The sequence below is a fragment of the Lithobates pipiens genome, unplaced genomic scaffold (assembly GCF_037356315.1).
Source record: "Lithobates pipiens isolate NorthernLeopardFrog02 unplaced genomic scaffold, aLitPip1_a1.2 Scaffold_8, whole genome shotgun sequence".
Classification (NCBI taxonomy): Eukaryota; Metazoa; Chordata; class Amphibia; order Anura; family Ranidae; genus Lithobates; species Lithobates pipiens.
In genome coordinates, this window is record NW_027507903.1 from 294,726,873 (window position 1) to 295,015,230 (window position 288,358).

The window sequence follows — 288,358 nt, forward strand, 5'->3', positions numbered from 1 at the left end:
GGATGAGGTACACAACATTTCTGGAGGTACAGTTGTAAGATCCCATGATATTGAAGGTCCCATTTGTGTGTGACTTTTCTTTTTTACATTCTGCTTAAAAATTTGTATATCAGTACTGCTTGGACTTTGAAGAAGGGGACATACCCCGAAAGCTTGTCCTGAAAAATTGTATGTTAGTGCAAATAAAAAAAGTATCATGGACAGTACTCAATTTACCACGTTCTTCAGAAATGCAACACTGTCCTTAGATGTGCGTTTTGGATCAAAGTGCATGATGACCAAGTGCACAGAGTGATGGTAGCATCTTCTCTTTCAAAATAGAGCAGTACATCTATGAATTCATGATACCATTAATTAAATTTAGCTCCCTGACCACAGCAGCATTAATGCAGCCCCACAGAAGGACACAACCACCACTATATTTCACTGTAGGCAATATGCATTTTTCTTTGTACAGTTTTGAAGCTATCAGTTCCAAAAACATTTATCTTGGTCTCATCACTCCAGAGTAGAGTCCCAATAGACAACTTCTTTTTCAGCATGGGCCCTGGCAAATTCAAGGTGAGCTTTTTTTGTGCATGGGCTTTAGGAGAGGCTTCCTTCATGTCATGGGAAACAACCACCCCAGTTTGGCTTTCTACTTCTTTAGCTAACTGCAGCGAACTTGCATGGTGATTTTCTTCAACCCTTTTCATCAGAAGACGCTCCTGTCAATGTGTTCTTCCGTGGACGGTCTGGATGTCTGCGAGATGGTTGCAGTTCCATCTTTGGTAAATTTTGTATCACTTTTGCTACAGTATTCTGATTAATAAGTAAAGCTTTGCTGATATTCTTGTAGCCTTCACCTTTCTTGTGTAAAGAAATTATTTTCTTTCTCAGGCCTTGTGACATTTCTCTTTCATGCGGGGTCATTGCTGACAGCATGAAATGGGAAGGGGTTTTCTTTTTTAAGTAACTTCCCTTTTATAATCAACTATCTGCTGGACACCTGTTTAACAAATAATTAGACTCACCTGTAGTTGAATTCTTGTTAAAAAATGAACCCTGTTCCTTGAAATACCTGGCTGATCCTGAGTTTCTGCCCACTCCTATGTAAACAGACCATGGTATATCAGGGCTGCTGAGCCCTGACACCGTGGTCAGTTTAGGTGCCTCCATCATCTGCAGCTCTTTTGTCCTCTCTCCCTGTCTGTGCGCTCTGTGTGTGTGTCAGTGTGAGCTGCCCCTCCCCTCCTGCCGCTATTAGTATTAATTTAAACAAAAAAATACTGCCAGCCAGACCCTCTCTTGTATTGAGCTATAACACACTGTGTATGTGTAAAATTAAGCTTCTAAATATCTTTTATCTTAAGAGTGGTCAGGTGACTCTGGCCACTCTCCTCCCCATCTAAGGGCTACAGTGGGAGGAGCCAAGCGGCCAGCACAGTAGTCATGTGACCTCTTGACTGAAGTCAGATCTCGGCTCCTACTGTAGCCCTGGATTGGAGTAGAACAGCGGCCAGGAGTCACGTGACCAACCTGAATATATCTGCAAAAATTGTATTTAAAAGCTTAATTTTCCATATACACTTACACAGTGTGTTATAGCTCATAGACATTTTTTCGTGTGCAAATTAACAAATCTTGTTTGCAATCAATGGCACGCATTTGTAGGACTATTTTGTACTATAGTGTCCCATAGAAAATGTTGATTCTGAAAGCAAAGTAAAGGTTTTCTGAATAATCTGTTGAGGTGTACTCATTTATGCTGAGCACTGTATAGCTCATAAAACAGATATGAAGCAAAAAGGTCTGAACGTGCCCAACCTTTCCCCCATCAGATTCCTCTGATGCCAAAAATAATTAAGACAGTGCTGAAATGAAACAGCTGGTGTTTAATTGTATTTTACTTACTTCTGTACAATGTCATAAATGTAAAAAAATGTATGTGACAATAAAAATAAAACACAGCTATATATATATATATTACATATATACATATCAAGGCACTTTGAAAAAAGGCATAGAATACTTGAACTAAAGTCTGAAAGCTCATAACTTTCTTATTACATGGCTCTAAGAAAAACTGAAATTATATATATATATATATATATATATATATATATATATATACACACACACACACATATATATATATATATATATATATATATATACACACACATATATTACAAGATGGAAATAATTCTCCTGTACAGATAGGTATGTTCCACATAGATCTAAATATTTGTTACTGGAATCGTGAATCAAGTAAATCTGCATACAGAAAGCCCTAAATTTCTGATAATTTATTGCATCACAGATATATCACAGATAATATCAGAGATATTAAAGCAGACCTTCCAAACAGAAGATCTATTCTAGTCACAGAACCCCCTTCCCCACCACCACACACACATTCCAAAAGCAAATGGTTTAAAAATAGCCATAAAGTACAAAAAAAGATATACCCCAGTCCAGCTTTGGAAACTTCCAGATGAACTTGGCATGCCTCAAGGGAGAGCTGGACAATTAAAATACCACTAGAATGCATGGTAGCCTATTACAAGAGAGAATTCTTGTGGGATTCTGAGCCACCCATGTCTCCTGGACGCATTGGAAGCCAATCTGAGATAATAAACCTTTGTACTCACTGTAAAATCCTTTCCATGTCCATTGAGGGACACTGGAATTCCTATATTGTTAGGTTATAAGGTGCCATACAGGAAAAACAGACACTGGAAAAAAAAAAAAAACCGAACAGCCAGCAAAGGATAACTCTGCCCACAACATTAAAGTAGTACCAAAATACAGAGGGATGGGACTTGAGTCCCTCCCCTACGTGTTTATAGTGAAAACTTTTTTTTCTTTTTTACATTTATTTCTGATCTATTAAGGGACACTGGAATTCTTAGACTCTTGGGAAGTCCAAAAGCAGTCCAACAGGGCGAGGAGGAACATAGCAACAAAGAAAAAGACCTATGAAAAAACAATAGAAAAAAATCTGTATACTAACTGCAGCTCAAATAACCACCTGAAGGATCTAACTGAAGTTGGCATCAGATGAGGTATGAATATTTGCTTGGTAGAATTTAGAAAAAGAAAACAGAAGACCAGATGGTGACCCTGCAAACTAAGAAAAAACCCCTTGCTGCTAAAAAGAACAAGAAGTACTCACAGATCTAGTAGAGGAGTACACCTTGACAGGAATAGGGTAAACAGAGTTTGTATGATGGTCTGTCAAGTTACCTAGAGATATAAGGGGATCATCTGGGATTACAAAGAGCAGTGCCTGAGAGATAGATTAACTGCCTGAAAAACGTCCAGACAATGGAGGGAATTTTACTTTTGGTAAACAAGAACCTTGATAGAGGGACAGGAGAACAATGTCCTGGTTTAAGTGCAAGGCAGAACTGCATTAGGCAAAAAGGAAGTCCTGTGCCTCAACACCACTTTCCTATATAAAATTAAAAAGGGTTCTTGAAGCCTTCAAGGGGTTGTAAAGTAAAATTTTTTATTTTTTTAAAATAACAAACATGTCATACTTACCTCCACTGTGCAGCTCGTTTTGCACAGAGTGGCCCCGAACCTGCTCTTCTGGGGTCCCTCGGCGGCTGTCTCAGCTTCCTCCCGCAGGTGCTTCTCACGTTAATGCGAGCTCCTTCGCATTGGTGAGAAGCACTGCGGGCGCGCTCCCGTGATACAGCCGGCGGCTATAGCCGCTCGCTGTATCACAAGGCCCCGCCCCCCGGCGCGCTGCGTCATTGGATGTGATTGACAGCAGCGCGAGCCAATGGCTGCGCTGCTTTCAATCCATCCAATCAGCGGCCAGGCTGAGCGGCGAAGAGGACGGCGGGGGCGAGCGCGGGATTTTCGAGGGGTCAGGTAAGTAAAACGGGGGGACTGGGGGCGCCGGCAGTGTGAGATGTTTTTTCACCTTAATGCATAGAATGCATTAAGGTGAAAAAACATTTACCTTTACAACCCCTTTCAGTTCAGACACCCCTATTGCAATGGTGAGGGCTATAAAGAATGTCTCCAATTGGCTCAAACAGAAGTTTTTGAACGAGATTCAGATCCCTCGGAGTGACAGATAGATCGACTTCAGTACAACTGGCCCGTCCATAGATGGATCAAAAATTTCAGTACATGCGGTCTGTCCATAGATGGATTGAAATTGTGGTCCATCTATGGCTGGCTTAAAGTTGTAGCTGGGCTTTAACCTTTAACCCCATCAAAATAAGTTATTAGCTTTTAATAAGGGTTAGAATCTCTCTCAAGTTGTTATTGTCATTGGGGATATTTCCACTCAGTTCCTGTACCTATAATCACTACCAATATGAGGCAAGGGTAAGGAAATATCCCTAATGGGGATACAGAGGAGTAAAAACCTGACAGAGGTTTTGAATTTTCCCCAATCTATGTAGTATAAAAGAGAAAGTTTTGTTGAGATTTGCACTTTTAGGTCACCTCATCATATAATTTCCTACAAAACAGGTGCACTTTGTTCCAGGCTTGAAAATTCACATCCTTCTTCTCTTCCCTCTGTGCTGAGGTCTTTTTTTGTTTGGCTGATGTTTAGGTGGACGGCTTAACTGCTTCTTGAAGTCTACCAGGCAATCTTTAGCCTCCGAGATGGACACAAATGATCTTATAGGTGAATCACTAATGGACAGATGACTTGAACTGAAACTACCAGCTTGCTCTTCTCTAGGAGGGCTAAATAGAAAAATGCAGAAATGTTACTTGTAAGTCTTCATGAAATTAGTACTAAATAGAGATATATAACTGGGGACCTTAAGGAAGTTAATAATAAGGCACAAACATAAACCTTATAGAAAATATCTATGGCTATACTACATTCAAAATGGGGCCAAACCTTACTAACGAAGCACTAAAAAAAAAAATTATCAAGAAAATACCAATGGGCTTCTTTTGTTCACACTACATATATTTTACAAATATAATCGGACTGCTTCATATGGGGCCTAAGGCAAGTCGTAACTTTTATAACTGAGGTTCAGTGTAGTTATTGTTATATAACCCACCAAAAAATGCTGTGTTCCCAGCCAATAATCATACAGTCATTAGTCAAGGCTGGATCAATCTTTGACTAGCCTGCCTTAGGTCACCAAAAATACACATTCCTAATATTTTGCCAGTTCTGCTCTCAAAAATGTTACACTGAACCATATAACTTAGCAATACACAAGCCGAAACAGTGTCTGTAATGCCGCGTACACAGGTAGCGGACTATCCGACGGACTTCCGGCCAGACTGTCCGTCGGACTTTCCGAACGAGCTACTTGCCCACACACAGCACTTTTTCAGCGGACTAATACGGCGTACTAAGTCCGCCTTACTATCCGCCCTACTTTTGAAATGAACGGACTCGTCCACACACGCGGAGGAAAGTCCGCTCATTTCGAGCGCGTCTCCAGGTAGGCGGGGCCCGCGAAGGAGATGTCGCAGGCCCCGCCACATGGTATGGACTTAAAGGGGAACCCCAACGCCGAAAAAAATCGGCGTGGGCTCCCCCCCAGGTCCACATCAGACCCTTGTCCGCGCGGCCCCCCCTTCCCCCAAGGCACCCCCCATGTTGAGGGCACGTGGCCTGGTACGGCTCAGGAGGGGGGGGCGGTCGCTCGTCCCCCCCTTTCCTGGCCGGCTGGGTAGCGTGCTCGGACAAGGGTCTGATGTGGACCTGGGGGGGACCCCCACACCAATTTTTTTCGGCGTTGGGGTTCCCCTTTAAGTCCATACCAGGTGGCGGGGCCAGCAATGCCTCTTTCGCGGGCCCCGCCTACCTGGAGACCCGCTCGAAATGAGCAGACTTTTCTCCAGGCGGGAAAAGTCTGCTCATTTCATAAGTACGGCGGACTGGCATACACATGGCCGGATTGTCCGCCGAAATGCGAGTCTGGCGGGAAGATTGGAGTGCAAAACTACTTTCTAAGTCCGCCGTACTTTCGGGTCAAAAAAGTATGCCGGAGGCTACACACGGGGGGATTGTCTGGCGGACTTGAGTTTGCCGGACTTTTCCACCCCGATTGTTTGATCGTGTGCACGCGGCATATTAAAAAACCTGCCTGACAGAGTTCAACAAGGCAGGAATCACAAAGTCGCTTAATAAGCTTCCACATCCGATGTCTGCATATACAACTCCTACATCTTAGAAAACATAAGCTGCAATATAGTAATTTTTTCAATAATTTCAGAGCAAAATTACTTGCTGCTGGCATTATGAAAGTTATGGGCTACATTTTGCTGGAAATTAGCAGCAATTATCATAATTATTGGCAACACGGTACAGGTTCTCCTCAAAAATCAGAAAAACATTTGAATTGCACAAAAAAATAATGATTAGAGAACATTCCAAGACCAAAAACAGTAAGTGTTAAAAAAAACTGCTTACTAACCTCATACCTGAAAAGTCTAAGGCACTATTGTTTTCATCTAAAAAAAAAAAAAAAAAAAAAGAGAAAAAATCATTTTTTTATTAAAAATTAATGAGTATATAAACAACTTTATCAAATTAGTAAAAGCTTTGTCTGATGTCAAATGAAAACAAATAGCATAGTTTGCAACCCCAATCCCCCAAAAAATTGGGACACTCATAAACCCACATTTTATTCACAATAGAAAATATTATATCAAATAAACATATCACATCATTTACAATATGTCCAACAACTACAACAATGTGCTGGGGCATCGAAGTTCCATATAGGTAACAATAAAGGGTATGTCCAATGAAGGTTTCCTTATTTTATTTTGTTAGAGATAAAACTGTGAAAAGTAACCACTAAGTAAGGTAAAGTATGGAACTACCCAATCCCCTTTCCTTTTTTCAGAGACAAAAGTGGAGACAGAATTATATAGGTCAAGAAAAGAAAGGAGTAAAAAATAGACAGGGGTGGAGTTTGGAGAGGTTTCAGAATTCAGTGGATCCCATGGGAAAGGTGTTCAATCCAAACGTCCTGTGAATAATACATTTATTATCTGAATAGGACCGTACCTTCTTCAGAAAGTATAAATAGATTCCAGAGCCTCCAGGTCTTTTTACGCTTATGCTGTGCCATGTCATGTCTTCCATTTTATTTAGGTCCTCTACTTTGTGAAGCCAAGTTGCAATAGTTAGTGGCATTTGTTTTTTCCAAACTAGATGAATACAGGACTTAAAAGGGGTTGTAAAGCTTAGTTTTTTATTTTCTAGATGGTTCCTTTAAGTTAGTACATTGTTGGTTCACTTACCTTTTCCTTCGATTTCCCTTCTAAATGTTTTTTTTCTTTGTCTGAATTTCTCACTTCCTGTTTCTCCTCAGTAAACTTCACACCATCATCCGAGCGGTGTTTAGTCAGCCAGAACAGCTTACTGAGGAGGAACAGGAAGTGAGAAATTCAGACAAAGAAAAAAAAAAAACATTTAGAAGGGAAATCGAAGGAAAAGGTAAGTGAACCAACAATGCACTAGCTTAAAGGAACCTATATAGAAAATAAAAAATGAACCTTTACAACCCCTTTAAGAAGTGTTGTATAATCAATTTTTTATAGTGTCTTGTGGGGATTGTGGAAATGTGTAGTAGGAAGAAAGCAGGATTGTCAGGAATCTTGTGCTCCATAAATTTTTTGAGCAACGTTTCGGACTACAGTCCAAAAGTGCTTCAGTTTGGGGCAGGATCAAAATATATGGAGTAGCGTTCCTCTGTTTACCTGGTACCTCCCAACATTGGTCGGCAGTATTGGGACAGTACTTGTGTAACAAATGAGGGGTATGATACCACCTTGTCAAAATTTTATAGTTGGTCTCCTGAATTTTTGTACATATGGACAACTTCAATGAGAATCTAAGAATGTGTTTTTGTTGGGTTGATGTAAATGAACGGTTTAACTCAGTTTATAATTTTTGCATGAATGGTAGGTCTGTTTGGTCAGAGGGAGTATTCAGTAAATTATACGTTTTAGACAGTACCTGTGTCAGAGTCCCATTATCCAAACAGTAGTCTTCAAAAGATGTTAAGCGATGGTTAGATCGCTGGGGGTTTGGGATGGAGCATAGAAAATGGCGTAGTTGTAGAGCATTCCAAAAAGGACACTTGAAGGGGCCAGTGTCACTCATCAGCGAAGTTATAGAGGACCAATGGGCCGATTCTAGAAAATGGGAAGCTTGAGTCTGACCCAATGGGAGTAGGGTCTTAAATTCAGGGCATCCAAGGTCAGGGGAGAATACCGGATTCCCCAAGGTTGGGAAAAGTGGGGAGTCATGGGTAGAGAGGGAAGCTTAAAAGACGGTTCCTGAAAATATACTAAGTGTGGTGCCGAACAGGGTGAGTGCTTTTAATACCGGTGGTAAGTTATTGAAACACCACAAGGAGCCTTTTAACAGGATGTCGGTTTGAGCCTGTTCTAGTTGCTCCCAAAGTTTAGCTTTCTAATGCCGGCACCAGTCAATAATCTGCCAAGGTGGGTTGCCTGATAATATTTATGGACATCGGGCAGTGCCAATCCATCATACTGTTTGGGAAGTGAAAGTTATCATCGGGGAAGGCAAGGTCTTTTTTGTGCCCAAATGAATTTAATGAAAAGGGAGTGCACTTGCTTAAAGTAGTAAGAAGGTATCTTTATTGGTAGGGCTTGGAATAAGAGATATTTTGGAAGGATATACATTTTTAAGAGGTTGAAACTTGCAAACCACAAGCGCAATCCTTTATGCCAACTCTCTAACAAGATGCGAGTTTTAGTCAGCAAAGGTGGAAAAGTAGGATTTTTTTTTAACTCACCGTAAAATCCTTTTCTCTGTAATTCATCGACCGACACAGCTCCTTTCTTAGCCTTTGGGTTGTATACCTCACCTCTAGGAGAATACTAGGCAAAAAGTTGTAATACAACACTCAAAACTCTCAGTTTCGCCCAGGGACGGTCCCTTAGGTATCAACCCTCCTGTCTGCCAGCAGACCTCAGTACGGCAACAAGCAGTATAACGTAAAGATAAAAGGAGGGGCGGGTGCTGTGTCGATCGGTGAATTACAGAGAAAATGATTTTACGGCGAGTACAAAAAAATCCTATTTTCTCTTATATTCACTGACCGACACAGATCCTCTCTTAGCCATTGGGACGTCCCCAAGCAGTGCCAAACGAGGGTGGGAAAACAGCATAAAACTTCATCCACCATGGCAAGTGGGAAACTAGTAAAACTTTACCCACAAAAAAAAAGTGTGCGTGGAAAAGTCCACCACAAAATCAGGCTACCCTCAACAGGAGTGACTACCCACAACAGCACAAAAAACCTGCGGAAGGTAATGCAACAATGCATTAACTTTAAAAGGTACTGTGTTTTTATCAAAAAATTGAAAAAAAAAAAGAGAGAGGAGCTGTGTCCGTCGGTGAATATGCAGGGGATATAGGTGCTAACTTGCAGGGGATATAGGTGTCTAAATATTTTATTGCAGTCTGTCCATTTAAACTTAAAGCTGGATTTTAAGGATGCTAAAAGGGTAGGGGTGACCTTGATTCCCATAGCTTCTGACTTATAAAAATGTATTTTCAAGTTGGAGAGTGCCCCATAGAGCTCTAATTCTCAGAGAAGGTTGGGAAGTGATACTGCAGGATTTGCCAAAGAAAAAGGAAGGTCATCAGCATACGCTCAGATGGGTTTAAGCGGATTTTGCAGAGAAATGGTTCCAAAGATAGGGAGAAGAAAAGGGGGGATTAATGGGCATCCCTGTCTTGTGTCATTCATAAAGGAGAAAGGGTCTGAGAGGATTCCGTTGGTTTTGACTTGGGCTGTCGGATTGGGATAAAATTTAGTGATCTATTGTATCATATTGTCTCAAAATCCTATATGGCGGAGAACTGAGATCATAAGTCCAGGTAACATGATCAAACGCTTTCTCAGCATTTGTGCTAAGAAAGACACAGGGCATCGTGGAGGCTATGTGAATCTGGATAAGTACTTTGGTTGTATTATACCTGGCATAAATCCCACTTGGTCTACATGGACTATTCCTTGTAACTGTTGTGCTAAACGAGTTACTAAGATCTTTGTAAATAGCTTGAAGTCTATGTTTAGGAGCGAGATTGGTCTGTAGCTGCCACAAGGTAAGTTTTCCCTGGTTTCATTCCACCTACCGCTTACTGGAGTTTCTCTAACGTTATGGGGGACTCTAGTTCCTCCTGGACGTCAGAGGGGTGCTGAGGGAGCTGGGACGAGGAAATGTAGTCCTCCATTGAAGTTTGAAGTGGTGACCAACCTGTGCTGCTTGGGTAAGACAGCTTTGTGGCCATTTGGGGACCTGACTTGGGATATGTACGTGGTTAACTGGTCTCTGACTGATCTAGCCAGCGTCTTCACACATTTATTGCCCGATTCATATCCTAATTTACAACAGAATTGCAGGGCTGCGAGGGAGGAGTCTAACAATAGTGCTGCCGTGCGGCACGCCGTAAGGATCATCTGAACTCTCTCCCTGCCTGTGGGGAGATGGAGGGAGAAAGTATTTGAAGCTGGCCCCCCTTTCTCGATCCCCCCTCGCCCTCGTACCTCCGTCGTCGCTCCGGTCGGTGTCCCCCTTGGTCCTAGACTGGAGGATTGAGCGGGACTGCGGCGTTGTGAGCCGGTGTGGACGAGCTGCGCTTGGAGACCAGGCGCTCGGAGGAGTCCCGCCGCCCAGCTGTGGTGTGCTGGGCGGTGTGCGGCCGGAGTGGCGCTCTGTGTGTGGCCACGGGAGGGAGAAGTGGAGAGAATATCGGAAGGGATGGAAAGGCACGAATAGCTTTGAATGGAGAGGAAGCAGAGAGGCGGGAGCAAGGAGGAGAGATGCCCCCCCACCTTGCTTTGGATTCCTAAAGATAAGTAAAGCTTTTGGCTCTCAATACATTTAAAAGAATATAAAGATACTGTAATATGCTGATTATGACACGTAAATAAGTAAATCCGTCTGAGATTTTCAGTAAGGAGAAATAGCCTGAGTGAAGAAAAGGGGGAGGAAAAGGAGAAGAGAGAAAAAAAAGGAAGAAATAAGGAGAGTGACAAAGTAGATGGAGGGAGGGGAGGTGAAGGAGGAAAGGACAGAAAAATAAATAAAGTTAACGTTAAAATTGAATTTATGTATAAGACATCCATGGGATTTTGTTCACAGATATAGCTGGAGATACATACGCTGGATTTATATATTCCATGATACAATACAATACAATATATGAGACTACTGTCCCCTCAGTTTTTTGCTAAAATTATAGTCTATAGCCGCACGCGCTGTCGAATAGATTGGTGCAAGGACAGTGTGCATGCGGGGTTTCCCCTTTTTTTTTCTTTTTGGTCTCTTCCCCTACCTCCAATGTGGGGTAAAACAACAAGAGGAGGAGCGGCTGCTAAATCGCCCCGACCTAGCTTACATCCCTGCCCTATGAATAAATACTGAACGCAAGGAGAGGGAGAGGGTGAAAGACAACAAAACAGTAAAAGGGCGACAAATGGATTCTAAGGAAAAAAAGGGTCAGAACAGTAGAGACTAGCTTACTCTTAGAACCCCGATCAGAACAAGAGAAATAAATACATTAAAAAAGGAACAACAGGAGCAGGCCTATAGAATAGAAGACCAAGAAACCGGGGCTCGAAGGAAAAACTTGAGAATTCGAGGTCTCCACGAATCTACTCAAGAGGAAGATCTCCCAAAAGTAATAAAGAAGATTTTTAATCCCATTTTGGGAAAAGAAGAAACAAACGTTATAAAAATTGAAAGAGTACATAGACTAAGAAGTCAACAAGGGCTCCCAATGGAAATTCCGAGAGATATAATTGTCCGATTTAAAAACTGGGAGGAAAAAAAAAAACAAAAAACTAATTTGGAGAAATATGAAGAAAAAAACACCAATTAAGTATGGGAAAAAAATGATACAACTCTTCCAGGATTTATCACAAGAAACGCTGAGAAGGAGAATGCTGAAACCCCTATTGAACATTTTACAAGAACAAGAAATTCAATATAATTGGGGCTTTCCTGCAAGTTTGATAGCTAGGAAAAATGGACAATCAGCTAGACTAAGATTTATAGAAGAAATACCTGACTTTTGTACAAGATTGGAAATCCCAATACAAGAAAACTCCAGGGATTTAAATTATAGACAAGAATCAGCAAGGATACAAGAATAATTACAATGGCAATTGGTCTCAAGAAACTAGATCCATAGGCTAAATAAAATAATAGATCTTGGGGGGTAGGAACGAGGTGGGGGAAGAGTGGGGGGGGGGCATGAGAATGGAACAGGCAGGGAGAGAAGATGGGAAGGTACGGAGTGAATAGGGGCCATCCATCTTGGAATTGATAGGACGGGCCTAGAGTGTCAAATATATTTCCACCTCAGCTTAGGAAGAGCAGGGGGGACAAGGAGGTGCCCCTAAGAATAAAATATTAACCTGTTCGAATGACCATGAGGTCAAAAACAACACCAGGGGGGAGGGGACAGGGAGGGAAGGGAGGGAAGGGAGGGGACAGGGAGGGAAGGGAGGGGACAGGGAGGGAAGGGAGGGGTAAAAGATTGTGAGGGAAGAGGTTCATCTTAAAAAAGGAAAAAAAATTTTTTTTACGGATTTATCTGCCTGGTACGGTTTGAAGATGCCCCATGTGTCGCCGCGGCAGCCCCCACCGGTACCCCCTATTGGGGGATGGGGGGCAGTCTGGGGGGATGCACGGGGATTAGAGAGGGATGGAGGATAAGAATGACATAAAAATCTTGACCTATAATGTGCAGGGACTAAGTTCACCCAGGAAGAGACACAATTCTACGAGAATTAGAAAGGAGTTTTGCTGAAATTATATTTCTCCAGGAGACACACATTACTCAAGAGTGAAACTGTACTCAAAAAATATACCAACATGTTATTATGGAGATTCGCCAATTAGAAGGGCAAAGGGAGTGGCTATAGGCTTCAGGGAAAATAATTTGTTTATTAATAGAAAGAAGAAAAGTGGACCCAGAGGGACATTTCCTCTTTTTATTGGGGTCTACACAGAATATAAAATATACGCTCGCTAATGTATATTGCCCCAATACAAACGCTAAAAAATATCTAGTGGGAATATTGAAAGAGCTGATGGAATTCAGGCAGGGTAAATATTAGCAGGGGACTTCACTTTTTCTATAAATCATAAATTAGATAGAGACACAAGGCAACTTCGAAAAATAAAAATAAAATTATACGAACATCAATTAGTGGATCCATGGCGAATTCAACATCCAAGCACAAAAAAATTCACATTTTACTCTGCAGTACACTGCACATATTCCCGGTTAGATTATATTATGACTGAACATAGAATTTTGGAGGAAATAATAGAAACAAAAATAGGAATAATAACTGCTTCAGACCATGCTCCAGTGTCTTTGAGAATGAAATTACATGGGGAACCTATGGGAAAAGGGACGTGGAGAATAAATGAAGATTTACTGGAAGATAACGAAGTGGAAAGAACAATAAAGGAAGAGATTGAAAAATATTTTGAACAAAATGATAAACCTAAAATTTTCAAAAGCACCGTTCTGGGAGGCTCATAAAGCCATCATAAGAGGCAAATTGATATCCATTAGGGCAGGAAAACAACAAGAAAGAAGGAAAAACATGACGAAAATTATAAAAGAACTACATGAATTGGAACAAAGACATAAAAAACAAGCAGAAAAAGAAACGTATATAGATGTTTAATTATAAAAAGAGAACAATTAAAGACCTTGATGGACCAAGAAGAAAGTCGGGAGTTGAATAGAGTGGTTCAAGAGAGATATAAATGGGACCAGGAAAATATGTTGCAAATTTAGTAAAGAAAAAAAGTCTATAAATTATAGAGAGAAGATTAAAAACTAAAAAAGAGAGCTAGTGAATAAGACATCAGAAATTGCAGTAGCTTTCCAACAATATTACAGTGCATTATATTCAATAAAAAAATCAGGAGTCACATCAAGAAGAACAAACGCGAGATAGGAAAATATTTAAGAGAAGCCAAGTTACCAAAAATCCAACCTGAGCAAAAGGAAGAACTAGAAAAAAAGGATAACAACAAGAGGAAATTAAACTAGCTATGAAAGAAACCCCATCTGGAAAAAGCCCAGGGCCAGACAACTTTATGATTAAATATTATAAAAGAAAATCCGAATCCCTGATCCCAAGGATATATGAATACCTGAATAAGATAGGAGAGGATGAAGTAGTAAGAAGAGAATCACTATTAGCGCATATTACAAATCATACCTAAAGAGGGAAAAGTGCTTCAGCTACAGGCCTATTGTGCTACTAAATGCAGACATAAAATGCGCAAAGATCTTGGCTACTAGACTAAAAAAACGAATACCATATTTGGTGAATGCAGATCAGATGGGATTCGTGCCGGGCAGAGTAGGAAGGGATAACAGCATAAAAACATTATTGATGCTAGGTAAAGTCCGGTGAACCCCCAGCTCTACTTCTGTCTATAGATGCAGAAAAAATCATTTGACAGAGTAGACTGGGGGTTCATGATGGATACATTTAGAATCCAGCCCAAAATATATGAAATGTGTTAAAAACTTGTATAACTGCTCAACAGCAATGGTGAAGGTTAATGGGAGATTGTCGCCTGTGTTTGGAATGTACAATGGAACACGTCAGGGGTGCCCGCTCTCGCCTCTCCTATATGTCCTGTCAATGGAACCTTTCCTGGCGACGTTGCAAAATAATCAGGGGGTGGGGGATGAGGGTGAGAGAAAAAGCACATAAAATTGCGGCATACGCAGATGATGTTCTGATGTACGCAATAAACCCAGGGGTGACACTCCCAAATATAATTAAAGAAGTGAAAAAATATGGGGAACTCTCAAATTTTAAAATAAATCCTATAAAAACTGAAATACTAAATATAGGAGTAGAGCAAATGGAAGTGTGGACACTCCAAAGAGAACTCCCATTTACATGGGTAAAAGAAGAATTAAATTACCTGTAAATTAAATTAACAACAACGTTTAAAAAAATATATCCCGCAAATTACATTCCATTAATAAATGAGGTAAAGGCAGAAATAAAAAAAATGGCCACACAACCAATATCGTGGATTGGAAGAATAAATAGGTTTAAAATGATCATACTTCCACAAATAATGTACAAATTTCAAATGTTACCAATAAGGATTCCGCAGAGTTTTTTTTTTTTAAGACTGTAAGAAATACGATGATAAAATATATTTGGCAAAACAAAAAAAAATAAAGAATAAAATTTGCACTTATCACGTGGAAAAGGGAACATGGAGGATTGGCAACTCCAGACATAAAAAGGTACTATAAAGCGGTAGTATTGGCACGTATGGTGGAGTGGACAAATGAAATAAATGGGTAGAAATAGAAAATACAATAAGTAGAACCACTTTGCACAAAAACATATGGATACCACGTAAATTTAGAGTAATAGTTCCAGAAACACATGATTTGACTAGAAAAGTTTTTAAAATCTGGGACATAGTTCACGGAGAAAAAAAAATGGGAATATAACTCACCTTTAATGGCCCTCACTAACAAATTTTTTTTTTACCAGGAGATGAGATTTTTATTACACATGAAATCAGAAATCCACAGTTGAGAGATATCATCACAAAGGAAAGGATGAAAACTCGAAAAGAAATAATGGAGTCTAAAAGGTGGAAGATAAGTGAATGGAACTACTTCCAGTTAAAGCTAATTTAGAAAAAACACTCCCGCATCATATTCAGGATGGAGGAGATTTGATCTTCTTGGAAAAGTTCTGCTTTACAAAAATACCATTGTAAAATGGAATATCAAAAATTGACAGTGTATTCACACATCTAGAAGGACAAGGAAGACCCCCATATATAGACCAATGGGAAAAAGATATGGACTTAAAATTAGATGACTATCAAGTGGAGAAAATGATAGGAGCTGGATATAATAATGCGTGGGATATGAATACCATAGAAATGAATTATAAACTTTTAGCAAGATGGTATCTGATCCCAGAGAGAACCTATAAATTTCAAGTGGAGGGATCACCATTATGCCGGAGAAACTGTAAACAAACGGCATCAATATAACATATATGTTGGAAATGCCCGAAAATATAGGAATACTGGCAAAAAGTTGTGAACTTAATACAGGAGATAACGGAGGAGAAAATAGAAAATAATATATAAGTTTGTTCCATGACTCCAAAAGGCCAAAGAAGCAATATATGAAAACAATTATCCCAATACTCCTGAATGCAGAAAAGAGGTTGATCCCAAAAAACTGGCTAAAGAGCGAAAAACCAGGTATAAAAGAATGGTTTGAACAAATAGAGTATTACAAGAAAATGGAATCCATGGGCAGCAGAGACAAAGGTCAATATGAAAATCATGTCAGCATATGGGAAGGTTGGGAAAAATTTAAGACCTCTGATAAATATGTGGAGAAGATGAAAAAGGGCAGACGTCCGTGAGTTAGAAAGGAAAGGGATATAGAATCAGACGAACATGGGGGTGGCTGGGGGGGGAGGGGAGTGGGAGGGAATAATAATGGGAAAGGGGGGTTAGTAATAATAGGATAATCTATGGAGGTCTCTTTTTATATTGTATGTAATTAAAAATGTAATTAAAATAATTAAATTATAACTGAATAAACCACTATGATGTGAAAACGAGAAGGGACCAAATTGAACTGTAAAGCTGAAATAAGTCTCTCGGGAAATGTCGCTGAAGTGGGGAAAAAAAAAAAAAAAGAATCGCAGGGCTGCTTTGGCCTTATACTGTAGTAAGTCCACAGTTTGTCTACAGAGGGACAAAATTTCAAGCTGTAGAGAGGGGGTGGGAGCATGTTTGTTTTCGGATTCTGGTAAGAAGCAGGGCTAACTGTTTTTCATGTTCCTTTTTAATCTGCGATACGTGTTTAATTAGTACACCTCTGATTACCGTTTTGTGAGCCTCCCACAGGCCGCAGTCTGATTGGTAGTCATTCGTCTGAAAATAAAAAAATGTATTTATTTACAGTCTGCACACAGGCATTCACCTTTACAGCTTATGACCACTTCCTGTCATTCAGATTTCTGGCTTTTGATAGCTGGAAGGCAGGGTTGAGGTTTATTGTAAGGAGAAGACTAGGCTTAATCTGAATGTAGGAAGAAGTGGAAGCCCTGGGTACAGCCTGTACTTAAGACCCAAGCTGGCCCCAGCAAACTATTTTCTTTACAAAGTGATTTGACTGCATTTTTTTTTAAAGCACCATGCTATAAAGCTAGTTCATAAATTGAAACAGTTGCCATTTATGATTAGCTCTACAAAGGATCCAGGATTAGTCTGAAAACTAAAACAGGTTTCTGCATGCACCTTAGGGTAGCTGTACTTTAGCAATGGTGTTGCCAAAAGCACATATTGAGCCAAGTGACACAAACCCTTCTAAATAGGTCTGGATGAATAAAAGGCAAGTAAAAATGTGCTTAATTTTTGTTACAATGCTGAAACTACTGTATTAAGTATCACAATCCGATAGATCTTAACATTTGAAAAAAGCAGCAATGACAATTAATGCATATAGTACACAGAGTGATAATAAATTATATTGAATACACTAAAAATCAAATAATGTCGTATTGTTCCATGATTAATGTAGAAATAAAAAATGATAAAGGCTCAACGCGTTTCGCGGCACAACAACCGCTCATCAGGAGCAAAATCATGAAGTAAATCTAAAAAAAAAAAAAAAAAAAAAAAAAAATGAACAAAAAAATAAATAAAAATTGAATAAGAAATATAAAAGGGAAGAGAAGTATAATTTTATAATTAATGAGAGCTATGCATCCAACTCATGTCTGCACCCACACACCAGCAGATTAGCATCGAGGATCGCCACAACATCGCAGAGCAAAACTCCCGGTCACCACAAAGGCCAGCATGGGCGATAACACCCACCGCAGGCATCTCCAAAGTGAAAATGTGCATGTGTGAAGTGTGAATGAAATTCCCAAAGGGGAGCCTAAGTGAGAATAATTGAAAAATAAATTTATATTAATAATGTGTATATGTTAGTGTATCAACAAAGTGGGTGTTATCGCCCATGCTGGCCTTTGTGGTGACCGGGAGTTTTGCTCTGCGATGTTGTGGCGATCCTCAATGCTAATCTGCTGGTGTGTGGGTGCAGACATGAGTTGGATGCATAGCTCTCATTAATTATAAAATTATACTTCTCTTCCCTTTTATATTTCTTATTCAATCTTTATTTTATTTTTTGTTCATTTTTATTTTATTTTTTTAAATTTACTTCATGATTTTGCTTCTGATGAGCGGTTGTCGTGCCGCGAAATGCGTTGAGCCTTTATCATTTTTTATTTCTACATTAATCATGGAACAATAAGACATTATTTGATTTTTAGTGTATTCAATATAATTTATTATCACTCTGTGTACTATATGCATTGTCATTGCTGCTTTTTTCAAATGCTAAGATCTATCGGATTGCGATCCATTTTTATACCTTGTATGTTTATTTAAGATCCACCTTATAGAGGTTTGATGCCCAAAATGTTTGTTAGAGGCTTGATGCCAAAAATGTTTTATGGTGGATTATGGATTATGAAATATGAATAAATGTCATTTTCTAGTCGCTTGACCAACTTTTTTACTTGCTGTGTGCTTCATCTAAAGTCCCACCCTATTCCCCTTTCCCCCTCCCCCCATTTTTAATATATTGATAGGGATGGAGGTGGGCACCTCTTTGATGCTCGCTTCATTTAAAGTCCCAAAATTGTGCTCTGTTTATTTTTACTGTAATAAGTATTCTTTACCCCAATAAGACTGCCTTGTTACAGTTTGGAGCTAGTTTACTAAAGGATCTGAGAATATTCACAGAGCAAAATTATCCAAATGTGCAGATGGTTGAACATTTTACAATTGGATAACATTCTTAAAATGAATAGTCAAATAGCCTTTATCTGTCAGATGATGTCTCAACGGTCTTGAGAAAAGTACAGTGGGCAGTACACAGGAATGCTCTGTGATGTCATAAAGTAATATCTATATTCTGATTACCGAGCCCCCCAACTCACAATGCTTGACTAAAATTCTCCTTCAAGTTGTCAATAAGCATGCTTACAGGATTAGAGCAGTTTCCTAAATTCTGAAATTCATTTGTAAAATCTGTTGCTTATGATGGCTGTTCGGTTCAAAGCTGTGCCCTATTATATTCCATCGTGCTCTGTGACAACTGAAAAATAAAAGCCAGGTTTCCAAACACAGTTTTTGTAATGACAGTGGCTCTCTGCTATGTCCTTGTTTTCCCTCAATATAAATGAAGGAAAAGTCTGTGAAAATGATTTTCATTAACAAGCATTCACTGGGGAAATTATATCGCTAGTAATGAGTGAGGTTCTACTACATTCTTGTGGTCAAGGGTCTACAAAAACAACACAAGTAGCACAAAATGACAGTGTCTGGTTTAAACTAAAATGAGCAACAAAATTAAAAGGTCTCATGTGGAAAGAAAGAAAACTCAGTCATCTTAAACATCCATTACAATGCTCAGCACTCCAGGATGTTTTCATTAAATTATAGTACATTTCCCTGGTGGACTGAGACATTTTTCTCATCTCTCTCACAGGAATGAAAGAATAGCCATTAAGCTTTATTTACATTAAAATAATCAATATTTATGTTCAAAGTTTTAGTCTTTACAGTTTGCAGTATACTGTTATTTATCGCTCGATGGTCTATCACATGCAGGACCCCTGGTACAGTGAAAGGGCTTGCAGGATTTAGCCCCGGCGATAGTTGGCTTTCTTCTTTTACATGGGTTTACAGTGCATTCCTAAAGTATTTAGACCCCCTTCACTTTTTAAAAATGTTGTTACATTGCAGCCTAAAGCTACAGTTGTTTAAATTAATTGCTTTCTCATTAATCTACACCAGGGTTCAGCAACCAGTAGATCATGGACAGATGACGGGAGGATTGCTGGCTTTGCTTGTTGACTCGCCATTCCAGAGCATCAGAGTGCAATGCAGAGGGGCTACTTGTAACGGAGCTGCATTAGAAAGCAAGAGCCGCATAGGCCAATGCCTCCTCTGTAGTACTGGCTCCTGTAATACCAACTCCACCTCTTAACCCAAATAGCAGTCTTCAGAATGAGGCTAGCTAAGCAGGAAAGAAGAAATCTTCAGGTCAATGTGAAGCAGTACACTGGGCATAATAGTATTGCTTTCTCACTGCCAGATTTAACTCCTTGGACCCATCAGAAGCATGAAGCTGTGGGGTGCTTGCAGAGTGGCACCATTTACTTGAATGTGTTGCGATTGGCAGGTGGTTGCACCCACCAAAAGCAACAGGGTACTTAATTCCTGCTGCGACATGTGTAAACCAAATTTGGATTGGGATCGCAACCACCCCCAACTTTACATATGAACGAGCCCCAAGGGTGCCACTGCTAAATGCAACTAAAGTCGCGTACACACGTGGCGGACTGTCTGGCCAACTTAGTCCGTCAGACAATCCGACGGACAGTCCGTCATACTTTCGAATGAACGGACTTGCCCACACACGGCACTTTTTGAGCGGACTAATACGGCGGACTAAGTCCGCCATACTATCCGCCCTACTTTTGAAATGAACGGACTCGCCCACACACGCGGAGGAAAGTCCGCTCATTTCGAGCGCGTCTCCAGGTAGGCGGGGCCCGCGAAGGAGACGTCGCTGACCCCGCCGCCTGGTATGGACTTAAAGGGGAACCCCAACGCCGAAAAAAATCGGCGTGGGGGTCCCCCCCAAGTCCACAACAAACCTTGTCCGAGCACGCTACCCGGCCAGCCAGGAAAGGGGGGCGAGCGAGCGCTCCCCCCTCCTGAGCCGTACCAGGCCGCGTGCCCTCAACATGGGGGGGTGCCTTGGTGCCTTATCGGAATCCGGGAGCCCCCTTTAATAAGGGGGCCCCCCGGATACCGGCTCCCCACCCTATGTGAATGAGTATGGGGTACAATGTACCCCTACCCATTCACCTGTGAAAAAAAGTACAAAAAAAACACAACACAGGGTTAAAATATTTTATTGCACAGCTCCGGGGGTCTTCCGTCTTCGGGGGTCTTCTCGCCGGACTCCTCCGCTATCTTCTTGTAGCTCTTTTGCTAGCGGAGGAGTCCGGATTTCTTCCACGCCGCCGGCCTCTTCTCCCGACTTCGGGGGTCTTGTCCCCCTCTTCGGTTCTTCTGCCGGGCCACCGCGCCTTCTTATAGCTCTTTTACAGGCGGTGGCCCGGTCTTCTGTCGCCGCCGTCGCCTTCCGTTCTTCTTCTTCTTCTCCAGGAGATGTTGCCTCGACGCTCTCTCCGGCCGGAATGCCAGGGACGCGCTCCGCTGCCACTTATATAGGGACAATGGGGCGGTGTCACATGGCTTTATGTCACATGGGTTGGTCACATGGGTTGATGTCACATGGGGACTATGACATCGTAAGGGGGCGGGGTCACCATGTGACCAACCCATGTGACATAAAGCCATGTGACACCGCCCCATTGTCCCTATATAAGTGGCAGCAGAGCGCATCCCTGGCATTCCGGCCGGAGAGAGCGTCGAGGCAACATCTCCTGGAGAAGAAGAAGAAGAACGGAAGGTGGTGGCGGCGGCGACAGAAGACCGGGCCACCGCCTGTAAAAGAGCTATAAGAAGGCGCGGTGGCCCGGCAGAAGAACCGAAAAGGGGGACAAGACCCCCGAAGTCGGGAGAAGAGGCCAGCGGCGAGGAAGAAAGCCGGACTCCTCCGCTAGCAAAAGAGCTACAAGAAGATAGCGGAGGAGTCCGGCGAGAAGTCCCCCGAAGACGGAAGACCCCCGGAGCTGTGCAATAAAATATTTTAACCCTGTGTTGTGTTTTTTTTTGTACTTTTTTTCACAGGTGAATGGGTAGGGGTACATTGTACCCCATACTCATTCACATAGGGTGGGGGGCCGGTATCCGGGGGCCCCCTTATTAAAGGGGGCTCCCGGATTCCGATAAGCCCCCCGCCCGCAGACCCCGACAACCAACGGCCAGGGTTGTCGGGAAGAGGCCCTTGTCCTCATCAACATGGGGACAAGGTACTTTGGGGTGGGGGGGCCGCGTGGCCCCCCCTTCCCTAAGGCACCCCCCATGTTGAGGGCACGCAGCCTGGTACGGCTCAGGAGGGGGGGGGGCGCTCGCTCGCCCCCCTTTCCTGGCCGGCCGGGTAGCGTGCTCGGACAAGGGTCTGTTGTGGACTTGGGGGGACCCCCACGCCGATTTTTTTCGGCGTTGGGGTTCCCCTTTAAGTCCATACCAGGCGGCGGGGCCAGCGACGTATCCGTCGCGGGCCCGCCTACCTGCTCGAAATGAGCGGACTTTTCTCCGGGCGGGAAAAGTCCGCTCATTTCAAAAGTACGGCGGACTGGCACACACACGGGCGGATTGTCCGCCCAAATGCGAGTCCAGCGGACAGTATTTCCAACATTCCGAAATACTTAGTCCGCCAGACTATCCGCTGAAAAAGTCCGCTGAAGCCCACACACGAGCGGACTGTCCGCTGAAATGTGTTTCAGCGGACTAAGTTGGACAGACAGTCCGCCCGTGCGTACGCGGCCTAAGGATTCATTTACAAGTACAGCAGGCACGGTTGCTCCTCTGAAAAGAAATCAGAGCTTGTTTGACAGGTGGCGAGGTTGCAATAGGTTGCCTCTTCACCACCTGATTTTAACCCATGATTGCTGTGCAATGCACACAATGGAATCACGATAGTACAGCAATTAGAAGTTTAAATCAGGTGTGAGGAGGTGACAATGGGTGACAATCTGTCCGGTGATCTTTAACTTCTCCCATGTTGTTCAGGTAGATATTCACCTCTGTAAGGTTGCCTACCCCGATCTACACTCAGTGCCCCATAATGACAAAGTGAAAACAGAATTTTAGAAATATCTGAATTTATTAAAAAGAAAAAAAAAAACACGCAACTATCACGTGTACTTAGGTATTCAGATCCTTTACTCAGTACTTAATTGAAGCACCTTTGGCAGCAATTACAGTCTTGAGTCTTTTTGGTTATGATGCAACAAACTTTGCACACCTGGATTGGAGGATTTTCTGCTATTCTTTGAAATCTTCTCAAGCTCAGTCAGGTTGGATGGGGCCATTGGTGGACAGACATTTTCAGGTCTCTCCAGAGATGATTGATAGGGTTTAAGTCAGGGATCTGGCTGGGCCACTCTAGGACATTCAGATAGTTGTCCCTAAGCCATTCCTGTGTTGTCTTGCCTGTGTCTTTAAAGTGGAAGTAATCTCTATAGTTTTCAGCCAAGGAAGCTACCATTCTGGCCTCTGTATAATCTTCAACTGTCACGATGCTGCACATGTTATGACACCAGACATTGGATGGTTTGACAGTTTGGTTGAGAACACAAATAAATGTGACCGTTACATTTCTGCTCTCATGCTGGGAATGTAATTGTTTTTTGAAACGGTTAAATCCTTGGGTTTACTTTCGCTTTGAGATCATTGTCATGTTGGAATGTGAACCTTTGGCCCATTCTGAGGCCCTGAGCAGCATGGAACAGGTTTTCATGGCTGAAAAACACCCTCAAAGCATGATGCTGCCACTACCATGCTTCACTGTAGGGATGGCATTGGGCAGCTGATGAGGGGTCCCTGGTTTCCTCCAGACAATGTTTAGAATTGAGACCAAACAGTTCAATCTTGGTTTCATCAGGCTAGGGAATGTTGTTCCTCACAGGCAGAGTTCTTCGGAAGGAGATGCTTCCAACTAGCCATTCTGCCATAAAGCCCAGATCTGTGGAGGGTTGCAGTGATGGTTGTCCTTCTGGAGCTTTGTCCCATCTCCACACAGGATCTCTGGAGCTCAGTCAGAGTGACTATCGGGTTCTTAGTCATTTCTATTACTAAGGCGTTTCTCCCTCGATTGCTCAGTTTGGCCAGGCAACCAGCTCTTGGAAGAGTCCTGGTTGTGGCAAACTTCCTCCATATGGGAATTATGGAGGCCACTGTGCTCTTGGGAACCTTTGGTGCAGCAGAAATATTTTCAGCCTCTCCCAGATCTGAGACTTGCAAAAACCCTGTCTAAGCTCTGCTGGCAGTTCCGTTGACATCATGGCTTTTGCTCTGATACAGTATGCATTGTCAGCTGTGAGGCCTTTATAGAGGGGTGTGTGCCTTTCCAAATAATGTTCAATCAAGTTAAATATTTTACACAGGTGGACTCCAATCAAGGAGTAGAAATATCTCAGCAAGGATCAAGAAAAATAGGAGGCACCTAAACTAAAATTTCAAGTCTGGTTGCAAAGTCTGAATACTTATGCCAATGTGAGATTTGCAAACATTTCTAAAAGGTTTTCACTTTGTCAGTATAGGGTAAAAAAAAATAGACTGGTGAGGAAAAAAAAAAAAAAAAGAATTCAAACAATTGTAGTATCAGGCTGCAACATAAAAAAAACTGCAAAACAGGAAGGGAGGGGGGGGGGGGGGGGGGTGGGTCTAAATACTTTATGAATGCACTGTAGTTCTGTTTCACTTTTCATACAAGGTACCAATCTTGAATACAATAAATTTGGTTATGTACAACTGTCTACACATCATGTTGTGGCTACTTTCAATAAAATGTGCTTTTCTGAAGGCATACATTTAATAATTTAGTAAGAATGGTGGCATAAACGTGCCTAGTTGGTATTTATTTGGAGAAAATGTCTTCTTAATTATATTCAAAGAACAGACAACTTACTTTTAGTTTATTTTTATTTTATATCTGAAAATAACCAATTCAACAGGACTTTGCAGATCGACACTCCCAGAATGTCAGTTTCAAAAGACATTTTTCATCAACTTTGTTTAGGTGGCCTAGTTGCTTTAAATATGTGGCACTATATTTGTTATCTAGTCTTTCTGTGCATAGTTGTACATTGGGTGGTGGAAGGGGGCCCCACTCCCACCACCGCCTTTCCCAGACTCTGCCATCCGATCGATGAGCCTGGGAGCAATGCGCCCCGTGACACTACACAGGGAGAAAGGTACAAACGTTGTTCCTCCCTCTCTGTGACCCCGGAAACCATAAGTGACATGGATTTTGTCAATTCTGGTTTTGGCTCTTTGTTTACCTGCCTGTTATCGGCCAGAAAGGCAGCCGATCAGACCGATCTGTGTCTGATCGGCAGCATTGGAGGCCAGAGGAGAGATTTGGGGTTTAATAGACCCCAGATCTCACCATAAAGAATGCATGTCATGGCCCGTGCTTTTCATCCCTTGTAATAGCAATAACGTTAATAAAAAAAAAAAAAAAAGAAAAAGAAAAAAAAGAGCTTTGGACAAATTAAAAATGTAAAAAAATTAAAAGCCCCCCCGCGCGCGCAAACACATAAGTCTCACACGCATATGTAAACAGTAATCGCACCATACTTGTAAGGTATTGTCGTGAACGTCAGCGTGAGAGCGAAAATTCTAACACCAGACCTCCTGGGTATCTTTAAATTGTCAACCTGTAAAGGGGTACAAAGTGTTGCCCTTTCATGGGCAGATGCAATTTTAACATCATCTTTATATTTTACCAAAAAAATTGGGTATTGTGTTTGTTTGTCTAAAATTCATTAAAAAGTGCATTAAAAAAAAAAAAAAACGCATTTGAAAAACCACTGTGCAAATACATTGTGACATAAAAAATTGCAACACCCACCATTATTCTATGGGGCCTCTGCTCAAAATACGAAGGGCGTTCAGGTTAAACCGGGACTTTTGAATTTATATAATAAAAACTAATTTCAAGGAGTGCAGACTGTATTTATTAATTTTTCAATATACTCTGCTACATTTATACACTTACACCAGCGTTTAATTAATGCCTGGAAAGCTTTAGCATAGAAAGATTGTCAGTTCGCCTGAAGTAACCTAGGATAGCCTTCTTCACTTTATCATCTGTGCTGAAATGCTGACCTCCGAGGAACCCTTCCAGCCCAAACAGGTGGAAGTCACTCAGAGCAAGGTCCGGACGCTGCCATGCACAGCTTCCCCAGATTCTGGCTACTCCAAATGCCCTCACCGTTGGGTAATCAAACTGAGTGTGCGTGTGTGTACCCGGATGACTGTAATAAGGACATCACACTGTTAACTCCATTGGAGCAACATGAATGGTTCTATGTAGAACTTAAGTGATGCATTATATAAATACAGGAAATCCATCAACAAATCTGGGATTGATCACATAAATGTAAAAACCAAGGTATTAAAAATAAGCCATAGACTGCATTCAAACATTAGTAGTAGCAATCAAATAAACCAAATAGTTTACTACTCTTGCACTACATTTTAGTAAGTAAATTGAATTTACTTATTAAACTACCGCATAAATGTAAACATTATGTAGCGTGTGTTATGCCGTATGCATTATTCAAGAGAACACCATCATACGTATGTAAATGTAATTTTTTTGTACAGGAAAAACCCATTAACAGATTAACTGCATTTTCCAACCAACCATTTTTGTGGAACCAACAATCATAATTTCATTACAAATCGCCATGCACCACCTCTCCCATTCCATGATATACCTGCTGAGGTGGACTCTGACTGCTCCAGCATGGTTAGGAGTCTGCCTTCTCGTTCTGTTGTTTCCTGCCAGAGAAGTGGGGGACATAGCTGTCAAAAACAGGTAATGTTCATATAACCTGACAAATGTGTAGATAAGGTTCTTAAATCAAATGAAAATACACCAAAACTATATTGGTTTCAGGCATAAAGCTCACTGTTGCTGCAAATTGTACACATCATTATGCTGATGTGATTGCAGTGTGATGTCTGTCAAATGTAATCCCCTCGACTGTAGTGTGATAGGTAGTTTTAGTAAAGAAAGTCTCTCACAAATTACTGCAGGTCTATTAGTTGCATTTGGGGAACAGAAACTTAATTTCCTTATCCAAATTTGGCATCTAAGACATTTGGAAGCATTGAACGATCTGCTAAACTGTTTAATCCACTCTGGCTAAACTTATATTAAATCACTCTAATTAATCCAAATGCAATTTTCATGTTGAAAGTTACCATTTACTAATCACTGATGTACGCACTTACCTTAGAGCCCTTTAGCATCTTGGTTCCCTGGGTCTCCTGTGCGGCAGATTGCAAACATTTGTCCACATGTGTTTGATAATCTTTTATTGGAACAAGTGATTTACAGAGATAGCATTTTTCAAGCCTACCCAGGAAGAGAGATTGGAAAATATGAGTCCACACACCCCACATGAGACAATAAATTGATCTTGTGTGTGACATGGTGCCTATAAATTCCATGTTTTAGTCTTCAAGTTGATCCCTGTGGATCCTAAACCCAGACTAGATTTTCAACTCCTGGCCTTGCTATCATTCAATTGCCAGATGTTCTGCGGGTAGAGGGGTCTCTGGCATTTGACAGCTGAATTGTGTGTGTGTGTGTGTGTGTGTGTGTGTGTGTGTGTGTGTGTGTGTGTGTGTGTGTGTGTGTGTGTGTGTGGGGGGGGGGGGGGGGGGGCGGGGGTAGGGGGGTAATATATGCCAGAAAGAGGAGGTGCTTATTATAGACTTGAGCAGATGCTGAGGCCCCACGTACAGCCTGGAACCTGAATCCAAGGGGGCTTTCAAAAAGCACACAGATTTAGTTTAAACCTAGCACAGATATATGCACAGAGAGTGCATTGCAATGTGCAGCACTTAAAGTGTATGCCTGGGCAAAAAATTAAAATAAATTGCAGCACATCTATAACTGCCATCATATCCAATTGCAATACATGCATATTTCCACACGGAAAATGGGCATGGCTAAATAAAACTGCTTGCAACTTTAGTCCAGCTGAGACAGTGCTCATGAAGTTATAAGGCCACTACATTTCTAGTAGTAGACGCAACATGTATTTTTGGTACTTGAAATGTTTTTAAAGCAATAAAGCACTGATAAAAGTGCATGTATTGCAAAGATGTACTGAATGTTTTTTTGTTTTTTTTTCCCAGACATACATTTTATGTACTATTGCCACCTTAGAAACATTTTAGGTCAGGCCAAGTTCACTTTAATAAGTGTTTTGAGTAGAATGTTTACTTGTAAGAAAGAGCTATATAATCCTATAAAATCCTATAAAATATAAAACTATAAAATCCCTTTTGAAAGAGTTGAATTGTTTAGCCTAATGCTTTACCATACATCTCTCTCCATCAAATCTATAAATTGTAATGCCATTATAAGAAACATGTATTAATAATAAACCGGCAAGAGTTAACTCATGAATAATTACTACTTGAAAGTCAATTCATAAGCCACAGTTCATAAACGTGTGTCCTTTCATGGCAAAATTAGATTATAACAGAAATCAGGAAACCACTCAGAAAGAAGATGATCCATTATTAGTATGAAGCATTAGCTGCGCTACCATCCTGGTGTTTTTCAGCCTAAGTAACCAGCAAATACAGAAAAGATGCTCCCACCTAAGTACAAATGTGCTTTGATGTAGATGTATGACTGAGAAAAATATATAAAAATCATTCAGCACGTAAAATCTATCATGGCCTGATAACGCAACCCTTATTACAGATTCCACAATTGCACACAAGGAAAAAAAATATTTCCCATCTCCATTTGTAAAATGCAAGGCATTTGCTAATATTTAAAATGTTTAAATCTCCTTATTCGTTTAAAGCTGAAGTTTAGGTATGGCTTTTTTTTGCATACATTGGTCCAGCTTGGATCAAGGTAAGTATGAATGTGTCACATACCTGTCTGATCCCCGTGGATGCTGAAAATCACTGTAATAGGCACTGCTACTACAGTAATCACTTCTAGCTTCCGTAACCTGTGTGGAACAGCTGCCCTGCTGCATGGTAAAAAAAAGGGGGTTGGCCACTCAACATGAGTGGCATTGAGAATATACCTTCAAGTTTGTTCTCTCATTAGACGATGTGGAGAGGCCAGTGTTGAAGTCACAATCTCCACCTCATCCAATCAGAGAATGCCTTGCATTCAGTAAGAGAAACACTCTAAATGGAGCCCAAGCTGAGCAAGTGGCCCCTGGTATTTACCGAGCAATAGGGCAGCTTCTTGGTATGGGACCCAGAAGCTCATGTAAATTACTGTAGTAGCATTGCCTACTACAAAGACTTCCACGGGAATCGGGCAAGTATGGTATATGCATACATACATTGATCCAAGCTGAACCAGTGTAATTATGCAAAAAAAACTAAAACTTTAGCTTAAAAAATCATCAGAAATATTTTTAATTACTGTATTTATCGGCGTATAACACACACCTCAACTTTAAGAGGGAAGTTTCAGAAAAAAAAAAAGTTTTAAAATAAGGGTCAGTGCTTTGCAGCCTAACCAGTGCCAATCAATGCAGCCGGATCTATGCCCATCTGCAGCCTCTAACATGCCCATTATTGCAGCCTCTAGCGTGCCCATTATTGCAGCCTGTTTAGTATACATCTGCAAACTCGCCTTTGCAGATGACTGCAGTCACACCAGTGCTGGATGACAGATACGCAATCTCCTGCGTATCAGGTGCTTAATCACTACCAGTCCCGCCCAGCTCATATGATGGACAGAGCAGTGGTCCAATGCCAGGCCAGGGGCGCGGGACTGTTTGTAACAGCCCCAGATACACAGGAGATCATGCTGGTGCTTGTCCCCTCCTTCTACTCCAGGGATCTGCGTATAACACGCACACACGATTTCCCCTTGATTTTCAGGGGGAAAAAGTGAGTGTTATACACCAATAAATACAGTACCACTAGTACAATTTACTAATTTTTTTATTTTGTTTTTACTTTACATTACACATTAGGCTAAGAGAAGAAGGGCCAAGTACTGGGAGATAATCAGGCTGTACTGATTTTCATGCAGCTGCTATCCTAACACGTTTAAGGCGCTTGCTAAATAACTGGTTCTTGGATCTACACAGGAAAGTTGAAGTGTGTGAAACACAAGGGAATTAGAAATCTTTTGCAGGTAGACCGCATAGGAAGTTCTGCTTTAATATCTCCGACAGCAAAAAAGAAAAATCCATGGAATCTAAATTTTGTAATGCTGTACGGTGAATGTCAGTGATTTGTCACAATATATACATTGAGGCAAATTAAACTGACAAGCGGTGTGAACCACGTGTATCTGTGTGTATATTATCTGCATCTCTGTCGGCAGCAGGAAGAGAAGTATATTAAAATCCTTGAGGCTGCCATAACAATATATTAACAGAACACAGCACGAAAAGTGAGCACATATGAGGCTTGTCATGCTGGGTGAATTAGGGACACCTGTGTCTTGAATTGAAAAACTGTTATCTAGAAGAGTTATGGGATTTGAATCTTAAATGCTCCAACCTTGATGTGCTCCACACAAAACAAATTTCTAAAATGTAGAGATCAAGGCCTAAAGAATATTAAAGGACAACTCTATGTAATGTTTTAAGGGAGTAAATATCTTGATGACCCTGAAATAGCAATTAGCTTTTTTTAAATGTCTTATACCAAGTTCATCATTCTCCACTGCCAGGAGCTGTACAGGATACCTCATCACTATAGCCTTTGCTACTCTTCTTATTCAATTGGACAGCACAAAGGGTAATAGTGCGCTATGACAGCAAATACTTCTGTTTTTACAATTACCTATTCTGAACAGGTAAGTATGAAAAATAAGCTTGGTGATCATGAACTTGTAACAAACAGTGTGTACTGACTTAATGCATAAAAAAATCTTATATTTTAAAGTGTTACTAAACCCACAGCAGTAAAATCAGTGTGTATATGCAGTAAACATGCTTGTTATACTCACTGTTGAAGGGGTTAATCCTGTGCATTATGTAAAAAGTTTAAACCTGTTTTCGCGGCTCACCCCTTTTCCGGTGTCCCCAACTCATCCCCAACTCATCTTCGGATAGTACAGAGGGTAGGGGACAAGCTGCACATGCTTAGTTGGGAGAAAGAGTTTTTTTATTTTCTTTGGAGAGTGCATTTGATCAGCACAGGGCCAATCAGCACTGTCGAGACAGAGGTTTAGGGGTCCTGCAATCTTATAGGACAGTGACAGCAGTATGAAAACGCCTCCTACAAGCTTTAACCAGACACTGAAAGTCACAAAACTGTTCTTACTGATGGATAAGAAATGGTATTTAGCAGTTTAGATTTACTAAGACTATTGCATTTCTATGTTCTGTGGACTGTGGGAGACCAGATACAGTGAAAACAAAGAAAAATGGCAGCACATCCGGAAGTAAAATCAAAAGAATTTATTGAAAGTCCATAAAATCAAGCGAACATGGCAAACATCAATCCAAAAAAGGTGCTCAGTAGACGCGTTTCATTTGTAGCAAAAAGTCCATGGGAGAGACCAACCGGGAGCCCAGAATCACAAAACCGTCACTTGGTCTGGCAATCACCAAATAACTAAACTTGGATCAATTACCAGCAAATCAAACACAGCAGCGCACAAGAAAAATCCAACATTGCAATATGAAGATGCAACAATCCAACATTGCAATGTGAAGATGTTTAGCCACTTGGTGACTGCCAGACCAGGTGAAGGTTTTGTGATTCTGGGCTCTGGATTGGTCTCATCCATGGCCTTTTTACTACAGATGCTGGAGAACAATTTTTGGACAAGTATTCTAGGGCTTCCATCAGAAATAAGGGGATCCTTCCTACAGAATGTCTGGAGGCCTTTAAAGAGGCACTGTAGCCCATTTAGGTCAAACTGACTGCATATGTCTACAGCCATAGATACATTTGTTGGTACCCTTTCACGAAAAAAGAAGAACCCACTATTTTCTGACAAAAGGAAATGGCAACCATTCAATTGTTAAAAAAAAAAAAAAAACGAATAATGTGTTGTACAACCTTTAGTGGCAATCACTGCAAACAAGTGATTTCTTCAGCTCTCAATGAAACATCTGCACATGGCAATGAGTAGTGTGTCCCACTCTTCTTGAGCAACCTGCATCAGCTGTCTTAAGTTCGAGGGGTGCCTTTTCCAGATTCCATGTTTCAGCCCTTTTCATAGATGTTAGGATTCAGATCACGATTCATAAAAGGGCACTTCAGAATAGTCCAATGTTTTGTTCTGAGCCATTCTTGGGTGCTTTTAGCGGTGTTTTGTATAATTATCCTGTTGGCACACCCCCGCCTTGAGACTAAAGCTGGGTACACAAGTACCGAATGTCGGGAGACATTTTCTGGTTCAAAAAAATTCATAAATAAAACAGCCGACATTCGACCTGTGTGTATGTTGGTCTGTTGGATGAGCATGCTGGAAAACCAGCAGCTGACCAAGTCCCGATCAGCGCTCTCAGCCAATGGTGGCAAGCGCTGATCGGAGTGTTCTGGCGAGAGGGGTGGGGGCAGCTGGGTTGAATGGGAAAAAAACTTATAGTGTGTACCAGGCTTAAGATACTGGGCAGCATATGTTTTGCTATGGTATTCCTTGATAGTCTTGGGATTTTATTGAGCCCTTCACAGATTCAAATCACTATGTTCCAAATGCAGCAAAGTAGCTCCAAAACAAAACTGAGCCTCCTCCATGTTTCACAGTAGGTGCGGTGTTCTTTTCTTTAAAAGGCAATTTTTTTTGTAGATGAACACAGGGCTGATGAGTTCTTGGCCAATAAGCTTCAGTTATTTATCTGCCCGCGGGACATTCTCTCAGCAGTATTGTATTTATATTTAGCAAATTCCAGTCTAGCTTTTTAACTTTGTATTTCTTCTGGGTCTTCTTCCCACTGTTGCTCAAAAAGTCACAGATGGTGCAATCAGACTTTGATGTACCTTGACCTTAGATTTCAACTTGTATCTCTTTGAAAACTTCCCTTGGCTCTTTGTCTACCATGTGCACAATTCTTCTGTTAAATTTTGGGTCGATTTTCCTGTTGCGGTTAAATTCAGATGGATTGACTACGCTTCCATGGACCTTAAACGTCTTAATTTTAACAAATGCAGTAACAGGAACATCAAGTTGCTTGAAGATCGTCTTACGTCCTTTACCTTTGACATGCTGGACTATAATTTGCGTTTGGATCTCCTTAGACAACTCCCTCCTTTGCTTTTTTTGGTCTATGTTCACTGTGGTGCCCACATTGATACCAAACAGCAGAGTGACCACTTCTTCATTTAAATAGGCTGACTGATTACAAGATTAAAGACACATATGATATGAATTACAGACAACAGTTTGAAATATTACTAGAATACAAATGATAATGTTTTCTGGGGTTCCAATAAATATGTCCGAGCCATTTTAGAACATTACTGTAAGGCCTCTTTCACACGGGACAGATACATGATGATCCGCCCCGTGGACATCTGCTTGCTCAGCGGGGATCACTCTGTCGATCTCCGCTGAGCAGGAAGATGACCGGTCTGTCTCTGCACACTGCCTTAAAGAAGAAATAGTGCATCTCTTTTCACACTTCCTTTGCTTTATTCTATGACATACCAACCAATGGCAGGCAGGTAAACACGAATTGCTTTTAATTTCATCACTTTTCAGGAGGAATGAAAAAATTATTCAATGAGCTGTAGTGGTATAAACAAATGATCTATGGTTGTATATTCCCAATAACCTAAAACATCATTAAGATTTCAGTGTACTGGAAATTAAAGTGGTTCTATGTATGAAGGAAAAAAACCTTTTGTGTGCATCAGCCCCTCAAATACTCACCTGAGCTCCATCGCGATCCAGCGTTGTGTATGGGTGCCTCAGCTCTCCCTCCTCATTGGCTAAAACAGCAGCCAGTGTGCCAATGAGGAGAGAGAGGGGCGGGGCTGAACCAGGGCTCAGTCTCTAAATGGACATGCAGAGCAGTGGCTTGGGAGTAAGCCTGCTTGGGTGCCCCCATTGCAAGTTGCTTGTTCTGGGGGCATTTGACAGGAGGGAGTGGCCAGCAGCATCAGCAGGGAACTCAAAAAGAGAAGGATCAGGGCTCTGTGCAAAACCGCTGCACAGAGCAAGTAAGCATGACATGTTTATTTGTTTAAAAAAAATGTTGCCTTTAACCACTTGCCGACCGCCGCACGACGATATACGTCGGCAGAATGGCACGGGCAGGCATATGGGCGTATATATAAGTCCCTGCCTGCCCGCGGGTGGGGGGCCCGATCGGGCCCCCCCCGGTGCCTGCGGCGGTCGGCATTCCTTCGAGAGCGATCCGGGATGAGGGGGCGGCCATTCATTCATGGCCACCCCCTCGCGATCGCTCTCGACGAATGGAAATCCCCCGTGACATCACTTCCTCTCCTGTAATGTAAACACAGGAGAGGAAGTGATGTATTCTCTCCTCCGTGTCGGTATTTTTCGTTCCGACACGGAGGAGAGCGGATCGGTGAGTTGCACCAACACTCTACACACACAGTAGAACATGCCAGGCACACTCACACCCCCCCTTTACCCCCCGATCACCCCCCCAATTACCCCTGCCCCCCAGTCACAGTGACACCAATGTCATTTTTTTTTTTTTTGCATTGGTGTCATTTGTGACTGTAATAACTGTTAGGGCAGTTAGAGTTAGCCCCCTTTAGTTCTAATGTACCCCCCTAACCCCCCAAATAAAGGTTTAACCCCGTGATCACCCCCCGTCGCCAGTGTCACTAAGGCTGGGTTCACATTGCAGCGGTTTATGAGAACGAATGTGATTCGCACCGCACTGCAGTGCAAATCACATCCGATCTCTGTGCGATTCGAGTTCAGCCATTCGCCGCACCCGCCACACCCGCCGCACCCGCCGCAAATTCGCACGGGACCCTTTTTTGGCCCGCAGCAGAATCGGATCGCATGGGTGTTCACACCATGCGATCCGAGTTTGCAGATCGCACTGCGATATGCGAACTGATCTGGGGGTGTCAGTAACATTTCACTGACACTCCCAGCAGTTCGCATAGGGCAGTGTGAACTGCCGCCGGGAGGCATGCGATGCGGGAACCCGCCGCGGATTCGCGGCGTTTCCGCATCGCTCCAGTGTGAACCCAGCCTAATAAGCGATCATTTTTCTGATCGCCGTATTAGTGTCACAGGTGACGCTAGTTAGGCAGGTAGGTATTTAGGTTCGCCGCAGCTTTTTATAGCGCCAGGGACCCCCATATACTACCGCATAAAGCCCCCTGATTGCCCCCTAGTTAACCCTTTCACCTGTGATCACCATATAACTGTTACAGGTGACGCTGGTTGGTTAGTTATTTTTTTATAGTTTCAGGGCACCCGCCATTTATTACCTAATAAAGGTTTAACCCCCTGATCACCCGGCGGGTGTCATTTGTGACTAATAACTGTTAGGGCAGTTAGGGTTAGCCCCCTTTAGTTCTAAGGTACCCCCCTAACCCCCCCAATAAAGGTTTAACCCCGTGATCACCCCCCGTCGCCAGTGTCACTAAGGCTGGGTTCACATTGCAGCGGTTTGAGAACGGATGTGATTCGCACCGCACTGCAGTGCAAATCACATCCGATCTCTGTGCGATTCGAGTTCAGCCATTCGCCGCACCCGCCACACCCGCCGCAAATTCGCACGGGACCCTTTTTTTGGCCCGCAGCAGAATCGGATCGCATGGGTGTTCACACCATGCGATCCGAGTTTGCAGATCGCACTGCGATATGCGAACTGATCTGGGGGTGTCAGTAACATTTCACTGACACTCCCAGCAGTTCGCATAGGGCAGTGTGAACTGCCGCCGGGAGGCATGCGATGCGGGAACCCGCCGCGCATTCGTGGCGTTCCCGCATCGCTCCAGTGTGAACCCAGCCTAATAAGCGATCGTTTTTCTGATCGCTGTATTAGTGTCACAGGTGACGCTAGTTAGGCAGGTAGGTATTTAGGTTCGCCGCAGCTTTTTATAGCGCCAGGGACCCCCATATACTACCGCATAAAGCCCCCTGATTGCCCCCTAGTTAACCCTTTCACCAGTGATCACCATATAACTGTTACAGGTGACGCTGGTTGGTTAGTTATTTTTTTATAGTTTCAGGGCACCCGCCATTTATTACCTAGTCTCACTAGTGTACCCCTAAATTTAGGGGTGTCTACTTTCCAAAATGGGGTCATTTGGGGGGGGTTTGTGCCATCTTGGCATTTTATGGCCTTCAAAACTGTAACGCCCTTAGAAAGCCTGAAGGCGGTGCTTGGTTTTCGGGGCCCCGTACGCGGCTAGGCTCCCAAAAAGTCCCACATATGTGGTATCCCCGTACTCAGGAGAAGCAGCAGAATTTATTTTGGGGTGTCATTTCACATATGCCCATGGCATGCGTGAGCAATATATCATTTAGTGACAACTTTGTGAAAAAAAAAAAAAAAAAAAAAAAAAAGTTTGTAATTTTCCCGCAACTTGTGGCAAAATATAAAATATTCCATGGACTCAACATGCCTCTCAGCAAATAGCTTGGGGTGTCTACTTTCTAAAATGGGGTCATTTGTGGGGGTTTTGTGCCATCTTGGCATTTTATGGCCTTCAAAACTGTAATAGGTAGTGAGAAGTGAACTCAAAAATTTACGCCCTTAGAAAGCCTGAAGGCGGTGCTTGGTTTTCGGGGCCCCGTACGCGGCTAGGCTCCCAAAAAGTCCCACATATGTGGTATCCCCGTACTCAGGAGAAGCAGCAGAATTTATTTTGGGGTGTCATTTCACATATGCCCATGGCATGTGTGAGCAATATATCATTTAGTGACAACTTTGTGAAAAAAAAAAAAAAAAAAAAAAGTTTGTAATTTTCCCGCAACTTGTGGCAAAATATAAAATATTCCATGAACTCAACATGCCTCTCAGCAAATAGCTTGGGGTGTCTACTTTCTAAAATGGGGTCATTTGTGGGGGTTTTGTGCCATCTTGGCATTTTATGGCCTTCAAAACTGTAATAGGTAGTGAGAAGTGAACTCAAAAATTTACGCCCTTAGAAAGCCTGAAGGCGGTGCTTGGTTTTCGGGGCCCCGTACGCGGCTAGGCTCCCAAAAAGTCCCACATATGTGGTATCCCCGTACTCAGGAGAAGCAGCAGAATTTATTTTGGGGTGTCATTTCACATACGCCCATAGCATGTGTGAGCAATATATCATTTAGTGACAACTTTGTGTAAAAAAAAAATATATATTTTTTTTTGTCATTATTCAATCGCTTGAGGCAAAAAAATAAAATATTCAATGGGCTCAACATGCCTCTTATCAATTTCCTTAGGGGGTCTACTTTCCAAAATGGGGTCATTTGGGGGGGTTTTGTACTGCCCTGCCATTTTAGCACCTCAAGAAATGAGATAGGCAGTCGTAAACTAAAAGCTGCGTAAATTCCAGAAAACGTACCTTAGTTTGTAGATGTGACAACTTTTGCGCAAACCAATAAATATACAATTATTGACTTTTTTTTTACCAAAGACATGTGGCTGAATACATTTTGGCCTAAATGTATGACTAAAATTGAGTTTATTGGATTTTTCTAATAACAAAAAGTAGAAAATATCATTTTTTTTCAAAATTTGCGGTCTTTTTACGTTTATATCGCAAAAAATAAAAATCGCAGAGGCAATCAAATACCATCAAAAGAAAGCTCTATTTGTGGGAAGAAAAGGACGCAAATTTTGTTTGGGTACAACATTGCATGACCGCGCAATTACCAGTTAAAGCAGCGCAGTGCCAAAGTGTAAAAAGACCTCTGGTCATTTACCAGCAAAATGGTCCGGTCTGAAAGTGGTTAATATCACTTTAAGAGAAAGTCACATTTTTTAACACGCTGGATCCTTATCAGAGGGAATTTTGGTCAGCCAATCAGAAAAGAGCAAGCATTAATAAAGAAGCTTCTGTAAGGAGGAGTATATGACTAGGGTCCATAGAATACTAGGGGGATACTGCTTAAAAACAAAGCCCAAATGGAATCCTATGTTAGTGCCATCTGCATCCACCAAGTTGTAGAGAGCCAGACCTAACATAAAGCAACCAGTCTATGTGTGCTCAATTACATGCAAGAACCCTAGTGCGGGTTCTCATGATTAGCTGCAAGAAGCAGACCTACTGGAAGCAAATCGGAGGCTGCTGGCTCCCACAGGTAATCGTGCCCATTCACATGTAATAACTCAAGCAGCGATCACATGAAAGTGATCGACCCTGGACACAGGCAGTCTGCGTTCAGGGCCAATATTTCAATACACGTATGGCTAGCTTAAAGTAGAAGTGGGGCCTACGCGCTTTTGGCCCTACTGCTCCTGTGAGTCACAGACGTGTACTTAGTTTTGCATAGCCTGCTGTCAGCTGACATCATTTAGGCGATCTAGGCTCTGAAGAGATCCCAACGTTAATGTCAGGATGCATCCAAATGCCGGACCAGTAGCTGGCTCAGCCTCTCGGCATGCCACTGAAAACCTGAGAAAGCCACTCTCACCCCCTGGCACAGCCCAGCACTCCAGTGAGCACTGGAGGGGCAGAGCAAGGAACCACTGACTGACAGTGAAAGAAAACTTAAATTGCGCAAACTGGATGAAACTTCCTTGCCCAGACTAATGTGCCATTCACCCCTACTGAATAAGAAATCTATTAGTAAATAATCAGTGCTAAATAACTATTAAGAGTGTCACAACTCATAAAATAACAATGAAAATAGTGGGATTAAAAGTCTACATGACACACAGGTCAAATAGACCTGAAACCCAGAGCACCAATCAATTATATGAATAAATAAATGAATGAGCCACCAGAAATACAAACTTCCTTGCCCGAACTAATGTGCCAAACACCCCTGCTAAATAAATAAACTTATGACCAATTATGAAAATTAATAAATAAATGGTGATCAATAATAATAAAGAGTGTCAATACTGTTCAAGTCATGAAACTAGTAAAAATGTTGAAATTATAAGTCCATATGACACACAGGTCGAAAAAGGTTTTAGACTTCAAAGTTCTTTTTTGGATAATAAGTAGCCAATATTGACAAAATAGCAACAGTCTATCTTTTTACCCTCTCTTCAGACGGAGGTGCCACACATCAAATGGGTAACCGCTTTACAGAGAAAGTGAAATGTGACCGATTGGCCGCTTACCAGATCCCAGGATCAATAGAGCATATCTCAGACCGCAGCCTCCACACAGGTCGATGCCTCCCTCCAACTCCTTAGCCTGGAACATCCACTCTCCCAGTATACGTTAATCACTTCCACTCTGTTTTCAGCTGCAGACTGCACACAACGGTTCACCTACTTCAATGGCTATGCGCACGCCACCTCTTCCGCCGTCCACTTTTCTTCAGCAAGCTGTTTGTCCCACTGTATTCATTCCAGAATAATTCCTGGGTGTGAGGGAATTCATGTGTGTGAGGGTGTGGCAGACCCTCACACCCAGGAATTCTTCTGGAAAGAACACAGTAGGGTTGAATGGCACATTAGTCTGGGCACGGAAGTTTGTATTCTGGTGGCTCATTTGTTCACTTGTTTGATTGATTCATCCAGTTTGCGCAATTGAAGTTTTCTTTCACTTACATATAAACCCCATATTCAGGTTTTTTAATTGCAGCATCTGTTTGTTTTTTCACACAAAGAGGAGGGTGAAGTGATTCACTCTCTCATTTGGTGTTTTCACTAATATAAGTTAATTCAAGGTTCACTGGTTAGCGCGGATATTTCCCTTGTAACATCAGTGACTAACAGACAAGCTCTCTGTTCACTAAAGACTGATAACTTCTCGGTCTTAAAGGTGGCAGGGGACAGATGCAGCATTGGACTGATTATTTTTTATTTTTTTTAAACCCTGCACTTCTCTTTTAAGTGTGCTTCCACTGTCTTTTTTTCAATAGATACTGCACCAAATTATTTTTTTATCTCGATATATTAACATTTAAACCATTTTTTTTTTTTTAGGCATCATGATTCTTTGTTACACCTTCCTCAAAACACAGAAAGAAATATTTGTTCTAGTTGAAGCTCAGGATATTGCTTCAAGCCTTAACTTTAACGTACTTGATTTATTTTACACCAAATATTCTTAGAAAATAACTATTTGCAAATTGCAGTCTCGTTATATAAATGCATATTTATAAGCAGTAATTTATGGGCAACAAATACACTTGATACATTTATGTTCATAATTAAATTATGAATATTGTGATTATGTATATTCAAAAGGATCAAGCAGTACAAAAACTTTAATGCTTCTTGGTATACTCAAAAGGAACATCAAATCTTGGGAAGTTAACATTAACATGTTGACTGGTATTATTATTATTGCTGATTAATGTACCATTAAAATAGCCCAATGAGCAAATGACTGCAGTCACTGCTGCAGCACATCATATGCTAGTGATAGTGCCAAGCAAGAGGGCAAACAACCAAGCACTGGCCATCATGTACAGTTAAGGCCATATATATTTAGACACGGGCACAATTTTTATACTTTTGGCACTGTATGCCACCAGAATAACATTTTGAAGAATTTGAAGTGCAGACTTTCAGCTTTAAAGCAGAGTTCCAGGCTTTTTTATTTTGTTTATTAAAAGTCAGCAGCTACAAATAGTTTAGCTGCTGACTTTTAATAGACAGACACCTACCTATCCCACTGTCCAGCGATGAGGCCGCACGGCCCCCCACTCCTCTCCTTGGCGCCTTCATAGAAACTGTGGGCACTTCCAGTGGACAGGCAATCTTCTGGGACCTGTCATGTGTCCCAGAAGATTGTCAAGAGGGAGGGACTGCCTAGTGGGAGAGGAGTCGCCGCCTGGGCGGCCTGTAGGTGGAAGCAGGAAGTGGAATAGGAAGTCCCACTCAAAACTAAACACTCACTCCCCCCCCGCCCAAAAAAAAAATGACATGCCAAATATGGTATGCAAGGGGGCGAGGAGTGCTTAAAGCAGAAGTTGCAGTTTTGGGTGGAACTTTCAAGGAATTCAAGGGTTTGAACATAAATATCAAGTACAAATTTTATGAACTGCAACCATTTTTTTACACAGTCTCCCCATTTTCAGGGGCTCAAATCTAATTAGACAAATATAATCGTAAATAAAATGTTCATTTTTAATATTTTGTTGAGAATCCTTTACTAGCAATGACTACCTGAAGTCTAGAACCCGTGGACATTACCAAAGACTGGGCTTCCTCCTTTCTAATGCTTTGCCAGACTCTAATTGCAGCTGTCTTCAGTAGTTCTTTGTGGGTCTTTCTGCCTTTAGTTTTGCCTTCAGGAAGTGAAATGAATGCTCAATTGGGTTGAGATCAGTTGATTGACTCGGCCATTGCAGAATATTCCACTTATTTTCCTTCAAAGGCTCCTGGGTTGCTCTTGCAATGTGTTTTAGATCGTTGTCCATCTGTACTGTGAAGCGTCGTCCAATCAACTTTGCTGCATTTGGCTCAATCTGGGCTGACAGTTTCTCTCTAAACACTGCAGAATTCATCTGGCTGCTTCTGTCACACCATTAACACCAATGACCCAGTGCCACTGGAAGCCATGCATGCCCATGCCATCACACTTCCTCCACCATATTTTACAGATGACATTGTTTGCTTTGGATCATGAGATGTTCCAAGCCTTCTCCAAACGTTTTTCTTTACACATTTTGGTACAGATTAATCTTAGCTTCATCCGTCCAATGAATGCTTTTCCAGAACTGGTCTGGTTTTATTAGATTTTTTTTGGCAATAATCTGGCTTTTCTATTCTTCAGGCTTATGAATGGTTTGCACCTCCTTGTGGTGAACCCTCTGTATTTCCTCTGGTGAGGTCTTCTCTTGATTGTAGACTTTGACAATGATACACCCACTTCCTGGAGAGTATCTTTCACAGGTTGGAAGTTGTGATTGGGTTTTTCTTTACCATAGAGAGGATTCTGTGATTATCCACTGCTGTTGTCTTCTGTGGATGTCCAGGCCTTTTTATGTTGCCGAGCTCACCAGTGCGTTCTTCTTTCCTCAGAATGTACCAAACTGTTGATTTGGTCACTCCTAATGTTGCTGTTATCTCTCTGATGGATTTGTTTCATGTTTGAAGCCTTACAATGGCCTGTTTCACTTGCATGGACAGCTCCTTTAAAATCATGATGTAGGTTCACAGCAATAAATTCCAAATGCAAATATCACACTTCGAATCAACTCCAGACCTTTTACCTGCCTAACTGATGAAGAAATAATAAAGGAGTAGCCCACACCTGGCCATGAAACAGCTTTTGATTCAATTGGCCAATTACTTTTGGTCCCTTGAAAAAGGGGGGTGGCTATTAAGAGCTGTCATTCCTAAACCCTTCCTCCAGTTTGGATGTACATACCCTCAAATTAAACCTGAGAGTGTGCACTTTCAGCCCATATTGAATATGTTTTGGTAAATACCTGAAAAAAACAAAAACTGTGCCAGTGTCCAAATATATACAGACCTACTGTAACTGTACATATTACTTGTCAGTAAATAAGTTTACATGAAAAACAAGAGTCAATACTTGCCTCCCTGTAGTTAGGTTGCAGGAGGAACCAGTGAGCACTGCAGTGAACTCTGAAGGTATTAGCCAGGGATTTCACTTGGCCGAAGCAAGGTTCAGTGGTGGGGGCAGTGGGAGTGGTAATTATTTATGCTCTCAATTACAAATAAACATTGAATTACTGACAGGGTAGCCTTAAAGTAGAACTTAAGGCAAAACTTTTTTTTCCCCATTTTGGATAAAGCAAGGGAGGTTAATAAACCGTCAGATTTATTTTTTCACCATCTGGGTCCCATTGCGGAGATTTCCCTTCACTTCCTGTCCCATAGCGAAAAAGGAAATGAGAAGAAATCACTACAAATTTATGGAATTCCTTGGGGACCTCCAGGTCACCAGAACTAGTGTCCTCATTAGAAGATTTCCCATCTATTACTTTTCTGGGGACAACCTAAAATGTGGGATTTTCTTTTACTTTCACATTCAAGGAGAATGGTAAAAAGGATAAATATAGAAGGTGAATCTCCTTAATGGGGAAACAGACCGCAATAAAAATTGACAAGCATTTTAATCCCTCTCCCCAACCCGAAACAAAAAAATAAATAAAAATAAATTGCCTTTACTTATACTTTAAAATTCAACTCTAGACAAAACGTTTTTGTTGTTTTTCATGGGGGAAGGGTGCAGTTTAAAACTTGGTCTGGTTTTATAGTTGCCCGCTTGGGTTAAATTAGCCCAAGAGACAGATGTCGAAAAGAACAGGAAGTGATCTTCTTGATAGCAACAGAGACAAGAAAAGCATATTTATTTAATGGGAAGAAAAAGGTTTAAACTTTTGTCATGTTTTTAAAGCTTACACTAGAAGCATTTGAATATAACCACTGAGTGCAAATAACTAACTACAATAACTATGCCAATTGCAATACCTTTTAGGCTATCACCTATCATAAAATTAAATAAGTCTAATATCACCCTAGACGGCAACAGCAGAATTGCTATGCAGAGTAAGGCAGGGCAGTGATACACTGCCCAGCTGGTGTGTTCTTGCTGAGTGAATAAGAGAGTTGTCGCTCTCTCACTAAGGACTCTTTCACAAGGGCTTTCCTTCCGGCGGACTCAGTTTTGCTCAGCGGGGATCTCTCCACTGATCAACGCTGAGCAGATGGATGACAGGTCCATCTCTGCTCACTGTGTAGAGGTGGACCTGTCAGAGCCCCGCTGTCCTCTATGGGAGATCGAATGAAAACGGACCTCCTATCGGTTTTCATTTGATCCAATCTTTCCGACGGATGGAAATAGGACCACCATCCATCTGGAATTCACAGACAGGATTGTATATCGGTGGATGCCAGCAAACATGTCACCGCTGACATCTGACGCTCCATAGAAGTGAATGCAGCGTTTGATCAGGTCCGCTTGAAAAACTGAGAGGCGGACCTGATGGGAGCACCCGTGTGAAATACTGCAGCCTTTTCCTCAGCAAGGGAGTAAACGTCATGCTATACTAAGCTGATCAAGGAGGTATGCATATGTGAAGGTGAATTTTTTCCTACACACTTCGGAGATCCTACTGCTGGTGAATTCTTGCGATCAACAAGACTGCTAGTGTGACATACACCTAAGAATACATACGGTAAATTGGGTAAATTGTAGTGACTAATGGCTAGAGTCGATTACAAGCAGTGTTATACCAGATTAACTAAATAGAATAAATAGACTATAATCCTGGAGAAACAAGGAAAACAATAATAACATACAAAATAAATAGTATCATTCAGATCTTAAAATTGGCCCTTAACTGATAAATCTAAAAAATTTTTTGATGCAATTAAATGGTATAAAAATCAACTCCTTTTGGAATTAGATGTATTCCTTAGAGGGCACAGAAGGTATGTTTAGGTTGTTGGTTATGTTTAACAACTTCAATACAGGGCACTTACACCCCCTTCCTGCCCAGGCCAATTTTCAGTCATGCAACACTACCCAGACAAAATTTTTATCATTTTTTTTTCACAAATATAGCTCTCTTTTGGTGGTATTTGATCACGACAGGGTTTTTTATTTTTTGCTAAATAAAAAAGCCTAAAAACGTTAACAAAAAAAAAAAAGTTTTTCTTTGTTTTGGTTAAAATATTTTATAAATAAGTACGTTTTCTCCTTCACTGATGAGCTGCACTGACAGGCACTAATTTGCAACACTGATGGGAACTGAAAGGTGGCACTGATATGCAGCACTGATGGGTGGCATTGATGGCCACTGATGGGCATCACTGATTGGCATCCCTAATGGACACCGATTGGCATCCCTGGTGGGCTCTGGTGGGCATCCTTGATGGGTCTGCACCGATAATGAATGTGCTGATTATTAGTGCAAACCCCCGTCAGGAGAGCTTCCGATCTACTCGCGCTTTGTCAGCGTGAATAGAGGAAAAGCAGATAAACGGCACTTCCTGGTTACGAGGTGACCAGCTGTGATTGGACACAGATGATCACATGGTAAAGAGCCTACATCATAGGCTGTTTACCAAGATCGAAGATGCGGTGTGTCAGAGCGACACACCGCACTACCGATCTCCGGGCTGCATGCCCTCACAGGTGTGCGCGAGTGGCTTATCCAGCTGGACGTCATATGATGCCCATATGATGCCCAGTCAGGATAACACAACCACCCTGTGGCCTTCATTCTGCATATTTAACAAGGTTAAATTCTACTAAATGTCCTGTATATGTTTGTAAATAATTTTTGTACTGGAGCAGGGTAGGTGTAGACTTCCCTTCCCAGGTAGATAACTGGTGAACAGTCTACTAAGCAGTCTCTCTTGATCTGCTAAGCAGTGAACCACATCTCTTACTGGACCCCAGCGGCATGAAAGTATTAAGCTAATAATGTTGTCTAAAACTGGCACAGGTTAGTATAGTAACAACCTGAGAACCACTGGCTCAGATACCTGCCTAACTACAGATGATACCTTGGAACTTTACTCTGAATGCCTGTCAGTTTGGCTATTGTTCTGTGACACAGAATAATGCAGTATTTGGCAAATTGGTGTTTAGATCTATGACAACATTTAATTTTCCCGAGGGGTAAGAGTCCTGGTGCATGGCTCATTGGACTTCCAGGACTTTGATGTAAAAATTGATTTTGAAGGGCAATTTATATTTCTACATTGTCGTATTGGTAACCTGCAATTAAATTTTAGCCTGTATACAGTGCTTTGCAAAACGATTTGCCCCCTTGGCATTTTGCGTGTTTTGTTGCCTCACAACCTGGTATTAACATGGATTGTTTGAGGATTTGCATCATTTAATTTACAGAACATGTCCACAACTTTGAAGATTTTTTTTTTTTATTGTGAAGCAAACAAATAGGACAAAATAACAGAAACAGTCAATGTGCATAACTATTCGCCCCCCTAAAGTCAATACTTTGTAGAGCCACCTTTTGCAACTATCACAGCTCCAAGTCACTTTGGATAAGTCTCTATGAGATTGCCACATCTTACCACTGGGATTTTTGCCCATTCCTCCTTGCAAAACTGCTCCAGCTCCTTCAAGTTGGATGGTTTGCGCTTGTGAACAGCAATCTGTCTGACCACAGATTTTCTTTTGGATTGAGGTCTGGGCTTTGACTAGGCCATTCCAACACATTTACAGTGCCTTGTGAAAGTATTCTGCCCCCTTGAACTTTTCAACCTTTTGCCACATTTCAGGCTTCAAACAAAGATATACAATTTTAATTTTTTGTGAAGAATCACCAACAAGTGGGACACAATTGTGAAGTGGAATGAAATCTATTGGATATTTTAAACTTTTTTAGCAAATAAACTGAAAAGTGGTGCGTGCAAAATTATTCGGCCCCTTTACTTTCAGTGCAGCAAACTCACTCCAGAAGTTCAGCGAGGATCTCTGAATGATCCAATGTTGTCCTAAATGACTGATGGTGATAAATAGAATCCACCTGTGTGTAATCAAGTCTCTGTATAAATGCACCTGCTCTGTGATAGTCTCAGGGTTCTGTTGAAAGCGCAGAGAGCATCATGAAGACCAAGGAACACACCAGGCAGGTCCATAATACTGTTGTAGAGAAGTTTAAAGCCGGATTTGGATACAAAAAGATTTCCCAAGCTTTAAACATCCCAAGGAGCACTGTGCAAGCGATCATTTTGAAATGGAAGGAGTATCAGACCACTGCAAATCTACCAAGACCTGGCCGTCCCTCTAAACTTTCAGCTCAGACAAGGAGAAGACTGATCAGAGATGCAGCCAAGAGGCCCATGATCACTCTGGATGAACTGCAGAGAACTACAGCTGAGGTGGGAAGAGTCTGTCCATAGGACAACAATCAGTCGTACACTGCACAAATCTGGCCTTTATGGAAGAGTGACAAGAAGAAAGCCATTTCTCAAAGATATCCATAAAAAGTCTCGACTAAAGTTTGCCACAAGCCACCTGGGAGACACACCAAACATGTGGAAGAAGGTGCTCTGGTCAGATGAAACCAAAATCGAACTTTTTGCCCACAATGCAAAACGATATGTTTGGCGTAAAAGCAACACAGCTCATCACCCTCAACACACCATCCCCACTGTCAAACATGGTGGTGGCAGCATCATGGTTTGGGCCTGCTTTTCTTCAGCAGGGACAGGGAAGACGGTTAAAATTGAGGGGAAGATGGATGCAGCCAAATACAGGACCATTCTGGATGAAAACCTGTTGGAGTCTGCAAAAGACCTGAAACTGGGACGTAGATTTATCTTCCAACAAGACAATGATCCCAAACATACAGCAAAATCGACAAAGGAATGGTTCACAAGTAAACGTATCCAGGTGTTAGAATGGCCAAGTCAAAGTCCAGACCTGAATCCAATCGAGAATCTGTGGAAAGAGCTGAAAACTGCTGTTCACAAACGCTCTCCATCCAACCTCACTGAGCTCGAGCTGTTTTGCAAGGAAGAATGGGCAAGAATTTCAGTCTCTCGATGTGCAAAACTGATAGAGACATACCCCAAGCGACTTGCAGCTGTAATCGCAGCAAAAGGTGGCTCTACAAAGTATTAACGCAAGGGGGCCGAATAATTTTGCACAACCCACTTTTCATTTTTTTATTAGTTAAAAAAGTTTCAAAAATCCAATAGATTTCGTTCCACTTCACAATTGTGTCCCACTTGTTGGTGATTCTTCACAAAAAATAAAATTTTTATATCTTTATGTTTGAAGCCTGAAATGTGGCAAAAGGTTGAAAAGTTAAAGGGGGCCGAATACTTTCGCAAGGCACTGTACATATTTCCCCTTAAACCACTAAACTGCTGCTTTAGCAGTGTGTTTGGTGTCATTGTCTTGCTGGAAGGTGAACCTCTATACTAGCCTCAAATCACGCAGAGTGGTACAGGTTTTGCTCAAGAATATCCCTGTATTTATCACCATCCATCTTTCCCCCAACTCTGACCACTTTCCCAGCCCCGACTGCTGAAAAACATTCCCACAGCATGATGCTGCCACCTCCATGTTTCACTGTGGGGATGGTGTTCTTTGGGTGATGTGATGTTTTGGGCTTGCGCCAGACATAGCGTTTTCATTGATGGCCGAAAAGTTAAATTTTAGTTTAATCAGACCAGAGCACCATTTTTGGGAGTCTCCCACGTGCCTTTTTGCAAACTCAAAACGTGGCATTTTGTTTTTTCCTGAAAGTAATGGCTTTCTTCTGGCCACTCTGCCATAAAGCCCAACTCTATGGAGCGTACAGCTTATTGTCATCCTATGTACAGTTACTCCAGTCTCTGCTGTGGAAATCTGCAGCTCCTCCAGAGTTACCTTAGGTCTCTATGCTGCTTCTCTGATTAATGCCCTCCTTGCCCGGTATGTGAGTTTTTGTGTGCGGCCCTCTCTTGGCAGGTTTGTTGTTGTGACATGTTCTTTCCATTTGGTTATGATAGATTTGATGGTGCTCCTAGGGATCATCAAAGTTTTGGATAATTTTGTTTTATAACCTAACCCTGGCTTGTACTTCTCAACAACATTGTCCCTTACTTGTTTGGAGAGTTCCTTGGTCTTCATGGCAGTGTTTGGTTAGTGATGCCTCTTGCTTAGGTGTTGCAGCCTCTGGGGCCTTTCAAAAAATAGGATTTTTAAAACAGCTTGCCTGTAAAATCCTTTTCTTTGAAGAAAACTAGAGACTAAAGGACTTCTACTGCGGCCTGCAGTACACTGCGCCCAAAGGCGATATACTCATGACCTTTTACATTTACTTAAAGGAATCTGCTAAATGTATGGACTGAAGACCAAAGTTGCAGCCTTGCAGATCTGAGCCATGGAGGCTTGGTGATGCACTGCCCAAGAAGCACTAACAGCCCTGGTGGAGTGCAAGTTAATATGAAAAGGTGAAATTTTCCTTTTTAAACCGTAAGATTGAACAATCACTTAAATCCATTTAGAAATAGTAGACTTCAAAGCTGCCTGTCCTCTTTTAGGACCATCTGGCAACACAAAAAAAAAAATCTGCTTTACAAATATGAACAGTCGCCTTCAAATAGACCTTGACCGCTCGCACCACATCAAGAGAATGTAGTGACCTTCCTTCCAAAGAACGAGGTTCTGGAAAAAAAGAATGTAGAACAATATCCTGGTTTAAACAAAAACCTGACACTACCTTCGGTAGGAAATTAGGATGAGGCCGCAATACAACCTTATCCTTATGAATAATCAAATATGGCTCTTTAAAGGAAAGAGCAGCCAACTCTGATACTCTTCTAGCAGAAGATATTGCAACCAAGAAAATTTGTTCCTCGTCAAGAGGACCATGGGAATATCTCGTATTGGCTCAAAAGGCTGTTTTTGTAATGCCGACAGGACTAAATTCAAGTCCCAAGGGCTCACCTAACTGGAGGATTAATGCACGTTACCTCCTGAATAAAGTTAAAAACCAGAGAGTGTGAAGCAAGTAGTCGATGAAAAACACAGATAAGGCTGACACCTGGCCTTTGATAGTACTCAAGGCCAGCTTAATTTCCAATCCCATCTGTAGAAATTCAAGGATCCTACCTACGACATTTCCGGGGTTGCCGACCCCTGGATTCACACCAGGAGACATATGCCTTCCAGACTATATAGTATATGACTTTAGAGGCCAGCTTCCTAGAATTAACCAAAGTAGAAACTACTGAACCTGACAGCCCACGGTCTTTCAGAATGTGGGTCTCAAACAGACCGTTAAATTTATAGTTTGTAAGGTAGGATGGAATACCGGACCTTGCGAGAGAAGGTCTAGCCATAGTGGTAGAGTCCATGGGTCTCCTACTGCCATTTTTATGATTTCTGCAAACCAAGATCTTCTGGGCCACAAGAATCACCTCCTTCCCTTCCTGCTTGATCCTGCGAAGAAAGCGCGGAAGAAGCAGAACAAGAGGGAACGCATGGATTAGTGAAATCTGATCCCACAAAAAAAAAAAACCAAGGCATCTGTTCCGCATGCCATCGGATCCCTTGTCCTTGACACAAAGTTGACGATCTTGTTGTTGAATCTGGACACAAACAGATCCACGTTCGGAATTCCCCATATCTTTGACATATTGACAGAAACATATCGGGTGAAGAGACCATTCCCCGGGAACAACTGTTGGCGACTCCAGTAGTCTGCCTGCCAATTCTATATCCCTGGAATGAAAATTGCTGACAGATAAGGAATGTTGTCTTCTGCCCAAGATAGGATATTATTCACCTCTCTTTGGGCCGCACGACTTCTCGTGCCCCCTTGGTGATTGATATAGACTACTGTTGTGGCATTGTCAGATTGAATTCCAACAGGACAATTCCATAGTCTGAGCTTCCAGGCCTTCTCTAGGATATCAATGGGCAAGGTCATTTCTGATTTGGACCATTTCCCTTGGACAGAGGCTTCTTCCAGGACTGCTCCTCAGCCCAGAAGGCTGGTGTCTGTTGTCAACACCTTCCAGCTGGTAGAAAGGATTTTTCTTTGTGAAGATTCTTGGCTATCAACCACCAATTGAAGTTGTGACGCACTTTGGGGGATGAACGCATTGGGAAGTCCAGAGCTTGGACCTTCTTGTTCCAAGTTGACAGGATACTGTTTTGCAGCAGTCTTGAATGAAAATGCGCATAAGGAATGGCCTCGAAAGAAGCCACCATCTTTCTCAACAATTTCATGCAAAGTCAATTAGAAGGATTCTTCTTTGTTTTGACCAACTGAATCAGCTCCCATATGGAACTGATCCTTTCCTGGGGCAAAAACACCCTCTTCTGAACTGTATCTATGATCAGCCCCAAGTACTGCAATCTCCTTGATGGTTTTAAGGAGGATTTCTCTAGGTTGATAATCCAACCTAGGTATTCCAGGTAGCTGACTGCGGTGACCAAACTTTGGTTTAAGCAGGCTACCACTGATCTATCAAGAGTAGATTGTCCAAGCAGGCTAGTATCGTTATACCTTGAGTCCTTAATCTGGCTAAACGAGGAGCCAGGACCTTGGTAAACACTTGAGGTGCAGTAGCTAGACCGAAGGGCAGAGCTACAAACTGAAAATGAAGATTTTCTACCTTGAAGAGTAAATATTTCTGGTAAACGGGGAAAATCGGCACATGCAAATAAGCATCCTTGATGTCGATTGATGCCAGAGGTTCTCAACCTTGTAGGATGGAGACTACTGATCGGATTGACTTTATGCGAAAAGAGCAGATATTCAAAAAACGGATTAGATCATTGAGATCTAAAATGCATCTGACATCCCCGTTTGGTTTTGGTACAGAGAAAAGGTTTGAATAAAACCCTAATCCTTGCTCTTCCAATCACTGATATAACTCTTTGAGACAAGAGATGATCCAAAGCTTGAAAGATAGACTTTTTTTTTACTGAATCTCTGGGAATGTTTGATCTGAGAAAATGAGAAGAGATGGGAATTCCTGGAACTCTAGTTTGTAACTTAGAGAAATTGAGGAAGCCACCCATCTGTCTTGACATTGTTCCTGCCAGACCCTTGAAAACTGCAGAAGTCTTCCCCCCCACTCAAATGAGCGGGGGGCACCCCTTCATACAGAGGTTTTAGTATTTTGTTTAGTGGGTTTCCTGCCACAGGACCTTTTTTTAACCTTGGGACTGACCCTGAGGTTTACCTCTTGAACCTGACGGTGGAGGACGTCTTGATTGCCTGGAGGCTGATGCTCCTGGCACTGGAGAAGAAGCTGGTCTAAAAGAGAAACTCTTAAACTTCTTCTTAACAGGTAAAAGGAAATGTTCCCATTAGAAATTCTTTGGATGTATTTATCCAGACCGTCTCCAAATAACCGTTCACCGTGAAATGGGTAACTGGCAAAGAGCTTTTTGCATGGCGCTTCGGCTGACCAATTTTTCAACCATAAGATTCTATGCACATGTACCAGCCCTAGCATAAGCCGTGAGGCCTGGAGAATAGAATCTTTCATAGTGTCTACTGTAAAACATAACGCCTCCGATATCCCGGCCAAATCTTGGGCCTGCTTATCAGGAATAATTTTGAGTACCTCTATAAACTGGTCCTTTAGGGACTGATACCCTGATTGCTGTCAGTACAGGCTGAACTACTGAACTTGTGAGCGAAATATAGTTTTTAAAAATCAATTCCAACTTATCATCTGTTGGATCCTTCAGCATTTGAGCATTGTCTACAGGACAAGTCAGGTTTTTGTTCAGATATAGCAGTGTCAATTGCTGGAATCCCCTATTTGTTATTAAACTCTTCTTCCATAGGATAAAGTGTTGAAAACTTTTTTGGAGGAAAAAAACTGTTTATTTAGTGCTCCCACTCAGAATACATAAGCTTTTTTATCCATGAATGGATAGGAAAAGCATGAACAGTTTGGGGAGGGTTCAGTGAACCCAAACCAGAAGTGGGCTCATGAACTGATTCCGCTACTGGCAGCAAAAATGGAGCGGACCACTTCAGTGAGAGATTGTACCAACAACCTTTCTTGTGAACCTGAACCTTCCGCATTAGGTTCTTTGGAAGAGGAGTCACCAGCCTCTTCCTGGTCCCCTGAGAGAAAGTCAACATCTCTCGCCCCTTGTTCCTCAGCATGAGGGTCCTGAGCAATGTTGCCCTTAGTCGCACTCTGGGATGTGATTAAAGCGCAATTTTTTGCTCCAAACCTAAAATGGTTGATGAGAAAACCTCCTTAGTAAAATATATATATATATATATATATATATATATATATATATATATATATATATATATATATATATATATGGGCTGCAGTGTTAAGTGCCACTGCAATACTTGTCCCTCCTGATGGCTCACTCTTACCAGCCATATTACTATCAGGGGAGGATGCAATCTTTTTTGCGATGGTTCTAGGCTTCTGTGTGACCATAAAAGTATTTTTATAGCCCTTTCTTAGGGTGCTTTTACCCCCCTTTCTTCTTGTGCTTCTTCCCCGTGAAAAGGGGTAGAAAAAAACAGCACAGGGGGGCGTCTGGTGGGGAGGAAAAAGCCTCCCCAGACTTACCGAAGGTTTGCTGCTGGCTGGAGGAAAGAAAACTGATTGTTCTGGACACAACGTGAGCATTCTGAGAAATAGTGAGAAGGTATGTGCTCTATACAGCCCCCAGTGGTGACACATAGGCATGACAACATTTACTAAATTTATAGGAGACAGTCATAAGAAAATTAAAAAAAAAAAATTCTGAGAAAACTCCACTTGCCTTTCCCTCCACCGGGTTTTCTGTGTTAAAACCAACAGACCCAATCTTCACCCTTTACGGTGGGTTCCGTTAAACCTTCAGGGGCTGGGGATCCTCGAGGAAACCCACAATCCTGGACCTGCAATAGCACCACTGCCAGTAAAACTTGATGGCCTTACTACCAAAAGTACTGGATCCCTGGGTCCAGCTTTCTAAAAGAGAAGCGTTTACAGGCAAAACCTTGTTTCTTTGGACAAGGGGCCGGGTACCATTCAATTCGGCCTAAAAGACACTTTGAATGGATACGGCTGCATGGCTAGGACCAGAAAGGATTGCTCCAGTGGAGCTCAACACAGCACATCTTTACTCATGACCAACCTCTAGATATCTGCGAAAAAACTGAGGTACTCCCAGTAGTGGGAGGGGTTATATAGGGAGTGCACTTTTTGTCTTAGGGCATGCCAGTGTCCATCACCTGAAGGTAGCCTATAACCCCACATAGTAAATAATATGTCTCTGTGTCCTGTGATGTACAATAAGAAAGGTATGTATATGTAATGACAAATCATGTGACACTTAGATTGCACACAGGTGGACATCATTTCACTAATTATGTGATTTCTGAAGGTACTTGGTTGCACCAGAGCTTTTTATGGGCTTCATAACAAAGGTACACACGCATAGGCCAATTATTTGTCTTTTATTTCTGAAAAATTGTTTTATGTATATATTTTTCTAATTTTACTTCACCAACTTAGACTATTGTGTTCTGATCTATCACATATAATTTAGATTAAAAAACATAAACTAAAGGCTGTAACGTAACAAAATAGCTAAAAAGCCAAGGGGGTAAAAACTTTTGCAAGGCACTCTATATATATCCTCCACCCTTTGTTGTGACAATACTTTGGATTTTAATATCATATATGACTGCAAAGCCAGACCTATCCTTACTTATCGTTGGGGATTTTAACTACTGCCTGAACCCTGCCTTAGACAGACACCCAGCTCCTCGGACCCTTTGAAGGATTCACCCTTAGTAAGGTTGCTATAAGAGATGGGCTGGGTGGATGTCTGCTGGTATCACAATTCTAGTGTAAATTTTCATGCTTTTCCAAATCTCATGGCCCCCTATCTAAGAGTGATCTTGGTGTGGGTAACCCGAGCATGTTCCAGTTTGTCTCTGAGGTGGTGTACAGACAACGTTGTGTATCTGACCATTCTCCCATGGTTGTGAGCAGTGTCCCCACCAAATACCTTAATCAAAGCTCCAGGGAAATTCAATGCTTTCTGGTTGAAACTGTTCCATCCACATGTGGGGATAGAGCGGGGCATGTGCAAGCTCTTTGCATATCAGGGTCCATCCGGCTTGCGTATCGGTCAATGGGAGGCATGGGTTCATTTATTAGAACAGCAATATATCGCTAATCCAACTGACTCCGCTAAGGAGTAATGGCAGTCTGCTCATTATGACTATGAGCACTTACTCTCCTCCTCAGCAGAGAAGAAGAGGTTTTTCTCTAGACTGGCATTCTTTGAGGAGGGGAGACAACTGGCCATCTCCTAGCAAAGACTGCCAGCTCTTAACAAAGATTGTCTGTGAAGCATCAAATTGAGGGCAGGTTCTTTGTTTAGTTCCCCTGACCTGGTGCTACCGGAATTAGCAGGTTTTTATGAAAATCTTTATCTCCCCGGCACCTTCCACTGATGGGTGGGCAACACAGCAAAAAAATATATAAAAAAAACAGGCCAATGATAAAACAGAATAAAACATCTGAAGCTGGCATCAGATGAGGCTTCGACATCTTTATGGTAAAACAGAGAATACATAAACAGAGGACCAGGTGGCAGCCTTATAAATCTAGGAAACGGATGCCTGATTCTGAAAATCCCAGGAGGCACGCACTGATCTAGAAGAGTGCACCTTGATAGTAAAAAGTTGGAATTTGTCATCAGTACCATAAGCTTGAATAATGAGCTCTTCGAGCCACAATGAAATGGTGGAACAAGAAGTTAGGTCCTCTTTGGGGACCATCATAAATGATAAATGTTAGTCGTTATAATGGAAGCAGTGACTGAGAAGTAAACCAGCACAGTATAGACTACATTCAGACAGTGAAGGAAAATTTCTCATTAATGAACTTGAGATGGACATAAAAATGGAACAATGACATGGTTGTGATGAGCGTCAGAAACCATCTTAGGATGAAAGGAGGCTCCAAGTTTAAATACTACCCTATCCCAGGGTAATACAAAAATAGGAGAGTCGCCCTGGGACTTTAAATGAGGCGGTCACAGTTAGCCACTGAGTAACATGAGTAATAGTAGTATAAATGTTTATTAAAATAATTGTACATACATGGATAATATAACATACTGGCTCAGCCAATGGATTTGCACAAAGTAAAAAGAATAAATCAATTTGATACAAACATTATACAATGCAGTATATACCAATGCACGCATCAGATAACCCAACGCGCGTTTCGCAAGATCATTGCTTGCTCATCAAGGGTGGATGCGAATCAAGTGTATCTAAATAGACAAATAGTTCATCCTACTAAATTTGGCAAATCATTGAGACATACACATCTATGTCTACAGCTGATATCTATCAAGTTACATACTGAAACAATTAGGACCATTCACCTTCACCCATGCCATGTCTGCTGCCTGGCATCCCCCTTGGGGGTACCTGTGTTCGCCTTCTCCCCCTCAGCTCCCGTGCCATACTCCATCCATTTGGGGGTTCAGCAATGGAAACCCTGGTTTCGTTCATTGGTAAGTATTGGGCCTTTTTGCTCTGGACCATTGTTCTTACATTTACCACTGTGACACATATTTTTGTCTATTTAGATACACTTGATCCGCATCCACCCTTGATGAGCGAGCAACGATCTAGTGAAACACGCGTCGGGTTATCTGATGCGTGCATTGGTATATACTGCATTGTATAATGTTTGTATCAAATTGTTTTATTCTATTTTACTTTGTGCAAGTCCATTGGCTGAGCCAGTATGTTATATTATCCATGTATGTACAATTATTTTAATAAACATTTATACTACTATTACTCGTGTTACTCAGTGGCTAACTGAGACCACCTCATTTAAAGTCCCAGGGCGACTCTCCTATTTTTGTATATGTATATAGGGATGGAGGTGTATCACTGGTGACTGCAGACCTTTTATTTTGTTTCTATCCCAGGGTAAGGCCCAAAATGGTTCTTTACAGGATAAAAGTTGTAAGGTCTGAGATACATCTTACAGAGATGAGGCAACCTAAGCTTATGAAAGAGTAATCAGAGAAATATTCCAGATAGCACTTTAAACGTAACAGAACCAACTTTAGATCCCACGGAGTCGCCGGAGGTTAAAAAAAAGGGAGCTACATGACACACTGTACAAAAGTTACAGCTAATCCTGACCCAATTGCAAAAAATTTAGGAGTCACCCCACAGAGTATTTCCTAGGATAGAAGTCACTCCACTGTCAGAATACAAGCCAGTGGATTCCCCTATCCACATCAAATGTTCCCGTTGCTTGAACAAAAAACAACCTGACCCATCTATGGCCAGCTTTAGGCTTGGCTTTTGTTTGAATTATTTTCTTAAGGCAACCACCACTCGAGCATGTAGTTATTCACAATAAGGAGACTTTACTTTAAAATACAATTCTTATCCTAACTACTCCCTCTCACACTCGACATCAAATAGTAAATATCAATACATACATTGGATACAGACAAATTAGTATTTTTACTGATGAGGCCTGCCCATGGTTTATACCATGTAATGTTCCCGTAAGTCTAAGTAAAGTTATGAATGCGGCTGCCCAAGCCACAGAGAATAAGGACTGTACCTCTTAAAGCCTTCACTCTACATTTTGATGGAAGCACAGCTTTTTCCTAGTTCAGACCTGCTCAGGTATTACACTTTAGGAAGCCGAGACAGCTAGATGGTCTCGTTTTTTTTTATTCGCTAGATGTGTTTGACTGTTGGTGGTAAAAAGTTCTATACGGATGTTCTTCTAAAATTGCCCTGGGCTTATGTTAGGAGGCCACCTTATATACAAAAAGCATTTCTTTCAGGATTACAAACACAACCAAAAATGGATTCTTCATACAATTCAGTTGAGAAATTAGTAGAAAATATGGTGGGTACACCAGGACATTTTACTAGCCATTTCATTATTAATAGCAAACTATTGTATGAAAACCATATTTCTGTTGTCTGTAGAACAGTCACAAAAGGGTAGCCCGCTTACTTACCTTCCAGAGTCTGAGGATACAGCACTGTCATGTGATCCATTGTACATGTGTCTTGACGGTCTATTCCTTGGTCTCAAAACTATGCAAAATGAAAATATATTGAAAAATTACTGTTCACATGTAGAAAGTAATAAAATACTTGCATGCAATAAAAAAATAATAATAATACATATTATTGTATACCCACAAAATTATACTTACCCGTCATTTGTGGCTCATCTTTGGTCCCATCACAGTATGCAGCATGCCGCTCAATCTGGGTCTGGGAGAACATGCAACCACACATTGGGCATTCCACATCAAGGGATAATACTGGCTCCCCACAAGCCATCAACTCAGGAGGGGGGGCATTCAGACAGCAAGCCTGAAATCAAAATATAATTGAAAAAAAAAAAATAGGTTTAAGACTGTCTATTGACAACTATGCTTGTGTTGGCATACATTTTCTGTGCCTTGGCATGTTTTCTATTAAGGCTGCCTGAATACTTTGAATAGGTGTTACCCTATCCTCAATGCAAGAAACCCTGTATATGCACTTATTTTAGCAAGCACAGGCCGAACAAACACACATATGGGGTAGATGTTCTGGCCTGAAATAATGATAATAATCTAACAATTGGTAGGACGGAGGAATGCATTAAAAATGTCAAAATGTGATACAAGCGAGTTTAACATTCAATAATATATAATTAAACTAGAAAGCTGAATTCAGTGGATTAATTAGTGGTTTGAAAGAGATCGCAAAGATTGTTCATAATTAATAAAGTTAGTTTACCCTGTGTATTTCTTAAACCCAGATACTGTTAACCTTACATGTTCAAATTGTTCATTGAATGGTTTCTCCTTTTACAGTCTACAATTCAAATAAGACAAGCACAAAATGTACGAATCAAGATATCAGTTTATTGCAAGCTGTAGTATTATGAACTGTTGACTCCTAGTCTAAAATTTTATCATGCATCCGTTGTTCAGCGGAGCTAAAAAAACAATGCTCTGACAATAAGACACAAATATACACATTTATTCAGTTTATTTGATCAAACTGACACCAAATCTACCACCTAACTTCGTAGCAGTCACATACAAAACCAGTGGAATAATGGAAAGCAGTACTGAGACATATTTGTAAAATGCCATTACTGGTGCCCTTATGAAAACGCAAATTGCCTTAGGATGTCTAGCTTCACTACTTTGAGTGACTGTCCTAAAAAGCATGGAAATCAGGAAAGTCAGAGTGAAGTTAAAAGCCCCGACCTGCAAAGGTGTTCTGGTGAAGGGACATAACACAAAGTGTTGAAGCCTTAGGATCAACATAACAACATTTTCAGATAGAGAGGTTTACAATGGCAGACCTTAGTACATTTGCATACTTCCTCAGTACATGTTTCCATGACTGACATGAGCAAAGCTTATCTGGTAAGAATGGCCTTTGTTAGGAGTCTGTTAAAATACAAAATACTGTAATTTGACAGCTCTATTTGGTGTAATGATACTATTGCTGTTACTCATTTTTTCTTATGCTTCTTATTTATATTTTTCTCCACATATATACATAGATCAAGCTGGCAGACAGTAGTGACAATCTAGGGAAGAACTATAACACTGCCAGGATTACTTACCTTTGCAGCTTAACCACTTAAGGACCGAGCCTCTTTTTGAGCTATGTTGTTTACATGTTAAAAAAATTATTATTTTTTGCTTGAAAATTACTTAGAACCCCCAATATACATTTTTTTCTAACACCCTAGAGAATAAAATGGCAGTCATTGCAATACTTTGTCACACCGTATTTGCGCAGCAGTCTTATAAGCACACTTTTTTTAATTAAAAAAATAAAACAGTAAAGTTAGCCCAATTTGTTTTTAGGTTGTGAAAGATATTGTTATGTCAAGTAAATTGATACCAAACAAACTTTTATCCTTAAAAATCTCCATAGGCGACGTTTAAAAAATTCTACAGGTTGCAACTTTTAAGTTACGGAGGAGGTCTAGAGCTAGAATTATTGCTATCGCTCACGGCGATACCTCACGTGTGGTTTTAACACAGTTTTCATATGCAGGCGCTAGTCGCGTTTGCTTCAGCGTGCGAACTCGGCAGGGCGCGTTTAAAAATGTTTTCACTTATTTATTTTATTATTTTTACACTGTTTTTTTTAAGAAAAAAAAATTGTGCCACTTTTATTCCAATTACTAGGAACGTAAACATCCCTTGTAATAGAAAAAACACATGATGGGGCCTCTTAAATATGAGATATGGGATCAAAAAGACCTCAGATCTCATAATTACACTAGAATAAAATAAATAGTCATAAAAAAAAAGGCACTTAAGAGCTATGGGCAGAAGTGACGTTTTGACGTCGCTTCCACCTTGCAATGTTATGGAGACGAGTGGGGGCCGTCTTCCCCTCATTCATCTCCATGCCCAAGAAGGGCAAAGATCCGATTGCCTCCACCGCTGCCGATGGCTCCGGTAAGCGGTGGAGGGCACCGGAGCATGGCCCTCTTCTGCCACTGATAAAAGTGATCTCACGGCGAATCCGCCGCAGAGACCACTATTATCGGAAACCAGACCGCCGGCCAAACAAGAGGATAGCGGGGTTATAGCAGTTAGCTGCTGCCATAACAACGATATTCCTCTTCAAAGTAAGGATGTATATTGGTGTGCAGCAGTCCAGAAGTGGCCAATAAGCAACCCCAGTCAGTGACAGAGTTTTATCCAACATTGTCATCTTTGCTGATCAGCTTGATCTGCATGTAAATACAGAGAACACTATAAGAGCATACAAAAAAAAAAAAAAAAATCCCATACAGAAAGCCCAACTCTGGGAATGCATATGCTGAAAAGCAAATGCTTTGTGAAATAAGTGGTCTCCCGCTCCATAATACAAGTAAAAACAGGATTTTTAAAACAGCTTACCTGTAAAAATAATTTTCTTTGATGTACATCGGGGACACAGAGCCATAGTAGTTACTATGTGGGTTTATAGGGCCGCTAATAGGTGATGAACACTGGCATGCCCTAAGGTAAGAAGTGTACTCCCTATATTACCCCTCCCACTACTGGGAGTACGCAGTTTTGTAGCCAAGCAATACAAGTGTATACTAAGAAGGGAGGGACCTCTGTGTCCCCTGATGTACATCAAAGAAAAGGATTTTACAGGTAAGTTAAAATTCCTGTTTTCTTTTCATACATCAGGGGACACAGAGCCATTGTAGTTACTATGTGGGATGTCCCATAGCAATAGCAACTGAAGGGAGGGAGACACAACAAAAAAATAGGGCAAAAGAGAGGCCAGAGGACTTATACTGCAGCACACTGCGCCTAAAGGAAATATCCTCATGACCTTTAACATCGATTTGATAAAATCTGGTAAATGTATGAACTGAAGACCAAATTGTGGCCTTACAGATCTGAGTCATAGAGGCCTGATGATGCACCGCCCAAGAGGCACTGATCGCCCTGGTTGAGTGTGCTTTAACATGAAAAGGAATGAGGAATTTTCTTCTTTAAGCCATAAGCTTTAACAATCACTTGACAAATCCATTTGGAAATAGTAGATTTTGATGCTGCCTGTCCCCTTTTTGGACCTTCTGGCAGAACAAACAAAACATCTGTTTTGCTAACCTGAGCGGTAGATAGACTCTGATCGCTATTAGTACATCAAGGGAATGTAGTGCCTTCTCTTCCCTAGATTGAGGTTCTGGGAAAAAAGAAGGAAGAAAAATATCCTGGTTTAAATGAAAACCTGTCACTACTTTTGGTAGGAATTCAGGATGCGGACGCAAAACCACCTCATCCTTAGACATGATAAAATATATGATCCGTGTTAGCCCCTGTATAAAGTTATGCACCAGAGAGTGGGAAGAAAAAGGCAGTTGAAAAAACACGGACAGTTCTTGAACCTGACAGTCGAGGCCGTCAAGACTGCCTAGAGGCTGATGCCCCTGACACAGGTGAGGAAGCATGCTTAAAGGAGAAATGTTTGAACTTCTTCTTTACTGGTAAAAGAGAGCTTTTCCCATTAGAGATCCTTTGGATGTATTCAGATCGTCTCCAAATAGCCGTTCACCGTGAAAGGGGAAACTGGCCAAGAGTTTTTTGCACGGTGCTCTGGCTGACCAATTTTTCAGCCACAGAACTCTACGAGAATGCACTAGTCCAAGCATAAGCCATAAGGCTTGAATGATAGAATCTTTTATAGCATCTACTGTGAAACATAGCGCGTCTGATACACCAGCCCATTGCTGGGCCTGCTGATCAGGCAGAATCTTAATTATCTCCACAAACTGTTCCTTAATGGACTGAGATACACCAATTGCCGCAAGAACCAGCTGCGCTACTGAACTTGCTAAAGACATATTGCTTTTGGAAAGAAGTTCCAACTTTCTATCTGTTGGATCCTTTAACATTAGCACATTATCCACCGGACACGCAAGACTCTTGTTCACTGAGGCAATTGCAGCATCAAATGCTGGAACCCCCCATTTCTTATAGAAATGCTCTTTCATAGGATAAAGTGTGGAGAATTTCTTAGGAGGATAATATTGTTTATCCGGATGTTCCCATTCAGAATACATACTTTTTTTTAGCCATGAATGAATAGGAAAGGCATCCCCAGATGGGGGAGGTTTTAATGTTCCCAAACCAGAGGTGGGTTCATCAGGAGCCTGCGCTGCAGGCAGCAAAAGGGTTGAACGAACCAATTTAGTAAGAGAGTGCACAAGCAACCTGTCTTTTGATGCTACTCCCTCTATATTAGGATCCTCAGAAGAGGATATATTAGTATCTTCCAAATCTCTTGGAAGATCTTCCTGATCCCCTGCCCCTTGCACCTCAATAAGAGGGTCCTGAACACTAGATGGGGATCTGCTACATTAAGACCCACTATGGAGAGATATCATAGCATCAATCTTCTTTTCCAAATTGCAAATGGTAGAAGAGAAAACCTTCTGTGTGATATATACAGGGACTGAAGTGTCTAGTGCAGCTGAAACATTGTCCCCTGGCGGCTCAATCTGACCGGCCGCATCACTCTCAGAGGAGGACATTCTTTTGGAAATGGATTTAGTTTGTTGTGAAACCATTGACCCTTTAGAACCCTTAGAGGAGTTCCTGGTCCCTCTTCCACTCATAGCCCAAAGCCAAAAAGCAGAAGCACTAAACAAAAAGAATGTACACTGCTAGGTTATAGTCCAGCGCTATAAGCTGCTATTAATACCTAGCCTGGTAAAGTAATAATGTGTATTACAGCCTATCAATACAGCCCCCAGTAGTGACACATAGGCATGACAGCATTATAACTTAAAAGGAGAAATTCATAAGAAAATCTCCACTTACCTTCACGCTGCAGGGTTATCTGAGATAAACCCAATCTTCACCCTTCACAGTGGGCTAGGAAACCTTCAGGAACAGGGGAACCTAGAGGTTACCCACAATCCTGGACCTGCAACAGCACCCTGCTAGTAAAAAAAATTATGACCTCACTACCAAAAAGTACTTGATCCCAGGGTCCAGTTCTTAAAAAAGAGAAGCATTCGCAAGCAAAACCTTGTTTCTTCAGACACGAGGCCTGGGTACCATTCCTTAAGGCCATGAAAGGACACTCTGAACGGATCCGGTCAGCGTGGCTAGCCACAGCAAGGACTATGCCAGTGGAGTTTAGCACAGCACATCTTTACTCGTGACCAACATCTTAGACACTGGCGAAAAAACTGAGGACTCACACTTCTTGCCTTAGGGCATGCCAGTGTTCCTCACCTATTAGTGGTCCTATAAACCCACATAGTAACTACTATGGCTCTGTGTCCCCTGATGTATGAAAATAAATTTAGAAACACAGTAACCAGCAACATGAATATACTATTCAAACCAGTAAATGTGTGGGAAACGAATAGGATTCTTTCGTCATACTTACCTGTAAAATCCTTTTCTTGGAGTACATCAGAGGACACAGCAACCATAATAATGACTATATGGGTTATATGCCACCTACTGGTGGATGGGCATTGGCAGATAGTCAAACAGGAAGTCCTCCCTATATAATCCCTCGTACACAGGAAGGACCTCAGTTTTGTAGCAAAGCAATGAATGTCCCTAAAAAGATGGGAGGGACCTCTATGCCCCATGATGTACTCCAAGAAAAGGATTTTACAGGTAAGTATGATAAAAAAAAAATAGTATTTTTTGTACTCACCGTAAAATCCCTTTCTCTTATATTCACCAACTGACACAGCTCCTCTCTTAGCCATTGGGATGTCCCCAAGCAGTGCCAAAACGAGGGGTGGGAAAATAGCATAAAAACTTCAACCACAATGGCAAGTGGGAACTAGTATAACTTTACCCACAAAAATGATAGTGTGTAGAAAAAACCACCACACAAAGGCTCCTCAATCGAGAGAAACTGCCCTCAAACCGCACCGAAACTGCGGAAACGAATGCAACAGTGCATTAACTCAAAAGGTACTGCGTTTTTACCCAAAGAAAACAGGAAAAATAAAAAAAAGTGTATGCAATTGCAACTACAAATCCGCCTGCAAAACGTGCGGCCAAAACAGGCATCAGCCGATGCACTGACATCTACCTTGTAGAATTTTGTAAAAGTGTGCACAGACGACCGGGTTGCCGGTTTACACACTTGAGTGACAGACGCTTGATGTCAGAAGGCCCAAGACATTCCTATTGTGGAGTGGGCAGTGACCAGAAAGGGGGGCACCTGCCCCTTCAAGGCGTAGGCTTGTACTACAATCTACCTGATCCACACGGAAATGGTGGCCGACGAGACCGCCATGCCTTTCTTTGGACTAGCCACCGAAACAAACAGTGAGTCTGACTTCCGGAAGGGAGCAGTGGCAGACAAATACACCCTCAGAGCCCAAACTACGTCCAAGGCATGAAGGGCCACTTCATTAGGATGTGTCGGTTTAAGACACAGAGATGGTAACACAATGTCCTCATTGATGTGAAACGCCGAGACCACCTTCGGCAGAAAAGACAGTTGCGGATGCAACGCCACCTTATCCTTGTGGATAACCAGATAGGGCGACTTGCAGGACAAGGCCACCAGTTCCAAAACCCTCCTGGCCGATGTGATGGCCACTAGAAAGACCACTTTCTGGGAAAGAGTCAACAAAGGGATCTCTTTGTTATTTTCAAATGGCGGTTTTTGCACCAGATTCAGGTTCCACGGAGGTAATGGTGGACACACCGGAGATACGACATGCCAGACCCCCTGGACTAGAGAGAGTGAGACGCCAGGAATCGCTGAAAAAAAAAAAAAAAAAAAAAAGACAACCAAAGCTGATATCTGTCCTTCAATGGTGCTTAACACCAATTTCTGGTCTACTCCTGGGTGCCATCCTTTCTCCTCACACATGGAGATGTAGGCCTTCCAGGTACGACGATATATCTTCCGAGAAGATTTCCGTGCTCTCAACATAGTCGGGATCACCGAGTCCGACAGACACTGGTTCCTCAACACCTGGCTCTCAATAGCCATGCCGTTAAAGCCAGCGATGGTAAAGCAGGATGAAGAATCGGGCCTTGAGACAGAAGATCCTCTCGCAACAGCAGTCACCAGGGAGCATTAAAGCCAGCGATGGTAAAGCAGGATGAAGAATCGGGCCTTGAGACAGAAGGTCCTCTCGCAACAGCAGTCACCAGGGAGCATCGGCACCTTTCGATTGAGGCGGGAGGCCAGAAGATCCACGTCTGGTGTGCCCCACTGCAGGCAACGTCCATTCTCCTGGGTCCAGCATCTGACGACTTAGATAGTCCGCCTGCCAGTTCTCCACTCCCGGGATGTAAATGGCCGACAGGGCCGGTACAGGTCGCTCTGCCCACCGAAGTATGTGAGCGACCTCCCGTGCGGCAGCCGAGCTTCTTGTTCCTCTTTGGCGATTTACATATGCCACTGCCGTGGTGCTGTCTGACTGGATCCTGATCGGACGCCCTTGCAGTCTCATCGACCATGTGGAGAGGCATAACCCGATCGCTCTCAGCTTGAGCAGATTGATCAGCAACTTGGATTCCTCTGTCGACCAGATTCCCTGAGTAGACTGAACTCCCATCACTCCACCCCAGCCGGATAGGCTGGCGTCTGTTGTGATCACCGTCCATTTGAGAGGTAGGAACGACTTCTCGGACCGAAGTACCGAGGACCTCAGCCACCAGAGCAGGGAATCCCTGACTAACTGGCTCACCTGGATCTGTCGGTCCAGGGACAACGGAGATTTGTCCCACGTTGTCAAAATCTCCTTTTGCAGGACTCTGGTGTCGAAGGAGGCCACCATGAGTCCCAGGACTCGTATGCAGAAGCAAAGCGACGACCACTTGCGGGTTCATCAGCAGCTTTACCGCGGCTCAGAGTCTGCAGCTTGTCTGAAGGGAGAAACACTCTTGCTTCCGTGGAGTCCAGCAGCAAGCCTAAGTACTCCAAACGCTGAGTAGGTACGATCACCGACTTTGTTAGGTTCAACAGCTACCCAAATTCTTGCAGGGCCTGCATGGTGATCGCCACATCCTCTAACTCTGAGGCGGAAGATGCTCTCAGGATAAGATCCTCTAGGTAACCCATGATCGCGATCCCGCGTTGCTATAGTAACGCCAAAACAGGAGCCAATACCTTGGTAAAGACTCGGGGGGCTGATGCCAAACCAAAAGGGAGAGCCACAAACTGGTAGTGGGTTTCCCTGACTGCAAATTGAAGAAACTTCCGATGCCGGAGGCATATGGGTATGTGCAGGTACGCATCCTGGAGGTCTAAGGACACCAGGGATTCCCCTTGATGGAGTGAAGCAACTACTGAGCGAACTGATTCCATTCTGAACCTCTGTACTTTTACAAAGTATCAGGGCTTTTAGATCCAAGATTGTAGTTCCCAAGAAGGAAGGAGTACGTCCAAATAGGTTCGAGTAGAACCCCTGGAAATGTTCCTAATCCGGAACAGGTACAATCACCCTACGATTCAGCAGGTCCCTAAAGCCGCGTACACACGGGCGGATTGTATGGTCTACTTAGTCCGTCATACAATCCGACGGACAGTCCGTCCTACTTTCGAATGAACGGACTTGACCACACACGGATGCACAAACAGTCCGTCGAAAGCTTGCGCGATGACGTGTACAGCACGTACGACGGGACTAGAAATAGGAAGTCCAATACACAGCAATGCAACCTTTCGCCGTGTAAATCCTTTCTGAGCATGCGCCATTCTTAGTCCGTCGAACTAGCCTACTCACGAGCGGATTGTCCGCTGAAACCAAAGTATGACGGACAGTATTACGGAAATTCCGAAATACTTAGTACGCCAGACTGCACGCTGAAAAAGTCAGCTGAAGCCCACACACGAGCGGACTGTTCGCTGAAATGTGTTTCGACGGACTAAGTAGGCCATACAGTCCGCCCGTGTGTACGCGGCCTTACTGTCCCCAATAGGGCCTCCCGGCGAGCCGGGATTACGGGTATGCTGGAGGGGAAGAATCTGTTCTGCGGCCAAGAGAGGAACTATTTTGTAGCCGGAGGAAATCAGATTGCAGACCCATTGGTCGGACAGTCGAGAGGACCACTGGGCTGCAAACTCCAGAAGGCGACCCCGCACCCGAGTTGTGGGTGGGGGCAAACCTTCATGCGGTAGCACTTTTGTTCGCAGGCTTGTTAGGCTTGCGGTTTCAGGGAGGCTTCTGTCCTTCCGTGTCGTCCTGTTGGGCTGAGGGCGTTTGACCGAAGCTCCGGGCGGACGAAAAAGCCATTTGTGAGCAGAAAAAGAGGGCCCTTGCCTACGGCGTGGCTCCCTAGCCTTCCTGGCCTGTGGGAGTAGTGTACTCTTATCACCTGTGGCATTTTTAATAATGTTATCCAAAGAGGCTCCAAAGAGTCGGTCGCCAAAGAAGGGAAGATCCGTCAGGGCTTTCTTGGATGCCTGGTCAGCAGACCAGCATTTTAACCAAATCAGGCGCCTCAGCACCATTGCTGACACTGAAGCCCTGGATAACAGAGGGAGGGTATCCAGGGCCACGTCACAAACGTACTGAAGGCCTTGCACTAGTTGGTCTGCTAGTTCCACGCAGACAGGAGAAGCCTGTTCTCCCAATTCGCGACATTGCAACATTTTTGCCCATTCAGTGTCTGCGACACAAGTGTGGATGCCAGTACTGGTAGCATGGTTGACCCCACAACCGTAAACAAGGAACGAGACACTGCCTCTGCCTTCCTGTCCGTGGGATCATTAAATGCAGTTGTCCCCTCTAACGGGATCGTGGTTACTTTGTTTAACCTGGATACTGGGGGGTCCATGACCAGAGGAGCCGATAACTTTTTGAGAAGGCTCTCCTCAAAAGGGTAACAAACCCCATGTGTTTGGGGTCCAAAAAGGTCCATTGCGGTCGACCCTATTCCTTGTAAATGAACTTGTCAAAATAAGTCAGATACGGGAACACCTTAGGTGAACGGGCTGGCTTACGGGACCCAAAAGGGACTGCTACATCAGCAGAGGGATCTGCTGGCTCCTGAATCTTCAGGGTATCCCGCACAGCTGTGATAAGTGCTCCAACAAGCGCGTTATCCTGCACGGACCCGGACAAAGACTCATCCTCATGCACTGCTTCCAATCTTGGCAATGAACGAATTGAGGACCGCTGACAAAGCGTCCAGGGGCACTGCGCATTCCGCAGGCAAACCGGTTGCAATTGCCTGGATTTCAAGGGAAGAAACACCAGTTTCTGAAGCCATGCTGACCCTACCCTGTCTGCCACCTGAAGGGGACTTAGGACAGCAATGGTCCCAACCTCCTTACTGCTGCTGGCTGAGGGGCTCTTTCCTGCAGGACTCATCACTCTGACAGGTTCTGCGCTGTCCAGCAAGTAGTGCCTGTGTTCTCTGTCAGCTCCCAGGTGCAGAGAAATCCGCTCTGTGTCATTCAAGGCTGCTGCTTATGGCGCTGAAACGCTATACAATGTGCTCAGGCTCAAAGAAAATGTCCGCCAAGCTTCCAGCATAAGGACATAAAGCACTGAGAAAATGGCCGCCGGACTACTGGGACACATGCTGTCTCTAGAGAATGCTGAAAAATGTGCTCAGGCTTCGAGAAAATGGCCACCGGGCGTCCAGTATAAGGGACAAAACCACAGAGAAAATGGCCGCCGAGAAACAGGAGAGCACGCTGTCCCTTGCCCATACCTAAGATGGCCGCTGACACTGAAAAACCATGAGGGACAGTGATAGAAAATGGCGGTGATCAGCACTGCAGAGATCACAGGCAGCCTCCAGGGAAATAAAAAACACATCTCAGGAGACAGCCAGCCAGTGAAGCCCCCCCCCCCCCCCATGGAGAGCCCCTGTACAGACACACACAAACACCGGTCAGCAGCCACATGTAGCATCCCCCACAGGGAGGGGGAGGGAAGATAGGGACAGGGAGAGAAGAGAGGGAGGTCAGGGACCCCCGAATCGACCTCCCAGGGAATACCCAGCTGCTCAGCCCAACCGATGCAGGGAGAGCTGTACTTACCAGTCTTGAAGAGTTGGGAGACATTCCATCAGACCCACTCTCCGATCAGTACGTGGTGGCTGTTGGCCTCGGCACACTGTGATGCAGACATCAGTAGCCCGGTCATATGTGTGCCTCGGAGCATAAAAGCTCACCGACCACCTCTGAAGCTGAGGTATGTCGTGGCTGGCCTAGCACGTAGCTGGGACCTACACACGCTCTCTGGCCAGGCTGGGGAGTCTACAAGGATAAGGGTACCCAGCCTGTCACCTAGCCAGCTGCAAAGCTTCTGTAGGAAAAAAACACGGGTCGATGGGACCTTCACTAGGCAAAATAAAACCAATGGCTGCATGGCAGGCTAGCGGGTTGTTACCTAAGGGGCCACCCCTTGGGCAGGACTAAAAGTTCTGTGTTTTTTTAGAACATGTAATGCCTAGTCTTCTCCTAAGGGTGGCGTAACAACCCAATGTCTAAGAGAGGAGCGGTGTCAGTCAGCGAATATAAGAGAAATCCTATTCTTTATCGTACCTCACAGGACAAAGAGAAACCATAATAATGACTATAAGGGATGTCCTAAAGCAATGCACTTGAGGGGAGGGAGACACAATCACAGAAACCGCCACCTGAGGATTTCTTCTGCCACCCAAAACATACTGCGGCCAAAGCAGTAACCTCCGTGGCTTTGATAGCTATCTGGCAAAATTCTGTGAATGTATGAACAAAAGACCACGTAATGGCCTTAAATCCTGAGCCACTGACACCTGATGGCCAGATGGCTCAAGATGCCCCCACACAACTGGTAGTGAGCACTTTTACCAAAAAAAAAAAGGGGTGGGGGACCTTGCCCTCTCAAGCCATAAGCTTGAATAAATAACTGGCAACCGCTTGAATAAATAACTGGCAACCCCAATGAAAATAGTTAACATGGAGGCCCCCCGCCCATCCAAGGACAGTCCAGATCAAATGCAAGTCCCAAAGACACAAGAATGGCCTGACAGGCGGTACTGTCTGTGTTACACACTGTATGAAATATGAATCAAGGAGTGGAAAACAACAGCCTCTGGGAAAAAAAAAGACAGTCTGATCGCTCGAAGTTCCAGGATATTGCTCAGTAGTCTGGATTCCACCAGCGTCCAATGACCCTGAGCAGAGCTCAGTCCCAGGACATCTCCCCATCCGGACAGACTGACATTGGTGGTCACTCTGTTCAGTACAAGAGGAGAAAGGATGAACCCCCCCGGAAGAACCAGAAAGCGAAGCCATCAGACCAGGGAACCTCAGGTTTCCTGTATCAGCAAAGAGGTACTCACCGAGGCCAAGATGCAGAGAGCGGTGGCTGTTGCGACTCAGCGCACACCACCCCTGGAGGTGATACAGGGAGTGGGTTGCACCAAGAGGCACAAGCCTCCAGCGGGATACCTGACTTGTGTGAAGGTCTGGAAGAGGGCTTGTGCAGGATGGACTGGACCAGATGGTAAGTAGCCAGCAGGTCTGTAAAACAGGTAAAGAAAGTGCAGAAACAGGCCGAGGGTCAAACACAAGTAATCAGTCCTGGAGCCAGCAAGGCTGAGTGCAGAGGATAATCCAGAGGCAGGCCGAGGGTCAAACACAGGTATCAGTCCGAGAGCCAGCAAGGCTAAGTGCAGCAGGAAGTCCGTTAAACAAGCCAGGGGTCAGGTCAGGAGAGAATCAGGAAAAACAGGAACAGGAAGCAGAGAAACACAGGTGAGCTGAGGCAAACCAGCAACTTGTCTGTGTGCCAAGGATCCTTTTATAGGCTGGTCAGGGAATTCACGTTATGCGTGTGCTTGTGCGCACTCACGCACGTCTCTCAGTAGGGCTGCGAATGTGCGTACGCTGGAGCGCCGATCCATGACAAATTTGTGTGAGTCTTTGCGCAGGGAGATGGTGAGTTTGATACAAATTACTTCCCTGATATCCTGGCTCAGCCGAAACAGATTGTCCAGAGACCTCAGGCACTTGTGCCATTATGCCAGGATCTCCCTAAAGGGAGTTTGTATGGAACTGTGAAAATGAAATTGCCTCAAAAAAGTAGATACCATCAGACCCAACAGCCACATGCAGGTTCCGCAGGGAGGCCCACTTGCCGGACAACAGTAAATAAAAAATGCAGTATGCAACTTCTGGAGTTTGTCCAGAGGAAGAAACACTCTGACCCGATCTGAAGCCCGGATTAGGACCAGATAATCCAATATTCTGGAAAGGGCCAAAGCAGACTTCAGATAGTATAGAAGCCAACTGAAATCTTTCAAGGTCAGTATAGGAGCTACGTTGCCCCTCGGGGTAGTCGAGGACTTGCAGAAAAAGATCATCCAGGCAGCCTAGGACCGCAAACCCCCACTGACGTAACCATGCCAGACCCGGGGTCAACACCCTGTGAACACCCGAGGAGTGGTGGCAAGAACAAAGGGCAACACCACGTGCAGACAATGCTCAGCACCCACAGCAAAAGGGAGGAAGTGCTGGAGTCGGGAACATAGTGGAATGCACAAGTAAGTAATTGTGATGTTGATAGAAGCCAGAGAGTCCCTATGATGAAGGGGTGCCTCCGCCGTGCAGACGGACCCCATCCTGAACTTCTGTACCTACACAAGGCAGGGTCTTGAGGTCCAGAATTGGACGTACCATGCCCTTCATCTTTTGGACTGTGAACAGGTTTGAATAAAACCCCCAAAACTTTTTCCGACAAGGGAACCAGGACAATCACACTCTCAAGCAAAAGGGCTTGCTAAGCACCACTGCGGAAACTCAGCAACCAGGGGAACTGCTGCTAAGAGGCATAGCACACAAACTGCAGCGCGTAGAACAAAAAGTCCACCAATGCAGCAAGGGCAGGGGGATTCTTAACCCCTCTAGGTATGTCTGCTCGAGCTTTAGAAGCCAAAGATTCCTCTATTGGAATCATGGTTGCCTTTAGCAGTTTAGACACAGGGGGGGGTCCACTACTGGTGGAATAGTCCACGTCTGAAGGAGGGACTCCTCCAAAGGGGTACCTCGCAGCAAGAGTTTTCGGAAGCACAAAGGGCACTTTGGACACTCCCAGTCTGACAAAATAAGAGGGAGAAGGGAACACTGTCGCCGCGCAAGACGGCTTATGGAAGCCCGGGCCTCACCCAGGGAAAGAAAGGAGGGAGGGGGTGGAGGAGAACTCTGGAGGGACCGACTACCCCAGAGAGTACCCACACCCTATGCCACATCCAGGGAAGGAGAGGAGGGGGCCCTGTACTTACCGATCCAGCGAAGCGTGTGGGTAACGCTCTCAGACAGATCCCTTCGCCACCAAAGTGGGGGGGGGGGGGGGCTGTCGGCCATGAGGAACGCTGAGGCGTTTAATTCGCAGGGCCAGCCGCCGTCCAGTGGGGCTATGTCGTGGTTGATCTAGCTTGTAGCTGCGGTCTGCACGCACTTGCTGGCCAGACTGGGGAGACCACTGGATCTTAGGGTCCAGCCCATCGCCCAGCTCGGCAGTTTATTGTAGCTCTCACCGGAGAAAAATCCAGGAACAAAGAAAATAAACAAACATAAACTAGAGATCTCAGCAGGGAACTAGGTCCTTACTCCTGAAAGCCTAAAGCAGAGAGGGGGTTGCATATCACCCATAGGTGTAGCCAAGTCTTTCTTTCTGCCTAGTGTCCCACTCCTGTAGGGGGCGGTATAACCCTATGGTTCTGAATAAAAGATCGCTGTGTCTGTCAATGAACAAAAGAGAAATTGACATTGCTTGGTAGGGCAATGTTCACGTTAAAAAGAGGCCTTAATTTAAACTTCCCATAAGATTATATGTCCATTTAGTGTATATTAGGCATGTTATTTGTCTGTAAAAGCCTTTCTTGTGTAGATATCCAAAAGCTCTGAGATTGTTGCTGAAATCTAAGATGTAATGCCAGCAGCCACTCTTTAGTGTTTCCCTTCACTCCTTCTCCGACACCTACATGTAGCACTCTGTCCTAAACCGGGACTATTACCAAAGTTTAGTTTTTGGTTGGGCAATCGTCAGTTCAGACTGAGTTGTATATGTATTTACGTGGTCTTTCCCTAAGCTCAGTGGTGTTGTGATTTCTCAGTGCTGCCAGTAGGTGTCATTCACTACCACTGGCAATAGTATGAAATTTCATAATGGAATGGCCAGTGGTGCATGCTGGGGAAGGATATAAATATTCAGGGCATGCCTTGTGATCACTATCTTACCCCAGGCTGAGACCTGGGAGTTGCTTCTTGAATGTGTGATCTATTAAGCCCAATAGTGGTGCCTGCCATGTGCTCTAGAAATTAAATAAGCCTGAAGTGGTCCTTGAGCTGTCCTGTCCATCGATGGGAAGGCTGTGCCGAGAAGGAGTCACAGGGGCCTAGTGGCTCACTTGGACCAAGATGTATTTAAGTCTAAGAAACTGGGTAATGGGCACTGGACCCAGCAGGAGAAAGCAAAGTCTGTGGACTAGCTTGGATACTACTTTCAGAGTTGCTGGGTCAGCTTAAAGATTCTGACACTGTGAAACTGGACATGGAAGAGTTTGAGTCTTCTGCCAGGGTTTCTGGGACCCCTAACCCTAAACTCTCTTAAAAAGTGACTGGTGTCCACTTTTTTTATGGTCATCTAGGCATGAACTTAGCCCTGGAGTGAAACACTGGCCCACTGCTGCCCTACATACATAAAAAACATGTGCAGGGGGGAGAGGGGAGGGGGGAAAAGAAGCTGGATCAGCACAGAATGTAATTAGATGCTCCTTGAGGAGGCTAGGGCTATGACATGCAAGGATGGAGGGACCTGTGGTAGGGAACTGGCACTCCTGGTGTCCTAGTCAGATTTACATTATAAATAGACATTATACTGAAAGTGAAGGAAAATTTATAGAAAGGAAAAACACGGCAAGAAAGCATTAAAAACTTGATTTTTCTATGTTTTTACCCGTTTTAGTTGGCAACAGAATCTCACATTTATTTAAATAATGTAATTCTGTAACATTTTACTAAAACGAACATAAAATTCTAAACATGATCTTTGTACAAGACTGTTAGGCCGCGTACACACGCGCGGACTGTTCGCCCAACCTTGTTCGGCAAACAGTTTGTCAAACAGTCCGCTCAAAATTTGCATGAGCGGACTTGCCCACACACGAGCGGACTGTTTGACGAACAAGGTTGGGCAAACAGTTCGCTCAACTTTTGAAATGAACGGACTCGCCCACGTAAGGAGGAGGCAAATCCGCCCATTTCGAGCGCGTGTACAGGTAGGCGGGGCCCGCGAAGGAGACGTCGCGGGCTCCGCCGCCTGGAATGGGCTTAAAGGGGAACCCCAACGCCGAAAAAAATCGGCGTGGGGGTTCCCCCAAAGTCCACACCAGACCCTTGTCCGAGCACGCTACCCGGCCGGCCAGGAAAGGGGGGCGAGCGAGCGCGCCCCCCCTCCTGAGCCGTACCAGGCCGCGTGCCCTCAACATGGGGGTGCCTTGGGGAAGGGGGGGGCCGCGCGGCCCCCCCACCCCAAAGCACCTTGTCCCCATGTTGATGAGGACAAGGGCCTCTTCCCGACAACCCTGGCCGTTGGTTGTCGGGGTCTGCGGGCGGGGGGCTTATCGGAATCCGGGAGCCCCCTTTAAGAAGGGGGCCCCCGGATACCGGCCCCCCACCCTATGTGAATGAGTATGGGGTACAATGTACCCCTACCCATTCACCTGTGAAATAAAGTACAAATAAAAACACAACACAGGGGGAAAAAATATTTTATTGCACAGCCGGGGGTCTTCCGTCTTCGGGGGTCTTCTCGCCGGACTCCTCCGCTATGTGTGTGTAGCTCTTTTGCCAGCGGAGGAGTCCGGCTTTCTTCCTCCCCGCCGCCGGCCTCTTCTCCCGACTTCGGGGGTCTTGTCCCCCTCTTCGGTTCTTCTGCCGGGCCACCGCGCCTGGTCCGGTGGCCCGGTCTTCTGTCGCCGTCTTCCGTTCTTCTGTCGCCGCCTTCGGTTCTTCTGCCGGGCCACCGCGCCTTCTTGTAGCTCTTTTACAGGCGGTGGCCCGGTCTTCTGTCGCCGTCGCCGCCTTCCGTTCTTGTTCTTCTTCTTGTTCTTCTTCTTCTTCTCCAGGCGATGTTGACACGTCGCTCCCTCCGGCCGGAATGCCAGAGCCGCCCTGCGCTGTGACTTATATAGTGACAATGGGGCGGGGTCACATGGTATATGTCACATGGGTTGATGTCACATGGTGACCCCGCCCCCTTACGATGTCATAGTCCCCATGTGACATCAACCCATGTGACCAACCCATGTGACATATACCATGTGACCCCGCCCCATTGTCACTATATAAGTGACCGCACAGCGCGTCCCCGGCATTCCGGCCGGAGAGCTCGTCGAGTCAACATCTCCAGGAGAAGAACAAGAAGAACAAGAAGAAGAACACGAACGGAAGGCGGCGACGGCGACAGAAGACCGGGCCACCGCCTGTAAAAGAGCTACAAGAAGGCGCGGTGGCCCGGCAGAAGAACCGAAGGCGGCGACAGAAGAACGGAAGACGGCGACAGAAGACCGGGCCACCGGACCAGGCGCGGTGGCCCGGCAGAAGAACCGAAGAGGGGGACAAGACCCCCGAAGTCGGGAGAAGAGGCCGGCGGCGGGGAGGAAGAAAGCCGGACTCCTCCGCTGGCAAAAGAGCTACACACACATAGCGGAGGAGTCCGGCGAGAAGACCCCCGAAGACGGAAGACCCCCGGCTGTGCAATAAAATATTTTTTCCCCCTGTGTTGTGTTTTTATTTGTACTTTATTTCACAGGTGAATGGGTAGGGGTACATTGTACCCCATACTCATTCACATAGGGTGGGGGGCCGGTATCCGGGGGCCCCCTTCTTAAAGGGGGCTCCCGGATTCCGATAAGCCCCCCGCCCGCAGACCCCGACAACCAACGGCCAGGGTTGTCGGGAAGAGGCCCTTGTCCTCATCAACATGGGGACAAGGTGCTTTGGGGTGGGGGGGCCGCGCGGCCCCCCCTTCCCCAAGGCACCCCCCATGTTGAGGGCACGCGGCCTGGTACGGCTCAGGAGGGGGGGCGCGCTCGCTCGCCCCCCTTTCCTGGCCGGCCGGGTAGCGTGCTCGGACAAGGGTCTGGTGTGGACTTTGGGGGAACCCCCACGCCGATTTTTTTCGGCGTTGGGGTTCCCCTTTAAGCCCATTCCAGGCGGCGGAGCCCGCGACGTCTCCTTCGCGGGCCCCGCCTACCTGTACGCGCGCTCGAAATGGGCGGACTTTCCGAGCGGGAACAGTCCGCTCATTTCGAAAGTACAGCGGACAAGCCCACACACGGGCGGACTGTTCGCTCAAACACAGTTTCAGCGGACAGTTTTTCGGAATTTCCGAAAGACATTGTCCGTCCAACTGTCCGCTGAAACTGTCCGCTGAAAGCCCACACACGAGCGGACTGTCCGCCCAAACACTGTTCAGCGGACAAGGTTGGGCGAACAGTCCGCCCGTGTGTACGCGGCCCCACAGTTTTCGACATCGTATTACTGTACATTTACACGAATTCAAGTCTAATAAAAAAAAAATCTTGTAACGCACTGTGTAGCACTGGAGAGGGCCTCGTTGGATGCCCAGAAGGCTGGGGAAGAGCACAGACACCTATTTTCACAACTGCAATGCGAGAAACATTTGCTCACCACTTCACAGCACCAAGTTCTCATCCTTCCAAGGCGTTTATAACACTGCTGTATCTGCTGTAATTTGATTTTCAGCTTGGAAACTGGCTCAATTAGAAAGAAGGTGCCAAAACAATGAATGCTGGTGGATGTTTAAGCAGAATGTAAGAGGGAAAGCCTTCTATCATCTACTCCGCTGTACAATATCAAAGCATAACACACAACACATTTTAAATAACCATTCAGATCACAATAGTCTTATTATTTAGGCCTCATGCACACTGGTTGTTTTTGGAGCTGCTATTTTTGGCTTCAGACTTTTTCTGCAGTCAAACTCCCCAGAATGTTACCCTATGTGTCTATGCACACATAGTTTATCAGCAGTTTTTGTCAGGGGCATTTACTGTCTGGAAAAAACCCTAGAACTAGTGGGTTTTGAGAGTTTTCCAGCTGTAAAAATGCTCTAACACTGAAAACAGCGTAAAAACGCCAAAAATGCACCTAGCCTTTATGAGCCATAAGATTTTATGGGAGTATAGAAAACGCTACAGCTAAATACGGCAATAAAAACGCTACTACAAAAATGCTGAATAACGCACTCTACAGCTACAGCTTTCTACAGCTAATGCTACTGGCATTTTTTAGAATGTCCAGTGTGCATGAGGCCTTTAAAAAAAAAAGAGAGGCATTTAAAGCGCAGATATGCATAGCAATCAGGAAGAATGCTAGGCAGCCTGTCTACCACAGTGAAAACTGAAATCTTATTGGATGGTACTAGGTGTGGAGTTTTACAGGAATTTGTATTTCATTATCTTTCCACAACAGAGAGTCACTGTGGCTCGTACAAATAGGCAGAGGTGACCCAAAAACACAAAGGGGGTGATTTACTAAAGACAAATAATCTATGCACTTTTCAAGTGCATTTGCACTCATTTTCCTCAGAGCTTAGTGAATCCCACACCCGCCTAACAACTGTCCCGGAGCCACCTTATCTAATCATTCGCTACATAAATTACCTTTTGTAGCACCTCCCCCCTCCCTTTAGGATGTAAGCTCTATGAGCAAGGCCCTCCTGTCCCTTCTGTATTGTACTGTAATTGTGCCGTTCCCCCCTCTACATTGGGCTGAGTAAACTGCGCTATATAGATCGTGTATAATAATCTGATGAAGCTCTGCTTCTTTCCATCATTCAATCATGTACAAACAAAAATGTATTTATTTTTTTCTTTCTTTCACCTGGTGGGTATTCTTTATAAAGTAAAGCTTCACCATATTCACTAAGCTCTGGGGAAATTAGTTCAACTGCATTTGCAAAGTACACAGTCTATTCGCCTTTATTAAATCAACCCCCAAGTGAGTTACCTGAAGATATAGGTTGAGCTTGGTGGGCAACAACAAGGCAAACAGAACCATGCCAACAAGCCAAACAAAACAGACAAGGGTCAGAATCAATAAATAGTATGGCTTTTAATATATTAAAAGACCGCTATCAGTCAACCAACAATAACTACCAATATCTTCAAATACATCATGCATTACATAATCAAAGCTTCAAAAATCCAATTACAGTATGAACACTCTAAAATTTTAACAGAGGCAACTTTGGTTGCCTGTACGAAATGGGGATTAATAGATCTTTATTCCAACTTACAAATAATAGAGAACACTGAAAAATATAAAAATAGTTTTGCCCGGTGGCAAGGAGACATAGGAGATCTAGATGAGGCGGACTTGGCAGGAGCCCTGGAAACACTTCCCAGGACATCTCTCTTGCCCTTTCAAAGGCTATCTCATCTTTTACATAGGGCTCATTATACCACACAAAAACTATTTTTGGGGAATATATACAACACCGTTATGCCCACAATGCTCTCTATTTAATTGTTCTTTCCTCCACATGCTCTGGCGATGTCCAAAGCTTCATCGTTACTGGGAAAACATCTATAACCTTAAAATTACTATGCTCCACTGAGATAACTGGGACGCCATACCCAAACTTGCACAACTGGGAATAATACCTGATGGAGCAATATCAGTAGAGATGCATACTATGTAGTTAATATCCCTATACTTGGCATGTAAAGTTATGTTACAAAAATGGTCACCTGCTGATCCTTCAATCCATAAACAATGGGTTGAGAAACGTAACTACATACTTAAAAGAGAAAAATGAACATATAAGCATAGAGGTACACCCCAAAGGTTTGGTAAAATATGGTCATGTTGGATAGAACCTAGTAATGAATTATATGATGGTTTATCTAGTAGAGAGTAGTAAAGGTAGAGGAGATAGATGGGCATAAAGAGCTGAGGTAGAAGGGTGAGGAGTAGATGAGAATATAATTTGATGCTGCATAGAGGAAGTTGCCATAGCTCAATTTGATGAGTAAAATGTATTCATGCTCCTATTATGTTTTGTTTATTATATGCTAAATTACTTTAATCTTAGACCGCTTTCACACTGAGGCGTTTTTCAGGTGCTTTTGGGCTAAAAATATCGCCTGTAAAGCGCCTGAAAAATGGCTCCCCTGCAGTCTCAGTGTGAAAACCTGAGTGCTTTCACATTGAGGCAATGCACTGGCAAGACTTAAAAAAAAACTCCTGCAAGCAGCATCTTTGGAGTGGTGAAGGAGCGGTGTTATACACAAGGGAGGCTGTCTGGAAGCAAAAAAAAAAAAAACAAACAAAAAAAACGTATAGTGCTCTTTCCCCCGAGAAGAGGGAAAGAAAAGACAGCACAGGGGGACGTCTGGTGGGGAAAGGTGCTCAATACAGCCCCCAGTGGTGACACATTGGAATGACAACACTTACTAAATTTAAAGGACACAATCATAAGAAAATTTTAAATATTTCTTAGAAAACTCCACTTACCTTTCCCGCCGTAAACCAACAGACCCAATCTTCACCCTTCACGGTGGGTTCCGTTAAACCTTCAGGAGCTGGGGATCCTCGAGGAAACCCACAAACCTGGACCTATAATAGCACCACGGCCAGTAAAAACTTTATGGCCTTAATACCAAAAAGTACTGGATCCCGGGGTCCAGCTCTCTAAAGAGAAGCGTTATAGGCAAGACCTAGTTTCTTTGGATACGAGGCCTGGGTACCATTCACTTTGGCCTAAAAGACACTTTGAATGGATACGGCTGCATGGCTAGCCCCTGCAAGGATTGCTCCAGTGAAGCATGATATGGTAGATTGACATTAACACATTAAGTGACTACAAGCTTTTTTGGAAAGATATATAAAATATAGCACAAGCACGTTAGGAATTTTTTGGGAACTAGAAATAGGGGGCGCAATCCCCAAACACAGTTTATTAAATTTCAAACATGTCATACATACCTCCACTGTGCAGCTCGTTTTGCACAGAGTGGATATGAACCTGCTCTTCTGGGGTCCCCCGACAGCTCTCGCGGTTCCACCTGGCAATCAGATAACTCCCTAGGAGAAGCGCTCTCCCAGGGGACTACCTTGCGGGCACGCTCCCGAGTCCAGCATTGGATTTGATTGACAGCAGCGGGAGCCAATGGCTGCGCTATCAATATATCCAATCAAGAGCCGGGGCCTTGTGGAGAGAGGGAGAGCGCGTCAGCCCCAACAGAATACCGGGGCTCAAGTAAGTAAAACGGGGGGGCTGGGGGGCGGTCACTGCCAGGTGTTTTGTTCACCTTAATGCATAGGATGCATTAAGGTGAAAAAACACAAAGGCTTACAACCCCTTTAATGGATTAACTTGACATATTTTGTATGTTTAATTATAAAAATAAAAAAATATTTGATTTAAAAAAAATTAAAGATTTTTATAACAGCTTAGCTGTAAAATTCTTTTCTTGGCGTGCATCAACAGACACAGAGCCACAGTAGTTACTATGTTGGTTATTAGGTCACCTTTAGGTGATGAACACTGGCACAGCCTAATACAGGAAGATCACTCCCTATATAACCCCTCCTATTACTGGAAGTACCTCAGTTTTTGTAGCAAAGCAATATACGTGTATCAAAAGAGGGGAGGGACCTCTGTGTCCTGCGATTTACTCCAAGAAAAGGCTTTTACAGGTAAGCCGTTATAAAAATCCTATTTCCTTTATCGTACATTGCGGGACACAATGCCACAGTTACTATGTGGGATGTCCCAGAGCAATGCTAACTGAGGGGAGGGAGACACAACAAAAGGTAAATGTATAGACTGAAGACCAAGTTGCGGCCTTGCGGATTTGAGCCATGGAGGCTTGGTGATGCACTGCCCATGACGCACTAACAGCCCTAGTGGAGTGCGCTTTGATTTGAAAAGGTGGAATCTTCCTCTTCAAATCATAAGCTTGAACAATTAATAGCCAAATCCACTTAGAAATAGTAGATTTCGATGGTGCCTGTCCTCTTTTAGGACCTTCAGGCAACACAAACAAAACATTTTTCGAATCTAAGCAGTCACCTTCAAGTAAGTTTTGACTGCTCTCACAACATCAAGAGAATGTATCGGCTTTTCTTTTCCGTAGAACAGGGTTCTGGAAAAAACTAAGTTAGAGCAATATCCTGGTTTAGATGAAAAACTGACACTACCTTCGGTAGAAAGTTAGGATGAGGATGCAATACTACTCTATCCTTGTGAATAATTAAATATGGCTCTTTACAAGAAAGAGCAGCCGACTCCGATACCATTCTTGCAGGAGATATAGCTACCAGAAAAACTAGCTTTCTTGTCAAAAGGAAGGGAATATGTCATATCAGCTCAAAAGGCTGTTTCTGTAATGCCGAGAGAACTAAATTCAAGTCCCAAGGGTTCAGGTGTGATCTAACTAGTGGATTAATCCGCATTACCCCTGTATAAAGCTACGGACCAAAGAATGTGAAGCAAGTGGTCACTGAAACAATACCGATAAGGCCGAGACCTGGCCTATGATAGTACTCAAGGCCAGCTTCATCTCTAACCCCATTTGTAGAAAGGCAGGCATTCTTCCTATGACATACTTTCTGGGATGCCAAACCCTGGATTCAAACCAGGAAACACATGCCTTCCAGACTTTATAATATATGATTCTAGAGGCTGGCACTAATCAAGGTAGATATCACTGAACCTAACAGCCACGCTTCTTCAGAATGTGGATCTCAATAGCCAAACCATTAAATTTAGCGTTTATAAGGTAGGATGGAATACCGGACCCTGCGAGTGTAGGTCCGAATGTGGTGGTATGGTCCATGGGTCCCCTACCGCCATCTTTATGATCGCTGCATACCAAGATCTTCTGGGCCACAAGAATCATCGACTTCCCTTCCTGTTTGTTCCTGTGAAGAAGTCGTGGATGCAGCAGAATAGGAGGGAATACATAAAACAGTGAAAACTGATTTTCACAGGACCACCAAAGCATCCGCTCCGTATGCTAGCTAGCTTTGTTCTTGACACAAAGTTGTTGATCTTGTTGTCAGGTCAGGTGGATGAGAAGCTTCTGTAACCTCCGCCAACACCACATCCAGATTTTCTTAAATGTTTTCCATACCTAGCTTTTCTACAGGAGGTAGTTCCATTTCGACCCAGGTAGAGAAGGAGAAGGTGGGGATGGAGAAGAACCCTGACACTTTTGGGCTCTAGACAGTTATAATTGAATTAAGGCTGATAGTTTACTGAGTAACTTGGATGCAAAGACTGATGTTAAAATAGGGTCCTGCACTGATGCCACATCAATCCTTTAGCAAAGTCCTTGTGGCAAAAGGGTGAAATGAAATGCCTTTGTGCCTTATAAGGGCTCTGGGTGGAGATAGTGGTAGCAGTGCAACCTGTGGTGTGATGTAAAAACTAGTCATCCACCTGAGACTAAGCTCGGAATGGCAGAAATTTTACCGCTAAGTTAGAAAGTTTAAACACTCGCTAAATGAATAAAGTCAAATGCAATTCCCAGTTTCCTGATCGTTTTCATTGTAAAAATGAATACTATTCAGGAGACACTGATAAGTATATTGCAAGTAATGGAGATGTTAAGTTTTAAACTTGCTATAAAACTACAGTAAAGATCCAATAATCAGAATAACCTGTCTCACCTTTCCATGTTGCATTTCCCTGTATGGGCCTAGGCTTAGTCTGTCACAGTGTGTACAACCCCAGAAGGGTCTCCAGGGTTTTGGAACCATAGAAATTGACCACAATCCTGGACCTGTGGCTCACTATATGTGTTGCACTAAGTGCCAAAATGAGCACCCGAGCATGATCCAGTGCTCAAAGCAACATCACAGGCCTCACTGCAGCGTGGCATCCAGTTCGCAAGGTTTTACTGAGGTTGCATCAATCCAGATGCACTGCTTCTATTGTTTTTATAGAAGGCAATAAAGAGTTTTTAAGAACTAGTTAAGCATAGTTATTTCTCTACAAGGGAGAGGAGGTCCATCACCTACAGAACATTAGCCTAAAACTGAGGTCTTACAGAGTGTAGTAGTGTTGAAGAGGTAAACCCAAAGAGGGTGTGTCCAAAAGCTTTCTCCGTGTCCAATCACATGAAGGTTGCAGCCTATAACCCAGGGTCTACCAAACACATGAAGTCTGTCTTGTACGAGTAAAATATGCCTTTCTCCCTCTTCGTAGCGCACATATGCGCCCCTGGCATGTTCATTCCTATGGGTGGGCCACATTCCACCTGTGAAATATGGATCACCAGAATAAATAGGTCTGCAATCGATGTGCAATCCATGTGCACCAAGAAGAGTCAGCAGCAGCATTTTGGAAGGAAGTGTTTACAGTGCCTGTCAGGGCCACACATTGAAGATCACTGGAATGGCAGGGAGAGGAGCATACAACATGGCAGGCTTCATTAATGGTGGTTACTAAAAGGCAAGTTCAGTCAAATTGAAGTTATCCTTTAAAGCTCAATTGAAGATCAATTTATTGTACAGACCTCTAAGAAAGTGGTCACCATGGAAACAAAAAAAATGATGAAAGTTATTTTAAAAACAACAACATTATCTGACTTTTTTCAGCTTAAAATGAAAGAACCCTCACTGCTGCTATCATGACTATCAATTCAATATGCTGCAAAAATAAATTCGATGTCTCTCTTGCATGTCTGTATAACTGTAATGCTTTGTGCTATCATTTCTTTCTCTCCAAATCTTTAACCATAACAACACATAATGTAACTGACATAATAATCCTCTGTTCTGTACCCATTTGTGCATTTTTTTTTATTTAAAAACTTTTCCACATCTGTTACTTTGGCCTGTACAAAAAAAAAAAAAGCACCAAACCCAGAAACAGTAAGCATTTTCTAAACTACCTATAGGGATGGTTGAATCTCGTAAAGCTCTTCAAAAGCTGTAGCAAGTAGCCAAAGACTTTAGCTGGTGGGACCTTCACACCGAATAAACCTTTGCTGTGGCCGACAGCAGCCATCACTGTTCACCTGTAGCAGCAAACCTGCAGGTAGGGACAGGTGTCCAAGCCTGGAGTCTGGTGTATGCAGCTAAATGTCCATGTGAAGGAGCCCTTAATATGCAGTCCAATGGGCACCAGAGTTGTGCCCTATGTACTCAGTAACAGACCCGGACAGACACGCTCCCTCATTTCTCTGCAATACAAGTCTTTGTGAGAACACTTGGGCTGATGGTTGTAGCAGTCATTCATGTACATATGTGAGTAGGAAGCAACATTCCACTGAAAGAGAAGGGTATTTTAAGGCGTCTTCAAGTACAAACAGTCACAAATCATAATATGCGGGGCTACAGAACTAAGAAGAGATAAAACTCTCTAAAACGTCGGTTGGGCTTGAGGAACTTGATAGCATTGACCCTCTGTACTACATTTGTTCAGGAACATTTTATTTTAACTGCAATACTTCCATACTGGAACCTTTTTCCTGAGCCACAGGATAAATATAACGATCTATGCTCCGGTAGAGCTCTAAATCTGGTGGAAAATGTGTATCTTGGGTGCTAGATGAAACAAAAGTGTACTTTTCTATGAATATAGTTATTAAACTCACTAAAAAGCTTTACTTTTTACATGGAAGTGAAATGCCACTATGGTCTGTATTTATACGTGTAATAATGCAACAAAGCTGATAGATTTTTATGTTTTTGTCATCTTTGGTCATCTTTGCAGTGATATAGAAAACAAAAAATTCTGGGGATCCATTTTTGCCTAGACAGATATTTGATATTCCCAGAATATGACATACTTGCAAATGTGCACATAATAACTACAGTTCATTCAGTGAAAGAGTTTGGCTTTATTGCACAGTCCTCAAAGAATGTGGTCACCATGGAAACACAAAATGATGAAAATTATTGTAAAACAACAATATCTGACTTTTTCAGCTTAAAAAGGAAAGATACCCTCACTGCTGCTATCACAGCTTTAAATTCAATAAGCTACAAAAAGAATACCTATTTCTAGGTTTTAAATATTTTTTTGCTATTGCAATGGTATTTGAGCAACATCATTTTTTACTTGCACAAAATAACTTTCACAGCCTTACAGGGAACGCAAACCAAAACCATGCAACCTACAGTGCCATGCATATATTACCAAAAGAGATACAGTGATCAGATGCCCATCTAGCGCCAATCAGACTGCCTGTCATTTAGCAGAGAATACGCTATGCATTTGTGACACCTGTGGCTGCAATTCTGAACAGTCAGTTGTGACAGTTTTGACAGTAGCTGGAAAAATACGTGTTTACTGAAGTGACCCCCTTGCTCCTTTTACCCACCTCTCTTCAATATCTGTCCTGCCTGTCTGCATTCATTTACGGCTCTGTACTGTTGCTTCTCTCCAAATTTTTAACAATAGCAACTAACACATGGATGGAAGACAGGTGTCACAAACCTTCTCTTATAGAAGTATGGTGTTAATAAAAAAAAAAATAAAAAAATGCATTATCACATCTATACAAAAGCATCAGTGTGATGCTGCATCTCTCCCAGGTTGGCTCTAAGCCAGAGAACTGAGAGATCACATGACTGCTGATCATTCGGCTATTGATCTGCTTAGAGTGGAGAGTGGTGACTGTCTGTCAAGGCTCCCCACTCTGCTCCTGCTGTGTTCACTTGAGTACCAAGCTGGAGAGGGTGCAGCTGGCCCTGAGCTCTCAGCTTTGTACTGAGAAGAGGAGCCAGCTGTCAATCAGGCAGTGGATTCCAACAATATACAGTAGTTGGGATCCTTCCGGAGGATGGAGCAGCTCTGCCATGTCAGCTGAGAGCAGGCAATAGCCCTCTCTCAGCTGACTCTGGGTCAAAAGGAGAGCAAAAGTAAGTGTACTTCTTTGACCCCCGGAAAAGAAGCACGGCCAAAAAAAGAATTGGCCATGCTTCTTTTTTTTAATGGTGACACCAACATGGTGGGAGTAATGTGTAGCTCCTTCACACAGCTGTAAGGTCTGATTCTTTAATCGATTCAAAAATAGCTCACGTAGCATTATCTGCTTATGGTCTTAATCACAGCTTACTTTAAACATTTCAAAGTGCACGATTATAACTCTACATCCCAGCCTTCTAGGAGGGGCTATCCACATACAAAATAAAATAAACATTAAAATCTTTCTTCCAGTCCAACTTGAAAATTATGTTGTACAGGTCCCCAATTGCTAGCTTGTTAAAGTTAGAGGCAGCATTGAATTTTCAGGTGGAGTATAGATGAACAAAATATACTATAGGACGGTTGTACTGATGGCAAAAGGGGCAGCAATGGGGAGCAAGTACAGAAAATACCTGTGATACATGAACAATGTTATTTTATGTATGAAGCCACTGGTCCGGTATGACAACTAAGAATTTCATAGAAAGGAGTCAGCAATGGCAGTCTATGTATTTTTCTGGTCGCAGTTTTTCTTTTTTTTAAGAAAATCACAACAGAGTAGTTAGTGTGTAAAGAGTCCTTTACCGAAACTAATTTGTAAAAAGGTCTAAAGTCCAGATGGGTAGTGTATTAAACAGATGTTTTGCTGGTGACTTCTGTGTAAACGTAAATTAATTTTTATAACTTGTTAGTGAAGCAGGCTAGTCCAGGTGGCCAAGTGCCAAGCAAACCCCAATCAAAAGATTAGTATGTATTTAAGATCCCAGGTTGGATAGCTGGCGACTCAGTACAGATGGCTAGAGGCCGAGGTACACCACAACACTTTCCTGTCCTGCTTGCCAACTCAGTCCCCTCTCTAGTGTATTTGCTGATTAGTGTAGCAATCCCTGCTCACGCTTAAGCCTGATTTCAAAAGAGAAAACTAGAAGACCCTTGCATATAATGCAACCGTTTTTGTAGGTGCCCTGCAAAAATCTTTCCATGTATGGCCATGGACAATAGCATCAGATGGCTATGGGAAACTGGAATATAAAGGGTGGTTCTTTTTTCCCCCTGATATTCTGTTCATCTATGTGTAAATGCCAGACATGAATCAGGATAGCCTGGCGCTCCACAGGACTACATTAATTAAAGCAAACAGCTAGAGATTCTCAATTTTACATAACAGTGTATGTGCATGGCAGGTAAGAAAAGCTTGTACAAAGGTCAAATGTACAGGCAGAACAGCAAAGGGTCGATTCACCCAAGATATTTCACTTTATGGTAGATACTAGAGAGTTAAACCCCTGTCAGTTTCTTACACTTGCTTGCAGGGACACTAGTGGTGAGATTCTGGGTCTGCACACCTGCTGTAACCTTTATTGGAGGGGGGTCTCACTCATTGTGCTGTATTTTTTTATTAAGACAAATAATATTAATACAACGCTCAGCCAAATTATTAAAAAAAAAACAGCATAGTGAAGAAAAAAAAAAAACAGCATAGTGAAGAAAAAAAAAAAAGTATATATATATATATATATATATATATATATATATATATATATATATATATATATATATATATACACACACACACACACACACACACACTATAATATATATATATATATATATATATATATATATATATATATATATATATATATATATATATATATATATATATATATATATATATATATATATATATATATATATACACACACACACACACACATTTTCATATATATATGTATGTTTCTGTGATGTAAAAAAATGAGACAAAGATAAATCATTTCAGAACATTTTCCACATTTAAGGTGACCTATAAACTGTACAACTCAATTGAAAAACAAACAAATCTTTTAGGGGATGAGAAGTAAAAATAAAAAAATAAAATAATGTGGTTGCATAAGTGTGCACACCCTCATAACTGGGGATGTAGCTGTGTTCAGAATTAAGCAATCACATTCAAACTCATGTTAAATAGGAGACCATACACCTGCCATCATTTAAAGTATCGCTAATTAATCCAAAATAAAGTTAAGCTGTTCTAGTCAGTCTTTCCTGACATTTTCTTAAGTCGCATCCTACAGCAAAAGCCATGGTCCACAAAGAGCTTCCAAAGCATCAGTGGGATCTCATTGTTAAAAGGTATCAGTCAGGAGAAGGGTACAAAAGAAGCTCTATGAGCAGGGCCCTCCTGTACCTTTTGTATTGTACTATAATTGTGTTTTCTCCCCCGTCCCCCCCATACACTGTAAATCGTTGCGCAAACTGTTAGCGCAATATAAATCGTGTGTAATAATAATAATTTCCAAGGCATTAGATATACCATGGAACACAGTGAAGACAGCCATCATCAAGTGAAGAAAACAAGGCACAACAGAGACATTACCAAGAACTGGACCCCCTCCAAAATTGTTGAAAAGACCAGAAGAGAACTGGGCAGGGAGGCTGCCAAGAGGCCTACTGCAACATTAACCACTTCAATACCAGACACCCCTTCCTGCCGAGGACAAATTTTTAGCTTTAAGCGTTGTCCCACTTTGAATGACAATTGCGCAGTCATGCAACACTGTGCCCAAACCAAATTTTTATCATTTTCTTCCCACAAATAGGAGCTTTCTTTTGGTGCTATTTGATCACTACTAGGTTTTTATTTTTGCTAAACAAACTAAAAAAGACCAACATTTAAAAAAAAAAAAAAAAAAACGGATGGGCACTGATAGGCGGCACTTATGAGCACTAATAGGTGGGCAGGACTGACGACACTGATACAGATGGCACTGGATAGGCAGCACTGATGAGGATCTGACAGGCATTACTGAGTGGCATCTGAAGGGCACTGACAGGCATTACTGATGAGGCACTGATTGGCACTGACAGGCGTTCTTTATGGGGCACAGGCTGGCAGCTGATGGGCAGTGATTGGCACCTCTGATGGGGGCTTCACTGATAATCAATGGTCCGTTTATCAGTGCAGACCCCCCCCCCTTTGACAGAGAGAGCCGTCAATTGGCTCTCCCTGTCAGTGCGAACTGAGAAAAGCCATTTACTGGCACTTCCTGGTTCATGCAATGATCAGTTGTGATTGGTCACAGCTGATCACATGATAAGAAGCCTCTGTCAGAGGCTCCATACCACGATCGGAGATGCGGTGTGTCACAGACACACCGCACCTCCGATCGCCACGCGCCAGCTTGTTATACTGATCATGTCATATGACGTCCAGTCAGGACAGAACCACTTTGCCGACGTCATAAGGCTATATGGTGGGCGGAAAGTGGTTAAAGGAGCTGCAGAAATATCTGGAAAGTACTGGCTGTGTGGTACATATTCTTCATATGTTTGGGGTAGAGTGGCAAGACAGAAGCATTTTCTTACCAAGCAAAACCTCCAAGCCCATCTAAATTTTGCAAAAACACGTCGGAAATCTCCCCAAAGCAATGTGGGAAAATGTGTCATGGTCTGATGAAACCAAGGCTGAACTTTTTGGCCATAATTCCAAAAGATATATTTGGCATATAATCAACACTGCACATCACCAAAAGAATACTATACTCACAGTGAAACATAGTGGTGGTGGCATCATGCTTTGAGGCTGTTTTTCTTCAGCTGGAACAGGGGCTCTAGTCAAGGTAAAGGGAAATATGAACAGTTCCAAATACCAGTCAATATCGGCAGAAAACCTTCAGGCTTCTGCTAGAAAGCTGAACATGAAGAGGAACTTCATCTTTCAGCATGACAAAGATCCAAAGCATACATCCAAATCAACAAAGGAATGGCTTCACCAGAAGAAGATGATTTAAGTTTTGGAATGGCCCAGCCAGAGCCCACACCAGAATTCAATTGAAATCTGTGGGGTGATTTGAGAAGGGGTGTGCACAGGAGATGCCCTCACAATGTGACCGCTTTGGAGTGTTTTTGCAAAGAAGAGTGGGTAAATATTCCCACGTCTAGATGTGCCATGCTGATAGACTCATACCCAAAATGACTGAGTGCTGTAATAAAATCCAAAGATGCTTCCACATTCCAGTATTAGCTTAAGGGTGTGCACAGTTATGCAACCATATTATTTTTGTTATTTTTTTTTTGTTTTACTTGCCTTCACCTAAAAGATTTCAGTTTGTTGCTCAACTGAGTTGTACAGTTTATAGGTCACATTTAAGGTGGAAAGATTTCTGAAATTATTTATCTTTGTCGCATTTTTTCACAGAACATCACAGAAACCTGACATTTTTAAACAGGGGTGTGTAGACTTTTTATATTCAACATATTATATGTACACACACACACACACACAGTATCTTACAAAAGTGAGTACACCCCTCACATTTCTGTAAATATTTTATTATATCTTTTCATGTGACAACACTGAAGAAATTACACTTTGCTACAATGTAAAGTAGTGAGTGTACAGCTTACATAACAGTGTAAATTTGCTGTCCCCTCAACATGTCCTAATTGGGCCTAAAGTATCAATATTTTGTGTGGCCATTATTTTCTAGCACTGCCTTAATCCTCTGGGGTTTGTAGTTCACCAGAGCTTCACAGGTTGCCACTGGAGTCCTCTTCCACTCCTCCATGACAATATCACGGAGCTGGTGGATGTTAGAGACCTTGCGCTCCTCCATCTTCCATTTGAAAATGCCCCACAAATGCTCAATAGGGTTTAGGTCTGGAAACATGCTTGGCCAGTCCCCCAGCTTCTTTAGTAAGGCAGTGGTTGTCTTGGAGGTGTGTTTGGGGCCCTTATGTTGGAATATTACCCTGCAGCCCAGTCTCCGAAAGGAGGGGATCGTGCTCTGCTTCAGAATGTCACAGTACATGTTGGCATTCATAGTTCCCTCAATGAACAGTAGTTTCCCAGTGCTGGCAGCACTCATGCAGCCCCAGACCATGACACTCCCACCACCATGCTCGATTATAGGCAAGACACACTTGTCTTTGTACTCCTCACCTGGTTGCCGCCACCAGGACTGCCATCAGGGGGGTACTAGCCCCTGAGCAGGTGATTGCTGCCAGCACTAGCTCCCCTTCCTTCCCTTCTGAGACGGAGCCGGCTGGCTGCTGCTGGGTTAGTTTAGTTGATTGGCCGGGACAAGGTCAGAGGGTGTGGTCAGCTCGTCAGCGCGGTGACCCAACCCTATCAGGTGCATGCATTGCAGATAGATACCAGAGAGCAGCATGGAGGGTAAGTCACAAAAGTTGTGTGTGTGCTGCTGTGCCCCATGTGCTAACAAGCTGGCATGATTGAGTTGAATAGTGGAAAATTGATGAGGATGACTCTGGGTGGAAATGAGTTACACTGTTTAGAGCCTCTTCATTATGTAACTCATCCCCGCCCCCAGAGTCATCCTCATCCATTTTAACAATGCAACTCAATCATCTTCATCCCCACCCAGCACCATCCATCCATCTATCTATCTATCCCTCTCCACCATGCATCCCCACCCCCAACCATCACCATCCCTCTCCACAATCCATCCCCACCCCCCATCCATCCATCCATCCCTCTCCGTCATGCATACCCAGTGCCATCCATCCCTCTCCACCATGCATCTCCATCCCCACCCATCCCTCTCCACAAAGCATCCCCATCCACGTCTAGCACCATTCATCCCTCTCCACCATGCATCTCCATCCCCCACCCAGCACCATCCATCCACCCCTCTCCACAAAGCATCCCCATCCACGTCTAGCACCATCCATCTATCCCTTTCCACCATGCATCCCCATCCTCAGCCAGCACCATCTATCCATCCATCCCTCTCCACAGTGCATCCCCAGCCACGTCCAGCACCATCCATCTATCCCTTTCCACCATGCATCCCCATCCTCAGCCAGCACCATCTATCCATCCATCCCTCTCCACAGTGCATCCCCAGCCACGTCCAGCACCATCCATCCATCCCTCTCCACCATGCATCCCCACCCAGCACCATCCATCCCTCACCACATCGCATCCCCATCCAGCACCATCCATAAATCCCTCTTCACAATGCATCCCCATCCACGCCCAGCACCATCCATCCATCCCTCTCCACAATGCATCCTCATCCATGCCCAGCACCATCCATCCATCGCTCTCCACAATACACCCCCATCCACACTCAGCACCATCCATCGCTCTCCACAATACATCCCCATTCACACCCAGCACCATCCAACCCCCTCCACAATGCATCCCCATCTACATCCAGCATTAAAATAGTGTTAAAATAAAAGTGGGTGCACCAAAGGACTCAGGGGATGGCCAGTGGGTGGATTCGATGGGACAGCCAGTAGAACAGCCCTAATAAATGTTGGTAGTCATGCCTCGGGGGGGGGCCCAGCCTAAAGCTGTGTAAGGGGCCCCAAAATTTCTGATGGCTGCCAAACACGCTTAACACCATCTGAAGCAAAAAAGTCTATCTTGGTCTCATCAAACCACAGGACCTGGTTCCAGTAATCCATGTCCTTAGTCTCCTTGTATTCAGAAAACTGTTTGCAGGCTCTTGTGCATCATCTTTAGAATTCCTTCGGGGACAACAGCCATGCAGACTAATTGGATAATTTGTTGCAGTGTGCGGCGTATGGTCTGAGCACTAACAGGCTGACACCCCCCCCCCCCCCCTTCAACCTCTGCAGAAATTCTGCCAACACTCATCTGTCTTCCAAAGACAACCTCTGGATATGACACTGAGCATGTGCACTCAACCTCTTTGGTCGACCATGGCAAAGCTTGAGTGAAACCTGTCCTGGTAAACCACTGTATGGTCTTGGCCATCGTGCAGCAGCTCAGGAGAGGGAGAGGGAGAGAGAGGGAGAGAGAGGGGGAGAGAGGGGAGAGAGGGGAGAGGGAGGGGGAGAGAGGGGGAGAGAGGGGGAGAGAGGGAGAGGGAGAGAGAGAGGGAGAGAGGGGGAGAGAGGGGAGAGGAGAGAGGGAGAGAGGGGAGAGAGAGGGAGAGAGGGGGAGAGAGGGGGAGAGAGGGGAGAGAGGGGAGAGAGGGGGAGAGAGGGGGAGAGGGGGAGAGAGGGGGAGAGAGGGGGAGAGAGGGGGAGAGAGGGGGAGAGAGGGAGAGAGGGAGAGAACACCAAATTTAACACAACTGCTCCCCATTCACCCTGAGATCTAGTAACACTAATGAGTCACATGACACCGGAGGAGGAATGGCTAATTGGGCCCAGCTTGGACATTTTCATTTAGGAGAATACTAACTTTTGTTGCCAGTGGTTTAGACCTCAATGCTGGTGTGTTGAGTTATTTTGAGGGGACAGCAAATTTACACGGTTATACAAGTTGTACATTTACTACTTTACATTGTAGCAGTGTCATTTCTTCAGTGTTGTCATATGAAATTTAGAATAAAATATTTACACAAATGTGAGGAGTGTACTCACTTTTGTGAGATACTGTATATAAACAATAATATATACAGTGCTTATTAGCGGGAGTTCCACCCAAAATGGGAACTTCTGCTTTTTGGAATCCCCCCCCGGTGTCACATTTGGCACCTTTCAGGGGGAGAGGGAGCAGATACCTGTCTAATCCAGGTATTTGCCTCCACTTCCGGGCACAGATAGGTGCAGTATATCTGCAGATATCTACGCCATGTCTGGCGCATCCTCCGTCCCCCCCGCTGTCCTCTGGCAGACACACAGGTCCCAGAAGACAGCAGGACAAGTGAGATCTTGCAGCTCGACTCGCGCATGCGCAATAGAGGACCAGGGTGTGAAGCCACATGGCTTCACTTCTGGATTCCCTTAAAAAGATGGCGGCGCCTCCACCCGAGGGACAGATCGGCTTCGGTGCCGACATAGCAGGCGTCCCTGGACGGGTAAGTGTCCATATTTTAAAAGTCAGCAGCTGCAGTATTTGTAGCTGCTGACTTTAAAAAAAACAAAACAAAATGGCGAAACTCTGCTTTATTATGTATCAATACTATATACAAAAATACCCTTTGTTTATACATAAAACCACCAACAAGTGCTCCTGTTTCTTTATAGCAGGTTAAACAGCACAGTGCTTGTGCTGTCTAGTCTGCCCCACTGGAAGCTGTATAATAACTGGCTGATCCTGCCTGGTTCTGCGCTCTCCCCTGTAAAACTGACCACAGTTTATAAAGGCTGCTGAGCCCTGACACCGTAGTCAGTTTATGTGCCTCCATCACCCGCAGCTCTCCTGTCCTCTCGCCCAACCCTCTCCCTGCCTGTCAGCTCAGGAGCCTGAGTGAGCTGTCTCTGTCCCTCCCCCCTGCCGCTGCCAGACCCTCTTTTAAGCTGCCATCCTGCACTTTGTAATTGCTTGTTAAAAATTAAGCCTTTGAAATACCCTTTTGTGATGTATCTTCAGGTCGGTCATGTGACTCCTGGCCACCCTCCTACTCCGATTCAGGGCTACAGTGGGATGGACCAAGCAGCAAGCACAGCAGTCACGTGACCTCCAGGCTAATGTCAGAAGGAGATCTTGGCCCCTCCCGCTGTAGCCCTGGATCAGAGTATTAGAGCAGCCAGAAGTCACGTGACCGGCCTGAAGATACATGACAAAAAGGTATTTAGAGGCATTGATTTTAACAAACAATTACACAGTGCAGGATGGCAGCTTAAAAAAGGGGGGCTGGCAGTGAATCATAGTGTAAGGTTACAAACCCTTTAAGCCTTCATTCGCTATGTGCAACCTCTACCCAAAAACCACTTACCAGATATATAGAGCCACTGTTCTTTTGGGGTCAAAACATGCTTAGAATCACAGAAGGGTTCCCCCACTCCTTCACCTCACTTATTCAACAGCACCACCTCAATAACAATGCTCGCTAACGTCTGCACCACTTATCTCTCCTAAAGGATTCCACCACTATTGTTCTTCTTTAATTATCAACCAGACCAGTCCGTCAAACACAATAACCCTTGCTTTATTCTCATATGGATACTTGCATAGTGAGGTTGCACATGCTCACTGAAGGTTTAAAGTGTAAAGTGCAACAGTGGATGCATAGCCCCTTGGACACTAAGGCACTTTTTCTTGCATAAAGCACTTTATTTGGGACTTTATATTGTTTTGATGTTACATGTATAATTGTGTTTTATTTTGTATAAAACAAAGGGTATTTTTGTAAATAATATTGAGCACATAATTAGCACAGAATATATAATTGTTTATATATATAAATATGTACCGTATGTTTCATATATATATATATATATATATATATATATATATATATATATATATATATATATATATATATATATATATATACACACACACACATATACATACACACACATACACACATATATATACACATACATATACACATACATACACACACACTTATTTTCGTCACTTTGCTGGAATTTTTTAGAGTTTGTCTGAGCGCTGTATTTATACAACGTATTTCTAAGCCCTTGTACACATGGTCGGACATTCCGACAACAAAATCCCTCGGATTTTGCCCGAAAGTGGTGTTGCATACACACGGTCGGACAAAGTTGTCGGAAAATCCAATCGTTCCCAACGTGAGGACGTTCATGCCATGCAACGGGACTACGTTGCAGCTAGTAGCCAATAGCTTTGGTGTCGTAATTTGATCTGAGCATGCGTGGCACTTTGTCCGATCAGAAATCTCTACAAACGATCGGAACAAAGTGTGATCGGATCATGTTGACGGAAAATTTTATAACCCAGCTCTAAAACTTTGTCCGTCGGATATTCCGACGGAAACAGTCCGATGGAGCTCACACACAGTCGGATTAACCGACAACACGGTCCGATCTGACCTTTTCCGTCGGAATGTCCGACCGTGTGTACAAGGGCTTAGATAACATCTTGATCCAGTACAGCAGCTATATTAAAATTAGCACAGGTTTAGGAGCGCATACTTTTGTATGTCAAAATATGGAGAAAACAGCAGAAGGTGCTAGAACATGCAAAGTTGAGCATGAGCACCCAGAACTCCCGTTGGACAGAACAGGTTATGAAATTATGGCAGGGAAATGTCACTATTGGAGCTTTCGCTATATATACATATCTATGGGATTGCTGGCATAGGGATGCACACAACACCTGCGCATCTCTGCAATGGTAACACACGACCCTTTATGGGGCACACAGCTACAGTGTGGTGAAAATAATTATTTGATCCCCTGCAGATTTAGTAAATTTGGCCACTTACAAAGAAATGAAGGGTCTATAATTCTTATCATAGATGTATTTTGAATGATAGAGACATAATATCAACCAAAAATCCATAAAAAAACAAAACCACATGATACAAATGTTATAAATTTGAATTGCAGTTCAGTGAGTAAAACAAGTATTTGATCCCCTACCAACCAAATATAAATCTGGCTCCCACAGACTGGCTACAGTATGTGCTCATGTAGTACACAGATTAGCCCTTCCAATTTAAGAAGGTGCTCCTAACGACAACTTGTTATCCTGTCCACAGAATCTCTTTCTTCCATTCAAACCTCACCATCATGGGCAAGACCAAAGAGCTGTCAAAAGACATTAGGGACAAGGTAGACCTGCACAAAGCTGGAATGGGCTACAAGACAATCAGCAAGATGCTTGGTGAGGAGACAACTCTTTGAGTGATTATCCACAAATGGAAGAAATACAAAATAACCATTAATTGCCCTTGGTCTAGCACTCCATGCAAGATTTCACCTTATGGGTTAAGAATGATCATGAGAAAAGTGAGGGATCAGCCCAGAAATACACGGGAGGAGCTTGTATATGTGCTCAAAGCAGTTGAACCACCAGTCACTAAATAAACCATTGTTAACACAATACGTCGCCATGGATTGAAATCCTGTAGCACCTGCAAGGTCCCCCTCCCCAAGAAGGCACATGTACAGGCCCGTCTAAAGTTGAACACCTAAATGATTCAGAGGATTGGGAGGGTTGGCCGTGTCTGGAGTAAGAAAAATGCTGACTATGAGCCTAAGAACACCATCTCTACCATTAAGCACTTAGGTGGAAACATTATGTTTTGGGGCTCTTTCTCTGCTAAAGGTACAGGCCGACTTTGCCGCATTGGGCCATGTATTGTAAAATCTTGGATGAGAAACTTCTTCCCTTAGCCAGAACACTGAAGATGGGTCATGCATGGGTCTTCCAGCATGACAATGACCCAAAACATACTGCCAAGGCAACAAAGGAGTGGCCCAAGAAGAAGCACATTAATATCATGAAGTGTCCTAGCAAGTCTCCAGACACTAATCCTATAGAAAATGTATGGAGGGAGCCGAAACTTCGAGTTGCCAAGTGACATCTAAGAAACCTTAAGGATTTAGAGAAGATCTGTAGAGAAGAGGGGCCCAAAAACCCTCCTGAGATGTGTGCAAACCTGGTAACCAACTACAAGTGCTTGCAAACAAGGGTTTCTAAGTACTAAGTCATGTTTTGCTAGTGGATAAAATATTTATTTTACTCACTGAACTGAAATTCCATTGATAACATTTGTAATGTGTTTTTAATGGATGTTAGGTTGATATTCTGTCTATCATTTAAAATACCCCTATGATAAAAATTAAACACTTAAGGACCGCCTCACGCCGATGTACGTCGGCAGAATGGCACGGCTGGGCACAAGCACGTACCTGTACGTTGCTTTTTAAGTGCCCAGCCGCGGGTCGGGAGTGCGGCGCTGGTGGCGTGCTCCCGACCCAGTCCTGTGCTCTGTGACCATGGCCGCGGGACCAGCGGACCCGGTCGCCACTGGTGTCCCGCGATCGGGTCACAGAACTGAAGAACGAGGAGAGGTCGTGCTTCCCTGTGTGGCTGTCACTGATCATCTCTTCCCTTTTATAGGGAAGGACGATCAGTGACATCACATGCCAGGCCACGCCCCCCAACAATAAAAAAAAAAACACATAACGTCATACATAACACCTACACTGCCCCCTAGTGGTTAACTCCTTCACTGCCAGTGTCATTTACACAGGAATCAGTGCATTTAAATAGCACTGATTGCTGTATAAATGACAATGGTTCCAAAAATGTGTCAAAAATCTCTGATATGTCCGCCATAATGTCGCAGTCACAATAAAAAATCGCTGATTGCCGCCATTACTAGTAAAAAAAAAAAAATATTAACAAAAATGCTATAAAACTATCCCCTATTTTGTAAACGCTATAACTTTTGCGCAAACCAATCAATAATCGCTAATTGCGTTTGTTTTTTTACCAAAAATATGTAGAAGAATACGTATCAGCCTAAACTGTGGAAAAAAAAATGTTTTTTGGGGGATATTTATTATAGTAAAAAGTAAACAATATTGCATTTTTTTCAAAATTGTCGCTCTATTTTTGTTTATAGTGCAAAAAATAAAAACCGCAGAAGTGATCAAATACCACCAAAAGAAAGCTCTATTTGTGGGGGAAAAAGGACGCCAATTTTGTTTGGGAACCACGTCGCACAACCACGCAATTGTCAGTTAAAGCGACTCAGTGCCGAATCGCAAAAAGGGCCTTGGCCCTTTGGCTGCAAATTGGTCCAGGGCTTAAGTGGTTAAAGACCCTTAATTTCTCTGTAAGTGGGCATACTGAAATCTGCATAATTTTTTCCCCACTGTAATTGCCCCATGTGAATATGGCCCAAGAAGTCCCTGCATTTAATTTTGCTTTAACCTGGTGACCTTCACAATTTTGAGCATTCTGGACAATTTCTTGGAGCCAGCACGGTCACCTGTAGCATGAGTGTGTTGGCATACAGGCTTTGTCACAGCCATTAGGGAGTGCCAACAAGGCTTGAGCTGGAGGAGAAAGTAGTGTGGGGGCACCCTGTAGTATACACTCCCAGCCATTATCAGAGAGATGGAGAACAAAGCCAGTGAAGTCACATGACTGCTAGAGAAATGATCAAAAAAAAAATGTTTTTTTTTACACTCGACTGCAGCGGTGGTTAGATGCCAGTCCGCATGCTTTACACAACATCATTTTTCATTTGAGCCAAAAAAGTACTTTAAATATTACTTTTGTTTGGGTTAGCCTTTTAACTGAGGCTCAAACACCATTTGATTTCACTGTGAACGGTCATTCCTTTGATTAAACAAGTCTTACTTGTGATGACTCTGGGGCAGTCTCGGTTAAATCTGGTTGGTTCTCTTGATCATTGTCCAGAATTTCTGAGCCAAGCTGCGTCTCTGTAGGAAAAAATTTAAAACAGAATATAATTTCCTGACACTGTACAAACAAATCATCTATACAAATAAAAGCAAATGCAGTTCTTAGGGACGCCATAACTCTTAGTCACAAATAAAATTAAAGTCAATACTAAGCTAAACATAGCATCACCAGTAAAACACTGTATATCCCATATTTCAGTTTCTAATATTGTTCAAATTAATTCTCTTGGGTTAAAACTTAATTATGTGGTACCTACATGTAGAATATCGCAAAATGTGACCTTTTCCTTTTTTTCATTGAAGAGGCGCTTTGAAAACTTAAAGTGATTATAAAGGCAGAAGGTTTTCTATCTTAATACATTCTATGCACTAAGATAAAAAGTCTTGTGTGCAGCAGCCTCCCTCAGCCCCCCCTAATATTTACCTGAGATGCCTCTAGATCCAGAGATGTTGCAGGAGTGTCTCGGCTTCCCGGGACTCCCTTCCTCATTGGCTGACACAGAAGCGAAAATGCCAATGGCTCCTGCTGTTGTCAAAGTCAGTTAGCCAATGAGGCAAGAAGGGGGTGGGCCAGGCTCGTTATTACTAAGGCTGCTTTCCCACTGGGGTGTCGACGGTAAAGTGAGCTGCTATTTTTAGCGGTGATTTACCATTGTTTTTGCAGAGGGTTTCGGCCGCTAGCGGGGCACTTGCTAGTGGCCGAAAAAGGGGAGAGGAGACAGATCGTGTGTTCATACAAAGTATGAACACCAATCTCTCTCTTTCCTTAGTCAGTCCCAATCACCCTGCAGTTAGAACACACAGGGAACAGTTGACCCCTTGATCACCCCCTAGTGTTAACCCCTTCCCTGCCAGTGACATTTATACAGTAATCAGTGCATTTTCGTAGCACCGATCGCTGTATAATTGTCAATGGTCCCAAAATGTGTCAAAAGTGTCCAATTTGCCCGCCGCAATATTGCAGTCCCGAAAAAAAAAAAAAAAAAAAAAAAAAAAAAAAAAAAAAAAAAAATCGCACATCGCTACCATTAATAGTACAAAAATAATAATAAAAATGCCTATTTTGTATACACTATAACTTTTGCGAAAAAGCAAAACCAATATGCGCTTATTGCGTTTTTTTTTTACCAAAAATCTGTAGAAGAAGGATATCGGCCTAAACTGACTTTTTTTTAGAGCCGGTTCACACAGCGGGCGATGCGAGGAGACACGACTCGCCTCGCCTCGCTCTCGCAAGTCGCCCCCATTCTGTACAATGGAACCGTTCTGAGAGGAGCGACTCGAGTCGCTCCGACTCAGAAAAAAGGTTCCTGTACTACTTTTGGGCGACCTCGGGGCGACTTGCATTGACTTCTATACAGAAGTCATCCGCAAGTTGCCGCTGAGGTCGCGGCAGGTCGCGGCGAGGCAAGTCGGAGTCGCCTCGCCTCGCCTGCAGTGTGAACCGGCCCTTAAAGTAGGATATTTATTATAGCAAAAAGTAAACGATAGTGTTTTTTTCAAAATTGACGCTCAACAAAAAAAAAACCACAGAGGTGATCAAATACCACCAAAAGAAAGTTCTATTTGTGGGCAAAAAAAGGACAAAAATTTTGTTTGGGTACAACGTCACACAACCGCGCAATTGCCACTTAAAGTGACGCAGTGTCGTATCACAAAAAATTACTTGGTGAGCAGACAAATCTTCCGGGGCTGAACTGGGCAACTGCACACCTGCAGTATGCTGCGCCCGAAGGCAGAATCCTCCTGACCCTTAAGATCGATTTGATAAAATCTGGCAAATGTATGAACTGAAAACCATGGTCGCGGCCTTACAGATCTGAGCCACAAAGGCCTGATTATGCACCGCCCAGGAGGTACCAATTGCCCTGGGTGAGTGTGCCTTAATATGAAAAGGAGGAATCTTCCTCTTTAAACCATAAGCCTGAATAATGACTTGACGAAGCCACTTGGAAATAGTGGATCTAGACGCTGCCTGTCCTCTTTGGACCATCCGGCCGAATAAACAAATTATCTGTCTTACGAACCTGAGCGGTCGCCTTTAAGTACACACCAACCGCTCTTACTACATCAAGGGAATGTAGCAACCACTCTTCCCTAGAACGAGGCTCTGGGAAGAATGAAGGAAGAACAATATCTGGGTTTAAGTGAAAACCTGTCACTACCTTTGGCAGGAATTCAGGGTGAGGGCATAAAACCACCTTATCCTTATGCATAATCAGATATGGCTCCTTACAAGATAGACTCGTTAGTTCAGAAACTCTTCTAGCAGAAGAAATGGCAACCAGAACTTTCTAGTCAACAGAACTAAGGGAATTTCCCATAAGGGTTCAAAAGGCTGCTTTTGCAAAGCTGACAGGACCAAATTCAAATCCCAAGGATTTAGGGGTGCCCTGATCGGAGGACTGATCCGTGTTACCCCTTGCACAAAGCTACGCACTAAAGAGTGAGACGCTAAAGGCCGCTGAAAGAACACTGACAAGGCCGAGATCTGGCCCTTGATGGTATTCAAGGCCAGATTCATCTCTAATCCCATCTGTAGGAAATCAAGGATGATACCTATAACATATTTCCTGGGGTGCCAACCCCTGGATCCGTACCAGGCAACATATGCCCTCCAGACTCTATAGTAAATGATCCTAGAAGCTGGCTTCCTGGCATTAATTAAGGTAGATATAACTGAAGGAGACAACCCACGATCCCTTAGAATGTGGGTCTCAATAGCCAGACCATCAAATTTAGCATCTGTAAGGTAGGATGGAATACCGGACTCTGCGAGAGAAGGTCCGGCCGTAACGGCAGAGTCCAGGGAACTCCTACTGCCATCTTTATGATTTCGGCGAACCAATGCCTTCTGGGCCACGCTGGAGCCACAAGAATCACCTCCTTTTGTTCCTGCCTGATCCTGCGAAGAAGACGCGGAAGTAGCAGAACTGGAGGAAATACATAGCTCAGAAAAAACTGATCACATGGGAAGACTAATGCATCTAATCCGCAAGCTAGCAGATCCCTTGTCCTTGACACAAAGTTGTCGACTTTGTTGTTGAATCTGGACGCGAACAGGTCCACATCCAGAGTAACCCATCTCTGACATATCGCAAGAAAGGTGTCGGGGGGGTGAAGAGACCACTCTCCTGGAAATAATTGTTGATGGCTCAAGTAGTCCGCCTGCCAATTCTCTATCCCGGGAATGAAAATTGACGAAAGGCAAGGAACGTTGTGTTCTGCCCAAGACAGAATGTAATTCACCTCTCTCTGGGCTGCACGACTCCTCGTGCCCCCCTGGTGATTGATGTAAGCCACAGCCATGGCGTTGTCGGACTGAATCCTGACAGGACAGCCCTTCAGTCTGACCGTCCAGGCTCTTAGAGCCAGACGAATTGCCTGAATTTCCAAAATATTGATAGGCAAGGTCCTTTCCAACATGGACCACTTCCCCTGGACAGAATCCTCTTCCAGGACCGCTCCCCAGCCTAAAAGACTGGAATCTATAGTCACTACCTTCCAGGTGCAAGGTAGAAATTACTTTCCTTTTTGAAGGTTGCTGGATATCAGCCACCAATTTAGGCTCCGACGTACGTCAGGAGCCAGCTGAATTGGAAAATCTAAGGCCTGAACCTTTTTGTTACAGGCTGACAGGATTGCACTTTGTAGCAATCTTGAATGAAACTGTAAGGGACAGCCTCGAAGGAGGACACCATCTTTCCCAACAGTCTCATGCACAACCAAAAGGAAGGCTTTTTCTTTGCCTTGATGAGATGGATTAGTTCTACAATGGAACCGATTCTCTTTGAAGGTAGAAATACCTTTACCTGCCTAGTATCTATGATTAGTCCCAGGTATTGTACTCTCCTTGATGGCTTCAAGGAGGATTTTTCTAGGTTGAGAACCCAGCCTAGAGATTCCAGGTAGTTTACTGTTGTCACCAGACTGTGGTCTAACCCGGAAACCGAATGATCTACTAAGAGTAGATCGTCCAAGTAGGCTAGGACCATTATGCCCTGAGCCCTTAATCTGGCTAAAGCAGGAGCCAGAATCTTTGAGAACACTCGAGGAGCTGTGGCTAGACTGAATGGCAGAGCCACAAACTGAAAATGACGGTTTTCTACTTCGAAGCGCAGAAACATCTGGTGAGCGCAAAATATTAGCACATGAAGATAGGCATCCCCGATATCGATTGAAGCCAAAAAATCCCCTCCTTGGAGAATGGCTACAACAGACCGGATTGACTCCATGCGGAAGGATCAGATGCTCAAATGCTGATTTAGATCTCCGTAGATCTAAAATAGGTCTTACTTCCCCGTTTGGTTTCGGGGCCGTGAAGAGGTTTGAATAAAAACCTGTGCCCTGTTCCTCTAAGGGAACTTCTGATATGACTGCCTTGGATAGCAGATGGTCCAGTGCTAGGAGAGCCTTCTTCCTTTCTGGGTCTTTGGGAACACTTGACCTTAGAAACCGGTGAGACAGCAAAACTCGGAACTCTAGTTTGTAACCTAGAGAAACCGCAGAAGACACCCACTTGTCCTGATATTGCTCCTGCCAGATCTTTGAAAATTGCAGGAGCTTTCCCCCCACCCGAGCGAGCAGGGGTGCCCCTTCATAAGGAGGCTTTAGTACTCTGCTTGGTGGGTTTCTTTCCCCAAGATCTTTTCTGACCTTGGTGCTGTCCCTGGGGTTTTCCCCCTTGAACCTGACGGTGGAGGCTGTCGAGACTGCCTAGAGGCTGATGTCCCTGGTACAGGAGAAGAGGCCCGCTTAAATGAGAAATGTCTAAATTTCTTCTTTACTGGTAACAGAGAGCTTTTGCCATTGGAAATCCTCTGTAGGTATTTATCCAAATCTTCTCCAAATAGAAGTTCACCATGAAAAGGGAAACTGGCTAGGAGCTTCTTGCACGGTGGTTCGGCTGACCAACTCTTAAGCCAAAGAATTCTGCGAGAATGCACCAGTCCCAACATCAGACGTGAGATCTGAATGGATGCATCTCTCATAGCATCTACTGTAAAACACAGTGCGTCTGCTAAATCAACGTACCGCTGAACCTGTTCAACAGGTACAAATTTAAGCATCTCCTCAAACTGTTCCTTAATGGCCTAAGATATACCCATTGCGGCCAGAACCGGCTGCACTGCTGAACCTGCTGATGCCACCTGGTTCTTAGAAAGGTGCTCCAGCTTCTTATCTGCTGGACCCCTTAACATGAGCGCATTATCAACCGGACATGTGAGGTTCTTATTTACAGGGTTAATCGCAGCATCAACCGCTGGAACCCTCCATTTCTTATAGAAATACCCTTCCATAGGATACAGTTTGGAGAATCTCTTAGGAGGGTAAAATTGCTTATTCGCATGTTCCCACTCTGCATACATAAGCTTTCTAAGCCACACATGGATAGGAAAGGCATCCCCAGCCGGAGGAGGTTTTAATGATCCTAACTTAGAGATGTGATCATCAGAAGTCTGCGCTGCAGGTAGCAAAAAAGTTGAGCGAACCAACTTAGTGAGAGCGTGCACAAGTGTTACTCCTTCCGTGTTAGGATCCTCAGAAGAGGATAAGCCAGTATCTTCCACATCTCTAGGAAGATCTGCCTGATCCATGGCATCCTGAATCTCCAGAGGAGGATCTTGAGCACTTGATGGGGATCTACTGTGTTTAACCCTGCTCTGAAGGGATAAAATCGCATCAAGTTTCTTCTCTAAACCAGCAATGGTAGAAGACAACACTTCACATGTAACCTACTCAGGGGCTGAAGCGTCCTGAGTGACTGCAATAACAACTTCCCCTGACGGCTCAATCTGACCAGCCACAACACTCTGAGGAGGATGACCTTCTTTTGGACAGGGTCTTAATTTGTTGTGATCCCTTAGAACCCTTAGAGGAGTTCCTGGCCCCCTTGCCACTCATAGCTTACAGTACAAAGCATAGGCACTACCAACAAAAGAATGTTTCACTTGCTAGGCTATAGTACAGTACAATAACTGCTATTAATCCTAGCTATACAGTACAATGTTGTCAAAGGGGGAATGCCTGTTTCACCAAACCTGACCAGCAACCACTCTGCTCTGTCCCTCCACCACCAGGCAGCAGCTTCTCTTGCACAGCTTTAAAATACTTCCTACATGCGTGGCCGGTGTCTGGTCCCAGTTAGCCACGCCCCCTGCACGGAAACGACCCCCCCTTTCTCTTTCAAACAGGGAAGTCTAATCTCCCGCGTGAGTGCCGGCATCATGGCGGGCGGCAAATCCTCTGCTCGGCGAGCGGCCGTGGCTTGCCAAAAAAAAACATTTTTTTCATGAAAGAACAAAAAGGCAGCTGGCTGGCATTCAAACAGACAAAAATCCCCAATCTGGGGGCCCAGGAAGTGATCAGACCCCCCTTCTTACCTGAGGGTCTGAGCTGGCTTAGACAGAGAGGAGTGTGGAGCTTCTGCTGTTTCCAGTGTCAGAATGGTAAGTGCTCAATACAGCCCCCAGTGGTGATACAGACATGACATGACAACACAATACATGGAAGGAGAGATTCCTGAGAAATATCTCCTACCTTATCCTCGCAGCAGGTTTTTATCAGAGAGTAAAAAACAAAAAAACACAATCTTCGCCCTTCACGGTAGGCTCCAAGACCTTAAAAGGAAACCTTCAGGAACCGGGGAACACTCAGGTTGACCCACAATCCCCGGACCTGCAAGAAGACCCTGTCAGGAAACATTTAGTGACTTACTACCAAAAAGTACTGGATCCCAGGGCCCAGCTTTTTAAAGCATTCGCAAGCAAAACCTTGTGTCTTCGGATGACGAGGCGCGGGTACCATTCATTTAGTCCATTACAGAGACATCAGAACGGATCCGGTCAGGATGGCTGGCTCTCATCAAAGGATTGCTGCCCGTGGAGCTCAGTACAACACATCCCTACACATGCCCAACACCTTAGACACTGGCGAACAAAACTGAGGACTCCTAGTAGTGGGAGGGGTTATATGGGGGAAGTTCACTCCTTAAGGGGCGTGCCAGTGTCCAGCATCTGATACGCCGATATAACCCACGTAGTAATTACTACGGCTCTGTGTCCCCTGATGTAAGAAAATAAAATATATCATAACATATTTGTTGCACAAGTCATAATGTAATATTATTATGAATGTCTTTCCTTTTCAAACTGCAGCACAAATTTTCCATAAAATTCGATGCAATATGATAACCTGGAGGCATTCCGTACACAGTTGGTGTAAAGAACTTCAGTATACCTAAAATCAATCAGCGCAACCAAATAAATATACCCCAAATTAATATCATGAAACAAAACAAAACAAAAACAAAAAATCAAAAAACACACAAAGTGTAAAAAACTAAATAGAATGCTAGCTGAACACTCAAAAAGTGATTTCACCACACATTTCACCAGCTCATAATCCAATTGAGTGGATTATGAAAATAGTGGATGATTGAAAATTAGGTCACCATTGTGATCATATAGTGTCATATCTTGCATCAAACACATTCTTAAAGTGCTCTTCATGTCCCCACCACCAGTGAAATGTTGGCCGCTCACCTCAAAAACTTGACCCCTGCATTACCAGTCAGGTCATGAAAGCACCAATGATTCTTTGCGGGCCCCGATGTCACTCATTAATAGATTCTGAGTTTTCTCCATTAATTGGAATAAATGCGTCCTTATGCCTATGGAACCTCTGATATCCCCACTACCCGACTATGCCCAACAGACACCAGTTGCTGTTTAATATCTAGGGGTAGTTGTCTCTCCTGACTCTGCACAATATCCTACAATGAATTTACCCTGTTGGACAAAGTGAAATGTCATAGTTGTTTGAGTAAACCCTCCCCTCTCAGTAGTAGGGAGAATTAACTTAATAAAAATGATTTTGGCAATATCCCACCTGGATATCTGAGAAATGGAATCCCAGTTCAATTACCTAATCTGGAAAAAGCAACCGGCTAGAATACGGTTACAGACTCTATAATATGGGAAAAATAAAGGAGGGCTAGCCATCCCATATCCCAGAAAATACTTCTTGGCAGCATAGTTCCACCACCTGGCTGGATGGGGTATACTGGGTAATTTGGATTTAGTTAGTTATCAGTAATCACATTGGCTGACCCTGATTTGTCTGCAATATTTACATTTACAGATCGCTCTGCTTGTTCTCCTCTGACTGTCCTATGGTTTCAAGCTTGGAGACAAAAAAAAAAAAGTGTATATTTTCTGGACCAGTTATTTCTAGGTTTAACCTTTAGGCCGGGTTCCCACATATGCGAATTAGATGTGGGTCTCCCCGCATCCAATTCGCATAACAAGAGAATGTGACTGGCTCACATATCTCCATTGTGGCAGCGGAGCGCACTGCACAGAAACGCTGTGCATCTCTGGCTCCGTTTCAGGGCTGAATTCAGGCATAGATTCTGCCCTGATTTGTTTCTGAAATGGGGAACAGGGATGCACAGTGCTCCTGTGCGATCTTGCAGCCAATTCCAGTTTGAACCTGGCCTTAAGTCATTTGACCAACTACACTCTGAATTTCCTCTATCCCACAAACAATTTTATCAATATCTACAATTGCATCATGCAGCACAAAGGCAAGTGCAATCTGCTAACATGCATAAGTCTGACCCCCATCTTCTTACAGAGATTGTCCACCCCACAGTGAAAAGGGGGCTGATCTCTCATATTTGTGTATCCCTGATGTTCACCATACAAAATCACGACACTCCGCGAAGTATAGCACAATGGTGAGAGGACGTGGGTGAGATTAGTGGTGAGCGGTGGGACATGGCCTTGGAGTCCATACCCTCAATATCACTATCAACATCTCATAAGCTTTCCAAACTATTCATACCCTATCGAGCCTACAGAACCCCTGAAAAGTTATTTAGGTAGGGTAGGAGGAATACATCCATCTGCCCAAAATGCAATCTATGCAACGGGGACTTTATCCATATGATCTGGCACGGTCCAAAACTTAGATACTGGGCCGAGGTCCTGCAAACCATCTTATTAGTTGCTCAAACTACTGTGCTTTCAGACGCTGATATATTTGCTGGGAGCGCTGGTTGCTGAACTGTACCAACCAGGGACTTATATAATGATCTCTCGATTGCTATGTCCTGCTAGAAAAGTTATATCTAGATACTGTATGTCACCTACCTCTCCAACACAAACAATGGATAGAATGTGTTAAATCTTAAATATTAAGGAAACATCTCGCTTACTGTCACTGCAATGCCACCCACAAGAGCTGGTTTGGCAGGGCTGGTTAGATGTACTGGGCTTAGCTCCACCACAACTAGTTATGAACAGGCCTCTTCAAATGTAACTGTATTGGATTTCACGTGAGTTTTTTTCGCTCGTGTTTACTATACAGTATGATATGTTATCTTATTAGCTGGTATCCTAATATTTGTGGATAACCCCACTTGCTGTTTGTTGGTTTAGATATGAAGTGGACATTGTTGTATGTTGGACAGTGGACATTTGTGCAGTGCCGTTTTGCTTTTCCTTTTCGTGTAAGTTATATGACCTTATAATCACTGTTTTTGTGCACTATACACCTGATGCTTTATACGGTCATCTATGGTATTTTTATTAATAAAAAGTTTGGATTAAAAAAAAAATAATTATGTTGAATGAACAGAAAATAAATATTGTACCTGGACAGATGCTTTCTTCCTGGGTATTCTCAATTGGCATTTCTGAATTCAGACAATTTTTATCCTTCACATCAGCTGGCAAGATGGGACTAAAAGTATAATAAAATTATGTTACTTTCTGCAATAATTTTTCAGCACGCAGCTTTAGTTAAAAAAAAAATGGCAACATCTGCAGGAAAGATAGTTTCCTACAGATGCTAAGAACTTTAAAACTCCATAATGTACAGTTGACAAAGTATTAATTTAACCTCCCTGGCGGTACGATTATTTCGGATTTTAGGTGCTAAAAGCGGTACAATTATTTTGCATAAAAATTTGGTGTTTTATATTGTAGTCCTGCAATTCTTAGCAATAACTCAACTTAAATCTGTCCAAACCAGAGTCTAGCAGACATCCCGGGTATAATAAAGTTGGAAAAATTAAATCATAAAATATAATAAATTATAAATAATTGTACCAAATAATAATATAACAATAATAAAAATTATTCAATAATGTACTGTAATCAAATCAAAAACACTGAAATTTGCTCAGTTGCAGAATTGTCCCCGTCATTACTTTTCAGTATTTGATGACGTATCTCCCCACAAATCACTATCGCTCAATTCTGTGAGTGATTCTAATTTATTATCGCTGTTTTCTACCTGTTGATGTAAAGGGACAGTTTTGGTTGCTATGGACAATCTCCAGTTTCCTGGCATAAAGAACAGTTTTTATGATATAAAACTGCATGCAGGACACTGGGCAGACCACTAGGGACAAAGGGGATGTGAAATTATTACATACAGCAATGTAATCTGTAAGATTGCATTATACTGTATGTATACTGTGTTTAAATTTCTGAATTTGGCGCCGATCTCCGTCCCCGTGCGTCGCAACGCTTGCAGGAAACGGAAAACAAGAAAAGGCTTGAACTACTTCAGTTGTGTGTAATGAATCTAAAATATATGAAAGTCTAATGTTTATCAGTACATTACAGAAAATAATGAACTTTATCACAATATGCTAATTTTTTGAGAAGGACCTGTACAAAGCTATTTCTAAACTGTCAGCAAACGTATTCACAGGTCTTGTATGTCTAGGTTTTTTGGCTTATGGTGTCTGCCGTTAAAAGTGTTCCTACTTGGCACCTTTGTTCAGTTTGGTAACATGTAAAGATGACCTGACCTGTAGCGAAGATGCTTTGCCATAATAAAAGAATTTAAAAAAATAATAATAATGTGATAAAAGGACTGTTACCCCTGATGACCACCAGGTATGCCACCCATAGTCACCAGTAGTGATGCACCGAAATTTCGGCCGAAAATGCCCTTTTCGGCAATTTGCCGAAAGAGAAAAACGGCCGATAATGGAGCCGAAAATGGGGCGTGGCCTGGGTGGGGGTGGGGCTCCGCCCCCGCCCCCTGGTGACGCCCATCATGGGGGGTGTATAGCGCAGGAGAGCCGCCTCCGCCGCCTGTTTGATCACAGCGCCGGGAACATCACAGCTTTCATTTCAATAGCTGTGTGTTCCCGACCGCGCGCCGTCACACGCAGCCCCTCCCCCTTGTCCGGGCACTTAGATAGACAGATCATCCGCAGGATTGGACGGATGATCTGTCTATCAAAGTGCCCGGACAAGGGGGAGGGGCTTCGTGTGACTGCGCGCGGTCGGGAACACACAGCTATTGAAATGAAAGCTGTGATGTTCCCGGCGCTGTGATCAAACAGGCGGCGGAGGCGGCTCTCTTCCCTACACAGGCTGCAAAAGGGGGCACACTGGCCTGCAATGGGGGACGCCTCCTGTACCACGTCCTCTGTCTCTGACCATCTCCTGTACCGTGTCCCCAGTCTCTGACCATCTCCTGTACCGCGTCCCCAGTCTCTGACCACCTCCTGTACCGCGTCCCCAGTCTCTGACCACCTCCTGTACCGCGTCCCCAGTCTCTGACCACCTCCTGTACCGCGTCCCCAGTCTCTGACCACCTCCTGTACCGCGTCCCCAGTCTCTGACCACCTCCTGTACCGCGTCCCCAGTCTCTGACCACCTCCTGTACCGCGTCCCCAGTCTCTGACCACCTCCTGTACCGTGTCCCCAGTCTCTGACCACCTCCTGTACCGTGTCCCCAGTCTCTGACCACCTCCTGTACCGTGTCCCCAGTCTCTGACCACCTCCTGTACCGTGTCCCCAGTCTCTGACCACCTCCTGTACCGTGTCCCCAGTCTCTGACCACCTCCTGTACCGTGTCCCCAGTCTCTGACCACCTCCTGTACCGTGTCCCCAGTGTCTCTGACCACCTCCTGTACCGTGTCCCCAGTCTCTGACCACCTCCTGTACCGTGTCCCCAGTCTCTGACCACCTCCTGTACCGTGTCCCCAGTCTCTGACCACCTCCTGTACCGTGTCCCCAGTCTCTGACCACCTCCTGTACCGTGTCCCCAGTCTCTGACCACCTCCTGTACCGTGTCCCCAGTCTCTGACCACCTCCTGTACCGTGTCCCCAGTCTCTGACCACCTCCTGTACCGTGTCCCCAGTCTCTGACCACCTCCTGTACCGTGTCCCCAGTCTCTGACCACCTCCTGTACCGTGTCCCCAGTCTCTGACCACCTCCTGTACCGTGTCCCCAGTCTCTGACCACCTCCTGTACCGTGTCCCCAGTCTCTGACCACCTCCTGTACCGTGTCCCCAGTCTCTGACCACCTCCTGTACCGTGTCCCCAGTCTCTGACCACCTCCTGTACCGTGTCCCCAGTCTCTGACCACCTCCTGTACCGTGTCCCCAGTCTCTGACCACCTCCTGTACCGTGTCCCCAGTCTCTGACCACCTCCTGTACCGTGTCCCCAGTCTCTGACCACCTCCTGTACCGTGTCCCCAGTCTCTGACCACCTCCTGTACCGTGTCCCCAGTCTCTGACCACCTCCTGTACCGTGTCCCCAGTCTCTGACCACCTCCTGTACCGTGTCCCCAGTCTCTGACCACCTCCTGTACCGTGTCCCCAGTCTCTGACCACCTCCTGTACCGTGTCCCCAGTCTCTGACCACCTCCTGTACCGTGTCCCCAGTCTCTGACCACCTCCTGTACCGTGTCCCCAGTCTCTGACCACCTCCTGTACCGTGTCCCCAGTCTCTGACCACCTCCTGTACCGTGTCCCCAGTCTCTGACCACCTCCTGTACCGTGTCCACAGTCTCTGACCACCTCCTGTACCGTGTCCACAGTCTCTGACCACCTCCTGTACCATGTCCCCAGTCTCTGACCACCTCTTGTACCATGTCCCCAGTCTCTGACCACCTCCTGTACCATGTCCCCAGTCTCTGACCACCTCCTGTACCATGTCCCCAGTCTCTGACCACCTCCTGTACCATGTCCCCAGTCTCTGACCACCTCCTGTATAAAAATATTTTTTAAAAACAGTAATTTTCGGTATCGGTGCTGTTTCGGTATCGGTTTCGGTTTTCGGCCTAGTGTATTTTTCATTTTCGGTATCGGTTTCGGCACCAAAAAACCCATTCGGTGCATCCCTAGACACCAGTAATGCCAATCTTTGCCAAAATCAATGCCAATCAGTGCCCACAAATGGTGCCAGTCAGTGCCCATCACTAATGCCTGCCAGTGCCTCCTATCAGTGTCCATCAGTGCCACTCATCAGTGCACCCATAAGTACCCATCAGTGCAGCCTTTCAGTGCCCATCAGTGCTACATACCAGTGCCACCTCATCAGTGCCCATCAGTGAAGGATAAATTTACTTATTTACAAAAAAAATTGGTCCTTCTTTTGTTGCGCAAAAAATAAAAACCTCAGCAGTGATCAAATACAACCAAAATAAAGCGCTATTTGTGGGAACAAAATGATAAAAAATTTGTTTGGGTACAACAAGTGCAACAGCACTGAAAGCTGCAATTTGGCCTGGGCAGGAAGGGGTGAAAGTGTCTGGTATTTTAGTCGTTAAAGTGTATGCAAAACCCTAAGAACTTAATTTACTGTATTTTTTCTTTTGGTCTATAAAAATATACTATGGAAAGTGTGTTATATCTGTTCAGTAAGCGTGAAAATAAAAAAGGTTGATCTTGCCAGAAAAATCACAGCCATCCTGTTTCTTGCATATATTCTTCTGTGTATAAGCCCTCTTGGCTTATACTTTGAGACTACAGAATTATTATTTTTTATGTGGCAGAGATGAAGGCGAGTAGGTGAGTATCAAAAGAAAATTGGGCAGGGCTGACCACACTCCACAAAAATGCTTTGTGTTGTCAGCTCATATTAGAGAGGAGCTTGGTGGTCCTTCGTAGTAGTCTACCTGAACTTCCAAATGGTGCTTTTTTTTATTTATTTTTTATTTTTTTACACTCCTATCAGCCAGCTAAGTCCCCATACCACAGCACACTTAAAGGAAAGGGATATTGGTGTATTAGTGCTCTTATATGGACATATTTCAATATTTTGTCAATGGGCCAACTAAACCCAACCCCCCCCCCCCAGTCTTTCAAAGGGCTACAAATAAAATTCTTAGCCACACCAGAAGTATGGATACACCTACCTAGATAATTAGGTATTTTTTAGTACAGGCTAAGAAAGTAATCAAAGTTCTGTTAATAGTGACTGCAGCCAGTGACCAAAAAGCAGAAGCAAACCTTCCTGGGTATGGTCAGCTATTATAGAAGTTGCAACCCTAGTTTTGCCACCACTGCAGTGCCCTTGACAGCGGGAGTTCTCTCTCAGGTTGTAAATGAGGAAAAACACCCTGTGGTTTAGAGAGCTGGAGGAAGTGTCAATGGACAGTAGGTGTGGCAATCACTACGAATTTGCTCCAAGCCCATTTGCCACCTGGGAAGGGAGTCCACTTGGCAGCATGTTATAGATAATACCCTAAATTAGGGTGTAACACATGTAACATACTATAAAAGGTGAAGTTGATATTTAAGTGGCTATGCCACGTGAAAGAGAAACAATGCAATAGTTTCTTACTCACTGTAAAATCCTTTTCTCTGAAGTTCATTGACGGACACGGCTCCATTAATCTTGACCGTAGGGTTATTACGCCACCTTCAGGAGAGGTCTAGGCAGAACATGTAATACATGTGAAAAACAACAGAACTGTACAGTTCCGCCCAGGGGGCAGTCCCTCTGGCAATAACCCCTCAGCCTGCTTCCTGCAGTTCAGTACGTCAACAAGCAGTATAACGTAAAGAAATAGGAGGGGTGGGTGTTGTGTCTGTCAATGAACTTCAGAGAAAAGGATTTTACGGGGATCACAAAAATCCTATTTTCTCTTTTGTTCATTGACGGACACCGCTCCATTAATCTTGACCGTAGAGACGTCCCCAAGCAGTGTAATAACGAGGGGTGGGAACAGCAAACATAACTTCACCCACAACCAGAGGTGATCCCCAACGGAGGGGTCACCACCTGAACCAACCGCATCCGAACTTGCGGCCAACATATGCATCAGAATGCATTGACAATCAAAACGTAACTTTCTTTAACAAGAAGAAAGGGTGTAAATTGCAACAGTTACACGGCCACCTGCAAAACTTTGTGGCCAAGAAGATGCGCTTACAAGAACTTTGTGAAAGTGTGAACGGACGACCAAGTTACCGCCTTACACACCTGGGAGACTGACGCTTGATTTCGGAAAGCCCAAGAGGTCCCAATTGCTCTGGTGGAATGGGCCGTGACAGGAAATGGGGGCACCTGCCCCTTCAAGGCATAAGCCTGGACCACGATCTGTCTGATCCACCTGGAAATGGTGGTCGATGAGACCGCAAGCCCTTTTTTCGGACCAGCTACTGAAACGAACAGAGAGCGACTTCTGGAAGGGAGCCGTGGCAGACACATATACCCTTAGAGTCCGGACCATGTCCAGGGAATGGAGGGCCACCTCCTTAGGATGTGTCGGTTTAGGACACAATGTCTTCATTGAGCTGGAAGGCCGAAACCACCTTTGGCAGAAAAGAAGGTTGCTGACGCAACACCACCTTATCTCTGTGGATAACCAGATAGCTGTCAGCCTTTTCTTGCAAAAACGCCCTCAGAAACCCTCCTGGCAGATGTAATGGCCACTAGAAAGACCACTTTCTGATAAAGTCAACAAGGGAATTTCCCTGATGTTCTCAAACGGCGGTTTCTGAAGCGCCGATAGCACCAGGTTCAGATCCCATGGAGGTAGGGGCAGTCGCACCAGAGGGACTATATGCCGGACCACTTGTACAAAAGGTGCTCACCAATAAGTGAAATGCCAGGGGTCGTTGGAAAAAAATAGCCAAGGCTGATATCTGTCCCTCTTCTGGTCTACTACATGCTGTAAGAACAGCAGGATCCTGGAAACAGAATAGGTGCATGGACGCCACCCCATTTCCTCACACATGGATATATAATCTTTCCACATATGATGCAGTGACCACTCCTGGGTCCAGCATCTGGCGACTTAGATAGTCCACCTGCCAGTTTTCTACTCCTGGGATGTATATGGCCAATACGTGTCGCTCTGCCCACCGAAGGATGTGAGCAACCTCCCGTGCCGCAGCTGAGCTTCTTGTTCCTCCTTGATGGTTGACATATGCCACCGCCATAGCGTTGTCTGACTGGATTCTGAACGGACGTCCTCGAAGTCTCATCGACCATGTGGAGAGGCATAGCCTGATCTCTCGAAGCTCGAGCACATTGATCGGTAACTGGGATTCCTCCCTTGACCAGAGGCCCTGGGTCGATTGTACTCCCAGTACTCCACCCCAGCCGTTCAGGCTTGCATCCGTTGTGATCACCGTCCAATGAAGAGGTAGGAACGATTTCCCGGACCGAAGGGCCGGAGATCTCAGCCACCAGAGAAGAAAGTTCCTAACTAACTTGTTCACCCGAATCTGCCGATCCAGGGAGAACAGAGATTTGTCCCATTTGGACAAGATCTCCTTCTGCAAGACTCTGGTGTGAAATTGGGCATACGGTACCGTTTTGAAGGAGGCAACCATGAGGCCCAGAACTAGAGGTCGACCGATATGGGTTTTTCTCTGGCCGATGCCGATGCCGATATTTAGAAATTGCAGCGGCCGATGCCCGATATATGATGCCGATTTTTTGTGGGCTGATATGTTAGCCCGATTTTTTTTTCCCCCCTTCATCTCATAAAATCTAACAGTTAGACCAGGGGTTGACAAATTTGCTTGGAATCTAGGAGCCAGCTAAAAAAGTTAGGAGCCAGGTCCGTGACGGCGATCTGGACCTGTCCCTGGCCTGACATGGAGACGAGTGAGGGGAAGATAGCGCCCCCAGCCCCCCCACCTGTCTCCAAGTCATTGCCCATAGCTCTTAGAGGGACATTTTTAAATTGCATTTTAGTGTAAATATGAGATGTGAGGTCTCTCTGACCCCAGATCTCATATATAAAAGAGGACCTGTCATGCTTTTTTCTATTACAAGGGATTTTTACATTCCTTGTAATAGGAATAAAAGTGACACACATTTTTTTTTTTTTTTTAAAGAACAGTGAAAAAAATAAAAATAAAAGTTAAAATAAGAAAAAATAATTGTTTTAAATGCGCCCTGTCTTGCCAAGCTTGCGTGCAGAAGCGAACGCATATATGAAAGCGGTGTTCAAACCACACATGTGAGGTATCGCTGCGATCGGTAGAGTAAGAGCAATAATTCTAGACCCAGACCTCCTCTGTAACTCAAAACGTGCAACCTGAAGAATTTTTTAAACGTCGCCTATGGAGATTTTAACCACTTGCCGACCGCCGCACGCCGATGTACGTCGGCAGAATGGCACGGGCAGGCATAAGGGCTTACATGTACGTCCTTGCCTGCCCGCGGGTCGGGGGCCCGATCGGGCCCCCGCCCGGTGCCTGCGGCGGTCGGTATTCGTTCGGGAGCGATCCCGGACGAGGGGACGGCCATTCATTCATGGCCACCCCCTCGCGATCGCTCCCGATGAATGAAAATGCTCGGTGACATCACTTCCTCTCCTGTAATGTAAACACAGGCAGAGGAAGTGATGTAATCTCTCCTCGTGTCGGTCTTTTTCGTTCCGGCACCGAGGAGAGAGGATCGTGAGTTGCACCTAACACTACACTAACAGTAGAACACGCCAGGCACACTTTTCACCCCCCTGATCACCCCCCAATCACCCCTGCCCCCCCCAGTCACAGTGACACCAATTGCATATTTTTTTATTTTTATTTTATTTTATTTTTTTTTGCATTGGTGTCATTTGTGACTGTAATAACTGTTAGGGCAGTTAGGGCTAGCCCCCTTTAGCTCTAGGGTGCCCCCCTAACCCCCCCAATAAAGGTTTAACCCCGTGATCACCCCCCGTTGCCAGTGTCACTAATAAGCGATCGTTTTTCTGATCGCTGTATTAGTGTCACAGGTGACGCTAGTTAGGCAGGTAGGTATTTAGGTTCGCTGCAGCTTTTTATAGCGTCAGGGACCCCCATATACTACCGCATAGCCCCCTGATTGCCCCCCAGTTAACCCTTTCACCAGTGATCACCATATAACTGTTACAGGTGACGCTGGTTGGTTAGTTATTTTTTTTTGTTTCAGGGCACCCGCCATTTATTACCTAATAAAGGTTTAACCCCCTGATCACCCGGCGGGTGATATAAGTTTGAGGGTCAGATAAGGCCTGCGTCGCCCCAGCGTCAGGTTAGTGCCACACGCAAAGCATACACCTCCCTTAGTAATATAGTATCTGATCAGATCTATATTAGCGTTGCCAGCATTTTAGGTTTCCCAAAACGCATTGTTAGCGGGATCAGCCCAGATACCTGCTAGCACCTGCGTTTAGCCCCTCCGCCAAGCCCAGCCCAGCCCACCCAAGTGCAGTATCGATCGATCACTGTCACTTACAAAACACAACACACATAACTGCAGCGTTCGCAGAGTCAGGCTTGATCCCTGCGATCGCTAACAGTTTTTTTTGTAGCGTTTTGAAACAGTCGCTGACAGGCTAGGTGCTTTTTTACCTGTGAGTCTCACTAGTGTACCCCTAAATTTAGAGCCCAAAATGGCAAAGCGAAGGTACACTAGTGAAGAGGCCTACACGTTTCTGAGCATGACAGATAGTGAAGAGGACGTCACTCATCTGTCAGATTCAGGCTCAGAATACGATCCTGTAGAGGACAGCGGCTCCATGACAGATAGCTCTGACGACGGAGATGAGGCCTCTGTTAGGGACAGGTGTGCCCGATCCCGAATGTATTCTGTTGTTGAGGTGCATAAACCGCAGGCCACTCGTATGGAGCAGAGACGTACTAGAGCCGCTCATCCTTCTGGTGAACTGGCAAGCACCAGCGGCCTAGTACACCCTGGACCTACATCCAGCACTGCAGTAACACGTGGTGACGTGGCGAGTCCCATAAGTGCAGTTCAAGCTGGCGAGGTGGCAAGCACAAGTAGTGTCCCGCTGCCACCAAGAAGAAGACAAAGACAGGCCCGTCGTACCCATAGTGCCCTTCCTGCGGAATTCGCCAATCCTATTTGGGTGCCCACCACTTCTGCAGAACCCGTACTTCCCCCATTCACTGGCCAACCTGGCATTAACGTGGAAACAGTTGATTTTACGACACTTGACTTTTACTCACTGTTTTTCACCGAAGATCTCTATAGATCTATTGTGGACCAAACCAATTTGTACGCTGCTCAACACATCACCACTATTCCCCAGTCCGCCCTTGCCAGACAATGGAAACCAGTTACGGTTTCCGAATTTAAAATCTTTCTGGGCCTCTCCCTCAACATGGGCATAACCAAAAAGAGTGAGTTGCGGTCATATTGGTCCACTGACCCAATTCACCATATGCGCGTGTTCTCTGCTTCCATGTCCAGGGCACAATACGAGATGATTTCGCGGTTTATGCACTTCAGCGACAATGAACTCTGTCGTCCTCGTGGAGACCCTGAATACGATCGGCTCTACAAAATTCCGCCCCTCATAAACCACTTCAACCAACGTTTTGCAGACTTGTTTACTCCCGATCAAGTTGTCTGCGTTGATGAGTCCCTGATTAAATTTTCTGGTCGCTAGTCATTCAAACAATACGTCCCCAACAAGCGTTCCAGATACGGGGTCAAGATGTATAAGCTCTGTGACAGGGCCACAGGCTATACATGTAGTTTCATGGTTTATGAGGGTAAAGATAGTCACATAGAGCCGGAGAACTGCCCTGACTACATAGGAAGCGCTGGCAAGATAGTGTGGGACATGGTGTCACCCTTATTCGGAAAGGGGTACCACTTGTACGTGGACAATTATTACACAAGCGTGCCACTGTTTAGTCACTTGTTTGATCAGCAGATTGGAGCATGTGGCACCGTGCGACCTAATCGCCGGGGCTTTCCCCAGCGGCTTGTAGAGTCCCGTCTTAGGCTGGGGGAGAGAGCCTGCTTGCGCAGTAATAATTTGCTCGCTATGAAGTGGAGGGATAATAAGAATGTTTTCGTTCTTACCTCCCTTCATGCAGACACGACGGTCCAAATTCCTACGGCGACTGGTATTGTGGAGAAACCCCTCTGTGTCCACAAATATAACCTTAACATGGGAGGGGTGGACCTCAATGACCAGTTGTTGGCGCCGTATCTAGTTGCCCGTAAGTCCAGACGCTGGTACAAAAAAGTGTCTGTTTATTTATTCCAATTGGCTATACTGAATGCTTATGTACTACACAAAGCTTCAGGACGGACTGGATCCTTCCTCAAATTCCAGGAGGATATCGTCAGAGCCCTTCTGTATCCAGGCGGTGCTCCACCTCACCTTCCCCTACCAGATGCAGTAAGCCGGCTGCATGAGAGGCATTATTCTTATGTCCTCCCGAGTACCCCTACCCAACGAGCCCCCCAAAGAAAATGTCGTGTCTGCAGAAAGCGCGGATTTAGGCATGACACCCGTTCTTATTGTCCCCGCTGTCCTGGAAATCCTGGTCTTTGTCAGGGTGAGTGTTTTGAACGCTACCATGAACTAGTTGAGTATTAGCGTAGGGTACAGCATTGCACAGGCTAGGCACACGTTCACAGGGTCTCCCAAGATGCCATCACATTTTGAGAGACCCAAACCGGCACAACAGAAGTGTTAAAGTTACATAAAAAAGTGTTAAAAAAAAAAAAAGTAAAAAAACCAAAAAAAATATAAAATAAAAAAACCAAAAATAGTTGTCGTTTTATTGTTCTCTCTCTCTCTCTCTCTCTATTCTCTCTCTATTGTTCTGCTCCTTTGTACTGTATTCTATTCTGCAATGTTTTATTGTTAACCATTTTTTGTTTTCAGGTACGCCATTCAGCTGTAGCGTGGATTTATTTATCTTGACAGCAACAGCGTTTGCTCCCACGATACGTAAAGCCACGACTCCAGCGCTGTCGGAGGTGATTTCACCACCACAGTTAAAAAAGAGCATATATGCCGAAGCATGGGGGCATAAGGGGTGGAGGAGCGATTTTGCTCCTAATGCCACGTACATACAGTCAAAATTCCGACGGAGGGCTTGCCCGTGGAAAAGTTTGAATGTATGTACGTGGCATAACTTTTTTGCGGGAGGATGCCCCCATGCTTCGGCATATATATATTTTAGGCACAGATTGTGTTAAATGTGTTATTTTTTGCTATTTTTTTTGTATTTGCTTTGCAGGTATGGTACGTCTTACTGTTATACTGTAATGTTACTTTGTTTTATTGTTAACCATCATTTGCTTAGCAGGTACGCCATTCAGTTGCAGCGCGGATTTATTTATCTTGACAGCAACAGCGTTTGCTCCCATGATACATAAAGCCGCGACTCCAGCACTGTCGGGGGGGATTTCACCACCACAGTTAAAAAAGAGCATATATGCCGAAGCATGGGGGCATAAGGGGTGGAGGAGCGATCTGCTCCTACCTTTTGCGGGAGGATGCCCCCATGCTTCGGCATATATAAATGGTGCATGTATGCCCACCATTAGAAAGTGGGTGGATGAAGGGTGGTATCTAATGGTGGGCATACCCACCGATCAATATTTTTTTTTCGTTCAGCCCACAGGCTGCATGAAAAAAAATTACAATAAGCTTCTAAATGTTGTGCATAAAATGCCAGGACAGTTCAAAACCTCCCCAAATGACCCCATTTTAGAAAGTAGACACCCCAAGCTATTTGCTGAGAGGCATGTCGAGTCCATGGAATATTTTATATTTTGACAAAAGTTGTGGAAAAAATACATTATTTTTTTTTTTTTTGCACAAAGTTGTCATTAAATGATATATTGCTCAAACATGCCATGGTTATATGTAAAATTACACCCCAAAATACATTCTGTTGCTTCTCCTGAGTACGGGGATACCACAAGTGTGAGACCTTTTGGGAGCCTAACCGCGTACGGTACCCCAAAATCCAAGCACCACCTTCAGGATTTCTAAGGGTGTAAATTTTTGATTTCATTCCTCACTGCCTATCACAGTTTCGGAGGCCATGGAATGCCCAGATAGCACAAAATCCCCCCAAGTGACCCCATTTTGGAAAGGAGACACCCCAAGCTATTTGCCGAGAGGTATGGTTAGTATTTTGCAGACCTTCATTTTTGTCACAAAGTTTTGAAAATTGAAAAAAAGAAAAAAAATATACATTATTTTTTTTTTTCTTCATTTTCAAAAACAAATGAGAGCTGCAAAATACTCACCATGCCTCTCGGCAAATAGCTTGTGGTGTCTACTTTCCAAAATGGGGTCATTTTGGGGGGTTTTCTGCTATTTTGGCATTTTATGGCCTTCAAAACTGTGATAGGTAGTGAGGTGTGAAATCAAATATTTACACCCTTAGAAATCCTGAAGGCGGTTCTTGGTTTTCGGGGCCCCGTACGCGACTAGGCTCCCAAAAAGTCCCACACATGTGGTATCCCCGTACTCAGGAGAAGCAGCAGAATTTATTTTGGGGTGTCATTTCACATATGCCCCTGGCATGTGTGAGCAATATATCATTTAGTGACAACTTTGTGAAAAAAAATAAATAAATAAATAAAAGTTTGTACTTTTCCCGCAACTTGTGGCAAAATATAAAATATTCCATGGACTCAACATGCCTCTCAGCAAATAGCTTGGGGTGTCTACTTTCTAAAATGGGGTCATTTGTGGGGGTTTTGTGCCATCTTGGCATTTTATGGCCTTCAAAACTGTAATAGGTAGTGAGGCGTGAAATCAAAAATTTACGCCCTTAGAAAGCCTGAAGGCGGTTCTTGGCTTTCGGGGCCCCGTGCGCAGCTAGGTTCCCAAAAAATCCCACACATGTGGTATCCCCGTACTCAGGAGAAGCAGCAGAATTTATTTTGGGGTGTCATTTCACATATGCCCATGGCATGTGTGAGCAATATATCATTTAGTGACAACTTTGTGAAAAAAAAAAAAAAAAAAAAAAAAGTTTGTAATTTTCCCGCAACTTGTGGCAAAATATAAAATATTCCATGGACTCAACATGCCTCTCAGCAAATAGCTTGGGGTGTCTACTTTCTAAAATGGGGTCATTTGTGGGGGTTTTGTGCCATCTTGGCATTTTATGGCCTTCAAAACTGTAATAGGTAGTGAGGCGTGAAATTAAAAATTTACGCCCTTAGAAAGCCTGAAGACGGTGCTTGGTTTTCGGGGCCCCGTACGCGGCTAGGCTCCCAAAAAGTCCCACATATGTGGTATCCCCGTACTCAGGAGAAGCAGCAGAATTTATTTTGGGGTGTCATTTCACATATGCCCATAGCATGTGTGAGCAATATATCATTTAGTGACAACTTTGTGAAAAATTTATAAAGTTTGTAATTTTCCCGCAACTTGTGGCAAAATATAAAATATTCCATGGACTCAACATGCCTCTCAGCAAATAGCTTGGGGTGTCTACTTTCTAAAATGGGGTCATTTGTGGGGGTTTTGTGCCATCTTGGCATTTTATGGCCTTCAAAACTGTGATAGGTAGTGAGGAGTAAAATGACATATGTATGCCCTTAGAAATCCTGAAGGCGGTGCTTGGCTTTCGGGGCCCCGTACGCGGCTAGGCTTCCAAAAAGTCGACTACATGTGGTATCCCCGTACTCAGGAGAAGCAGCAGAATGTATTTTGGGGTACAATTCCACATATAACCATGGCATGTGTGAGCAATATATCATTTAGTGACAACTTTGTGTAAAAAAAAAAAAAAAAAGAAAATTTTTTTGTCATTATTCAATCGCTTGCGGCAAAAAAATAAAATATTCAATGGGCTCAACATGCCTCTTATCAATTTCCTTAGGGTGTCTACTTTCCAAAATGGGGTCATTTGGGGGGGTTTTGTACTGCCCTGCCATTTTACCACCTCAAGAAATGAGATAGGCAGTCATAAACTAAAAGCTGCGTGAATTCCAGAAAATGTACCTTAGTTTGTAGATGTGACAACTTTTGCGCAAACCAATAAATATACAATTATTGACTTTTTTTTACCAAAGACATGTGGCTGAATACATTTTGGCCTAAATGTATGACTAAAATTGAGTTTATTGGATTTTTCTAATAACAAAAAGTAGAAAATATCATTTTTTTTCAAAATTTGCGGTCTTTTTACGTTTATATCGCAAAAAATAAAAATCGCAGAGGCAATCAAATACCATCAAAAGAAAGCTCTATTTGTGGGAAGAAAAGGACGCAAATTTCGTTTGGGTACAACATTGCATGACCGCGCAATTACCAGTTAAAGCAGCGCAGTGCCAAAGTGTAAAAAGACCTCTGGTCATTTACCAGCAAAATGGTCCGGTCTGAAGGTGGTTAAAGGGTAAAAGTTTGTCGCCATTCCATGAGCGGGCGCAATTTTGAAGCGTGACATGTTGGGTATCGATTTACTCGGCGTAACATTATCTTTCACAATATAAAAAAAAAAAAATTGGGCTAACTTTACTGTTGTCTTTTTTTTTTTATTAAATAAAAAATTTTTCCCCAAAAAAAAGTGCGCTTGTAAGTCCGCTGTGCAAATATGGTGTGACAGACAGTATTGCAACGACCACCATTTTACTCTCTAGGGTGTTAGAATAAATTAAAAAAAAAATATATATATATATATATATATATAATATAATATAAATATATATATTTATATAATTTTTTTTTTTTTTTTTTTTTTTTTTTAGGGGTTCTAAGTAAAGGGATGGAGAAAGACTGGCCCATTAGCATTGTTGGTTGTAATTTCAACGGCCACCACAAGAGGGCGCCAGATTCCAGAAGGAACCATAGGATCACAGAAGGCCTCAAAGCCGGGGGCTCAATTACCGGCCGCCTGCGGCGCGGCCCGACGCGATCGCGCGGGGGGGGGGGGGTCCACGGAGACGGGATACCCCCAGCTATGCTGCCCCAGGAGCAAGGTCGCTGATTCTAGTCGCCAATGCGACCTGGCGACCGGGTTTTGTCGAGCACTGAGTTAGACACATTTCACACTGGGCGTTTTTCAGGCGGTTTTGGGCTAAAAATAGCACATGTAAAGTCCCTGCAAAACGGCTTCCCTGCAGTCTGTGTGGAAGCCCGAGTGCTTTCACACCGAGGAGATGCGCTGGCAGGATGTTAAAAAAAAAAAAAAGTCCTGCAAGCAGCATCTTTGGAGTGGTGTATACCGCTCCTCCACCACTCCTGCCCATTGAAATGAATGGGCACCGCTGCCGAAGCACCTGCGATGCGATTTGGCAGTGGCGCTTCACGGACACATTTAACCCCTTCGTCGGCCGCTAGCTGGATTATAAGTGCCCGGCTAGCAGCCAAATAGCCCCGCTAAAACTGGCAGCATTTTACCGTCAACGCCTGCCCGCTCCAGTGTGAAAGCAGCCTTAAGTGATACAGAAATTTTCTTACATTAAACATTTATTAAACAAAACAAACATCCAATCAGTTCACTTGTATGTATAATTTAGATAAAAAATAAATATTATATATTTTTTTTTTTTTTTACCCGTCAATGCTTTTTTAGATGCCTGGTCCGCAGACCAGCATTTCAGCCAGATCAGGTGCCGCAGCACCACTGCTGATACTGATGCTCTGGAGAGCAAGGGAAGTGTATCCAGGGCCACATTACAGACATACTTAAGGCCGTGCACCAACTGGTCTGCTAGTTCCACGCAGACTGGAGGAGACTGCCGCTTCTCAAATTCACGGTGCAATCATTTTGCCCACTCAGTAAGGGTCTGCATCACTAATGCCGTGGCCAGTACCGGTCATAGCACTGACTCCACTACCGTAAACATGGACCGGGCCACTGACTCGGCCCTCCTGTCGGTAGGGCCCTTAAATGCAAAAGCCCCTTCTACCGGGATCGTGGTTTCTTTATATAACCTGGATACTGGGGGGTCCACAACCGGGAGAGCCAACCATTTTTTTTAGAAGGCTCTCCTCAAAGGGGTAACGCACCGCCATTCTTTTTGGGACCGAAAAAGGTACGTTGCAGAGTTCCCCATTCCTTGCATATGAACTTATCAAAGTAAGTCAGATAAGGGAACACCTTAGGTGTATGGGCTGGCTTACAGGACCCAAAAGGGACCCCAACCTCGGCAGAGGATCCTGCCGCATCCTGTATTTTCAGGGTATTACGCACAGTGGTGATAAGTGCTCCAACTAGCAGAAACTGAATCATCCTCGCTGTCCGAACGGTCCTGGGCACCAGCCCAGCGTCCTCTGACACATCAGAGCAGGGGCCGCCAGTCACTGCGGGCCCGAGTCTGAATCAGAGCTTTCTCTGGAGAACGAGGGGGGAGGGGCCGTTTTTTACCACCCACACCGCCTCCACCCTGGCAATAAGTGTTTCAAGGACCGCTGACAAAGCGTCCAAAGACACTGCACTATTTGCAGGCGAGCCGGTTGCAACTGCAGGGAGGTCTGGGGAAGAAACGCCAGCTTCTGACGCCATGCTGACCCACCCTGTCTGGCACCCTTGGGAACTTAGGACAAGGTGCTCAATCCCACCCTCTTAGCTGTTACAGACTGAAAGGCCCCCACTGCAGGACTCGCCACCCTGACCGAGTGCTGTGCAGTGCTGTTACTGATGGCTGTATCCTGTGTCAGCTCACAAGTGTCCAGGAACAAAAACCGAGCTGTTCTGAGGCACAGGAACCAGTGCTGTGGAGAAAAACTGGCCCAGGTACACACACCGCACTACAGTCCAGTCATGGAGCATCCTCCACGGGGGGGGGGGGGGGGGACAGAGAGAGAAGAAAGGGAGAAGAGGGACCCCCTAATCGACCTCCCAGGGAATGCCCAGCTGCTGCTCTGTCCTGCCAAGACCGGGAGAGCTGTACTTACCACCCGGACAAGCTGGAGGCATCCCATCACAGACCCAGAACCGAGCAGTATGGGGTGGCTGTGGGCCACGGCACACTGTGACATAGACATCCATAGTCCAGTCGTGTGTGTGCCCTGGGGCATGTCGTGGCCGACCCAGCTCATAGCTAGGGCCTGAACATGCTTGATGGCCAGGCTGGGGAGACTACAAGGATCTATATTAAACCGAGCTGCAGGAAGCAGGCTGAGGGATTGCCAGAGGGACCACCCCCTGGGGGGAACTGTACAGTTGTGTTTTTCACATGTATTACATGTTCTGCCTAGTCTTCTCCTGAAGGTGGCGTAATAACCCTATGGTCAAGATTAATGGAGCTGTGTCCGTCAATGAACAAAAGAGAAAGGGCACACACTGGGGTTGATTTACTAAAACTGAGGGGCGCAAAATCTGATGTAGCTCTGCATGGTAGCTAGTCAGCTACTAACTTCAGCTTGTTCAATTAAAGCGGAGCTACATTCGCCTAAGCATTTTTTAAATAAATAATTTGGATTTTGTCCTAACTGTCCTCAAACTTTTTTCTTTTAAATCTGTAATTTCTTACATGGTCCAGCAAGCAGGCACCAGGCATCAAAGATGTGGTCATTTGAAGCCCACTTATGTGTAGGGTTTTGAGACCCTTTGAGAAAGTCACATGATGGTGACGCAACACGTGTGGGAGAGGAGCCTGTGACAGTGCACGATAGAGTTTGGCAGCGCAGCGGCTGCAAAATCAAGCTGTGTGATCTGACCATTCAATCTAATTGATGCTCTTTCTATATCCTAATACATGTGAGTGGTTCTTTATGCCGATTATTTTTTCTACTAATAGAAATATTGCGCAATTATTTTTTTCTTCCTTTCTTTATAATTAAATAATCTATCTGGAGCGGAGGAAGCAGGACTATCCTTTTGATTTACCTGAGTATAAGGATAAGTTTGGTGATTTCTTTTGCAATATTCCTATCAACCCGAAGCTCCCAATACGCCCAGGATTGGTTATCCTTTTTGGTGAGGACTTCACCGGATAAGTACATTTTATGAAAAATCAATCAGTTTATAGAATTTATTTAGCACAGTGGCTGTGTTGGTTTGCACTTTTATTAACACTATTTATTCATTTCATTTATTAATTTAATTAATTGAACATTTGGGGTTTTCATGTTTTTAATTTTTTTCTTGGCATTTATGAATTGCCCTCATTCTTTGGATACTTATCCTTATTCCATATGAATTTATATTAATTTTAGGGTGTTGATAATTAATTTATTCACTTTAGATATACCTTTTTTTTTTTCTTCCTCCTGCACATTGTACTTTATCCACCTGATAATTATTTATTTATGTGTTTGCAATCACATTTAAAGGAGTAGTGAAATCATTTTGGGGAGGTGTTAATCCCCCTTTTCACATTTTCTAGTAATATATTAGAATGTTTATTTTATGATTTTCGGCTATTTTGTTATATTTTAGAACTTAGCACAACATTAGTTATTCTTGATATTTCAATATTTTTTGCCTATTTGTGATATTTTGGCACGTGGCACTTTTTTAGTTGTTGGAATAGTGAAGACCGCGCAACACTATTAATACTTTTATTTTTCTTGGTTAACTGACCTGTTTGGAGTGTTTGCAGCTGTTCTCTTTTTAGTTATAAGTTTGCATTGATCATCCACTTTTGCGCTGGAGTATTCCGTTTTTGATTTATAATGACACTGTGTGACGCACTTACTTGATTACAGATTGCCATAGCAATGGTGGCATCATTGGAAGTTCCAGTTCCGTTGTTAAGGTAACCTGTCAAGTAACAGGGAATTGTCATATGAAGTGCAGTCGGGGAAAGGAGCGATGAAGGAAATGGCTCAGTATGCATCACTTCTGGTCATAAAATTTTACGATCACACCCGCATTAGATGTTCAAAGACTCCTGGGATCGATGACATAGATATCCCTGGAGTCAACGGGCTAGGCTGATGATGCCGTCGCCTGGGCAGCTGGGACGGAAGTCACGGGGAAGACTACTTTAAAAAAAAAAAAGGGTACTTTCTTTTGAAATTTCACTATATAAATAACCAAAAATAAAACCACTATGGGTGCACGTCACAATATGAGTAATTTAAAAAAACTAGTGGAAGTCTGCTTTAAGCTTTGACAATAAAACCTGGAAGCTAAATTGGTTTCTATGCATTGCTGCACCAGATTTTGCACTCTCCAGTTTTAGTAAATCAACCCCAATGTTATGCATGGGAGATGCTTGTTGCCCAGTCAGCAGATTTGGGGGGGGGGGGGGGGGGGTCAAAATCTCCAGTGGAGCCTGGTGAGGAAAACAGTTCAAGTCTTCCTTTAAGAGGCCGATCATAAAATTCCTCCGTAGGGCCTGGAGTTCGGGCTGCAGAAGAGTTTGGATGAGTCTGCAGCATGCCCAGTCTGGTGCACCTACCAGAGTACCTAGCTCGTTATTGAAGGGCTGTGAAGCCTCACAGGAAGAGGGGGACTGTGCTGAGGACTGTTAACAGTTCTGTGAAAATTGAAAATACGAGACTGTTTGCTGTGCGAGAAAACTGGGAGAACTCCCCTATCAGATCGAGCTAAGGAAAAGCCTACTGTATGGACTCTGTTTTATGTGCTGTATATATCAGGGGATATGTATGTATGTATGTATGTATGTATATACACATACATACACACATACACACACACACACACACACACACACATATACATAGAGATTTATATATAAAGTGCAACTGATAAAGCTAGTTTCTACAGCAGGCCTAACCGAGATATACAAGTTGTTGCCAGGGCTTCCTGTTCTAGCTTTTTAGCAAGTCTGCTCAAGTGTACCAGTGAGATTTATTGTGACCAGCCACACAACAAACACTTAGCAGACAGCTAGGATTTATGATAAAATATCCAGGTGGTGAAACCGAGTCCACAGAGGCTGCTTCTGCCTCCCAGCTCATGCTTGTTGAATAAGAAAATAAATAGAAACACCATGTAAGAGTAACAGAGACAGGAGCACATCAGGTGACACGATGCAAGACTCTGTGAGTCGGGATGGATCATTAATGCATTTAAAGCAGAACGCTGCACTTTTCAATTACCTTTTCCTGTCTGCACTGCAACCTGATTTTATCATTACACCAAAAGCAAGCAAGACCATCCAGAATGGTATCATCTTGATGAAATATTATGTAATAAATGTCAGCTGTTGTATTACACATACAATACATCAGGGCCACACAAAGTAGAGGGAATGTAAAAAATGTACTTGAATACTGATGAGGCCTAGATTTTGGGAGCCATTTATAATAAACTCAATATAAACATATCTTCTATAGGTCTTTAAGGCCTTGTATATATCAATGTGTTTTCAAGATCCCTGACATAGGGGAAAATACATTTCAGTCAAGAGATTTTACTATTTACTGACAGCAACTATACATACACACGTGCAGAGCGAACATAAATAAGATAAGACAAATGCTTGTATTTTTGATTCTTTAATATTAATTTTCTCATTCAAGACAGTTGAAAAGAATCCTTAAAATGCATCAAATGAGATGCTTTTGAATGGGCATTTCAGAAAAATGTGCAGTGTCTTGGCAGATTTAACTGGAAAGCTCCCAATTACCGTTATTTCTGTTCTTCTTCTTCACAGGGGTTGCTGAAGCTGCTCATAGATGGATCAAAATTCGGCATGTTCAGCAGGGACGCACTAAATTCCAATCCATCTATGGCCTTTCCTGTTCTGTTGAATCGGGGTTTTGGAAAATGTTTCTTAATCAGCTGGCTGCAGCCACTTATCAGTGTATTCCGACAGCAGAGGAGTCCTGCCATCAGAATACAATGGCACAGCAGGGAAGATTCCGCCATCTACCTGGCTTGTGTGGATAGGGGAACCCTTTTGTGTTGTTTTCCATCAATCCTCTGAAAGAAAACAAGGAATCAATGGCCAGCCTTAAGCCTGGTACACACTACAAGGTTTTTTTTATTTTTTATTTCATTAAACCCAGCGGATTGAAGGAAAAAAAACTTGACAGCTCGGGAGAAGCCACTGTACTATGTGATGATAGTACAGCAATCTCCCCTGCTGAGCTATTGTGTTCTGAAAGGGGGGATGCCCGCCACAACACACCGGTCATTGGCTGGGAGCGCTGATCGGATGCCGATTGGCACACCTTTTTTTGGTCATGCCCCTTTGGCAGAAGCCAGCTGAATGGCTTTCTTCTGTCCGACTGGATTCAGTACACATATACCGGATGTCGGTCAGTTTCCATTGAACCGACCGAGGCTGCCCGACATTCAGTCTGTGTGCCCTAGGCTTTAAGCCCCATAACACACAGGCAGAATTTCGTGAAAAATTTGCTGGTTCAAAAAAAAAAAAAAAAAGGGGTGACATTCTGCCTGTGTGTATGTTGGTCTGTCCATTAGAAGCTGGTTTCTGTCGGACGTGCATGCTGGAAAACCAGCATCCGACCAATTTCCAATCAGCACTCTCAGTCAATGGCATAGAGCGCTGATGGGAGTGTTCTGGTAGGGGGGCTGCCCCCCCCCCTGTCAGAACACAAGAGCTCAGAGGGGTAGATCGCTGGACTAACCTTGCATGGTCATCTTTTCATACAACCTGCTAAATTGTGTACCTGGCTTTAGGCTCCAGTTGAAAATCCTGGATGGCCTTATTCCCGCAGATTTATTTTGGCCTCCTTGTTCCCCCTGCCTCGCCGCCCCCCCCCCCCCCCCCCACTCTACCACCATCAAATATTGATATAGAAACCATCTTCTACCAAAGTTGGATGCAGAGCTCAATTGCCTCTTGTACAGATTGAGCTCCATTTCACGCTTATGCGATGGATGAAATGAACAGGAATCGCTACGTTTCCTGCATCTCATCACACCGCATAGCAATCACACAGTGTTCATGTGATCTGCTGCTGGTGTCCATTAAAAGTTAATGAGACCCTAAAAGCAGGTTGCAGAAAGCAGTGCGTTTGACTGAACTGGATCACATGGGTATGAACACCAATGAGATCTGATTCCAGTGCGGAAAAAAATAAACAAAAATGCCTGCGCCTTTTTCGTGTGGATGGAGTGGGTCTTGAGCCATACAAAATGATGGGCTCAAATCGCACCGCACAGAATCACAAGTGATTGCCACAGGAATGCGGTGTGATTCCTGTGTGAACCAGGGCTTAGAGACAATACAATGCCAATTTTAATGGGACATTGAATGATGCAAATGGTGACAACACACGGTCGAAAGCTCTTTAGAAAATGTAAGCGCTATATAAACATCCGGAATAGTAAAATACATGCACTGTATACTAAATAAGCTTGTGAGATGTAAATGTGTCACATGGGCTTTATTATGCACATTTCAGCTGCACTGCTTTTCCCTCTGGATGTACTTGCTTCTAAAACTATGCAGGCGATAAATAGTACCATTTGTTGTATATTTCAAAAGCACACATTATAGACGAAAATGATCCAGACATACCGGAGTCATTTGGTGTTCCGCTACATTCAGCATTTCACCTGCAGCACTTAATACCCCAATAAAGTTACACTGTAGCAGTGCTTATACTAATTTTCAGACGATTACATTAACAGCTCTAACTACTCTCCAAACAAGTTGTCTCCCTTGTGACAAGAATATTGCTTGCTCTTGAAACATGTTTATGTAAAAAGAAATGCACCTAAAAGCATGAAAAATGATTGTGCTGCCAGGAAAAGCACTCCAGAGACATGGCATGTGGCCCAAAGCCAGGTGCCTGCCTGCTAGATACTGTGTGGGAAAAGAACAGTCTCCTAGTAAAGACAGTCAGTTTTTTTTTTTAGCTAGATGGTCAGCTGGTACAAGTTGTTATCAGTGGTAAACATTATACAGCCCAGACCACAAGGATGGGAAACTAAATGTGTGTGCTATCTCACCTCTCTACAAGAACCTCTGGTGTTACTCCTTCACATTCACTTGGCAGCATTTTGGTACACGGTTCCTGAAAAGAGTACAAAAAAAATAAAACACAATAAACATAAGTTTCATCAACTAAATACAATGTAATCTTAAAGAAATAAAAATAAATAAATAAATATATATATATATATATATATATATATATATATATATATATATATATATATATATATATATATATATATATATATATATATATATATATGCAAAATAAATAAATAAAATAGTAAATGGATAGGAAAGTATACATAAATAATTTAATCAAAATGGCCAGAAAGGCTAAGGGAGTGTTTTTCAACAAAAATAAAAAAAGTATTGAAAAAAACACACAGATGAGGGAGTTTTCTTTAAATATTAACCAGTTGCCGACCGCCGCACGACGATGTACGTCGATAGCATGGCACGGGCAGGCATATTGGCGTACATGTACGTCCCTTGCCTCCCGCGGGTCGGGGGCCCGATCGGGCCCCCGCCCGGTGCCTGCGGCGGTCGGTATTCGTGCGGGAGCGATCCCGGACGAGGGGACGGCCATTCGTTCATGGCCACCCCCTCGCGATCGCTCCCGACGAATAGGAATCCCCCGTGACATCACTTCCTCTCCTGTAATGTAAACACAGGAGAGGAAGTGATGTATTCTCTCCTCCGTGTCGGTATTTTTCGTTCCGACACGGAGGAGAGCGGATCGGTGAGTTGCACCAACACTCTACACACACAGTAGAACATGCCAGGCACACTCACACCCCCCCTTTACCCCCCGATCACCCCCCCAATTACCCCTGCCCCCCAGTCACAGTGACACCAATGTCATTTTTTTTTTTTTTTTTGCATTGGTGTCATTTGTGACTGTAATAACTGTTAGGGCAGTTAGAGTTAGCCCCCTTTAGTTCTAATGTACCCCCCTAACCCCCCCAATAAAGGTTTAACCCCGTGATCACCCCCCGTCGCCAGTGTCACTAAGGCTGGGTTCACATTGCAGCGGTTTATGAGAACGAATGTGATTCGCACCGCACTGCAGTGCAAATCACATCCGATCTCTGTGCGATTCGAGTTCAGCCATTCGCCGCACCCGCCGCACCCGCCACACCCGCCGCACCCACCGCAAATTCGCACGGGACCCTTTTTTTGGCCCGCAGCAGAATCGGATCGCATGGGTGTTCACACCATGCGATCCGAGTTTGCAGATCGCACTGCGATATGCGAACTGATCTGGGGGTGTCAGTAACATTTCACTGACACTCCCAGCAGTTCGCATAGGGCAGTGTGAACTGCCGCCGGGAGGCATGCGATGCGGGAACCCGCCGCGGATTTGCGGCGTTTCCGCATCGCTCCAGTGTGAACCCAGCCTAATAAGCGATCATTTTTCTGATCGCCGTATTAGTGTCACAGGTGACGCTAGTTAGGCAGGTAGGTATTTAGGTTCGCCGCAGCTTTTTATAGCGCCAGGGACCCCCATATACTACCGCATAAAGCCCCCTGATTGCCCCCTAGTTAACCCTTTCACCAGTGATCACCATATAACTGTTACAGGTGACGCTGGTTGGTTAGTTATTTTTTATAGTTTCAGGGCACCCGCCATTTATTACCTAATAAAGGTTTAACCCCCTGATCACCCGGCGGGTGTCATTTGTGACTAATAACTGTTAGGGCAGTTAGGGTTAGCCCCCTTTAGTTCTAAGGTACCCCCCTAACCCCCCCAATAAAGGTTTAACCCCGTGATCACCCCCCGTCGCCAGTGTCACTAAGGCTGGGTTCACATTGCAGCGGTTTATGAGAACGGATGTGATTCGCACCGCACTGCAGTGCAAATCACATCCGATCTCTGTGCGATTCGAGTTCAGCCATTCGCCGCACCCGCCACACCCGCCGCAAATTCGCACGGGACCCTTTTTTTGGCCCGCAGCAGAATCGGATCGCATGGGTGTTCACACCATGCGATCCGAGTTTGCAGATCGCACTGCGATATGCGAACTGATCTGGGGGTGTCAGTAACATTTCACTGACACTCCCAGCAGTTCGCATAGGGCAGTGTGAACTGCCGCCGGGAGGCATGCGATGCGGGAACCCGCCGCGCATTCGTGGCGTTCCCGCATCGCTCCAGTGTGAACCTAGCCTAATAAGCGATCGTTTTTCTGATCGCTGTATTAGTGTCACAGGTGACGCTAGTTAGGCAGGTAGGTATTTAGGTTCGCCGCAGCTTTTTATAGCGCCAGGGACCCCCATATACTACCGCATAAAGCCCCCTGATTGCCCCCTAGTTAACCCTTTCACCAGTGATCACCATATAACTGTTACAGGTGACGCTGGTTGGTTAGTTATTTTTTTATAGTTTCAGGGCACCCGCCATTTATTACCTAGTCTCACTAGTGTACCCCTAAATTTAGGGGTGTCTACTTTCCAAAATGGGGTCATTTGGGGGGGGTTTGTGCCATCTTGGCATTTTATGGCCTTCAAAACTGTAACGCCCTTAGAAAGCCTGAAGGCGGTGCTTGGTTTTCGGGGCCCCGTACGCGGCTAGGCTCCCAAAAAGTCCCACATATGTGGTATCCCCGTACTCAGGAGAAGCAGCAGAATTTATTTTGGGGTGTCATTTCACATATGCCCATGGCATGCGTGAGCAATATATCATTTAGTGACAACTTTGTGAAAAAAAAAAAAAAAAAAAAAAAAAAGTTTGTAATTTTCCCGCAACTTGTGGCAAAATATAAAATATTCCATGGACTCAACATGCCTCTCAGCAAATAGCTTGGGGTGTCTACTTTCTAAAATGGGGTCATTTGTGGGGGTTTTGTGCCATCTTGGCATTTTATGGCCTTCAAAACTGTAATAGGTAGTGAGAAGTGAACTCAAAAATTTACGCCCTTAGAAAGCCTGAAGGCGGTGCTTGGTTTTCGGGGCCCCGTACGCGGCTAGGCTCCCAAAAAGTCCCACATATGTGGTATCCCCGTACTCAGGAGAAGCAGCAGAATTTATTTTGGGGTGTCATTTCACATATGCCCATGGCATGTGTGAGCAATATATCATTTAGTGACAACTTTGTGAAAAAAAAAAAAAAAAAAAAAAAGTTTGTAATTTTCCCGCAACTTGTGGCAAAATATAAAATATTCCATGAACTCAACATGCCTCTCAGCAAATAGCTTGGGGTGTCTACTTTCTAAAATGGGGTCATTTGTGGGGGTTTTGTGCCATCTTGGCATTTTATGGCCTTCAAAACTGTAATAGGTAGTGAGAAGTGAACTCAAAAATGTACGCCCTTAGAAAGCCTGAAGGCGGTGCTTGGTTTTCGGGGCCCCGTACGCGGCTAGGCTCCCAAAAAGTCCCACATATGTGGTATCCCCGTACTCAGGAGAAGCAGCAGAATTTATTTTGGGGTGTTATTTCACATACGCCCATAGCATGTGTGAGCAATATATCATTTAGTGACAACTTTGTGTAAAAAAAAAAAAAAAAATTTTTTTTTTTGTCATTATTCAATCGCTTGAGGCAAAAAAATAAAATATTCAATGGGCTCAACATGCCTCTTATCAATTTCCTTAGGGGGTCTACTTTCCAAAATGGGGTCATTTGGGGGGGTTTTGTACTGCCCTGCCATTTTAGCACCTCAAGAAATGAGATAGGCAGTCGTAAACTAAAAGCTGCGTAAATTGCAGAAAACGTACCTTAGTTTGTAGATGTGACAACTTTTGCGCAAACCAATAAATATACAATTATTGACTTTTTTTTTACCAAAGACATGTGGCTGAATACATTTTGGCCTAAATGTATGACTAAAATTGAGTTTATTGGATTTTTCTAATAACAAAAAGTAGAAAATATCATTTTTTTTCAAAATTTGCGGTCTTTTTACGTTTATATCGCAAAAAATAAAAATCGCAGAGGCAATCAAATACCATCAAAAGAAAGCTCTATTTGTGGGAAGAAAAGGACGCAAATTTTGTTTGGGTACAACATTGCATGACCGCGCAATTACCAGTTAAAGCAGCGCAGTGCCAAAGTGTAAAAAGACCTCTGGTCATTTACCAGCAAAATGGTCCGGTCTGAAAGTGGTTAAAAATCGATTAAATAGTGTTTTTGGTTTGTGGTGCTCAGGTGCAGCGAAGAGTCGCTTTATGCTGCATTCTCACCTATGCAGTTGTAGCGCACTACAGTCCATTTAACATGGTTTTCTATGGAACACGTTCTGGAGTGTAAATCTGCAAAATGCACAAAGCACTAAAAATGCATAAGTGTGAATCCAGCCTTAAAGCGGGAGTCCGCCGGGACTCCGCGTTTTTTTTTTTTTTTTTAAAAGCCAGCAGCTACAAATACTGCAGCTGCTGACTTTTAAAATAGTGACACTTACCTGTCCAGCGTGCCCGTGATGTCGGCACCCGAAGCCGATCTCTCGATCGTCTCTCGGGTGCTGCCGCCGCCATCTTGGGTATGGGAATCAGGAAGTGGAGCCTTTCGGCTTCATTTCCCGGTTCCCTACTGCGCATGCGCGAGTCGCGCTGCGCAATAAGGACGGTCCCCGCTGCCTCTGGGATCTGTGCGTTTCCCAGCAGGCAGCGGGGACTTTCGGAAAGGGGCGTAATCTACGCCCCTTTCCGCAGAGAGCTATCCCAGGAGTGGGTGCAGATACCTGTACTGTACAGGTACCTGCACCCCCCTCCCCCCTGAAAGGTGCCAATTGTGGCGCCGGAGGGGGGGAGGGTTCCGATGAGCGGAAGGTCCACTTTAGGGTGGACCTCCGCTTTAAAGTGGATGTAAACCCTTCCATATATCCAGGGAAGTGACTATCTTCAAGTGATACACAGATGAAACAAATCCTCCTACATAAATTGTAGCCATTTATCTGTAGAGCTTTCTTCTCTATAACTGTTCAAAGTGCATAATTTGTAAAGTTTGTCTGAGCTGTCAAAAAATAAAGAAGTGGGTGGAGACCTGAAATTACACTCTGCAGAGCTCAGTGAGGAGAGCTCTGAGAGCTGATTGGAGGGAAGGGACACACCCCTCTCCACAGCGCACACAGGAACAGAGCTGATGCTGTCAATCACAGGCTGTGTGCTGAAGCTTCAATCCCCTGCCACCATTTTTCTTTTGGTGTCAGGAAAACCTGTCAGAGGTGAGTCATGCAGATAGCAGAGGAATGGGGCAGGAGACAGAAATGACACTTAGTGCTCTTAATTGAGACACACACTATAGAGCATGGGTCTTCAAACTATGGCCCTCCAGTTGTTCAGGAACTACAATTCCCATCCTGCCTAGTCATGTCTGTGAATGTCAGAGTTTTACAATGCCTCATGGGATGTGTAGTTTCACAACAGCTGGAGGGCCGTAGTTTGAGGATCCCTGCTATAGAGGGATATGCTTTGTTTATATTTCACATCTGAGGATTGCAACCACTTTAAGGGAACTGTCATCATAAAATATGTCATGACATCAGTTCCGGATTACTGGCACCCTAAAGGCGCCAGTTTAAAAAATAGAAAGTATTCAAAAACACAGATCTTGACGTTTTGAATACTTTCAAGTGCAGAGGAGGGGTCTGGGGCCTTAAAGACCCCAGATCCCTCCATAAAGAGTATCTGTGCTGCGTATTACTGTCACAAGGGATGTTTACATTCCTTGTGACAGCAAGAACAGTGGGAAAAAATAAAATAAAAAAATATTTAAAAAAGGACAGTGTAAAGATAAACAGTTTAAATCTACAGAATATCAGCACCTGACATCAGCTATCGGCCTGAGAGGCAGCCGAAAAATTGGCATTGTATCGTCACTTAAAAACCAATATCGCGTGACCCCTACTTTAGAACCACTTTATTGGTGGGCTTTAGCCTTGCATCGGTATGAGCATGGGATGCTTCTGAGATCATTAAAAAAAATAAACTGACAGGTGCATTCCACCTGCAGTTGACTTCCTTATAAGCTGCTGTTTAACTGAAACAAGCAGGTCTTGCATACCCATTGGCCTCTAGTTTTTATTTAGTGAACTTTGAGCTCCTTTATATGTTTATATGAATACATTTCTCAGCCCTCAAATTCCACTCGCCCGCTCGCATTTGGCGAGTGGAATTATGAGGAGAGAGAGAGTATGGACAGGGCTGTGATCTATGGGTAATGTATAGCCAGTGCCTCGCCGCCACACACACATTTGCAGTGTGGCCAGTTCTATAGGAATTCTACAGCTGCCTGGGACCACCCCTCACCACCTCCCTCCTGCCACACATCCCTACCCCACATAGGCTCGCAGAGTGAGCACTGCAATAGAAGTTTACCTGCCTCCTGGTACCACCCCTCTCCATCTCCCTCCTGCCACACACCTAAGGAGAGGGGCGATGCATGTCTCTGCAAGGCACCCTCAGTGTGCACCAATGCCTGACCCCCATGGCTGCAGAAGAATGATAAATGTTACAGGGCTGTGATGTTCTAAAGGCATTGGTATAATGGGGGATTGAACAAGAAGTTTGAGTAAGGGGGGGGGGGGGGGTAATTGGAGGCATAGACACAATGAAGCCCCCAAATTTGCCACTTGCCTAATCGCATTTTGCAAGTGGAAAGGGGAAGGGAAAGGGGAAGGGGAAGAGGAAGAGAGGATAGCAGGCAGCTATCACAGAGTGGGGAACATCATCTGAATTGCCGAATGTTTCCCACACTCACCGTTTCCCGCATAGAGTCCCACCTCCTAGCCCGGTACTTTGATAGACAGAACACCGGTCCAATGCCGGGATGTGTGACATATACCAATGTACCTTGGCCAGGAGGCGGGACTGTATGTGACAGCGAGCATGGAGAACACTCGGCAATTCAAATGAAAGCCGTTACAGCGATGTGCCTTGGTCTCTGATGATCCGGCCTGCAGTCCTCTTCCTGTCCTCTCTACCCCTGCACAGGTGAGCCTGCATTTTTGGGCACAAGTGAGGCTGCACTGATGAGCATTGATAAAGTTGTTGTTAATATTTATTTTTGTAACTTAATTCTGCATAAAAGATTTAAGTGCCATTTCATGAGATAATTTAAGAGAACGTGTTTAGGGGTGGAAAAAGGGGCAGAGTAGGGGTTGGGCAAGGCAACTGGTGGCGAGTAACCCTTAAGGCTTGGCTAGTAGCTCAGGACTTGAAATTTTGAGCTCTGCAATTCTGACATATCACTATATACAACAATAGCATTTTATAAAAAAAGCTACAACTTTTATCATTACTAAACAGCCTTTACCTACAGGTAGGAGACATTTTGGCTGCCACAGTGGGCTGATCTATGTCACATATTAACCACTTGAGACCCGCGCTATAGCCGAATGACGGCTACAGCGCGGACCTCCTTTGCCGGGACTACGTCTATTGATGTCGCCCCGTGCACGAGCGGCCTGTGCTGAGGGGCACGCGCGGCGCGCTCTGTGATCGGCGAGTCTATTAGACTCGTCTGATCACTGATCCGAGCAAGGGGTCGATCCCGACCCCTTACCACGTGATCAGCTGTCAGCCAATGACAGCTGATCATGTGATACAACGGATCCGGTAATCGGCTATTATTCCTCCTCGCTCTGACAGCGCGAGGAGAAAAAAAAAGAGCCGAACAAAGGCGGCCATGATCGGGACATCAGTCCCGAACACGGCCAGCCCTGCCAGTGCCCACCTGCCCCCTGCCAGTGCCACCTCATTAAAAAATAAGTGCCCCCCCGTCAGTGCTACCCATCAGTGCCCACAGTGCCACCCAGCAGTGCCCAGAGTGCCACCCAGCAGTGCCCACAATCTGCCTCAACAACAGTGCTGCACCCCAGTGCCACATATCCGTGCCCATCAGTGTCATCTACCAGTGCCCATCAGTGCCCAGCAGTGCCACCTATCAGAGCCACCTATCAGTGCCACCTATCAGTGCCACCTATCAGTGCCACCTATCAGTGGTACCTATCAGTGCCCCTTAGTGCCACCCATCCGTGCCATCTTATCTGTGCCCATCTTTGCCCATCAGTGCAGCCTTATCTGTGCCCATCAGTACTGCCTTATCTGTGCCTATCGGTGCCACCTTAAATATGCCTATCAGTGCCCACCAGTGCAGCCTATCAGTGCCCACCAATGCAGCCTATCAGTGCCGCCTCATCAGCGCACTTCAATGAAGGAGAAAAATTACCTGTTTGCAAAATGTTATAACAAACTTTTTATTTTTTTTTGCATTTTTTTTGCTTGTTTAGCAAAAAATAAAACTCCCAGCTGTAATTAAATACCACCAAAAGAAAGCTCTATTTGTGGGGAAAAAAATGATAAAAATTTCATTTGGGTACAGTGTTGTATGGCCGCGCAATTGTCATTCAAAGTGCATCAGCGCTGAAAGCTGAAAATTGGTCTGGGCAGGAGGGGGGTTTAAGTGCCCAGTAAGCAAGTGGTTAATGAACATAGCCAACACCTACACAGGCACCAAAATTTACTGTACATGATTGTGTGATCTCTGAACTAGTCCATAAAGTTGACAATAACCCTGAATAATGGCTTAACAAAAGTGGTGGCACTCTTTTGTAGAAAAGACAGATGAACTTAGCCAGTAAGAGCGTTGTAATTTTTGTAGGAGGCAATGCCCGTGTACTTATAATGCAGGCACTTAAAGTGGTTGTAAAGTCAGACGTTTTTTCTTTTTATCTTCATGCATTCTATGCATTTAGATAAAAAAAAAACCTTGAGTGTGCAGCAGCCCCCCTAATACTTACCTGAGCCCCAACTCAATCCAGGGATGTTGCAGGAGACACTTGGCTGGCAAAGACTTTCCCTCATTGGCTGAGATGGCAGCGCAGCACCATTGGCTCCTGCTGCAGTCAATAAAATTCAGTGAGCCAATGAGGAGAGAGAGGAGGTGAGGCCGGGCTGCAGCTTTGTGTCTGAATGGACACAGGGAGCTGAAGCTCGGCACATGTGCCCCCATAGCAAGCTGCTTTCTATGGGGGAACTCAACAGGAGTTAGGGGCCAGGAGCGCTGGTGATGGACCCGAGAAGGAGGAGGATCTGGGCTGCCCTGTGCAAAACTACTGCACAGAGCAGGTAAGTATACCATGTTTGTTATTTTTAACCACTTTCTGCCCGCCGGCCATCATTTGACGTCCTTGACTTTGAGCGGGGATATCTAAATGATGTTTGCAGTTACAGGCATCATTCAGATATCTTTTAGAGCCGGTGATTCCCTACGCCATAACAATGACCATAGCGGCTGTTCAGCTGCTTGCTCATTCTTAAGGGCGGCGAGAGGGGACGTCCTCCCCCTCCCGCCGCCCTCCAGTGCTTTTATCGACTAACCCCTGCCATCGGTGAGTCAGAGAACGGATCCGCCGGACCTGGATGTTGACCATAGAGTTTTCCGGCAGATCAGATGGAACCCGGAATCTCTATGAACGTTTGGAGGTTGAGCACAATGTTATCATGCCCGGGCTCTGCATTCAAACAAATGGTGACGCCTCGGCTGGCAGAAGCGAACGCATAAGTAAGTTGAGCCCACATATGTAAACGTTGTTCAAATCACACATGAGGTATTGGCGCGAACGGTAGAGTGAGAGCAATAATTCTAGCTCTAGACCTCCTCTGTAACTCAAAACACGTAACCAGTAAAAAAAAAAAAAAATGAAAGCGTCGCCTATGGGGATTTTTTGGTACCAAAGTTTGGCGCCATTCCACGAGCGTGTGTAATTTTGAAGCATGACATGTTAGGTAGCCATTTACTCAGCGTAACATCATCTTTCATAGTATGCAAAAAAATTGGGCTAATTTTACTGTTATTTTTATTTTTTTTCAAAGCATGAAACATTTTTTTCCCAAAAAAACGCGTTAGAAAAATTGAAGCTGTGCAAACACCGTGCAAAATAAAAAGTTGCAACGACCGCCATCTTATTCTTTAGGGTGTCTTCTAAAAAAACATATCTAATATTTGGGGGTTCTGTGTAATTTTCTAGCAAAAAACAAAACAAACAAAAAAAGAATATATAGGATTTTTGACTTGCCTTTAAATCCATTTCTCTGAGTTCATTGACAGACACGTGCTTCCTTATTCAGAACCATAGGGCATTATCACCCCCTACATGAGTGTAGGACACCAGGCAGAAAAAAAGACTTGGCTATGCCCATGGGCAGTCTTAAGTGTTATACACCCCCTCTCTGCTATAGGCCTTCAGTTTTGTCACAAGCAGTGCCAGAAGCATTAAAAACGCTAAAGAGGGGTGGGTGCTGTGTCAATTAACTCAGAGAAATGGATTTTACGGCAAGTCAAAAATCCTATTTTCTCATTCGTTCATTCACAAACACCGTGCTTCCTTATTCAGAACCATAGGGATGTCCCAAAGCAGTGCCAAACATGAGGGGTAGTGCAGCCAACAAATATCAGGCCAGCCAGACAACCTGGAGCTCAACGAGAACAACTGGAGCCCAACCTGAACAGCAAGAAAGACCCCTTCATAAGGGAAAAACCCTCTAGACCGAAGCCTGCAGAACCTTGAGGCCAAAAGAGGCATTTGCAGATGCCACCACATCCACTTTGTAAAATTGTGCACCGACGACCAGGTGGCCGCCTTGCACACTTGCGTCACTAACGCCTGATGAAGGAAGGCCCAGGAAGCACTCAGCGCCCGAGTAGAGCTCGCCTTCACCAGGAAGGGAGGAACCTGACTTCTGACAGAATAGGCTTGAGTCACCGTCTGTCTGATCCATCTAGAAATGGTCACTGAGGAAGCAGACAGCCCCTTCTTTGGCCTGTCTGCGATCACGAAACAGGTAATCGGACCTCCAAAAGGACTCAGTGGCCGCCAAATGAACCACATCCAAGGGGTGTAAGGCAAATTCCTTCAGATGTTGCGGCCTGGGACACAGGGAAGGCAACACGATTTCTTCCTTTAAATGGAAATCGGAAACAAATTTTGGAAGGAACAAAGGACAAGGACGAAGAACCACCTTGTCCTTATGAATCACCAGGTAGTGCGTGCGACAGGCTAGAGCTGCCAATTCTGACACCCTGCGAGCAGAGGTGATAAACAACTTAAGATACACTCTCAATGACCTCCCAATTAGTATATCATCACAGCGCTCACACACCCCCTCCCTCCAGCTGCCACTTAAAAAATTGAATATATCTATCAGAAGGTGGAAAGAAAGCAAATCTATCACTTGAAATGCAAAAAAAGGCACCTAGTGGCGCTATACAAAATACACACTGTTAATTAACAGTGTGCTATAATAACCAAAAAATACCCAACGTGAAAATAAAAATGTGCATAGAAAGTAATCAACAATACAATCAATATTGATGAAGTAGCAACAAAATACAATCAAACAAAAAAAGATTTACAGTCAAAGAAATATATAAATCACACAAATAGTGATGCTGTGAATAAGTGACAAAAGGTAAAAAATAAAAAATGAACACAAGACCAAATGGTGCTCTAATAAAGATGTATAGTTCCAAAGTGGATTCGATTAATCTTCAATCAAGGAAAATTGATGGAAAACAGTGACCATAATGGTGGCAATAGTTCAAAAAATGATTAATTCAGATAAACATTCTGTAGCCAAGTGTCCATCAAGTGAAAAACCTCCACCGCACCCTTGGTGCTCGTGCCCCCCTTGTATAAAAAACTCACCAAAAGTATTGCCCAGCACTCTCGTGTCAGGCAAAAACGCTTATAGTGTATACAAATGATGATTATTTTCTCCAAGCCACTTCTTATGAGAACTTCGCAGGCAGAGGATAGTCACTTATTATCTCAGAATTACCTCAAGGAGACAAAAGAAACTTCCCATAGTGCAATAATGTAAAGCTAGTTTAATAAAACGTCAAATTTTAAAATCACACTCACATGGATCCAATTAAAAACAGGCACTTCAAATAGACAATCCACTGGTCAGTTCAAAGGTTCTTCCCTCATAGGCATTGGTGAGTATACTGGAAGCAGGCTAGATAGTGTCACATAGCACCGTCTCTATACAAGGTATCTGTGTGGTACCTGACAGCAGATAGCTCAAATTGAGAGTGTATCTTAAGTTGTTTATAATCACCATTTAATCACTAGCAGCTGGGGATTAGCTTTATTTCTTTTTTATCTCTTTTTTAAATTTTTATATAATTTTTTTGTGTTGTGTGTGAGTTATATTGAGATCTTCAGAATGGAGGCCATCAATTATCTTGCATCACGACAGATCAACCCTAACAACATTTTTTCTAATAATCACGAAATGATGGAGGAGGAGGAAGACATCTCAGGTCTCCTTAAAAACCTAGATCATCTGTTGGAGAAACAGGTGAAAACGTGGTGGGATGTACTCACCTTTGAGCAATATTTAAAAGAGGGTTTGATCTTTAGAAGCTTGAGGTGGGACATTGCTCCACAGGATGGTCTAGATGATCAATCATTTATGGAGGAATGGTTGTGTTTTTTTAATAAAATGGGAATCGAACTACAGGCCTTAGTATTAAAAAGAAAGGGGATTAAATTAATAAAGTTGAAGGAACAGATCGAATTAATAAGGTTAAAATTAGAACCCCTTAGTGAAAGTAGTCAGGTGAGAGATTTTAATGTCATGATGAAAAAGAAACTTGAGAAGTGGGATAAGGACACACAAAAGAAAAAGGTTAAAAAATATAATAGGGATCTGATGGATTTCAAGAATAATAAAATATACGCATGGCAGTCCTATGGTTCAGCTGATAAAAATGATCAAGCGAATCTTGAGACTACTAATAGGGTGGATGAGGGCTCTAAACAGAGCGTCAAAACTAAAGGGGGAAAGGGCAAGACTGGTATTAAAACCGGTAATAAAACATCTCTACCTCAGAATGCCAAACCTAGGGAGGGGGCTACCCATTTAAGGGCACCACTATCTCAGGGTGGTTACCCTTCACCTGGGAGAGCGCAGATCGAAAGAGGAGTCTTTCCCCCAGCACAATATGTTTCACAACAACCTTACCCGCAGATGATGGGATACCCACACTCCACACCTTATCCACCTTTCAGAGATCAAAGATGGCCACAAGATATAATGGACAGTAACAGGGGCTTCTCGCTACCTATGTATAATAGGTTTACACCATTAGGGCAGGATGTTGCGGAAAGGAGGTACAATGACAATATGTACCCTCCCTACCATCCCCCTCCTCCACCTTTTCTAAATCAGAGGGGGAGAGGAGGGCGTGGAGGGGGAACCCCAAGAGGACGAGGTATAGGGACCCATATGGGACAGAGGAATACACCCCCGCATTACAGCGGGCCAATGGGCAAAAACAGAGAGGATGTCGTGCGGGAAAACAAAAGCAATATAGACAATCCAAGAAAAAGGATGAGGGACATGTAGATGGAGGGGTGTTCAATCTAAGCAAGGTACAACTAGAAACCAAAGAATTGAATATTCTAAAGACGGGCCTGAAGTGTGCACCGAGAAGAATGATGAATAAATTTGATGTTTATATGGACATTCATAAGTATGTGCGTTCTTTAAATGTCAAAAAGCATTTTCTCATGCATCCCTCTAAGGGTTGTTCTATTACGAGTTCAGTTGATACCCGTAGTGATAGTGGTTTAAAAAAATCGCTCTTTGTTCAACCCTCAGATCCCCAGTAACCATTTTGTCGAAGTTTTTAAAAATTTGGTACTCAACGACTTGGATGCATTACCTCTTAAGAAAGGTGTTAATGCTCGTCATTTTAAGGATGGGATTAAGTCCTTAGAGGACAGAAAAGATATCATTGTACGCCCGGCGGATAAGGGAGGGGGGGTGGTCGTTTTGGATAAATCTTTCTACGATAGCCAGTTAAAGACACTATTAGGTGACATCACCACTTATAGGAAATTGGATGGAGATCCTACTGATGAGTATAAAAACCAACTGGAGGCTTTGATCCAATGGGGCTATGGTAAAGGGGTTTTAAACGTTAAAGAAACTAAATATTTGGTACCAAGTGCGTGTAGGATACCAGTTATTTACACCCTACCAAAAATACATAAGGACCAAATCACCCCCCCCCCCCCCACGACCGATAGTCAACGGTATAGGTTCAGTTACGGCTAGACTGGGGGAGTATCTTGATAGAGTCCTCCAACCTAGCGTTAAAAACACAAGGGCTTACTTAAGGGATACCACAGACCTTTTAAAGGCGCTAAATGAGATACAAATTCCCCCTGATGCTGAAGTTTTTTTGGCAACAGCGGATGTTGCTAGTCTTTACACCATCATCCAACATCAGGATGCACTCCTGGCCCTCAATTGGGCTCTAAGCAGAAGGGACAATATCCCCCATGCTCAAAAGGTGTTTGTGGGCCATGCCTTGGATTTTTGCATGTCCCATAACTACTTTTGGTATGGGGGAGACTTCTACTCACAGAAGGTTGGCGTGGCTATGGGTGCCAAGTATGCCCCAAGCCTGGCCAATCTTTTCATGGCAGAGTGGGAAGATAGGGCTGTCTTCTCTAATAGACCACATCAGTTGATCTTTTACCAGAGGTTTATTGATGATATCTTGATCATCTGGTTGGGTACTGAGCCCGCTATCCACGATTTTGCAGAACAATTGAACTCCAATCTAAATGACATAAGATTGGACTTCAATATCAGTCCTATTTCTGTCAACTTTTTGGATCTCACTATAACTAGAGATGGTGATCACTTAAGTACGATAGTTTATTTTAAGGCTACGGACCAAAATAGTTTTTTTCAACGAGGAGTGGACATCACCCCTCGTGGATAAGGAATGTACCGAAAGGCCAGTTCCTGCGAGTCCGCCGGAATTGCACCACAGATATGGACTTTGCGTCCCAGTCAGGCATATTGAAGGAAAGATTTTTGCAGAAGGGATATGATTGCACTTACCTTAAGAAAGTGATAGAGGAAGTTGGTAACACACCTAGGGATGTATGTCTGCAAGACCGGTTAAAAAGCGATGATCGAACGCAACACCAATTTAAATTCTTGTCGGGTTTCCATCACCAATATAGAGACATAGAATCCATTTTTGCTAAACACTGGCATATTTTGGGGAAAGATAGATATCTGGGTGCGGTTTTACCAACTGCTCCCAGATTCATCTACAGAAGAGCTCCTAACATTGGTGATAGGATTGTCAAGAAGGTTTTGGATCCACCATTGAAAATCACCATCTCTGGGGATCTAAAAGGATTCTTTTCATGCAGGAAGTGCATATGTTGCAGGACGGTTTCAGAGATCAATAGGGGCATTGCTACAGTGACCAACGGGGCCGGGGAATCCTTCCAGATAGAGGAATTCATGACCTGTAACACGACTTATGTAGTATATCTACTGTGGTGCCCATGTAAACTCTATTATGTGGGACGCACTAAAAGGCAATTGAAGGTCCGAATTTCGGAGCACCTTGCGAATATACGAAAGGGGTATAAGTACCATAGTGTGTCTATGCACTTTAAAGAGCACCACCAGCAGGATCCATCCCTGTTACAGTTTTGTGGTATTGACCATGTCCACCATTCTTGGAGGGGTTCAAACCGAATCATGGACCTGTCACAAAGGGAAACGAGGTGGATTTTCTTGATGAAGAGTTTGGCACCAGCGGGTATGAATATCGAGCTGGATGTCAATAGTTTCATCAATAATTCCTGACAAGAATTTTGGTTGTTCCGCCTCGCTATCCTGTGGTTGTCCTATCAAATGTTCTTTAGATTGTGTTTGAACTAGGATGATATGATCCTTATTGGGGGATAATGTAGCTCATTTATGGTAGTTAGCATTTTTATTGATTTTTTATGCACATATCTTATGCACATTTCTGTAAAGAGTGTATATTTGATGAGAAAGTATAACTTTACATATACATTATATATATATTTTTTATTGTTCCTATTATTATGTGAACTCTTGGGCATTGGTTGTGTAGACTTGGTGTTTAAAAATAAGGGTGACATTGAGCATTTTGATTTTAAGTAGTGGGGTTATATTTACCCATTTTTTTTGTAAATTCTCGGTATGTTCTCCTCCTCTGACCGATTGTTTGTTTTGTTGTTTTTTATTTTATTTTGATTTTGATTTTTATTTTCATTTTATATTTATTTTTTTATTTTTTATTTTTATTTTTATTTGATTTTATTTTATTTTTATTTTTATTTTCATTTTTATTTTATTTTTATTTTTGTGTTTATTGTTATTCTTTATTTTATTATTATATTTTTTCATTATTGTATGGCATAGCTATGGTGGATCCATTTAGGATGTTATGAGTCGGTGGACATGCGTTTTTTATTACATATACACACTGTTTAGGACTCGCTTATTGGAGGTGAGGGGGCCGTTAGTGTGCTATGTGTGATATAGTTATGTGCACATTTATGGCATCTATGATGTGATTCCGCTTTAAAACAGCATTGTCTGTGGCATTGTTCCCTGTTGGATTTGGATGACATCTCGATAGGAGTGCAGTGCAGATGACTAAAAATCATCAATATTTTTTCCAGGATATCACTCAGTGCTTGGTGTTTGCGCAGGTGATGTGGCGGTGCTTTTTGGGTGTAATAAGATGGCGCGGGTGTAGGGGGAGAGCTATGAGTAGGACGTGGGCGTAAGGGGGAGGTCTTTTGAGCCGTTTGCCATAACTAAGTTTAGTTATTGGCGCGTGCGCAGCTCATTAGCGACACCTGGGTGCACCATGATGGCGCAGGTGTAGTGGGCGGTCTGGGGAGGCAGGCGGTGTTATGCGTGAGGACAACGACGCCCAGACTTGGCCAATCAGCTCACGAAATTTACGAGCGTCCCTGGATGTTCCGCGCATGCGCGCCGAGTTAATGAAAACATTTACTGCTACGATATGATCGGACAATGAGTTAGAAGGGTAGGTTAATGTGCCTTCTTTGTTATATGTGACTGCATTTGTCCGATCGGCATGTGAGCAATGGGGGGGATATTGAGAGTGCCTGTCACACATAGAGGGGGTTAGGGGTTGGGGATGGTGTTGACGTTGATCCACCTATTGTGGGATTTCGTCGGCCAATTGGAAGATATGGGGGGGGAGTGGTAACTTGGAGGGGGAGTGTTTGGTCGCCTGTGGCTGCAAAAAAAGGGGGGTTGTTACTGCTGGATAGCCAAACCCATGAGGAAGTCCATTGGACGAAACATGTCGGGGGCGTGGCTATATGGCGACCAGCACACACAGTAATTAAGTTGATAGAAGGCGGAGGGAGGAGAACATACAGATTGAAGGACGGAATATCACCATTTGGCGCTGTTTTCAATTTGAGCTATCTGCTGTCAGGTACCACACAGATACCTTGTATAGAGACGGTGCTATGTGACACTATCTAGCCTGCTTCCAGTATACTCACCAATGCCTATGAGGGAAGAACCTTTGAACTGACCAGTGGATTGTCTATTTGAAGTGCCTGTTTTTAATTGGATCCATGTGAGTGTGATTTTAAAATTTGACGTTTTATTAAACTAGCTTTACATTATTGCACTATGGGAAGTTTCTTTTGTCTCCTTGAGGTAATTCTGAGATAATAAGTGACTATCCTCTGCCTGCGAAGTTCTCATAAGAAGTGGCTTGGAGAAAATAATCATCATTTGTATACACTATAAGCGTTTTTGCCTGACACGAGAGTGCTGGGCAATACTTTTGGTGAGTTTTTTATACAAGGGGGGCACGAGCACCAAGGGTGCGGTGGAGGTTTTTCACTTGATGGACACTTGGCTACAGAATGTTTATCTGAATTAATCATTTTTTGAACTATTGCCACCATTATGGTCACTGTTTTCCATCAATTTTCCTTGATTGAAGATTAATCGAATCCACTTTGGAACTATACATCTTTATTAGAGCACCATTTGGTCTTGTGTTCATTTTTTATTTTTTACCTTTTGTCACTTATTCACAGCATCACTATTTGTGTGATTTATATATTTCTTTGACTGTAAATCTTTTTTTGTTTGATTGTATTTTGTTGCTACTTCATCAATATTGATTGTATTGTTGATTACTTTCTATGCACATTTTTATTTTCACGTTGAGCAGAGGTGATAGTCACCATGAAGGCCACCTTCTGTGACAGAGTGAGTGAGGGAATTTCTTGAATATTTTCAAACGGAGGCTTCTGTAGAACCGAAAGCACCAGATTCAAGTCTCACGGTTGCAAGGGAGATCGCACCGGTGGAACCACGTCGCACCACCTGAATGAAGGTATGTACCAGGGAATGTGAAGCCAGGGGGCACTCAAAGAAAACCACCAAAGCCAATAACTGGCCCTTGATAGTACTCAAATGATATACCTTCCTGGAAGTAGACTTCCTAGCTTTGAGCAGTGTCGGAATCTCCAACGCAGGTAAGCCTCTATCCTTCAACACTTGGCTTTCAACAGCCTCCCTGAGAGGCAGCCACCAGAGAACGTCTGCGACCATACGCACCAGGTTACCAGGTGCGACGAGGTCAGTCTGGGGCCATTAGAATAACCGGAATTCCTTTGGCCTCAATCCTGTGTAACAGCTGAGGCAGAAGCTTGAGAGAAGGAAAGGTGTAGATCAGACGATACTGGCCCCACCAGATTGTCCGAGGAGTCTGCCACAGGGCCCCCGAGAACTGGCCACAAACCTCTGCACCTTCCTGTTGACCCTGGATGCCATCAGATCTACCTCTGAAGAGCCCCAACACAGACATAGCTGTTGAAATGTATCCTGATGAAGGGACCACTACCTTTGGTCCAACACTTGTCAACTGAGGTAATCCGCCTGGAATGTGGATGGCAGAGATGGCCGGGATGAAATGTTCTTCTACAAAAACATGGCCACCAGCGATAAGAAGTCAGCAGGCACTAGGGGAAAAAGATGAAGGCTATGGTAAAAATGACCACCGGCCACACTACACAAGGCTGACAGACCCCAGGTAAGCCCCTGAAAGAGAGAAAGAGGATCCGGGCACCAGACCCCGGGAGCGCCCAGTGCTCCCCCGGTAAGCACTGCACCTGGTGGGCGCGCACCCCCTGCCCACCAGTACTCAACCCCATCCCCCAGGATCTATCATGGCACCACACTACCCCATATAGAGGAGAGAGGGGGAAAGAGGGCTACCAGGGGACCTCCAGGGACTATCCAACCCAGGAAGAGAGGGTGCAAGGATGGAGGGAAACCCACAGGACCAACTGACCCAGGGAGGGGCCCGGGTCCACCGCAAACCCACCAAGGGGAGAGGGGGGGGCATTTACTCACCATACCAGGAGCAGGCGGGCCATGTTTCAGACAGAACCTCCTCACCACCGAAGTGGGGGGCTGTTGGCCATGAGGGACGCTGCAACTCAAGCAAAGACCCCGGTCGTATGCGACCTCGCGTGGCGTTTAAGTCGCAGGGCCAACCCCCGTCCAGTGGGGCTATGTTGCAGCCAACCTACTGTGTAGCTGTGGTCTGCACGTGCTCGCTAGCCAGACTGGAGCCCGTCGCCCAGTCCGGCAGTTGATTGCAGATCTCACCAGAAATAATCCAGGAAAAACAAAAAATAAAATTTGTCAGGACTAGAAATCCCAGCAGGGAATTAGGTAGTTACTCCTGACTAGGCAGAAAAAAAAATGAAGTCCTATAGCAGAGGGGGGGGGGGGGGGGAGGTGTATATCACCTAAGACTGCCCATGGGCGTAACCAAGTCTTTTTTCTGCCTAGTGTCCCACTCCTGTAGGAGGCAATATAACCCTATGGTTCTGAATATTAAAGCACTGTGTCTGTCAATGAACGAATGAGCAAGATTTTTACATGTAGGATAAAAATGTCAAAATTGACCTGGTTGGCAAGTGGTTTTAACAAACAAAAAAAAAATATATATATATATATATATATATAAAAAACTGATTTACTATGAATGCAAAAGGCTGCAAGATATGAAAGACTCAACCACAGGATGAATAAAATTCATCAAGTTCTCTAGTGAAATTTACAGTACTTAGGCTTCCTTTTACGTGGGCACAGAAACCAACACAGTGTGAACAGCTCCAAAGGCATGTGGAGCTGCATACAGAGGCAGGTGCATGGCCCTGACGTACACTGTCAGCGTTCAGGGCCGTGCGGCCATCCCTGCGTACCTGTCAAATTTGGACCGCCGAATCCGCAATGACAAATAAGGGCTACCTATGTGAATGGGCCGTTAACAGAAAGAGATGGATCAGACAAAGGTCAGGTTCAGTACAGTTTTAAAGCATATACTTATACTATACTGTATACATTTAAACCGGACAGTCTCAAAATGCATTTCAGTTGCACTGTTAAAGGATTTTTGTGTTTGCCTCCTTCTTCGGGGGAAATATGTAAATGGATAAATTACCCTTCAAAAAACATCCACAAACGGCTTAAATTACGAAATATCATATCGTTTCTTCATCCTGCAATTCTAACTTGGAAGCGACTGCTTGGTTCAGTCAGGTACTGTATTACCTCTATCACCCATCTGTAAGCTCTATAAATCCTCAGCCAACTACCAACCAACCTCTTTCCTTTACAGAGTAACATGAACAGGCAGGACTGTACTGAGAGCTGTATTTCACAAAAGGCTATTACTGCGAGAATAAGAGCATATTTCTCTGCCTTAGACAATAAGACAGAACATCAATACTACCAATGCTTGCACCACAGGAACAGTAGCTCAGGATACAGAAATAAACAATGGCAAGCAAACCCAGTGACCTGGGCTAAAGAGGAGCGTGCTATAACTATGGGAGGCTAATCAGAAGCTGTGTGATCACACTAAATTACTGCTGAGTAGAACAAGACCATCCTGTCCGGTCTCTAAAATACAGCTTGTGTATCAAATCATCGCACACACGCAGCCACGCTTCCTCCCGGTCATTCAGTTTTCTGAAGCACACAGCTTTCAGCTTTTATCACAAATCCACTAGTTCAGGGTGCTACCTTCCTGTGCCCCAGCTCTACAGTACAGGGGATCACAGGAGGTCAACATGAAAATAGATTTTGGGGGGGGGGGGATACCCGTCTTAAGTCCTATCCCCACCTCTGCGAATCTGGGCCTTGGCGCATCAAGGGCTCATACACGCGGACGTTTTAAAAAAACGGGCTGTAAAGCTAGTGACCTGGAAAAAAAGCAGTGTTAAAAACATGATTTTATTAGCGTTTTGATTTGGCGTCAATGCGTGTTAACAACGTTTTTACGCGTTAATACTAAGGCGCGTTTTTTTTTTTAAAACCCATCCCTCCAACCCAGCCATTTTCCCGCCGGGCCAGTAGGAGAGCACAGCGATACCTCATGCATGTGCAGTAGGGACCCAGCATGAAGCCATAATGCTACACTGCTGGGTTCCCTTACCCACAATAATGGCGGCAGCACCCGACAGCTGATGGAAACATCAGTTGCGGTGCCGACATCGCTGGACTCCAGGACAGGCAAGTGTCCTATTAAAAGTCAGCAGCTGCGCCCAAAGAAATATGACAAAGTTTGGTCCAAATGGTTGGCTGACCTATCTACAGCCTCTATGCTAGACAATTCATGATCTCCTGCCCTAGCTCATTATGTAGGGTATATAAGGGTATACTAGAGGCCAGAGGCATAAGTAGAACCTTCAGGGCCCCGATGCAAGAATCCATCAAGCCCGGTGGAGGAACATGGGCCAGTCGCAAGTGGGTGGCTGCATATAAAAGGAATCGATTTCTCCATTTCCCCCCTGCTTCTCCACCTCTCCCTCCCGCATGCAGTCAGCGGTTGCAGGAGGAAAATGGAGAGATGGGTTCCTCTATGCCAGTGTTTCTCAATCTTCTTCCAGTCAGGGCACCCTTGAAGTATATCCCTAGGTGAATAGGACTACACTGCAACCACCCTGCAACTGTGTGCATTGTATGCAGTTGCAGCATAGTGATGATGCATTTAAGGGGTTAAAACAGGCAGTCAGTAGGCAACATATTGCCACTTTACTGACTGTCAAATGCCTCTCAAAAGTGATCTGAGCATGGATCACTTTTCAGAGGAACAGCATTTTTTGCTGGTACTATGTACAAGCAAAAAAATAAATAGGTTCTGATTGTACACATTTAGGGGGTCAGGATTAAACGTGCATAGATACATGTAAACACACACACACATATATAAAATATATATATTTTTTGTGAAGAATCACCAACAAGTGGGACACAATTGTGAAGTGGAACGAAATCTATTGGATATTTTAAACTTTTTTAGCAAATAAAAAACTGAAAAGTGGTGCGTGCAAAATTATTCGGCCCCTTTACTTTCAGTGCAGCAAACTCACTCCAGAAGTTCAGCGAGGATCTATGAATGATCCAATGTTGTCCTAAATGACTGATGGTGATAAATAGAATCCACCTGTGTGTAATCAAGTCTCTGTATAAATGCACCTGCTCTGTGATAGTCTCAGGGTTCTGTTGAAAGCGCAGAGAGCATCATGAAGACCAAAGAACACACCAGGCAGGTCCGTAATACTGTTGTGGAGAAGTTTAAAGCCGGATTTGGATACAAAAAGATTTCCCAAGCTTTAAACATTCCAAGGAGCACTGTGCAAGCGATCATTTTGAAATGGAAGGAGTATCAGACCACTGCAAATCTACCAAGACCTGGCCGTCCCTCTAAACTTTCAGCTCAGACAAGGAAAAGACTGATCAGAGATGCAGTGAAGAGGTGCATGATCACTCTGGATGAACTGCAGAGAACTACAGCTGAGGTGGGAGAGTCTGTCCATAGGGCAACAATCAGTCGTACACTGCACAAATCTGGCCTTTATGGAAGAGTGGCAAGAAGAAAGCCATTTCTCAAAGATATCCATAAAAAGTCTCGTCTAAAGTTTGCCACAAGCCACCTGGGAGACACACCAAACATGTGGAAGAAGGTGCTCTGGTCAGATGAAACCAAAATCAAACTTTTTGTCCACAATGCAAAACGATATGTTTGGCGTAAAAGCAACACAGCTCATCACCCTCAACACACCATCCCCACTGTCAAACATGGTGGTGGCAGCATCATGGTTTGGGCCTGCTTTTCTTCAGCAGGGACAGGGAGGATGGTTAAAATTGAGGGGAAGATGGATGCAGCCAAATACAGGACCATTCTGGATGAAAACCTGTTGGAGTCTGCAAAAGACCTGAAACTGGGACGGAGATTTATCTTCCAACAAGACAATGATCCCAAACATACAGCAAAATCTACAAAGGAATGGTTCACAAATAAACGTATCCATGTGTTAGAATGGCCAAGTCAAAGTCCAGACCTGAATCCAATCGAGAATCTGTGGAAAGAGCTGAAAACTGCTGTTCACAAACGCTCTCCATCCAACCTCACTGAGCTCGAGCTGTTTTGCAAGGAAGAATGGGCAAGAATTTCAGTCTCTTGATGTGCAAAACTGATAGAGACATACCCTAAGCGACTTGCAGCTGTAATCGCAGCAAAAGGTGGCTCTACAAAGTATTAACGCAAGGGGGCCGAATAATTTTGCACGCCCCACTTTTCATTTTTTTATTAGTTAAAAAAGTTTCAAAAATCCAATAGATTTCATTCCACTTCAAAATTGTTTCCCACTTGGTGATTCTTCACAAAAAATAAAAATGTTATATCTTTATGTTTGAAGCCTGAAATGTGGCAAAAGGTTGAAAAGTTCAAGGGGGCCAAATACTTTTGCAAGGCACTGTGTATATATATATATATATATATATATATACACATACATACATACACATACATATATATATATATATATATACACATACACACACACATATACATATACACACACATACATATATGCGCACATATAAACCTGGGGTGGCTGGTGCTCCAAATTTTTAGGGGGGTGCAAGCAAACTGAAAAAATTCTGAAATAAACATCATCATCAATTGCAGCCACTGTGCCCATCAATTGCAGCCACCGCGCCCATCAATTGCAGCCACCGTGCCCATCAATTGCAGCCACCGTGCCCATTAAATGCAGCCACCGTGCCCATTAAATGCAGCCAATGTGGCATCAAATGCTGAAACTGTGCCATCCAACGGTGCCACTGTAAATTCCCCCTCCTTGTTTGCCATCTGCGCCCCCACTCGCACTGCCCGGCACTTACCCTGTCTTGGTGGGGCAGCAGCCGACGGCCACAAGCGGGGTCCCTCCATGCGTCTCCTACCATCCTCATCTCTCGTCCTCTCCTCCTGATAGGCATCCAATAGCTGTGCCTATCATTTCAGCCAATCAGGTGACGTGTAAAAGACCTGCACACCTGATTGGTGGAAAGGCGGTTCAGTGTTAGGAAAATGAATATTAATTTGCTTTTCCACCACACCTGGGTGGACTGTGAGCATCAAGCATGGCACTCGCATTTCACCTATTAGAGCCTATGGCTCTAATCAGGTGCTTCAAAAACACGGCGTTGCTGTAATTCAGGCGCATGGCACCCGAAAAGGGGCCGGACACCTAAATATGGGAGGTGACAGCATGCATGAATCTATCCTTTGGTCATAGAGAGGGTGGCTGAAAAGAGGGGGCAGTGCCCGTGCGCCCTTATGGACGCACCGCCACTGATAAACACATGCGCACACACACACAGATAGTCTTATAAAAAATGGCAGACCTTTACCATAGCTCTTCCTGCCAGGTACTGCACTGTAGGGGGAGACAGAGCACAGAACTGTGCTTTCACTTTAGGTTAATGTGACGAGCCGCCCCTGCCACTCCTCCTATCGAAGAGTATGGGGGGCCTTCAAGGGCCCCCTGCAGCAAGGGGCCCGGTCACCGTGGCGATCTCAGCGACCCCTATAATTCTGCCACTGCTGGAGGCATTCTTATATTAGCTGCATTGATATTTATACTAAAAAAACGTAAGACTTGAGCCATACCTGGGTCCGCCATGGTCGCATAGATCCTGGAAGTTTCCTATGTGTTATTCATGAACGCTGCGTGGGCGACTGTGTATCTCATTGAGACCTTTTGTTTTGTTTGTTCTGTTGTATGCTTACTTACTTGAAATATTAATAAAAAAAATATATTTAAAAAATAAAGTCAGCAGCAGCAGTATGTGTAGCTGCTGGCTTTTAATTTTTGCAGGGGTGGGCGGACCTCTGCTTTAAGGCACATTTGCCAGTCACAATACACACTTACATACACTATATATATATATATATATATATATATATATATATATATATATATATAAACACATATACACAGTGAAGGAAAAAAAATATTTCATCTCCTGCTGATTTTGTACATTTGCCCACTGCCAAAGAAATAATCAGTCTATCATTTTAATGGTAGGTTTATTTTAACAGTGAGAGGCAGAATAACAAAAAATATCAAGAAAAATGCATTTAAAAAAAAGTTATTAATGGATTTGCATTTTAAGGAATGAAATAAGTATTTGATCCCCTATCAAATCAGCAAGATTTCTGACTCCCAGGTGTCTTCTATACAGGTAACGATCTGAGATTATTATCCAAAAGGGAGTGCTCCTAATCTCAGTTTCTAATCTCAGCTCCTTACCTATATAAATGGCACCTGTCAATCAGATTTCAATCTCTCAACCACGGCCAAGACCAAAGAGCTGTCCAAGGATGTCAGGGACAAGATTGTATTCCTACACAAGGCTGGAATGTGCTACAAGACCATCGCCAAGCAGCTTGGTGAGAGGGTGACAGTTGGTGGGATTGTTCGCATATGGAAGAAACACAAAAAAACTGTCAATCTCCCTCGGTCTGGGTGCAAGATCTGACCTTGTGGAGTTTCAACGATCATGAGAACGGTGAGGAATCAGCCCAGAACTACACGGGAGAATCTTGTCAATGATCTCAAGGCAGCTGAGACCATCAAGAAAACAATTGGTAACACACTATGCCATGAAGGACTGAAATCCTGCAGCGCCCGCAAGGTCCCCCTGCTCAAGAAAGCACATGTACAGGACCATCTGAAGTTTGCTAATGAACATCTGAATGATTCAGAGGAGAACTGGGTGAGAGTGTTGTAGTCAGATGAGACCAAAATCAAGTTCTTTGGCATCAACTCAACTTGGAGGAGGAGGAGGAGTGCTGCCTATGACTTAGAGCTGCACGATTCTGGTGAAATTGAGAATCACAATTTTATTGCTTAGAATAAAAAGATCTAGATTACGCAACGTAAAATCTTTCACAGTATACAAAAAAAAGGGCTAACTTTACTGGTTAATTTTTCATCATTAGTAATTTTTTCCAAAAAAAATGCATTTGAAAGACCGCTGGGCAAATACAGCGTGACATAAAATATTGCAACAACAACCATTTTATTCTCTAGGGTGTCTACTAAAAAAAAAAAAAAAATGTATATATAATAATAATTATATATATATATATATATTACATACACACACACACACACATATACATACACACACCCCACACGCTCTCTCTCTCAATATTGAACTCTTAGCCCTTGTACACAGGGTCGGAGATTCCGACGGAATGTGTCCGATCGGACCGTTTTGTCAGATATTCCGACTGTGTGTGGTCTACATCGGACTGTTTCCGTCGGAGTATCCGACGGACCAAGTTTTCCAACTTGTTGGTAAAATTTTCAGACAAAATGCTCCGATCGGACATACTCTGATCATGTGTAGAGAATTACGATTGGACAAAGTGCCACGCATGCTCAGATCAAATTCCTACACCAAAGCTATTGGCTACTAGCGTGAACATAGTCCCGTCGTAACGAAATAACGTAATCACGTCGGATTTTCCGTCAACTTTGTCCGACCGTGTGTATGCAACAGTTTCGGACAAAATCTGACACATTTGGTTGTCGAATCTCTGACCGTGTGTACAAGGGCTAAGGATTAAGACGCCATTAAAGTTCATGTGTGTGTAAAAGCAGGCATTGCAATACTTTTGACCAGTGGCAGCTGGTGCTTGGTTGGTCACCCCTAGAAACAGTGATATATAGGCACACTATATCTGTATTATTAGTGCATATTGTAGGCTCTCTATTCTATATAACTGTATACAATAGGCACCATGTATCCTCTCTGTGGATGGACAGACAGACATATATAGAAGTGAAGGAATGAGTCTTACTTGCCGAGCTCCTCGAAAAACTAGTACTCGTCAGTGAACCTGGCGCAGATGGTAGAAGCCATCACTCCGCCTCCTTCTGGGGTGGTGCAGGGTCAGAGTGCTGGGGGTAGCATAGCAGCACATTGACAGACAGGAGAAGCAGCAGCCCTGGCCGTGGGCTCTGAGGACAGCTGGGATCCTAGCCCTGGGAGTAGTGGAGAGGATGCCCTCCTTTCCCCCTTCTCCACCGGATTCCCATTGGTCGCTTCTCCTCCCGGCCAATCAGGTCTTCGGACTTGGCCAATTGGGTCTCAGGACCCACTTCCTGATTGGCCAGGAGGAGAAGCAGGAAGACATCAGCAAATAATAATTTGCTAATCTCACAAAACTGGGTGGTCTTGGGGTGCAGTGCTCTTCGCCCCAAGCCCACCCTTTTTGAAGCCAATTGGAGCCTCAGGTTCTAATCATCTGCTTCCAAAAAAAAGAAACCCATTGAAATCCATGCGTTCAGTGCCCTGCATGGAGATTAGGGGCCGGGCGCATGGATTAGGGGGGGCGGCGCCCCTGTGCCCCAAATGGACCACTCGCCACTGGTTTTAACAATATAGTCTGTGTATGCCCCAAAGGAAAAGCGAAGTAAGGTAATGTCGATTTGGCCAGCCGAGCCAACCTGCCGCAGTAAAACTGCGGCGGCTGGTCGGCAAGCGGTTAATGGCATCCCAGTCTTAGTCCATAGGGTTTAATACTGAGTTGGTCCACCCTTTGCAGCTTTGACAGCTTTAACTCTTCTGGGAAGACTGTCCACAAGGTTTAGGAGTGTGTCTATGGGAATGTTTGACCATTCTTGCAGACGCGCATTTGTGACGTTATGCACTGATGTGGACGAGAAGGCCTGGCTCGCAGTCTCCACTCCAATTCATCCCAAAAGTGTTCTATCGGGTTGAAGTCAGGACTGTGCAAGCCAGTCAAGTTCCTCCACCCCAAACTCGTTCATCCATGTCTTTATGGACCTTGCTTTGTGCACTGGTCCAAATCATTTGGTAGAGGGGGGATTAAGGGTGTGGGGGTTTTGTTTTTCAGGGGTTGAGCTTGGCCCCTTAGTTCCAGTGAATAAGGCATCAGCATACCAAGACATTTTGTACAATTTTATGCTCCCAACTTTGTGGGAAGAATTAGGGGACGGCCCCTTCCTGTTTCAACATGACTGTGCACAAAGCAAGGTCCATAAATATTGTTCGGATCGTTCCAGAGCCTGGAACGGCTACTTTTCAGGCAGAATTTAAAATTTTTGTCCCCATAGATTAACTGAAAGCCTGAATAGCACGACAAGCTTTTTTGAGCATTTTTTCAAATGTTTTGCTGTGTAATTTCTGCTCAAACAGCAGCTTTCCACACCTTAGAAAAACGCCTTAAAAAAAAAAAAAAAAAAACACTTGACAAAAGCTGCAAAAGCATGCAATTCTGCACCAATATCTGTCATTCAACCTAGAATACAGAAGACACTGCAAGATACAGCTTCAGAATAACTGTATGTATTGCAGAAAAGGCTGCATTTTAATTTTATGTTTGATGGACTTTATTTTTTTTATATATTATTCTTGGCTGCAGGCTTTAAAATGTTTTTCTAGACAAATTTATTTTCTTTTGACTTTGCATAGAGTATAGGAATGAGCTCAGATGTGTTTGGATCCTAGTAAGAACCAACCTGAGCAAGCCCACCCGGACGCTGTCACTGTACTAGGCCAAATATAAGTGGCCAAGGTATTCCCTGCCCCATAACCGAACGTATACAAGGGGTGTGTACATGTGCAGCATTCATTTATCAGGGCAGGTTTGAAATGGCTTCAAACCCACATTTCAGTGCAAGTTCAGGGGAGATTTGGAAGACATCAGTGAGCGTTCATGCACAGATGTCTATTGAAATCGCAGTCGCCAAAAGTAGTGCAGGAACTACTTTTTGGGAATTGGTGTGGCGTCGCAAAGTTGACATCGCACCGAGTCGGATGGTGCCGTTGCTGGCAATAGGCCCCCATTTGGAATTCAATTTGACATGTCAAAATTGGCCCAATGTGAACGGGGGCTAAGGTGGGTTTGGACTAGGGACCGAATATAGCTGCGCTCACTCCCAGAGTAGAGTTTATGGTTAGATCACAAAATGCTTAGAACCTCTCAAGATTTTTTTGGTCCTTAGGTACCCCTTTTATTTCTGATCTTAAAGCTATAAAAAAAATTGCCCCTGTAAAATGTCACTTTCTGATAACCAGGACAAAATAGAGAGGGTAAATCTCCCCAATAAATCATAGCCTGCAAACTGGCTTTAACCATTCTATACAGTAGCCAAGCCAAAACTAAAATCAGTTTTTAGGTATACGGTAGATACATTTCATGTCTTTCATAAAACATACAAAAATTATTATAAAAGAACTACCCAAAACAATATCACATAAGCCAAACCATATGTGACTTTTTTTTACACTCAAAGGCGATTAACCAAACAGGCTGTTCAAAGATGAGAAGAAAATAAAAATGCTCTTGTTTTCTGTCATTCATTAAAATGAAATTAACTTGTGTGCTTCCATTTATACTATTAAGGTAGAATGAAAGAAATTTTTTTTAATGCAAAAACACTCTGAAATGGCAAATTAAAAAATGTATACATGAGGGGTATTGAATTAAAATTCATGAATGTCCGATCAGTAAAATTTTCTTCCAGCAGAGGACCGTATAGCATGTTTATACGATGCCTCATCACAGGCCCCTCATTTTATATCAGAATCCTGTCCTCACATCAGTGTCCTCAGTCCCCCACACATCAGTCAGTACCCACTTCATATCAGTGTCCATTGCACCTTCACGTCCCCCACAGTACACCCCCTTTACATCTCCCCCTTATCTCCCCTTCCCAACAGCACTTACCCCTCTACATCACATCTCCCTGCCCACAGCACAGGCCTGCTTCAACCCCCCCCCCCCCCCAGCACTTTCCCCTCTTTACATCACATCTCCCCCCACAGACCTGCCCCCTTTCAGATCTCCCTCCACAGCACTGCCCCCTTCACTCCAACCCCCTCCCCTCTAGAACTGCTCCCATTTACATCCCCCCCACACACACAGCATTGCCCCCCCCCTTTACATCCCATATCGCCCCCACACACACACCACTGCCCCCTTTATATCAGATATCCCCCCCATACATAGCACTGCCCCCCTTTACGTCACATATCCCCCCCCCCCACACACAGCACTGCCTCCCTTCACATCACATATCCCCCCCCTTACACACACACACACACACACACACACACACACACACAGCACTGCCTCCCTTTACATCACATATCCCCCCATACATAGCACTGCTCCCCTTTACATCACATACCCCCCCCCCACCACACACAGCACTGCCTCCCTTTACATCACATATGCCCCCCCTTACACACACACACACACACACACACACACACACACACACACAACACTGCCTGCCTTTACAACACACACAGCACTGCCCCCTTTACATCACATATTACACACACAGCAGTGCCCCCCTTTATATCCCATATCACACACACAGCACTGCTCCCCCCCCCCCACTCGCACACACAGCACTGCCTCCCTTTACATCACATATCCCCCCCCCACACACACAGCACTGCCCCCCCCCCTTTACATCACATATCCCACACACACAGCACTGCCCCCCTTTATATCACATATCCCCCCATACATAGCACTGCCGCCCTTACATCACATATCCCCCCCCACCACTGCCTCCCTTATACAACACATATCCCCCCCACAGCACTGTCTCCCTTTACATCTCCCATTACATCTCCCAACCACAGCACTTGTCCCCTTCCTTTGCATCCCCCCACCACACATAGCACTGCCCCTCTTTACATCCCCCCACCACACATAGCACTGCCCCTCTTTACATACCCCCACCACACATAGCACTGCCCCTCTTTACATCCCCCCACCACACACAGCACTGCCCCCCCCCCCTGCAAATCAACCGCCCCATTAGCACTTGCCCCTTTATATAACAGCACTGCTCCCCTTACATCTCCCCTCCACATTACCCTCCTCCCAGAGAACAAAACCCTTTTTCTTTTCTATGTGCCCTGTTTCAGAAATCTACATGTCGGCATTGATCAATCCAGCGCAGCAGCTCACCTATGTTTCACCATAGCTCTGTATCTGTCTGCGTTTCTATGCACTGCGATACAACTGTGGTGCATAGAAATGAATAAAATGTATCTACGTGACCTTTATTAAAGTTAAAAAAGTAAACAGTGTTCAGTGCTATAAAATCTCAGGCACCGCCAGCCAGAACTGACATTTCCAGCATGCTAAACCGCTGCACAGGGTGAACCATCCCTAAAAAGTAGGGAAGTCTGTTGCTAGATCAATATTAGAGTATTTAGTAAAAACATGTTTTGTTGTAGTCCTAACTGTAGAGTAGTGGTCTCCAAACTCCAGCCCGTGGGCCAGAAAGATTGGAGACCCCTGCTGTAGAGCAACACCAAGCAGAGGAAACCTACCCAATGGAGATGTAGATTGCAGATAAACGCCAGCCAGAGGTGCTATCCCTTCCCTACTCTATCCAAACCTAAAACGTTTGTCTGGAGTTGTGCTTTACAGCTTAGTAATGACTGACTCAACTAGTCTATATTATTTGTCAAGGTCCATGAAACTGACAGCTAAACAATCAGGTAATATACAGAAATGGACACTGCTAGGATCTGGTGCAGCTTTTAACAGGGAGGTTGCCAAGCTAAGAGACTGTTTATACATAATGAGCTGACCCCACAGTACAAACTTTTGGCTTCTCAAATACCTGCCTATATCACGAATATTGGTTTCTTGAATTACGCAGTAATCTATTGTTCCTAATCTGATTTTGAGCTACTGAAGTTAAGACAAGAGAAGGACAAATTCTGGTTACTAGGATTTGCTGCATTTTGTTTCTACATGTTGACTCCCGCAAGTCTGATAAAGCTTACACACCTTTTAGCTTGTGTCAATAGGAACAGACTTGTGTATGTGCCAGAAAGTAAAGAACCCTTACTGCTACAACTTATAGTGCCTTAAAAAAGTATTCATATCCCTTTTTCACGTTACAACCAAAAACGTAAATGTATTTTATTGGGATTTTATGTGATAGACCAATACAAAGTGGCACATAATTGTGAAGTGGAAGGAAACTGATGAATGGTTTTAAAATGTTTTACAAATAAATATCTGAAAAGTGTGGCATGCATTTGAATTCAGCCCCCTTTACTAAAATCTAGTGAAACCAATTACCTTCAAAAGTCACCTAATTAGTAAATAGAATCCACCTGTGTGTAATTTCATTTCAGTATAAATACAGCTGTTCTGTGAAGCCCTCAGAGGTTTGCAGAGAACCTTAGTGAACAAACAGAATCATGAAGGCCAAGGAAAATACCAGACAGGTCAGGGATTTGCAGAGAAAGCTTAAAAAAAATCAAAAAAAAATCCCAAGTTTTGAACATCACACGGAGCACTGTTCAATCCATCATCCGAAAATGGAAAGAGTATGGCACAACTGCAAACCTACCGAAAAACAAGGCCGTCCACCTAAACTGACAGGCCGGGCAAAGAGAGCATTAAACAGAGAAGCAGCCAAGAGGCCCAAGGTAACTCTAGAGCAGGGCCGCCATCAGGGGGTACAGCCGGTACACATGCAAGGGGCCCGCCCGTCCAAGGGGCCCGTACCACAGGTCACAAGCCGGACAATCCTTAAAACGAGGAAGCTGCCAGGATGCAGGGGAGGGTGGAGAGGTGGGCGGATCCCCGTGTGTGCAGGTCGGGGTCCGCTGACAGACGTTGTGTGGGGTGGAGTGATGTTAGCTGCCAGGTTGGAGGGCCCCATGGAGGAGGAGGTCGGGTGGAGGAGCCCCCTTCTTTTGTGCATGCAAGCTCCAGGCAGGTACCAGTGTGCGCTGGGCTGTGCTGGGTGGGTGGGGCCAGTTGTGCCAGTGGAGGGCCCCATGGAGAAGGAGGTCAGGGTGAAGAAGCCCCCCCTCCCCCTTTCGTGCAGCTGCCACAAGAGATCCAGGCTCTGCTGGACATTTGAGAGCTGGGAAGACCGGTGCTTCCCTAGGTGTGTGCAACACTCCCTCCCACCTGTTCCGCTACCCTCCTACCTGTGACACTGCCCCCCACTTGTCCCACTTCCTCCCACCTGTCCCGCTTCCCTCCTACCTGTGACACTGCCTCCCATGTGTCCCGCTGCCCCCTACCTGTGACACTGCCCCACACTTGTCCCACTCCCTCCCACCTGTCCCGCTGCTCTCCTACCTGTGACACTGCCTCCCATGTGTCCAGCTGCCCCCCTACCTGACACTGCCTCTCATGTGTCCTGCTGCCCCCCTACCTGTGACACTGCCTCCCATGTGTCCCGCTGCCCCCCTACTTGTGACACTGCCTACGATGTGTCCCACTGCCCCCTTAACTGTCCCGATGCCTCCCCACCTGTCCTGCTGCCCCCCCACCTGTGACACTGCCTCCCACTTGTCCCATTCTCTCCCACCTGTCTCGCTGCCCCTTACCTGTGAGAAACTCCCTCCCACCTGTCCCTTTGCCCCCCACCTGTGACACTCTCTCACCTGCACCACTCTCCACCACCTGAAACACTGCCTCTAATCTGATGCTGCCCCCTCCCCCACTTTTTCCACTTTTGCCACCTGTCCCGCTGCCACCCTTCCATGACACTTCACCCTCTTGTCCTGCTGCCCCCCTCCTGTCCCGCTGACCTCCTCCCATGACACTTCCCCTTCCAGTCCCGCTGCCCCTCGCCTTTCCCAGCTGCCCCCCTTTCATCCAGCTGCCCTGTGACACTCCCCCCTCCTGTCCCACTTCCCCCTCTCCTAACCCACTGCCCCCCCACCTGTCCCCCTGCTTCCTTTCTGTCCCCCTTCCCCCCTTCTATAGTAGGAGGAGATGGGACTTAAGGAGGACAAAGACGACATGTGATAGAGAACATGGGATGGAGACAGATGGGCTTGGGATGCCCAGTGGGTGCATTAGATGGAACAGCAAGTGGGCGGGCCTTGGGCAATGTTGGCGGTCAGGCCCGGGGGGGGGGGGGGGGCCTGGCCTAAAGCTGTGTAAGGGGCCCCACCATTTCTGATGGCTGCCCTGCTCTAGAGGAGCTGCAGAGATCCACAGCTCAGGTGGAGGTTCTGTCCACAGGACAACACAAATCTGGCCTTTATGAAAGAGCCATTGTTAAAAGAAAGACATAAGAAGTCCCATTTGCAATTTGCGAGAAACCATGTGGGGGACACAGCAAATATGTGGAAGAAGGTGCTCTGGTCAGACGAGACCAAAACTGAACTTTTTGGCCTACAAAAACAAAACGCTATGTGTGGCAGAAAACTAACACTGCACATCACCCTGAACACGCCATCCTCACCTTGAAACATTGTGGTTGCAGCATCATGTTGTGGGGATGCTTTTCTTCAGCAGGGACAGGGAAACTGGTCAGAATTGATGGGAAGATGGATGGGTAATCTTAGAAGAAAACCTCTTAGAGTCTGCGAAAGATTTGAGACTGGGGCGGAGGTTCAACTTCCAGTAGGACAATGACTCTATACAGCCAGAGGTACAATGGAATGGTTTAGATCAAAGCATATTCATGTGTTAGAATGGTCCAAAGTCCAGACCCAAATCGAATTGAGAATCTGTGGCAAGACTCTCCATCCAATCTGACAGAGCTTGAGCAATTTTCCAAAGAAGAATGGGCAAAAATATGTCACTCTCTAGATGTGCAAAGCCGGTAGAGACATACCCAAAAAGACTTGCAGCTGTAATTGCAGCAAAAAGTGGTTCTACAAAGTCACTCTGTAGGAGGTCGGGGCGAAATACAAAAGCCCGCCACACTTTTCAGATATTTGCAAAAAATATTGAAAACCATTTATCATTTTCCTTCCACTTCAAAAATATGTGCCACTTTGTGTTGGTCTATCACTTAAAATCCCAATAAAATACATTTACGCTTTTGGTTGTAACATGACAAAATGTGGAAAATTTCAAGGGGTGTGAATACTTTTTCAAAGCACTGTAGTTCTATGAAGTACGTATTTATTAAATTGTATCATTTTAAACCCAAGTGTTATTTCTCTCTAGAGAAATACATTAAAAATAAAAAATTTCTATGTGGCATTTTCTATATTATTTTTAGAAATGTACATAACTGATGTTTTTTCTCTTATTCTATGGAGTTATTATTTCTGGGTTTTAAGAGAAAGTGTCAGAGAATTTGTAGTGGTGCAATGCCGCCACCTTCTGTCTACTCACAAAGCATCAGGCACACGAAAAACAGAATCCCATAGCCCATACAGCATGGGGAATAATTTTGTTTATGCATGCTGAGCAGCATGGAACTGCATGCAGGTAGACTGCATTAGTCATTGGAGGTGTAATGACTCCAAGTTTAACAGATACACAAGGACAGAGGAATAACCCCGAAAGCACACAGAGCGGATGTGCAGGTCAGTACAGCCACTGCATTAACATTCACTAACACAGTATATCTCTGTCTGCAGCTTCACACTGTTCTGGACCCATAAACAAATGGCTCTTCAGGCTGTATAGGCCTCTACGCCTTTGTGAATGAGCCCTTACTGTTGGTTTTAACATTTTCTAATAAAAACACAAAAGATCAGTAAACCGAGCTTATAACCAGAGTAAAAAAGAAACAAAACATTCCTGCCAGGCAAGCTGTGCTCGGGTAAACAAATCCTAGCCTGGAAAATCTTGGACTCCGTGCACCGTTTGTTCCCCCCAAACTCCCAACTACCTAAAAAGAATCTTTGAAAATAATCTTACTATTCTGGATACTATATCTAGCTACTATTACACCCATCTTCGTCTGCCCAAACTATACAAATGCGTTATGATAGTGACAACAGATGTAGGTGGTTTACTACAGTGACAAGGTCTGCAATAGGACGACAGCATGGTCGGTCCAAGGACTGGATTGACTTGTCTCACAACAGCATAATGTTGTGTTGTATGGGTCTGGAGTCGAAATGGACAAATGGGACTTCCTTGTATTTAGCAACCATCAGTCCCGGGACTTTTGTGTAGAAGTAAAGAGTCAAGCAATTCTTCAACTGAAGAGCCCGAGTCTGGCAGTAAAAAGTTTGACGTGTCTGCTGAGGAAGGAAAACATTGGCTTGAGCTGTGTGTCCAGGAGAAGACACAGATATTTCAATGAAGGAGTTGGCTCCTGTGCTGAATTTTGAAGGTTCAGAACCCAGGTTAATCTCTGCAAGGGCTGGTTGGTGGTTGCATTGTCCATCAGCACCATTTTCTTCAGGAGAAGGTTGCCCAAACTAGCACACGGACACGTGCCTTGGTAATTACCAAAGTTGGAGAAGACAGATTGAATGACAGGGCCACCAACTGTAAGTGCAGGAGACCCATAGCAAAGTGAAGAAACTTCTTGTGTGCTGGAGAGATGGGGACATGCAGGAATATGTCCTCGATGTCCACAGAGGCCAGAAATGTTCTCCAATAAAGAGAGCCTATAACAGACCTGGTAGATTTCATGCAGAATATTTCTGGGCCTGAGAGTAGACATTAGGGCCTTGAGATCCCCTTTTGCATTGGGAACAGTAACCATCTCCCAAGTCAGTGTTGTCAGTGCCTGGTACCTCAAAGGTCACAAAACAGGCAGCAGTGGAACGGTTAGTGGAGTATGAGCTAAAGACAGGTCCCTCTGTGTCTAGGATCAAACATTGGTACCGCAAGGCTGACGGCAACATAGATCAGGGTACAAGGGTATTGCATCATAAACTTCCATTAGCAAAGTCGTTATGGCATGTTGTAAAATGGCTTAGACTGCAGGTAAACAAACATTTTCGTCTGGGTTTCTCACCATAAAACCCAAACTCTACACATAATTCGAAAATCCTGATATGGCAGGGCTACATCAATAGAAAGAATATATCTGAACGTAAAAGAAAATACTAAACAATTGAAGTGGAAGTAAACTCCCCTATCGTTTTCAGACAAGGAAGCTGCCATCTTTGCCTCTGTTTAATCTTCAACTGCTATGGTGCTGCACATGTGATTCGTTAAGACACCAGCCATTGGATGGTTTGATAGTTTGGCTGAGCGCACAGCCAATGTGCAGTTAGCATTCCCGGCATGCCTTTTTTTAACTGTTCAAATCCATGGGTTTACTTCCACTTTAAGGAAGGGCTCTAACCCCTGTCAGTTTATTTTTTTCCATCTGTGTCCCATTGGGGAGATTTCCCTTCACTTTCCATAGCTAAAAACAGGAAGTGGGAAGAAATACCTGCAAATTAGAGGAATTCCTTGGGGACCCTCCAGGTCACCAGAACTAGGGTATCCGCTGGAAGATTTCCCTTCTATTACTTTTCTGGGGACAACCCAAAGTGTGAGATTTTCTTTCATCTCCCTAATGAGAACACACACGGCAATAAAAAAAAAAACGGATGTTCTAATCCTTCTCCACTCTATCCAAATCTAAAAAAAGTTTTGCATTTAGTTATACTTTAAGGCCTAATGTACACGGAATGTTTTTACAACCTCTCCTGAATGATTTAACTTGACAGATAGTAACCCACAGTTAAAACGTCCGTTTTGCCGCATTTACATGAAGCATTTAGCCGCTTTTGCATTTAGAAAAAAAAAATACATATATTTTTTTTTTAAATAGCCAAAAATGAAAAACACCTGTAAACAAAAACGTGGCTAAACATGAGTTACCCTGTTTAGAATCATTTGGCGCTTGAAATGCTTCTGAACTTTTTAGACATATTTATATTTTCTTGGGATTAAAATGTTTAAAACATAGATATAAGAATGTTTTCAAATTCTAAAATATATAAAGGCCATTTATTGTCATTCCCACAAGAATATCTTGAAATTATTCTTTGCTTTGTATCATCCGTACTTCAATATGTCTACTTTTTATTTCTGGTATCACATAATTTGTCTTATATTCTGTACATGTAATTTATTTTAACATAAAATAAAAACTTTTGAACGAGAAATGCTTTTGAACGAATTTTTTTGCTTTCCAAAAAAGACCTCTAAACTCAAAAAAAAAGCCTATAAACGCGCTCAGGGGCAGCTGAAAAAAAAGCAGCCAACTGCCTCTGAACATCTGTTTACCAGCAGCAGTGTACATGAGGCCTTAGAGTTCTATACATCCACTGTATATAAAGTTTAGTTTCTATCAAATGGTGATTCCACAATAATATATTATTCAGCTGTAGCGCACGAGCATGGAAAAACATCAATACAATTAGAAAAAAATGAATAGGAGGGAAGGATTACTGAACTACCATGAAACACTTTCAGACTGCTCAGCCGCTCCTGATGGTCCTCAAAAAATGGCTGCAACTGCAGCGCAGGAGTTATTGATTGTCCACTAAAATGGCACATCCATGCTAAGAGTCAGTAATTCTGTCACAAAAATGCTGCTACATTGAATTGGACTCTGGCTGAACCACAGACCAGACAATACCTTATTAGGCCGGGCTCATACTGGTACAACAAGACAGTCGTACGACTGTGGATCTGACTTTGCCCTGCAACTTGGTATGAATCTTTAGGGGAAACTCCACGCCAAATAAAAAAAATTAAAAAAAAAGCGGCATGGGGGTTCCCCTCAAAGACCATTCAGTCTGGTATGGATTTTAAGGGGAATCCCCACACCAAAAAAAAAAAAAAAAACACGTGGGGTCTCCCCCAAAGTCTATAACCAGGCCCTTGTCCAAGCATGCCGCCCGGCAGGACAGGAAAGAGGGTGGGGAGGAGCGAGTGTGTATGCCACATGAGGGGAGGGAGATACAAAGCAAATAGTCACCCCCAGGGGTGATGACCTATACTGCTGCCTGCAGCACACTGCGCCCGAAGGCGGTGTCCTACTACCATCTTACATCCATTTGATAAAATCTCGTGAATGTATGTACTGATGACCAAGTAGCGGCCTTGCAAACCTGAGCCACGGAGGCTTGGTGATGCACTGCCCATTAAGATCTAGCTGCCCTGGTAGAGTGCATTTTAATCTTAATGGGAGGAACCCTTCTTTTCAGACCATAAGCCTCACTAATCACCTGACAAATCCACTTAGCAACAGTAGATTTCGATGCTGTCAGACACTTTCTAGGGCCTTCCAGCAACACAAACAAAACATCAGTTTTCCGTACCTGAGCAGTCGCTTTCAGATAGGCTTTAATTGCTCTCACTACATCGAGAGAATGTAATAATTTTTCTTCTGCGGAACGAGGTTCTGGGAAAAAGGAAGGCAATGAAACATCTTGAGTCAGATGAAAACCAGACACTACCTTTGGCAAAAAGGTTGGGTGCGGACGCAGCACAACCTTATACTTGTGAATGATTAAGTATGACTCTTTACAGGGGAAAGCAGCCAATTCTGATACTCTTCTTGCAGAGGTTATCGCAACTAGGAATACTAAATTTCCTTGTCATAAGGATCAAAATAATATTCTGTATAGGTTCAAAGGGCTGTCTTTGCAACACCGACAAAACCAGATTCAAATCCCATGGGCACAAGGGTATTCTAACTGGCGGAGTTATCCAAGTTAACCCTTGTATGAATGTCCAGACTAAAGTGGAAAAACACTGCCAGGGCTGAAATCTGACCCTTGACTGTGCTCAAGGCCAGCTTAATTTCTACTCCTAATTGTAGACAGGCCAGAATTCTTCCTATGACATACTTACGAGGATGCCAACCCTTGGTTTCACACCAAGTGATGTAGGCCTTCCAGACCCTGTAATAAATGGTCCTGAAGGCCAGCTTTCTGGCATTAATCAGGGTGGTTACTACCGAACCTGAAAGCCCCCGATTTTTTAGACTGTGGGCTTCAATAGCCACACCGTTAAATTTAGCGTTTGTAAGGCAGGGTGGAATACCGGTCCCTGCGACAGCAGGTCCGGATGAGTTGGAAGAGTCAAAGACTCGCATACTGCCATTCTCACAATCCCTGCATACCAGGGTCTTCTGGGCCATGCCGGGGCTACTAGGAGTAATGGCTTCCCTTCTTCCCTGATCCTGTGAAGCAGCTGTGGTAGCAGCTGAACTGGAGGGAATGCATAAATCAGTGAAAACTGATTCCACGGGATCACTAGCGCATCTACTCCAAGTTCAAGTGGCTGGTTATGAGGCTTATTCTTTGCCCCTGACGGTGGAGGCTGTCGAGACTGCCTGGAGGCTGTTGCCACAGACATCCAAGGAGAACGTTACAACCTTTCTCCATGAAACAGAAACCCAGCCAAGCGCTTCTTGCATGGTAACTCGGCTGACCAGCTGCTTAGCCACAGAATCGTGTGCATATGTATCAACATGAGCGCAAGGCGAGACGCCTGATGGATAAATTCCTTGATAGCATCCACTGCAAAGTATAGGGCCCTAGATAGCTCAGCTAAACCTTGGGTCTCTTCAGTTTGAGCAGGAACTTTATTTTTTTTATTTTTTTTAAACCTGCTTGAATTCATCCCGAAGGGATTGACCGATGCCTATTGCTGCCACTGCAGGTTGTACTACTGCACCAGCTACAGCAAATGAGGCCTTAAAGCAGGAGTACACCTAAAAATAAAAAGCCAGCAGCTACAAATACTGCATCTGCTTAATTTTAATAAATGGACACTTACCTTTCCTGGGGTCCAGCGATGTCAGCAGCCAAAGCCAATCAATCGCTCGGCTCTCCGCTGCTGCCACAGCCGTTCTCGGTGAGGGAATCAGGAAGTGAAGCGTTATGGCTTCACTTCCTGGTTCCCTACTGCGCATGTGCGAGCCATGCTGCGTGTCCTAAATGGTCCCCATTTTCTCCTGGGACCTGTGTGTTTTCCAGGAGACAGCAGGGGGTGTGGGAAGGGGTGTGACTCCCGCAGAAGTCTATTCCCGGAAGTGGGTGCAGATACCCATATTAGACAGGCATCTGCACACCCCCCCCCCCCCCGAAAGGTGACAATTGTGGCACCGGGGGGGGGGGGGAATCAGATGAGCGGAAGTTCCACTTTTGGGTGTAACTCTGCTTTAAGTAGAGATTGCAACTTCTTATCAGCTGGATCACTAAATATTTGTACATTGTCCACTTGGACACGTTAAATTCCTGTTCACAGAGGAGATAGCCGCATCTACTGCTGGCAAATCCCATCTCTTTGAGAACTTTTTCTCCATAGGATAAAGAATTGAAAATCTTTTAGGAGGAGAAAACTGTTTATCTGGGAGATCCCAATCAGCATAAATCAGTTGCTCCAGTAACGGGTGCATAGGGAAAGGATGAGAACCCTGTGGGGGTTTTAGCGAACCCAAGGAGGGGAAGGAAACATCCTCCACCTCTACAGGAGGCAACATATCCAGAATGAACCAAGTCCGTAAGGGATTGGATTGGCAATTTCTGCAATTGCAAAATTGAGACGCTGAATCCTCCGAAGAGGAGTCACCTGAACCTCCTTCTTTCAAATATGTCCCAATACCATCTGCCCATTGTTGCTCCAATACTGGAAGGTCAAGGGCAGGAGAAGGGGAGTCTGCTGCGTTCTCACCTCCTAGGAGGTAGACGCTAACATCTCTGCTATTTTGCCTTCCAAAACAGCCATAGCCAAAGCCAAATTGTCCTTAGTGACGTATGCAGAGGCTGGGACATTTGAGGTAGCCACCATGCCTCGAGACAAAATAGCTCAAATTCGCCAGATGCTCCAGGTCTTTCAGGGGAGGATGGAACTGCGGACGTGTGACTGGGAGCTTCAGGCTCTGACCACAGCAATTTTGCACTCCCCCTGATGAATTACCCCTTCTGGAGGAAGACATAGTCCTAAGCACAAAATAAGCAGAGGTACCAAACAAATCTACTGCAGAGCCTTAGTCTAGCAATTACATAACATGCTGCTATAAATGCTCAGTCTCAATTCTGAGTAAAACGTGCCCCTTAAAAATGCCTGTATCCACACACCCATACAGCTTACATACCACTTGTATGCTCCGTGTCCCTCTGTCAGCCAACCAGACACTTGCAGAGCGTAAAGTTTTTAAGCAGTGAGCCTTGTGCTCCACGTGCATGCCAGCGGTGTTTAAGCCACGCCCAACCCCCCACCCACAGACTTTTTTCTTTTAAGGATCCCTTTCCTGGGCTCTGTGCGGAGATAACAGGCCCTGTAGTGAGGGCGGATTGGGGGGGGGGGGGGGTTAGGGGGTCTTTAGTAGGGGGGAACCTGACCTCTCCGATGGTCCCCCCAAACCCCTACTGATAGCTGACAGAGCAGGAGAAATAGCAATGCTGTCGCAGGAAGCCTTTTGCTGACACTTTAGCACATCACAGAGGAAGCATAGAATGCTGGAAGCCAGGTATGTAGCTTTTACACCCTCTAGTGGCAAAACACAGACAAGGCATCGCATACTCACACCGGAAAGATCAAGTCAATTATATTATAATAAAATATATATAAAATAAATATATATATATATATACATACATATACATACATATATATATACACACACACACACACAATATATATATATATATATATATATATATATATATATACATACACATACATACACATATATATATATATATATATATATATATATATATATATATACACACACACACTACACACACACACACACACACACATTCTCCGTCTTTCTGACTCACCTGATCGCCGCCGCAGGACTGCTGGAAATTATCAAAGACCGTAATCTTTTTACAAAACGGGTAGGGCTGAGCGACGCGCTAACGTCACCCCGTGCGAAGGAGTGTATTTCCAGAAAGGACGGGTTTGTCCGTGTGCGTCCAGCCGGCGCAGCGGACTTAAGGCTGACCTTTTTCTTGTACACTGTAAGTGCATTTTATTTTATTTGTATCCATTCAATAAAGGGTTTTATACTATTGGAGCTTCATCTCTTTTCCATGTAATTGGCGTATTTCTTCGAGACGTTTAAGTATACGGGAGATGGTTTGAGGATGCTCATTTAATAATCTGATTATGAAAATGGTGGAGTGTGGAGAGCAGCCAGGATCTTTTCCGAAGTGGGGGTTAACCATATACCTACACGCTCTATGTGACCCTCTGTAGTGTGGGGGGGGTCATGAAGTTTTGGTAAGAAGTGAATCTGAATATATGGTGGTGGATCAAGCACTATTCACAAGTGGAAGATCTTATTTCCTCATCTGTCTACATTTAATTAACTTTAAAGGACTTTTTTGTATCTTGTTACGATTTATATATTTTTATTCACACACTGGGTGTTTATTATATTGTTTCATTTGGATCACTGTTTATGATTTATCTTGAATTTACTATTTTACTCATGAGATAGGGTGGAAAAGGCGTATCTGATATTGGCACACTGTCACAAAAGTATATGCACGGCAGGTTCTTGCCGGCTAAACTTCGTGTTATACATATGGTTTAGCGCAGCTTTTTTATTTTTCCATGTGTTTTTTCTGTAGCTATGTGATACAGTTAAGCCGCAGCTGAACTGGGTCCTTTACGACCAATTAGTACAAAATTTGTTGCTCACCTTAGCGCAGTTTCTTTTTCTTGTTTATCCATACTCTGCGATACCCAGCCATGCTTAGCCAATATTACAGTGGGGAGATTGTGGATATTACAGTGGGGACTATATGGTGGTGGAATTTTCACAGGATTTTGCAAATTCAATTATTATTTGCTGATCCGAAAAATGATCCGATCTGTGACTCTGACCCGAGGAACAATCCGATCCGTGAGTTTTTTGATCCATTGCACCCCTAGCTACAGCAGATACTGTGAACGGTGCATGTTTCCATTAAAACGTGTGGAGGTAGCTATTGTTTGTTATGTAAAAGGTTGATTGCAGAGGTAATCAACCCCCGTGTCGCTCACTTGCAGTCTGTTGGCATACTAGTGACAGTAGCAGAATAGCGACTGCAGTCAAGTGTATGACCTCCACTGTGTTAAGGAAAAGCAGACCCTTGTTTCAACAGGAAGGATAGGTTTAGCGAGAGGAACTTAAAAAGTTCACCCTTGTTCTCTCTTTTTTTTTTTTTTTTTATTCCAGCTCCCCTATGTATCAACACAGCCTTAATGTACTTATTTTGCAAAAATAAAACAGCTTTTTATTAATGCTACACAGGCTTACCTCACTCTTTTTATAGCGGTTTAAACACACTGCTCGATTACTTCTGCCTTATTTCCTGGCCAGTAAGGATGAGCTCCGGCGTGTTCGCACACCCCACGTGCAGAGCCCGCCAAGAAGTCGGCACTGCGCTGCGTTAATCACAGGCAGAGAGACATTTCCCAATCTCTGCAGCCGAGCATTGGGCGCAATGCCGACTTCCTGGCGGGCCCTGCGTGTGGGGTGTGCGAACACGCCGGAGCTCATCCTTACTGGCCAGACTTTAGGTCATGACAGGAGTTGACCAGCTGATCTCATTAGCACACATCCTGCATTATCTACCCTCAGCTGGTCAACTTCTTCCTGTGTCTTGACCTAAAGTCTGTCCAGGAAGTAAGGCAAAAGTAATCAAGCAGTGTGTTTAACCACTTCAATACCAGGCACTTTCACCCCTTCCTGCCCAGGACAATTTTCAGCTTTCAGGGTTGTCACACTTTGAATGACAATTTTTTGCTAAACTAAAAAAACAAAAAAACACAACACTGATGGGCACTAATAGGTGGTACTGATGAGGAGCTACTGACAGGCATTACTGATGGGCACTGACAGGCGTTCTTTATGGAGTACAGGCTGGCAGCTGATGGGCACCTCTGATGGGGGGCTGCACTGATAACCAATGTGCTGATTATCAGTGCAGACCACCCCTTCTGACAGGGAGAGCTGCAGATCGGCTCACCCTGTTAGCACAAACCGAGAAAAGCCGTTTAACAGAACCGCTTTGCTGACGTTATATTGCTATATGGTGGGTGGCAAGTGGTTAAACAGCTATGAAGATAGTAGGTAAGCTTGTGCATCATTCATAAAAAGCTGTTTATTTTTGTAAATTAAGTACATTAATGCTAGATTAGTACCTAGGGGAGCTGAAATTTAGAAGAAAAAAAAAAAAGCAAACAAAAAGGTAAACTTTGTTCCTCTCACTAAACCTATCCTTCCTGTTGAAACGAGGGTCCGCTTTTCCTGAACACAGTGGAGGTCATATACTTGACTGCAGAGTCGCTATTCTGCTGCTGTCACTAGTATGCCAACAGACTGCAAGTGATTGGCACGGGGGTTGATTACCTCTGCAATCAACCTTTTACACAAAAAACAAGAGCTGACAATTACGTTAATGCTATATTGGTACATAGGGAAGCTGGAATTTAGAAAGAAAAAAAAAAAAAAAAGGTGAACTTATATGGCTTTACTGGAAATGTGGATTGGAAAATCATAAAAACGTTACATGCAGGGCTGTCAGCATATAAGAAATCGAGAAGCTATGCAGAGAAATAATGCAAGAAGAAAGTACCTGGGCCAATACATTGTTGGGTTTTATAAATGCGATGGAATAAAGCTAGAGAGTGAATATCAAATGCAGCTATCCGGTAAAGGAAGATCATACGTTTTATCTATACATTATGTGCCTCAAACAAAAGGTCTTGTGAAAATTTCCCCTGCACAGTCTGAGCCCTTTCACTACCATTGGGAACAATCCATCTGGCCAAAGGCATAGTTTTCATTTCTATAAAAATAAGGATTAAAGAAAAAAAAAATGTATACATTTCTGAAAGAACTGTGATATGTAAAGCGTAATCGGAACCAAATATCAATTAAAGTGGTTGTAAACTGTTGCACCACTTTTACCTACAAGTAACTCGTTAACAAGGCTTACCTGTAGGTACCTTGAATATCTCCTAAACCTGCACAGTTAAGGAGATATTCAGTATATGCGATGCTGCCGATGCATACTAGCTCATTATGCCTTTGTCTTGCAGGGTTTGTTGGTTTGTTTTTTAGTATTTTCCCCAAGGTTTACAACCTCTTATCCGCTTAAAGTGGGGTGCCCCCTAAAAAAAAAAAAAATATATTAAAAGTCAGCAGCTACAAATTCTGCAGCTGCTGACTTTTAATAATCGGACACTTACCTGTCCCAGGGTCCAGTGATGCGGGGGAACGAAGCCCCCCCTCATTCCCCGCTCCACTCGCGGCGCCGGCATTCTTACTGTGGGCACCCAGCTGTGGCTCCACAGCCGGGCACCCACTGCGCATGCGTGAGCCACAATGACAGGTCCCAGGTGACTGTGCGGCGACGAGGGGAAGGGATGTCATCAGCCCGGGCACTGAAGGAGGCAGACTACGAGGGACCCCCTAGCAACAGGCATTTAAAGGTGAGTAAAAACATTTTTTTTTCAATTATTTATTTATTTCTTTTATGAATTTTAAGCTATTTTTTTTTTTTTTTGGTGGCAACAGCACTTTAAGGACTGAGCCTCTTTTTCAGACTCGTTTACATGTTGAAAACAGTTACTTAGAACCCCCCAAGCATTATATATTATTTTTTTTCTAACACCCTAGAGAATAATTCACATCGTAATTGCACAGCGGTCTTACAAGCACACTTTTTTGGGAAAAAATGCACTTTTTGAATAAAAAAAAATAAGACAACAGTAAAATTAGCCCATTTTCTTTTATATTTTATATTTTTTTCATATTGTGAAAGATAATGTTACGTTGAGTAAATTGATACCCAACATGTCACGCTTCAAAATTGTGCCCGCTCATGGAATGGCGTCAAACTTTTACCCTCAAAAATCTCCAACAATAAATTCATATTCATTTAAATTCAAGATATTATTTAAAAGTTTAATAAAAATACAATATATATTATATATATAAAAAAAATTTAAACTGTCATTTTTGGTTTTCAGCCAGGTACATCCTGAATTTTTGGTTTCGGTACCAAAATTTTCATAAGCGACATTCAAAAAATACTACAGGTTGCATGTTTTGCGTTACAGAGGGGGTCTAGGGCTAGAATTATTGCTCTACCGATCACAGCGATACCTCACATGTGTGGTTTGACTACCGTTTTCATATGCAGGCACTACTCACATATGCATTTGCTTCTGCGCGCGACCTCGTTGGGACGGGGTGTTTTAAAACATTTAATTTTTTTCTTATTTTATTTGATTTTATTTATTTTTACACTCTTTAAAAAAAATGGATCACTTTTATTCCTATTACAAGGAATGTAAACATCTCTTGTAATAGAAAAAAGCATGACAGGTCCTCTTAAATATGAGATATGGGTCAAAAAGTCCTCAGATCTCATATTTGGACTTAAATGCAATAAAAAAAAAAATAATAATTGTCATTTGAAAAAAAATGACATTGAAAAAAAAATGTGCCTTTAAGAGGTATGGGCGGAAGTGACGTTTTGACGTCGCTTCCGCCCTGCTATGGTATAGACACGGGTGGGGGCCATCTTAGCCTCACTCGTCTCCATACCACAGACAAGGCAAGTCCCGATCGACTCTGCCGCTACCGACGGCCCCAGTAAGCGGCGGAGGGCGTGGGGGGTTGGTACCTCTCCCGCCACCGATAAAACGGTGATCTTGCGGCGACGTGCGCAGGTCGTAAAGTGGTTAAGCGTTCAATGATGGCATCTTAAAAAAGTGGACTAGCAATTAAAGTGATAGAAACATATATTGCATATTCATTGCATCCACCTATGTGACTTTATTGTCTTTAACACCATTGAAAGAGTAAATGAAAACAAAATTAGGAAAATATTTTCTGTACACATACATTCTTAAAGCAGTATGAAACCCAAAAGCAAACATTTATTATATTGCCGCTTACCAATTGTGATGGCTGCATTTGTTTTCTTTTTCAGAGATTCTTTTATTTTCACCTGGTGACCCTGTCAGTAATGCATGCCATACATGGGTCGAATTCCGAAACCATTTTCTTTTGAAAATCAGAAATTTTGTGCATTTTTTGATCCAATGGTTTCAAAACTATTTCAAAATTCGACCAACCGAGCCTTCAATTTCCCTTCATGTTGCTAAGGAAAAGAAATTTAATGGTGCCAATAGTGGCCAACAATATATTCATATTCATTTAAATTCAAGATATTATTTAAAAATTGAATACAATATATATATGTCAAAAATTACAGTTAAAAAAAAAAAAAATTGTATATATATATATATATATATATATATATATATATATATATATATATATATATATATATATATATATATATATATATATATAAAATTTTCAGCCAGGTACATCCTGAATTTTTGGTTTCGGTACCAAAATTTCCATTTTGGTGTACCTCTACTTGTAAGCTGCAATATATTACATTTTGGGTTTAATACCACTTTAAAAATAGTAAACATAATACTTACATGCGACTGACTTTTCACTTGTACTTCAGATTGACAGGAATGGTCATCTTCCTGAAAATGGCTACAAGAAGCCTTTGACCGCTTACTTGGACCAGGCTGTATGTCAGAACTATCAGTCTCTTCTGAGGGTTCCATCTCACTCTGCTGTGGCTTCTGCTGGTCACCACGTTCTATAATCTCCTCCGTATCTTCCTGGCTGAGGCTGCCCTGGTTGTCCTTTGCATGGTCAATGCCTTCTGATGAAGCAGCTAGATCAATAGGGTCACCATATTCAGTTTTCTTTAAGAGCTGTAGCTGAGATTTTTTTAAACTTTTCTCATACACCTCCAGTTGACAAAGTATGACTTGGGTATATGCATTAGGATCCACACCATTTGGACAGAAAGGTATACCCCAGTAGTAATGGACACTACTGTCATTTTGTTGTTTTTTGGCAGAACTTTGACAGGTATGCTTAGAAAAAGCATCCTTATTATTCACAGAGGTATTTGCAATGCCTGTCCTCTGCAAACAAACACTGGCGCTATGCAATGAACTTGTACCTTCTGTGAGTTCCGACTTATTTGAAGCAGATAACAATGAAAAGGAATCCAACTGTGTACTTTCTGAACAATGTAAAGAGTGACCCTCTGTTTCATCTGGTAACTTTGCAGCACTTGGGCTTCTGTCCTGAAATAATCTACAGGGTAACATTTTACGTGTATATGGAGACTTTACTGGAAAAACAGGACTTAAAGGCGCTGTAGAAGGTGACATGTAGGCAAAGTCATTTATACTTGGAGACAAAGATGATGCTTTGCAGCTTTCTGTGCATGGTAAAGGGTCTTTGCAGTTTGGAGACAAAATAACGCTGGAACTTTCCACTATGTCTTGACTTAAACGTTTCAAAAGTACCTTGGGGTTTTGTGGAGAGTCTTGATCTAAAATCTGAGACTGCTGTGACAAATGTTCTTTATCCTGTTCATCTAAAGCCATGTCCTCTTCACCAGAAGATGCCTCCTTTCTTATATCATGAACTGTGACAATTGGCGACCTATTAGGACTTTTACAACTCTGAAAAAAACACAGACAGTTTATTGATAGCTGATCAAAAATGTCATCATTACAGATATATCATTCAAGTCAGCCATAGACGGAGAAATTTTCTAACCTGCAACCAAAAATCATTCAATTCCCCCATTGAGGTAGTCAGTATTGATTAGGGAATCCCTCCCGCAGTTATTGTGTTCTCCCACTCTCCCAGTTGGGGGGGGGGGGGGGGGGGCTTTCACACTGACAGTGCGGGGGCATCGGCGGTAAAGCATCGCTAGTTTTAGCCACGCTTTACCATCATTTTAGATGCGCTTTTCGTCCGCAGTGGGGCGCTTTTTGACCCACGCTAGCGGTTGAATAAAGGGTTAAAAGCAGCCGCTTTTGATTTTACTGGGCAGGGGCAGTGTATACACCGCTCCTAAAGCGCCTCAAAGAAGCTGCTTGTAGGACTTTTTCTGACATCCTGCAAGCAGAGCACACCAGCGTGAAAGCACTGAGGCTTTCACACTGGGATTGTAGATGAGCCATTTTTCAGGTGCTTTACAGGCACTATTTTTAGCGCTAACGCGCCTGAAAAATGCCTTCAATGTGAAATTTGTCTTTGATACCTTTCACTGAATGATGGGTCCTGATGGTAAACGCATTATGGCTTTTGTCATGTCTACATCCATCATTTTACTACAGGTTTGGAAAAACTAAAGCCAGCCATAAATGAAGCGATTTTCCTGTGGTTGCAGGAAAGAAAATCACTCTATCCACCCCATTAACAGAGTCCGCGTTTATGGGGGAGAGCCTCCCACAGAGATACTGTGTTTTCCAGGTAGGTGCACACACCAAGCCCTCCCTGCCAGGAGAGCACAGTTATTATTGCTAGTGGCTATAGCCGCTGGCAATGATCAGACTTAAAAATCTGACAAGCTGGTTGTACCCAAGTTGATCGATCAATGAACTTGGTACATCAGCTTGCCCATACATGGTTCAAATCTCGTCTGGTCCCTGCTAAAACAGCGGAGACTCAAACCGTCTATAACCGGCTTAAGATCCACAGCCAGTTATAGACGATTACAGCTGTATTTACGCCTGAAATGCAGCTCCTGAGAGCTGTTCTCTTAAGCCCAATACACACTAATTTTCTGCTGAGTTTTTCCTTCAGATTTACCAAAACCATATAATATGAGGTCAAACCTTAGGAGTTTCAATGTGTATGCAATCAGGCAGGCCCTCGTACTACATGGTTTTGTTAAATATGAAGGAAAAAAAAATCAGCAGAAAATCTGATGTGTGTATGGGGCTTTACTCTCCCTCTCTCCCAAGCCACACAACCTACTGGCTGTAGGAGATCACCACACAAAGATTTCCTATACAAAAAAGGTACAGTAGGAGAGCAACTATTGCAAGAAATTATGAGGACTGCAGCAAAATGGAAGTATGCTTATCAAACAAGAAGATGAACATTTGAGTTAAAAACTTCAAAAAACCCTTTGAGATTAGCTGTTAAAGGGATTTGTATTCCAGTACATGTTGGGCCCACTTTCTTCTAAAGGTGATAATCGGAAAAAAAATTGAATATTGTGCAAAAGTTCATTTATTTCACTAATGCAACTTAAAAAGGTGAAACTAATATCTGAGATAGTTCATGCCGTGATTTGTCATAATTATGATGATTATGGCTTACAGCTCATGAAAACCCCAAATCCACAATCTCAGAAAATTTGAATATTACATGCAATCAATAAAACAAGTTTTGTACATAGAACAATATTGGACCTCTGAAAAGTATAAGCATGCATATTTACTCAGTACTTGGTTTGGGCACCTTTTGCAGCAATTACTGCCTCAATGAGTCGTGGCATGGAAGCTATCAGCCTGTGGCACTGCTGAGGTGTTATGGAAGACCAGGATGCTTCAATAGTAGCCTTCAGTTCTTCTGCATTGTTCGTTCTCATGTCTCATCTTTCTCTTGGCAATGCCCCATAGATTCTCTATGGGGTTCAGGTCAGGCGAATTTGCTGGCCAATCAAGCACAGTAATCCCATTGTCATTGAACCAGGTTTTGGTGCTTTTGGCAGTGTGGGCAGGTGCCAAGTCCTGCCGGAAAATGAAGTCAGCATCCCCATAGAGCTCATCTGTGGAAGGAAGCAAGAAGTGCTCCAACATCTCCTGGTAGACGGCTGTGTTGACCCTGGACTTAAGCACAGTGGACAAACACCAGCAGATGACATGGCTCCCCAAATCAACACATACTGTGGAAACTTCACACTGGACTTCAAGTATCTTGCAGTGTGTGCCTCTCCATTCTTCCTCCATACTCTGGGTCCTTGGTTTACAAACGAGATGCAAAATTTGCTCTCATCAGAAAAGAGGACTTTGGACCACTGAGCAACAGACCAGGTCTGTTTTTCTTTAGACCAGGCGTTGTTTGTTGTTCAGGAGTGGCTTGACAAAAGGAATACAACATTTGAAGTCCATGTCCAAGATCCGTGTTAGTGTGGTGGCTCTTGATGCACTGACTCCAGCCTCAGGCCACTCCTTGTGAAAGTTCCCAACACTTTTGAATGGTATTTTCTTGACAATCCTCTCCAGCCTGTGGTCATCCCTGCTGCTTGTGCACCTTTTTCTTCCACACTTTTCCCTTCCACATAACTTCCTAATAATGTGCTTTGATACAGCACTTTGAGAACATCCAACTTCTTTTGCAATTAGCTTTAGAGGTTTTCCCTCCTTATGGAGGGTGGCAATGATGGTTTTCTGCACAACTGTCAGCTCAGAAGTCTGTCCCATGATTGCGATTCCAACTGAACCAGACTGAGAGACCATTTAAAGGCTCAGGAACCCTTTGCTGGTGTTATGGCTTACTATAGCTGATTAGAGTGGGACACTTCAAGCCTAGAATATTGCACCTTTTCACAATATTCACATTTTCTGAGACTGTGGATTTGGGGTTTTCATGAGCTGTGAGCCATAATCATCACAATTATGACAAATCGCGGCTTGAAATATCTTGCTTTGCATGTAATGAGCCTATCTCATATAATCGTTTCAACTTTTAAGTTGCATTAGTGAAATAAATGAACTTTTGCATGATATTCTCATTTTTTGAGTATGACCTGTATGTCAGAATTGTATAAAAACAAATGCAGTATGTACGTTCCACCATAAAAAATAGCTCTGTATATCAGATACTGACTGCGCAGCACCAGCCAAATGCTTTCTGACATAGGCAAGTCCTGTGGCTTATTAAAAAGGAGCTTCAGTCTCATCACATCATTTCTAATAAAAACACTCACATTATCCTTATGGAGTGCAGTGTTTTCATGTTTGTGTGCTAAATAGCACATACTTGCAGTGTGCCCACATCCATGCTAAGTAAAAGCAGCCGCTTACTTCCTGAAATTTGTGCATCTGGCTACCCAACATGTACATCTGATGTAAGCACATAGCGTGGGAACCCGATTGTATATAAGTTGCCATATCAAATACTCCCAATCGCGTCATATCTGGTACGGAAATACCACGATATTAGACATTTAGGATGCCCCGAAGACTCCTGGGATTGATGATGCTTATATTCCAGGAATCAATGGGACATTATAATTATGTTGCTCGTCTAGGCGGCTGGGACAGGAAGTGGGGCAAGCTATTTTTTTTTTTAAAAAGGTACTTTCTAATAAAAAAATAAATAAAAATAATATCCATTTATTAATGCACTGTAGGTGGCCATTGTGATGGTGATAACGTTAACACTTTGACACATATCTTCTCTATAGACTGCAATTAAACTGTATGCATCACGCATCAACTAAAACCAATGAATAAAGGTTAAGAAAAAAAATGATTCAAACTCTATACTCATAATAATGTCAGTTCAGTTTTCAATTAGATATAATTTATGAGCATGAAATATAGTTCCCATTTGTCTACTCATTTGTTATAAATGTGAATAACAGATATGCCTTCCTGGAAAAATTATTTTTAACTGTCTAACACTATGCAGTGTAACAATCTGAGCACTTCAGTTCTATATACAGATGCATATGTAAAAGAAAAGACCATCTGAGCCTTGCAAAGCACAAGAACATTGGATTAGCTGTATTACCATCATTTCTACGTCACCCATTAGTAAACAAATGGTTTATTATATATAAACCCCCCCAAACAAAAAACCTGCAAGACAAAAGACATAATGAGTTATTACACATACTAGCTCATTATGCAATTCTCACTTTACAACAAAGCCCTCTCAGCGGTGCCCACACACCGCTGAAATGGCTGAAACTTCCCCCGTTTCTTCTGGGTTCGTAGGCTCCGGCGCTGCGACTGGCCAGAGCCGCATTGATGTCACTTCCGCACATGCGCACAGGAGCCACCGGGTCACAGCACAGGGCCCTGAAGAAACGGCGTGCGTGGCCATTCCTTCAGAGTGATGATTATGATGATGTAATCGGCAGAGTATACAGTAAATATCTCCTAAACGGTGCAAGTTTAGGAGATATTTACAGTACCTATAGGTAAGCCTTATTATAGGCTTACCTATAGGTACAAACAAACCAGGGGAGTTTATGACCTTTAGAAACAAAGCTTGCATCATTAGAATATGTAAAAATATAATAACATTAAAAATAAAATTATGTAAAGTGTACATAAGTGATTTATTTGCCTAATGTTTGAATCACATAAATGCAATGCAGCAACTCCAAATTGTAAAAAAAAAAAAAAAAAAAAAATAAAAAAAAAAAAGGGAGTTAGACCTGGCAGCCAGCTAATACTTGTGAAATCACAGCAGTTTCTTAAACCACTTGTCCCCACAGCCCTTGCATCGAACTATTCATCTTGGAACTACTCATGTAATTAGCTAGGCTCCTTGTGAGGATCAATTGTCAGAGGTTTTAAAAGGCAGGAAAGTCTGCATTAAACTGGCAGCCAACAGGAGGATCTTGGACTACATTAGAAGTGGCTTAAAGCGGTATTCATCCTAAAATTTAAAATTTTATATTTTGCAGTTTACCAATCATTAGATGTGGTGGTTGCATTACTTGTCCTTTTTTAGGCTTTCCCCCCTCCGTTTTCACCTGGTGATCTGGCAAGTAGCACACCTCCTGTATTAGAGTACCTCCACTCTGGATGAAGGAGCACAGGGGCACCTTTGGAAAGCAGCATTGTTAGTCTGGGGGGGGAGTGTTATCAAGCACTAGCTATGTACTAGCAGATTTGCATTCACTAGCAAACTGAAGTCAAACTCCAGCTAATACTTTATAACCAGTTAGAACAAAACACTATTTTCTTTTAGAATAAAGTTTTTACATAAATAAATAAAACTGATTGTAAGCACCTCTGTCACTGGTAAATGGTTTGTCTCATTCCTGTAACTGCCACACCTGCAAGAGAGCTTGTTCTTTAACCACTTAAGGACCAGGCCTCTTTTTCAGATTTGGTGTTTCCATGTTTAAAACAGTTTTTTTTGCTAGAAAATTACTTAGAACCCCCAAACATTTTATATTGTTTTTTTTCTAACACCCTAGAGAATAAAATGGCGGTCATTGAAATACTTTTTTTCACACCGTATTTGCGCAGCGGTCTTAGAAGCGCACTTTTTTTGGAAAAAATTCACTTTTTTGAATAAAAAAAATAAGACAACAGTAAAATCAGCCCAATTTTTTTTTATACTGTGAAAGATAATGGTATGCCGAGTAAATTGATACCAAACATGTCACGCTTCAAAATTGCGCCCGCTCGTGGAATGGCGTCAAACTTTTAGCCTCAAAAATCTCCATAAGCGACATTTAAAAAATTCTACAGGTTCCATTTTTTGCGTTACAGAGGAGGTCTAGGGCTAGAATTATTGCTCTCGCTCTACCGATCGCGGCGATACCTCACGTATGTGGTTTGTCCACCGTTTTCATATGCGGGCGCTACTCACGTATGAGCTCGCTTCTGTGCGCAAGCTCGTCGTAACGGGGTGTTTTTAAAAAAAAATTTTTTTTTTTCTTATTTATTTTAATTTATTTTATTTATTTTTACACTTTAAAAAAAAAAAAAAAAATGGATCACTTTTATTCCTATTAGAAGGAATGTAAACATCCCTTGTAATAGAAAAAAGCATGACAGGTCCTCTTAAATATGAGATCTGGGGTCAAAAGGTCCTCAGATCTCATATTTGGGCTAAAATGCAAAAAAAAAAAAAAAAAAAAGAAAAAAAAAAAGAAAATCTGACATTTTCCGCCCTCCTATGGTATAGAGACGAGTGGGGGCCATCTTAGCCTCACTTGTCTCTATGCCCAGCAGACGGAAGGACCCGATCGCCTCCGCCGCTACCGACGGCTCCGGTAAGCGGCGGAAGGTGCGGGAGGGCGGCGGGAGGGGGGGTGGCACCTCTCCCGCTGCCGATAGCGGTGATCTCGCGGCGAATCCGCCGCGGAGACCACCGTTATCGTACAGCCGACCGCCGCCTGAAGAGATGGATATCTCGGTTGTGGCAGCAGCTGCTGCCGTTACCGAGATATCCCTCTTCAAAAATAGGACGTACATCGTCGTGCGGCAGTCGGCAAGTGGTTAAAAAAAAAACAGACACACTTGAAGAAAAAGCAACCTTTAACCACTTTCCGATCGTCACACGACGATGTACAACGGCAGAATGGCACGGGCAGGCAAACTGGCGTACAGGTACGTCCATTTGTATTTGCCGCCCTGCCATCGTGTGCGCGGCGCTGCGCGTGCCGGTCGGGACCCCCGATTTGCAAACCAAATCAATAATCGTTTATTGTGATTTTTTTTACCAAAAATATGTAGAAGAAGAATACATATCGGCCTAAACTGAGGAAAAAAAATGTTTTTTTTATATACTTTTGGGGGATATTTATTATAGCAAAAAGTTAAATATAATGTTAAAAAATATAAAATTGTCGCTCTATTTTTGTTTATAGCGCAAAAAATAAAAAACCGTAGAGGTGATCAAATACCACCAAAAGAAAGCTCTCTTTGTGGGAAAAAAAAGGACGTCAATTTTGTTTGGGAGCCACGTCGCACGACCGTGCAATTGTCAGTTAAAGTGACGCAGTGTCGCAATCGGCAGGACTTGACACTTTGTGGGTCATCAATTCAGCTATTTACCGACCTTGCTCCATCTACGGTGCAAAAGCACAGGAATCTGAAACCCCTGTTACAACACCTCATCAACAAGCAAATCAGATATAGATGGGCCTTTCCCTTCAGACTATCTTTTACCTATAATGGCAAATCCTATTCATTTTCCACGTTGCCGGAGGGCGAAGATCTCCTACTTAGCCTGGGTATTATTACGAGGGACTCACCGGCCTCCTCCCCTTCGACTCAAGCCCACCGCTCTCTCTCCCTGCTTTGGACGGAGCAAAAGCGGAACCCAACCAGGGGTACCCCCCGGAAGAGCTGAAAGCGTACTTTAGTGCCTCCCATGCAATCCAGGACATACTACACGAAGAAGAAGTGATACTACCATTTTTGACCTGATGGATGAACCTGAGTCCGCCTTTGACTGCGCAATTGCGTAGTCACCCTGTTAGCACAACCATAGGGCAGTTTCCTATTTTTCGGAATAATTTTTTCTCGAAACAGTTCCCTCGTAACTGACTTGAAGTTACTGTGTTTTTTTTTTGTTTTTTTTTCCATTTTATTTTTATACATGTTTTTATAGCATTCTCTCTGTTTACTGCCTGAACCTTATTTTTGTTATCCTGAGGGTGCAGAGGCGGTCCTGGCATGGGGCCCGTTAGGGCCACCCCTGGGGGGGCAGGGGCTGGGGGTGCCATTTGGTGCCGGCTCGCCCTGGAGTCGTTGCCCTCGGGGAAGGACAGGCTCGCACGGCCAGTGTACAACTCAGACCGACAGTATGCGGGACCCGAGCCCGCCCTGCTGGCCTGCTTTGGAGCTAGGGCCATTTGGGCTGGATCGGAAATCCATGCTGCTCTCTTGCAAGACTACCTTCCCTCCGAGGAGTGAGGTACCCTTGCCAAGTCCGGATAGGTTATCAAATCCGGCAGGGATTATTTCCCATATTGTTATGCGATTTTCACAAGTTAATTGGTATATGTTTGCGGGCCAATGGCCCTTGTCTTTTATGTTAACTAATACTTTGTTTCTTTTCTTCCTCTTTTCTCTTTCTACCCCCTGTCTTCCCCGAGCTGTGGTCCTGACTCTCACCCATGCATGTTGGTTCTGGAGGTCAAGGGACTGGGAGTCCTATCTATTGGAGGCTCTTTCCGCCCCCACAGTATTGCAAGGTAAGAGTGCTCTGCCCTACCACGATGGCTAGGTCCTACTCATCCGACTTTTCGGTGATCACCCATAATGTACATGGCTTTAATTCCCCAGCTAAAAGGACTAAAGCCTTCCAATTCTATCACAAACAGAAAGTAGATATATTGCTATTACAAGAAACACATTTTTCTAAGACGTCAGCCCCAGGTTATCTTAATGTTAAATACCCGCAGTTTTACTTAGCTAATGGACCCGATAAAAAAGAGGGGGTAGCTATTGCTTTTTCTAGACGAACCCCATTTACGCCCATCACCATAATTAAGGACAAGGGAGGCAGATATATCATGGCAGTAGGACACATTCATGACCAACTCGTTTCCTTTGTGTCTTATTATGCCCCAAATTCAGGACAGGTGGACTTTTTTAGTAAGATGTTGAGGATACTAATGTCCAAGGTCCAGGGACAGGTGATCATGGGAGGGGATAGCAACATACCGCTTGACAGAATTATGGATAAATCCAACCCTGACAGACCTGCTCTCAAAAGACCGCTGACTGGGAGCAATAGGGTAGCTAGACTGTTACATCTATATGATTTAATCGATGCATGGCGAGAGAGTAATCCCACTACTAGGGATTATACACATTTTTCATAGGTGCACCGCACTTATTCCAGGATAGATCATCTATTGGTCCGCACACTTCTACTCCCCTATCTGACGTCGATGAAAATACTGCCCACCCCCTGGTCGGACCATTCTCCAATTAAACTGTCTTTGACAGGGTTGTGGTCTAAAGCTTCCCCAGCCCTGTGGCGACTAAATGCCAGCCTGTTAAACGACCCCATTTTGCACACTGAAATAGAAATAGAAAAAGAACTACAAAAGTACTTTACTGTTAATAAATCCTCAGATTCATCACCCACGATCAATTGTGCAGCCAATAAGGCCTCGATTAGGGGCATACTGATACAAATAGGCGCTAGGCAAAAGGGGGCCCGCGAACATGCGATTCGGCAACTAGAAGCCAATTTAGACCGGCTGATGCAGGAACAACATACTCACCCGCACTGCGACATAAGACATAGGATTGATGACGTTAGACTGGAATTAAACCTGGCTTTGACGACTCAGGCAGAAAAACATATTAGCTGGTCTAAACATAGGTACTATACAATGGGTGACAAACCGAACACCATGTTAGCCAGGAAACTAGTTCCCCGACCCCACACACCCACATTACCTAAACTAAGGCTCTCCACGGGTCGCTCCACTCAAAACCCCGAACTTATTCTGAAGGAAGTAAGATACCCTTACATGAAAATGTAGCATATCTCAGTGTCATCCCGAAGCCCGACAGGGATCATGGGGACTGTGCAAACTATCGTCCGATTTCCTTGATCAACACAGACCTAAAAATTCTAACTAAAGTTTTGGCGTTTAGACTTAACACCTTCCTGCCGAACTATATCCATCCCGACCAGGCCGGCTTTGTCCCGAACAGACAGTCATCGGCCCAAACCCGTAGATTAATCAATCTCATATCAGCAGTGCAGTCGACTGGGATGGTGGGGGCACTAGACGGGGTATGTTGCTTTCGTTGGATATTCAGAAAGCATTTGACTCCCTCTCTTGGGAATATTTATTTGATGCACTACACAGATATGGCTTTGGCGAACGCTTTTTGACTCTTCTCAGAACGCTTTATGACACTCCGTCGGCATCGTTGATGCTACGGGGATACTCCTCTCGGCCTCTTCCGATTAGAAGGGGCACGAGACAGGGCTGCCCACTGCCCCCGCTCCTGTTTGTCCTTGCGATAGAGCCACTGGCTATTAGGATCAGGGAGTGCCAGGATGTCCAGGGGATTACGTGTGGAAATAGAGAACATAAATGCTTACTCTTCGCTGACGACCTACTGCTAACACTGACATCACCAGTTACTTCCCTCCCCAATTTACATGCGATCCTACAACCCTTCTCTGAAATTTCGGGGTTAAAAATGAACCAGTCTAAATCTAGAGCGCTCAATCTCTCATTGTCGGAGGCCACGCGGAAGGCTCTTGAACGCTCATATAAAATTTAAATGGGAGCCAGAGGCACTGCCATACCTTAGTATCTATCTGACCCCGACGATTCAGTCATTGTATAGGAAAAACTATCCCCTACTTTATAAAAAACTAACTGAGGATCTAGCGAAATGGCAGGTTCATCCCCCATCGTGGTTCGGCAGACTACACTCCATTAAAATGAATGTGTTGCCTAGAATATTATATTTGTTCTGCACTCTACCGGTGGCTTTACTACAAAGGGATCTTCAATTACTACAAAATGGAATCCTTCGGTTTATTTGGGGAAATAAGAGGCCCAGGGTGAACAGAAGCACAATGTACACTTCAAAAAAACATGGGGGGCTGGGCCTGCCTGATCTGCAGAAATACTTTCATGCGGCTCAGCTGGCCCACCTCTCCAGATACCACTCACACCAACCACATGCTATATGGATAGACATGGAATCTTATTCCTGCCATCCCTCACAGATTTCGCAGGTAATGTGGCTTCCAATGAAGGATAGACCACTGATATTGTGTCCCACTCTGTCACTGGCTCTGGCTATATGGGACAGACTGTCGAAAATACATAAATTCAAGTCATCCCACAATCCACTAGCGCCATTATTGAACAATAAAGAGTTCACCCCGGGCCTCTCTCCTCAACTATTTAGTTAAAGGGCTACTGCGCATCGCTGATTTATGCGACCATAGGGGCATGCTTTCTGAACGAGCTCTGATAGATAAATTTGATATGCCGTCCTCTGAGAAGTTTCGATATGCCCAACTGCACCATTATGTGCAGGGTGTGGCCCGTAGGGGAAACCTGGGGTCCCTGACTCCCATGGAACAGCTGAGTAGACAATATGACAAAATTAGAGGCCATTTATCGGCCATATATACAATACTGAGGGGTACCGCGAAGAAATTGAGTTATATGATCCAATGGGAGCAGGACCTTCAGGAAACCTTTGATTTAGATGATTGGTGTATACTCTCTGAGACGGCATATCGCTCACTCACCAACACATTGGTGATAGAGGCAAACTATAAGGTTTTGTTAAGGTGGTACATGGTCCCAACCAGATTGGCCGCTTTTGTACCAGGGGCAACGTCCCAATGTTTTAGGGGCTGGGGCCAGGTGGGGACCAGCTACCATATTTGGTGGTCATGCCCGAAGGTCAGAAGGTTTTGGATTAGAGTGTATAACTTTGTCTATACAATCACGGGCTTGAACCTAAAAAAGTCACCTAAGCTGGCCCTCTTGGGAGGTAAAGCGGTACAGGCCTCCAAGTATCAGCAGAGGCTCCTCACTTTTCTATTTATTTCAGCTAAGATTACCATAGCACGTAACTGGAGGTCTGCTGCATTACCGATAGTTCAGCTCAAACATAAAATGTCATGGTTAATGCTTAATGAGCGGCTATCTGCGCTGTCTCAAGACAGGGTGGGAATGTTTCACAGAATATGGGACCCATGGATTGTCTACCTAACTAACGATCCCAGGGCACACGTTGCTTAATGATATTATAGCAGTAAGGACTCGAGAATCTAGGACCACAGCTCTCCCCCAATTCTCTTCCTTCCCCATCCTCTCCTATTCTTTACTCCTCTCTCCCTTTCTACTATTGGGTCTTTCCCCTCTTCTTTTCTGCTCTTTGTTTTCTCCACATCTCTCATTGAGCGGTGCTAGTTGCACGATTAGATACCTATAAAACATAAGAGGTAACAGCATCGGCAGGTGGGGTCATGTGTGATCCAGAGTCTTTGGCTGTAGGACTTGAGTTGCAACCGACAGTGGCAGTGGAGTATTTTAAGAAATGACCGGTGAATTACTCAATTGTGCATTGTACTAGATGTAATACTTAGCCGCATTGATGAGAATTTTGTTTTTTTTGTACTGAAAACCTTCAATAAACATATTGAATCATAAAGTGACGCAGTGCCGAATCGCAAAAAGTGGCCTGGTCTTTGACCAGCAAAATGGACCAGTCTGAAAGTGGTTAAAGGGGTTGTAAAGGCAGAAGTTTTTTTTTTTTATCCTAATGCATGCTATGTATTAAGATGAAAATCTAAGGGGGAGCTGCTGCACACAGAAGACCTGAGGTCCATCTCTATCCAGCGATGTACACGAGTCCCTTGGCCATCCAGGACACTCCCTCCTGATTGGCTGAGGCAGCAGTGATGCCATTGGCTCCCACTGCTGTCAATCAAAGTCAGTTAGCCAATCAGGAGGGGGACCACAGCTCCATGTCTGAATGGACACACGGAGTGGCTCGGGTGCCCCCATAGCAAGCTGCTTGCTGTGGGGGCACTCGACAGGAGGGAGGGATCAGGAGCAGTGAAGAGGGGCCTGGGCTGCTCTGTGCAAATCCACTGCACAGAGGTGGAAAGTATAACGTGTTTATTATTTTTGTTTTAAAACACAAGACTTTACAATCACTTTAAAGGCAGCAAGACATAATCTGCTTCATCAGCTGAAGAAATAACAGGATGAATCCAGCTTTAAAGCACAGGTTCACATTGGAATTAAAAAGTTTCCAGCCCCCAAATAAAACCACTAATTTTAAAGCAAAACCCTCTCCCTCTACCCAGGTGCCTATTTACCTTCTTCTGATGGCAGCAGCTTCCCAAGTTATTTACATCCTCGGTGTAGAATTCTAAGACCCTATGTAAGTCTATGGGAAGTTACTGTGCAGGGAGCGTTGGAAAAAAAAATTCTGCACCTAAAGTGTACATTTTGCAGGAAGACGCCACTATAGGGGAAAAAAAATGTAAGTAGGTACCAGTGTGAGTATTTTTTTTGGATAGGTTAGAATAGGTTAGGTGGCAGAGGCCACTGCATTGTAGATGACAATATAGAAGTGTTTACACACATTCTGGTGCTGGAGAGAAGAGGCCCATTATTAGACCATATTTTCTGTTGAATCATCTGCTAGAAAAACAAGCAGTATATTTCTGATCAGATTATATTTTATATATATATATATATATATATATATATATATATATATATATATATATATATATATATATATATATATATATATACACACACACACACACACACACACACATATATATATATATATACATACATATACATACATATATATATATATATACACATATACACACACATATACACACACATATATATATATATACACACACACACACACACACACTGCCTGGAGTTCTGCTTTAAAAACCGACTGTCAAAATAATAGCATATTTAAGTAATATAGGGATTACAGGAGGGTGATCCCCATGCAGCTAAATATACAGTGCTGCTCTTCAGCAACCTTCAAGGAAATGATCTACACTAAGATAAGAAAACCAGGGAAAGAACATTCTTTTAATTAGTTATTAGCATTATTATTTTTTAATACAGGATTGAGGGATCAGGATAGATGATTTAACAATTCCCGATAATGTCCCTGCTTTTCTAAAAGTGACGTCTATATCTGCTCAGAAAAAAAAAAAAAAAAAGAAGATTCTTTATATTTACATGCAGACTCTCCTCAATGGCTTTTCTCAAAAGCTCCTCTTCTTCTTCTTGTCGGTGTTTCACATGATTGGCCTGTTCTTGCTGGCTAATTTTTACTGCAAGGGCCAGCTGCTCTTCCTCAGTCATACCTGGAATAAAATAGTAAATATTGCATCAATAAACTGTTATGCGATTAACTTCTCTGTGAGCACCTACTGGAAAATGTACTTTTACAAACAGATGTTCAATTAAACGAAAACAACCATAAAACATTTTCTTCGTATCTCAAAGCAAAAATATGAATTTCAGACAGATAAAAAGTATGCTTACGGTTTATGCAATGGAGTCATTCATACGTAATTAAGATGAACAGACATTTGTGAGGCCGGCAATAGACTGATTGAATCTCGGCCGGTGTCCTATCATATACAGTCCCCCCCATCGGATAGTGTCCGCTGTGTACTGCGCATGCAAAAATACCTGAAGATAAACGGCGCCTGCGCCATGAGTCCAGGTTGTAGCCCCACCATCCAAGTGGACATAGAGCCCGAAGCGCGGCGAGCGAAGCTCGCCCGTGAGGGGCCCACTAATTTTCCCAGCCCTATGTCCGGTTGGATCGTGGGGCTATCACCGAGTCACGGCACAGGTGCCGTTCATCTTCCGAGATTTTCCGAAGCTTCTTCTGCTCCGTATTGCGCATGCGCAGTATGGGGCGGACACTATATGATGCCAGGACACTGGTTCAGCAGGATCCGGCCGAGTTTTGAACCATGTATGGGCAGACGGATTAAACTCTTGGCTGGTTCAGCAGGAACCAGCCGAGATTCAAACCATGTATGGGCAGGCTCAATATTCCAAGTTCATTGATCAACTTGGGTACAACCAGCCTGTCGGATTTTGCATGCAATTATTTCTAGCGGCTGGTATTGCTGCTAGGAATAATCACTGTCTTCTCACGGCAGGGAGACGGCTTCCGCCGCCGGGAGGTTACAATGGCTCAGCGGGAGAGATTCCCTTGTCTACCCTGTGGTTGCAGAAAAGAAATTCACTCTATGTATAGGCTGCTTTAAGTGAAGCTCTCACAACAGAACAAGACAAAAAGTTTATGTCATAAAGCCACCCATGCAAAGTACCTACAGAGCGTACGTGCTAAAGCAAAGTACAGTATTTAAATGAAGTACAGGGTTAACGCGCATATGTCAGTGACATAACATGTTGACTAGGTATGCATATGTATTGAAATTAACTATAGGTACATGTTAAAATATAGTGCTTCTAAGAATTTATTGCCATCTGGTATACAAAAGTAACCATCCATTAAAGCGGACCTTCATCCTAAATTAACTTGAAAGCGGACCTTCAATCACTTTTTCATCTTTCCATCTAATAAATCTTCTGCCCTCGTTTTAACTTTGGATAGGAAAATCAATTTTTTTTTTTGCAAGTATATACCTTATACAGCCCACTTCCTGTTCCTTGTCTGCTAATAAGCCTAGGCTTATGACATCATGCACAGCCCTCTCTCTCTCACTCTTGTGAGAGTTTTCCCAGGAAGGGAAGGGGATGAGTCTTAAGAGGGCCATTGAGAGCTGCAGAGCTGGAGGTGTGTGTCTGTGTAAAGGAAGTGAACAGCCAGCAGCTTCAGCTGCCTACCGTTAAAATGGCTGCAGCCAGACTCAGTGGAGGGAGATTTCTGCAGCATATCTGGCAAGTACAGAATCATAGTATATATAAAATAATATGCAAAGTGGTTGGAGGGAAGCTTTAGAATGGCAAAGATGTTTTTATTACAAATTATGTGAACAGACTGCAGTTCCTCTTTAAGTTGACCCTAACTTTGGATATACACAGGGAACAAGTGCAAAGGGATGAGAAACAGATCAATTAGTAAAAGCAGCACACTTTAAACATATTACACATAGTTAGGCCCATATTTACCTCCTTGATCGCCCTAGATGTTAACCCCTAACCAGCCCGTGTTATTAGTGCAGTGACAGTGTATAGTAATATCACTGACGTCTGTATTAATGTCATTGGTGATGTCAGTGGCAGTTTGCCAGTTCCCCAAGCATCCGTTAGTGTCAGATTTCCCGTCTCAGGCCCTTTATATGTCAGTGATCCCTGCCATTAGTAGTATAAAAAGAAAAGACCAAGTTAGACTTACCGGTAACTTGTTTTCCAGAAGTCTTTCAGGACAGCACCTGAGAGATAGCGACTCCACCCTCCTCGTTAGGAAACACCTTCTTCCTCCAGACTTTAAAGGGAGGCGCCTCCCTACCACACATCAGTTGTAGAAGAGAACCTCCGGCCCCGGCTGGAACACATAAACACATACGTTAGTCACAGCGTAGCATAATATAATACCATAGGGCGGGATGCTTGCTGTCCTGAAAGACTTCTGGAAAACAAGTTACCGGTAAGTCTAACTTGGTCTTTCCCAAGGCGTCTTTCAGGACAGCACCTGAGAGGATAACAGAGACTTACCCCTTAGGGCGGGACAACAGCTTGCAGGACCTTTCTGCCAAACGCCTGATCGCTGGCAGAAGTGAGATCCAGTCTATAATGTTTCACAAATGTGTGAAAACTCGACCACGTCGCCGCCTTGCAGATCTGCTCAGGGGTGGCACCAGCTCTCTCTGCCCACGTAGACGCCAGAGCTCTGGTTGAGTGTGCACAAATTCCTGCTGGAGGAGATAACCCTGCCTGGGAATATGCCTCTGAGATAGCTAATTTCAGCCATCTAGCTAAAGTAACTTTAGAAGCCTGAAAACCCTTTTTTCTTCCTGAGAAAAGTACAAACAGTGAATCTGAACGCCTGAAGGACTCCGTCCTTTTTAAATAACTCAGCAGAGTCCTTCTGACGTCCAAAGTATGGAAAGAAGTCTCCTTATTTCCTTTGGGGTTAACACAAAACGTTGGCAGTACTATGTCCTGTATACGGTTCTGAACTGAAGCTACCTTCGGTAAGAATTTTGCATCTGTTCTAAGAATAACTCTGTCAGGAAAAATGGAAAGATATGGTTCTTTAATTGACAGAGCATTTAGCTCACTGATCCTGCGTGCAGAGACAATGGCAATCAGAAACACGGTTTTTAATGTGAGAAACCTAAGGGAAGCCTCCACAAGAGGCTCAAAAGGCCCTTTTGTTAGAGACTGTAGGACTACCGACAAATCCCATCTAGGAAAAACCTTAACAGGAGCTGGCCTAGATCTTTTAAGAGCTCTAAAGAACCTGATCACCAGCGGATCTGAGGCCACAGATTTTTCTAAGAACACCGTCAGGGCTGCTACTTGCACCTTCAGGGTACTAACTGCCAGTCCCTTGTCTGCACCATCTTGTAAAAACTCCAAGATGGAGACAAGGCTCCCTGTCACCTGGGCGGCTGACAAACACCAAGTTTCATAACGCTTCCAGACCTTAGAATAAATGGCCCTCGTAACCCTTTTCCTACTTGCTAAAAGGGTCGAGATCAAACGGTTGGAAAACCCCTTGCTCCTAAGGAGCTGCCTTTCAGAAACCAGGCCGTGAGAGCCAGGCTGGCCACTCCTGGATGGTTCACTGGGCCCTGCAACAACAGATCGTGTCTGAGGGGCAGACGCCAACAAGGCTTGATTGCCAGGCCTAGAACTGTCGAAAACCAAGCCCTTTTTGGCCAAAAGGGCGTGATTAGAATAACTGGTACCTTCTCCCTCTGAATTTTTCTTAAAATTAACGGGATTAACTGAAATGGGGGGAAAGCATAGCAAAGACGAAATTCCCATGGATAAGCTAGCGCATCTGTGCCCAGCGAGCCATCGCGACTGTCCAGGAAAAAGAACTGGGGAACCTGGGCGTTCACCCTTGAGGCGAACAGGTCTACTTCTGGTAAACCCCATTTTCCGGCAATCATTGTGAATACCTCCGGATTTAGAGACCATTCTGCTTCCCAAATAGCGTTTCTGCTTAGGAAGTCCGCTACCCTGTTTAGATCCCCTTTTAGGTGGACTGCTGATAGGGATAACAAATGTTTTTCCGCCCACCGAAGAATCTCCATGGCCAGTACCTGAAGCGACCTGCTTCTTGTACCCCCCTGTCTGTTTAAATAAGCCACTGCCGTGGCATTGTCTGTTAGGACCTGGACGTGATGGGACTGCAGTTCCTGAACAAACAACTCCAGAGCTAAGGCAATCGCCTTGAGTTCCCTCCAGTTTGAGGACCTTATTGTCTCCTCTTTGGCCCAGGACCCCTGAGTGAAACGTGTTCCTAGATGGGCTCCCCACCCCCAGGAACTGGCGTCGGTTGTTAGTCTTTTCCCGACTGGAAAAACCCAGACTAACCCTTCCGATAAGACCTCCTGTCTTTTCCACCACCATAGGGACCTTTTTACCTGGGTTGACATTCTCACCTCTGCCTCTAGGGATGCCACTGTGTGATCCCAAGATTTTAGAAGGAAAGCCTGCAGACACCTGAAATGCATTCTTGCCCACTGGACTGCTGGCATTGCTGAAGTCAGAACTCCCAAAGCTGACATAACCTGTCTTACTGTCAGATTTTGGCTGGTCTGTAATAAAGACGCTGCACCGGAAATCCTGTCCTTTTTGTCTAAGGGAAGGAAGATTTTTTGCTCCACCGAATTTATTAGAAACCCTAAAAACCGAATCTCCTGAGATGGGTTTAGGGACGACTTTTGGAGGTTCAAAATCCAACCCAACGCCTCCAGATGGCTGCGAGCTTTGCCTAGATTGGTCTGCAATTCCTCGCTGGATGGGGCGAAAAACAGCAGATCGTCTAAATAAGGAATAACTGCGATTCCCTGAAGACGCAGTGGCGCTAAAGCTTCTGCCATTATTTTGGTAAAAATTCGGGGAGATGATGACAGGCCGAAGGGTAGGGCCCTGAACTGGAGATGATGAACCATACCCCCCAACCTCACCGCCAGCCTGAGAAACTTCTGAGACTGGGGAGAGATCGGAACATGTAGGTATGCGTCTTTTAAATCTACTGACGCCATAAAACATCCTGGCGTCAACAGGTTTCTGACCGAAAAAATTGAGTCCATTTTGAACTTCCTGTACCTTATGGACTCGTTTAAAGGTTTTAGGTTGAGAATCAACCGAAACTTCCCTGTCGGTTTCTTTACTAGGAAAACATGGGAATAAAACCCCTCCTGCTGTTCTTGCAGGGGTACCTGTACTACTACGCCCTGTTGCATCAGTTCCTCTAGAGAGGACTTCATGACTTACTGGATCCCGCGGGGTGTTGGTAATCAGGAACCTTTTTGGGGGGTCGTTGACAAACTCGAGTGAGTAACCCTGCGCGAGAGTGGTCAGGATAAACTGATTTGAAGTTATCCCTGACCACTGCGGAAGAAATTCTTGTAGTCTTCCGCCCACCCGCAGAGACGAGTCATTGCGATTTTTCGGCCTGTGTAGGAGGACGGAAGAGAATTCCGCCTCTACCCTTCGGCTTCGGGGCGGACCAACTTTTCCTTCTCCCTTGCAACTTGCTGTCCTGATCCTGAGTTTTTTGAGGTCGAAAAAGACGCTTTGGTACCTGCTTTTTCTTTTTGACCGGAAAGGATCTCTTTTTATCGGCTGTCCTGTCAAGAATATTATCGAGGTCAGAGCCGAAGAGCAAGTCTCCTGAAAAGGGTAACCCACACAGCTTATTCTTTGAAGCCGAGTCACCCGGCCAGGTTTTAAGCCATAAGGCTCTTCTTGCAGCATTAGTTAGAGCTGCTGACCTGGCCGATATCTTAATTGCCTCAGCTGAGGCATCTGCAACATAGGCCACTGCCGTAATCAGGGTAGGAAAAGAATCTAAGATTTCCTGTTTAGGGGAATCTGCAGCTATATGTGACTTTAACTGGTTAATCCAGTATTCTAAATTTCTGGCTACACACGTTGTGGCCATTGCTGGTTTTAAATTGCTCATAACTGATTGCCATGATCTCTTGAGCAAAAGATCCATGCGTTTGTCCATCGGATCTTTCAAAACTCCCATATCCTCAAAGGACAGATCTGTGGACCTTGAAACCTGGGAAAAGGCGGCATCCAGTCTGGGCACCTTGTTCCATACTGCTGCAGGGTCCTCCTCGAAAGGAAAACGCCTTTTGTGGGCTTTGGAGAAAAAGGGCTTTTTCTCTGGATCCTGCCATTCTTTCCTAATGGCCTCAGAGATGACCGGATGAACTGGGAATGTTCGGCCCTTAGGCTCATCCAACCCAGCATACATGCGGTCATGGAGTGATAATTCCTTTTTCTCCTCACTTAAACCAAGCGTAGCATGAATGGCTTTAAGGAGCCCATCGACCTCTTCAAGGGACAGTTTGAATTTAGAGGGGGCTACCTCAGAATCCTCCAACTCCTCTTCCGAATCTTTAACGGAAAGAGCAGTGGACTGCTTTTCCCTATCTGAAGGGTCTTCAGGCAGAGATTCTAACACCGGGATTGAGAGAGACCCCTGGGAAGACTCTGAAGTGGAAGGCTGACTAGCAGCCGGGTTTGCTAGTGAGTCACGAAAATTCTGGATCGTGGCGTACAGCTCCTTCTTTACAGAGGCCACCAGATCCTCACATACAGAGGCAGATTCCTCTTTAACTAAAGAAGTAATGCAGGGACTGCATAAGGTTTTCTTCCAATTTTCTCCCAGCTTGGCCCTGCAAGAAGGACATCTTTTCTTTGGGTCAGAGCTCTTAGCCTATGAAGAAAAAGACAAAAAAGGGAAAAAAACCAGGGAACCCTTAGTGAGACCCAGTCTCAGCTTTGATAGGGATCACCACACAGGTGCACTAAGAAGAAACCAGTCAGCTTCTAGTGCCCAGACAGGCCCCTTGCCACCAGGGGGGAAAAAAGAAAGGAGAGAGCGAGACCAAACGCCAGGAAATAGAAAAAGAAAGGCAGACTTTAACCGCTGCCTCTTACCTGGGCCTTGCTGGTGCCTGTGCCTGTCCCCACCGCTGCAGACGCTGAATCTTCCATAATCAGCTGTGCAGAGATCCACTTGTGGCTAAACGCCGCCTCCGGAGTCACGCCGTGCAGCTGCACCGGACCGGAAGCGGAAATAGGCACCAGCACCTGTCCTCCCTCCTCCCCCCTGCGTCCACGCCGGAAACGACGTTTCAGCTGACCCGATGACCCGCTCTGTCACTTCCGGCGCGACCGCCGAAAACAAACATGGCGGCGGCACACGCGCGCCGCCGCGCCTACGAACGTGCGGGCCACCGAGTCTTCGGCTCTCTCCGAGCACAAGAGGGGAAGAGGAGCCCGCTTGCTACCGCTGACGAGGCGTGGGTAGGTCGGGAGGACAGCGGGTCTCTAAAGGAGGAAAAAAAAAAGGGAAAGAAGCCTAGTCCCTCAGGAACACCTAAGAGAAACAGACTCCTTCCCAAAAGGTGTTCCCTCCGGGCCGGAGGAAACACAAAAACTGATGTGTGGTAGGGAGGCGCCTCCCTTTAAAGTCTGGAGGAAGAAGGTGTTTCCTAACGAGGAGGGTGGAGTCGCTATCTCTCAGGTGCTGTCCTGAAAGACGCCTTGGGAAAAAAGAAATAAAACAAAATTCCAGTATATATACACACCATGGTTTGTAGGCACTATAACTATAAAGGCACGGAACCTAATCAATATGTACTTATTGAGATTTTTTTTTATTTTTATCAAATGTAACAGTATACATTTTGGCCAAAATTTATGAAGACGTTTGATTTTATTGGATATGTTTTATAGCAGAAAGTAAAAAGTTTTTTTTTTTTTTTTTTTTTTTTTTTTTTCGTTTATTTTGCAAAAAATAAAAAACCCTGTGGTGATCAAATACCACAAAAAGAAAGCTTTATTTGTGTGAAAAAAAATTATATTTGGGTACAGCGTTGCATGATTGCGCAATTACCAGTTAAAGTAAGCTCAGTGCGGTATAGCGAAAAATGGTCTGGTCATGATGGGGGTAAAATCTTCCGGAGATCAAGTGGTTAAATATCAATTGGTTTATTCCAATTGTCAAACCATCTGTAGCGCTGCAGAAGCCAAAGGAGGTGACAACTGTTCCAGGTACAACTAACACCTTTTCCCATGCACCATGTAATAACCTACTAGGCTTCTATAGTACTTGTACTGCACCGGTTACTTCTGACAAGCCATTCCACTATTTCTTTGTTTTTCACAATGCTAATTAAATATTGAGGCTCGGTTCACACAGGGGGCGACACGACTTGCCGCGCTGCGACCTGCCGCGACCTCAGCGGCGACTTGCAAATGACTTCTGTATAGAAGTCAATGCAAGTCGCCCGAGGTCGCCCAAAAGTAGTAAAGGGACCTTTTTTCTAAGTCGGAGCGACTCGAGTCGCTCCTCTTAGAACGGTTCCGTAGTACAGAACGGGGGCGACTTGTCAGGTCGCGGCGTGGCAAGTCGTGCCGCCTCCTGTGTGAACCGAGCCTTAAGGTTTTATTAAACCTACAACAGTAAAATCAGTCCTATAAGCAGTCACTGAAAGAAGTCATAAGACTGCTATATATTGCTGATAAGAACGGTATTTAGCAGTTTATGTTTACTAAAATAATTGCATTTCAATGTTCTGTTTTCTCTGGGAGACCAGATATTGTGAATGCAGGGTCCTGGGTTTAGTAAAACTTTAAATAAAATCTCTTCATTGTAAGTACATAACTTTTTTTTAGACCTAGTGATGTAATCACTTGGCCTACGTAGTTCTCTATACTGTGCAGGCTGATTATGTCTGGTATGTAGTTTCCTGAAAACATCTCAGCACTCTGCCTCAGTACTCCTCTAAAGAGTCTACAACCCTAATGCAAGCAGCGCGTTGGCTCTTGGGAAAACATCTACAAATACAAAAACACGTTGATGGGTGGATGTCAGCCTAAAAGAATGGGCATTTATAGATAGACTGCTGTTGCATACAGACTGTCCTAGAAAATCCCACAAGTGATGCTGAGCCTCGATGGATTAACCACTTCCCGCCCGCCATATATCAGAATGACGTGGGCAAAGTGGTCAAATTATCCTTACTGGACGTCATATCGCATGCAGCAGGATAAGCCGGGGAACACATCGCGGCAATTGTTGGTGTTGTGTGCGACTCTGACACACCGCATCACTGATCTCGGTAAAGAGCCACTGACGCAGGCTCTTTGCTTTGTGATCAGCTGTGTCCAATCAGAGCTGATCACAGTGTAAACAGAAAGAGCCATTTATCGGCTTTTCCTCCACTCGTGCTGACAGATGCTAGTAAAGGAGAGCCGATCGGGTGCTCTCCTGACAGGGGGGGGGGGGCTGCGCTGATGATCAGTGCAGCCCTCCCTAGGATGCACACCAGGGATGACCACCAGCTATGCCCACCCATGACCACCAGGGTTGCCAATCAGTGCCCATTAGAGGTACCCATCAGTAATGCCTGCCAGTGCCTCCTCATCAGTGTTGCCTATAAGAGCTATCAGTGCTGCCTATAAGTGCCCAGTGTCACCTATCAGTGCTGCATATGAATGCCCATCAGTGCTGCATATCAGTGCCTCATCAGTGCCCATCAGTGAAGGAGAAAACATACTTGTTTACAAAATTTTAGAACAGAAACAAAGAAAAACTTTTTTTTTTTTTCAACATTTTTTTTTTTTTTTTTATTGGATTAGCAAAAAATAAATACCCCAAAGGTGATCAAATATCACAAAAAGAAAGCTCTTTTTTCGGGAATAAAATGATAAAACATTTGATTGGGTACAGTATTGCATGACTGTGCGATTGTCATTTAAAATGACAGCGCTGAAAGTAGGACTGGGCAGGATGGGGGGGAGTGCCCAATATTGAAGTGGTTCAATGACTGAAAGTGAAAGAGGCAACCGATGGACAGCCAAGGGACAGTCAGGCTGAGAAGAAAAGTGCTAGAAGATGCCAGATGTCCTAAAGCCCAATGGGCTCAATCTGACATGTTGCAGCTTTTAGGAAAGACTGTGAGAAGCCTACAGTGTCAGTGAAATTAAACTAAGCATTTTCAGTAGAGGAGGGGAGCCTGTACAACTGTGCAAAACTGGAGGTATCCTAGTGTTTTAAAAGAGCCCTTTAGCAAAGTGGTATAAGGGAGAAGGACCAAACCACTTGACAAGTCATTTCCTTCCTGTAGGCCTTTTCCATTAACCGCTTCTGTGTATGCACATAGTAATATTCCACTCACACATTATTCATATGATCATTCACACAACCAACTATTGATCCCAAAAACTGTGGGCCACATTTTCACATTCTCTGAACAGTGGAATGATACGCAAAAAATAAATAAACATTTTGATAAAAATCAACCACCGTGACTGAATAGAGAACAAAGCTGCATGTTTTTGGGTCATTCTAACAAAATTGCAATGTTAACACAAAAGCACCTTACAACAATTTTTTTCCACCATCTTCCAAAACACTTACGTGCAATTTTTCGTTTAACTGACAGAGTTTTCCGATGGAGTGCTTTCTTTTTCTGTGAATTACCCTCTTCCTCCAGCTCCTTAAAAAAAAAAAAAAAAGGCAATCTTTCAATGTTATAAAAGCCTACAGGAGAAAAGGCTATTATTTACTAAGGTCTTTGTCAGGTATAGAAAATAGCATGCTAAAATAAAATAACTTTCAGGTAAAATAATATTTAAATGTCACTATGTTTCCATGGTAACCATATCAATTGCATAGTAACAGAACATAATAAAGTCAGAAAAAAAAGCACACAAAAAGAAAATGACATTGTAATGAACGTGGAGGGAGGATGGTACTTTTCCAGCATACATAACATTGCAATCCTACTTGCATCTAAAGGATTTTGGACATTAACTATCACAGTACAAGCCTACACAAAAAAAAAAAAAAAAAAAAAAAAAAAAAACGCTATTCCTTTAGCCATACATCTTACATGTGCATAATTTTTTGCGTGGCTATTAAGTGAATATTTAGTTGTCAAACGCAATTCTCAGCAAAATTAATACTATTTTTCCAATGCTTACAACTTGTTCTGCTTAGACCTGTCAATGATTTCAATACCTAGTCTTCAATTACATTGACAGGCAGTGAAGGGACCTCACAAAACTAAATCCTAATAAAGAACTTTACGTAGGGTTAAAAGGGAAGTCATTCTTAGATTCCAAGCTCTTATGAGCAGGGCTCCCCGATTCCTTCTGTATCCAATTTTATTTCTAACTGTACTGTCTACCTGTTGTAAAGCGCTAAGTAAACTGTTGCCACTATATAAATCCTGTAGAATAACAACAACAACCTAATTACTAGAGATGCACTGAAATTTTGGCCTCCGAAACATAATCGGTAGAAAATGAGGTTATCAGCATTTTGCCAATAATGGCACCGAAAATACATGTGATTTAACCACCATTTTAGTGTGCTTATAGTGTATTTTTCATAGGTCACGTGACTCAAAAACCGCATCAAAAACGTAACATGGGTGCGTTATTGCTGCATTTCAATGGGGAGGTGCATATATGCTGTTTTTTTTTTAAATGACCATAAATGCAGCAAGCAGGATTTGTAACACCACAATGGAAGCACAATGGACCAGTGTGAAGATATATATAGTATTTAAAAGGGATACATGTTTCTTGAGATTTTCTTGCGCCAAAATGAATGAATATTTAGTTAGGCTAGGTTCACACGATACGATCAGACATTGCATGCGAGTCGCTCCACAATGCTGTGCAAATCACATGGGATGTCTGTGCAATGCAAATTCAGCCATACAAACTGTATGGCTGAAATCACATCGCATTAGCACTAAAATGGCGCAGGACCTTTTTTTTACTGCTCTGGAATCGGATTGCATGGGTGTTCAAACCCATGCAATCCGATTCTTGTACCATTTGACAGTTTGCACTGTGATCCAATCTGAAGGTGTCATTAACTCTCTATTGACAACCGCAGCGGTTCGCAGAAGGCAGTGGAAACTGCAGCAAGTGACATTCGATGCGGGAACCCGCACAAAAATCACACTGGTTCCCATAACACATGTGTGAACCCAGCCTAAAGTTCATGATATTAGTTAAAAAGTCAAATATAATGCAAACACATTTTACATACATACACATATTATATATATATATATATATATATATATATATATATATATATATATATATATATATATATGTGTGTGTGTTTCTGTTTTAAACTGTCATTTTCAGTTAAGTACATCCTGCATTTTCGGTTTCGGCACCAAAATTTCCATTCGGTGCACCTCTACTAATTACCTGATGGTATGTAAACCCAAATGCTAAAGTTGTATAAATAAGATTCTTTGCTTTGTAAATGTAGTTATGCAAGTTTTTTTATATTGGTGTAAATGATTAAAGTGAAACTAAAGTCTGGTTTAAAAATATATATTCTATTCATTTATGTATTCTTAAAGCAAAACTTTATCCAAAACTACGTGATATAAAACAATGTTTTTTTTAACAAGGAATATATATTCCACATTAATAATTATGCTACCAAAATGAGTGTGTGCTGTAAATTGCCCCCAACATTGCTCTTGTTTATTCGTGCAGGAGGCTGCCATTTTGCAGAAACCCAGAGCCCATGAGCAGCTGTAAATCTTTAGGCTCAGCATATCAGCATCTATTGGCTCTGGTTTTCGGCACAATGCTGGAAATGTAGAGCAAATTAGCATGCACAGAGCAGGGTAAGACATTGTATTACTGAATTTTAAACAGTATAGACAGTTATTTTTATGTTTTACCTAGCGATACCTGCAAAAGAAGCCAGCCTGAAGTGATCTAGCAGGAGTTAATTAACAAAAGTGCCACTTTAACTCAAAAAAGTACCTTCTATTGCTCCCAACCTCTTCCAAATTCCTTTTTTTTTTCTACTACTGTGATCCGACCTAGTGGAGGACCTACAGGAACGTAGCCACCCTACGTGGCCAACATACACCGCTCATTTGAAACAAATATTAGTGAGGGGGGGGGATTAGTAGAGGTTCAATAGACAACGCAGAATGCTACAAGGAGGCAAAAAACTAAGAAACTAGGTCATTAAAAAAATGGAGTACAGAGCTATTTAAGCCATTGTAACCCTTATAAAAAAAAAAAAAAGGGAAAAAAAAAGAATATTCATTTAAAGCATGGTAAACAGCATGGTGCTTGTGCAGTGTTTTGTGTCCCAGTCTATGCTGTAAAATACCTGGTTGATCCTGCCTGTTCCTGTGTCCCCCTGTGTGTATTGACCATGGTAATTATGGTTGCTAATTCATGATACCTTGGTCAGTTTATGTGCCTCCGTCATCTGGCTGTGTTCAGAGTCGCCCCCCCCCCCATTCCCCGTCAGTTTCTGACCATGGTGCAGTGTCTTTTTTAAATCATGCAGCTAAATACCTTCTTTCACATAACTGGTCTGTGGTCACGTGACCTCCCAGCTGACATCAGTGGAGAATTTCAGTCACTCCCACAGTCCTCAGCTTGAGGAAGGAGATCGGCGAGTGGTCACGTGACTGGTGATGTAAAAGAAGGTATTTAGCTGCACGATTTTAAAAGACACTGCAAAGTATATCTTGTTATTACAGAGGGGCTGCCAGTATTTGTAATCACTAGAGTAATAACCACTTTAAGTAAAAGATGTATATGGATGATTTTCGTGGGAAATTAGAAGATCATTTAGTGTCATTTTAATAAATACCCACAGAAGATCTGATTCGTTCTCCAATATGTTTGTCACAACCTACCTGCCAAGTTCCTTCAAAATCTGTGTGCAAGTGTACCTAGAAGCTGGTTTGAAGCCAAAGGGTGGTCACACCAAATATCGAGTTGATTTGGAGTAACGCTCCTCTTTTAAAAACTCTAGTAAAAGCTACTTTAAAGGAAAAGGAAAATGAGGTGGATCTTCCATGTAAGATGAGTAGAAGATGTGGGAGAGCCAACAGACGGGCAATGGAATATTTTAAAAAGGTAAGGGATCTAATATCCTTGTCCCCGTCACAAAAATTGACACAGATCTTTATAATACATAGGGCATATTGTACACCACGGAAATGATGTCTGTCTGTCAAGTCCAAGGTGTGGGGATTCATCTACATGTTCTGGAGATGCCATAAATTTTAAATTATCGGTATATTTGTATGAGGAGGACGTAGTAGATACAATAAGTTCAGCATTTGGAGTAACTGTTGGAAAAATCTAAACTATGTATGTTGGGGTATATGGAGCATTAAGTAGCATTAAAGTACAGCAGACCGCACTTTTTTCCACTGCAACATAGTGCAAGGCAACTTAACACCCTGCACTGCATGGTGCCCAATATACAGTGGTGTGAAAAAGTGTTTGCCCCCCTTCCTCATTTCCTGTTCCTTTGCATGTTTGTCACACTTAAGTGTTTCGGAACATCAAACCAATTTAAACAATAGTCAAGGACAACACAAGTAAACACAAAATGCAATTTGTAAATGAAGGTGTTTATTATTAAAGGTGAAAAAAAATCCAAACCATCATGGCCCTGTGTGAAAAGTGATTGCCCCCTAAACCTAATAACTGGTTGGGCCACCCTTAGCAGCAACAACTGCAACCAAGCGTTTGCGATAACGTGTAATGAGGCTTTTACAGCGTCCTGGAGGAATTTTGGCGCACTCATCTTTGCAGAATTGTCCTAATTCAGTTACATTAGAGGGTTTTCGAGCATCAACTGCCTTTTTAAGGTCATACCACAACATCTCAATAGGATTCAGGTCAGGACTTTGGCTAGGCCACTCCAAAGTCTTCATTTTGTTTTTCTTCAGCCATTCGGTGGTGGACTTGCTGGTGTGTTTAGGATCATTATCCTGCTGCAGAACCCAAGTTCGTTTCAGCTTGAGTACACGAACAGATGGTCGGACATTCTCCTTCAGGATCTCTTGGTAGACAGCAGAATTCATAGTTCCTTTTATCACGGCAAGTCTTCCAGGTCCTGAAGCAGCAAGACAGCCCCAGACCATCACACTACCACCACCATATTTTACTGTTGGTATAATGTTCTTTTTATGAAATGCAGTGTTCCTTCTACGCCAGATATACTTGGACACACACCTTCCAAAGAGTTCCACTTTTGTCTCATCGGTCCACAGAATGTTGTCCCAAAAGTCTTGGGGATCTTCAAGATGTGTTGTGGAGAAATTGAGACGAGCTTTGATGTTCTTTTTGCTCAGCAGTGGTTTTCTCCTTGGAACTCTGCCATGCAGGCCATTTTTGCCCAGTCTTTTCCTGATGGTGGAGGCATGAACGCTGACCTTAACTGAGGCAAGTGAGGCCTGCAGTTCCTTGGACGTTGTTGTGGGGTCTTTTGTGACCTCTTGGATGAGTCGTCGCTGCGCTCTTGGGGTAATTTTGGGCGGCCGGCCACTCCTGGGAAGGTTCACCACTGTTCCATGTCTTCGCCATTTGTGGATAACGGCTCTCACTGTGGTTTGCTGGATTCCCAAAGCTTTGGAAATGGCTTTATAACCCTTTCCAGACTGATAGATCTCAATTACTTTCTTTCTCAATTGTTCCTGAATTTCTTTGGGTCTCGGCATGATGTGTAGCTTTTAAGGATCTTCTGGTGGACCTTACTGTGTCAAGCAGCTCCTATTTAAGTGATGCCTTGATTGTGAACAGGTGTGGCAATAATCAGGCCTGGGTGTGGCTAGAGAAATTGAACTCAGGTGTGGACAACCACAGTTATAGTATGTTTTAACAAGGGGGGCAATCACTTTTTCACACAGGGCCATGATGGTTTGGATTTTTTTTCACCTTTAATAATAAACACCTTCATTTACAAACTGCATTTTGTGTTTACTTGTGTTGTCCTTGACTATTGTTTAAATTGGTTTGAGGTTCCGAAACACTTAAGTGTGACAAACATGCAAAGGAACAGGAAATGAGGAAGGGGGCAAACACTTTTTCACACCACTGTAACTTAAAGAGGGTGTAAAGGCTGAAGGTTTTTTACCTTGAGCCCTGGTTCACACTAATACGATGTAGGAAACCTACAAGATTCTTACATTTCCCCACACTGAATTCCAAACCGCGCCCGTGCTTTCTGCTGCAGGTGTAATGTTAGATTAGCGAAACCCCGAAAAACAGAGCGCAAAAGCAGTGCAATTACCAGAATCAGAATGTATGGCTGAAATAAAACTGCACAGACATCGCATGTGAGGTGCACAGGAATGCGGTGTGACTCCTGTGTGGATCACATGCGTTTTTTCCATGTACCAGTGTGGACCTAGGCTCATGCATTGTATGCATACAAGTGAAAAAAGCAGTGTGCTGCCCCCCCCACCCCCCTTATACCTACCTGAGCCCCCTCTCGATTCAGCGATGTGCATGGGAGCTTTAGCTGTGCCAGGTCTCCAACTCCTCATTGACAGCCAGTGAGCCAATGAGAAGAGAACAGCAGGCCGTGGTTCTGTGTGTCTTATGGACGCATAGAGTGGGGTGGAGGGAGTGAGCATGCACCAGTGCTCCCACAGCAGGTGCCTTACGATTGGGGTGCACTGGTCAAGGGGGAGAAGCCAGGAGCGCCGGCAGGGGACCAGAGAAGAGGATCTCTTCTCAGCGGTTGGTGTGAATAGACCCTGGCCGCGCTGCCACTGACAGTTGTCGGTCACTATTCACAGCTTGGAGCCGGTAGGGCAGGCTCCTATTCACCTTATCAAAGTGACGGCTGATGGCAAGGGGGTTAGAATTTAAAAATGCTTAATTTAATGAACACAAGCTAAAAGACAGAATTTTAATACTGTTTCTGTGTTATATCTTCATCATCAACTGGCATTTAAAACAAACAGGAGGACTGGGGGTTGGGACTTTGAATGAAGCAAGCAGGTGTAAAACATTTACATTTATTGGAAAATCAGTGGTAAGTTACATGAGGGCAATCAAGAGTACACAAAGAAAACAAATATATTCCATTCAATGGATAAACATACAGCAATGACAATTGACCACTAATAATACAAAATCACATGTTACAAGTGATCATTGAATAAGTAAAAAATATAGTTGGCATAAAACATGGCATATAGTAGCTCTATGCATTTCGTGGATTCATCCACTCTTCCGGACCATGCACATGGAAAACTGAATGTTGTAGTATAATAATAACAAGAATATCTGTAAGGTCTGAACCTGTCACGGAAAGGAGGAGATTAAAATGATTAGAAGTAATATTACCTAGGATAAACCCCCCAAAACCACTCTCAAAAGTACTTACTTTATCTGTATCTATGCAGTAGCAATGTGCCAACATGAATCAGAATAACCCCGTAGGGGTATCACTGCTGGGAGCTGAGGTGGTTAAGGCAGACCAGGACAGGACAAAGATGGTTCCCAAGAAAGGAAATTTCAAAAAATAATAAATGGTCAAAAATGACCATGAGTGCTGAGAACAAAAGTGAGATTATAAAATAGATTGGAAACTCATATTGTGTGGTACAATGGGTCATATGTCCTAAACTTGGTCAAGGATAGGATAATGAGATGCTAATGAGTGTATAGGTAAGGTTAGTGAGAGTAGAAAATGAAGAATATTAAGAAACCATATCAACCAAAGAGATTGGGTAAGATAAAATAAAGGTGCAGCATAAATCAATGGTGAAGAAGTAAGATCAATTTATCTAATAAACACTTTAGTGTTGAGTGATCCACAAGTGCAAATAAAAAGCTGCATTTGTATTATTAGTGGTCAATTGTCGTTGCTGTATGTTTATCCATTGAATGGAATATATTGGTTTTCTTGGTGTACTCATGATTACCCTCATGTAACTTACCACTGGTTTTCCAATAAATTTAAATGTCTTACATCTGCTTGCGTCATTCAAAGTCCCAACCCCCAGTCATCCTGTTTGTTTTAATTAGATAGGGATGGAGGCAACTGTCCTTATCCGGTCACCGCCTCATTTAAAGTCCCAACGTTCTCTTTATCTACTGGCACTAGTCAATTCGGTCTTGTATTCATAATGGTTTCATACAGTTTATACCATTTGTTTAAAAAAATTAAAAAAAATGTCTGAACACTGGGCATTCAATTGTAAGCATGCGCTAATGTGAACATCTAAATGTTCTGTCAATATATACAATATACGTACTGTATTGGCCAAAGGCCATGCGTCCCGGGCAACAGGCTCTCTTTGTGCAGCTAGTCCAGGGCCCTTTAAGAGAGGCAGCTGGTAATACAGCAGAGGGCCAATAAAGAGGAGTTAAAGTGGAAGTAAACCCATCGATTTAAACAGTTAAAAAAAAAAAAAAAAGGCATGCCGGGAATGCTAACTGCACATTGGCTGAAAGCACAGCCAAACCATCAAACCATCCAATGGCTGGTGTCATAACGAATCACATGTGCAGCACCATAGAAGTTGAAGATTAGACAGAGGCAAAGATGGCAGCTTCCTTGGCTGAAAACGATAGGGGAGTTTACTTCCACTTTAAGGAGAAAGAGACATGCCATGCACATGTGTGCTGGCTGGGTTCTGTGGTGGCAATCTGTCTGATGTTAATGCAAGCCTGTTTTTGTTGTGCTTTGGGCTCATATTACCCCGCCAAGGAGTATTGGAAATCGCCTTTTTGCTGTTACGGACTGTTTGCTGCAGTGAAGCTCTTTTTTTGTTAACCTGTTTTGTTTGAAAAAGCCTCTGTCCTGAAATCTCACTCACCCCAAAGATAAACCGTACGCAAACATGCATGTTTGTACTGAAATCAGACATCTGGTACTTTTAAGACAAGACGTGAAATAGTAGCACTCATACTTCAACAGCAGCACCGCTTTATAATATATATTAAAAGTGAATTTTAGTGACAACTGCCAAGATTATTAAAAATAAAGGGAAAAAAAAAAAAGAGAACGCAATTCAAGGTCTGCAGTGAAAAACACAACAGTGGCGCCATCTAGAGGCTAAATAAAACATTACTTTTTTTTCCCAGCAGATTGTCTGATATTATAATTCAAGTAAGTCTCTCACCGCTGCTCGAGCATCTCATTTTTTAAATGGCACAGCTGACTTCCTGTGTTTATCATTTAATGAATAAGAAATTTAATAATTGCTCTTGCAGACCATTAAAATGCAAACACTGCTTCCAAAGTACATGCATATTCTGCCTTGAAGCTCCCAAGTGTTCCTTTAACACATTTCATATGCTTAGCAGTTTCTCTGTTCTCCTATATCAACCAAATTCCTAAAGGATTCCTGCTATAAACGGCATAAACTTTAAAATTCTGCAAATTCTTAATCATCTGCGTCAGTGGAAATGCAATAGCGGTTTAAAAAAATGGGATACACTTGGCTGGCCAGGGTTTCCCATTCAACTCAAGGAACCAAAACGTGGATGGAGTAGAAATGGTTCCCATAAGTTGTTAAAAAGTGTAGACTGATCCTTGTATGTGAAGCCAGAGAAAGAAAGAAATCCCAAGCTCATCCTCCCGCTTTTGTGTAACGGAAAACAAAAGTGCGATTCCTACACGTGCTGCTGTCCTCCAGGCATACCAGGATTGGTGTGCCTCTTTTGTTAAATGCTACACAAGGGATGTGTTGCTACATTTACACATTCTGAACAAACACAGTTGATCAGATTTTATGCTTCCAAGTCAACAAAAACTATCCTAGTACAGCTTTTGGTTTTATCTTTCAAATCCTTTGAAAGCACAGCTTTAGAGCACCATTCTTTGTTTTATACAGGCCCTTGCAGATGTGCAAAAACAACTTATCAGCATGCCAAATATTTTTTGCACATAAAAAGTAAAATATATAAAGCATATTTATTAAAAAGAGGAACTGAACCCTAAAAAAAAAAAAAAAAAAAAAAAAAAATCAGACAGAGGGAATAGGACTGGTCATTAGTATTGCCTGTGGTCTCCCTGCAGCTAAGCTATCCTGACTACTGTCTTACCATTACTTGTTCGGCATTAACTCTGTGTGGAGGCGGCTTGCAGTCAGAGAGTAGCAGTGCCTCTTAAATCTTACACTCTAGACAAGCGGTAGTCAACTTTCTTGATATGGAGAACCTCAAGTGCGGCCCCTGACATCACCAAAAAGGGCTGCACATAAAATTCAATGTTAGACAGCAGACACCCAACAGGATATACAGTAAAACCTTGGACTGCGAGAATAATTCGTTCCAGAAACATGCTTGTAATCCAAAAGCACTTGTATATCAAAGCAAATTATCCCATAAGAAACAATAGAAACTCAAATGATTCGTTCCACAACCATTTATTCATAAGTCCTTCGGTCTATAATCCACATAAAAAGATTATAGCAATGTGACCAGGTTAAATAACTATAAAATGTCCATCCACAAATGGCAACCTCCACAAGGGGATTAGAAACAAAAATTCCACAGGAGCTACAGAGTATAAAAGAGAAGAGAGGCACCTCTAAGTGTAGCAATATGTTGCTAAATGCTGTACCTTCAATAAATGTAACCATATTGCTACACTTCGAGGTGCCTCTCTTCTCTTCTATACACAGTTGTGACATGAAGCTACTTGTATATCAAGACATCGCTTGTATATCAAGTCAAAATGTAATAAAAAATGTTGCTGGTCTTGCAAAACACTCTCAAACCAATTTACTCTCAATCCAATGTTTTACTGTAGTTAAAGTGTTTGTGAAGGTCAAAAATGTTCTTCTATAGTTCCCTGTGGTATATAACACTAAGTTCCCCAGTGGATGTAATTTTTAAAAATATGTGGTAATATTGGCTTACTTCAGAGCGCCGTTCGGTGTTCAGCTGACCGCCCGCCGGTGTCCTCTACCAATCTGATAGCTGCAAGAAGAGGTGCTGGGAAACCCCCGCTGCCATCAACCGAGATGAGGAGAGGAGGAGATCGGTGGGCGGTCACATGAGCTCTGAAGTAAGCTATTATACTGCATATTTATAAAAATTACATCTACTGGGAAGCTTAATACTATCTAATAGATGGAACTATAGAAGAAAAACAGAGGGTTTTTTTTTAGAGCAGGAGGGGAGGATCGGTGATACAGGGGGGCAAATTATACAGCACAAGCACTGTGCAGTATAACATGCTTTAAAGAAACAAAATAAAAATTATATATATATAATTTATTTATTTTTTGGGGGGTTAACAAACACTTTATGGGCATGATATAGAAGACGTCAGACTGTGGACTGAATACGAGATATGGTCAGAGACTGTGGACTGAATACAAGATATGGTCAGAGGCTGCAGACACGATATGGGAACCGATACAGGAGATGATCAGAGGCTGCAGACACGATACGGAAGATGGTTAGAGGCTGCAGACAAGATATGAGAGATGGTCCTAACAGGCCCATCTTTAGCTCAGGTGTACAGTGGAGTTGGAATGCACAGCTAAAGTTGTTGTAAAGTCTGAAGGTTTTTTACCTTCATGCATTCAATGTATAAAAGGTAAAAAACCTTCAGTATGCAGATCCCCCTTCCCCAGTCCCCCCTTATACTTACCTGAGCCTGATTTCGATCCAGCAATGTGCACATGAGCAGCTGCTGTTCCAGCTCTCTGTCTCCAAATAAGAGCAGGAGCCATTGAGAGTGAGGATGGAGCTAGGGTGGGGCCGAGCCCCGCTTTATGCGACTTATGGACCCACAGAATGGGGCTCAGGAGAGAGCATGCATGAGTGCCCCCATAGCAAGTGGTATACTATGTGGGCACCCAGCAGGAAAGAGGGAAAGAGGAGCCAGGAGCTCCGGCGGGGGACCTGAGAAGAGGATCAGGGTTGCAACCATTGCACAGGGCAAGTATATATAAAATGTTTGTTTTTTTACTTTTGAGGCTTTAGTATTACTAATAGTATACACTTCATGCCAGTACTGAGTCAATTTTGGGCATCGCCAAGGCAATTTGAATAAGATCTCCTTGTTTTGTAGTACATTTAGGACACAAACGGGAGTCTATATGAGAAAGCAGTCCAATCTTCAGGCGTTTCCAGTATATTCTGTGCGGGTGAAATAATTGTGTAAGGCCTCAATGTGAAAATATTTCGGTCCTCTCCACAGGGGGTTTTCCTGTGGATTGTAATGGACTGAGAAGGGTGTGGAGAGAAATGCAGAAGGTTATGGGGGTACAGAAAGGGACATGCTGTGTGTAGAATTTATTCCTGGGAACTACTCTGAGGAATAGGTTTGTGATAATCAGCCAGTGGATTGCCAGGCCTCAAATTTCAGTCCTGTTTCACGATCCTTGACAGTCAGTAAAGTAAATGGTGGAGTTGGAGATATCTAAAGAACATCCTGGGTAGAGATGGACTTGGGCGTGTTTGAAATCCCACATGCCCGCTCCCACCAGGAAGCCGACACTGCAGACGGTGAATCACAGGCAATGAGGCATTTCCCGAGCTGTGCAACTGCGAATCAGGAAATGTCTCACTGCCTGTGATTAGCCACGTGTAGTGTCGGCTTCCTGGCTGGACCGAGCATGTGGGATTTTGAAACACGGCCGAGCCCATCTCTATTCCTGGGTGAGAAAACTTCATCTGTAGTTGTTCGAAGGATTTGCATGTATTAGTGTTATTAAGCTGGGAGAGGGGGAGTAATGACAAGTTTCATAATTCACAGCTATCCAGATCAATCAACTGTTTGCCCTTGTACACACGGTCGGACATTCCGACGGAAAATGTCAGATCGGACCGTGTTGTCGGATAATCCGACTGTGTGTGGGCTCCATCGGACTGTTTCCGTCAGAATATCAGACGGACAAAGTTTTAGAGCTGAGCTATAGAATGTAGAGAATTCCGATCGGACAAAGTGCCACGCATGCTCAGATCAAATTCCTAGACCAAAGCTATTGGCTACTAGCCTGAATGTAGTCCCGTCGTAATGAAATAACGTCATGTTACGTACGATCGGATTTTCCGACAACTTTGTCCTACCGTGTGTATGCAACACAAGTTTTGGACAAAATCCAGAATAATTCGAATAAAACTCCAAACCTTGTTCTTCTGTGGGGATTTGTATGATCACCCCCTGAGCTATTAATCGGTCTAGTGCCCGAAACAGAGATAGTCTTTTCCCTGGATCTTTGGGGATGTTTGACCTCCAGAAACGATACGGTGGAAAGTCCTGAAATTCCAGCTTTTACCCCAGAGTTACTGTGGAGATGACCCACCTGTCCTGAATTTCCTCTTGCCAGACTTCTGAAAACTGCAGAAGTCTTTCCCCCACCCTGGCGAGGGGGGAGGGGGGCACCCCTTCATAATGAGGCTTAAGGATTCTGTTTTGCAAGTTTCCGGCCCCAAGACTTCTTTTGAGCCTGGGCCTGACCCCGAGGTTTTCCTCTAGAGTCTGACAGCGGAGGGTGTCGCCACTGTCTAGGGGCGGAAGCCTCTGATGCAAGAGAAGAGCCCATTTAAATGAAGGGCGTTTATACTTTGTTTTGACTGGCAAAAGAGTACTTTTCCCACTAGAAATTGTATTTGTCTAAATCATGCCCAAATAGCCAATCCCCATAAAAAAAAGGGAACCCAGTCAGGAGCTTTTTACATGGTGCTTCGGCTGACCAATTTTTTTAACCACAAGGAAAAAATATATAAATAAAAATCGCTGATCACCGCCATTACTAGTACAACAAAAAAAAAATAAAAAATCAATAAAAATGCCATAAAAATTATCTCCTATTTTGTAGACGCTATAACTTTTGCGCAAACCAATCAATAAACGCTTATTGCGATATTTTTTTTACCAAAAATATGTAGAATACATATCGGCCTAAACTGAGGGAAAAATATTTTTTTGATATATTTTTGGGGGTATTTATTATAGAAAAATGTAAAAAACAATGCTTTTTTTCCAAAATTGTCGCTATTTTTTTGTTTATAGCACAAAAAATTTAAACCGCAGAGGTGATCAAATACCACCAAAAGAAAGCTCTATTTGTGGGGGGAAAAAAAAAAAAGGGCATACATTTTGTTTGGGAGCCACATCACACGACAACGCAATTGTCAGTTAAAGCACGCAGTGCCGAAGTGCTATGGTCAGGAAGGTGGTAAATTCTTCCGGGGCTGAAGTGGTTGAAGAAGAAATCATAGGTGGACTCTTTTGTTCCTAAGTTTCTTCCCTTACCCTATCTCCGCCTTGCTGATTTAACAGTCAATCCAACCTTCCCCCATCACAGCGGGCTGAGTTTAGCAAACCTTCAAGGACTGTGTCCCTTTTTATTGGGGTTGCACACCCTTGGACCTGTTAAAGCACCCCGCCAGGAAAAGCTTTTAGGTAATGTAGCATGACCAAAGCCCTGCGTCCTGGGGTCCAGCCCTCAAAGAGAAGCGTTACAGGCAAAACCTTGTGCTTGGTATATGAGGCATCGGTACCACCCACTTTGGCTTCAGTGGCACTTTGTATGGATCTGGTCTGTGGAGGCTATTTAAATTCAGCATGGATCCCTCCTGAAGCTCCTCAGAGCACATCCTCACTCATGACCAACACCTTAGACACTGGCGAAAAAACTGAAGTACTCCTAGTAGGAGGAAGGGTTATATAGGGAGTCAACTTCCTTTATTGAGTGTCCATCACCTGAAGATGCCTATATACCCATTAAGTTATTAATTAAGTTCTGTGTCCCACGATGTACAATAAAGAAACATAGTGTGAAGGGCCCTAAGGACTCATTCACACATAATGACCTGCATCTTCCCATACTGGATCAGCACTAGGCACTGCATGTCCCTTTACTGCGCCACAGTGTGAATATGTGATTGCAGTGCCACTCTGTTACAAAAAAAAAGGGTTTGATACCCAAACATTTCATATCCTTGATATGTGCCTGCTGTACCATGTACTTGAAAGAAAGTACACTGTTCACTTTGTATTGCCTCCCTTGTGTGAAAGCCCTGGTATTCCTGCCAGCCCCTCTGCTTATACTATTAGAAACTGACAACACTATGCAGGAGAACAAATTGTGGTCAGTAGTTCTCAGCCTGCTCTCCTCCAAATGGTCAGACTTGTCCTGACATGCCTCCTCTGTACAACCTTTCATTTGGAAGCCAAGTGTGCCGTTTCTATAGATCTATACACAAATGTTTTGCTTTTCATTTCTATTTTAAACTGAATAGGTTTTATAAGGGCCGGTTCACACTGCAGGCGATGCGAGGCGACACCGACTTGCCTCGCCGCGACCTGCCGCGACCTCAGCGGCAACTTGCAGATGACTTCTGTATAGAAGTCAATGCAAGTCGCCCCGAGGTCGCCCGAAAGTAGTACAGGAACCTTTTTTCTGAGTCGGAGCGACTCGAGTCGCTCCTCTCAGAACGGTTCCATTGTACAGAACGGGGGCGACTTGTCAGATCGAGGCGAGGCAAGTCGTGTCGCCTCGCATCGCCCGCAGTGTGAACCGGCTCTTAGGTGATCGTGATACTTTAAAATTGGGTGAAAAAAAAAAAAAGGTAAAGAGTGTGATGCAGCGAAAAAGGTGCCACACTGCAGCCTCACTGCCTCTGGTCTGACAGCAGCCCTTACACTAAAAGCAAGCCAGAGTGTATATTAAAAAAAAATAAAAAAGTAGTTTGCTCATGCATTAGAGATGATGGCACTTGGTTTGGATTGTCTAACAGCAATAAATACTATCCCCCAAAGCGGCATAGCCATGCTGCCAGATAATTAGGGACCACCAACTAATCCTTCTAGGAGAGGCATAACGTTTCCACTTTAATTTGAGGTTTCCCACTCTAGATACGTTTGCAGAAAAGGTCAAATAGCCAATGCTGGGTGAAGCAAGATAAAAATTTTTGAGACCTGCAGATCACACAATTTTTTAAATAATTTATCAACTCACTTTAAACTGTAATAAACTCACAAAAGCTTAAAGTGATACTAAACCCAGGACCCTGCAGTCACTATATCTGGTCTCCCACAGTACACAGAACATGGAAATGCAATCATTTCATTAAAAATAAAACTGCTAAATACCCTTTCTCATCAGCAGTTAGAGCAGTCTTGTGACTTCTATCAGTGTCCAGCCAAGCACTGGTTAAAGCTTGTAGGAGGGGGTTTCTTACTGTCCTATGAGACTGCCCTACCCCCTGGCCCTCTGTCTGGACAGTGCTGATTGGCCCTGTGCTGATCACATGAATTCTCCCAAGAAAAAAAAAAACTCTCTAGCAACACACACCAAACTGAGCATGTGTAGCCTGAATCTGTGTCATCAAGAAATTATTAGGGGACAGTGGAAGGAGGGGAGGAAGGATCTGTGCATACAGGATCAAACAGTCTTTTTACAAAATGCAGAGATTAACCCATTAGGTTCCACAGTGAGTTTAACATGCATGCTTTACTGCACATACAGAATGATTTTACTGTTGTTGGTTTAGTAACACTTTAAAAAGAATTCTTGAGCCTGCAGACAACATTGACAGATTCTAGGGAAATAACTCCAAACATATACAATTGGAAAGAGTTAAGCCTCGTACACACAATTTTTTTTTTTGCGATCAACCTACTCAGCTGACAGCTCGGGTCCGATGTTAGTACAGCGATCTGTCCTGCTGTGCTATTGTGTTCTCACAGGGGGACGGCCCCGCCAGGACACTCCGGTCAGCGATCTCAGCCTTTTGCTCACCGTGGGAGAGGTGAGCGTCTGTTTATTAAAAGTCAGCAGCTGCACTTTTTGTAGCTGCTGACTTTTAATAAAAAACAAAAAATGGATGTAACTCCATTTTAAGAACAGGATGTGAGGGTAATCTCCCCAGCTGGACATAGACAGCAAAAAAATCCTGATAGAGGTTTTAACCCTTTCCTACTCTCTCCATAATGAAAAAGAATTGTTCGTTTCGCGTCGGCATTCTGTATATGTCTATGCTGCAATTTAAAAGATTATCCAATTATTTTATGTTTTCACATGTTGTCAGTTTTCCAACACGTTAATTAAGCATTAAAATTACGTGTCAGAATGATTATTATTATTTAAATTTTCCTCTCATACTAAAAAATGGTCTAACAACTTTGTTTTCACAACAGAAACAAGGTGTTAAATACTCGCACTGATAATTTAGGAAGATGTAAATCCTTCTGGAATAGAAAGGAGATAAAAGACATGGAAACCTTGTGAAATAAATGTATTATATGGAACACCTGTTCCACTAGAAGAAATATAAATGCTGCAAATTAATTGGGATTTTTTTGGTTTATGTTTTTATTGATGCTTGATACTTTGAAACACTCATCAGCTCTGAGCAATCTCTACCTGAAAATCAAAAACAGGCTGTAGTAACTCACTTTAGAAAACATACTTGTAGGCTGACAAGTCTCAAGAATGATGCTTTCATGTTTTAATTAATTTCTTCGTTTAATTACTTTCTTGGCTGTCACATCACTGAGCTAAGGCAAAATGGATATTCAATTTATTAATGGCATTAAGCGCTACTCACATAACAACTGGGAGCTGGAAAACCAGGGGTTAAGGCAGAACTGCTGTTTTCCATGTATCTCTGACATATAAAAAGCGTGTTTCTGCGTGCACTGGGTATATAAAGTGCGAGTCAAAATGAAAACGCACAAGTGTAGGTTTATTAAAGGGAGATGTAGAATGCCTTTACACATCGCATATAAAGTTCTCAGAGGAAAACCTGTTTGTTAGCATTTGTGCGTCTCTTCTCTAACTGAAAATAGGAGCGAATAGAATACGTGGTGAATGGCCACCATGTGTAGTAGAAGTAACGTCTGTGCCCATTATCTTGTAATATCATTGGCAAAAATAATCCTTGATGAAAATGAAAACAGACGCAGTCAACAAGCAATTAACACATAATTAAAGTTAATAAAAGACTGACTGGAGAGAGACCATTCATGAATAATTGTGTTTTTAACCATCAAGACATTTCTGTGACACTTGTACTGGAGCGAGCATTTCCAATATGCTGAAACAGTTTTTTTTTAGGGTAACCTTGTGTATGAGTGATTGTGTATATTATATTATATATATATATATATATATATATATATATATATATATATATATATCTACTCTCAGAAGGAAAAGTCCATCCAATAATCTGTGCACCATCCGCCACCAGAAAATGCATAGTCTTGAATGCAAGCCTCCACCTTATAAAACACTCGCTTACCAAAACGTATTGACCTCCTATTACGGAAGGTTTAATCCCACTTACGCCTGAAACCCAGCCGGGGCCATTATATCCTTCCAGGAAACGAATGGTTGCAGCAACAAGATCCACCACTTTAAAAAAAGTACTCAATCGTATAGATTCCCCAAGAAGGGGTAAAACTTGCCACAGCATAAAATCCTTTAAAAGTTTAATACAAATAAAAACGACTGCACGTACGTTAAATACTATAGAATCACGCATTTAATAAAAAGCCGGCCAGCTCCAAGCTGCAGCCCGTCATTCTGGGAATTGCGTACACTGCGACGTCAGCCCATCGCTCCACCAACGCATTTCTTCACAATATGCCATATTCATGGGGCACGGGCAGCGTTCTGAATCACTGCCTATATATAGGGAACACCAAGCAACCACTCCTCGGGTAATCTCCAAGGACTGGCCAACTTGAAAGAGGACATGCCCTTTCCCCAACTGAAAAGGCACATCATAATTGTCAATGTTGGGTAGTGTAACTTCCTGGGTAAGCTCTTACTCCTCCCTTGCACAAACCTACCATAAAGACAACCTGCAAATGGTATCATTAACAGGAAGTGGTTTCATACACTAATAATAGCAACTCAAGATAAAACGTATTCTTGGGAAATAGATCACAACAAGCCAGCGAGCAATCACAGGAGTGTCGCAGCTAAGGGAACCCCAAATGTTAGTATTAGAAATAGAGATAATTATATATATATATATATATATATATATATATATATATATATATATATATATATATATATATATATATATATATATATATATATATATATATATATATATATAATCCCCACACACAGGGCCACTTTAAGAAACCACTATGTACTGTATTTATTGGCGTATAACACTTTCTTTTTCACCATGAAAATTGGTTGCAAATAGCGTGTGGGTGTTATACGCCAATACTTTCATTTTATCTGCCTCGGAGGGGACAGGATGAGATGAGCGCCGTTAGATGACATACAGTGAGAATCTCTCGTTTACTTGGCGGCCTCTGTACTAGGAATTCCGATCTCCTGGGCCGCCATTGTTCTGTATCTATAATTGGAGATTCTCACTTATGTAATCTGGCGGCGCTCGTCCCGCCCCCCTCCCTGTCCCCTCTAGGCTGCAGATGAGCATCAACCAGGCTGCACTGATGGCAATGATGAGGCTGCATTGATGGCACTTTTGAGGCTGCAGATGGGCATTGATCAGGCTGCATTGATGGCAATGATGAGGCTGCAAATGGGCACTGACCCAAAGTTTGTTTCCTGAAACTTCCCTTTTAAAATTAATGTTCATGTTATATGCCTGTGCGTGTTATACGCCAATAAATACGGTATATATAGATTTACACACAAACAGTGACAGGGCATAATTCTTCTGTTTCTTCAGTACATTGTGGCCCTTTCCTTCTTCTCTCCCAGCAACCTCAGAGGTGGAGAAGCAAGGAGGGAGATTATTTACAAAAACGGCAAGTCAGGTACTTTACACCTTAATAAGCACTACAGTGACTTAGTGGTTAGTACTTGTGCCATACAGCACTGGGGTCCTCATTTGTTTGGGTTTTCATGTTCTTCTTGTGCTTGCATGGGTTTCTTCCAGGTTCCTATGGTTTCCTGATATGTTCCAATGATTGGTAGGTTAAAGTAGAAGTAGGGCCAAAGATCATTTAGCCCTATTTCTCCTGATCGCAAGAGTGCATTTCATTCTGCACTCTTGTGAATCATATTCAGCCAGGTCACAACAGTGGAAGGTGACCGAGGATGATGGGTTCTGCGGTTTAATAAATTTTGCTTCTGGCTCATTGCTAAAGCCCTGTTCACACGCAGAAATGCGTGTTCCTGTTCACAATTCTTTTGTGCGATTTACCTGATTCTAAGTGTCGTTCATAGAGCAACCGATTCACTTAAAACAGGCCTTGCTATGAACGTTTGTTGTACCAAAGAAGCTCATATACCAAATTTTGGCACTGAGATGGGCGCATTTGGCAGCGCACATTTTGTCATGCAACAATCAGGGCAAAAATCACACAGCATTAGGGTTGCCATTAAGAACCAATGGCACCATAAGCATGCTGTGCATTTTTCACAGTCCTGGAATCACGGGCAGAATTGCACAATGCTGGCCACAACTCCAATGCATTTAGGTGTGAACAAGACCTAAGGGTATATTGCACATGGTACAGATGTTTGAGCATCAGTATTGTTGGCTGAAAATGATTGTGTTTATTTTGAATGCATTTGTCTCTACACAAGTAAAATAAATGCTAGCTCCAAGAATGTACATTTAACCTCTTCAAATTAACATTTGATTTTACACATGTACACACGTATTTGCGAGTAAATTACTGACCGGTGTCCTATCATATAGTGTCCCCCATCAGATAGTGTCCGCTGTGTACTGCGCATGCGCAGTACACAGCACACACAGATTCCGAAAATACCCGAAGATGAACGGCGCCTGCGCCATGAGTCCAGGTTCTATCCCCCCCATCCAAGTGGACATAGAGTTGGAATATAAAAGAGCAGAGTGCAGCGAGGCCGAGCCCGAACCGTGGCGAGCGAATCGAGCCCACGGGGGGCCCTCTAATTTTCCCAACCCTATGTCCGCTTGGATGGTGGGGCTACCACCTCCACTCACGGCGCAGGTGCCGTTCATCTTCAGAGATTTTCCGAAGCTTCTACTGCTCCGTACTGCGCATGCGCAGTACGGGGCGGACACTATATGATGGCAGGACCCAATCTGCCATAACACCAGCAACTCAGATTTTTTTTTTTTTTTTTTTTTATAATCATATATACACAGGGCATGTTTAGGCACCTGTGTGTACAGGCACGTTCAAAACCAATGGCTACATTTAGGTTAGTAAACCTTACAAGTCTGAATAAATAACTCCTAACAGGTCACAATATATAGCAACTGTAAGATATATAAAAAAATAAAATAAAAAAAAACTGAAATGGAGTTACTTCACTTCCCCTTATTTGGCCAGCATACAGGGAGCCCAATGACGCCAAAATAAAGTCATTTTTAAAGTATAGTAAAGTACAGTAAAGTACTGCACCCACGATATGCAGATTGAGGGTGCAATGTCAGTCTCCTGCACACACTGCCTACAGCTGTGTTGCCCATACCTCTGCATGGGCAGACATTTCCAGAGCTGTAGGCAGTGTGAATGAACTGGTAGACGGTACATGTAGTTTATACATTCACAAGAATCTGTGTATGAATGATGCGACTGTTTGGGCGGAGGCCCCCCAGACACATTTTATTAAATATACAGAGTTTGCAAGGAGAATCCTGGCCCACTGTATCGGAGGGAGAAGGGACAGGAGCTGGAAAATATTACATGTTCCACCCTAAATACAGGTGGAACATGTAACATGCTTCAAAAGTGAACTTAAACTGGATGCACACCAGTACCAGTGATTAGAGCTGCCTGCCCAACAGAAGCCGGTCTCATGATCGGCTTCTGTTGAACAGTCTTGCTGGAAAACTGTGTGTTCTGGCAGGGGGAAGGCAATCCTCAGAGAACAAAGCCACAGCATCTGAAGTCAATCAAGACCATCTCCTCCTCTCCATCATAAAATCCCATTGAAATAAGAGAAAGGGGAACCAATATAGTGTGGTACTGTTGAAGAACCACTACTTTATAATAAACAGTATCACGCTATTGGTTCCCCTTTCTCTCATTTAAATGTGATTGTAAGGTGTAAAGGAGGAGGAGATATTATTGATCCACTTTAGAGAAAAATCATACAGGATCAATGACTCAACCACATAAGTGCTGATTGACCCTCTTTTTAGTTAAAGGGGGTCACGGTCTTCTGGTGAATAAGACATCCTTCTGAGCACTTCGGGGTGTTATTGGCTATGTGCTAAGCTGGCGATGGTCTTCCACATCATACCATATTGAAGACTAGATGAACTGTTCTAGAGAACAATTTTTTTATCACTTTGGCTAATGTGTTGCCCTATCAATTTAGCACTTTATGAATTATGTCACAGTATTACTTAATGCTTTAATCATTGCATTTTATGTTATCACGTGTTATAATAAGCTGATAGGTAGAGGTTTATTATAATAGCACCCACCTTACACATTTTTCTTACTAAGCATAGTAAAGGTTACCTACACTATTGGGGAGCTTTTTTTTTTTGTAATATTTTTTATGGCACAGTGTACAAACCCAGAGGCGCAAGGTACCTACAAAACAAATAAACAGACTGCCTAGTGCAAATTGAGAATTCAGTGCAAGTATCGTTTAGAAGAATACATGCCCAGATTAGGTAATGGTTGGAAGTTAAAATTGCAGTCTGTTAATCTAACAGTATAATTTTTCTCTCCATATGGCACACCTCTACAAAAATGAAAGTGGGACAACCGGGGAGAAGCGTTAAATGCGCATGCGTGGGTAAACACTGATGCAGAAGACATTCACTTGTACTGACAGCTGTATGTTATAGATAAGGATGAGCTCTGGCGTGTTCACACAGCCCACGTGCAGAGCCCACCAGGAAGTCGGCACTGCGCTGATCGCAGGTAGTGAGACATTGTCCCCATGTGCGGCTGCAGAGATCAGGAAATGTCTCACTGCCTGTGATTAGCGCAGCGCAGTGCCAACCTCCTGACGGGCTCTGCACGTGGGCTGTGCGAACCCGCCGGAACTCATCCCTAGTTATAAAGAACACACAAATGAGAATCGTGCCGCTCTACTAGAATTATTGCTCTCGCTCTACTGATCGTAGCGATACCTCACATGTGTGGTTTGAACACCGTTTTCATATGCGGGCGATACTCGGGTATGCGTTGGCTTCTGCACACGAGCTCGCCGGGATGGGGCGCGTTTAAAATTTTTTTTATTATTTTACCTTTTATTTTGACACTGTTTTTTTTTTTCAGTGTCACTTGTAATAGAAAAAAAGCATGACCAAGGCCAAAAAGACCTCAGATTTCATATTTACACTAAAAAAAGTTTGTCATTTAAAAAAAAATGGTCCTTTAACGTCGCTTCCATCTTGCAATGGTATGGAGATGGGTGGGGGACATCTTCCCCTCACTTGTCTCTATACCTAACACCAAGAAGGATCCGATTGCCTCCGCCGCTACCGACGGCTCTGGTTAGCGGCGGAGGGCACCAGAGCGCGGCGGGGCCCCCTCCCGCCGCCGATAAAAGTTATCTTGCAGGTAATCCACTACAGAGAGCACTATTATCGGAAACTGGACCACCGGCCAAAGATGAGGATACCGGGGTTATGGCAGCTAGCTTCAAATTTAAGAGGTATATCGGCGTGCTGCGGTCCAGAAGTGGTTAAAAGCTCTCTTTTTTTTTTTTAAATAAAGATGTTATACTCACCCGCTTTGTGCAGTAGCTTTGCACAGAGCAGCTCCTATCATTTTCTTCTCAGGGTCCCTCTTGGCCCCTCCTCCTGCCGAGTGCCCCAGAGCAAGCTACTGCATTGGGGGCACCCAAGCAGTCTAGTTCCCATGCCGCAGCTTTGCGTGTCCTTTCACACACAGAGTCAAGGCCTTCCCTCTCTCTTCATGGCTCAATGGCTGTGATTGACTTCTCCCGAGCCTCTCCCATTCTTTGGAAATCCTAACCCCAAATTAGCAGACTATCTCCAACTCTATCCACTTTTAGGCAATCCCTGAAAATGTTTCTCTTCAGAGAATCCTATCCTGCCTTCACCTAGCAACTGTTTTTTTTTTATTTTCTTCATCAGCTCACCCCCCACAGTTATTGCCTTTTGTACCACTTGACCCTCCCTCAGATAGTAAGCTCTAGAGCACAGAGTCCTCTTTTGAAACTCAGAGGAAGTTTGGGCCAAAAACAAGAGGAAGCCTGGTGGATTGCTTGTAATTGGGATCTAGTTATATATAACTGATGAGTGCGTAGAGAGATGGGGGTTCAACCACACGCCGTTATCTGCACAAGGTGGATCTCTATCAACTACAAGTTTTTTTATAAAATCACCTTTCTATTTGGACTCATTTCTTTCTCTTTTGTTGTCACTTATGTTTATATGTTTTAATGTAAGTGCTGCACTTGAGTTCAGTCTGACAGCTGTACGTGTTAAATGCAGCTCCCTGGGTGTCGGAAAATGCTGGGCATTATACGCCTCAATGCACAGGAACTGATAAGTGTCTACACTTAAAATAAATCATCCTAGTATTGCCATTTTCTAAATACATACCAAGCTGTCACTATCAGAGATGACAATGGATGGCTCTTTCTCATCTATTCGGTTTGCAGGACCAGCCCTATTTCTAGGCTCTGAAGTGGAGCCTTCATCCTCTTCTGTTCCATACTGACTACAAGTACCATCGGAGCGAATTTTTCTTTTCCTGAGAGGATGCATATTTAACACCACCTGAAAATGAAATTAAACAGACAAGAATAAAACAGGTGTATTCTTTTCCCTTGAATGTCTGTATTTCAATGTAAATCTAAACAAATCGGATTGCAGAAAAAGACAATGACAGCTCCATGTGACAGATTCAGGTAGTTCTTATTTTCACCAGTTTCACAATCTGTTACTACAACTGTAAAAAAAAAAGAAATAAATATTGCCAGTTCGTATGTAAGAAAACTTAATGCGTTTAAACCCCCCCCCCCCATTCTATATACAAAGGAATTCTAACAACCTTGGTTGCAGATTCCTATCTTTTCTTATTCTGAAGAAATCCCTGTGCGTTTGTCTGTGCCTCTGTGCCCAGTGGGTCTAATGGGAATGGTTTCATAATTATCAGTCAGCTGCAGGGCACTAATGAGGAAAGCTGCTGGGCCTGCGTCCCTTTAGACATGCTCCCGATGGAAATAGCTCACCAAAAATGACATTTTAGTTGCAGGGGATGCCTTAAATCTGACTTGTATCTTAGGCAGATTGCAGGAAAAATTGGTGAGCCAATCACACAAGCAGGAACTGATGATTCTGGGGAGTGGTCAGTACACACACTGTGTACAGAACACCTCCAGGTAGGTAGATTGTATTACATTTACAGAAAATTACAGCGAAACCCTTTAAGAGCAACTCTTAGCAGGTGGACAGAAATATGCTAGAATTCTCAGAAGAGACTTATAGATTATAGTGTACGCCATAGTGCGCCCGTGTGAATAGGGTTAGCAGACTTTACCGCCCCTATGAAAGTGATCCATTGTGGTTTTTCAGAGGCAGCTAAACAGTGGTTTGCAGGTGTCCAGGAGAACATACCGCCACCTCCTGAATTCCTGTTTTTTTTTTTTTCAATTCCAAAAGGGATTTCACATTTAAATACTGTGCCACAACTGCATGCCAAATATTTGGCATGCAATTGTAGTGTAGTCCTACTTGGCACATTTGGCCAGTAGGACAACCTGCCAAAAGCAACATGCAATAAATTTGCTGCACCGCAAAGTGAAGCATCACAGTCACAGCAATGTGGACAGACCTGAGCAGCCATCGTGTTCATTTGTAGGTACACAATCGAGGGTAGAAAACCAACTGTTCTGCCGTCCATATGAACTTAGTTTAATTATTTTGTTGAGACCATTTTTATGTAAAATGTATGTTATGGCGAAAAGAAACATATTTAGTTATCTCTGCAACACATACACAATTCCCTATTTTGTTTATCCTTTAAAATCCCTGCAAGTGTAGAAAATACCTACTGATCTGCCAGAAATGTTCCCAAGTCTTGTTGTGGGCTGGCAAACTACAGTGTTTTGGGGAAGTGAGAGGTGCCATTCTGTAGTCCATGATAAGGACTAGGAGGGCACTTCAACATAACACAGTGAGATGGATTTACTAATGAAAAAACAGGCTGTTTGCTTTGCAAGTGAATTTGCCTAGTTTTGACAGGTACCCAATCCCACTTCTGCTCGGATCACCTAGGAGATACAAGTAGAAGGTCTCCTCTCTCCCTACCTTCCCGCAGTCTTTTGGAACCATTTACAAATTTCAGCATGGCTCACACATGCGCAGTGGGCACCCGGTTGTGAAGCTGAAAGCTGCATAGCCACCTGCCTACAGTTGGGATGCTGGCCCTGGAAATCCAAAGGCTAGTGAAGAACTATCTTGGGGTAGAATATCGCTGGATCCCTGGACGGGCAAGTATCCTTTTATTAAAATTCATCAGCTACAGGATTTTTAGCTGCTGTTTTTTCATTTCCCCCCCCCCAGAGTGAACCTCCTCTTAAAGTGGCCATTTACCTTAAAAAAAATAAAAATAAAAAAACCAACCTCAGTTTGTGGAGAGAGGACACGGACAGCTCTGAATTTCCGACAAGATCAACAGCTTTTTGTTTTGTACTTATGCTGTGTACACACGGCCGGACTTTGACGGACTCGAATCCAGTCAAAAAAAAACAGTTCGTCTGTATGCTAGTCCGACGGACGAAAACCGACGCTAGGGCAGCTATTGGCTACTGACTATGAACTTCCTTATTCTAGTCCGGTCGTACGTCATCACAGTCGAATCCGTCGGGCTTTGGTGTGATTGTGTGTGGCCAAGTCTGTTTGTTTGGAAAATCCGTCGGAAAGTCCGGTCGTGTGTACACGGCATTACTGAACAGATAAAACTAAAAGCTTACAATGGTATATGTAACAAATCAAAAAAAAGCAAGTCGAAGAAGTTAACCACTTAAACTCCAGACTATTTGGCTGACCAAAGACCAGATCACTTTTTGTAATTGGGCACTGCATCGCTTTAACTGACAATTGCGCGGTCACGCGACGTGGCTCCCAAAGAATATTGACGTCCTTTTTTTCCCACAAATAGAGCTTTCTTTTGGTGGTTGAAAAAAGGAAGTGTAGCGCTTTAAAATTTGTATAAACAGAAAACCACTAAAACATTAAATAACTGTGCCAATGTGGTATTTGATCACCTCTGCGGATTTTATTTTTTGCGCTATAAACAAAAAGAGCGACAATTTTGAAAAAAAAAAGCGTTATTTTTAACTTTTTGCTATAATAAATATTCCCCAAAAATATATAAAAAAAAAATTTTCCTCAGTTTAGGCCGATACATATTCTTTTGGTTAAAAAAAAAAAAAAAAAAAAAAATCGCAATAACCGTATATTGATTGGTTTGCACAAAAGCGTCTACAAGTTTTACTATTGATGGCAGCGATCGGCGATTTTTATCATGACTGCGACATTATGGCAGACACGTCGGACGATTTTGACACATTTTTGGGACCATTGGCATTAATACAGCGATCAATGCGATTACAATTGCATCAATTACTGAAAAAATGTCACTGGCAGTGAAGGGGTTAATATGTATCCTAGGGAGTGTTCTAACTGAAGGGGGGATGGGACCGTGCAAGGAAACGAACAGACGATCTGTCAGTTCACTGCTCAGAGACCCGGAAACTGTTTACACACATAGCTCACAGTTCTCCGTGTGCCCCGAGCGTTCGCGAGAGCCCGGCAGCTATTGAGACCGCCGGGCACTCGCATTGGCTCGGGGGGGGGGAGCAGCAAGAGCGCAAGTGCCCCCTAGTGCCCGTTTATGCTACCGACGTAGCATAACGACGATTCGCACAGCGGAGCCATGCTGCCGCAGTACAATTGCGGCGGCTGGTCAGCTAGCGGTTAATTGATAACACACACTTTAAAGGGGTTCTCAACTCTGGAAAAGATAAAGTCAGCAGCTACAAATACTGTAGCTGCTGAGTTTGAATAACAGGACACTTATCTGTCCAGGGATTCAGCACCATCCTCACCCGGTCAGTTTCTTGGTAGCCTTTGGGTTCCTGGTGTCGGAATCTTAAGTGTGGGCTGGCCGCTGTGCCACCGTGCATGCAAAAGCTGCGCTTTGTGGATGGTCCTACAGTCTTCCAGGACCTGTGAGGTGTCCCAAAAGACTGCGAGGAGGGAAGGGGAGCGGAGAATTTCCGCTTGGATTGCCTATGTGATCTGAGTGGAAATGGGAGTGGATACCTGTCAAAACAAGGTACCCACTCCCCCCCTCATCCTGAAAAAAAAAAAAAAAATACATGCCAAATGTTGCAGAGGAAAGGGGTGGAAAACAAAGCAGAACTCTTCCCCCCCCCCCCCCCTTTGAGTGAAATTCAGTTTAAAGCATTATAATGTTTTAATTCCATTTTTATTTTTTGTCAGGTTTCTATAGCTGTCTGTGGAGTGATCCACCCTCTCTATTTGTGGCCATTGTCACCAGGTCTGACAGTGGAGCAAATTCCAAATTTTTGTGTTGTCACTGAATGGGGACATCTGTATAGCCTTCTTTAGATCTACCAAATGTGTAGTATAAGTGGCGGGTCACACATGGTGCTGCACATGGGATTAAGGTTGAGCTCCGGCGTGTTCGCAAGCCACATGTCGAGCCCGCCAGGAAGTCGGCACTGTACAGCGCTAATCACAGGCAGTGAGACATTTCCCGATGAGCAGCTGCAGAGATCAGAAAATGTCTCACTGCCTGTGATTAGCGATGTGCAGTGCTGACTTCCTGGCGGGCTCTGCACATGTGGCTAAGCTCATCCTTAATCCATGTGCAGCACCATGGCAACTGCAGATCAACAGAGGCCAAGATGGCAGCTTCCTTGGATAGAAGGATTCAGTTCTGTTTTAAAGTATATGCAAACCCTCACCATATAAAACAACCCATTCAGTTTAAAATAGAAATGAAAGGCAAAACATTTGTGTAGAAATTGTAAAAAAGCATTATAAATACAATTCCCCCCCTCCCTTTTTTATAAGTAATCACATAATATCTGGTATCAGCTGCATAAGGATCTCAGAGAGCTGGGGGGGGGAGCACTAGCACACTATTCTTCCCAGTGAAGACTGTGCAGGGGGAGGGGTTGTGTTAGGAGAAGTCTGATCATTGGAGGAGAGTGGGCTGAGTTCTCAGCACAGCTAGAGAACTGACCAATGCTTGCTCTCATGCCTAGCATGAGCAGTTTTTAATAGGGAAGCAGAGGGATTGGCAGGAACACAGGGAATTTTACACAAAAGAAAGCAATATAAAGAGAACAGGATACTCAGTCATACAAGTACACAGTACAGCAGGCACATATCAGGAATATGGGTTTACATATCATTTAACTGTTTCCAAAACTGATAAATTCAAGGCATTCCATGAACGCCAACTCTCAAATCAAACCATCTAATAGCTGGTGTCATAACTTATCACGTACTGCAGATCAAGCAGAGTTCTGCTTTAAAACTTTGATGAGTAATTAAATGGGACTGAAGCCACTAGAGCATTATTTATAGGGGTGGCTGACCAGAGAATTAAGTATATCAGGAAGTGGCTGGAATTATGGAAGCTGATCTTCTATACAGGGAAAGTGATGACCCCCAGCCTACCTTCTCTATGGTATATCCTCCATCATATCCTTAGTGGGCTCAGCCCTGGCACTAGCTGGGCACAGAGCTGCCAGTCTGTTTCTACTCACCTGACAGGCTACTCTTATATGCAGGTTCCTGGATGTGCTCTATAGATGGCAAACTACTTTACATAACAGGTAGGAGCCCCTTATATAAAGTCTTCCACATCTACAAATATGTACACGGCACTTCTGAAATCCACTTGCTGCTCATTACCTATAGGAATGTGTGTGAGCGGCAACACTAGCTTTGCTGTGCATGCCCTGAATTGCTGCTTCCTGTTGCTCAGAAAAGACGGGGGTCACATGACCACTAGTGTGGTTCTATCTCCAACACTAACAGCAAAGTTAGGTGTCAAATTGAAGACAGGAAGTGTCTGCAGTTGTGGACCAAGATGGCCATTTTCTTGGAGTCTACAAGCTCAGCATTACACTGAATACAGAAAGTGTCTGCAGTTGTGGACCCAGGTGGCCATTTTCTTGGAGTCTACAAGCTCAGCGTTACACTGTATACAGAAAGTGTCTGCAGTTGAGGACTCCGGTGGGCATTTTGTTAGAGGCTGCTAAAAATATAGTAGAGCCTAGAGTTACACTGTAAATAGAAAAACAGGAGTCCTGATTGGACCTTGAAGAAGGGTGTACGCCCTGGAAGGTTGAGCTGAAAATTTTGAATATTAGTGCAAATAAAACTAAAAAAGTACTCAATTGTTTTTGCTACAAGTGCACTAAAACTAAAAAGATATTCTATCAAATTAGTGAATCCATCAAACCAGCGAGCGGAAATTACGTTCCATCAGCTGTGCATGGGTTCAATGGGTTCGGTAACCTGACAGAATAGCGGCATCGGACCAGCTACGGCTTGAATTTGAGTAATTTTAGAAATAAAGTGAGCGTATATAAATAAATATAGTATACAGTAAAACCTTGGTTTGAGAGTGTTTTGCAAGACAAGCAAAATTTGTAAATAAACACTTTGACTTGATATACAAGTGATGTCTTGATATACAAGTAGCGTCATGTCACAATAGGGTTGCCACCTGTCTGGGATTCACCCGGACAGTCCAGGTTTTGAATCATGTGTCCGGGTTCATACCTCCCAACATTTTGAGATAGGAATGAGGGACGCCTACTAGCAAATGTATGTAGGCATAGGACACACCCCCTTAAAGGAGAATTAACCAAAAAAAAGGTTAATCAAATCCACATGTGCTTTTTTTTTAACCACTACTATTTGTTTATATTGGCTTTTAAAATTTACAAATGTAGCCATTTAGAAATTGGATGAAATGTTTAGCACTGAGAAACACTATTTGAACAATAAAAAGTGCATTTTATATACAACTATGTAGATCAAACTAAAATGAGGGACAAATGAGGAGGAATGAGGGACAGAGGGACATTTCTCCAAATTAGGGACAGTTGGGAGCTATGCAGGTTTCATGCAGACTGAAACCCAGACACATTATTCAGACCAGCTGTGGCTCCCCAAGTAACCAAGATAGTCACGCACAAATCTGTTGCTATCTGGGAGCTGTGGGCGGCCGTCTGGGGGCAGGTTTGGCACCACTGGGGGGCACGGTGATGTCAGCAAGAGCAATTTGGCCACACCCACTGTTCGCTGTGGCACGCTATGCATACCGCATTACTACTCTCCTTGGGGCACCCAAAGGTGTCCCAGGCCGCTAAACTGTTCAGGTTTGGCTTGAAGAAAAGGAGGCAAACCTACATCACAACTAAGTATAAAAAAGAAGAGAGGCGCCGCTAAGTGTAGCAATTTGGTTACATTTAATGAAAGTACAACATTTAGCAGCTCACATGGTTGATGATTAAAACAGGCACATCCAAGTATGCAAGCATCCGGGGTAAAGCTGTCCACATAGACCATCCTCCACACCACCATCGATGTCATCTCTTCCATGCTGCGCTCCACAAGCGCTTCAAGCCTCGCTTTCAGATCGCTCTCCTGTATGGTAGTCTTCCAGGTCACAATTGAAGACTGACAGCGGTGAGAGCCGGCAGTGCGGAGGATGGTCTACGTGGACGTTTTTACCCCGGATCCTTGCATAGTTAGAAGGGCCTCAATTAGGTTGAATATATTTTTATGAAACATTTTTTAAAGAAAAGCAGTTGGGGGTACAGAATAAAGAAAAACGGAGGGAGGGGGGGTGAATGGTAGTGGTTGAAAGCCACCACCACACTTGTTGCATATAGAGTTGTTTTGTCAAAATGCAGGTGTTATAGTGTAGTAGTTGCAGTCAATATCTTAAGTATTTAATGTATATAAGCAGTTGGGTACACATTGTTAAACATAAACCTGAGGTGGGGGGAGAAGGGGGTAAAGTAGGAGAGATAGGAGGGGGAAAGTGGGGTGGGGGGTATAGAATACATTCATTGCGACTGTAGCAGTTTTCCACAACATGGATGAGCTTGGGCGCCTCTCTTCTCTTTTATACTCTGTAGCTCCTGCTGGATTTTGCTTCTAATCCCCTTGTGGAGACTTCCATTTGTAAATGCACATTTTATGGTTACACAACCTATCACATTGCTATAATCTTTTTATATGGACTATAAACTGAAAGACCTATGAATAAATGGTTGTGGAAAGAACCATCTGAGTTTCCATAATTTCTTATGGGGAAATTCGCTTTGATATACGAGTGCTTTGGATTACAAGCATGTTTCCGGAACTAATTATGCTCGCAATCCAGCGTTTTACTGTTCTGACATCTGTGATGCTTTTTTGATGTTTCATTTTGAGAGCCTAAAGGTTAAGTGCAGAGTAATGCAGGGTGTACCTCCGCCACCTTCCTACTGCTGGCATCTAGCTTCTTTCAAAATATAACATCAAAACAGCTTCACAAATGTCAATATACTTATTTATATACACTTACTATATTGCTAAAATTACTCTGAAATTCAAGAAGTAGCTGGGTGTAGTAAAATCCCAGGACAGGTAAATTAGGGTTGCCACCGGTAGGGGAATCACCCGAACAGGCCGGGTTGTGATAGTTGTGCCCAGGTTTCTGTCCTCCTGAAACCCGGACACAGCAGCATATAGGGTTGCTACCTCTACAGGAATCACCCGGACAGTCCAGGTTATGATAGTTGTGCCCGGATTTCTGTCCTCCTGAAACCCAGACACAGCAGCATACCTCTAGTTCCAGCCAGTGTGGGAACTCAGTGGGGGGTTCATACATCAAGTACACATCCCCCCCATATCCTTTAAATGCAGTCCCGCTAATTGATCCTGAAGGCTATGGCTTCAGTGCTCTCTCGCTCCTTGTATCCTTCAATGCAGGCTGATGAATAGTGCTGGCGGACAAGGACACAGACAGGTACAGTGGAGATGTGTGGTTGCCATAGCCAGGATGGGAGGACAGAGCGGAGCAGGGCATTGCAGGAGACAAACACTTGGTCTGTGTTGTGGGTGCTCAGTACATGTGGGAGTGGTGTAGGTGCAGGGAATTCAGGTACCTCATGGGGCTCCAGCAACAGTTTCTGCCTCTGCCCCAGTGGTTGGTTCCAGACAGGATCAGTGGAGTTGGTTGTTTTTAGCTTCCTCCTCCATTTGTCACCTGGGCTTTCCCTTGGTTCTAGCAGTGGGTAAGCGGGTGTTCCCAGCGGCTCCCTGGAGGGTATGTGTGGCTTGCTCCTTCTCACTACATAAGAAGCTTCATGTGTCTGTCAAACCTAGGTCCTCTCCACCTCTCAGGCTTGGTGACCTAATTATCCAGCACTTTTTCACTCAGTTTCAGACTGCTGGCTGTTTGATCTATGGACGGCTCGGTTCACACAGGGGCGACACGACTTCAGGACGACTTTGTGAGGCAACTTGGAGACGACTTGAACACGACTTAGACACGACCTGGGGCGACTTACAAGTCGCCCCAGGCCAGGCGACTTTTGCCGTGGCCAATCGGAGAATGAGCTCGGAAGGGGGTACTCCACGCCAAATTTATGAAAAACCATACCAGACCCTTATCCGAGCACGCTACCCGGCCAGCCAGGAAAGGGGGTGGGGACAAGAGGCCCCCCCCTCCTGAGCCGTACCAGGCCGCGTGCGCTCAACATGGGGGGGTGCCTTGGGGAGGGGGCGTGCGGCCCCCCCACCCCAAAGCACCTTGTCCCCATGTTGATGAGGACAAGGGCCTCTTCCCGACAACCCTGGCGGTTGGTTGTCGGGGTCTGCGGGCGGGGGGCTTATCAGAATCCGGGAGCCCCCTTTAATAAGGGGGCCCCCGGATACCGGCCCCCCACCCTATGTGAATGAGTATGGGGTACAATGTACCCCTACCCATTCACCTGTAAAATAAAGTACAAAAAAAACACAGCACACAAGATAAAATAGTTTATTGCACAGCTCCGGGGGTCTTCCTTCTTCGGGGGGTCTTCTCGCCGGACTCCTCCTCTATCTTCTTCTAGCTCTTTTGCTAGCGGAGGAGCCCGGCTTTCTTCCTCGCCGCCGCCCTCTTCTTCCAACTTCGGGGGTCTTGTCCCCCTCTTCGGTTCTTCTGCCGGGCCACCGCGCCTTCTTATAGCTCTTTTACAGGCGGTGGCCCGGTCTTCTGTCGCCGCCGCCTTCCGTTTTTCTTCTTCTTCTTCTTCTTCTTCTCCTGGAGATGTTGACTCGACGCTCTCTCCGGCCGCAATGCCAGGGACGCGCTGCGCGGCGACTTATATAAGGACAAGGGGCGGGGTCATCGGTTGATGTCACATGGGTTGATGTCACATGGTGACCCCGCCCCCTTACGATGTCACAGTCCCGGAGGATGCTGGGACTGTCGCCACGTTTTTTCGGCGTAGGAGGTTCCCCTTGGAATCCATACCAGACCTAAGGGCCTGGTATGCTCTCGGAGGGGGAACCCACGCCAATTTTTTTTCATAAATTTGGCGTGGAGTTCCCCCTTCAGAGCTAATAATTCTGTCAAAGTCGCCTCCGTATATACAGAGATCCGACTTGGAGGCGACCTCCATTGAAATCAATGGGTACAAGTCGCCTACAAGTCGGATTGAAGTAATACAGGAACTTCTTTTGAAGTCGGAGCGACTTCAGTAGCGTGCATTAAGACGGCTCTCATTCACTTACATTAATTTTTAAATGTTGTCCGACCTGAGGCGACTAGGGGCGACCTGAAGTCGGATCTGAGTCGCCCCTGTGTGAACCGAGCCGAAGGATACATTGTGATTGTTTGTTTTTATAAGGATACAATGTTTTACAATAAGACAATCTACTCCATCTGTCCAACTGACATCCTGCAAGTTGAGGTAGAGCCATTACACAGGTTAGATCCATCCCATTGATGGATTGGTTGCAGATCATGCATGACAGATGTCTTTTGATGGGCTGTGTGCAGGGCCAGATTAATGTAGGGGCTATTGGAGCTGCAGCTCCAGGCCCCTACCTTAAAGCGGAGGTCCACCCTAAAATACACTCCCAGGGCTATGTGATCCCCCCTTCCCTAAACGCTTGGTAACCCCCTTACCTTCCAGCTGTCTTCTTTAGTTTTTTTTCTATTTCAAATTTCCTTCCACAGTGAATTCCGGAACGGGGAGGAGCCGATGCGGAACGGGGGCGGGGCTTAATCGGCAGGTCACTCGTTCCGGTCTGCCGCATGGGCTCCTGGGACCTTTTTTTTTTTCCCCAGGAGTCTGTGGTGTGCATAGACTCGAGATCTCGCGTGAGGCAGAGAAGGGAAGTGACGTCATCACGACATTGCCATGACAACGGGGCGGGACTTCCGACGAGAACACCCGTTGTCATGGCAACCGGAGCTGTTGACGCCGCTCGATATTGCGCTTACTGCGCATGCGCGAGATCTTTTATAGATCGGGCGGTGCATGCTGGTATTTGAGCATCACACACTCCCGGAAGAGGATGCCTGTGGGCTTCACATGCCCACAGGCAAAATGGAAACCGTCAGGAGACGGTTTTATAAAGTCATTTAGGAGGAGACAAAGGCATGCTGCTGATGCCAGAAACAACAGAAGTAAGTGTTAGCCTTCTTCATAATATTGATTTTCACTATGCCTTAAAAAAAAAAACGTTAGAAACGGTGGAATCCCGCTTTAATATAGGCCCAGCAGGGACGGACTGACCATTTGAATACTGACAGCCTCCCTCTATGGCTCTCAATGAAGCAGCTGAAAGCCACTCCACCTCCTCTAGAGGGAGATCGGTGCTTGTAATTGCGCCTCCCCCCATACTGATCACCCCAGACTGTCCATTAGATTCCCCCTGCTCTGGGCCCCCTATGTGTATGCAGTACTGACACCTTCCACTGCTCCATTCTCCCAAAAAAGTATAGTAATAATAAATAAAGAAAATAATTCAAAAATGTAATAAATAATTAAAAAAATTAAGGGCTCATTGACATGGGTTCTCTTGCACATACAATGTGAATGAGTGGTTTGTTTAGAATATTTAATTTACTTTAACAAAAAAAATGTTTTCATTTTATTTATTTCCATAAAAAGGCCCATCAAAATCCTCAGCACCAGGCCCATGATACTCTTAATCTGGCCCTGGCTGTGTGGCCCTCAACAACTGATTTAGTTGCTCACTGTGGACACTAGCATTACTGACCTTATTATTTACACCAGGACTTTGGTGGGCTTGTAGGATATGTTCTTTCTGCACAGTTTTTTTTGTGGAATTCTATGACTTGTAGTTCATTCTAGCTGTCTGTGTGTAGTAGGAGTCTGCTCCAATTCCCCCACGTCTCTTAGTGCCGGGTATTGGAGGTGGATGGCCTGGGTTCCTTACAACAGGTGTCCCCAGCGGAGTCCCTCTTTATATCAGGTGGCCACACCCCGGTAGTGATGCCACTGGTAATTTGGTCTCCTGGTATCCACGCGCTATTTAAAGAAGACCAGCCAGTGGAGGCCGAAGAGAAAAACCAAGAGGCGGAGCCTGAGTTCCGCCTCTTGTTTCTTCCTCATGATAACTGATCTTCTGTAAAATGGTGGGCAGTGGAGACAATTCATGAGTTTTGGCCGCGGAAAAAGCAGATTTCCCATAAAGGGTTAGACCAGGACAAAGGTCTAAATACTGGGAATGTCCCGGGAAATTCTGAACAGTTGGCAACTATGAGATGGGGCTCGGGTAAGTATTAGGGGGGCTGGGGTGGGGGGGGGGCTGCACACAGAAGGTTTTGTATCTTAATGCATAGAATGTATTAAGATAAAAAATCTTCTACTTTTACAATCACTTTAATGATTTCTGCACCAGTCACAATGTCCCTAATCACTGCCACACAAGTTGTAGTGTCCCTGATTACCACCACACCAGTTACAGTGTCTCTGATCATTACCACACTAATCCATAATCACTGCCACACCAGCTATAGTGTCCCTGATCACCACCACACCAGTCATATTGATCCTGATCATCGCCACACCAATTACAGTGTCCCTGATCACTGCCACACCAGTCCAAGTGTCCCTGATCACCATCACATCAGTCACACTGTCCCTAAACCCCGCCACAGCAGTTACAGTGTCCATGATAACCGCTACTACAGTCCCAGAGCCTCTGATCACTGCCACACAAGTCATACTGTCCCTAATCACCAACACACAAGTTACAGTGTGCCTGATCACTGACATACCATTCCCAGTGTCACCAGGCCAGTATAAGCCAGCAACAGTGTCCATGATTGTCACCACATCAGTCCCAGTGTCACCAGATCAGTGTAATCCAGCAAGAGTGTTCCTGATCACCACTACACAAGTCCTACCATCACCAGACCAGTGCAGCTCACCAGATCACTGCCACACCAGTGAAGTGTTGCCTCAGCCTATTGTCTGTACTAACCTTGGCCTGTTTATTGACTATGTCTCTTCCCGCTGCCTGGACCAATCTGTTGTCTGTTTGCTGATCATGTCTCCGTCTGCAGCCTGAACTGACCCATTTGCACATCACCATGACTATGCTTTTGTGAGACAGCAGCCCCAGCCATCCCCTGCAGTCAACTGCACTCCTGGAACCACAGGAACTCTTTTTTCATAATTGTACAAAACAGTCCAGACAGTGAAAATGTCTCACACATGTATATTGTAATTATGCCCATGCTGTGTGTGAGAAAGCTCCTTATAAATTGACAACACTGCATATTCTGTATATACATTTCTCTCTCTCTCTCTCTCTCTCTCTCTCTCTCTCTCTTTCTAATCTAACGATAGATAGATAGATAGATAGATAGATAGATAGATAGATAGATAGATAGATAGATAGATAGACAGATAGATTGACTGGATGTTAGTGATCATGGCAGAAGTTCAGTGTAAGAAATACACAGGAGAAAATGCATGTTGATAAGGGGAGTGTAGAGGTGGGCGGGGAGTCTACTGACATCACGACTCCACCCACTGAGCCCTGGAAAGCAGACCCACCCACAAAATATGCAGTTTTTCAGGTCTCATAGCAGACAGAGGGGAGACATTTGACAGATAACTATACATGCAGGAGGCATATATATCCTTCTAGATAACCAATATTGCAGTAGTTTAGAAAGGATGAGAGTGGGTTTACATCCACTTTAATGGAAAAGTTAAAGTGATATTAAAGTCTTGTTTCTTCTTTGATGACCATGTGTTATTTTAACTGACAATCGTGCAATCGTGCAACCCTGTACCCAAATAAAATTGATGCTTTTTTTCCCACAAATAGAGCTTTCTGTTGGTGGTATTTGATCACCTTTGTGGTTTTTATTTTTGGTGCTATTAACAAAAAAAGTGAAACAAAACAATATTTTTTACTTTCTGCTATAAAACACACCCAATAAAAAAAATATAAAAAAATCTAATTTCTTTATCAGTTTAGGCCAATATGTTTTTTGCTACATTCTTTTGGTAAAAAAAAATCCCAATAAGCATATATTGACTGGTTTGCGCAAAAGTTATAGCATCTACAAACTATGGTATATTTTTATGGAATTTTTACTTATTTATTTTTACTAGTAATTGTGGTGATCAGCAGATTATAGCAGGACTGCAACATTGCAGTGGACAAATCAGACACTGACACTTTTTGGTGACCAGTGATGCAGTAATCCGTGCTAAAAAATATGCATTGTCACTGTACTAATGACTCTGCCAGGGGCGATCAAAGGGTTAAATGTGTCCCCTAGGGAGTGCTTTTTATCTGTGTGGGGGTGCTTGTACTGTGGGAAGACAGAGATCCGTGTTCCTGCTTAGCAGAAACACAGGATCTCTGTTTTCCCATTATCACAGAATGGTAATCTGCCTTGCAAACAATGCATTAAGATGAAAAGCCTTCGTTTTTAGAACCACCTTAATGGGAAGTTCCATAAAGAAGGGTTAAACTTGGTCAGTAGGCGTGCCCCTTTAAGTGAAGCACAGGGGTTCTTAAACAGGAAGGAAAGTGTTAATCCAGTTCAGAAAACTGGGTTCAATGGCAGGTTTAGTGTAAAAAGGGTGAAAGCGCAATTATGGCAATAGATTACAGCAATGTTTTTAACTCTGATCAAAGCTGATTGCAGACTGGGAAGCTGCTTCGCCCATGTTTAGGGAGTGAGCAGGGCGTAAGCTGTGCACCCGCACACACTCCCACTCTACTGGGATTCGTCAGTGTGCCCTATTATCAGGGCTGTCTTTAATATTGATTGGACCCTGGGCAAAACTTTTCTTGGGGCCTCCCCATGCAGTTTCGCTCTCCGTCTGCTCTGAGACATATAATAAATAGCAGCTAGACTCAAAATCAGTTTACTGAATCAGATCAGGCAGCTATTGCGATTGGTTTCCAGAGGTTACAGTGTATCATTATCAGTCACTGCCTGGTTGTGGTTACAGCACACATTACGGCACACTGATTAGTTGCTAGAGGTCACAGCACATTTACGTATGAATGCCACCTTTACATATGAATGCCACCGCTATTTACATATGAATGCCGGTAATTTACATGTAAAAACAGGGTCTGCAGGTAATTCATCTGTACACAACAGTATTGCAGAGCTGAGCAGCATTAGTAGCAGCACTTCACATTGAGATATTGGGACACAGCACAGAACTAAAACCTCAAGGGACGAGAAAATTTAAATTTAAAACCAGGATAGTTGGCAAGTATGAGGCAGCTGCTTTGGGCCCCACAACAATGACAGGGCCCAGGGCAGCTGCCCCTTTTGCCCTGCCTTAAAAACGGCCCTGCCTATTATAGGCATGGGATTGGCGCTGCGGGGACCGGAGGAGAGGACAATGGGCTGTCCTGTTTGCTCGTGCAGTGGATTCAGTGAGGAGCACACCATGGAAGGTAAATGTTGGCTGTAGCACTGCTGGCCCCAGAGACACACACTTTTATCTGGAGTCTGCCGAGAAGGAGGGGAAGCGATAGTGGATGGGATAAGAGCAGACCGGCTGTCATCCTCTGTAGTCTCTTCCTTACTGTGCCGCTGCAAAGAAATGCACACAGCCAGGGAACTCTGCATTTATGCGTACTCCTCCTCTGCCTGCCACCACTCCCCTATCACTGTGCTGCTGGTATGAGAGAGTGGGCTGCAGAGATGGAAGCCAGCTCTCTTCTCGCTGTGGGCTGACCCCCCTCCCCCTCACCTTGCTGCAGATCAGTGGCAAGAATGGAATCTGTGTAAACTCTGTTCAATCTCTGCTCTCCCCCACCCTCCGAGTCCTGGCAGTTCAGAATCTGATCAAATCAGAGGATAAAAGAGCAAGAGAGGGGTGGCAGAGAGGACTTGCATGCAGACAAGAAGGATTATTAGAATGGTAGTTCTTACAGGAGCAGTGCAATATGTATGTCTATGAAGGTCAATGTGTGCTGGACTTAGTCTGAGCCTGTCTGCTTGCACCAGAGTGAGGACAGACCTGCTGCTAGAGCTTGTCCTGTGTGACCCAGAGGTGAGGGACCAAAGTAATAATTAAAGCTCCATGGAGGCTGTGATTACTGATCTTTTTTGTTAAAACGCTTGCTGACTGGCTGTTATTTTGATACCCATATATTCAATACCGTGCATCACTGAGCAGGGACAAGTATACAGTTCAGAAAATCTAAAGCCCACGTACACACGGTCGGAGATTTTGGCAACCAAATCCGTCGGATTTTGTCCGACGGATTGTGTCCGAAACTGTTGCATACACACGGTCGGGCCAAGTTGTCTGATTTCGCGGTTGCCAAGAACACGGTGACGTAAGCCGTGTACGGCGGGACTAGAAAAAGGAAGTTCAGCACCACGTCCGGCACCCTTTGGGCTCCTTCTGCTGATCTCGTGTTTTAGTAGAAGTTTGGTGAGAGACTTTCAGATTAGTGATTCAGATCGCTACCGCTCTTCAGTTTGTGCTTGTCTTTGCATATCTGATAATCAGTGCGTGCAGTCATTAAGTATTTGCTTCTCATTGTGGACTATATCTTGGTATAGTACGCTTTGAAAGGCATTTTTTATTGTCTGCTTGCTTCAGCTATTCAGGTCGTCCTTTCAGGCCTTGCTTTTTATCGGTGCTTTCTGGTGTCCGTTCTGACCAGCCGACCGTTTTCCAAACATGTTTAGTCTACGTACTCATCGTACAGTTTGTGCTGTGCAGGGGTTCTTACTTTGACTTTGACACAAGCCCAGTCCATGAACAGGGAGGGGAGGCGTTTGTGGACCAAGAATTGGTTGCGCCAGCGTCACCAGTTCTCCCACATGCCTTTGCTCCATGAGATCCGCGAGAATAATCCTGATCATTTCTGGATTTTTCTCAGGATGACGGACCCCGTTTTTCACTGTCTGCTGGCTTTGCTCACCCCTTATATCACCAGGCAGGATACCTGCATGCGGCAAGCCATCACTCCGGAGCAGAGGCTCATCGCCACGTTGCGCTACTTGGAGACAGGGAGAAGCCTTCAGGACCTCAAGTTCTCTACAGGCATCTCCCCCCAGGCTCTGGGGATCATTATTCCAGAGACCTGTTCTGCCATCATTCAGCTCCTGCAGAAGGACTATAGTATGCTAAGTTTTAGCCTTAAACATCACATTCTATGTATTTCATGATTGCTAATGTCTTGCATTTCTTTCCTCATTCCCTAATTACCATCATTGCAAAATGCTCTAATTCATATGCTCTGCCCCTTTGTCCTCATGCAGATTTGCCTCACTAACTTCCCCACCATGCTCTTCTTGGCCCCTAAAACTATAGTCTAGTCACTTAACAATGTCTTTTGGCAGCTCCATAGTATTGCTTTACCCTAAACACCCCCTAAAATCTCTACAAATGTGATGTGTGTGCTTCAATTCATGCAAAGTGACCTTTTTTTGTTTTTTTGGAGTTGTGCCAAACTCATTACTAACCCCCCTCTCTCCAACTGCTAGCTCAGCTGATAGCAATCTTCTATCTGATGACTTGACCCAACCCAATACACACTCTAAATACCTTTATCATGATCACATTTATGGACAAATTCACCAAAGCATGTAGTGTAAGGGCCTGCCTCAATACTTTCAAATGCTTTTTTTATTTTTTAAACACATTAATTTTCTTGCTATGTAATAGCAGAATGTCAAAATGTCCTTCCATTTTGTTATTATGACACTTCTTACCTGTCCGGTGGGCTGCCAATAGTGTAACTAAGGAGGGGCTTCACAAAGTATCACACATTATTTAGGCATTCAGCTCTCAATCAAGTGGAGAGCGTTACCTATCCTAAACATCCCCCCTCATTTTTTAGCAAGGGCCCATCATATGGGGGGGATGGGGGGGGGGGGGTTATGACTCTCATAAGGGGACCTTATACTTTAGGCTTTAAATACTCATTTCAAAAAATGTTATACTAATTTTGCCCAAAAAATGTGGGTGTCTAATCTGCATGCAATGTTGATTTGTCTAATTACGTTTTTTTTCTTGTGTCACTACACAGTGTCCTTCAACGCCACAGGAATGGCAGACTGTGGCCTCCCACTTTGACATTTTTATTATAGTTGTGCCTTTTTCACCAACAGTGCAAACCCAAGTTCAGAGCGAGATGAGGGGACAGTCTCTTCTTCAGATAATCTTATTATGTTGTGGGTCTGCTACACACACACCTTCTTTTTGTAATTAATATATGTAGTGAATTACTGAACAAAATCATGCTCATTTTCAGCACCATGGCAGGAAAATGGCATGATTGTCCAAATTTACACATCACTGTGGGTGCTTTTTAATAAAGGCACATCCACTATGCACTACAAGTGCACTGCAAAAGTACACCTGAAACTGCACTTGGAGTGCAAAGTGGAGTTGCCTTTATTAAATCACACTCCTTCTCAGCACAAACTCAAATTTGACTACAAATACATTTTAAGCCCAATGAAAAAGGAAGCCACACATTGTTGAGAATTCAACTTTTTAATACAAGCACATTCATATGTGCGTGTATTAAAGGTTTTTACAACAAAATCCAAAACAGAGTTTAATCATATTTTTTTTTACTTGTTTTTTTTGTGTAAACAGGCATGTATCAAACCGTAAAATACAGAACACAGTTCAAAGTTCAACTTGGAAAAGTGAAGACAAAATCAGACCTGAGTATGTACAAACTGGGCTGATATTGCCTTCATCACATGGGGTGTGACCCCTGAAAAATCCAAATTTGGAAGATGCACACAGTGTGTCAACATGTGCTAACTCCCATCATGGGGGATCAATGTCCATGCTTTGGGGCTGCAACCCCTTCATCTCAGACACTTTACACAAAACATGTACATTGATCCCCCATGATGGGAGATAGCGCATGTTTACACACTCTGTGCATCTTCCAAATTTTTAATTATGCAAAATACCACATTTTTATGTTAAAAAGCAAAAATAAAACCCTATCTAGTTTTTTAGTTTTCACACTCTCCCCAAAACATCAATGATGTTCTTCATTTTATTTTTAACATCATTGATGTTTTGTTGTACAATTTCCAAATCCCTATTGCACCCCATTATCTCCCCGATCAAGATCTGGGCACTTTCACTGGTAAAACTGGAATCTTCCTCCACATCACCTAGAAAACAAAGCAAACAAACACACCATGTAATCCAAATATGGTGATATACATTGATGAGCTTACCGGAAGCTGTGTTCTCCGACACTCACCTATTGTGGTGACAATTTGTCCAACCTCCACGATCTCTCCTTCCTCCTCCTCCTCCTGCTCCTGCTCCTGCTCCTCTGTTTCTGCTTTTGGAAGTTGCCCTTCTTTGGGAGGGGTGTGGTCCCTGGTGTCCTTATACTTGCCGAGTCTTCTCTCCCCTATGAGAATGTAAACAAAGATTAATTAGCACACAGAGGGCAGAAATAGGAATCTAAAACATTGCTTGGAAGTGTTGTACAATTGTGTTTTTGGGCTGAGTTACAAGTAGTGATGGACGAACTTCCGACGGGACGTTTCGCGAACGCGAAACGCGAACGGACACAAACGTTCGCGAAAACGACCGTTCGCCGCGGGCTCCATTGACTTCAATGGGAGGCGAATTTCGCAAACCTTTAGGTCGAATTTGCGGCCACGGGGTAATTATTAGGGGGTAGCACGTAGTCCCACCACCTGGACAATAGCATAATACATGTATGAGGTGAATTTGGGATCGATAACTACAAGCATTTTTTTTTTATTTGGGAAATTGTTCTGACAATTCAGGACTATGGAGCTAATGAAGGCAATGGAGGAGAGGGAAGGTCAGGGACCAGGGTAGGCAAACAAGAGGGTGCAGGAGATACAGAGCACTGACAGCAGCACCGTAATACAGAGCACTGACATCAGCACCGTGACATACAGCGCTGACAGCAGCTCCGTGACATACAGCGCTGACAGCAGCTCCGTGACATACAGCGCTGACAGCAGCTCCGTGACATACAGCGCTGACAGCAGCTCCGTGACATACAGCGCTGACAGCAGCTCCGTGACATACAGCGCTGACAGCAGCACCGTGACATACAGCGCTGACAGCAGCTCCGTGACATACAGCGCTGACAGCAGCTCCGTGACATACAGCGCTGACAGCAGCTCCGTGACATACAGCACTGACAGCAGCTCCGTGACATACAGCGCTGACAGCAGCTCCGTGACATACAGCGCTGACAGCAGCACCGTGACATACAGCGCTGACAGCAGCTCCGTGACATACAGCGCTGACAGCAGCTCCGTGACATACAGCGCTGACAGCAGCTCCGTGACATACAGCGCTGACAGCAGCTCCGTGACATACAGCGCTGACAGCAGCTCCGTGACATACAGCGCTGACAGCAGCTCCGTGACATACAGCGCTGACAGCAGCTCCGTGACATACAGCGCTGACAGCAGCTCCGTGACATACAGCGCTGACAGCAGCTCCGTGACATACAGCGCTGACAGCAGCTCCGTGACATACAGCGCTGACAGCAGCACCGTAAGCAGCCCCAGGAGGAAGTCAGCACAGCACAGGGATGGTGTGATCCCCTCATAATAAGAACCCCCAGGAGGAAGTCAGCACAGCACAGGGATGGTGGGAGCCCCTCATAATAAGAACACCCAGGAGGAAGTCAGCACAGCACAGGGATGGTGGGAACCCCTCATAATAAGCAGCCCCAGTAGAAATATGACACCGCTCAACCTCTTCAAAGAGGAGGGTAGGGGCATATAGTACGGTGTGCTTTTTTGGGTCAGGGAAGTGAGCCAAATGAATTAAGAAGGTCTGTGTGCTTGATTCCAAAAATTGTTTATAGACATATACATGGTCTACTGATCACATGTGTTGAATTCCTCCGAGATCCATGCCTCATTCATTTTTAGAAATGTGAGGTAGTTAACACTGTGGTGAGCTAGGCGAGTACGCTTATCGGTCACAATCCCCCCTGCTGCGCTGAACGTCCTTTCGGACAGGACACTGGATGAGGGGCAAGCCAACAGTTCGATTGCAAATTGGGCAAGCTCTGGCCAGAGGTCAAGCCTGCCCACCCAGTAGTCTAGGGGTTCATCACTCCTCAGAGCGTCCACATCGGCCGTTAACCCAATGTAGTCGGACACCTGACGGTCTAGGCGTTCCCTGATGCTGGATCCGGATGACACCTGTCGATGGGTCGGCTGAAAGAATGACCTCATATCCGAAGTCACCAACACATCTTCAAACCGGCCTCTTCTTGCAGGCGCTGTTGGATTGGTACCCGCAAATCCTTCTCTGGGAGTGGGAATTGCTCCTCTGCCAGCGCACGCAAAAGCAGAATGCAGCATTTCTCGAAGCAAGGCCTGGAAGTGCTGCATTCTGACAGCCCTCTGCGACGGCGGTAACATTTCCGCCATTTTGTGTTTGTACCGGGGGTCTAAGTACGTTGCCACCCAGTACTGGTCCTTGACCCTCATGCTTTTTATACGGGGGTCCCTATTAAAACACTGGAGCATGAAGGCCCCCATTTGCACTAAAGTGGAAGCGGTGTGGTGGCCTGGCTCCTGCTCATCATCCAGGATAATGTCGTCCTCTTCATTCTCCTCTCCCCATCCTCGCACAACAGGGATCCCAGAAAGGTTTAAAGCATGCTCTTCTTGCTCCTGCTCATCCGCCCCGGCACCATCCTCCTCTGACTCCTCATCAGACTCCTGTTGTTGACTTGTCTCAGATAGAGTAGCCCCCCCTGGGAATTCATCCAGCATTGCGACTTCCTCATCTTCCCGCTCCTGCTCCTCCACAGCCTGATCAATGACACGACGCAATGCACGCTCCAGAAAGAAGGCATAAGGTACCATGTCACTGATGGCGCCATGGCTGCGACTGACCAGTTTGGTGATCTCCTCAAATGGCCGCAGAAGTCTGCATGTGTCGCGCATGAGCAGCCACTGGCGCGGTGAAAAAAAACCCAGCTCCCCAGAACCGTTTCTTTCGCAGAGTTCATACAGGTAGACGTTAACTGCACGTTTCTGCTGGAGCAGCCTATCAAGCATATAGAAGGTTGAGTTCCATCGCGTCGGGCAATCGCAAATAAGACGTCTGACCGGCAGATGGTGTCGCCGCTGAATGTCAGCAAGGCGAGCCATGGCCGTGTAAGATCTTCTGAAATGGGCCGAGATTTTCCTTGCCTGCCGCAAGATGTCCTGGACCCCAGGGTATTTGACAAGGAATCGCTGCACGACCAAGTTTAAGACGTGTGCCATGCACGGCACGTGCGTGATTTTGCCCTGTTTCAATGCGCTAAGCAGATTGGCACCGTTGTCACACACCACTTTACCAACTGTCAAATTGAGCGGTGTTAGCCACTCATCTGCCTGTGAACGCAAAGCTGAAAGGAGTGCCGGGCCAGTGTGGCTCTTTGCTTCCAGGCACAACAGACGCAGCACGGCATGGCAACGTCTCACCTGGCATGTGGAATAGGTTCTGGGGAGCTTGGGCGGTGCAGTGGAAGAGACGCTAGCAGCGGAAAAGGAGGAGGCAGCTGAGGAGGAGAGGGAGGAGGATGGAGTAGGAGGAGGAGAAGAAGAGTCAGGCCTGCATGCAATCCGTGGCGGTAAAACCAAATCTACACGGGTGCCACGGGTTACATGCTTGACGGCCGTCAGAAGGTTCACCCAGTGGGCAGTAAAACTGATATACCTTCCCTGCCCGTGTTTGCTAGACCACGTGTCTGTGGTCAGATGTATCTTGGCACCGACACTGTGTGCCAGAGATACATTCACTTGCCGCTGAACATGGCCATATAGCTCTGGGATGCCCTTCTCTGAGAAATACTTCCTTCCTGGGACCTTCCATTGTGGTGTTCCAATGGCCACAAATTTGCGAAAGGCCTCCGAGTCCACCAGTTTATATGGCAGTAGTTGGCGGGCTATGAGTTCTGACAAGCCAGCCGCCAACCGTTGGGCAAGAGGGTTATCCGGCGTCATCATTTTTTTACGCTCAAACATTAGGCCCACGGAAGCCTGCCTTTTTGCAGAAAAATGTGAGCTTGGCGTGATGGAAGGTGGAGTGGAGGACAATTGTGAGGAGAGAGGAGAAGGAGAAGTAGAAGACGAGGCTGGACGGTGAGAGCCTGCAGTGTGGCTTTGTGTGTTCCGTTGCTCCCACTGGGCTCGGTGATGGCTGCTCATGTGCCTTCTTAAGGCGGTCGTCCCTAGGTGAGTATTGGGCTTACCGCGACTAACGCGTTGACTGCAAAGATTGCAGATGGCAACGCTATTGTCAGCAGCGGACACGTTAAAAAAAGCCCACACTGCGGAGCCATGTGCCGGTGTCCTGGGAGCGCCAGATGTGACCGTACATGGTCGATGACTCGCTCCTGATACATTTGCAGTCTGCTTTGTCCCTGCTGTGCAATGTAAGTCATTGCTGCTTCTCCTCCCTATCTGCTGGTCCATATCTCCCTCTGAACTCCCCTCCTCTTCCTCTCTTGTGGGCACCCACGTGACATCACTAGACACGTCATCATCAACGTCACCTTCCCCACCGCTATAAGTAGAGTAGGCAGCAACACCGGGGACCAACCTCCTCCTTGGGCTGATCTGGGTACTGGCGTCAGACTGCTGAGTAGCGCTTGTTGCTACCTCCTCTTCCTGATCCAATACCAAGAGTGGCTGCGCATCAGAAATGTCCTCTTGATATGGATCGGAAAATAATTCCAGTGACTCAAGCGGAAGGTATGTGGTGGTGGTGGTGGTGGTCGTGTTGTTGGTGGTAGTGTCTTTGGGGGTGCACATAGCAGAGAGTGAAGAAGAGGGTGCAGATCGAGAGGATGAGGAGGGTGCAGAAGAGTAAGGCTGAGCGAGCCACTCAACCAAGTCTGGTGCATCCTTTAAAGTAATTGAACGCACCTTCTGCAACTTCCCACTTTGGCTCAAGCCTGTTGCTCCTGCCCTACCCCTACCACCCCTGCGGAAGGGCCTGCCTCTTCCTCTGCATGTCATTTTTTAAATGACCCTGTGACAAAACTCTTAGTCCCTATACCGCTGAAGGACTGCTGCAGTATAGGTGAGCGGTCAGCAGTGGTGCACGTCAACCCTATCTATTGTGGACCGATAGCGGTCCTTACAGAACAGCAGACTGTACCGCACTCAAGCCTATGTACCGTAGCACCCTATACCAAGTTACCAGTCCTTATAAGAACTTTTGTGGACCAAGCAGGTTGTGTATTAGTGTTTAGCAGACTGTACGTCAGTCCCTATACCGCTGAAGGACTGCTGCAGTATAGGGCAGCGGTCAGCAGTGGTGCACGTCAACCCTATCTATTGTGGACCGATAGCGGTCCTTACAGAACAGCAGACTGTACCGCACTCAAGCCTATGTACCGTAGCACCCTATACCAAGTTACCAGTCCTTATAAGAACTTTTGTGGACCAAGCAGGTTGTGTATTAGTGTTTAGCAGACTGTACGTCAGTCCCTATACCGCTGAAGGACTGCTGCAGTATAGGGCAGCGGTCAGCAGTGGTGCACGTCAACCCTATCTATTGTGGACCGATAGCGGTCCTTACAGAACAGCAGACTGTACCGCACTCAAGCCTATGTACCGTAGCACCCTATACCAAGTTACCAGTCCTTATAAGAACTTTTGTGGAACAAGCAGGTTGTGTGTTAGTGATTAGCAGACTGTACGTCAGTCCCTATACCGCTGAAGGACTGCTGCAGTATAGGTGAGCGGTCAGCAGTGGTGCACGTCAACCCTATCTATTGTGGACCGATAGCGGTCCTTACAGAACAGCAGACTGTACCGCACTCAAGCCTATGTACCGTAGCACCCTATACCAAGTTACCAGTCCTTATAAGAACTTTTGTGGACCAAGCAGGTTGTGTATTAGTGTTTAGCAGACTGTACGTCAGTCCCTATACCGCTGAAGGACTGCTGCAGTATAGGGCAGCGGTCAGCAGTGGTGCACGTCAACCCTATCTATTGTGGACCGATAGCGGTCCTTACAGAACAGCAGACTGTACCGCACTCAAGCCTATGTACCGTAGCACCCTATACCAAGTTACCAGTCCTTATAAGAACTTTTGTGGACCAAGCAGGTTGTGTATTAGTGTTTAGCAGACTGTACGTCAGTCCCTATACCGCTGAAGGACTGCTGCAGTATAGGGCAGCGGTCAGCAGTGGTGCACGTCAACCCTATCTATTGTGGACCGATAGCGGTCCTTACAGAACAGCAGACTGTACCGCACTCAAGCCTATGTACCGTAGCACCCTATACCAAGTTACCAGTCCTTATAAGAACTTTTGTGGAACAAGCAGGTTGTGTGTTAGTGATTAGCAGACTGTACGTCAGTCCCTATACCAATGAAGGACTGCTGCAGTATAGGGCAGCGGTCAGCAGTAGTGCACGGCAACCCTATGTATTGTGGACCGATAGCGGTCCTTACAGAACAGCAGACTGTAACGCACTCAGGCCTATGTACCGTAGCACCCTATACCAAGTTACCAGTCCTTATAAGAACTTTTGTGGACCAAGCAGGTTGTGTGTTAGTGATTAGCAGACTGTACGTCAGTCCCTATACCAATGAAGGACTGCTGCAGTATAGGGCAGCGGTCAGCAGTAGTGCACGGCAACCCTATGTATTGTGGACCGATAGCGGTCCTTACAGAACAGCAGACTGTAACGCACTCAGGCCTATGTACCGTAGCACCCTATACCAAGTTACCAGTCCTTATAAGAACTTTTGTGGACCAAGCAGGTTGTGTGTTAGTGATTAGCAGACTGTACGTCAGTCCCTATACCAATGAAGGACTGCTGCAGTATAGGGCAGCGGTCAGCAGTAGTGCACGGCAACCCTATGTATTGTGGACCGATAGCGGTCCTTACAGAACAGCAGACTGTACTGCACTCAGGCCTATGTACCGTAGCACCCTATACCAAGTTACCAGTCCTTATAAAAACTTTTGTGGACCAAGCAGGTTGTGTGTTAGTGTTTAGCAGACTGTGCGTCAGTCCCTATACCGCTGAAGGACTGCTGCAGTATAGGGCAGCGGTCAGCAGTAGTGCACGGCAACCCTATGTATTGTGGACCGATAGCGGTCCTTACAGAACAGCAGACTGTAACGCACTCAGGCCTATGTACCGTAGCACCCTATACCAAGTTACCAGTCCTTATAAGAACTTTTGTGGACCAAGCAGGTTGTGTGTTAGTGATTAGCAGACTGTACGTCAGTCCCTATACCAATGAAGGACTGCTGCAGTATAGGGCAGCGGTCAGCAGTAGTGCACGGCAACCCTATGTATTGTGGACCGATAGCGGTCCTTACAGAACAGCAGACTGTAACGCACTCAGGCCTATGTACCGTAGCACCCTATACCAAGTTACCAGTCCTTATAAAAACTTTTGTGGACCAAGCAGGTTGTGTGTTAGTGTTTAGCAGACTGTGCGTCAGTCCCTATACCGCTGAAGGACTGCTGCAGTATAGGGCAGCGGTCAGCAGTAGTGCACGGCAACCCTATGTATTGTGGACCGATAGCGGTCCTTACAGAACAGCAGACTGTAACGCACTCAGGCCTATGTACCGTAGCACCCTATACCAAGTTACCAGTCCTTATAAGAACTTTTGTGGACCAAGCAGGTTGTGTGTTAGTGATTAGCAGACTGTACGTCAGTCCCTATACCAATGAAGGACTGCTGCAGTATAGGGCAGCGGTCAGCAGTAGTGCACGGCAACCCTATGTATTGTGGACCGATAGCGGTCCTTACAGAACAGCAGACTGTAACGCACTCAGGCCTATGTACCGTAGCACCCTATACCAAGTTACCAGTCCTTATAAGAACTTTTGTGGACCAAGCAGGTTGTGTGTTAGTGATTAGCAGACTGTACGTCAGTCCCTATACCAATGAAGGACTGCTGCAGTATAGGGCAGCGGTCAGCAGTAGTGCACGGCAACCCTATGTATTGTGGACCGATAGCGGTCCTTACAGAACAGCAGACTGTAACGCACTCAGGCCTATGTACCGTAGCACCCTATACCAAGTTACCAGTCCTTATAAGAACTTTTGTGGACCAAGCAGGTTGTGTGTTAGTGATTAGCAGACTGTACGTCAGTCCCTATACCAATGAAGGACTGCTGCAGTATAGGGCAGCGGTCAGCAGTAGTGCACGGCAACCCTATGTATTGTGGACCGATAGCGGTCCTTACAGAACAGCAGACTGTACTGCACTCAGGCCTATGTACCGTAGCACCCTATACCAAGTTACCAGTCCTTATAAAAACTTTTGTGGACCAAGCAGGTTGTGTGTTAGTGTTTAGCAGACTGTGCGTCAGTCCCTATACCGCTGAAGGACTGCTGCAGTATAGGGCAGCGGTCAGCAGTAGTGCACGGCAACCCTATGTATTGTGGACCGATAGCGGTCCTTACAGAACAGCAGACTGTAACGCACTCAGGCCTATGTACCGTAGCACCCTATACCAAGTTACCAGTCCTTATAAGAACTTTTGTGGACCAAGCAGGTTGTGTGTTAGTGATTAGCAGACTGTACGTCAGTCCCTATACCAATGAAGGACTGCTGCAGTATAGGGCAGCGGTCAGCAGTAGTGCACGGCAACCCTATGTATTGTGGACCGATAGCGGTCCTTACAGAACAGCAGACTGTACTGCACTCAGGCCTATGTACCGTAGCACCCTATACCAAGTTACCAGTCCTTATAAGAACTTTTGTGGACCAAGCAGGTTGTGTGTTAGTGATTAGCAGACTGTACGTCAGTCCCTATACCAATGAAGGACTGCTGCAGTATAGGGCAGCGGTCAGCAGTAGTGCACGGCAACCCTATGTATTGTGGACCGATAGCGGTCCTTACAGAACAGCAGACTGTACTGCACTCAGGCCTATGTACCGTAGCACCCTATACCAAGTTACCAGTCCTTATAAGAACTTTTGTGGACCAAGCAGGTTGTGTATTAGTGTTTAGCAGACTGTGCGTCAGTCCCTATACCGCTGAAGGACTGCTGCAGTATAGGGCAGCGGTCAGCAGTAGTGCACGGCAACCCTATGTATTGTGGACCGATAGCGGTCCTTACAGAACAGCAGACTGTACCGCACCCAAGCCTATGTACCGTAGCACCCTAGACAGACCAAGTTACCAGTCCTGATAAAGAGCTTTGTGGAACAAGTGAGTTGTGAATGATTAGCAGACTGCAGCAGAAGGGCAGCAGTCAAGTATAATATTCTTTCTATATTTGGAAGAAAGAATATTATACGTGTACAAGCCTATTACCGTACCACTGATACCAGTCCTGAAAAGAACCTTTGTGGAACTAATAGTAACAGCAAGTCTTTAAAATTATCCTCACTGCCTGACACACTGCTTCCTGCCTGTCCCTATACAAATTGGCAAAAAAGAGTAGGCTGGAACGATTAGCTGGAACAGCTCTTTTGTGGACCTGATAGTAACAGCTAATGATGATGATGATGATGATGATGAAGAAAGACTAATCTGGCTGAGCTGTCCCTAAAATAGCAGCATACAGCGCTCTGTCCCTTTATCTAAACTGACAAAAGAAACTCAGGCTGCTGACCTAACACCTATACCAGTCCTGAAAAGAACTTTTGTGTACCAAATAGCTAGCGTTTTCTCTGTCCCTACTCCACACAGGATCCTTTCCCTACAGTGACAGAAGAAAGAATGTAAAATGGCCACCGGATCGGGTGTATTTATAGGTTAGGGGGAATGTCCAAGTGTCCATGAGCTGTCATGTCTCAATTGGTTGTCCTGTAACACATGATAAACGTGTCACGAAAGGTTAAAGTTCTTGTATACATTAAACACGTAAGTCCGCCGGGGCGAACGACGGAAAAAGGCGTTCGAACCCGCGGACGGCGAAAGTCGGAAATTCGCCGCGAAACGACCGCCGGGCGAACCGTTCGGCCATCACTAGTTACAAGGTGAGAACATTATTGGGGACACTTTGTTAAGCTGGAATACTTCCCTGCAGAACGATGTTTCATACGAACGAACAAAACCATGACCTTGAAAGTGGCCATTTTAAAATGCACAACATGAAATCAAAGCACATGGAGCATGTATGGAAGCAAGAATAATCATATGAACACACGACAACTACTTACTTTTTTTAAGAACACACTTGATCCTTAGGTACTGCTCGTGCTCCCTCAGTTTCAGGTCTGACCAGCGTTTATTCAGTTGATCCTTGGATCGGCGTACCCCAAAATTCTTCAGAAGACTCTTCACAACTTTATTCATGATCTTGGCCTTTCTGATATTTGGGTTTGGGTAAGGTCCATACTTCCCATCATAGTCGGTCCTGTTCAATATGTCGACCATCTCCAACATCTCTCCAAAAGACATATTTGAGGCCTTAAATCTTGTCTTTCTGGATCGGGACATTTCAGGCTCCGGGCTTTCCTCACCCTCCTCCTCGTTAGTGGAACTATTAATGCGCACCTGCGTTCTCTCCGCCATGTGCTCTCCCCACTGCGCGGGAAGCGAAGGGGCGGGGAATAGTCTGGAAAGAACGTCAGGGGTGGGCGGAGTTTCACGCATGTGCACTGTATATAAAAACGCAACACATGTGTATCGTCCGTACGATCTGGGAGGAGAGTGTGAGTCACGGACGCGGCAAACGTGGAAATGAAGGTAACATTTTTAACTTGGTGCTTCACTAGACTAGACTGCTTGTATCTAGGCCGATGTTGGGACAAGATTAGGAGGGATTTTAATTGCATTATTAGTATTTGAGGGTTTGTCTTGTGTTGTGTCTTGCAGACAAAATGGATCCATTCAACAATGCCAACTTTATGGGGCTATTCATAGAACTGTACATGGAGATGCCCTGCCTGTGGCAGTTCCACAACAAGTTTTATAATGGCAGATCAAAGAGGAACGCAGCACTGGAGAAACTGCTTGCTTTGTTGCAGATCAGGGACCCCACGGCATGACCTGATCTGAATCGCAAAATTGTGGCCATGAAGCTTACATATTTCAGGGAGAGAAAGAAGCACCTGGAGTCCTTGAGAGCAGGAGATCCAGATGCTGTTTATTACCCCAGGATGGTGCACTTTGACAGGCTGCATTTTCTGGTAGACCAAGGGGTACCCAGGCCACCACTCAGGCCATCACTCTCCAGGCTTCCTCCAGGGCATCCTTCACCCTCAGCTGAGGCTTCTGTTGTCCAACCTGGGCCTTCCAGGCAGCACCATGTGGTGGGGCCCAACTTGAGACAGGTATTGCATTGTTGAACATATTTCTTGTGTTACATTTAATGATGTTAACTAGGTTTTCCTTTTTGATCAGTAAGTTGAGATTTCTCCAAGTGGTTTACATCTCAATGGACAGTAGTGACCAAAAATGATTGGGACGGGAAAGAAAAAAGCTGGTCTCAGAATGATAGTCTGTTCTATTTGGTAACATTCAATTAGCAAAAGCCAGGAGCACAAAATGTTGTGATTGATGATCAAAAAACTAAAACTATGTCCCCTTTTCATACACAGGATGACCTCAGTCGGTGGGGGGCTGTGACAAGTGGCAGCCAGGAGGTCCACCAACGCCCTCCTTCTCCTGCCCTAACTACAGGAGCCCAGCCACAGCCTGGAAGGATGCCTGGTGGGAAGTCACAAAAGAAGACCAGAGAGTGATGCCCTGGGTTGAGTCTGGTGTGCCAGAAGATGCAGCCTCTTGAAGATCCACATCCTGGGGACAGAAATGGCATCTGAATTTCCTGCTCTCTAGGACTTCCAGGGCCACACTTCTCTCCCTGAGATATCTACTCCTCAGGCCACCAATTTTTTAATATCTCATTTAGTCATGTCTGCCCTGGGGCCAAAGGCTGCAGCAAAGCTAAGAAGTTTCTCCAGTGCTGCGTTCCTAGTTTTAATTTTCTAGCAAACAAAATACATTTTTTTTTCTTTGATGAAATACTTGTGTAATGTGTTTTCCTTCCAAAAGTACAGTTTATTTGTGAACAGGCAGGTACATTTCCAAAATACAAAGTGAACTAAATAACAAGGGGTACCAACACTAAACAACCTCCTGTAGATTAAAAAAGAAAATATGAAAAATACAATAATGTTGTTGTTGTAAGTTTACACCCCAAAAAAATAAAAAAGAATAAGGAGAAATGGGCAAAGTGTCTTTAACCACTTTCAGACCGGACCATTTTGCTGGTCAAAGACCAAGACCACTTTTTGCGATTCGGCACTAGGTCGCTTTAACTGACAATTGTGCGGTCGTGCGACGTGGCTTCCAAACAAAATTGACGTCCTTTTTTTCCCACAAATAGAGCTTTCTTTTGGTGGTATTTGATCACCCTGCGGTTTTAATTTTTTGCGCTATAAACAAAAATAGAGCGACAAATTTGAAAAAACGCATTATTTTTTACTTTTTGTTATAATAAATATCCCCAAAAATATATAAAAAAACATTATTTTCCCTCAGTTTAGGCCGATATGTATTCTTCTACATATTTTTGGTAAAAAAAAATCGCAATAAGCGATTATTGATTGGTTTGCGCAAAGTTATAGCGTTTACAAAATAGGGATAGTTTTATAGCATTTTTATTAATAATTTTTTATTATTATTTTTTTACTATGATGGCGGCGATCAGCGATTTTTATTGTGACTGCGACATTGTGGGGGATCCATCGGACATTTTTGACACATTTTTGGGACCATTGTCATTTATACAGTAATCACTGCTATATAAATGCAGTGATTCCTGTGTAAATGACACTGGCAGTGAAGGGGTTAACCAGTGGGTGGTAGTGTAGGGGTTAAGTGTTCCTAGGGGTGTGTTACTAACTGTGGGGGGGGTTGGGCTTTCATTTAGTGAACACTGATCTCTGCTCCAATCACATGGAGCAGAGATCAGCGTCACTAGTTGCTAGGCAGAATGGAGAAATGCTGTTTACACGGGCATTTCCTCCATTCAGCCGTCCCGTGAGACGATCGCGGGGATGCTCGCAGCGATCGAGTCCGCGGGTCCCGCGACCGGACTTACGGGGGACCCGACCAGCGCGGGAGCGCGCCGCATCCGGCGTGCTCCCGATGGCAGGGCGGCATTGAAGATTGGACGTACATGTACGCCAATATGCCTGCCCGTGCCATTCTGTCGACGTACTTCGTCGTGTGCTGGTCGGGAAGTGGTTAAAGGAGATTTTTCGGGATTCCCCCCCCCCCAAAAAAACATCCAAAAAATAAAAACAAAATCAAACATTGTGTAGATGTGACGCAAAATAAAATTGTATTGCTGAAATGGTTAAAAAAGAGTAATGAAATCCGTTCGGAAGAAGTGTGTGTGACTATTCAAAAGAAGTTCGTTCTTGCAGCATTGTTAAAGATCAAGAGAATGCGCTTGATGAATGAATTTTTAACATTGCAGCGTGACGAATGTGCTATATCGCTTACGAGCAGTAGTTTTACCTTAACGAGCGCTTCCGTGTCGGAATTTGAATGTGAGCATGCATGGCACTTGGTCCAATCAAAATGCTCTACACATATCGGATTAGGTCCGACCGGCCCAGTTGGTCGGGAAAATATTTCCAACATGTTGGAAAATTGGGTCGGACGGAGATTCGGACGGAATCAGTCCGATGCATACCACACACAGTCGGATTATCTGACGACACGGTCGATAAGACGCATTCCGACGGATTTTCCGACCGTGTGTACAAGGCATAAGAAGTAAGCAGAAGTTACATATTTACTCACTTGTCCCAGGTCAGTGATTGATGGGACTGAAACAAAATTGTCAGCATTACTGTCATGGAACTGTCATTTTCAGAAGGAAAATCATTGATGGGAGCATCCATATTTTCTTGTGACTGGTATCCTTTAATGTGTATTTATATTGATATAACGTATCTGTGGTGCTGATCTATTTACCGTACTGTTTCTGTGGTGACTTATCTATATACCTGATCTATATACCGTATCTTTGGTGCTGTATCTATATACCATATCTGTGATGCTGATCTGTATACCGTATCTGTGGTGCTTATCTATATACCATATCTGTGGTGCTGCTGATCTGTATATGTATCTGTGGTGCTGATCTATATACCGTATCTGTGATGCTGATCTGTATACCGTATCTGTGGTGCTGATCTATATACCATATCTGTGGTGCTGATCTATATATAATATCTGTGATGCTGATCTGTATACAGTATCTGTGGTGCTGATCTATATACCATATCTGTGGTGCTGATCTATATACCGTATCTGTGGTGCTGATCTGTATACCATATCTGTGGTGCTTATCCAGGGGAGGGCTGGCAGCCTTAGGCCTGGGGCAGGCATGTCCAGTCAAGTGGCCCATTGAACCACTGAATCAGCTCACCACCCATCTACACCACATTCCCCGTACAGAGAGAGAGGGAGACTGCTCCACATTGCCCCAAAGAGAGAAAGACTGCTTGACACTGCCTGCACAGAGAGAGACCGCTTCACACTGCCTCCACAGAGAGAGACCCCGCTTCACACTGCCTGCACAGAGAGAGCAGTCACTTTCTGTGCAGGCACTGTGAAGCAGTCAGTCTCTGTACAGGCAGTGTGAAGTAGAGCAGTCTCTCAGAGAATGGAGCAGACTCTCTCAGAAAGAGACCTGCATGATTGTCCCCAGAGAGACTGAGTAAAAGAGCTGGCCCCTTCCCCACACCCAGTACACAGACCTGCAGGAAGATGAAGACTAAAGACTGTGCTGTCACTGCCACCACACTAAGCACTACCTGTGGAGTCCGGAGCTTTCTCTGGTGAGTGAGCACAACACCACTGGGCAAGCCAAGCAAGCAGAGTAGCTGAGAGTCACAGTGAGTGCAGCAAGCTAAACACTAGGGATGAGCTTCGTGTTCGAGTCGAACGTACGTTCGACTCGAACATTGGCTGTTCGTTCCGTTCGGCGAAATCCGAACATTTTGGTCCGTTCGCGTCAAATTCACGTGGCGCTCACGGCCCACAATGCACTGCGATGGCGCAGTGCATTGCTGGCTCATGATTGGCCAAGCATGCACTGTGACCCCGCATGCTTGGCCAATCGCAGCGCAGCAGTCGAGGAGAGCCATGATTGGCCACAGGCAGGATGCCTGTGGCCAATCATAGCTCAGGCTGTGTAGTGCACGCCCCACACTATATAAGGCTGCCTTCGTGGCGGCCTCGTGTAGTGTGTTGGCGTCTGAAGCAGTGGGTGTTCTGTGTACCTTCAAACAGTACACACCGATCGTTTTCGGCCGATTTTCTATCTTGCTGTTGTGTAGTGGTTATTGTCTGCGTGCCCTGACCGCAGTATACACCGCTATATTCACCTCACCCTATATAGCTAGTGATCTATCTTTATAATAGAGCTGCAGTCAGTAGTGTTAGGAGATAGTGCATGCTGTCTGCGTGCTCTGTACCCAGTACATACCGCTATATCCACTGTAATGGACGCCGTGGCTGGGTCCTGGAAGGACGCTATATTTCCCCTCTGTTTGGGTTGTGCTCTCTTTAGGGAATGAAAATTGATTAACCCACCTGTTAGAGGAAGTGTCTTTAAAAGGCAAGACACAGGAAGTTGTAGATGTGTGTGGAGGAGTGGAGAAACACATGGTGGATGGTGTTTGGCGTTTGTTTTGGGTTGCAGCAAATGAAGTGGACAGCAGTGTCCTGTTTGGAAGGCTCCTGGCAGGAGAAGCTACCTGCCATCAAGACCAAGCTCTGTTTCTGATAAGGACAGCTGTTCTGGACTTTGCAAGTCGGTGAGACTACAAATCTTTTTCCTTTTGTTTTTGGCTGCTGTAAAGCTATTTAAGTTAATAAACCGTTTGTTGTATGAAAAGCCTGTGTCCTGCGGTCTACCTGGTCCCCCGAACATTACAAGTGGTGCTCGAATGCGGGCAGGACAAAGTAACAGGCATTTTTTCTTGCTATTTTTTTTTTTTGTGGATTTGAACTGACATTTAAAGGGACAGTACAGTGAATTTATGTCCTGGGTTAAAGCTGCACAACTGCGGAAAGCTGAAACCATGGAGGAGCTAATTAAAACAGCTGTCCTTGGCGAATATACAAGCGCAGACCCGCCATGGAGGAAGCTAATCAGCGCTTAGCAACGCAGCACAACGAGGCACTGGCTTTGCAGCAAGAAAATACTCGCCTGTTGGTGGCCCAGTTAGCAGCCCAGCAAGCGACCCAACAAGGGGTTATGCAGGATCAGATGGCGGCCATTAAAAGAAGCAGTGCAGCAGCTTTCTCAGGGCCGTGAACAAGTGGCCGTTGCCCCTGGCAACCAGGTGACCATAAGGGCAAGCCATTTCTTGCAGAAGTTGTCCCCGAGTGATGACGTAGAGGCGTTTCTGGCAACATTTGAGAGGACGGCAGAGAGAGAAGGGTGGGCCCCAGGCCAGTGGGCCGGCTTAATTGCTCCCTTTCCTCACCGGAGATCCTCAAAAAGCCTATTTTGACCTACCACCAGAAGATGCTAAAAATTATCAAAAACTAAAGGCAGAAATACTGGCTCGGTTGGGGGTGACTACGGCCGTTCGGGCCCAACGAGTGCACCAATGGAAGTATCGTTCAAACCGGCCACCGCGATCTCAAATGCATGACCTGGTGCAACTAGTAAAAAAAATGGCTGCAGCCCGAAGTGTTGTCTGGCCCCCAAATTGTGGAGCGGATCGTGCTGGACCGGACTAAGGTCACTGCCAGATGACCTTCAACGGTGGGTCAGTCATGGCGACCCCAAAACCGCGAATGGCCTTGTTGAGATGGTGGAACGATATACGGTGGTGGAGGATCTGCTTGGCCCCACCAAGCGTCAAGGGCCCAGTCTGCCACGGCCCTTCCGATCAACTGCCGCCCTTCGAACGGATGTCCCCAGGAGACCTGGAACCAACACCCCGGAAGGCCAAGAGTCACACCCGTTACCCCCTCAGCGACCTGTTCCTGATCGGAGAGGAGGGGATGTACAATGTTGGCGATGTCATGCCTGGGGCCATACCCGGGCCCACTGCCCATTGCAGGAAGAACCCATGGAATGCGGGGTTCTTCGGGAGGGGGTCTTTTTATGCCCATAAATCGTGTACAACACATCTTGACCTTGGAGAGAGGAATTTTGAGTGTGAAGTCTAAGTGAACCACCACCCTGCATGGGCCTTGCTGGACTCTGGAAGCATGGTAAACCCTGGTTCACCCTAGAGTAATTGGGAAGATCGGTCCGGTAAGCAAAATTTTGCGGGTTGTGTGCATTCATGGGGACACTAGAGAGTACCCTCTCATCTCGGTGTCCATCTCCACAGCATGTGGCACTGGTACTCAAGAGGTGGGGGTGGTAAAGAACTTGGTACATGACGTTATCAATAGGACGAGACTGTCCATTATTTGCAAAACTTTGGAGACAAGGAGAACTATCTGAAAGGTCCAGAGACTGGGAAGAAACTAGTCCCTCTGTTCCTGTTGTAGAGGGTAATAACCCTGAGATGCCACATGTTCATAATATGGACTCAGTTGATAAAAACGCCAAGACTTTTGGTTAATAATGATGAAAATAGTGCTGATTCTGTTAAAGATGTCAATATGTGGGGTTCTCAGACCTACCTGAACACTGAGGGGGGGGGAACCTTCCCCGCTTCAGGTAATGCTGGGGGAAGATGATGAGGAAATGGCCTCTACCCCTGACTTGCCAGATTTGGGTGTTCCCCAGGGGGCATTTGGTACTGCCCAGATGCAGGACCCCACTTTGGCCAGGGCACGGGAACAGGTTGTAGTAATAAATGGGGAGCCCCAAGAGCCAGGTGCTAATGAGCGGTGGCCCCATTTTTCAATACGTAAATGAATTGCTTTATCGGGTTACTAAAGTGAGAGAAAATGTGGTAGAACAATTATTGGTACCCCAACAATATAGACGCAAGGTCCTGGACCTGGCCCATGATGATGTGTTAGGGGGACACCTGGGAGTTGAAAAGACGGAGGCACGGATCCGCCGACCGGTTTTACTGGCCAGGCTTGAAAGCAGAGGTAAAGAGATACTGTACCTCTTGTCCCACCCTGTCAGTTGACCGCTCCGGCGACCCATTTCCGGAGCCCGTTGGTCCCTCTACCCATTATTGAGGTCCCATTCGAGAGGATAGCCATGGATATAGTGGGTCCCTTGGTAAAGTCGGCTCGAGGTCATTCTTACATACTAGTGATCCTTGACTATGCCACTCGATATCCTGAGGCGCTACCCCTGCGGAATACCTCCTCTAAGGCTATTGCACGAGAGTTATTCCAGTTGTTTACACGGACAGGTTTTCCCAATGGAAATACTCACAGACCAGGGCACCCCGTTTATGTCGAAGGTTATGGCTGATGTATGCAAACTGTTCCGGATTAAACAGCTGCGCACATCGGTCTACCATCCCCAAACAGATGGATTGGTAGAACGTTTTAATAAGACCCTTAAGTCTATGCTCAAGAGAGTGGTACAAAGGGATGGGAAAGACTGGGACTGCCTGTTACCAGCTCTCCTGTTCGCTATCCGAGAAGTGCCCCAGGCCTCCACTGGGTTTTCGCCCTTTGAGTTGGTATATGGGCGGAGACCTCGCGGACTACTGGACTTTGTTAAAGAAGAATGGGAAAGTGAACCAATTCAGCATAAAAGTGTTCTTGAATATGTCTCTCAAATGCAGGAGAGGATCCGAACTGTGATGCCGCTAGTTAAGGAACACTTACAAAAAGCCCAGGAGGCTCAACGACAGGTCTATAATAGGGCAGCCAAAATTAGGAACTTTCAAGTGGGGGATCGAGTAGCAGTGTTGATTCCCACTGTGGAAAGTAAATTCTTGGCCAGATGGCAAGGCCCTTTCGAGGTTGTAGAAAAAATGGGAGAGGTAAATTATAGAGTCCACCAACCAGGCAAGAGGAAACCCTTCCAGATATATCATGTAAACTTGTTAAAGCCCTGGACAGACAGGGAACAGCGACCTCCCTGGCTAGTACAAAACTTGAGCCTCGGGTTGGGGTGGAGAGTGTCCAAATAGCAAATACCCTGTCTAAAACCCAAAGTCAGCAGGCAAAGGAGTTCTTGCAGAGAAATAAAGAAAAATTTTCAGACTTGCCCGGGCTCACTAGTGTCGTAGAGCATGATATTGTCACAGAACCAGGAGTCAAAGTTTTTGTCCGGCCCTACCGCATTCCAGAGGCTCAAAGGAAGGCCGTTTCAGAGGAAGTAAAAAAGATGTTAGACCTAGGGATTATTGAGGAATCGCAGAGTGAGTGGTCGAGCCCGATTGTGTTGGTACCGAAGCCCAACGGGACTCTGCGATTCTGCAATGATTTCCGGAAACTTAATGAAGTTTCCCGGTTTGATGCCTACCCTATGCCCCGGGTAGATGAGCTTATCGAGAGACTAGGTCCAGCCAGGTATATCACTACGTTAGACCTTACCAAGGGGTATTGGCAAATACCGTTGACTAAGGCTGCTAGAGAGAAAACTGCTTTTTCTACCCCAGAGGGAAGTTTTCAGTACAAAAGGATGCCTTTTGGATTGCAAACTGCTCCAGCCACTTTCCAGAGAGCAATGGATAGGATTTTACGACCTCACCGGAAGTATGCCTCAGTATACTTGGACGATATAGTCATTTTTAGCAAAGACTGGGAATCGCATTTGCCCAAGTGCAGGCAGTGCTGGACTCTCTTTGGAAGGAGGGGTTTACAATAAACCCTGAAAAATGTGCTTTGGGAATGGAGGAGGTGAAATACCTGGGTTATATCGTGGGTAGAGGGGTAGTGAAACCTCAGGTCAACAAGATAGAGGCTATACAGAATTGGCCCCGCCCCCTCACAAAAAGCAGGTACGTGCATTCCTGGGCATGGTGGGATACTACAGGAGGTTTGTACCCAACTTTGCCACGTTGGCGGCTCCGTTGACCGATTCTGACTAAGGGTCGGAAATCGGTCATGGTGGAGTGGAATGCAGACGCTGAAAAGGCTTTTTTGGAGCTCAAGTCGGCGCTGTGCCAACACCCTGTCCTTGTAGCACCCAATTTTTCCAAAAGAATTTATTGTCCAGACTGATGCTTCCGATGTAGGATTGGGAGCGGTGTTGTCACTGGTTATTCATGGCGAGGAACACCCGATAGTCTTCCTCAGCAGGAAGTTAACACCAGCGGAGAAAAACTATGCCATAATTGAACGAGAGTGTCTGGCCATTAAGTGGGCTCTGGAATCCCTCAGATATTACCTTTTGGGGAGGAAGTTTAGGTTGATTTCTGACCATGCCCCTTTAACATGGCTGAGACAGGGAAAAGGGACTAATGCCAGGGTTACCCGGTGGTTCCTGGCACTCCAGGAATTTAAGTTTGTAGTGGAGCATAGGCCCGGGAGACTGCATCAAAACGCAGATGCCCTCTCCCGAGTCCATTGTTTGAGCTCCACTGTTGCCTCCACCTCCTTGGCGTTGGGGCACAGGGGGGGGATATGTAATGGACCGCCGTGGCTGGGTCCTGGAAGGACGCTATATTTCCCCTCTGTTTGGGTTGTGCTCTCTTTAGGGAATGAAATTGATTAACCCACCTGTTAGAGGAAGTGTCTTTAAAAGGCAAGACAGGAAGTTGTAGATGTGTGTGGAGGAGTGGAGAACACATGGTGGATGGTGTTTGGCGTTTTGTTTTGGGTTGCAGCAAATGAAGTGGACAGCAGTGTCCTGTTTGGAAGGCTCCTGGCAGGAGAAGCTACCTGCCATCAAGACCAAGCTCTGTTTCTGATAAGGACAGCTGTTCTGGACTTTGCAAGTCGGTGAGACTACAAATCTTTTTCCTTTTGTTTTTGGCTGCTGTAAAGCTATTTAAGTTAATAAACCGTTTGTTGTATGAAAAGCCTGTGTCCTGCGGTCTACCTGGTCCCCCGAACATTACACCACCTACATAGCTCTTCTCTATTTGAGCCCACTTGCCATCTGCAGGAGTTATTGGAAGTTGTGTGTGCCTCCAGCACAGCACAGTATACATCTGTATATACCCCTTTATCTCTGGTGTTCTATAATAAAGGCATCTGCAGGAGTTAGTGGGTGTTGTGTGCCTCCAGCACAATATACACTACCCAACTGCTGTTTTACCCAACTCCCTTCAGGCCATTACCATGTCTGGAAGGCCAGCAAGGAGAGGGAGACAGGCGCGAGCCAATAAAAGAGGGCAAGCAGGCTCTGTGTCTAGAGACAACAGTGCTGGTCGTGGACGCGGTGCATTGTCATCAGCACGTGGCCATGGGACATGCTTGTCCTTCTTTTCGGCAGCTGGACATGTTGAACCGCAACATGCCAACGACTTGGTAGAGTGGATGACCAAGCCCTCTTCATCCTCCTCATCCTCTCTCACCCAGTCTCAGGGTAGTAGCAAAGCAGCTGCCAACGCATCGTCTTCCCTCCTCTCAATGTCATCATCAGTGACTCCTTCCCTAGACCCACCACGTCCTCCTGAGGAGTCTCCTGAACTCTTTTGAGCACAGTGTTGGGTACATGCTCCAGGAGGATGCCCAGTGTTTTGTTGGGCTCTGATGATGACACTCAGCTAGAGGAAGGCAGTAGCGTGAGCGCAGACAGAGGGGATGCTCAAGAAGGACAGCAATCTGGCAGTCATGTTCCACAAGCTGCAGCATACTGCCAGGTTTGCTACAGCGATGAAGAGGGAGGCAATGATGAGGGCACTGACTCCACGTGGGTGCCTGGAAGGAGGGAGGAGGAGGAGGAGGAGGCACATGTCCAACAAGGCAGGATGCCCTCCGGGGGCCAGCTTAGGGGCAGCACACCGACTGAATCACACCGCAGAGCTCCGCCTGTGCAGAGCGCTGCCTCTGCGCGTTATTTTAAAAGTTCTTGGTGTGGGCCTTTTTTGAGACGAGTGCATCAGATCGCACCACTGCTATTTGCAACATATGTCTCAAGCGTATCTCACGTGGCCAAAACATCAGCCGCTTGGGCACCACATGCTTGACCAGATATATGTTGACCTGCCATGCAGCTCGTTGGCAAGCGTACCTCAAAGACCCACACCAAAGAACAAAGCGGACCTCTCCTTGCTCCTCATCAGCTGGCATCTCCAACCCCACTAGACCTTCAGTCCTCTCTGAAACCTGCTCTGAGGAATGAAGGTGTAGAATTAGGTGTGTCACAGCCAAGTGCTTCCGGGAACTCTGCTAGCGGTACACCCACGTCCGATTATAGCAGGCAAAATGTCCTGCCCCAGCTGCTGGACCGGCGGAAGAAGTTCACTCCCAGCCATCCACATGCCCAGCGGTTGAATGCTAGCTTGGCTAAATTGCTAGCACTTCAACTGCTGCCTTTTCAGTTGGTAGACTCGGCCCCCTTCCGTGAGTTTGTACAATGTGCGGTTCCTCAGTGGCAGGTCCCCAAACGCCACTTTTTTCTCACGGAAGGCGATTCCGGCTCTCTACCGGGCATGTGGAAGGCAATGTCCTTGCCTCGCTGGACAGGGCGGTCAGCGGTAAGGTGCATATTACCGCTGACTCATGGTCCAGCAGGCATGGAGAGGGACGTTACCTGTCTTTCACGGGCCATTGGGTCACTCTTCTGGCAGCTGGGAAGGATGCAGGACAAGGTGCAGTAGTGTTGGAGGTTGTTCTGCCACCACGCCTCCAAAATGCTACTATTGGTTGTGACACACCTCTCTCCTTCACCCCCTCCTCTTCTTCTTCCTCCATGGCCTCTTCCAGTGCTCTGTCCTCAGAACCAGCAGTGCTCCGTAGGCGTTCCAGGGGCTACGCAAGGTACGCAGGCAGAACGATGCCATGCCGTGCTTGCGCTGGTTTGTTTGGGGGACAGGAGCCACACTGGGGCGGATGTTTTGTCAGCTCTGCAGGGGCAGGCCGAGAGGTGGTTGATGCCACGCCAGCTTAAGCCAGGAATGGTGGTTTGCGACAATGGCACCAACCTCCTCTCGCCCTCCGACAGGGACAACTGACCCATGTGCCCTGTGTAGCTCACGTCCTTAACCTGGTGGTGCAGCGGTTCTTGGGCAGGTACCCCGGCTTACAGGATGTCCTGAAGCAGGCCAGGAAAGTCTGTGTGCATTTCCGCCGATCATTTAATGCCTGTGCTCGGCTGGCTGAGCTCCAAAAGGAGGTTGAACCTGCCCAAGAACCGCCTTATATGTGACATGCCCACCAGATGGAACTCAACATTGGCCATGCTGCAGCGGCTGCACACGCAGCAGAGGGCCATCAATAAGTACCTGTGCGACTACGGCACCAGGACAGGGTCAGGGGAGCTTGGTTTTTTCTCACCACGCCAGTGGGGCATGATCAGGGATGCATGCACTGTCCTGTCACCGTTTGAGGAGGCCACAAGGATGGTGAGCAGTGACAGTGCATGCATCAGTGACACTGTACCTCTTGTCCACCTCTTAGGAGACATACGCTGCGTGGAATAATGGACAGGGCACTTGAGGCAGAACAAAGGGCAAGCCCTTTATCCAGACAGTGTTCCTGCTGTGCCACCCATCACACAGGAAGAGGATGAGGAGGAGGAAGAGGAGGAGGAGGATGATTGTGTCAACATGGAGGTGGAGGCTGGCACTCAGCATCAGCAGCAGCAGCAGCAGTCCTGTAGGGATGATTTACAGTCCCAAGAAACACGTGGACTTGTACGTGGCTGGGAGGAGGTAGCTGTGGATCATGTTGTCCTTAGTGACCCAGAGGACTCCGGACCGAATGCCTCAGCTAACCTACGCTGCATGGCCTCCCTGATCCTGCAAAGCCTGCGGAAGGATCCTCGTATTCTTCGGATCAAGGAGAGGGACCATTACTGGCTGGCCACTCTCCTTGATCCACGGTACAAGTGTAAGGTTGCCGACCTTATCTTGCCATCGCAGAGGGAGCAGAGGATGAGACATCTCCGGGAGGCCTTGCAGAAAGGTCTGTGCAACGCGTTCCCAGAGACTGGGAGGTTACAAACTCCTGGTCCTGGACAACGTGTTGCTGAGGCATCGGTCAGAAGGAGCGGTGGAGAAGGTGGCCGTCTGACTGATGCTTTCAGACAATTTTTTAGTCCGCAGCCCCAAGGTATGATTGGTTCCAGCACCCATCGCCAGCGTCTGATTTACATGGTGCAGGAATACCTAGGGGCAAGGTCAGACTTGGACACCTTTCCCACCGAAAATCCTCTGGCTTACTGGGTCTTGAGGATGGATCACTGGCCAGAGCTTGTACAGTATGCAATTGAGCTACTGGCCTGTCCTGCATCCAGCGTTCTTTCGGAACGCACCTTCAGTGCTGCTGGTGGCTTTGTTACCGATCACAGGGTGCGCTACCAAGCACCTGAAGCTGATGTAACCGAATAATTTTTTTTGAAATATCACATCCCTTCAAGACTGCCTATGCTGATGCTGAGTGACTGTCCTGTTATGTTGATTGTCTATCCTCTTCCTCCTCCGCTGATATGTTGGAAGAACATTTCTGGTTCTGGTTGATGCCATCAGCCCAATTTTTCTGCCCCTGTTTAACAGGGGCGTTTAAGTACAATTTTTGATGCAATGCTTTGCAGCAGGGCTAATTCCTGCAATCAAACAAGAGTATATGGGAGAGGTTGCAGTGTGGTGGCACCAGCACCAGTGCCTAAGGCCCAATTTTTCTGCCCCTGTTTAACAGGGGCGTTTAATTACAATTTTTGATGCAATGCTTTGCAGCAGGGCTAATTCCTGCAATCAAACAAGAGTATATGGGAGAGGTTGCAGTGCGGTGGCACCAGCACCAGTGCCTAAGGCCCAATTTTTCTGCCCCTGTTTAACAGGGGCGTTTAATTACAATTTTTGATGCAATGCTTTGCAGCAGGGCTAATTCCTGCAATAAAACTAGAGTATATGGAAGAGGTTGCAGTGTGGTGGCACCAGCAGCAGTGCCTAAGGCCAAGTTTTTCTGCCCCTGTTTAACAGGGACATGTAATTACAATTCTTGATATAATATTTCACAGGAGGGCCCCTTCCTGTGCCCACCCAGAGTAACGGTGAGGACTTATAGTGTTGTGGCACCAGCACCACAACCACCAAAGGTCAATTTTTCTACCACTGTTCAACAATGGCATGTAATTACAATTCTTGATATAATCATTCACAGCAGGGCGCTCCAGCGCCCACCAAGAGTAACTTTGAGGGCTTACAATGTTGTGGCAAAACCAACACCTTGTTCCGCCATTTCTGCAGAGCATATAGGGCAGGCCCCTACTTTCAAACATCCAATTTACAAACATCTCCTACTTGCAAACGGAAGGAGACAACAGCAAGTGAGATGAAAAAAGATGGACGACAAAACAAATTATACAGGGGTGATAACCCTTCCCTATGTTTTCCAAAAAGCTTTAAAATAGTTTTTTTGACTGGAGCTACACTTTAAAAATGTGCCAGTTGAAAATTACAAACAGATTCAACTTAACACAACAAACCTACACAGTCCCTGTCTTGTTTGCACCGCCTGTATACTGCTGTTCTGAGTATATAGGGCCTGGGGGCCACACGCATTTCCTTTTTTTAATATGGGTACGGGGTTCCCCTTAATATGCGTACAAGACCCAAATAGGCTGGTAATGGGCAGGGAGGGCTACCCATGCCATTTTTCTCAATGATTTTCAACCATATTGCAGGAACCAGATATAATATTAAAACCGCAAGCAGTTTTAAATTGTGCTATTTCCGTTTAATGTCATTTTGTGCAGGGACTGTTCTAAACAAGGGAAACACGTGGCACTTCACAGGCATACTACAGACACCCCCCAGGCACCATATTTAAAGGAATATTTCACTTTTTTTTTTCACTTTAATCGTCATTAAAATCAGTGCTCCCGCCAAAACGGCCATTTTTAAAAACATTTTAGGCATTGACCCATGTCCCCTGGGGCAGGAGCCAGGTCCCCAAACCCTTTTTAGGACAGTATCTTGCATATTAGCCGTTAAAATTAGCACTTTTCATTTTGAACGTTCGAGTCCCATAGACTTCAATGGGGTTCTAACGTTCGTTCGAATTTGGGGTCCGTTCGAAAGTTCTGGTGCGAACCGAACCGGGGGGTGTTCGGCTCATCCCTACTAAACACGCAAGTCCTGCTGTCTCCCCGGCATGAACACCAGATTCACCAGGGTGCAGGTTCCTCCTGTCTCAATTGCGGATAGTAAGAAATGCACATGCAGGTGCATGCCTAAACACAGGCCAGATTAAGGGCATTGTGGGCCTGGTGCTGCAGTGGAGCAGGTTTAGGAGTAGCAGGGATATGAGGTAAGTAATGTCATATCCCAGCTCTTGCCCAGACTTGGTCACAGCCCCACAGGGCTGTAATGTTAGGGAAGCCCAGAACTTGAATTATCAAGCTTCCATAAGAGCTGTGTGTCGGTGTGTGCTCTGAGGTGAAAGTTTCCAAGCCATCAGAATACAGTGATCACTTCTGGCAGCTATAGCAGCCAGCACTGATCGCTAAAAAACATAAAGACACGCTGGTTGTACTGTCAGTTGATGGAGTCAAATTCTGTACAACCAGTCTGCACAGAGATAGATTGAAATGTCTGCTGAACTGGCAGAATTTCAATCTGTCTATTGTGGCCTAAGTCCACCAGTCTCTGCGTTTAATAATATCCTCAAATCTTCTGAAAGGGGGGCCCCACTTAGGTGTAGAAATTCACTTTGAACTCCACCTTATTTCCAGAACTCTCTTTAGGGTCCTTTAACACTGAAGGCGCTGTACAGGCGTTTTAGTGCTAAAAAATAGCACCTGTAAAGCGCTTCTTATGCCACCCCAGGTTTCCCACTGGGGCGGTGCGCTTGAAGGACATTCTGAAAAGTCCAGCAAGCAGCATTATTGGGGTGGTTTGGGAGAGGTGCCCAGCCCATTGAAATGAATGCAACACGGCCATTTTTAACACTTTCTTTGGCCACTAGTGGGGGTTAAAAGTGCCCCGCTAGCGCCAATAAAACAATGATAAAGCGCCACTAAAACGAGCAGCGCTGTACCACTACCGCCCACATCACCCCAGTGTGAAAGTACCCTTTGGTATTAGATGTGCAAACAAAAAGGTGAGACCACATCTAATACCTACAGAGAGTAATGGAAATAAGGTGGAGTTCAAAGTGAACTGTGTCATTACCTGCAGGGATTGGCATTTAGGGGGGTTAAAGCAGGCAGGGATGAAATGTGATATCAACTATTCACTGCCTGTCAAATGCCTCTGAAAAGTGACCTGAGCCTGGATCACTTTTCAGAGGAGTGGCAGTGGCTGCTGCAAGTGAATACAAGCATTTAGGCTCACACTGGTGTGCTGCGGTTTGGCTGCAATGCGGGTGTACTGGCGGATGTCACACCCCCTCAGACTTCTTTTAGGTTACTCATTGTTGCTGCATGTTCTGAAAGTGCACCAAACATGCAGCATGCAGGACGTTTTGTGCACTTTCAGAACATGCAGTAAAAATGTGCATCCTCTTTGTCCCAGGGGCAACATGCAGGATGACTGCCAGTACACCAGCACTGCAGCCAAACTGCAGCATGTCAGTGAGAGCCCTCATCAAACCACCTAGCCCTAGGAGGGCAAGGTACTGGCACAGGCTGATAGAAAAAAACTCTTTGGCTGCAGAGAGGAGGAGAGAGGAGGAGCTCACTTACTTGGATGGCCCCAGCCTCCCAGGAGCCTCACTGGATTCCAGCCAACTGCTCAGATTGAGCAGAGAGCAGGTCCAGCCTCTGCCAGCCAATGGTGTGGAGTAAGGAGGGGCTGGGCGGGGCTGTGCTGTGTAACACAGACTGTCAGCCCTGACATGAAGACATCGTTGGCTCACAGTACTGGACTCGGCCAGCTCAAGAACTGTGCATGTTGCGGTTTTGAGCTGACGACAAAGCAGCCTTTGCCACCGCATATCAGAGCAGCCCAGGGGGCAATTGCATCCCTGCCCCCTGGCCCAGCCCTCCCCTGTGCTTATCTATATACCTGATCTATATACCGTATCTGTGGTGCTGATCTATATACCATATCTGTGGTGCTGATCTGTATACCATATCTGTGGTGCTGATCTATATACCATATCTGTGATGCTGATCTGTATACCGTATCTGTGGTGCTGATCTATATACCATATCTGTGGTGCTGATCTATATACCATATCTGTGGTGCTGATCTGTATACAGTATCTGTAATGCTGATCTATATACCATATCTGTGATGCTGATCTGTATACCGTATCTGTGGTGCTGATCTATATACCATATCTGTGGTGCTGATCTACATACCATATCTGTGGTGCTGATCTGTATACAGTATCTGTAATGCTGATCTATATACCATATCTGTGGTGCTGATCTGTATACCATATCTGTGGTGCTGATCTGTATACCGTATCTGTGGTGCTTATCTATATACCTGATCTATATACCATATCTGTGGTGCTGATCTATATACCATATCTGTGGTGCTGATCTGTATACGTATCTGTGGTGTTGATCTATATACCATATCTGTGATGCTGATCTGTATACCGTATCTGTGGTGCTGATCTATATACCATATCTGTGGTGCTGGTCTATATACCATATCTGTGGTGCTGATCTGTATACAGTATCTGTGGTGCTGATCTATATACCATATCTGTGGTGCTGATCTGTATACCGTATCTGTGGTGCTGATCTGTATACCGTATCTGTGGTGCTGATCTGTATACCGTATCTGTAAAGCTGAGCTATATACCATATCTGCAATCTGTATACTCTGTTCTGTGATGCTAAGCTGTATACTCCTGACACTATGAGTGGAAGCAAGTGGAATACAGAGGACGGAGGGGGTGGATTGTATAAGGGGTGGGGCTTATGGGAAGTGGGAGTGGTGAAAAAGGAAGGGCGGGGTCTGGCGCCCCCCCATCCTAAAACTTCACCAGCCGCCACTGATCTATGCTCCCTCTTCTTCTGAATGCTACTAAATCTTAAATTCCCCTAAAACCGAAGGGCTCTAAACCACCCGTGGTATCTATTTGGCTACACAAAGTTGATAAAGTTTGTTGTATGGCAGACCTTGTCCTCTCTTACCAAAAATAAACAAGGCTTCTTCAAAAAGTCCTGGTTCTTCTGGTGGCACTTCACATTTTCAGAGTAAGGTGCACACTTCACTCTGCTCTCCATCTGATGTACCACCTGAGGTATTCCCCTTCCTACCCCCTTGTTCATTTTTTTCTCTACTCTCCCAAATCTCATTACATCCCCAGTCTTCCCCCATTTTGCTTTATTCAAATAGCTTCCCTTTCCCCTGACCTTTTCATCTTACCCTCTCTTCCCCATCAAGGCATTTCTACTCCCCTATTTTCATTGTTATTGTCATTTTTCTCTCATAAAGTAATGGTTTTATGTAATCGAATTCATAGTTTAAGCAATCTCTGTTAGCTTTGTACATCCTTGGTCTATAGCCTTTTGATGACAATATGTAATAGCATTGTTGAGCTTTTTACACCTTTTTTCATTAATAATTAAAATTACAAAAAGGAGACTTACAAGAGCTCCAGAGGATTCAATTAACCATTTGCCTACTGGGCACTTAAACCCCCCTCCTGCCCAGACCAATTTTCAGCTTTCGCTGCTCTCACATTTTGAATGACAATTACTCAGTCATGCAACACTGTACCCAAATGAATTTTTTGTCCTTTTTTTTCCCACAAATAGAGCTTTCTTTTGGTGGTATTTGATCACCTCTGGGTTTTTTCTTTTTTGTGCTATAAATTAAAAAATACCGAAAATTTTGAAAAAAAGCGCATTTTTTTGGTTTCTGTGATAACATTTTGCAAATTATTAATTTTTCTTCATACATTTTGGCCACAATTTATAATGCTACATATCTTTGTTAAAAATAACCCAAATTAGTGGATATTATTTGGTCTTTGTGAAAGTTAGAGAGTCTACAAGCTGTGGTGCGAATCATACAAAATTGATCACATCTGATGTACTGGTAGCCGATTTCATTTCTTGCGACCCGAACAAGCCAGGAAAGTACAAATACCCCCCAAATGACCCCTTTTTTGAAAGTAGACATTCCAAGGTATTTAGTAAGAGGAATAGTGAGCTTTTTGATGTTGTAATTTTTTCCCACAATTCTTTGCAAAATGAAGATTTTTTTTATTTTTTTTTTCCACAAAATTGTCATTGTAATAGGTTATTTCTCTCACGTGGCATGTGTATACCACAAATAATGCCCCAAAATAAATTCTGCTACTCCTCCTGAGTATTATGATACCACATGTGTGGGACTAGCCTAGCCACATAGAGAGGCCCAACGTGCAGGGAGCACCATCACGTGTTCTAGGGGCATAAATTACACATCTAACTTGTTGACTACCTATTACACTTTTGAAGACCCTGGAGCACCAGGACAATGACATGTGACACCGCCGTGGCACTGATGACAGATGGCACTGATACGTGGTACTGATACGTGGCACTGATGACAGATGCCACTAATACCTGGCACTGATGACATGTGACACTGACAGATGGCACTAATATGTGGCACTGATGACAGATGGCACTTATACGTGGCAGTGATGACACATGACACTAATACGTGGCACTGATGACAGATGCACTAATACGTGGCACTGATGACACGTGACACTGATGACAGATGGCACTGATACCTGGCATTGATGACACGTGACACTGATAACAGATGGCACGTGACACTGACAGGTGGCACTGATGACATATGGCACTGATACGTGGCACTGATGAGATGGCACTATTATGTGGCACTGGTGACACTGATATGGCACTGATGACACGTGGCACTGATGACAGATGGCACTATGTGGCACTGATGACAGGTGGCACTGATGACAGGTGGCACTGATGACAGGTGGCACTTATACGTGGCACTGGGGACAAATCGAACTGGGGACAGGTGGCACTGATGACAGATGGCACTGATGACAGGTGGCACTGGGGACAGATGGCAGTGATGACAGGTGGCAGTGGGGGCAGGTGGCACTGACAGGTGGCAGTGGGGGCAGATGGCAGTGGGGACAGGTGGCAATGGGGACAGATGGGCACTTTATTTTCATTTTATTTATCTTTTTTATTTATTTTTTTACACTAACTCTCCCTCCTCACAAGCTGTCTGTGTGAGGAGGGAAAGCCGGCGATGAGAGATGATCTCATGTGTTTACATATGAGCTCCCCAGTCTGAGGGGGGTCTGGGGGGGATGACTTTGGGCCTTGGGCTCAGGTGCAGGACGGAGCACTTCAGGAAAGCATGAAGGTTCAGGATAGGCGGCACACAAGGAGCAAGAGAGGAACGCAGGAGCTAGTACTGCCGGGCAAGTGTTCAGGAAGGACCCACTAGTTGTAGCCAGGAGGGCTGGTGAGTGACATGTGCAATCAGGAGGACTGAGAAGGCCTGCCTGAGAGGACTGAGTGGAAACAGTCAAAGATGGGTGTAGAGCCAGTAGTGAGGACTGCAATGTCATGGGCAGTGGAGATGGGCAGCTGAAGTCAAGAGGGCTGGCAGGACTGACTGGGAGCAGTAGTCCATCAGTAGGACAACTAGCACTATAGAATTTCTGGTACACTCCACCGGACATCCCATATTTCCCTTACCCCATCCAAGTTAAATTCCCTCAATAAAACAAACAAAAACAAGCACATGGACTGTTCATTGTTTAAAGGTGACTGAGAAGTAAATTCCGGGCTGGGCAGGGTGACAGGTGGACCACTACCCTCAGTGGCTCCTACGGGGGCACCGCTACATGTGTATAGATTATTATTTTTTGGAAGGATAATAAGTATAGTATTTAGTGTCACTTTAAACTGAAAAGGAAGCGGGGGGGATGTGTACAGTGCTTTGCAGTACAGCTCAAAAATTAGCTATGCTGACACATTTGGCGGGCAGTACCACATACTTAATGGGTGAGTTGAATGCAGGCAGTTGCAGCATGGTGGTGTGGATTTTCAGGGTTTAAATGGGTAGTAAAAGCCAGCCCTATATTTATGTTTTACCTACAGGTAAGCCTATAAAAAGGCTTACCTATAATAAGGCTTACCTCAAACACCCACTGAAAAGCGATCCACCTAGGATCACCTTGCCACTAGGACATGCCGCCACTAAATGAAGCATTGTACAATAGCCCTTAATAGGTTTTGCTCATTTTTGATGAAAAAGCAGATACAGATGACTATAATGTTTACAAATGACTTTGCATTTAGAATTATTCTTTAGTTATGTATTATAAACCTATAAGGTAACTTGAGTTTGGTAAAACTTATAAAAATATACTGCATTTATTAAGTGAATAGAATTTGGAAGGATTATAGTAGGGGACAGATGGTTTGTGGAATCTTCGCAAAGAAGAACAATGAGTAGTTGAACTGGGATTTCACATATTTATTTTGACACCAAGAGTGAATGTAGTCTATGTAGGTATTCATTTCACATTCTGTGAAGACAAAGGCATTATCTTCTCAGCTGTCATCTGGATGATGGAGGGGAAATTACCTTTCCAAGAGTTATATTTCAAGTAGTAATGTTTGTCTTATGTTTGCTACAAAAAGAAAAAGTTGGAATTTCACTGCCATATTCTTCTAGTTGGGAAAGATGTTTCCACTTATCATCACAAACCTGTTGTATAATACCATTTGGAAAAGACTGTATTATAAAGACTAGAAGAAATTGAAGGCATAGACCACTCTAGATCAGCTAAGCAGCTGCTCCTTTCAGTTGGACTAGTTGGTATGTACTATAGCTCTTTTTTTCTGGTCCTCACATTTTTCCAAGTCAGCCCCAAGCTAAATGCTAGAAGCAGTGGCGGCTGGTGAAGTTTTAGGATAGGGGGGCGCAAGACCCCGCCCCTCCCAGTTTGGTCCCTCCTACTTCTCATAAGCCACACCCCTTATACCATCCACATGATATACCAGGCTGCACATTATACACTGGGCTCTGCACATCATATACCATGCTGTACATTATACACAGGGCTCTGCACATAATATACCAGGCTGCACATCATACACAGTGCTCTGCACATAATATACCAGGCTGCACATTATACACAGGGCTCTGCACATCATACACCAGGCTGCACATTATACACCGGGCTCTGCACATCATATACCAGGCTGAACATTATACACAGGGCTCTGCACATAATATACCAGGCTGCACATTATACACCGGGCTCTGCACATAATATAACAGGCTGCACATTATACACAGTGCTCGGCACATCATATACGAGGCTGCGCATTATACACCGGGTTCTGCACATCATATACCAGGCTGAACATTATACACCGGGCTCTGCACATAATATAACAGGCTGCACATTATACACAGTGCTCGGCACATCATATACCAGGCTGCGCATTATACACCGGGCTCTGCACATCATATACCAGGCTGAACATTATACACCGGTCTCTGTACATCATATACCAGGCTGCACATCATACACAGTGCTCTGCACATCATATACCAGCCTGCACATTATACACCAGGCTCTGCACATTATATACCAGGCTGCGCATTATACACCGGGCTCTGCACATTATATACCAGGCTGCGCATTATACACCGGGCTCTGCACATCATATACCAGGCTGCACATTATACACTGGGCTCTGCACATAATATAACAGGCTGCACATTATACACAGTGCTCGGCACATCATATACGAGGCTGCGCATTATACACCGGGCTCTGCACATCATATACCAGGCTGCACATTATACACTGGGCTCTGCACATTATACACAGTGCTCGGCACATCATATACCAGGCTGCACATTATACACCGGGCTCTGCACATCATATACCAGGCTGAACATTATACACCGGGCTCTGCACATAATATAACAGGCTGCACATTATACACTCTTGCTGTCCTCTCTCTTTTTTTTGAGTGCTGCCATCCAACTACCCCAAAAAAAATTAATGATTTTGATAAGTGTGGGGGGGGGGGGGGGGGGAAATGTGCTGCCTTCCAACCTCCAAAAAAAAAAAGGAATGAATTTGATAACCGTGGGGGGGTGATGTGCTGCCATCCAACCTCCAAAAAAGGGGGGGGGGGGCTGCTGCTGCCCAACAACCTCCAAAACTTTTTTTTTATTAAACTCAGTCTTCATGTTGGCATGTGACATTCAGTTTGCTGATCCTCTATACAGCGGTGGGCAGGGGCAGCAATCAATAATACACACAGTGAAAATTTACAGATTAGTGATAAGCGGTGGGGGGGGTTGTGCTGCAGCCGGGGGGGTTGAGAAACGGGGGGGGGATTCTGCCGTCTGCCCAGCGAACATTTATGAAGCTTATAAGCGAGGTAGGGGGGTTTCTGCTGTCTGTACCGCCGAGCATCAGCATCAGTGATCTGTGTGTGAGCTTCCGCCACTGAACTGAGCGGACGAGTGCCAACGTCACTTCCTTAAGTGACGTCAGTAGTTTATACAGTGCACTCGCCCGGCCAGTCCATCGCGCTGGAAGCTGTGGCGTGCTCGACCGTGCCACAGAGCAAGTTCTTTTTGTGCAAATGAAGCGCCTCGTCTGCAATCCCCTGATTGCATCGACGTGGTGCTTCCCATATTGCACTGCGCCCGGCGCCTGGATGCAGTGCACATAAGGACATTTAAAAAAAAATTTTTTTAAAGGGACATGTTTAAATAATTTTTTTTTTTTTTTACTTTCTTTTTTACTGCCGGGGGAGGGGTGGCACCATGGACAAGCCGCCACTGGCTAGAAGTAAAACTAGTCGTACACTGCTCCAAATTTCCACGGGTTCAGCAGTAAAATGCGGAATCTGCTTCCTAGATCCAAGCTCCCTCACCCTTTTAAAATCAATGGCTATTAATACCTGAAAGATGTACCTGCATTAAAAAAAAAGTACAGTAAGTAACTAAAAGTATTTTTTTTTTTTTCATTTTGGATAGGGTAAGGGAAGGTTAAAACCAAAGGTATTTTTATTTTGTGCCCCATTTTGGAGATTTCCCTTCACTGCTTGTCCTATAGCCAAAACAGGAAGTGAGAGGATATCCCCTAGTGCAGGGGTGCTCAACCTGTGGCTCTCCAGCTGTTGCAAAACTACAAGTCCCATCATGCCTCTGCCTCTGGGTGTCATGCTTGTGGCTGTCGGAGTCTTGCTATGCCTCATGGGACTTGTAGTTCCGCAACAGCTGGAGAGCCACAGGTTGAGCACCCCTGCCCTAGTGCGTGAATACCCGGTAAAGCTTTTGGATTTTCTTTTGGCAAATAGGACAAACAGGCTGGAGCACAAACAGCCATAAACAAAGGTGTTCTAATCCTCTCTGCTCTGTCTAAAAATAAAAAAATAAAAAAAAAGGTTTCACCTTTAGTTAACCACTTCAGCCCCAGAAGATTTGGCTGCTCAATGACCAGAACACTTTTTACAATTTGGCACTGTACTGCTTGAACTGGCAATTGCATGGTCATGCAATGCATTTGCTTCCTTTTCTCCCACAAGTAAAGCTTTCTTTTGATGGTATTTGATTGCCACTGGAATTTTTATTTTTTGCAATATAAATGGAAAAATAAATTGAAAAAAAAAGATATTTTCTAAATTTTGTTATAAAAAAAATCCAATAAACTCAATTTTAGTATACTTAGTATACTTTTAGGCCAACATGTATTCAGCCACATGTCTTTGGTAAAAATTGACGCAGCTTTTAGTTTATGACTGAAGGAATATGTACATTCCCTAGAGCCACTGTGACTCTATTTTAGGTTTAGTAGGTTCCTCACTACCATTAATTAGAACGGGTTCAGGTGGTCTGGATCCTCTATTTGGGAAGGGGTCGGGCACAGAGGGTTTCAGCAGGGAAACATGAAAAACCGGGTGAATTTTCATCGAGCCTGGTAAGGCCAACTCATAAGAGACATCGTTAATCCTTCTCTCTTTACAGGGAAGGGTCCCAAGAATTTGGGTGCGAGCTTCTTAGAGGGACAGGCTACCTTAAAGGGGAGGGCCAGCTTAAAAAAAAAAATTTAAAAGTCAGCAGCTGCAAACACTGTAGCTGCTGACTTTTAATAAGCAGACTTACCTGTCCAGGCCGCCCGCAATGTTGGCCGCCCGAGGCTGACGCGTCCCTTGGCTCTCAGGTCCCAGCGCCGCCATTCCAACTAAGGGAAACAGGCAGTGGAGCCTTGCGGCTTCACTGCCCATTTCCTACTGCGCATGCACGAGTCATGCAGTGCTTTGTGAATGGGGTGCGCTGTGTTCTGGGACACACAGTTCCCAGAACACACAGCGCCCCATTACCCAGAAGACGCCATGCGGAGGAGAGAAGACTGAAGATCACCGCGGAGTAGGGAGAGGCAGATTAGGACAATCTGCCTAGCAACAGGCATTTCTGGTAAGTTTAAAAAAATATTATTTTTTTCATTTTTTTTTTTTTCAGATTTTTTGCTAAATTTTAATGTACATTTGTTTTTCAGGGTGGCCCTCCACTTTAAGATTATTCGTAGAAAGCCATAACTGATCTCAGACCTGCAGATTCAACTCTCCCCTTCTCTTACAATCGAAGACTTTTTTACTGTCTGCCTGGGCCTTGGATACCGCCTCTTGTAATACCCGATTGTTATGGCTGAGGAAGGTCACTGTGTCCTGGACTGCTGGAACTGGAGGTTCTGGAAGAAAATCAGGGAGAAATGTTAAGTGAAACCCGTAATTGGCAAAGAACGAGGACTGTCCTGTGGCCGAATGACTGGCATTGTATGCAAACTCCGCTAAGGGCAGCAGAGATACCCAATCGTCCTGTACAAAGGACGTGAAACATCTGATGTACTGTTCAAGGGTCTGATTGGTACGTTCTGTCTGTCCATTGGTCTGGGGTTGATAGGCAGATGACAGAGCCAACTCGATCCTCAAACTCTCACACAGGGCCCTCCAGAACCGGGATGTGAATTGGACCCCCCTGTCAGATACGATTTTAGCAGGCACCCTATGCAATCTGACAATCTCCTTGATGAAGATACGGGCTGTCTCTGGAGCAGATGGAGTCCCCGTTAAATGCAAGAAATGGGCCATCTTAGATAGTCTATCCACAACTACAAAAATGGTCATGCAACCTTCGGAACATGGAAGCTCAACTATAAAGTCCATTGTGATCATTCTCCAAGGCCGATCAGGCTTCAGTAGTCCCCAGGCCTGATTCCTTGTTGTCTTGCTCCGGATGCACACAGGACAGGAGTTGACATACTTTTTGCAAAATTCCTTCAAGCCAGGCCACCAGAAGGTATGCTGTACTAGTTCCAAAGTCTTACGAGCCCCAAAGTGTCCTGCTAACGGATGATCATGGAGAAGGGCTAGGACTCTGATCCGGATGCTTTCAGAGACAAAAACTTGACTCTCTTTCCACAGAAGGCCTTCCCTGAGCGTCAACATAGCTCCTGGTGGCGTGGGTGAGTTAATCGATGTTTCCCTGATCTGTGCCAGCAGGTCTGGTTGTACGAGCAAAAAGTTACTTGCAGGTAGGATGGTGTCTGGAGCTGCAGAGTCTTTAGGGCAATCATACAGACTCAAGAGCGCGTTCGCGTTCTTTGATCCAGGGTGGTACGTAATATGGAAACAAAACCGCGAGAAAAACAGGGCCCAATGGGCCTGTCGGGGCTTCAGATGCTTGGCTGCTCTCAGGTATTCAAGGTTCTTGTGGTCGGTGTAGATTAACACTGGATGAACCGCACCTTCCAACAAGTACCTCCATTCCTCCAATGCTGATTTCATGGCAAGCAGCTCACGGTCGCCAACATCATAGTTCCTCTCGGCAGGGGAAAGTTTCCGGGAGAAGAATCCTACGGGGTGCATCAGGTCATTGCTGCCTTGTCTTTGAGACACAACTGCTCCCACAGCTACTTCGGAAGCGTCAGCTTCTAAAATGTATGGCAGAGAAGGGTCAGGGTGACTGAGGATGGGAGCAGAGGTAAAAAGTCTCTTGAGTCTTTTTTGAAGGCCTCCTGGGCTTCTGACCCTCAGTGAAAGCGTACATTCTGCTTTGTCAACTGGGTGATGGGAGCTATTATAGCAGAAAACCCCTTAATAAATTTCCTGTAACAGTTTGCAAACCCTACAAATCGCTGTATTCCTTTTTTACGGGTGCAGGCCAGTCCAAAACGGCGGAAACTTTTTGAGGATCCATCTTGATGCCTGCTGGGGAGATATCCAGCCCAAGGAATGTCCATGCTGACGGAGACAGAGTAACACCCTGCCCACATGACCCCGATGTTGTTCAAGGGATCCGGAGAAAATCTGAATATCGTCCAGGTAGACGATTACAAAAATGTCCAGAAAGTTTCTAAACACGTCGTTTATGAGATGTTGAAAGGTTGCAGGGGCATTACAGAGGCCAAAGGGCATGACTAAGTACTCGTAGTGCCCGAAACGGGTCCGGAATGCTGTTTTCCACTCTTCCCCGGCCCAAATGCGGAGCAGGTTGTAAGCTCCCCTCAAGTCCAATTTAGTGAAAATTGTGGCCGACCTTAATTTCTGGAAGAGCTCCGGTATCATGGGCAGAGGATAGCAGTTCTTGACCGTAATCTTATTATGTTCACGGTAATCAACACAAGGCCGGAGTGACTGATCTTTTTTAGTCACAAAGAATATTCCAGCACCTGCTGGGGAGGTAGAATGGAGAATGAACCCCTTCTCCAAATTTTCCATAACATAAACTTTCAGAGCCTCCTGCTCCTTCTCAGACAAAGGAAAGATGCGCCCAAACGGAATTTCAGCCCCTGGATGGAATTCAGTGGGGCAGTCGTAGGGACGGTGGGGCGGAAGGGAGTCTGCCCCTCATTTGCTAAAAACATCCAGAAACTTGTGGTATGGTTCGGGCACCAACTGGCATAAGTCCTGATCAGAGTCCAGTTAAAGAAGGGTAGTGGGCAGAACAGGGTCCTCGTGTAAGCAGTGTTCTTGACAGTAGCTGGACCGGAACTTAATCTCCCCCGTGGACCAGTTGAAGCAGCGGTTATGAGCCTGGAGCCAAGGAATGCCCAGGGTCACAGGGAAAAAGGGGGAGCCAGATCACGTCAAGGGTTAGAAGCTCCTTGTGTTGGAAAAGGGTACTGGCCACCAAAGGTAGGGTCTCCTGAGCCAAAAACACAGACAGTCCATGGGTCTTTTTCTGAAGGGGCAAGGCTTGAAGGCTGGTAAAGGTGGCATAAACAAAACAACTGCAGGCCCCAGAATCAATGATGGCGCTGGTGGAGACCATCTTTCCCTGGAACTGCAATGAGAGAGGGAGAGCAAGGTGGGTTGTGCTGGCTGACAGGGATACAGGATCGGTAGACACAGAAGAAAGGCACTTACGTGTCTTAACAGGGCAGTTATTAACATAATGTCCAGACCCCCCGCAATAAAGACGCAGGTTAAACTGGCGGCGGCAGGCCCGTTCCTCTGGAGACAAGGTGGGACACATCAGCCCCAGCTGCACCGGCTCAGAAGTGTCAGGAACAGGGCTGGCAGAGTCCACTTGAGAAGCAGGCTGGTAGCGGGAAGCCGGAGTCGGGACCCTTGCAGTCATACAACTGGGACGGTGAAGCTGAGAGGAACGTTCAGACCGGCGTTCCCGGAGCTGGCGGTCTATTTGGATAGCCAAGGCAATTATTTCTTCCAGAGAGTCTGGGATGCCGGCACGGGCCAGTTCGTCTTTAAGTCCCTCTGAGAGGCCCATGCGGAACTGATGTCTTAGAGCGGAGTCATTCCATTGAGTGTCTGCTCTCCAGCGTCTGTAACATAGTCCTCCGCAGCTCTGCGGCCTTGCTGCAGTGCAGACAGGGCAGATTCGGCTGTGGCAGTTCACTGGGGATCTTCGTAAAGCTGTGCCATATCCTCGAAGAAGGATGGAAGGAAATGGGTAAGAGCACTGTCACCCTCCAGGAGACGATAGGCCCAAGTCTGAGGCTCTCCTTGCAACAGCAAGATCACAAATCCCACTTTGGTAGATTCCAGTGAGAAAGTCCTGGGTTGGAGGGCAAAGTACAACTGGCAGTCGTTGCAAAAGGCCCGGAACTTTGATCGGTCCCCCGAGAATCTTTCTGGAATAGGCACCCTTGGTTCAGGTGGAAGCATCACCACTGCAGGCTGGGAAACAGGCTGAGTAGGAAGTGGAGGTGGTGCAGAGGTAGAAGGACTGGTACCGGAAAGATGCTGGACCTGTTCTTAGAATCTGGTGTATCCTTCTTGGAGTGATTTCACTGCCTGTGTAAGGGTCGCAAGGTGGGTGCTGATCTCCTCTATGGCAGAAGCTTCTCCCGCAGGCTCAGTTATGGCTGTTTGTACTGTTAGGTACCTGGTGGTGAGCCTGACTTGATGGAAGAAGACCTCTCTTACAGCTCTGGTTCAGGGACCACTGGAATGGAGACAGTGGCCCCGTGAGCGCAGCGGGATAGGAG

At 44.3% G+C, this 288,358-nt stretch overlaps 1 protein-coding gene across 10 annotated transcripts; it reads right to left on the reverse strand.

Moving 5' to 3' along the window:
• Positions 1 to 3,810: 3,810 nt before the first annotated feature.
• On the reverse strand, positions 3,811 to 234,484 carry UIMC1 (ubiquitin interaction motif containing 1). Of its 10 annotated transcripts, none has more exons than XR_013270844.1 (15): positions 234,212 to 234,445; positions 229,005 to 229,181; positions 205,165 to 205,243; positions 194,793 to 194,920; positions 179,971 to 181,023; positions 131,604 to 131,668; positions 108,436 to 108,524; positions 98,713 to 98,795; positions 57,475 to 57,637; positions 57,274 to 57,352; positions 27,043 to 27,166; positions 26,523 to 26,586; positions 16,903 to 16,950; positions 6,399 to 6,435; positions 4,589 to 4,698 (listed from the first exon to the last, which is right to left on the reverse strand). XR_013270844.1 is itself a non-coding variant. In XM_077472483.1 (14 exons), the coding sequence occupies exons 2-14, from the start codon at positions 229,167 to 229,169 to the stop codon at positions 4,503 to 4,505; spliced, it is 2,325 nt and encodes a 774-aa protein (XP_077328609.1). In that variant the 5' UTR covers positions 229,170 to 229,181; positions 234,360 to 234,484; the 3' UTR covers positions 3,811 to 4,502. The 10 variants fall into 10 exon arrangements, 4 of the variants coding, with proteins under 4 accessions (XP_077328609.1, XP_077328610.1, XP_077328608.1 ...); XR_013270845.1 differs by having other exon boundaries at positions 4,594 to 4,698; positions 6,406 to 6,435; XM_077472483.1 differs by lacking the exon at positions 16,903 to 16,950 and having other exon boundaries at positions 3,811 to 4,698; positions 234,360 to 234,484.
• Between the last annotated feature and the right edge of the window lie 53,874 nt (positions 234,485 to 288,358).

Coding starts and splice junctions, on each gene's coding strand:
- UIMC1 (XM_077472483.1), bottom strand. CDS start 229,169: ATGCATCCTCTCAGGAAAAGAAAAATTCGCTCCGATGGTACTTGTAGT. Junction 205,244..229,004: donor TCTCTGATAGTGACAGCTTG/GTATGTATTTAG, acceptor TTTTTTTTTAAG/GAGCTGGAGGAAGAGGGTAA. Junction 4,699..6,398: donor TTAGACTTTTCAGGTATGAG/GTTAGTAAGCAG, acceptor TTTTCTATTTAG/CCCTCCTAGAGAAGAGCAAG.